Raw genomic sequence first — 288,358 nt, 5'->3', positions numbered from 1 at the left:
CTGTACTGTTTGTAATAGTGATTTTAGCATTGCCCACGAGAGACTAAATAATTGCAAAAGGCATGTTGAGGTGAGTTAATGGGTCCAGGTCTGGGGTTGCCATGGATAATCCAAATTTTTGCAACTTGGGATGTCTGAATCTTCTTGTTACAGTGCTAGAGAACAAAGCAATGCTAAGGTATGCTATGCTATGCTGTACAGCCATAAACCAGCCAGACTGGAGCGTTTTTCCACACGCCTACAGTTCTAAAGCAAAATACCAGTTTATATAGGATATTTTAGATCCATATACTTACTACTTACACATCAAAGTCAAAAGAGAAAACCAAAGTGCGACTACGATAACTCACCCCTGCTCATCATCACACAGAGCTGAGAGCCGAGGCTTAGCTGGCTAAATTCACTAATGCAGCTCCATATTGCCCTGCTGCTACAGGTTCATTGGAATTCATCTCGATCACTCCATCTAACAGCATGCCTGATTCACACTGAAGAATTTCAAACAGTGAAAGACAGGGCAGCTGTCATCTGATCCGTCTGCTCCAGAAAAGTCAGCTTGCGTCGGCGTCTACAGCCGTGACAAGGGTCGGGAATGAGATTTCATCAGATGGCCCCCAATCCTGCAGGACACCTGCGACTGTCTCCACACTTCTCCTTATCAGATGCCTCGCTGAGCTAGCATGAAATTAACAGCCCAAATCCATTTGAAAACTGTGTTACCCTGAGATGATCAGAGGTTCGCATATTATTTGTCAGATTTTGACTGCTGATATGTGCTTATATTACCTACGGGTTGGATGTAAAAAGCATTACTGGAGCTGGATTGATTTTAGCAGAGTAATGAAATGTGCTCATATGTACGTCAGACAGATACTGTACAACACACTTTATAGTCTTAGGTGAAAGCAACCTGTATGTAGGAGAGATGGTTCTAGAAGGAGTATATGAAGGACTTTCTTCAGGGATCACTGAGTCATGCAAAACTGACAAGGCTGAAGCTGCGTCACATCTTCAGAATTCTCAGAAATAAAGGGCATATTTCTTAGCTCTGCCAGAGAATAAAATGTACACTGACTCTATCTTTAGCTTTGAGACACTTCTACCAACACTAACAATACTGTGTCTATTGTGCATTTTGGGTAGCAGTATTACTATACTAGTGCATCTCCAAAACAAAAAGAGAATATCATTGAAAAGTTACCTTATTTCAGTAAATTAGTTAAAAATGTGAAAGTCATATATAATATAGATGTATGTATTTATATATTATATTAAAAAAAAAAATGAAATCTGCATCTCCATAAAAGTTGTCAGCAGAAGGAAGCATGAAGTGCTGTAAGATTTTCTGGAAAAACACTGCACTGACTTGATACAACACGATGGACCAACACCTCTCAGTACAATCGAAACACCAGCAATAGTTGCTGCAAATTAGCAAATCAGATTTCAGCTGTCATCTGAGCACATTGGCTGACTGGTGGTACTGCATTAGCAAGAGTTTAATAAAGAGGCAGTGGCTGACTTAAATGCATGTTTTAGAAAAGGCATTTAAAGATTTCATGAGCTATTAATGTGCTTTTTTTGTAAAAAAAATAAAAATAAAAAAACATTATTCACTTTACATTTTGCTTTGGATCATTGGGTTTAATAAGGCATCATGTAGCTTCTGTCAGACAGCAGAGTGTATTTGCTCACCGGAGCTTGATACCGACATTCTGCAATCAAATCAACTGTGTAAGTGAATCAGTCTTATGTTGCTAAATGAATCTGTGATTAGCAAGACTTTTAATGGGTCTTCCAAATGAATGCACACAGGAACCAACAGCACTAAGAATGTGATTTATTACACAGCTTCTTTTAATATATTTTGGGGCTGTATCTTATTGTTGTTTTGCTTCTCAAGCATACGACTTCACACTTACTGTACTGTGTAGCAGGCAAGAATAACTGTTAGCCTGAATGTACCTTTCTGTTCGAGCAACATCCTTTATATATCTGCCGCATCATTTGGAGTCATCCTGGAATGGAATATTAAAAAAGTCTTGAGAAGACTTCAGCCTCCTGTCAAAAAGTGACCTCCATTATTAAATGGATAGGACAAAGCTATAAGAACATTGCTTTTATGGTGTGGCGTTTTGAAATATGTATTTGTTGTTAGACCTGTGTTTTGTATTATCGTGTCAGAAAGGGTATATTAATGATGGTAAAAAACACATTCTGAAAAACTGGCCCCCCAAAAAAATTAGCGTAAGGCCAGTTTGTCTTTATTTAGCCATAGATAATCATGATTGTTGCATGTCTAATAAATGCAGAACAAATGTGAAGGTTATTGTGAGTAACATGAAAGTTAGAACAACACAGTGAGTTCAGTTTTGTTTCATTAAACATACAGAATAAAAGGACAATAAATGTAATTTTAACATAAATACCTGAAAAATCATCTTTTCAGAAATTCTTTTCTTAAACATTTTAAGTTTTCACACTACAAAAGGTCTGAGTGCATTTTATTCCCACATAAAATTTCTACATAATCCATATTACAAATCCTACTATTTACTTGCATCTCTGGAGAAAGAAAGTTTTCATTCTCACAACATATTTCATAGCCTGAGATAAGCTAAATTCTATCCATTCCACAAATCAGCACACAAAAAAGGTTCAAAGATATTCTCTCTGGTTTCATCAGTATAAAAAAAATCACATTCACAAAAAGAAAAAATATCATTAGGTTTTTAAAAAAATGTTAAGGAATTTCATAGGTTTTTGTTCCAGGACCATCCGATGTCCTGTTAAAAGTCTGGTGTGCTGGTTGGCTGAAGCTGGTTCTCAGGGGTCCACAGCAGGAAAGGTGCTGACTTTGTTGTTTCTGCTGATGCGTCTCTCAGGACGTCTGTTGGGCTGCTTGGTCTGAATCAGCTCCTCGGGTGTGTTCCCCAGAGGAGGAAGGAGTCTTTTCTTGCTGTTCCTGGTCTCAGGCAGCCACTGCGGGGGCAGCTCGAAAGGGCCGAACCCGAATTGTGTGACGTCTTCAGGGTCATTGGGTGTGGCTGGGGCCACCTGTGAGGATGAGTAGGCACAGGTCTGAATGGGGGAGTGTTTTGGCACAGGTAAAGCCACCACCTCCTTGGGTGCTTCTGCAGACACTTGCTGGACTCCTGTCATCCCAATTACCCCCCCAGCAGCTTTTCCACACCCGGTTCCTTCATCCGGTTTGGCCTGGAAACTGCCTGAGGCCACTGAAGGGATTTCGTTCTCCTCCTCTTCATCCTCTTCCTCGTTGGGTCTGAATATCTGTTGCTGGCCAATGTTGAACATCTCCAGCAGCTGACTGCCCGATCGGGCCACAGTTTCACCTCCCAGTGGTCCAGCCTCAGCGAGACCGCCGGCGCTGACTGCATTCCTGCGGCTATAGCGGCGCTGCAGGCGTGCCAAAACGTCCAGAAGGCAGCGCCGGGCTGAGCGGTTCACCGTCACAAACAACAGTGGATTGGTCAGCAGTGACACTTTCGGCAGCCAAACAGCCGTCAGTCGCAGCCAAGCCGAAGCCTCAGAAGCCCCTGGAGGCAGCGCCCGATAGACCACCAGGGCAGCGTAGGGAGCACTGCAGAGTGCAAAAGCCAGGACCACAGACAGCAATGTGATGTGAAGCTCAGCCTCACGCTGGGAAACGTATGGTATGGAGATGCTGTTCTGAGGGGTCCGCAAAGCTGCAATGATCACTTTCTTCTTCTGGCTGGCACTTAACGCCCGGCGAATCAACACCATGGCCAGGAATACGGCCCCTAGCGGTAAGATTACAGTGGTGACATTGTAAACTACCATGTAAACAATGTGGCCCAGCGAGTGGCCGTCAGAGCAGGTGGAGGTGGCGTAGACATCAGTCACATTACTAACAGCAAACACAGGGATGCTGGCCACCACTGCATGCACCCATATGTAGATCACCACATCTCTGGATTTAGCATCAGATATCTTTCTCTCCAGTGGATACAGCACAGAATAGTACCTATAAGAAAAGCAATATTAATCCAGGTTAGAACATGTACCGTGCTTTTTGGGGACCTTCAATGTGACTTCAGAGAGAACAGTCTTAAACAGTCTTTTCTGCACTGCCAACAGAGTTAAATTCCTTTCAAATCAAATAAAATGTGTTTAAAATGTATATAAGGCTTTTTAGAACTTTCTTCCTTTTTATTTATTTTTTTTCCCATTTATTCTCCCAATTTGGAAGAATGTGCTCATCACCAGTTGCTCCTGCGACCCTAGGAGGATGAGCACATGCCTCCTCCAACACATGTGAAGTCAGTCACCCCTTTTTTTTAAGCTGCTGCCGATGCATCATTGCCTGAGCGGCTAGCGCACTCGCAGGAAAACACAGCGACGCGGTTCCGATACATGCGCTCCCAGATGCCTCGTGCTGCCCAGCGCCACCTTTGAGCGTGATGGGAAAAGAGCGCCATCTACCCACCCGGAGGAAGCAAGGCCAATTGTGCTCCCTCTGAACGCCGGCAGCTGACGGCAAGCTACATGAATGGGATTCGAACATGCGACCTCCTGTTCATAGTGGGAGCGCATATGAACCTCTAGACCACTAGGCACCCCACAAAGCAGCTTTCTGACAGACATCTGGTAGTAGGTCAGACAATTAAACGAAACATAAAACCAAGTAAGTGACAGTGGCAAGAAAAACTCCCACAAAGCTGAACTATTGATAAAGATTCACTAAACAGCCACATACGCCTGTAATGTTTAGATGCACTAATATAATTTTTATAGTAATAGTAAGAATAAAGAAAGTAAAAATGATAAATGGTAATTTTACTAATGATGATAATAATGATAAAAAGTTTAAAATGAATAATCAGCATCATCAAATTGATCTTAACCTAAAAATATGAGAGCAGAACGTGAGTCATCAGAAATATGGTCATTCATGACACATTTGTAAGCACTGTCTGCAGTTTTTAAAAGGTTTGTTGGGATGCTGTATGCGGCAAATGACTCAACCGTCTGGCATCTGCTGTTCTGTGGTTGTATTGTCTATATTGTAAAATTATTTAAGTAGTTTTCTTGCATCTCGTCTGGTGGCACTTCTGTCTGCAGCTGTTCTGTGTTAAATGTAGCTCAAAGCCCTGGAGGAACTGTGTTACATCTGTGGCAGTGACTTTGACTTTGTCTTTGACTTTAAGTTTGACTCACTCTCGAGGCTGTAGGGCTGTCAACGCATTGGTTCTTTCATGAGGAGATTGCCAGTTCCATCTTCATGATGGCACAGGTATTCAAGACCAGAACACCAAGACAGCTAAACTAGCATTAATTGTCTCTCTCTGTTTGTGTAGAAAGGCCTTTCTTCCTAAATCACTCAGCGTGATACTAGTCAGCATTGGTGTATGTATGCTGATGTAACATAACCAGCAGTTAGTGCTCTCCTCCAAGCATGCTGAGCTGTTAAATGATGCTGTGTTAGTGACAGCTCATAAAAATGGTTAAGTGGCTTTATATATCTGGAGTGTCTGTTTGCACCCAGGTACAAGTAGCATTTGCCACACAGCGATGCAATTTTCACCCCTTAATTAAAAAAAGGAAGCGAACCCATCTGCGCATGTCTACCAATGAATGCAAGGAAGCAAAAAGGTGCAAATTTAAAGGAACCAATAGGAAACGGAGACAAAATGGTAAGAAGAATTTGGTTAATAGTAATGTATAAAGGTCCATCACTCACTTTAACTCTACATTTTAAGATAAATATGGGTTCCTCTTTTGAGTCTTGGTTCCTACCAATGTTTCTTCCTCTCAGAGTGAGAGATTTTCCTTGTCACTTGTTACACTTGTGCTATTCAAAAGAAGCTTGGACACAGATATTTTAAATAAAGCTGCTTTGTGAAAGCATTCATTGTAAAAAAAAAAATAATAATTTTTTAGAACAATACAATTTAAATACTACAAATGGAGACTGGAACCATATTTTCTACAGTTATTGGTTAGAACAATACAGCATACATACAGAAAGACAGTTAGATCTGTCTTTTAATTGCTTTGTGTAACTGCCAAGTAGCACAGTAGTAAGGTAGCATGTCACTCATAAAAGGCTGTTGCATCATGTCAAGGCAGTCTAAGAGTTTACTAAATCTTTGGCTGAGGTCCAGTCATTCTGCCATTCGTACCATCGTGGTCACAGTCACACACGTCAGTGCTGTCTGGCTGAAAGAGGGACCTTCTGCTGCTCACTCCTGCATCACAGCTCTGGGCTGAGTGCCTGTGTGTGTGTGAAAAAGCCAGCAGGGAGGAAGAGAGTGAGCGCTCTCTGTGAAGCATGTGCTTCCAGAGACTTGAAAATGGATTTGAATAGTGGTGCTGCCACTGTGTGAGTACACACATTATAGGCCTACTGTGCATACCCCTTAAGTGTGTATGTACTGAATAGATTGTATTGTGTGTGCTCATGCGTGTGTGTGTGTGTGTGTGTGTGTGTGTGCACGTGTGTGTGTTTCATTGCAAGAAAAATCTTGCCAGCTCATGTGAGGAGCAAATCTCCCTCCAGACCATAGCAAAATAAATTATTCAGTGAACTGATAGAGGGCTTTGGCAGGATATGTTGCTATGGAAGCACAAGCTTGAGCAATAGCTGGTTGGTTTGATGAGAAATTGCCCACAGGTTACATCAAACTGTAAGTGAACAGGAAACAAACAGGATTGGAACAGCCCACGCTCTCTCTTACAGAGCTTCCATAAATACTAGGGTAAACTCAATTACTGCACTTAATACGATAATCAGTTAATGGCTATATTTTTGCTGAATAAGCAGTTATCAGCTTCAGGTAGCAATATCGGTAAACTTGTTTACACTTGTGATTTATCTATTATTCTCTACTGTGACTGTAGAATAACACTATTGATAAACAGCAATAAAAGAAATCTGAGCGTAATCTGTTACCCTCATTCTGCTGGGTGACTCATGTTTAAATTAAGAGATTCTGGCAGTCATCAAAATTTTGGCACAAAACCTAGACTGGTAACTTAATAAGTTTACAATATGCTACAAACCAATCAGTGTAAAGTACAGGGAAACACAGACCAGAGTACATGATAACAACAGGTCGTTATTATTAAGCCTCTTACTTATCTGCAGTGTGGAACAAAAACCTAAGATCCGCTCGGCCATGGCCAAGGTGGGCAGCCTCCGCTCTCCCTGGCGCATTGGTTACATTTCTTTAGGCTGCGGGCCTAGCGACGCTGAGAGTCTGATGTTAAGCGAAGGGTTAACTTTACCTAGCACTGTTAGCCAACCAGAGGCGATATGTTTGCATGTATTCATGAGCAAGAGCCAAATTCCTGTCTTTCTTTAAAGACCACTAATTTAGTAAAATAAAGCAGGGCTCACATGGCATTTAATCATACTAGAGACCACAACTAGGCATTTTAAAATGAATGAAAAAATGATTAAATGAAACCTTTAATGTCAAGATTTTAAAACACTGTAATTCACACATGCACCCCTCTCACCTGTCCAGAGCGATGGCAGCAAAGCTGAGGACAGTGACCGAGCAGAAGAGCCTGTGCAGGAACTTGATGGCCCTGCAGAGCAGGAGTGTGTGGATCCACAGGCAGCATCTCGGGCTGGCATTGAGGAGCACGTCGAAGGGTACGCACACCAGACTGGCGCAGATCCCAGAACAGGCCAGGTTCTTGATAAAGCGGCTGGTGACCGACTTGAAGACGTTTGTGCAGCAGGTGCACCATAGAACAGCTGCATTGCCTGAGGGAAAAGAGCAGGACAAGTGGTAAACAACTGCATGCAAGCAGATGTGAGTTTTGGTTCTTACTGGAAGTATTTGATCATTTTAGAGACATGGTTTGTGGATCATTAATGCCAGAAATACATAAATTACATTTTATTGATACGCCAATTTCAGTACACCAATTAATGCTAAAATTGCAGTAAGAGAGTGAGAATAAGATGATTTACACAACAAAATAATAATAAAGTAAAATGGTGAGGGGAAGAACTCACACTGTAAAATTAAAATCTAGAATCAAATTAAATCAGACAAACAGATTACAGTGCTACTTCAATTACAGTGATGACATAATTAAGAAGGAAAGCTAAAAGAGGTTTCCAGCTGATTTTGAAAGAAAGAAGAGAAGTACAAGGCAAGCAGGTAGGAGAGCAACAATAGTGTTCTTGGACCGGAGTTCAGGTCCAAATACACTACAAAATCCTGTCTCCCATGGCACAGAGTCTAGACAGAGGAACAGAGAGGAGAGTAAATGGGAATCAGAAGAGTGGAAAGTACATGAAGGTGAGTAAAAGTGAAGGAGAGCAGAAAGGGTAGAAATGCCAGACCATACCAACATGAGGACTTTATACTATGTACAGAACTGAGCTGGTATGAAGGAGCTAAATAAAATGATTTGGGAGGATAAGAACTGTAATTCTGTACAACTAGTTAAGCCCAAGGGCAAGAGGTCTGCAGGGAACAACATTAACATTAATGTAATCTAAAAGTGATGATGAACATAATAATTAGTATCTCAGTGGCATATTGTGAAACAGCTAGACAAGGAAGTGCAGGGTAGAGGATGGCAGCCTTTTTTTGAAGGCTCAGTGTGTGTAAGTGCTGGGTGATATCGTGATTAACTGGACATTTTACCTCAATTAAGATTAATGAACGTTGATTATATTGGACAACAACGGCAACATTTTTCTTTGGTATAAACTGACAAGGTACTCAGTGTTAAAGGTTTCCTTCACATAATTAGACTTGGGCAAGCTTAAAAAGTCAGTGTGAGGTTGGGTATTCAGATTTGAATGATACTTTCCAAGAGAGGCGTACCGATGTCTACCAGTAAGATATCAAATCAGTAATGCAGACTAGGGGTGTGCCATATTGTATCAGACGATACAAGCAATAATAATGCCAACATTTTTGAATATCGTAAATGATATTATACCTTGAAACATTGTGCCTTATCGCCCACCCCTAATTATCACACCAGGGTACTACTTTTTTCTGTTTTTAGCAAAAGAAAAATTACACTGTTCTCATTTCCCATTATATATCTACTAGATACAGATTATATCTGTTCAGTATAATTTATTTTACTTTAATCCTGGATATATGGAGATATTTGGAGTCCATTATTATCACGACATTCTGGATCATTGACTTCTGTTAAAATCTGATAAAATTCTTGTACTTTTTAATATCTCAGTTAGGGGTGTGCCAGAACATATCGTATGCAATAATACAAATATTAATTTTTTTTTTGCAGTAGTGTGTTCTTGAGATAATTTTTTTTTAATTCAGTGTTTTTCTTCATATCACCAAGAGTATCATTATCGCGAAAACACCATGAAATATCATGATATTATTTTGGGGCCTTATATCCCCCACCCCTAATGCAGAACAAGTTTTCAAGTCTACGCAGCAAAGTATCATTAGGCAGTAAGGTCCAACACAGCTATCATGTTCAACTGCCCAGAGTCAGTTTTTTAAGAAATATCTTCTTTTAACTGGGCAGTTCTTTCCACAGTACATTCGAACAGTTTTCAAAACATGTGAGGTGCTCAGAGTTAAGCCAAAAAGCACTGTTTCAACATCTAATTTAATTTATCCAAAAAGTATAATTAATACTGGAGCAAGTGGGAGACAAACCCATTTATTTTACATTAAGTAATTAGATGAACATTACACTTTGCATAAGTGGCTACATTTATAACACATACCACCAGATGTATCTTGACTCATTTTTATGTTATTAGCAATGCATAACAGAACACACAGCAGACGTTTGATGGCAAATAACCCAGTAAGAAGCTGAAATCGATTTAATTGTTTTTTCTATAATGTGTTCAAACAGGTTCATTGATTCAGGCAAGTTATCGTTGCTGATATATATATGCCCTGCTACCTCCAGCATGCTACTGCCAGGGGCTGCTATTGAAAGAACCTGTAAATAATTCCAAAGTAAATGGTGCACTCTGACATCCTCCTGTTTGACTTAGCTTTGTAAATAACTACAGGCTTCCAAGTACTATGTCTGATTCGTGCTAATGTTTGCATGTAGTTGGCCTATTAGCCCGGTTTTAAAAAGCGTTAGCACATCCACAACCTAGAATGGCATTTTGAGATGTTAACTAATCTACGTTTTATCTAAACAGTATCTGAGGTATTACTCACTTCAGAGGATGATTTGAGAAAAGCACAAAGGTGACAGCGTCCCTCTAGACATTTCTGCAATACACAGTGACCCACTTTCTGCTAAGTATGTCTTTTTTTTCTTGGAAAAGGTTGTGCCTTTCATCTTTTCCCAATACCATCCACATGTAATTGGAGAGACACTTAGAGGCTGTCTCTGTTTGCCGCTGTGCTATTACTCTCAGGGCACACTGACAGTGAATGACCTCTATCCTTTTTTTCCTACAGAAAGCTACTGTCAGGCCTGCCATGGCCCTGGAGGTGTTCTTTAGGCTTCTCCTCCCCCATCTTGCTTTGTGTTTTTTCTTTTGGTGTTGTTCTTTTTAATCTATAGAGAAAATAGGTATATTGCCTCCCATAGTCAATTTTCAGGATGAATAGATCAGAAGAAATGGTCAGAAATTGTTTGCTCAAAGACTAACGTAACACTTAACAATTCCTAATTAAGTCAAATAAAAATGAATAATAGTAATGCATTACCCAATGAAAAGTCAAAATCATTTGAAATCATTGTTGGAACGCTGGCGTCAACAGAAAGAACATGGAAAAGATTGTCACATATTTTAGTTAGATTACTGGAGAAAAGCTTGATGTGATAAGCCATAATTAAAGTTCAATTAAACATTTGTTAACTCCAGTTTAATATTATTTTAATTATATTATTAGAGATTAACCAAAATGAAACATTTTGGCTAAAGCAGAAACTAAACAAAAGAAATTGGATAAAGGATGAAAACCAGTAGTAAGCATGTCTTTTCACAGGTTTTCATTAATTTTGTCACTGCTGGATAAACTTAAAAACCTAAAGGTCTTGTTTATTACATTACAAAGAAAAATCTATTACAAAACTACAATTGAAACATATATATATATATATATATATATATATATATATATATATATATATATATATATATATATATATATATATATTTAGGACCTACCATTCCTGCAGACATACCAACAAAGCACAATGTGAATTGTTTTTGCCCTTTTCTTTTATTTTTGCATCCCTAATTATTATTATAGACTAAGAAGAAATATGTATATAGATAGTAACTGTAACATAATTGATAGCACCAAATTCTTCATTTCTGCCTGTAGTGATTTAACACCTAAATTCTGATTAGCTGTATTGGTGCTATAAGTAAACCTGATGTTTTTTGCTTTGCAGCAGCCTGTATGTGCCACTTTACAATGAGTGAAGTTTTTTTTTTAATGTCCAAAACCTTTAGTCACAGAAGCATCAGGCAGAGCATTTGTAACCATTATGTGCTGTTCCTTTTGTCAACCAAAGTCTGAATTTCTCTGTTTCCATCTTAATTCTTTATAAATAAGTTCCACAATGTCAGTCACTGCATAGTTAGGGCATTCCTCTAGCACACTTAGAAATCAACAGATTAATCCTAAACACAGTACACAAAGCTCTACTGGCTAACCGGACACGTGACTCCCAGTTTGTGATGTCAACAAGTTTAGCAATACAGTTATATGAGCAACTTTATAGTAGAGGCTTGTTAAACAAAGACAAAAATGCTAGTGAAAATACTCCCGCATAAACAGTCACCACTGATAGATTAAGACTGAGGGGCAACATGCAGAAGAACAGAGCTCTAGTAAAAGCCTACAACCAGATCAATACCAAAGGTACAGCATTGATTGCCGGCAGGGAACTGTATCAACAGTTTCCAGCTCAGCAGCTAAATGCACAAGTTCTATGCCTAGTCATGCAGCATGCACCTCGGCTGTCTCCCGGCTGGCCCTGGAGATCACACTGAATTGTTACTGCTTTGTTGTGGAGACAAGATTATGACCATAACAGTGGTGACCTCTGATTTATGTCTGTACAGTCACTCTCTACAGTTCATCTCAGTCATCATTAGCTTTTGTGTGTGAACGCATTCCTTACACTTGAAACAACTGCTCAGAAACCAGGCTCAATATGACAGTGCAGTGACTGAGCAAACATCCATTATCATCACAGTGCTGAGTTATCCTTTATCTTCATCAACAACCTCAATAAAATGACTCCATATAGCACTAGAAAAGAGTCTATGAATTGTTAATCTGGGCAATGGGGTGGCGCAGTTGGATATTATTGATACTTTCTTCAAAGGTGATGTTAAGCAAAGTAAAAAATAAAGAATTACCTAGGGCAGTGTATTGGCTGTAACTTTGCAATACAATAGATATAAAAACTTCATATTTATTGTAAATATAAAAAAATGTTTAAAGTAAAATGTAGGAACTCTCAAAGTACACACACACAAACATACACATATATACGTTTGTGTTTTTTCCATGTATATATATATATATATATATATATATAAATATACATGGAAAACTACAGTTTAATATACTCACCTCTGAACAGTAAAAGTGCTGCGGTTAGTGGCTAATGCTAATACTGTTCCAGCCCCTGTGCTGAATAAACTTCACAGAAACTCTTGTTTAACACTGTACTTCAGCGGAGTGGCTTTACTGTTCCTTACAACCTTACTGCTAGAATTCATACGTAAGGCGCACCGGATTATAAGAAGTACTGATGATTTGTGAGAAAATTAAAGGATTTTAAATGCTCCTTTTAGTGCAAAAAATACGGTAAAAAACATATTTGTTATTATACGTGGTGTCAATATATCACAGTGCATGTTAATAGTGGTAGTTAATTTATATCAGTATATCAAATGTCAGATAATATTTACAACATCAATTCTAACATTCATTTACCAGCACATACTGTAATTTGTGACCACCATATTGAAATAATGAATATTATTATGTGTAATTTAACACCTCTAGTTTCGAAGGTGCAATACACAGCGTAAAACATATTAATGTATGCAGCGAAAGAAGCTTGTTTCTGTGAATCACTGACCACTGTGTAATTAGTGGTCAGCACTTATATATTACATTGATTTCTTTAATAATGAGGCACAGTGTAGTGTTTGTGTCAGTATCTGAAACAAGTGTATTAGTACTGTAATGAATAGTGTATTCATGCTCTGCAGGGGTAAATGGGGGCAGTGATAACAAGCTTCCGGACCGTGTTTCCTATTCGCACTCTCGGTAGCAACAAGCACTGTTTGCTATGTTAAATCTGCTCTGTAATGCTGCACATTACATATAGTGCATATTACTCTCTACTGAAGACATAACTGAAATAGATATTTCCGTATGTGTGCGTGATATGGCCAAGCAGAACATTTATTACCAGTCCAAACATTCTGCTCCTCTGGAGTTCAATCATCTAATTTAAATTTTAAAAATATCACACAAATGTAAACATCTGGTCAATGTTGACACTTTTTTAAACAGCTCTCTGATAATAACAATATGATACAGATATTATCGTGCATCCCCAGCTATATTTTATTTTGAAAAACATATAAAAACATATAGTTATTTTTGACTTAATAGAAATGTGTGGCATGACTGAAATGAATACATGCCCCAGTAGTTTTTTCTATTAAAAACTTCAGGGGTCAGAACCCCACCTTATCCCCAACTGCTCAATTCATCCCAAAACTAGTGGATTGAGCTCCACAGGTCCATTGCTCCAAAGCTCGTTGCTGTGAGCTTTACATGCCTCTAACTCACACCTGGCATTGGGCATGGTGCCAACCCACAGGTTCATGTTTACTGCTCTACAGGGACTAGACAATCTGTGTGTGCATTTTCCATGTGTTCCAGTAATGCGAATACGTGCAATTTAAAATAGCTGTATGCATTCATTAGAAGAGGTGTCCACAAACAGCTGAACATATGGTGTAGACTAAACAGAATTTAAAATTAAATATAGTAATATTAGGCTGCACATATATCTACACTGAACACATATTTATTAAATAAGCTGCCTATTAACGGACCCTTAGAGGTGTGTTCGTAAAGTGAGTAAACAGGCTCTCTGTAATTACAGGGCATGGGGAGATTATTGATCGCAGTAATTGACTGTATGCCTCAAACTGCTGTGATTAGGATTATAAAGAAAAATGTTCCTTTAAGTGCATCTAATGATTAGCTAATAATTTACCCATCTGCTTGAACATCATTTGAACACAGGATGCATAAACAAGATTAAAAAAGGGTTTCTATGCTAACCCTGCTGAAAAATTCAGCTCAAGACCAGCTTTTACTAGTAGCTAGTTTTAGATGGTACAAGCTGTTCCTGCTGGTTGACAAGCTTGGTGGTTCTGGTCATGCTTGTTGACCAGGTTGGTCATGTTGGTCATATTGGTCAACCGGCGTGGCCGTGTTGGTCATGTTTTTGCTGGTTATGCTGGTCAACCAACTTGGTCTTTCTATGCAGCTTGGTCAGGCCTTAAATGGTCATGCTTGTTGATCAGCTTGATTTTGCTGGTCATGATCAGGCAGCATGGGGTTGCTAGTCATGCTGGTCAATCATTTTGGTCTTGGTGGTTATGCTGGTCAACCAGCTTAGTCTGGCTTGTCTACCATCTTGGTCAATACCAAACTCTTCAACCAGCATGGTCATACTGGCCATGCTGGTTAGCCAGCTTGTTTTTGCTGGTTTTGCTCATCAACCAACTCATTCAACTTAGTCTTGTACATCGACCAACTTGGTCATGATGGTCAAATTGGTCAATCATTGCGGCGGTTGTGCTTGTTATGCTAGTCAACCAACCTGGTCTTTCTAGTCATGCTAATTAAACAGCTTGGTTTTGCTGGTCATTTTAATTAACCAGCTTGGGGTTGCTGCTTAGTCATGAGCTGGTCTACCAGCTTGGTCATACTGCTCACCACAAACCTGGTCAATATCAGACTGACCAACCAGAGTGGTCATGCTGATTGGCTAGCTTGTTTCTGTTGGTTAAGCTGGTCAGCCAATTTGGTCTTTCTAGTCATGCTAGTTAACCAGCTTGGTCATGTCTTTAATGGACATGCTAGTCGACCTGCTTGGGGTTGCTGCTTAGTCATGCTGGTCAACACCAATCTGGTCAACCAGTGTGGTCATGCTGTTTGGCCAGCTTGTTTATGTTGATTAAGCTGGTCAACCAACTTGGTCTTTTTTACTCATGCTAGTTTCAGCTTGGTCGTGAGCTGGTCTACCAATTTGATCATGCTGGTCACCACCAACTGGTGGCCTAGTTTGGACAAAACCGGTCAACTAGCTTATAACGAGCATGGTTATGCTGTGTTTTTTCAGCAGGGATATTTTTGGCGTCAAAATAGGGTCAAATGTCTTGAGAACCAAAACGTATAATACATAACTAAGAAATTTAAAATTGAAAACGAGAGGATTAATATTGATGTTAAGAATTTTAAAATCATGTTCGTGAACAGAATGTTTAATACTAAGCAGAGTTTAGTATTCCGTTTTGTGTTTTTACCTTTATAAGAAATCTGTTTTCGCATTTTTTTTCAGTATTTTTTACATTTTTCACTTTTTGATTCTCAAAACATTTGAACCTATATTTTTTACTCGTCTTTTCCACTGATGTGAATTAACTCACCTAAGAGAGAGCCGAGGAGGATGAGAACTTGGATGGTGGTGGCAAAGTCTCGGTACGCTTCTTCCCGGGCGTGGAGCGCCTCCTCGGGGCGGCTGAGCTCCCCGGGCCGCCCGTCCCCCCACACAGCCCGGCCAGAGGTGGTGCTGGTGTTGTGGTCACCGAGGTAGAGGCTGGACGCGGTCCAGTTAGCGGTCCCGTTCTCCACGAGAGAGAACCAGCCCTCCTTCTCCACGTCCATGTTGGTTCATTCCCGGTCCACAGCCGCACCAGAGAAGCGCGAGCGAGCACGAGGCTGATGCTGATGCTGCTGCTGCTGCTGCTGCACGCTCCAGAGCAGGCAGTGCACGAGGAGCATGATGGAGAGAGAGGGACTCACTCACTCACGCGCGCCTAAATGTCCGTGGCATGTTGCAGGTCACGCACACAAACACACACACACACACACACACACACACACACACACACACTGCAGCAGCTGCAGGGTCCGTGTCCCTGTCCCTAGCCGGGGCCAGGCGGTCGCGTCCTGGGGTCAGGACATGTCTGGGTTCTGCAGGGCTGCTGCTGCTGAAGCTGCACACATGTGGCTGCGGCAACTTCCAAGAAAGCAAAGCCCACAGTCTGTAAATAATCACACACAGAATATATAGCGTTATCCGAGCTTAATAACGTGGCATTGTGCTTTTAACACGAGACACGAGGCTGAACTTAGCTCCTTCGTAAAATCTTGCCTGTTCCATCTTAACTGGTCCGTTAAATGTAATAGCATTTAAGGTGGAACGGAAAATTCCAATAATAAAATGCACGGAGAATGATGCCAAACGAGACCTATTATATAAAACAGTATTAATATAGTGTAGTATAATGTTTATAGTCACACAGAAAAGGAAAACGCAGCGTTAAAAGATGTAAAATCTTACCTACAGGTCTTCCAGGCTGTCACATCCAAATCCACACAGCTCCGTCCTCAACCCGACTGACTGTGGGCATACAGCGCCTTCAGCAGACCGCTGGGACACAGACACGCCTCCTCACACACAGCTCTGACAGGTCTATTATACTGCTCCCGTTTAGCCCTTTATTTGAGGGAAAAAAGAAAGGCAGTTTAAATGTTTTTCAATTTCATGTTTTAAAGAGGAATAACACCGCCATTTCTGCACAGCTCACAATTCATTGACATCTAAAGGTAAGAATGCGTTAAAAAAAAAAATATTGTAGAAAAACATAAATGTGCTCTGCATTTATTGAGCATTTTATGTTTACTTTTGTATAAATAGGTTTAGAGCAGGGGTCTCAAACTCATTTTTGCCGAGGGCCACATTGGCATATTGGCTGTCCTCTGAGGGCCAGATGTAACTTATAAATATAAGAAAATGTAACCAGATGTAATACAAAATGAATGTAATTACTCCTTAATGTTAAATAACTCTCAATATACTATTTATTCAATCAAATATTACAGTTGCATGGAAAAATGGTTGCTTGTTGCTCTATTAACATAAATCCTTTTAATTTATAAGTTATATTAACTTTGATCAAAACGTTTGATACTGAAATAAGGCTTAATAAATATAAAATCAAAAATTGTGAGCTGTGACAGATTTAGCATTTCCTCAGATTTAGCAGTTCCTCATCCAACCACTAGTCGGAGCTGCAGCTGCAGCACCACAAGCCCGCAGTCTTTGCTTAGTCAGAGCTGCAGCCCAGCCACGGGCTACAGGGCTCAGCTGAGCCAGTCTGGAGCGTTTTTAAAAAGTTCTTCTGTGTATGAAATAAAATAACCCCACTAACCGGATAATACAGCTCTCTACAGTTCATCTTTCAGCCCAAGCAGCTAACAGCAGCAGTTTAGAGCAACGTCACGGAGGCACTGCTGGGATTACATTATAAACAGGTCAGTTAGCGCGCTGCTAACCTCAGGATGTTTATAACTACGGAGTTTAGTGGACACACCACGGCTGCAAGGTTAGACTGTTGAAGGCTACTGAAGACTACTAAAGCAGGCAACGCAGCGTAAGCAAAAAAAAAACAAAAACCACACACACACACCAAAATACAAGTTAAGATAAAATATGAAAACGAACATAATAAAGCATAAATAATTAAATTGAATTGCGGGCCAGATGTATGTTTATTTTGTTAACCCGTGAGGGGCCGTATGAAACCGCGTCGGCCGCGGGCCGCTACTTTGAGACCCCTGGTTTAGAGTATGCCACATTAATTGAGGTAAACAATGCTCAAGTGTCGTTTAACAAGCCTATTTACAACCTTGTGTTTTACCTCAGAATGCACTCCACTAATTTTTGAAGCTTGTTGAAGCCTCTGTAAAAAAATAATAAAATAAAATAATAATAATAATTATTATTATTTTTTGAGAACACTTAGGGCGCGATCTTACACTCTGCACAAGGTGCACTGCGATACTCATTCCCACTTTACACCCCACAAAGGCCTATTTTCACACGTAGCACCTGTCTTATTTAAATGACGAAGGAGCTTATGAACATATCTACACCAATGGGCGTGTTGGTCTGGAAGTGAGTTGTGTGGTAAATTTTTGGTGTATTGCTATCTTGAAAGCGTAGACAAAACATGTAGACAACCGTCCACCTCAACACAAAGGGCATGGAACAGTTCACAGACCCAACTTTTACGTCAACAATAATCAGAATAGAAAATAAAATAACATTGCTGTTCCCATAACCCATGACCTGTTCGCACACCTTCATAGTGTGAAAGAACAGCTCAGTTTCTTCTGACTGGATAATGTCGCAGTCCTTGTGTTGTGACCTTTTAGCGAGATGGATTAAAACTTCTCAACTTTGGCTTTATCAATTCTTTTAAAATGAATAAGCTAAAAATAAGTACTTTTAATTTTGTGTTTAGCTCATGTTTTATAGTCAGCTTAAGTCCAGTAGGGTTTAAGGTAGCAGACAATAGAAAAAAGAAATGCTAACATCAGCTAACATTAGCATTTTGCCTAGCATGGACTCCCATTACTCAACTATACACCGTAAACATTTTGAAGATATCTTGTTTGAAATGTGGAAGAATGAAAGGAAATAATCCCATCTGATTGTGGTATGTTGGAGCTAAGTATAAAACAGTGTGAATTAAACTATCAATTATTGGCACCCAACAACAAAAAATATGTAATCATTTAACCTAAAAAAATATGCATCATGCAGTAGCAAATGGTGCAGATACCAAATAATCTCTTACACACCCCATAAACAGCTGTTTTTGTTAGTTTAGCTAGGTAGCACTAGGTTTCTATAGTTATTTTGTTTACTGTTAATGGCTGCATACCTTTAACCTCGGTGTGCATAGTAAACAGCAAAAGCATCTCTCTAGATGATGTTGAATGTGAAAAATGTAAATTGAGCTTGGCTCTGAATGTGATAAAAGATCCCACTGTGGTCATCCTGACCCTGGATTTGACAAGCTAATTTGACAAGGTAATTGCTTGCCTACAGAATGAACAGAAATCTATTCAAATACAGAGCGTTTGAGAAAGGAGTACATTTGGGTTGATTTCTAAAATGGGCCTGCATAGGACACTTCTCCCCAGTGCTAGAAATTCCTCAGTGTTTGCCTACATTCTTCCTGAGCAAGAACAGGGACCTCTGCACAGTACAGCTGACAGAAAAAAGAAAGCTTTCAGTCAGAGTTGTCAAATTGTGATTCACTGTGCAACTCTAACATCCTTTATATAGTTTATTTAATGTGGAATAAGGCAAAATAGGGGTCACCATCTTGTCCATAAAGGAATGGTGAATTAGACGTGTGTGTGTGTGTGTGTTTAACAAAAAAACAGTCATGTACATATATTAGATTTAGAGTCATTAGGTTGTAGGAGCAAAAAGCAATAAACTATGATTATAGGCTTCTAGATTATGAATATAATAATGTGTCTTAATGAGTGTCCGCTTATGGATGTCCTTCAAACAAAAATTTGCGCTGTTAGGTGCCTTTTAAAATGCCCTCTATGACACCTCTATGTGTCGAAAAGGGTGCTGTGGGGATGCTTTACTGTATATGGTTCCTCTACCCCCCCAAAATGTGCACACCCCATATCGTGAACTAGGTCCCCTTTTTATTTCTTCGCCCCTGTCCTTCAAACAGCCTGAGTCCACTACTGCATCCTGATCCCTTCATATCTTAGAGGTGCTCAGCCTTCACTCCCTTTTTCTTTAAATCCACAGAGAGTCTTACTTAAGAATCTTTTTTCCCCATGTGTTTTTATCTTACATAACTTTTCTTCCCAACTTGCTTTTGCCTCCTTTTACTTTCCTGGTGATCCTCTCATTTGGACATTGGCACAATAGTTTCTCCGTCAGAAATAGAAAAGTATCTTTAAAGAGATTCAGAGCTGAGTAGAATACACATGACCCACATTAGTGACTGTTAGTGTGAAATTTATTGAGCAGGAGTTGAAAACATGGTACTATTGTTGTATACAGGCTGTAGTTGCCAGCTGTAATCTTCGCTAGATTGATAAGATGAATTACACTTTTAATTTATCTGTAAATCATTGACCATCAATAGATTATCAATAAACTGTAACATAGTGCGTGTGGACAGTATGAAAGAATTACTCTCATTTATATTTGATTTAAGCTATGTATCTATGATTATTACCCAAATAATGTGTTGTTCATGTATAAACTGGTTTTAAGTTTTTTTAATTGTTGAAGGACAATTTTAAATTTCACATGATATTGTTTCACATTCTACCAAGGACTTTTAATTGTAAATTTTCTTAATATTAATCCCTCAGCTGCATCCTCGGTTAAAGCAAAGATTTTAAACGGCCATCAGCAAACTCCAGGTGCTTTTTGAAGAACTCCAGCAGTCTTTTCCATGTATCAACCTGTGCAACAGCATGGGCTTTGGGTTCTCCTCCAAAAGCAACTGCTTGACCCACTGCAGCGTGGATTCCAGAAGGATAAAATGGCATGTATGGAATTTCCAAAAAGTGCCCTGCCTTTGGGTAAGTCACCACTTCATAGTTTGTCTTTCTGTGTGCTTTAAGTATTTTGGAAGCTTGTTCTGCATAATAGACGCTGTTCCAGTTCCTGTCATCTTCGGACGCGATGAACAGGAAATTGCAGCTGGCACGCTCAATCGGTATGACTCTGGAACGGTTCTCTTTATCCATAGGATCATTAAGGACATCTCTAATGTCCAGGATACCTGAAGCCGTTGTGGTTATTCTTTCAACATTTTCTGAGAGAGGTGGGAGGACGATGTCTTTGTAGTGGAGTGGAAACAGGACGTTGGCAATGTTGCCGTTGATCCAGGCAGTAGCTTTCACATTGGGTAGGAATGAGGCCATTGCCAGGGCAAGTTCTCCACTCTTTGAGATCGACACAATGCCCACTCCAGTCTTCTTCACCTGTAAGGGGAAAAACATACTAATATTTAATATCTGATATAGACATTTGCTAGTATATAACTATTAGGACTGTTTTTGTTTATCGGGGTATGTCTAAAATGGCTAAATGGCTAAAACTCTCTCATCTACTAAGCAAAGAAATAACCACTGGACATGTAATTTGGCAGTGGCATGGATGTTCTACTAACCTTAAGATGACACACATGAGGTTTAACTTTACTGACCTCAGGCAGATTCTGCAGGAATGTTAAGGCTTCTTCAAAGTACTCCAATTCAATCTTATCAACTTTTCTGGGCATATCCTGGTAGCCATAGAGAGCCAGAGCCAGTGTCACAAATCCATTACTGGCCAGCAGAGCTGCTCGCGGCTCACACAGAATTCCTCCCAGAGTATACAGATCTACAACTGCAGGGAATGGGCCTTCTCCTGTAAAACATAAAATCATATGCTTAGTGTATTGTTATAGTGCAATCAAATGTGGCATCAATCGATTCAAAAAAGTAAAATGCTCATACATCATTGGATTTTTAGGAATTTAAGGTAGGAAAAGAAAACAATCCAAACTTATGCTTCACAGGTGCAGCAGCTCTGTGTGTGCATGCATGTGCATGTTTGAGGGAGTGAGACATCAGAAGCAAGAATGAGAGTTAGTTTTCAGATTTAATTCATGTTTCAACATAAACATAAAGTAATCTTCCCTCTAAACTCAACAATAGCAATGCTGTGTAGTTAGATCAAATGCATCACCAGGCTCTAAACAGAGTGCATTATGGGAGAAATTTGGGGCCAATCAATGTGTTAAGGTTTCCAGATTAATTCTATATGTTAACACATTAAACATTTGACAACTCTAATGTAAACACATTAGATAGATAGATAGTTAGATAGATAGTTAGATAGTTAGATAGATAGATAGATAGATAGATACTTTATTTATCCCGAAGGAAATTTAGGAAATTTCTTATGATGTATGATGTGATACTCAGTTTTATATATTGTAGATAAACTACTATAACAATACTGGATGGAGCGCCAATATTCCAAAGAACTACAATACTTTGACTCCACGGCTTAATGTAGGGGCTTTATACCCCTCTAACCAATGCTTAGCATTTAGCCTGGTAACATTAGGCACATGTGAGTGCTTTGAAGGTCAAGTGTTTTTTCATAAAAATGTGTTTCTATTAATAATGTTTCAAGTAAAAATATTGATATTTGAGGCCTCATATAAAAAATAACACTAATAATACAATACTGATACAATATACTGCAATTTGAATATTGTGTCCCACCACTACAATTAACTACACAGATGTTCACAGATAGGGTATTCGGAGTAAATAAAGGAGGGAACTAATCCAAGATGACAAAGATATTTGGTGGTATGTGTAATTGATGGAAATGTAATTGTAAGCCTTAAGCTTGTCCACCCTGTCATGGTAAAATATCAAGGTAATTAAAACATATTGGGAAAATTTAAATCTATCAGAGCAGAGCCATGTTAAACACCCTGGCGAGCAACTTGTGGTGACTGGAAATGTTTAAGCAGATAAAATATAATTTCTGTGTAGACTGAAGTAGGGTTGGGCCTACCACGATATTTTAGGGTATTTTTGCGATAACAATATTCTTGATGATATAACAAAACATTGAATTGAATAAAATAACAATTTCAAGAGTACACTGCATTTTATTAGTTGATTTCATTGCATACAATATGATAGGACTCATTCCTAATTGAGATTTTTACCAGACTGTAACAGAGGTCAATAATCCAACATGTTTTGATACTAATAATGCACTCTTTATGTCCAGGACTGAAGAAAAATAAATGATACTGGACAGATATAATCTGTCTCTAATATATAAGGGGAATTGAGAACAGTGTGAATTTTCCTTTTGATACGATGTCCCTAAAATAAAAACGATTTCAGGGTACTTTTTGCAATGAAGATATAAAAAATGTTGGAGATATTATTGCGTAAGATATAACAAAGATATATCAAATAATAATATATTAAAGGCTGTGTTAGTAAGTTAGTAAGTAATAGACTTCCTTCACTCAGAAAGACCAGGCCATGCTGGATTCAGGTTGAGGTAAACAGGGGTGGTCAGCAGTTGTTCGTGGAGTAGGGCTGTTCATTAGTGCTGAGATAATGGAGACTGTTTAAGTGCAGTAAATAAAAACAGCTCTACTGGAGTTTGATGTGGGCGTAGGGACTGACCGGGCGGTATGAAGAGGGTCCCCCGGATCCTGCCGTCTCTGACAGGGACTCTCCTCACCCCCTGCACCGCGAAGTGTCTCTCATTGGTGGCCTGGGCGAGGGTCTTCCCCCCGCTGGAAGCCTCTATGTGAACGAACAGGGGGGTCGAGGCGTCCCTCTTCACCACTTTACTGTGGGGCACGTCCGCCTCCATCGACCAGAACAGACCCATCGGCTCGACACCCGTGTAGGAGCCCCCCAGAGAGGCGTGTCGGCTCAGGTCCAGCTCCCCGCTCCTGTCCGCCTGGTACCGGGCCGCAGCTCTGAACACCACCCCCTTATCGTCCTGCAGGAGGGAGCGGAGCTCCACGCGCTGCCGAGGCTCCAGTCCGCTCACTGTGATCCGGACACTGTCCTCATAAGAGCAGCTGCTGCTCGGGAGGATCACAACTCGCACAGAGTCTCCGGAGCCCATGATCTCGACTGAGCGAACAGTCACTGTTTAATGATACTCACAGGTCACTGTTTCAAAGAGCTGGGTTGCCAAGTACAACTGAATAAATCCCCCTACTGATTTTAATAATCCCCCTGCTGATTTTAAAAGTTTACCCCGTTCCAAGGTCATGAACCAGTGACAGATCCAGGGGGACATCAAGGGACCACAATATTCAATATTGTGCTAAAAGTTATACATATAAAATAAAATCTGCAATATGTTTTTTATTAAAAGGAAAAAGTTATGTTTGCGTATGTATGCAAATTCGAAACAGAGAAAAATCAAATGTATATTTTTGAATATGCATTGTTACTTTATTACTCTTTGCCGTTCATTTTTCTGTTTTTGTGGATTTTTCTGTGGATCTTTGTGGTTTTGGTGCTGCTCATTTTTTTGCTTCTACATTCTTTTGCTTCTATTTTATATTATTGTGTAAAACTGAAATTTATAGGATATTTTAAACTTTTTTTAGAAAAAAAAGGGGGACATGCAATATTATTTGTAACGCCATCTTTTGCTGCGATTACAGCTGCAAGTCGCTTGGGTTATGTCTCTATCGGTTTTGCACATCAACAGACTGCAATTTTTGCCCATTCTTCCATGCAAAACAGCTCGAGCTCAGGAAGGTTGGATGGAGAGCGTTTGTGAACAGCAGTTTTCAGCTCTTTCCATAGATTTTCGATTGGATTCAGGTCTGGACTTTGATTGTAGATTTTGCTTTGTGTTTTGAATCATTGTCTTGTTGGAAGATAAATCTACATCCCAGTCTCCCAATTTTAACCACCTTCCCTGTCCCTGCTGAAGAAAAGCAGGCCCAAACCATGATGCTGCCATAACGTTTTGCATTGTGGTCAAAAGGTTCGATTTTGGTTTTATCTGACCAGAGCACCTTCCTCCGCATGTTTGGTGTGTCTCCCAGGTGGCTTGTGGCAAACTTTAAACGATAGATATCTTTGAGAAATGGCTTTCTTCTTGCCACTCTTCCATAAAGCCAGATTTGTGTAGTGTAGGAATGATTGTTGTCCTTTGGACTGAGTCTCCTACCTCAGTTGTAGATCTCTGCAGTTTATCGAGAGTGATCGTGGGCCTCTTGGCTGCATCTCTGATCAGTCTTCTCCTTTTTTGAGCTGAAAGTTTAGAGGGATAGCCGGGTCTTGGTAGAGTTGCAGTGGTTTGATAGTCCTTCCATTCAATATGATCTCTTGCATAGTGCTCCTTGAGATGTTTAAAGCTTGGGAAATCTTTTTGTATACAAATCCAGCTTTAAACTTCTCCACAACAGTATCTCGGACATGCCTGGTGTGTTCCTTGGTCTTCATGATGCTCTCTGTGCTTTAAACAGAACTCTGAGACTATCACAGAGCAGGTGCATTTATACGGAGACTTGATTACACACAGGTGGAATCTATTTATTATCATCAGTCATTTAGTTCAACATTGGATCATTCAGAGATCCTCACTGAACTTCTGGAGTGAGTTTGCTGCACTGAAAGTAAAGGGGCAGAATAATATTGCACGCCTCACTTTTCATTTTTTTTTTTTTTTTACTTTTTAACTTTTACTATGTTAAAGCTACACTGGTTCTCTAACAGTGTTGTTGAGGGAAAGTTATTTTGGTTGATGAGTTGTGGTCATAGTTACAGTTGAACTTTACCGCAGTAAAACCATTACTTTTTCTCCAATTAGTTAAGTGAATCATCTGAGGGATTTTATAAAACACGATTAAATGATTAAGTTATCTTCCCTTAGTTAAAACATAAGGGAAAAACTTTAGTTGCCATGGTATAGGTGTTGAGACATAGGTGGGGGGCCATGTTCTATTGAACAGATTAATAGGTGTTTACTGGAAGAATGGGACAAATTAATATGTGATGGCCTTTATTGCTTTGTTTACTCGCTGCAAAAAAATAGCTAGAAGGAATTGCAATATTTAAGTGCTTTAATGCAGTTAAAGCAGGTTGTGTATGTGTTAAAACTGTATGTGTTAAAAGTTAAATATTTTGGCTTCATTCAGTCCATGAAATAAAATAAAAGTCAAATGTAATGTAAGAAAGACTGCACTCTTCTGTGTGCATTTTTTCATACTGCCTCAACCTTTTCTGACATTTTCTAACATTTTGCATCAAAAGAGATTATTTAAACCAAACGCCATTATTAAATATATTGTGTATTGAAGGCTGTATATCCCATAACATTCACATATCCTTTTAATTCTCAATAGTTATTATTACCAGCTGGAATATGCACAGTCATAGTGGAGATGAGACAATGAGGCAATCAGAAATAACTAATCATTAACTTAGTCTTGGGTATATATGCTGCAATCTGGAATATGTTGCAAACAAAGTATATACTACTGTTTTTTTTTTTATTATTGTACACAATTCCACACCCAACCAAAAAAGTGGCACTTCATTAAATTGTTTCCTGAATTTTGCGCTTGAAGGAATTGTGCCTGACAAAAGTATGCATAATCTCAACTGTAGTCTGTTCAACATATTTATTAACATTTGAATAATGGAGTTTTGAAAGAATAATCATAATACATAATATTTTAAATGTTAAATATTTAAATGTCTTTGTAAAACTTTTTGAATAAACTGTTTTGCAAAAACAAAAATGTAATTGTTCACACAAAAAATAAGGTCCAGTGCAAAATTGGCAATCTGCTTTTGGCTAAATTAAAACCAGAATTGTATTTTTTTATTGTTTTGTATGCTTTTAATTATTCAAAACATTGTTTTTGTTATTATCTACTTTCAGTGTCTGGTTGAGTTGCACTTTAAATTTCCACGATGAGAGACAAAAGCCCATCTCTGCTAATCAGTAGAGGAACTCTTCACAGCTCCCCCTAAGCAGTCTAGGTTAAGTGAGCTCTTCAGTTAATCCTCAGATGGAGAGAATCAGTCACCAGTGCCACTACACGACTGGCAAAAGAATACGCTCAGATGTCTCAGGACTCTTGACCAGGTCAGACAGAGATTAGACAGAAAAATAGATAAGTTTTTATTACTCAGCCACATTCCTCCATGTGCTCATCCACCATTAATGAGGAGATTTTTAATGTATAAAGATACATCAGTTTTTATTAAACATTAAATGTTACAGAAATAAAGCAACATGGCTCTCACTCACAATTCATAACAGACAGAGGCACGGAACATAATGCATTGTGTTCTTGTGTGAAATGAATTTCAGAAATTTGTTGGAAAAAAAAAAAAGCCTGAATCCAATTTGCCATAATTAGACCTGGATGGCAGCAAACTAAAGGCAAATGGGTCAACAGATATTGCCATGCAGAATCTTTACAAATACATTACAAAGTCATGTATTTAAAATATTGGTAAGAATATTCACAACTGGCTTTGTTCAATGGAATCACATTTTTTTCCACAGATGCCTCTTTGGCAAACTCACTCTGTTTCCAACTCTAGCATGGGTTCACCTGGTAACTATGAATAAGCAAAATAGGTTGTGCAGCCGTTCCTAAAGGTACGTGGTAATTGTGCAATTATTTTATTCTCTGGTATAAAGATGACATTTGTTCCAATTTCATACATTAAACAATTTAGGCCATCTTAGTGATGGGACAGGTCTCATGCCCTCATTACAGTGATACAATTACATTGTGTGTCAGCATAAAATAATGTATTGACATTTTTGCTAATATTTAAATGCCATAAAAATAATTATAAATAAACAATATTCCGGTCTATGAAAGATAATAAATATAAAATTCTTCAAATTTGCTAATTAGCTGTCTAGCTTCCTAACTGTTGACACTTAGTAGATCCCAACTGACACAGCTCAATCACAGCAGCTCTCTAAAGCTCTAAGGCATCAGTCAGAAGTTTTGTTGTTTTTCTAAAGCAGTAAATGTACTTTCACTTTATGATGTAGCATACTATTCCCTTAAAGGAATGGTGAAAAACGTCCCTAAATCACATTCTGTTGGATGTTATAACAAACATGATTTGCATGATTGCACTTGTGTTAAGTAATATGACTGGCCTACATAAAACTGATACCCTGTCTGTACCCACTGCACCAAAACTTCACATTTTTGTCAGTGCTGTAGTTGTTTAAACACACGATTAAATCTTATTGTAAGTGCTAAAAACTACATAATTTGTTTGATTCTAAAATACTGTCATATTAGGCATATCAACAACTTCAAGTAGCTATAAAGTTTAATCTTCACTTATTAAAGTTTAGTGAACAATAAGAGGTATGTAGCTTTCCAAAGCAATATCAGTATACAGTATGAAATATCATAATACATCATAAATGCTTTTTGAAGAACTCCAGCAGTCTTTTCCATGTATCAACCTGTGCAACAGCATGGGCTTTGGGTTCTCCTCCAAAAGCAACTGCTTGACCCACTGCAGCGTGGATTCCAGACGGGTAATGTGGCATGTATGGAATTTCCAAAAAGTGCCCTGCCTTTGGGTAAGTCACCACTTCATAGTTTGTCTTTCCGTGTGCTTTAAGTATTTTGGAAGCTTGTTCTGCATAATAGACGCTGTTCCAGTTCCTGTCATCTTCGGACGCGATGAACAGGAAATTGCAGCTGGCACGCTCAATGGGTATGACACTGGCACGGTTCTCCTCTTCCATACAATCAAGAAGAGCATCTCTGATATCCAGTATACCTGAATCCTTTACAATTATTCCCTCAGCACTTACTGGCAGAGGTGGGAAGACAATGTCTTTGTAGTGGAGTGGAAACAGGACATTGGCAATATTGCCGTTGATCCAGGCAGTGGCTTTCACATTGGGTAGGAATGAGGCCATTGCCAGGGCAAGTTCTCCACTCTTTGAGATCGATACAATGCCCACTCCAGTCTTCTTCACCTGTGAGCCACCAAAAACAGCCAAAAATACACATTCTTGTTACAGATAGTACAGGCCAAAAGTTTGGACACACCTTCTCTTTTTAAATGGGTTTTCTTTATTTTCATGACTATTTACATTGTAGATTCTCACTGAAGGCATCAAAACTATGAATGAACACATGTGGAGTTATGTACTTAACAAAAAAGGGTGAAATAACTAAAAAACTAAAAAAAAACAAAAAAAAACAAAAAAAAAAACATTGTATATTGTAGTTTCTTCCACCCTGTGCTCTGATTACTGCTTTGCACACTCTTGGCATTTGTTGTAGTGCACAACCATATTTTACAAATGATAAATGAGATATGCATCACTTACTATAAAGATGAACAGTTAATTTGATAAACATTTATAACATAAATATTTTGACAATGGGGATATCATTTTGAACACATTTTTAGTATCATTTAGAATCCACCTAAGACACATATTGAGACAGAGCTACATGCTGGTGTTCTACATGTACAGCATCATGTATTGGTATAATGTACAGAAATTATACCAATATCCTATCAAACAGCAGCAATTACCATATCTAACTATTGCAGCACAGTACATTATTCTGTTATCAAAATCACCTCAGCTCGAAAAATCTTTTAGCATTGTGGCTAACTAGTGCTGTGCGAGATACCAGTTCATCCGGTATACATTAAAACATTAGCTCAGCTCTGTGGAGTCAAACACTGGTCTAGCCCTGTCCTGCCTGGCGAGAAATGAGAACAGCACTTTATGTGAAGAGCTGTTGCTGCTGTTCCTCACTGTATGAGTGTTTTTGTCCAGAGTAAAATAGAAAAACAACAGCAAACAGCAATTATTCACTCAAAAAAGAGACGAATGGAATTACATAATTGATCCACAGCTCGAAAAAAGTTCCTCTCGCCCTCCCAGATGAGCCCAGAAATGGTCCTGAATGGGGAATCATTTATTCAGCAAAGAAAAAACTCCATACAAATGTGAATTAGAATATTTTAATGTAGCTTGAAGGATAATTTTAATGCACACTGGAATTGTGGCTGCTTTGAAGAAATGTAGGAAAGCCGTACCATAAACTGCCCGTATTTTGTGATCTAGCATATCATATCATATTCATTAATAATTACAGCATCTATTAATAGCTGCTAGAATTTAGCAGGTGGTTCAGGCAATTAAAATTTCTGTTAAAAAGAATAGAAATGGCTGACTTGACTTACCTCAGGTAGGCTCTGCAGGAATGTTAAGGCTTCTTCAAAGTACTCCAGTTCAAGCTTATCTACTTTTCTGGGCATATCCTGGTAGCCATAGAGAGCCAGAGCCAGTGTCACAAATCCATTACTGGCCAGCAGAGCTGCTCGCGGCTCACATAGAATTCCTCCCAGAGTATACAGATCTACAACTGCAGGGAATGGGCCTTCTCCTGTAAGAAACATATTTGCAGCAATTAACATCACATACCATCATTTATTCTTCATGCAGGGGATGCTTTTCATTACACTCATCCATTTTCTTTACTAGAAGATGGTTAATTATTTTAGCTGTCACACAAAAGGCTTTTGTCTTTATTTTTGACATTATCAAAATGTCATATTTTATGATGACCAATAGAAATAAAATAACTTGGAATAAAATGTTTTTACATTGCATCCACTGTCTTAAATCAGATTTTTTGCTCAGTGTGGTCCTGATTTTTTTTTTTCGACTCAGATTTGAATCACTTTCATGTGTGGTCCTAAATCGGATGCGCATGTGATCCATGGACATGTTACATGTATGTGAATTGTCAAATCAGAATTCCTGCGTATGACTGATAATGAGGTAGGTTTAGATCGTTATTGTAATCTTGTCCACGGTGAGGCGCTGTTTAAGACACCAAAGTTCGCTTCTTATTAGAACTTTCCGTCCCACCTTAAATAGTTGTACATTTACTGGAATGAATCAATTTAAGGTGGAACGTTAAATTACAGCACGAGCCTAAACTAACTGAGCGGGCGTAGGGACTGACCGGGCGGTATGAAGAGGGTCCCCCGGATCCTGCCGTCTCTGACAGGGACTCTCCTCACCCCCTGCACCGCGAAGTGTCTCTCATTGGTGGCCTGGGCGAGGGTCTTCCCCCCGCTGGAAGCCTCTATGTGAACGAACAGGGGGGTCGAGGCGTCCCTCTTCACCACTTTACTGTGGGGCACGTCCGCCTCCATCGACCAGAACAGACCCATCGGCTCGACCCCCGTGTAGGAGCCCCCCAGAGAGGCGTGTCGGCTCAGGTCCAGCTCCCCGCTCCCGTCCGCCTGGTACCGGGCCGCAGCTCTGAACACCACCCCCTTATCGTCCTGCAGGAGGGAGCGGAGCTCCACGCGCTGCCGAGGCTCCAGTCCGCTCACTGTGATCCGGACACTGTCCTCATAAGAGCAGCTGCTGCTCGGGAGGATCACAACTCGCACAGAGTCTCCGGAGTAGGTCTTAATTAGGCCGTTTCTCGGTATGAGTTTACTGAAGCGCCGCAGCAGCACCGCCGCCATCTCTCCGCTCTTAGTATTATTATTATTTTCACCGGGAAACAGCCGGGTTGCCAGATCCTTCTGCGTAAGAATTCCTCTGCAGCAGCGTGACCTTTGGTACAAATACTCGAGGAAGTTAAAGCATGTGTGACCGGTTAACAGGGGGTCAGTGTAAGTGTATCACTTCAGTTTTCTCACTGTTTCAGGATAAATTGGACAATATCAAATTTGGTGTTAAATTGTTTGATTTGTTAAAGGTTTTTGACTGTATTATCCAACTTTCCTTAATTATAAAAATGCAAAAATAGAAAAATCACTAAATCCGGTGTAGCTTAGTTTCCCCAGATAAAAAAATATATATAGAAATTTGGATACATGAATAAAAAAAATGTCTTCTTTACTGAGATAATGTATTTTCTGTTTGCTAATTTCAGTGTCAAATTCTGAAAGTAAAATGACATTATACTGACCTTATACATCAATAATAATACAAATACTTTCTGTAGGATATATCATTTTAGTAAATAAAAATATATTTACTTATTAAATTTCTAAAATATATATTATTTTATATATTATGCCTGTCTCTATGTTATTGTCAATGCTCTGTCCAACTATATTTGATAGAAAACTGTATCATCTGCAAACACTTCCAATAAAATGTTCTATAAAAAGAAATGACCTGTACTCAATGACTCAACTCTTAAGTTGGTCATTCTAGTTATGAGGGTACATTTTAGGTCTCCAAGATAAATCTATATTTATATATCAATTTATTAATTGTTGGTCAATAGTTTTATTGTGATATTGAGTAAATCTATGTTTCGGGCAAGTTACGCACAAAATACTGTGGCATTAAAGTTCAGGTTAGTGTATCTGCTTATTAGATTTTAGTGTTCAGTCCAGTTTGCTGCCATTATTGTTTGGTGCAATACTATCTTGGCTACAGCATTTCAGTTTCAGCATCTTTCATCATTTCAGAGATAAACAAAGTTCCAGTAAATATCTATTTAGCAGTAGCAACACATGCCTTGACAAATATAATGATGTTAGGTACGCATAACACATATTGTGACCACAAATGAGCCTTCCAAAGCACAATATATCCACTTTGTCAAATGTTTCCTTGCTCCAAAACAGACGGGTTATTAAGCATGCTAGTGGGCTTTCCTGTCTAAGCAGGTGCTTGTTGGTAATACTAATTGGAGAAAATGCACCAGCCTCTCTGACAATAGCCTGAAGTGTGGTGCGTGAGAACTAACAGAGTGTGACAGTTCCTGCACAAGCACAGGCATAATGAACATACAGCACATATTTTGGAATGCTTTTCCACTTATTATCAATATTGGAAAGATTTGCTTGGTCAGATCAGCAGTAATAGGCTGTTTTTCGGGGCTGTATTTCCCCATGTGTATATCTGCTCAGAGCAGATGTTTTGCATTGTAAAATGTATATAATAATATAATAATATGAAGTTTTATATATTTTTGCGTTAATGTAGTGCAAAGAAAATAATATCTAGAAAGGACAGGCTGTAGTAGGGTACGTTTAAGCTTTTTACACACTTAACTCCATTAAACCTAAAATAAAAATATAAAATGGCTAAATAATAACATTAGATAATGCATGGTGTAATAATATTACTTTACTATAATAGCAGCTCTGCAGAAATGACCTTTACTATGGGACAATAAAGACACAGCACTCTGCTGTTCTGCTGCTGTCCCAACAAAGCACTCTAGAAAACTGAAATTTTAAGTGCTCATTTACAGCAGATGTAGCTGCAGTTTGCTCTCCAGTAACAATCAGGCCTGTGTTTCAAACCACACACTTCTATGCTTCACTTACTCCAATTAATTAATAATTTATTTTTTGTCATTTTTCACAATGAGCAATGGTGTGAAATAATATCAAAATGAAACTCATTGCAGTCTTCCAAACATTGGCCCTGTAATATTTTAAATGATGATTTATGATGTACTTGATGTGTATATTAGTGTATGGTTGGCATTAGGCTAGTGTGATTAAATCCTGGCCAATATTACTTCACCTTTCTACAGCACCACACAACATATGAGTATGTGTGCTAATATACATGGGTCAGGATGGGGGCCTTTCTTGTCTAGTCTAGAACATCTTGATATAGTTAAATTTTTAGGCTGAGAATTTACCCATGATATTCTGTGCATGAAACATATGCACTGATAATATACGGGCGTTACTTAATTAAAGACTATCCCATAAATATGAGTAAAATTAAAATCTGTTAAATATTGGGCCACTAATCACTACATGTAAATGAATCTTCAGTGTGCTGTGATTTAGTTCTTCATTTAGCTGTCTTGTTATTATACTTATTATTCACTTTCACCTTTCACTCATTTAACCGTAACTGAACATTGGAAGCCACCCAAACTTAAAGGGCCATAACATGAGAACAGTGCTGTGTCATCTCTGTCCAGTTAAAGTGATCATGCACATTATTGTATTCTGTTATACTCATGTCCACATGTCATCTGTGGAGAACATATTCTGCCTTTATTATGTGTGATTGATATAAACAAAGTTTGTGTGATTTTATTTATTTTTGCTGATGGTATAATAATTGTGAATACTGGGTGGAGTTAGATACATTTCATAAAGTTTACAAGCTTTAGTTCATAAAGTGTAAAATATTTGCAAAGTTACATTGGTTTACATATTAACAGTTTATATTTTAACAGACACTGGTTAATGAGTAAAAGACACAAAAATTAGGGTTTTCTTCAAACATGGCAACATTACCTGTGAACTTGTTATACATGATGCTGCCCTCTAGCGTTTGGAGTGCCATAGTGACTCCAACAGAGGAACTTTTTAAGTAAGTACAATCCATCACAATTTCTATGAAACACAGAAAACACTCAGTATAACTTTTGCTTCTCACGTTTGCTATTGTACATAAATTTAATGATTATCATGCTGAATTAATCCTGAATTACAGTATAACTGTATGTATATTATTAATGAACTGCAGTGTATGTTGCTGTTACTATGATGCTTGTTATTTCTGCTGTATTTCTGATTCAGTATGTTTGTTATTGTAAGTATACTAATGGTTTTTTTTTTTCTATGTACTGTGTCATGCTGGTAACATGGTCTATGCCTGTGTCTAATATGAATGTAAAGTATGTTATACTTAATTTATTGAGTGCTGAATTATTGGTTCAGTCTGACCATATATTATAATAAATATACCAAGGCAATCCTATGCTGTGATATGTTTTGTAATGTTGTTATGATATGCTGTGTTATGCTACTGTAGTCAATGTTATGCTATGTTATATCATGCTATCCTAAGCTATGCAAAACAATTTTATTCTATGTTGTTGTGCATTGCTGTATTGTGTTATGCTATTTGTTATAATATGCTGTTATGTTGTGTTGTATTATGTAATGGTGCTCTATATTATACTGTGCTGTATTAAGCTATTAAATTGTGATATGCTTTGTTATAATGTATTATACAGTCATGGCGCTGCTCTATTGGCAGCCTGTTACAGCTGGTCTTGCTCGTAAATGCTCTCTATTTTTGTAGTACATTCAAAGGCTAGCTACTTTTTACACAGTATGCACACCATGGACATTAAACCTGTAATAATTGTGCTTTTATTTTTGGATTCTCTATGTATAGGTATTATTTAGTGTTGGTATATTTGCCGACACTTCTGTGCTGCTGTACCATTGCGAATTCCCCTGCTGTGGAACTAATAAAGGATTATTTTAATTAATGCTATGCTATGTGGTGTTATGTTATTCTATGGTGTATTATGCTATACTAAGCTACACCATGCTCTGCTATGCTATGCTGTATTTCCTCGCTGTGTATTCATAAACAATTATTTCATGTTATGCTCTGCTGTGCTATGCATTGCTGTGTTAATCTATGCTGTATTATACTGCACTATGCTGTGTTATTTTATACTATGCTACAACATGCTCGACTGTGTTATGCTATGCTGTTTTATGCTATGTTATGGTGTGTTTTACTAAACTATGCTGTATTATGCTGTGTTCTATTATGCTACACTGTGCTATGCTGTGTTATGCTATACAGTATTATGCTTTATTTCACTAAACTATGCTGTATTATGCTATGTTTTACTATGCTTCACCGTGCTCCACTGTTTTACTATGCTATGCTGTATTATGGTGTGTTTTATACTGTTATGATGTATTATGCTGTGTTTTACTATGCTATGCTGTATTATGGAGTGTTTTACTATGCTCTGTTATACTATGCTACACCATGCTCTGCTATATTATGCTATGCTGTATCATGCTTCGTTGTGCTATGCTATTCTGTGTTTGTTTTAATATGCTACATCATGTTCTGTTATGTTATACTGATATATCATGTTCTTTTTTGTTCTGTTCTGTTATGCTATGCTGTATTATGTGGTTATATTATGTTATGCTATGCTGTATTATGCTATATTATGCAATGTTATACAGTAATATGCTATATTATGCTATGTTATACAGTGATATGCAATGATATTTTCTGTTTTGTTATGCTATGCTGTATTATGTGCTTATATTATGCTATGCTGTATTATGTGCTTGTATTATGTTATGCTATGCTGTATTATGCTGTGTTTATTATTATGTCTGTAATCAATAATTATTTATCATTTGTATGTACTGACTGTACAGTGTTAGAGTGTAATGATTGTTACTGTATATTGTTACTCCATGTGTTCTGTATAAAGACACTTTCTCCTCATGCGTACTCTTACAGTATGTTACTGGATCATACTGGTAGTTGCTTTGTTACAGTAGATCCTCGGTATGTATGTAGAGTCTCTGTGTTGGTGTGTGGAGTCTGTATCTTTAAGTGAAGGCCTGCTGGTGTCCCCATGCTCTCAGCGGGGCATTGTCCTTGGTAGCTCTGCTCTCCGTTCAGCTGATGGTGGAAAACAAAAACACGCGTTCTGCGCTGCGCAGCGCGTGGCTCCGCCCTGTTCCTGTAGCGATGGAGTGAGAGAGAGCGAGAGAGAGGCAGCTGGCGGACAGAGCACGGAGCACAGAGCCAGGAGTGTGTGTGGATCTGCTGCCGTATAGCGCAGACTGTCCCGGCCGGCTGGGGTCGGAGGATTAAACCGAGAGGAGAACTAACCTGCCCTTAAAAAAATCATTATCATCATCATTATACACACAGAGCCTGAACTTATACCCGGTCCATCTGCTCCATGCCCCGATAGAGAGCCGGGCGAGGACGGCGTTCACTGGTAAGGGTTTTAAAGCTAAGTTAGCTAATCGTCCGGTGTTGTGTCGATTTGTGGTACCTTGTAAAACCATGCTACTCTAGTGTATATTAAAAGATGAAAAGTGGTAAAACAAATATTAGAACATAGGTTGAACATTTTGATAGCTTAAATTAAGCTAAATAGCTAGTTAACTAATTTAACTGCGTTGGGTCAGGTTAACGTAATATAACTAGTTAAAGTTTATTTGGTGATTAGAAACCGTTGTTGTATTTCTTTTTTTAATTCTTTATATTTTTATTAATACGTTTGCTACACTCAAGCAAAATAATTCCAGTGAGCTCAGACAGAGTAATGCATCAGAGAAAAAATAGACAATTATAATAGAAAAACAGATAACAATAACAATGTGAGTGTACGCATGCGTACATCCGCAAAGAACCACATAACGATGGGCAGCACATCTCGACAGGACACCCGGCGGCGGTAGCTTAGCTTAGCGTGGCTAGTTAACTAAGCAAAGCTAGCTAGCTAACAATTGTTTTGAGTCTGTTTTTGAGTTAGCCCACAAGCTAAACAACGAGCTAGAGCTAAAGTGTGGGCTCGGAAATAGAAAGTTGAGAGATAGCTCAACGGACATATGGATAAATACGACTACAGGAAGATAGGCTGTGTGAATATCTTACACTTTATTGTTTAAAATGCAGCCCGGCTTTGTTTTGTTAGCGAATGTAACGTTAGCTTAGCTGAGCTCTCTTACGTTAACTTCAGTCGGAGGGTTGGGAGACTGGAATCTAACCGAGCCCAGTCTTCAGCGTTCAGCAGGTATTATATAGTTTAAAGAACCAAACAGTCTGACGCTAGCTTGGCTTTTTTGATAGAGAGACTGGTTTACATTAGCTGTGGTTCTTGTGGAAGGTTAGCTAGGTTAACTAGTTAGAACTTAAGCAGAATGTCCATATATATAACTCTGAAAAAAATAAAGAGACCACTTCAGTTTCTGAATCAGTTTCTCTGATATTGCTATTTATAGGTAAATGTAAAACAACGGACAACATTTCTCCCAAATTCCAAATAAAAATATTGTCATTTAAAACATTTAGTTGCAGAAAATGAGAAATGACTGAAATAACAAAGATGCAGAACTTTCAGACCTCAAATAATGCAAAGAAAACAAGTTCATATTCATAAAGTTTTAGAAATTCAGTTCAGAAACCATTATCATTATATTTGTTGGAAAACCTTAATCACAGTTTTCATGCATCTTGGCATGTTCTCCTCCATCAGTCTTACACACTGCTTTTGGATAACTTTATACCACTTCTGGTGCAAAAATTCAAGCAGTTCAGCTTGGTTTGATGGCTTGTGATTATCCATATTCCTCTTGATTATATTCCAGAGGTTTTAAATTTGGAAAAATCAAACAAACTCAATATTTTAAAGTGGTCTCATATATTTTTTTCCCAGAGCTATATTTGCGCAGTTAACTACATAACGCTGTCTAACGCGATCAGTTTACATCCGCACCAAACGGGCAAGCTGTGAAGCGTAGATTAGCTTGTATACTGGCGTTATAACAATGGTCTTTACGTCTGTGTTCACTGGTTTTCTCTACAAATTTACTGTACTTTTATTACGTAATTAAATTAGCTTAACTTAACTTACCAAGCTATTTACCCAGCTCTACATACAACCCCACATATAGCTAGTCTTTGTTGCAATTGGATCTTGAGTCCGGAAAGGGTTGTTTAGCTATAGTTTAAAATGAACCACTTGTGGTCTCAGCCTTGTTGATGCAGAAGGGAGATTTAAAAAGTGCTCTATGAAGAGCTGTGTTTCTCGCCTGTCAGATTTGAACGTTTCGCCTGTGTCAGGCTCTCAGTTTCCTCAAAGAGAAGTACAGTGAGTTTTAGGGCAGTGTACAGTGAGCAGCATGTCTTTGTCTCTCGCTCTCTCTGTAGCTAATAGAGTTTGCACATGTCGGCGCACGTGTGACCAAAACTGGGCTCAGCCTCAGCGGCTTTAACGGTGGTCTGTCTCGGGGAATGCTGAGGGATCTCCAAATATCAGATTAAAGACAAGGATCAGCATTAGAATTACCTGCCTGTTAGACCCGTGCTGTAAAGCCATGGCGTCTCTGTGGTACTCATGGAGAACAGACTGTTTTTACTGCTGTACTGAAAGTACTTTATGTCCTGATCTAGAGCAGCAACGATTAGTCGACCTAATAATAGACATTGACGATTATTACAAAAAGTGACACAACACTATTTATACACTATAGAACATTTCACGTTTAAATGTCTTCCGTGCATTTAAAGGGAATTTAAATCCCATGTTCAGCTGTTTCTGATGTTTTGGAAGAGACTGAGAAAGCAAGCAAGAAACAGGAGCCGTACCCATAGGAAGCAGGGATGGAGGGCATTTCAGAAATAATCTCTAACTAATTGAATGAATAGTCAGCAAATTAGGGTTGCAACTAGTAATTATTTTGGTAGTCGACTAATCTGATGATTTTTTTTAATTAGTCAGCGGTTATTTCTGCCATGTCCTCCATCTCTAAAAACAACGGCTGAACATGAGATTTAAAAGGCATTTAAATATCTGAATGTTGTTTGTGACTATATATGTAATCTGTTGAGTTTGGGCACTTTTAGAGACACAGACTAAGTTGAGTGTAAACTGTGTGAGTGAGCCATTTACCCATCTCCACTGCGCTTTTGTCCCCAGCACTGTGTAATGCGGTACAGTTACAAATTAAAGATTAGTCGACAATGAAACTTGTAGTCGACATATTTAAATAATCAACATTGCCCGTTATTTCGACTAATCGTTGCAGCCCTGCAGGCATATTAGTCAACTCCCAAAATGATCACTAATTGCAGTCCTAGACCGTACCATATTTTACTTCTTGTCCAGTCCTCTACATATCAGATTCTCTATAATGCTGATCCACTTCAGCCTGTTCTCGTTAAAAATATTAGAAATGCTGCACTTGTGTGACCATCGCGTGTGATTTTTATCATGAGTATGTATATTACTGCTGCTTCGGCACACACACACACGTTTGTACGATGTAGAATTTGTCCCTAAATCTGGAAGAGCAAGTGTTGTATAGTAAGTAAAAAAAAAAACAGCATAATTGCAGTGCAACACATGCACCAGCTCAGTAAAATCTAATCATCACTTTGATAATAATCAATTTGTATGACAAAGGAAATTTCATGTAAGTTGTGGCAATCGCCATAAGTGTCTCTTTTGTTTATGCATTGATCTCAGCTTAGCATTTTTAGCTATTTTAGAATGCACCTCGTTATTGATGTCATTGTCATTTGAAAATTTGGCCAACTTCATTATATAGAATCATTGTTTATTATCCAGCAAATGAGATTGGAGAGAAAATTGTTTTTATTTTGTCCACAAATGATTTTTTAAGTGCCTACATGCTAAATCTTAAAAAAAAAAAATCTTTTTCTACAAGATTGGATTGATATTTAATGACATTTGTACTGGATCAGTGTAAGCTGGAGGGATTTCTGCAGTTTACTTTACAGTGGGTAGAAGCTGCTGGAATGGTTAACATGTATTGTGTATTATAATTTAATCATGATTATATTACACCATCTCATTGTGCAAAACTAATCCTGTCTGAATAGTATTTGAGCTACGGATAGTGTCTAGTAATTCCAACTGTGAATCATTGGAGTGGATCTAGAAATGCTTTGGGGTTTGTGCTGCAGCCAGTGTCCTTGGCAAATATTGCACAGGTGGAAGGAGTAATTCACCATTTTCTACCTGAAGATAATGAAAACTTAGGCTTGTCAGAGTTGTCCTCAAAGTCCTTTAACCTAACAACATAGAAAATTTGTGATTAAGCATTATATTAGTGATGTATGGAGGACAACCAAAGAATAAAGTGTGACCAATGTTTTGTGCCATAAGCCCGAAAAGGGAGTAAGAATGAATTACACCTCTAGTACAGTTCCATATAAGTACATATTTTTAATTTGGACACATGGAAAGAAATAAACCACAGACAAGACCAGGCCACAGCTTAGCTTCCTTACGAGTGTTGCTTGTCACTGCCTGATGTGGGTACCCTGCCTTGAGTACTGTGTCACATGCATACTCTGGATTGCATTTTACTTTAGGGCAAGTTCAAGATAAGCAAATGCAGTGTAGTCAGATGCAGCTGGTTCACTTTAACAGAGCTGGGTTGGGCTAATTTAAAAATGAATTTGACATGGAGACACCCTATAATGCCTGAAAGCAATTTTATATCACTATTAAACCCTCTCCCAGTTCTTTGTGGAAACTTTTGTTAGATCATTTGCATTTTAGAATCTCAAATATTGGTTAGTTTTTGTTTCTTGTCTGTGACATGGATTAGTTCAATACAGAATGCTCATTCTTCTACTGTTTGGTTTACATTTATCCTTTTCCAGTCCTGTCGAAACTCGATTTGTTGTTCTGTTGTCTCCTTTGTCCTGTCTTGCCTGTCCTCTCTTGCCTGTCCTCTGGAGGAAGAGAATTTTATTACATTAAGGCAGAAGCTCTTCACAGAAGATATTAGCACAGCTTCAGCTGTTACTATAAATGTCTCGCTTTCAAGTCTGAAACCACAAGTGTTGCCTATAGGATCTAGTGTTATGAGTATTTTAACATTCTTGATTGTTTTAGTCATGTGACCGCTCTCAGCCCAACTTGGTATGCATCGTATCACTCTGGACCATCTGGAACGACTCCTGAGAGAAGACCAGTTTAGCATATTGATGAATATCATGTTTCGTAAGCAGTCTATCTTGGTTCATGTTTCAAATGATATCTTTGACATATTATGTAGATTTGATTGTTTCAAAACCTGACATTCCCTCCATCGTCCATACAGTGCATATATGCACAAAGCTACAGAAAGAGTTTAATTTATTTTAGCCTTTTCTATGGGGTGATGTAAAAAATATTTTATGTATATATATATATATGTGCCTGTTCATTCTGAAGTTATAATGTAAAATGTTGGACTGGGCTGCTTTCTCAGAAAGGCATAACTAAATTTCTAAATAGCATCCAGAAAAAAAATCTTCATCTTAGTCTTCTTTACTTAGTATCTTAATTTTTTTTTGAAGCATTTTTATTGGGTTTGTCATTATGGATGTTAATGAGATAAAATGCACAGCTACCAAATTCAAATTATGTCAAATAGAAATAGAGCACATGAAGGGTTGTGTTATTGGAACAAATAAAATATGGCAAAATGTGGGCTTGTCAAAGTACTTGTTGAGCTGTGTACACAGTCCAAAATAACTGTTGATATAATAAGGCTCACCTTTTGTGATATGGATAGAGACATCCAACAGAATTGTCCAAGTGTTCAGCTCAGATGAGTCTTGTGGCCAATGCATATGGAAAAAGTCATGCTCTTTTCAGCATGCAGATATCAGCAGGGTTAAAATGCTTCTCAGCTAATCAGTCTGTGGGGCTAAAACTAAGAAATGTATTTAAACTTACAGTAGATGCTACTGTATATTTTAGTTTTGAGGCTATTTTGGATTTTTATTTGAGAAACCTCAGCATTGGTGTTCTTGGCAGACCAGTGACAGTTATTGATCTTGCCCTAAAATGTGCTTTGCTTTGTCTCATATGCGTGTTCACACTTTAACTCTGTGCAGTTAAGAGTCTTTCACAGCAGAGTCTGAAGAGCACAACACTTTCACACACTCCTTGAAGAAGATGGGGAGAAGCCAGATGCCAATAGTGTCCCTTCTCTCTCTCTCTTTTTTTAATTGATGATTTATTGATGAAAGTAGAAATTCGGTGCTCCTTTGACACTTTGTAATGCTTTGCTTGTTTTTTCCCAACAAACAAAGACACTAGAAGATAATAAATATTGAATGTTGTAGAAGGATTGTATGTTTGAGTTCATCTTGTTGATGGAGTGATAAGGAACTACAGTGGTTTAAATGATTTATTTGTAAGTTGTTTGGAGTATGATGTGTTATAATTTGAGGACATTATGAGTAATTATTTGGCAGCTGTGTTGTTGTCTGATTGTAGCTTTGTTACCTCTCCTGGAACTAAAGCTTCCGCCACTGCTGCTCTTTATGACTCATTTTATTGCTGTTTTCCTGGAGAATCATCAGAATGATGCATTTTGCACGTCCACACATTTTACCAAATGATCGTTTAGCCCAGTGTACACACACACATACACAAACACTCACAGTACAGGAATCAGCCCTACAGCAGACTGCAATAAGTGTGTGTGAAAATGTGGCAGCAGGCAAACTGTGCCAGCACAACTTGCGTCACATGTCTTGTTCTCTGCAGGCTCCCTGCAGCGGAGCTGACAGCGTGGTGGGAACACCAGACTGGCATCGTTGTAGGAGATGCACCCTCACACTGGTACAAGCTTCAGCAGCCCGGGCGCGCACACATACGCGCTCCCATCACTGATCTGTGAGAGGAATGCTGACAATTAGCAATTCCGTAATTACTTGCACAGCACCCACCTCTCATTTGTGATGGTACACAGAGTCCCAATACCCAAGAAGCACAGATTCAGCGAGTTATATTTAGCAGCTGATTATATTTGTACAATTGTAGCACTGTGGTAAGTTTATAAATATATTCAGTTTTTTTGTGTCTGTCTGTTAGACATTCAAAAACAGCGTTAACTTTTTTTTTTCCCCTCTTATGATCATCACCTATGCATGATACCTCTATTGAAAATGGTTTTGTAATGAAAGACATGAACTGCACTTTTATTGTTTAATCATTACACTTACTGGGCAAACTGGATTATCAATGCAAATAATTTATGTGGTCTGGCGGTAATGGGATTGTCAAACAAATAGGCCTGCCTTGCTTTAGCTTTGAACTCTACTGCATAGAAAACAAATTTCAAATTTGAAAACACTGTGGGAAATGTTAGTACTGTTATCTGGTATTTGCATGAATTTATGCTCATTTATTCGTAATCACAAACAAGGCTTCTATAAGCCCCGCCTGCTATATCCTATATGCTTCCTTTTTTCCCCAGAAAGTCTCATCTGATTCTTTCATGTTGTCCTGACATGATCACACTGGGGTAATAATCACATGTCCAAAAAGTAAAAAAAAAAATTCTCTAAGCATATTTTTTGTTCCTTTTTTTTCTTAAAAATAAGCTTGTTTGAAAAATATGTTTATATAGTGTGAATCTGTCACAACAAACCTCAAAATTAACAAATGAACTGTTGCATCGCACATCTTTACACTAAAAGCTATACTATTACATAGTGATCCTGATTGCTTAATTCTAAGTAGGTATCGGTGCTGGTATTAGTACAAAAACACACATACTTGTACTTGGTTGGTGTCTATACATCCCTAGTATTTATTGTGAACCAATCATAATAACATACAATAATGTAAAATGTTAAAAATATTCTTTATCTATAGCTGTATCAACAACTACAAAATCATATTGCTCTTGTCTTATTGCTCCATAATTGCCACATTGAAGAATTTCTGTAATTGATGGTTTCAGATGATTTGCCTTCCAAAAGCAGATTGACTTCCAAAAGCACCCTGCTGTCATGCTATTGACCAGTCTATTATAAAACAGTGTATAGCAGTAGCTTGAGCACAGCTTCTGCTTCGCATCAGACTGTCGAGTGGTTGAGCTGTGGGTTTAAACTATATATATGTATGTGTGTGCCTGTCCTTAGGTTCAGCCGGAGAGGACTGTAGCTGTGCAGCAGGGCTGAAAGATGTGCGATGGGATGTTAGCGTGTGAGACGCCAATTTTGGGCACCCGCTCACACGCTCTGTTTGCTGTGGCACTGCAGCTGCTCCTCTTCCTCAGCTTGCTCCCTGCAGGCCAGGCTTCAGGTAAGAGCAGCATGTCCCCTTTCATCCTCATGCCTTCTACCCCACTTCCTTAAAGACTTTATTCAAGGCCATAATATTACTTACACTGATACTCAGTCCCACTGCAATATTGATTTTTAGATTTAGCGCTATTAATGAACGATTGAGTGAACTGAAAGGTGTCAGATTATCCCCTTGTAATCTGGACTGTAACATTTGCAACACTGTGTTCTTAGGGTTTCTTTGAGAACAAAGTCACAAAACCTGGGTTCAAAACATGGGTTCATGGTTATTAATGCATCTTAAACAACGTCTGAAAATGTGTTTCCAAGGACCAATGTTCTTGTTGTAAAGGTTAGATTTAGATTTAGGGTTGACTTTATTTTGTGTTTTTTTTGTATCAAGTTGGATTAAAGGGCTTTGTTTACAGTGTGCATTCATGGCATATGGGTAGCAGAATTCAGGGGTTCTGATGACACAGATAGAGATGACAGCATGTGTTTTGAAAAGTGTTCTTGTTTTTTTTTCATGCTGGTTTCTCTGCACAGATGCCACAAGTAGAGTGCTGGGCTTCAGCATTTGGTTGGATTGAAATGAGCTCTGTTGTTTTGGTTTCAGGTGTCTGTTTAGAGGTGTCTGTTGGGTGAGGTTTTTGGGCTATGTTTTATGTGAAGGGCCCATAATGCTTGATTTTGCTTTCTGTTTAGGTAAAGATTACCTAACTCTATTGAGTGAATTGACTATAGTAGCAAGTAGCATAGCATTTTAAAGAATATGGAGTGCTCTGTCTTTCTGGCCCCACTCTTTTTTTTTTCTCCTCTGATTCTCACTCCTCTTCACTCTCTCATGCCCTCTCAACTCTTGACTGTGAGGGCGGGCACAGTTTGTATTTCAGGGGTGTGGTGTGATGTCCTGGTTGACCTGGTGTATTTGTGTTCAAAATACTGAGATTCTCCTTTTTAATAAGAAGGTTCCAAAATGGCACTAAATCAGTGGTCCCTGTTCACTTTGATGTGTTTGTTAAACATGCGTGGATTCACAATGGCTCCAGCTTGTCTCGGTCTTATGTAAGATGATTGAGTCACTGTTGCAGATGGTGCAAGGAGGATGGAGATTGAGTGAGGATAAGAGTAGCACAATTCTTACATTAGTTCTGTAGTAGCATTTGGCTGATATTTTCCTCCACACATAACATATATAGAATTTGTTTGGAAATGTAGAAGATTTAAAAGATTTGCTGTTGACATTTGATGTATTAGTAGTTTAAACTTTTTAGTTCTTTAGACAACAAAACTGTTTGATGTAATGTTTGTTGTACACTGTTGGTCTTAATGGCCCTTTGCATTTCTCTATGCTCATATTTCATTTTCCTGTTATTCTTTATTCTAAAAGAATATGCAGACACTTTTATCAGGCTAAATGCTAGTGATACAGTTAAATAAGTTATTTTCCATTAAGTGGCCATTTAGGGTTAGCATAAGAAGTTGTTATCCACTTTTTGTGACACAACCCACCAGACTCTAATAATATGCATGATATTAGACTCTTATAAATATATGATACAGCATTTCATTACAAAGTGTTGTGCATTTTAACTAAAATAAACTGTAGTATGTATTTAAATAGCATTCTTTTAGAAAATTGCCTCTATTCATGCCTTTTGTCTACATGTTAACATAATGTAATATGCATTGTGTATCATATATTCTATAATATTTTTGACTTATAGTCCATCTATAAAATTAAAATAAAAAATATTTTTTGTGTTTGCACATGCATTTAGCCTGAGCTTTGCGGCTTTCCAAGCTTACTGTGTACAAACAAACGAACATGAACGTACAAAAGGACCTTGTGTGCAGAGTTGCATAATTTTTGGGCGTTTTGTATTATCCGTCTTAAAGCCTGTATTCTTTTTCTGCGCCATCTTCTCACCTCATTGAGTTCACACGAATTTGGTAATCCTTAGATGAGCTCTGACGAAAAGTCTGTGCAGCTCTTGGAACTATATGAATATGAAATCCAGAAATGCTATTATAATACTATTGGATTATGTGGCAAGGTTTATAATCACATTCCACTGTAGTTTATGTGGAGTTTAGCACTGCACAAGTAAAGTAAAGCAGATTCCTGTTTACTGATTGTGGATAAATGCTAAATTTAAGGGGATCTTAAATTAAAAAAAATGTTTTTTGTCCCCCATTTACTGTGTATAATTTCATCATTTAATGTTCTCTGTGAAAGGTGGTCTGAGACAAGCTTTGTCTGAGAGAATGGGGCAGATCTAACAAATGAGTAGACAAGTCTGTCTGCCAATTGTGTTTTATTGGAGATGCATGTTTTTTAATTCACTGGAACAGCAGTGTGTTTGTGTGTGTGTTTATACATGTAGTCTTGTTGAAACGGAACACTTCATATTTCATGCCGTCTGCAGAGATAATCTGCCATGTTTGTTTGTAATCTGCTTGATGTACTTATGTGTGCTCAAGCGAGACCTGATGAAGCCCTATGTTTGGTAGATTAGAATTGTTTGTTTTGTCTAAACCAAAAATTTACTTATCTGCTTTTTAGAAATCAATACAAATGGCTACCCATGAATGTGAAAAGGGCCTATTGCTGGTCACACTGTGCTAAAACTGTTATGAAAGCTGTTTGAGTGTCCTAATAAAGCTTCTCAGTGAGTTAAGTCAGTAGCACATGAATCTAATACCAGTGCATAGCAGACCAATGGGCAAAGTCTGAAAGTTCTGCTTTACTAAGCAAATCAAAAACAGAAGCCTTACTGGCTGAACAGTGAATACTGTTTTAGTGGATGTGAGCTTCCAGATGTGATCAAAGATTAACCTTTTGGACTTTTTCCATGCTGATTCTGGAAAACAATGACTACACTGATGAGTAGTAATGTGGATATAATACAGAACACAGGCCATGGGGATTTATTGACTCAGCTATTTAGAAGGAAATTGTTTAAAAAAAGTCAAAGCTTTGTCTAAAATAATGAGGATAAAACAACTTATACAATAATATTGTAGTATTCCTTTTTCAAGTTTTTGTGCGATAAGAAAGGACAAAAAATGCACCACTGTATCCCACCTAACTATTAAATTATTACTGTGGGATTTGTGTGTTTTTTTTTTTTTTTTTTCTGAGAACAAATACAATATTGCTGTATGATTGCTGTATGATATGATCAGTGCTCCTCACTATTATTAAATGAATGCAAATCGAGTATTAAGCTACAATCACTAAGCACTTTATTAGTAACACATATACACAGTTATATGGCAGCTGGCAGTGTATACATTCATGTGGATGTCAGACAGCAGCTTCAGGTGATGGGAGGTAGAGGATGGCCTGAATGGTTGACAAAAAGGCTACAGGAAGGTAACTTGCGTAACAACTCTTTACACAGCACATCAAACCTTGAGATGGATGGGTTTCAACAGCAAAAGACCCTTTAGGGACTTAAGTTAGTTTTGAGTAAAAGCTAGCCCTTCCCAGTGTACTGGTACTTATGAAGTGCTCAAATAGAGTTTGTGTATTTATTGAGTTTTAAATAAGTTTATTTACCGATATGTTACCAGTGTTGTTGGTGTATTTTTGAGAAAGCAGGAAGTGATGTGCGCTCAGCGGAGCTTGAACAGCTTTGTGTGTATATGTGTGTTTGTGTAAGTGTGTGAACGGAAAGCAGTCCCCTGTAGACAGTGTTTTTTTTTTTAAGCACTGAGCGCACTGTGATTTTCCCATGTTCTGTACTGCACCCACTCCTTTGACTTCGCTCTCCTTTAGGTGTCAAATCATATGTAAGTAATTGAAGTACTGTTTTAAGTATAAAACCATTGAAATCACAATTTTGCTTCCTGCTTTTACACTTAAGGATTACTTTTTGGTATTTACAAATCACAATGCTGTAAAGAGTTGTTCCAAGTTATAGAAGTAGGGGTAAAAACATGCCAATAACCAATGGTTTAGTAAAGTGAAACCATTTATTAATTCTGGAGGAGATACATAAAACTGTCCACTTGCCAGTAAATACCAGACTATTAATGCTGGTGATAAGTTTGGTGCTATTCAGCTTGACTTGTGAGAGCTGGGAATCAGCATGTTATTAGAGAAATGATCAAAGAGAATAAAGCAAGAAATGGTACACATTGAGTAGTCTATAATATATTTAATATTTGCTGTTCAGGTGCTCTGTAATCAAAGAAATTTAGTTATTGATTCATGTTCATAGTTGGGACATCAATTGGACTACTGCTTTCTCCCATATGTGATGTGTCTTTTAGCCTATATTTTATGTTAAATAAGCAGATCTGGAAAAGTAATGCCATTGTTTATTTCAGATGTATGTATTAAGATTACTACCTTTTTAGTAAATATTCAGAAAATAGAGTATTTAAGAGCTGATTCTTTGTTACTGATGAGACTTTTGTGTAAATGACTGACTAAAAACTCCTGACCTGATTATTAGTATAATTGCTAAACTCTTCATCTTATTCAGATGATCAGCTAAAGCACACATAATTGTGCACTGCTTGGGTTTCCTAAGAACCTGGACTGAGAACTAGTTTCTCAGTTAAAGAGTTTTTATTCACACCAGGGGGGTGAGACGACCCAGATGTGGTTTACTGACAAATACGCAAATATGCTCTTTTGCTTTGCACAACTGCAGGAAGTGGCTAGTAAGAGGAAGAGAAACTGCTTTTGCAGACAGAAATTACAGCAGTCTACTAACCTCAAAACATGATGCTATAGCCAATGTGCGTCAATATGTAAGACAAATTATTTATTTTCAGCCCCACAACATCGCCCATTGGGAGAGATCAATTAATCTGTTAATGTTTCTTTTGTCAGCCATATGCAAGATCAATATTTATGACACTTTCCCAGTCAGGGATTAAGTATAGTTGTGGACTACACAGCAATTTAAATATAGGTTTTTTTTTAGTTGAAAGGAACATATAGCCTAAGACTAGGCTTAATATTTTTCTAGGAAACTGCCCCATAGTGTCAGACCTTACAGGCCAGCTACAAGCTAATATACACACTGAACTACATTTTACTATAGTGTGACATATTGCATTTTACATCCACAATGACTCGATTACTTCACAAAAAAATGACAATTAATATAATAAGGTTTGTGAAGCTTAATACATGCAGTTTTCACTAAAATCAAATGTAACTCATACAGTAGTCTTTATTCACAGTTTATGTAACACTTTGAGTAAGTGGGATTTAAAGGGATTTTTAATATCAGTTCTACTTCACTTTTGTGCAGACAAACAAACAGAAATGCAACTTTCTCTTCAGTGATGTCTTTGAGTGCAAAAAATTCACTTTCACATCAGGGTTCCAGACATGGCCCTAAAAGGACCTTGGCTCAGTCATGGTTTATGTTTCACTTCAGCACTCGCTGTCTAGTGTCTCGCTGTGGTGGGAACAGAGCTGCGGGATCAGGGTCAGATAAGGTCACACACAGCAGAACCACTGAGCCCCAGCCAGCCAGCCAGCCTGCCCGCCACCCACCACAGCGGCCTTTTAGCAGCTGCAACCAGCACGGTTATGGTTAGCGGGGGAGGCCTGCTTCTGTTTCACTGGGGCTCTTGTTGTGCCATGTGTTTAATCAAGCTGCCTTTTAACGACCCTCCACAAAAGGGAATCTTCACTTCATGGGCTATTAAACCTAATCGCTTCTCAATGACTTGATTCTGTTTTTGCTGCAAGCAAGAAATTCTCCTATGCAGGAGATGCACTTAAAGTTTAATGTCTTCTGTAGCAGCTCAGGCTAATGAAGCATATGTTTATTGTTGTCTAAAATGCTCAAGCTTGTAATATTTGTATGATATTCATTTTCATTTTAATGTTCTTTCTCTCAGAAGCTCTTAAAATATCCCAGTAAAATGTTATGTATTTTAACATGTAGCCTTTGTCATTTTTATATCTCCTCAGTGGTAATTTAACAGAATAAATGCTTTTATACTGTGCTATTTCTGGTACAGTGAGCTTAATGTTCTCATTTAGATGTTCTGCAGCTTCTTTATTTCTGAAACAAACTGTTCCAAATTCTCTCTCTTAATTAGTAACTATATTACAGTATATCAAGTGTTCTATTGCAAAACTAAATGCTGCGAAATAACTAGGGGTGTCCTAAAAGGATCCAGTGAACTGAGACCGATCAAGACCTATTTTAATGGAACGGGTATCGGCTATTTTAAACCTGATCCAGATAAATTTTATCACTTTGTTCCAGGAGAACATTCTCAAAATGGAATACACAGACGTAATTCACAGCTCAGCAGTGATCAGTATTCTAAGAAGAGAGTAGTTTAAAGGCTAGTGTGAGTCACAGTGGAACGTTAAAGCTTTTCATAATGTCTGTGATTCTAAAGATTTGACTGTTTGGGAGCTGGAGCATAAAAGTAAATCCTGGAAGAAGGTAGACTATTTTTTATTCAACTACGTATACCTATTTGCTATTTATTTATCTTATGTACATATCTGTTCATATTTTAGTGGCTATATAGCTCCTTATTGTTTTTGCTTTTATTTTATAAATTTTGTGAACATTTATCCTATGTTATTTGTGTTTTTCATATGCTGATCACTTTTTCTTATCTTACTTATTATTTATTTTGTGTGTAATCAAGCAGTAATCAAAGCTTTTCACTGCTGTGTATGACTATATATGCGACAACCTGGAGAATGGCAGAGTTCAGTTCAAAATTAAACAGAACAGAGATGGCATATATAATATGAACAGCTGTTGTACTTAACTGTGTAATATACCAGGTTACACTTGGTACTAGAGACATTTATCTCAAATCTGCTGATAGTACAGTTGGGTCAAGGTTGGGTCTTGGTGTGGTTGTTTCGGTCTGCATCTGAGTGCAGTTAATCTATAAACACCTGTCTAAACATAACGCATCAAGGTTACACATTTATTTATCGATTTAACTGGACTAAAAAAGTGCAGTTGTGAAAACCCATTGAAGTAACTTGGAGCCAAATGATCTGCAAGGCCAGTCTGGCTGTATTTTGAGACATCAAACACACTTGGAGAATTTTGTGTCATTTTGGAAGGTTGGCTACCAAACACAATCTTTAAAAAATTGTTTAATAAAAACAAAGTGAGTTTACTTTAGTATTAATTAGCAGCACATAAAGGCTAAATTGTGTGGCTGTAATATGTGTAGATAAATAAAGATCTGATCAGTAACTGTATTGGCAGATACAAAGCATTAAAACATACAAATTTGATCACGACATCTCTGGAAGAATCTTGCATCAGCATTTGGCAGGGGCACATATTTTTGTTACTGTTGGTTGGGAAAAGGCATGTGTGTGGGCGGGGCTAAGTAGACAGTGCTTACACTCTTTTGGAAGATGGAATGATTGTGGGCAGGTGCTGTGTGACCTGTATGAGTGCTGCTCTGCTACAGGGTAAAATGGGTGTGTAAATGTTTGCTAGTTAGGCCTGGCTGTTCCCAAGCTAGTCTTTGTTTGAAGACGGCTGTTGACCTTGAAGTTGATTCTCTGGAGCTGCAGGCACTGAGAGATTGTTAAATAAGTCAGAATTTGAGTTTGGGAAATGATTCCTCCTAATAAGATTCTAAATATAGTTTTATAGCTGTACGCTCTCATTCTTTTTTTTACACTTTTTTTCTATTCTGACTGTTCTTTGTCCCTCCCTCTCTAATTCTTTAGCTCACTTGCTCACTTTGTGATGGCCTGTTTTCCCTTAGGAGTCCTGCTTCCTCTTGCACTCATTCTTGGAAAAGCAAAGCAAAGCAATTTCCCATAGTTCTGTGTCTTACCAGCACTATTGTGAAATGTTTTGCCGTAACCGTGTATTTGCGTGAGTCACGGTGCGAGAGAAATGTTCAGACACGCAGCGCCACACCCTGAACACACAATACTCCTGCTATCAATTTAAGGAAGTGAGGTTCTGAGCACCTTCCAAACAATAGTGAGGTTTTAAGTGGAACTGTAAGCCACTGTCCTACTTCTTTATGTGGAATGTGAAGGATTCTATGTGGAGATCGCTGTAGGCCAGTGCCCTGTATGTGTGTGCGCGCGTCCGTGACCGTGTTGGGTTTCCCATGGTGAGGGTTTTGCCACATAATGTGACTGCAGGCCGCTACTGCTGGCAGGAGATAAGCAGGCAGATGGACAGGCATCGGAAATGTGGTGGGATTAAAAAAAAAAAAAACTTTACATAATTGATGGCTGATGTAAATGTTGTCCAAACACAACAAACATGAACACACACATTTATGAGACACAGAGAGAATCTTCCCCAGTCAGATTTTTCTTCTTTATGCCTATGTACAAGTTTGATGACACATGCTCATCACATTTATTTTAAAGTCAAGGCTATTAATGGGGGTTTATCCCCTTTTGTTGCAGTATATAGTGTCCATTCTACCCGATTCTGGAAACACTTTACACTAGATGTTGGAGCTTTTCTGTAAGAGCAGTTCCAGTGGAAACTTTGTCTATTCTTCTCACCACAGAAGTGTTAAAAGATGAAGAACTAAATCCAGTTCCTCCAGGAGTTGGTGCTACATTTAACACTAAACGACAGCAGACAATCAGGGTTAGTAGTATGTAAATTGATCATGAAGTGTTACCTCAGGGGGCTTCCTGGGAACGCCCACACCTGTGTAAGATGTAAGGATGAACACTGACCAGCGTGCTCATGGCAGAGTCATGTGAATTATCAGAGTTGAAGCGAGGCCTGTAAGTAAGTACCAGTTGAACGGAACATTACATTTAGCCAGGGTTTTGCCAATGTCTTCGCTTATCGGTCAGACCTGTCTGGGGTGGGAGCAAGAAAGTAAAGTTTTTTCTGGACTAGCACAAAAAGCAGTAATATTTCGCTTGAACAAATTACAGAAATAGCATTAATTAACAGCTATTGTATTTATGTGGTAATACAGTAAATCAGGTTAAACTTCACCTGAACACCTGTTTAGCTTGAACATGACCATATCAGATCAGATCAAGATCAGATCAAGTTCTCCCCACAAACTAACTGCTCCAGAGATCTCTGTGCAGATATATTGGTCAATGCCTTAGTAGTGTGATTGTTTTCACATCTGCTGAAACAAACTGCAGCGAGGTTCTGGTTTAAGCAGACCAAACAATGCTGGTGTTAAAAAAAAACACCCTTAAACAAACACCAATTTGTGTGCTGTGAAGCCTCCCTTTCATATTTTATCCAGTGTCTGTAACCTGTAACCTCATTCATAATGTGCTGTTTTAGGGACAGATTTGTTCACATTAAGAGATCTGACCTGAGCATAAAATCTGATTTTTTAAATATTTTTTCTTTTAATGTGAACATGGCAAAAAACATGAAATTTAGGTATTTGGGGGAATTAGGGCCTTTTCTGGTGAGAATGGGTAATTGCACCGAGCATGTGCAAGAATCATTTTGAGTGTGATGTGGTCTCCTTTGAGAACGTGTGAATCCGATTCCTGGTTATGTTCAGTCAGCGAGAGAGAGCACGCTTAGTCAGAAACTTCACTCCTTTATTTCTTTGTTTTTTTACTATGAATGAGCTACTGAGCTTTGAGTTTCCCCTTCTGAAGTCTCCATTGCTCCAGCCACTCGCGTTTAGTAAAACTGAGCAGTTTTACTAAACAGCAGTTCAAAAGAGTCTTTTTTTATTTTTAAAGAGAATAAACATGTGACACAAGTACATAAAGACACGTGATAAAACACCCTAGGTTTTAGAATGAATATATTGGGCTTAGCAAGGATGGTTGTTCCAGCACACTGGTACAATAAAACACAATATTTTGTCCCTTCTCCTTCTACTTTCAGTTTAATATGGACTGTCGCTTTAAAGATGACTTGTGCTTCTGTTTGGAATCTACACTGTAGCCTGACACCCCTTGCCCAGAAATGTAACTGGGCTGTGAAGATTCAGACCACAACAACTATGACTGGTCTACTGAGAAATGTATTTCCGCCTTCACGTTTCCACCTTTGCCGCCAACGACACACCAACGCACAAGTATAAATGCTCACAACAGTGTAGATCTGTTGCACAGAACAGATCGTAGACTCTACACAGAAGTATAAATCAGCCTTTAATGCAGTTGTATACTTAAAGTGATTAGCTTGGGAAATTAAAGCTAGCAGTCAGCATCGAAGTTGTGATTAGCGATAGTGGTTCAAATTTTCCCTCTTCTTGATATATGCTGAAATATTTTCCAACATGGCAGTTTCAACATGATTTAAATAGCCTAGTATTGTTAGTTTTTACGACTCAAAGCAGTCTATAAGGTAGCAAGTTTGCACAGTACTAAAATTACAGAGAATCACCAGTGATAATTGCTTGACCCTTCCAGCACTGTGTAAAACTAATCCTGTCCAAATAGTACTTAAGTCACAATCATCCCTTCACCATCAAAATTCACTATGCAACAGCAGTAATCCTGAGTGTGTATCAGCTGTCTCACCATCTGTCCATATGAGCTCCGCTGTTTGACTGTGAGTGAAGAGTCTGAGCAGCCTTCAACACGTGTGCTCTGTTCTACGCTGGACTTGCTAATGGCTGTTAGCATGTGGTGTGTGTGCTGCAGTGAGCACAGCTGCTGTGGAATACATCCAGGGAGCTGCGCTGTCCAAGCCTGACTAGCCGCCGTCTGTGGCTCTACCCGTCTGTCTGTCCGTCTGCTTCACCGACACCACACAGACTCAGCACACAGACTCTTCTCTGTCCTCAACACTGGCTACCGCACATTCCAGCAGCAGGCACGACACGAGACCCACACACAGGACAGCTGTGTCTCAGCTCACTCACTCGCTTACTCACTTTCACTCACACGCATATGCTTTCTTTCTCTTTTCTTTTAATATGTTTTTCTTTTTTTCTGCCATTCTATTGTTCATCTTTCTTTTCAAGCTATTCTTTTATCTTTTGTTATAGTTGTTTATGTTTGTGTCTGTTTTGTTCTCATTCTCTGTAACTATTGTTCCCTGTCATTCTGTTTGTCTATGCTGTTATTTTATTCATCTGTTGTCCATCGTTTTCTGTCTAGCTGTTGTTTTGCTGTTGTCCGATCATTCTGTCTGTTGCTTTATCATTATATCATCTGTTCTTTCTGTCTAGCTATTGTTCTAGCTATTCCTATGCTAGCTACCTGTCTAATGTTATGTCTATGGCTAAGTTACTTTATTGTCCTCTGTGGGCTGGATAATGTGGTCAAAATGTATATTATTTTTTATTATTAAATATCAATATGAACAGTGTAGCCACCATGGTGTACATAATCACGCAATGAAGGTTCTCTGCTAAATGGTAAAAATGATTTCAATATCTAAAGACATTGTTTCTTTCTGTCTAGCTATTGTTTTAACTTTTCTTCTAGCTAACGTTTTGTAAACAGTAAATGGACATAACCTAAATAATATTTGATAACGTAAAATCATCTATTGTGTTTATTTGTATATTTTAGCCAGTCAGTTTTAACCAATGCTTCAGTAACTGTAGCAGTTACTGTCAGTTACATACACACAGTGTGGACTGCAGTAGGTAGAGAGATAAGAGAAAAGTATATATTTAAAAGTATATATATGTGTATATAATTTAGTTGTCTTTTAAAATGATGTAATTGCTGTCATACTATTCTATTATCATTATGTCAGCAGCATTTAAATGGGCTTAAAATGATAATAATAATTGCTGGGGTGATAGATCACCAACAAAAATATTTTGTTTAACGGGCTTTACTATTGCTTTATTATCCTCTCATTCCTTCGGTCTCTCTAGCTATTGTTAGAATTTTCTAGCTAGCTGTCTATTGTTTTTATTTGTTATTATTCTATAATTTGTCTGTCTTTTCTTTTTATGTCTGGCTATTATTCTAACTATACCTCTGTCTTTTTAGCCATCATTCTCAGATTTTTAAATGTGTGTGAGCGTGTGTCGTTTGTGTGTGTGTCGTTTGTATGCGTGTAAGCTGATAGTATTGACTATTCTGACACACAGCTGTCTCTGCGGGGTGAAAGGGTGTGTGACCCCCCAGACCAGCGCGAACTTCCATCTGCTGCTTTTAAATGTCTGGAGAAACAATAGAGATTTCCTCCATCCTCTTTTTCCAGATTGAAGAGCACACACACACACACATACACACGCCCGTTTTACATTGTTAAAAAGGACAAGCTGCTTAAACGCGTCAGCTGCCAACCCGGGGCAGTGAAAAGGCATAATAAAGAGCACGTGGAGCGTTGTTCACCGCTATTGTTCTATGCTCTCTGAATGGAGAGCATGTTTAGAGAAAGCCTGCTGTCTGTGTATTTGTGTGCTTGTGTTTTTGGGTACATTACCAAAAAAAACGTGATGTGATTTGATTGTAGTTTAATGCTGGCTGCTAGTCCTGTAAATACACTGTAAAGCATTGTTTATATAGTATTTGTTGATAGACAGGATTGTCTATTAAAGGTGATTAAAAGCAATGTTCGTACAGTATGTTTGTCTTCATTTTTTTTTTTTTAAGTTTGAGAAGTGTTGCTAACTTATGTTATTGATATGAGCTTTTAGTTTGGGCTTCAGGTTTAAAATTTAGAATTTTTTTTACTAAGCTTTTAAAGATTATGAAGCTATTAATAGGGGCTTTATTATTGCACTAAGATGATGTCATTTTATAGTTGTCATTATATATTACACGAAAAAATGTATCCCTTAGCAGATCCCAGGTTAGAAAGCTGAGGTCAGAGGGCAGGGTCAGCCATTCTACAGCACCCTGGAACAAAGAGGTCAAGGACCTTGCTGCAGAGCCACGTAGTATCTAGCTACCAGAGGCTACTTAATAGTCAGCAGAGATGCCTAGGCTTGTAAATATTGTTTGAATGAGTGTCATTAATTGGTATAGCGTAGTGGATAACACCACCATGATCCCTATGGCTGTGATAAGACTTCTAACACTACATTTGTCTACCTGTGTAACCTTTAAATCCGTCTAGATAAGTCATCAGCTAAACACTGTAAACGTAAATAATTGATCACACTGTAAGTAAACTGCACTGACATTGACCTGGAGGAATCTTTGTTTCTCACCTTTCCAGCTCGACGTCACACACTGTTATAGTATTGTTGTCCATTAAATAATGGTGACCCTGTTGTTAATGTTAATCAGTTTCTTTGTTTTGTTTTTATGTTGATGCAGTTAACATGTTGTCTATCTACAGTCAAGAGGATTAAACTGTTTATCTCTTTAAACCTTTAAGAATCTCTTCTGGAATCAGTTCATCTCCAAACACACTGGCTCTCTGACAGAGCCTGAGTCAGCGAGGGTGCTGAGTAAAAGCTCTCGAGGTGTGTGAGTGTGTTGCTGTTGTTTACATGTTTCTGACGCTCAGTGGTTGTGAGCTGCAGCAGTGTGTTCCTGATGGCCCTGAATTCAGTCTGCCTGTAGTTGCAGAGCCCATGAAGCAGTAATGGACCGGGTTGGTGAGTCAGTAGCGTGGGTCTGTGTTAGTGTTTTTGCCAATACTCGTTCCTTCTGCCAGCCAAAGCCGTCAGTTTGTGTTGAGCGCTGACTGTGATGTGTTCTTTGCCTGGAGATGAGTGTGTGTGTGTGTGTGTGTGTGTGTGTGTGTACATGTGGAAACCTGCCTCCTCCTCCTACCGCAAATTCCTGCCTCAGGCCTCCACTGTGGTGCTGTTACAGAAATGCTCCAGTGTGATTCAAGCTCATCTTTGTCTGTAGCACACAGTCAATTACCAAACAATTCTGACACATTTAAGCATATCTTAGTGAAGCTTGTTGACACAAACCTCAGTCAAAATTGAAGTTGATGAGAAGGTGATAAAACAGGTTTGTGTTCTTTCCCAGGAACAGAAAAAACTTTGTCTATAGTAATTAGCTGTATTCTACAGAAGCAGGGAGGAGCTGTGCGCACTCCAATTTCGGTACGAAAGAATCAGCTAATTTTATAATAATTTTTTGTTTTTTGTTCGATTAATCACCACAATATTCTGTGATTAACTGTGATTAATTGCACTTCTTCTTAAGATGCAAGTTTAAGATGTAAGAAATGTAAAATGCAATTACATTTATATAAGTGGTATAAATTAAAATGCTAGTAGATACTTGTATGTTTAAGGGGAGATAAAACCAACGAGGTTCACAGAGAAGCAGGCAATGTCGTCCCCGCGCCCACAGTGCAACCAGCAGCAGCAGCGGGCTGTGTTAAAAAAAATAATAATAATAATTATGCATTACTGATTATGAAATTAATTGCATGCGTTAATTTAGCCACACCAAAACCTGACCTTTGACCAAACTGATAATGATTCTTTTTTCTATGTAATTTAGCATTTTCTTAGTAACCAATACAATTCTGACTGTAATTTTACCTCATTTCTTTGGAAGAATAACTAAAGAACAGAATTGAACTGTTCCTCAGAATGTTTTTCTGCTTTCCCAGCAGCCCAACCCAGTATCCAGAGAATTATTTCTCAATCTCTTAGGACTGGGATTGGCACGCTGTACACTTTCGTCCTAGTTTTCCATCACTCTGACACACCAATGTTGTTCTTTCTCCTTCTCCTTTATTTACATGTTAAAGCTTGTTCAAAAGAATACCCCACACACTTTCTGTGTGCAAGACCTTTTAAGGACATGCATTCATGCATGATCCACATGGTGTACAGTAAACACAGTACAGTAAAATGCCAGTCAAGTCATGTGATCTTAACAAAGTATTTTTTTCCCATGGAATGTTACATACCCGCATACCTGCGTGAATGTTCCTGTGTGAATGTTCCATTCATCTGGCACCCACTATCAGACCTCACTCAAATTCAGCCTCATTAACAAGATAACACCTCACAACTTAAGGGTAAATGTCTTTCCAAGCCATAACATCAATTTACATAGAATATAATTAATAGTGTTGTTGTTCAATGAAAAACAAGTATCTTCATTACTACATAACTACATTTGAACATACATACTGTCTCTTAGATTGTTTTAAAAATGTATTGATGAATGGACCAATATAAATCCTCCTAAAGAACCTGAAATAAACTCTTTTTACATTGACTGCCATTTGAAGTTCAGGAGGTTTTTATCTCTTTGGTGCTGTCTTTGAGATATATGTTTTTCATATAATCATAAGCTTTGTTTTGTAAATGACAATGTGTTTATTATTATTGTTTCTGGGAAAATTATTGTCCAAAACCGTTTGTGACAGGTTCTATGTAATTAATAAATAGATATATAATAGTACATAATTTATTGTAATAAAACATATAAACAACAGTCTTAGCACAGACTGAAACACTCCTTGGAACTTAAATGTGAATGGGTATAGTAAGCTGACACAATGAATAAAAAACTCACTATTTATACAGCTTGATTTCCATATATGGATTTAATTAAGACTAAATGCCCTCTTTTGTAACGCTGTTTACTGATTGTTAATATAACAAGCGCTTAAGCTTTCAAATAGTTCTATACACAGTGGCTTGTACACACACACACACACACACACAGATGTCCTGCCAGAAGCCATGTGTGCGGTTGTACCGAAACTTTAGACACGAGGAGCTGCTCTTGTACTGAAATTTGAGACACAAAGAAGTGGAGTCTCGCTTTCTTGCTCATGCTCTCGCTCTCTCTCTCGCTCTCTGGAAGCAGAAAGGAAACCACACACTGTTCTTTACCCTCCGAGAGTCATTTGAGGCCTGTTGTATCCTGAGTGGTGTGACTGAAGCTGTGGCGTGTTTGTGCTTTCGGAACACACCAACATATTTACTCCCTAAATCTCTCTCTCAGCAGGCGGCTCCAGCAGCCCACACATTCAAATCCTTTTGTTATGTAAAAGCCTGTGAGTTTAACAGACAGAGGGTGTATTATAGGCGGGGTAAACAGAACAGGCTTTACTCTCCAGAAGAGAGATACACCCCCACACAACCCCATTTGGAGTCACTGTCAAGAAGGGGCAAATCCCTTTATTCTAGGATTAGTCAAAAGGAGGGGGGAAGCCCTCCCCAACACAAACACAAACAAACCCATCAGCAAATAATTCCAGTAAAAAAAAAACATATTTCCCAGAGCCAGTCAGGGTTCAGCTATCTGTGAAGTAGACCTTAATCCAAGCCTGCAGGGTGGCGTTTGGCCCGCTAAGCCACTGCAGACTAAAGTGATCAGTATAATGTGATCAGCTTTAGGCCCGTAGCTGTTTGTAATGAAGGATAATTAGAATTTCGGTTTGCTGTAAATCCTCTTTTTTCCTCTTAGTGTTGTGGACAGATGGAAGAACACCATGTCAGGGCACTGGTGTTATTTCTCCTAGCTAATGTGTAACCTGCTGCTCCAGCTGGTCAAGTCATATCTGTTCAGAATACAATGAGCATGCAAATACAGGGAGAGGCTGATACTACAGCAGTACACCCAAAATAATGGTTGTGTACACATTCCGTACTGTGCAAACGTTTTAGGCACCTGTGAATGTCTTATTTAAGCAGTAACCAAATATTTACTTAGAAAAACATTTAAAGGTACCCTGCCGCTAAAATCCACTTTTTCTTGTTGTCTCTCTGAGTTGTATATGCATGCTGCATATGAAACTCTTCCTCAACCTCCATTGTCTGCAGTACCTAATAAAAGAAAATGTTTAGAAAGATTAGTCGAAAAGCACTGTGTCTACATCAACTTGTGAATTCATGGTCTTGCCCACCTTTGCTTGCGACCACACACAGGCAAAGCTAAGGCAGAGTTCCTGTGTTATTTGTTCAAATAACACATCAGTGCTGTACCCGGTAATTCAGCAACAAATGGTTAGAATATGTCTATGGAACATCACCAGCAAACTGAGGTAGGTAGGTGTATGTTTGAAACAGTTTTACACTGGTTAGATGTAAAAATCCACTTAGGGGTGCCTTAACATAAACATTATAACCAGTTTTGCCAATACTCCCTTTATTGGAAAATGCATTTTTAACAGCAACAATTTATCTCTATTAAGTTGAACTATTTCCTAAAAAACTAAGTTTTTTTTAATAAAAATAAAAAAATTAACTTAACATAAATATTTTTTTTTATAAAAAATAAAATATGGTCTTTCTTGATTTTACTAAACATAAATACTTGTTTTTATAAAAAATATATAAAATAAAGAAAGTCTTTCTTGACCTGACATATTTAACACTGTAAAACTGAACATTGAACTTGTTGTTCTCTGCTGGGCAGCAGGGAGTGGTTTTATAAAACAGAACCGTGTATATGGTCTAGACCAGGGATCACATATTTGCAGACTGCGGTCCGGACCCAGACGTTGTCCAATACGGACCCATACCGGACCCAACTACTGAGAAGGATTTAATTCTGACAGTGTTCATTTAAAGCACCGGAACTTTTCTTGTCTTTATGGTATGTGCGCTCTGCGCCACAGTGAACTTCCAATCACGTGTGGTGTAAAATCTTTAAATGCTCTCCTCTGCCAATCAAATTTATGGCAGACCGCTGCCCTGGCTAGTGAATTGGGACGCGGCCTCAAAAAAACGCCTTTATAAAGAGATACTGGCGAAACCCGAGAACTGGCGAAAAACGAAAACGGGCGGAAACTAAAGACACGCCGAGCGCAAGAGAGAGAGACAGGGGAGAAAGCGAGACGCGTGTGATTGGGGAAGAGCGGAGGGGGAATGGGTAAGGGAGCGGTGTGTGTGTGTGTGTGTGGAGGAGATGAGGTGGAGAGAGAGAGAGAGAGAGTAACGCACAGTGACTTGGATAAGTAACTTTAATCTGATTACTGGATTGGAAATAGTAATGCGTTAGATTACTCGTTACTGAAAAAAAGGGTGAGATTAGAGTAACGCGTTACTAAGTAACGCGTTACTGACATCACTGGTGTTTACATAGGTTAACATAGGATCTCCAGTGGATTTTTACGTTTTACAAAGAAAAAATATCAATTTTAAAACGCTTCTTACTGTAGCCCGTCTCGCTGGTGGCACAGTGCTGTTAGCCAATCAGAAGCGTTATATTTGCATGTATAAATATTCATAAGCTAGAGCCGAATTCCTATCGTTTTTTTTTCCCAAGACACAAGAGGCAGGTTATCTTGCAATATCATCTCTCTGTCAATCTCTCCTTCAATTTTACCAAGAAGCCAATTCTCCAAAGATGAAGAGCAACCCAAAAACATGATACTAAGACCCCCCTGTTTTACTGTTAAACATTTCTCGTTGCAGAAATGTTCCTCTGAAAGTTATTTCCTTCTTGTACCAAGTGAAAGCCATTCAGGATGATCTGGTTTAGGGTGAGTTTTGGAATGTGATGGTGCAGTATGTGGTGGTAAAATATGATGCACCTTTGTTTGTGTACCTCTTTCAGTACACCCAGCCCACTTGCTATGCATACAGATGACTGCTCATTAATTTTAGATTCTTTTTTTTTTTTTTTTCCTTTCTGCAGAAACTGATCTTGTCCAGGCATGTTTTAGATGCATTCATTATTTCATCCTCTTCCTCAGTTTTGCAATTCCTCAGAACTGCATTTCCTTGTCTGTTCTTTCAGTTTAGTAATTTATAGTATGTGATGACAGACGTACAGGGAAGAACTCTCATGTTTGGTACATCCGTGACGTTCTTTGTTTGTGTTTCTGGGTGTGCTCTGATGTAATCATTAATGTAAAGCTTAGGTTTGGTCATTGGTATGGGATTAGTAAGCATGGCTTTATCTCAACTGTGTTTCTACCTGATGTTGGAGTATTTGGATGATCTGTTCATTTACAGCATTATAAGAGAACAGCTTCATTAATGTTATTTCCTTAAAGGAATAAACCAGTATTTGATCTGTGTCTACTGCATCTGGAGCATATGGTTGATGACCGTAGATAATTGTTTTTGGTTTTTCTTCTTGATGTGAAGCAAACTTAAAATAAAACCCAGTGGGCACACGCTGAATCACCTTCCTTTGGCTTCTGTTACTCATTTTAGTGCTGAATGGAAAAGGACAGACAATGTGCAACAGGCTTTCCATTCTACTCTTAAGGCAAAGTATTGTTGTTGGTAATTGTCCATGTGCTGAAGCTGTTTTAGATAAGTGGAAAGTATTTCACAGCATTTTTTAAGGTTCTGACGGTTTCACGTCATATCACACATTCTTGTTTATTTATATATTTTTTTTTTTGCAAAACTAGGCTTTAATATAGGTTTGTGACTTACTGTACTGTTAGGAGTACATATAATAGAAAACTCTAAGGCTTTTAATTAAGGCATTGATTAGTATTGGGTTAACTGTCACACAAAATTACACAATAGCAGAACACAGCACAACACAGCAGAAAAACAGCTGAAGAATGCTGAAGAACCGTAAAAAGAGACACGCCAACAACAACAGCTTGTTATGCTACACTAGTGTGTCTGCTTCTTTGGCGGTGCTGTTCTACACGGCGCTCAGCAGCGCCTTTAGCAGTATGGCGGTATGTGAACAATGCATACCAGTTTTAATTCACCCCCACCCCATTTGATATGGTTAATCCAGTGTATGGTCAGATAATATTAAGACCTTTTTTGAGTCTTTTTGAATGTGTTTAGTGTAGGTAAACAATGTTTACAATTACAGTTAAAAAAAAACCTTTGCCTGTGTTGTAACTTCTTCCAGAACAGATTACGCAGTGGTATCAGTGCAGAGCTGTTTTTTTCCCAACCTTTCTTGAGCTAATTTAAGTAATGAGCACATTAAAAAGAGCTAAAAGCTGGAGCTTTGACTTGTGGTATAAGTTATGCAGGGTATTATTAATCGTAGCAGGGGCCGTTAAAGGACCTTTTGTGATTCATCAGTCATTCGGACAGTGTCTGAAAGTGCTAAATGGACTGAAATTCTCTTTAAGGCAAAAGTCTTTGAACGCTTGTTAATGAAATAAAGTGGAAACAGAGGTGAATAGCATCCTACACGCTGCAAAGTTCTGCAACCCACATTACAATATTACATATGTTATAAATGCTGGGCTAAAGTGTTTAATTATTTACATTAATTACACAGTAAAACGTTCAATTTGTTCTCCTTTTATTCCAAAGAACTGCCTCTGTAGGCAGTTCTTTGTTCACACAACTGTTTGTAACAATTCTGTTTCATGATATTGGCAGTAAATATTTGTTTGCGATTTGTTCGGTGTAACTTCTGTGCAATGTCACCAATTACCAAAACACACACAAACTGGGAAACCAGTTGCCTCAGTTTTTCATGCTTTTTATTTTTTTAATGGTGTTGAAACCTTAATCTTTAAGATTAATCACACTTTTTCTACCTTAAGTTTTGATAATGAGGTATTTTAATGTGAATAAAAGAATCAGTGTTAGAAACATTTATATTTGAATTTGTGGTGCCAGTCCCTTCAAAAATAACTGCATTATTCACAACAATATTCTGTGACTAAATCATTTTTGTAAATGCTTGTAGTTCCGATGCTTTTTAAACTAGAATATTTAATGTGCTGAGGTACTGAGTTTAACCGACATTTTTAATAAAGAAAATTAACACTAGTGTAGTTCCATATTCCACCTTTAACAGCTTGAAAAGAGAAAACTAACCATTGTGTGTGCGCGTGTGCATGCATGTGTGCATGACCACGCGAGTGTACGAGAGAGAGAGAGAGGGAGAGTGGGAGAGAGTGTGTAAACCTTAGCGTAATTAAAAGGCTTTCTACTTTCTGAACTCAACTGAAAAAAACAGAAAATGAAGCGTTTCTGTGGTATATTGCTGAATACCACAGCTAATGCGTCACTATGCTCTGTCAGTTTTGTCAAGTGATTAATTTGAGTGTAAAAAAAAAAATGTGTTAAAGTTTACAGATTAACTGCAGGCGTTAATGTTGACAGCCCTATTTTTTTTCTTAGATTTCTTTATTTTTGTGTATTTTTTGACATTTCTATTCTATTCTGTTTTATTCGGTGCAGCTGAAATATTGCAAATATCCCTGCTGTGAATTAATACTCTACTTATTACTGTATGTGTAAGTGACCAATGTTTTTTCTCTGTACCCACAGGTTGCTCAAGACCCTTGACTGTTCAGCATGTCCGTGCAAACCTCACAGAGACCAACCATAACTTCATACCCATCGGCACAGTGCTACAGTACAGCTGTGATTCAGGATACATCCTGAGCGGTGAGGGAATCATCACGTGTCTCTCTCCAGGTCACTGGTCTTCCAGCCCTCCACACTGCCTCAAAAACGATGGTGAGTTGGGTATGTTTATCAGGTTTGGAGATGGTTGGGGCGTGTTGACTATTTGGGTGGACCAAAAAGTCCAGAAGTGGGTGTAATCTTTTTTAGCTTACATTTATGCATTAAAACATTATATTACTACACTAGCTGTCCTTACTCAAGAACCTTTTGTGTTTTGCCAGTTTGTCGCCCGCCTAGTGCGCCAGAGAATGGGGGCTATGTATGCCATCCTACGTCCTGTCCTAAACTGATCGAAGGCACAGTAATCGAGTACTTCTGTGATGAGGGCTACACTCTGAAAGGCTACAGGTACCATACCTGCAGAAACGGAGACTGGGATTCGGCCACACCCATCATCTGTCATTTAGGACAAGGTAGGGTATAATGTAGCAGAACAAATATACAGAGCTATTCTGTACAAACTGTATATTAACAGTCTATTGGTGGAATGGAGAGTTGTGCAGTTTTTATCTGTGCTTCAGAATGTTGCTTTTGACCTTAGAAAATCCTTGTAAAGTAGAAGTACTGATACCATTGGAAGTCTTTATATAATAAATTCAGTCCTGGTGGGCTTTATGTAAAGGGTTATCTATTCATTTTTCCAGACCCATTAAAAATATATATGTATTTTTCTGTTTCTATCAGGTAAAGAGGAGCGCTCTCCCCTAGGAATGCCAGCTCTCTCGATCGTGGCCTCCACTGCTAGCTCAGTGGCCCTCATCCTCCTGCTGGTGGTCCTTTTTGTGCTGCTGCAGCCCAAACTCAAGTCCTTCCATCACAGCAGGTCAGAAACTGTTTTTCTATTACAGAGCACACTCTCAACATGTGCGTCTGGGTAATAAGACTGCATTTTAGTGAGCTTTGTGTTAGTTGAACCTTTTTATTATTATTATTAGCCTGATCCAATTTCATATTATGTTTTTTTACTTCATTAAATATGCACTACTCCAGTCCTGGAGGACTTTGGTAGAATTTGGTATTTTTGATACTTAGAACACACACAGTTTAATCACAACATACGATGTAGGTGTGTTTGGATTAAGCGGCTACCAAATTTCCAACTGAAGTTGTGCACCCCTTGTTTACACACAACAATGTATAGGAACAATGCTGGGAAAAGTCATTTTCCATCCCTTAGACTGCACGGAATATTGATATTGCTAGATACACTTCCATTCCAAGTCTTCTACAGAAGTGCATATATAGGAATTTCTCTCAGCACTCTGCTTTTAGTAAATTGCAGGTAATTGGAAAATAATACTAAATTGATCAAAAATCAAATTAATATGTATTCAAATTATTGAATTGAGACTCAAATTATTACTTATACCACTCTGTCTTATAAAAAAAAACAGCCGCAGAAATAACATGATTAACTGAACTGAAATGTTATTTTACAATCAGTGTCCCATTATGTTGTTTTTTTATTAGATATAGTTTGGACCATACTAGAGTTGAAGCAAAATTCACACTCTGGCTGGATAACAGCTTTTACACTGGCCAAGCATGCCTATATGGCGATGATGTGTGCTTTTAAAAAAAAAAAAGGTAGATAAGTAGTGTAAGAATCCCTGAAGGTAATTACAGGGCTACAAAGACCTGAATCATAGTGCCTACTAGTGGCGAGGTGATGAATTTGATGAAATAGGCAGCCATGTTTCTGTGGTGTGTTGTTCCTGCATATAATAGTTTTTAGAGCCTGCTTTGACTAGAGAGCCAGTGATAAATTTTGTTCGTTTTACTATATAGACCTCGGTTATTATTCAAGTTTCATCTAGTGTGTTGTGATACAGAACAAAATAAAAAAAACATTTGATGCTTTGATTATGTAAGAACTGGTTTCAATCAGAGATTTTAGAGAAAATCTGGCAAATCTATATCTCTCACTGTCTGTCTCTCAATCTAGACGTGAGCAGGGCGTGCTTGGTCAGCCTGCCTCGATCGTGGTGGAGGGTGTGCAGGTATCTCTGCCCTCCTATGAGGAGGCTGTATACGGCAGCGGTGGAACAGCAGCGCCTGCGCCAGAGTCCCGAGTACAGATCGTGCTCTCAGAGGGTCCTCAGCCGGAGGCTCCCGTTACAGAACTGGATCAGTCACGGGCCGAGTACAGTTTACCCTCCACATCCTCCTCTTCCACACGCCCCCGTCACGCTGAGACTGTGCTTGTTCACCAGGTGCCCTCCTCCCCCCCTCCATCCTGGGCCGCTGAGCAGCCTGGGGCTGGGGCGTCTGCAGCCCACAGGTCGAGCAGTGAAAGCAGCGACCAGCACAGCTTGCTCTCCTTCACATCCACTGAGGACTATGGCGATGGTACGCTCACACTAAACATGCTTACAAACAGCAGCCTGGTGACAAATCAGATTTAATCAGGTTGCTATAAATTAGTTAAATAACATACTTGGTGTGAAGTTGGTGGTATACAGTGAATAGGTATATTTGTTCTAATCCATATTATAACAAGAACTACTCAACTAAGTAGAGAAAAAAATACTTTAAGAAATGAAGGTCAATCAGTCTGACAAATTTCTAAAACTTAAAAATATCCTCAAGTGCACTCACAAAAACCATCAAAAACATTATGATAAAACTGGCTCTCCCCAGCAAAGGAAGACAAAGAGTTACCTCTGATGCACAGGATAATTTAATCAGAGACACCAGTCTCTGAAACCACAGGCTAACAGAACCTCAGATAAGAGCACCTAAATGCTTCACAGAGTATTTTAGTTGGTTAAACACTTTTAACCTACTACATGATTCCTTATGTGTTTCTTCATAGTTTGAATGACTTCAGTATTCATTTGTAGGAACCAAAAATATTAAATGTTGTTGTTCTCAGAGCCAACAAATTTCCTGCGTTGAGCCCGAATATGAGTGTCCTAATTAATAAATGGATTGTGTAATGTGAACTAATCGACAGCATTTTAACATGTGGAACAAATATTGTGACAATCAGCAGAGCATGTAGATTTTTCTTTTATTAGCACAGAGTTTGACATAACCTTCATCAAGCTTCTTGCCATTGACTGATGGGAGAACAGATTGCTCTCTGGTGCACATACATGTAGACCATTAATGTACATACAGTAAAGCTGTACCTACATTCAGAGAATGTTTTTGATGATATCTCAAGCTCAGATTAAATGAAAGAAAGCCCATAGGCCATCCATACGAAATGTCATGTCTGAGCTTGGCATCAGGAATTGGCAGGAATAAAAGCTGTATATAATACATGGTACAGGAACAAGATCTGAATGTAGAGACTATTCAGTAATTTCTCCCTACTTATGCAGGTTCAATTAGTGTTTGACATCCCTCTTTCAATCATGTTTCTTGGGAGAATATTATGACTGACTAAGAAATCACAGGTCTGTTCAAATTTTACTTAATCAGCATTTTTTTTGCACTGAAGCTGATGGATATTTAATATAACACCAAAATGTTGGGTCATGCATATAATACTTTAAACTGTGGTACTGTGGTACTGTTACAAGGCATGCAAATTTTTTTATAATGCTAATTGGTGTTTAAAAAAAGAAGCACATTTCTCTCACCAGCTTGTCTTATCTTGCTTGACTGACTACATTTGGTTTGAGAGAAAAATTACTTGAAACTGTTCACACAGCTGTTCAATTAACAGCAATCTAACCTGTTTTTTTCTTTCTCCCTCTTGTATTGTTGAACAGATATTCCATTGCTAAAGGAGGCCTGAGAACAAATGCAGTGTCCTCCTGCTCCTCCTCTGTGGATGATGACCAGGACTGTGGCTCTTTAAGCTTTTTACCAAACCCTTCCCCCACTGCTGCCCTACAGAATGCAGGAAGAACCAAATGCCTGTCCATTGCCCTTGTCTATGAACTGTCTGGCCCATGGTGTTTCTGAGCTGTGATGTACGAGTCATCCATGGGGTGCCCAGATATACTCCTCCAAATGGTTGCACAGATGCTATAGAAAACCTAGGATTATGTATAATGCATACATAATGTGAGCTGAATAACCTACTCAGATGTAAACTACACCTTTTCCCAGTGGTGTACTAATAAATAAGCAGTTGCACTCACAAAGGCTTACCTTGTCACAGTCAAAAGGAATCGCAAATTATGAATCGCAAATTATGAATCGCAAATTACATTTCTATGCTATGGAAGAGGTGATGAATGGAGCTTTGTTTTCCATTACTGACTGTGATCTCTTGGAAAGGGGCTTGTTTGGCAAGGATTCTGCTAGATCAGACCCTTTTTCTGTTCTACAATGCTGCATGTTATTTGCATCTTTTTTTTATGCTACTTTCCCGCCAAAATTAGCGCACACCACAGAAGACGCATGCTGCATAGCGCCATCACGCATCATCTCCACACCCCGTGGAACAGCAGAATACAGGGATGAGCTGGTTTACATAGTACTGTATTCCAAAACACGCTTGCCTTTTTTGTTCGTTTGCCTCTAAGTGTGTGTCCACACTTTGGCTTCACTTTACCCGCTGGACTGTTGTTTGTTGATGAGGGCTTATAACTGTCAACCAGTCTTTTTTCATTTTCCTTTAAACTCAACTCATAGGATGTTTGCTGTCTAATTTTTACACCAGAATGTCTTTTCTTTGTTTGTTTGGTTTTAAATGTTTCATAAGTTAATGTCTGTCTGTCTGTCTGTCCAGCTGTAGAGAGAGATACTATAAGGAACATGATTGCACCTGATTGAAAAGACTTTCAGGCTGCATTTGAAGGCAGGAAGGAATCGAGTCATGTCCAAATCAAATGTGTGTATAAAATAAAAGTAAAAAAGTACACTCATCTTGCCAATTTGTATCCTGACAAATTCATGACTTATTCCGCCTTTTAAAGTGCATCTCAAATGTGATTTGCTTGTAAATACATTCATCACAATGCTGCCTTCTTAGGTACCGACTTACGAGACAGCATAGGCAGCAGGGCTTTGAGGCAGCTGCCATCCATTTTGGACACAGCCTAAATCTCTCAAGACCAGATCACCTGGATCCAAAATAAAAACTGCTTCTGCAGTTAACATGAGTACATCTCTATTTGTCTAGCTGCAGGTTTGTGACCTAGTTTATGTTTTAAACACTTTTCTGCATCACTTTTTAGACCTGTCAGTGTTTAGTAGATCTCTCTACTTCAACCATTGTGACATTAAATGCCCAAAAATCTTTATCTTGTGCAAAAAATCTTGAAAGTCCAAACCATTGATAATGTAGTCAGCATATAGACAGTAAAAATTATATGCAAAGATTACTTTACATTTGAAAAAAAAAACATCTAGAACTAGATTCAAACTAGAAGTGTTGAATATCCTTATAATATTCACATTCTCAGTAGTATTATTGTCATTACACTTAATTTGCAGTGTTTATTTTTTGTGATTGATATTGCAATCAAACAGTCTTCAGTTCTCAGTTCTACTAAGTTTAGAAAATTTTCTAAAAACATGATTAAATCGAAAGCGTTGTTTTTTTTTGTTTTGTTTTTTTTACTGCTGACCACTGGTCCACATTGTCTGGAATGACACATGATTCATGGATGAATATATGTGTTCATGTGTGTTCTTAATTTTACTGGGTTTTAGAAAGACTGGTGAAAGGTTTGTGTGAATGGACATCACTCTATTTTCCTGCCTTGTTATTTTTTGTTTGTTTGTCTAAGTGTCTCAGTGCAGACTTACACAGAGCTGTCGCCTTAACTTCACTGACGTGTACATTGTGGTCATTTAGTAATCCTGTATCTTCCATCTCATGTGCTTCACAGTATTGATGATGCGTCTCCAGTTTCCTTATGGCCTTACTTTTTATTTTCTATGCATAAACACTGTCTGTGTGGGGTTTCTTTCTTTTTGTTTTCTGTGGACATTAATTAAAAGAATGTCCATTTGTTTCTCCCCAAGTCTTTATGCTTATTCATTTCTCACTGACTATAATATCCCACCATCACAGCACCTACGTTCTGATGTCCTAATTTCTGTTCTTGCAACTGCTGTACTTTATAACGAGAAATCCTTATGTCCCCCTCAGCACCATTGAATGGTGTTGGCCATCTCATTTCCCCCCTTTTTCAGCTGTTTTGTTTTTCTCCTCTGTACATTGCAGTGGGTGTGAAGATAGTATTTTAATATTTGTATAAAGTTTAATTTAATTCTACAGTGTGTGTATATAACTATTTCTAATTAAAGCTTTCTTTTGAAGTGCTCTGTTGTCTTGACTGATTTGTTTGTTTTTCTTATTTGACCACATTAAGAGTGATTTCAGAAGCCCATCTTCAAGCAGTTAATTTTACAATAAAGCATTGCTTCATTTGGGTTTGTTGGTTTGTGATGTGGTGAGCACACAAACATACCAAAAAAAGCAGTGCCCTTCTGTCACCTAGTGGCTACTGCAGGTACTGATGTGTTCAGAATGCCCTTCCATGGAACCGAAAGAATTAGAAATAAGTTTGTTTGTTTTTTTTTGCGTGAGATTAAATTGAGCAATATATCATAAATATCAGGAAATAAGCTGTTTTAAAGGATATTTAAATATTCAGCATGCAGTGTTGAATGTTTATGGTGTTAAAATACTGGTACTTTAACATTTATACTCAATATTTTTAATGAAATCGCATGGTTTAGTATCACCACTTATCTACAGCATATCAAGAGTTTTTAGTCATATTGCCCAGCCTGGTGAAAGGTGTACTGCTGTATCCTCCCTGGTCAAAAGTGGTCTCTTATTGTTATGGTTTAGCAGGTCACCAATCATAGTGGTACCAGTATTAACAACACAACATACTATATACACAGGTTTTGCTGTTAACCAACATATCTTTTGTCACTGGCATGCAAAACCTTGTATCTTGATCATTTTTAAAACTTTTATAAATTGACAGTAAAAATAGGACTTGTCTCCTGTTAGTGATGCTAATTTGACAACCACATTAGCAAGTGATGTCCATTTGTGAAGAGTAAAGCTGTTGACAGAATGGCTCTACTCTAAGCTTGTAAAAAAAAAAGTTGTAAAAAATAATAAACTGGGAGTGCAGACATACATCAGCTGTTGAGTATTTTAAGTTGTTCTTTAATGTATAAACAGAATGTATGTGACTGAGATATACAAATTGCATACCTGTCAAGTTTTAGATGTAAAAATAAGGGATATTTTCCTCTGTCCTCTTAAAGCCGTCCCACCAGCCCAACGAAGGTTCAGTATCCCTTACATTTTAAAACAGGTTTACAAAAAATTTAAAATAACCACATGTGAACCACTTACACACTACAATTAGATGATCAGAATCTGAAATGTTGTGGACATTCCTACATATGTCATTCTTTTAATACAGCCAAATTAAAAATACTTTTCTAGATATTAAAAAAAGTTAAGATTTCATGTCTTTTTTGTAATAAATGCACTCTTTTATATGATATATTTTTTATTTATTTAATGGATTTAAAATTTAACAAAGAGTGCACAAATTCTGCAAAATGACTGTTGGTGACCTAAAAATAATATTATGAGCTTTTACTAAAAGGACATGGACCAGATATATTCCATCAGTAAAAATTAATCCTAAGGGGTCTACACAATTAATCATTTTTAATTAATACTTCTTTCTTTTGATCACTCAACGCCTGATCAGTTCAGTTAATTTCGGTCCTCTCCACATTTTCTAGTTAAACTGAGTCACAAGCTGTATTTTTTTATTTTAAAAGGTTTAATCTGTATGTTTTGTTTCGGAGACGAGTATTTTTAAGCAGCTATCAGAAAAAATCTCATCACAGTTTACATGATTAGCCTACCGTTACCTTTCTTTTAGAAAAATCGCTGAATATCCAGATCTGTTTTAACATCAGCAGCTCCGACTAGCTGCCTGAACTCACAGCGACGGGGGGCTTCCCCACACTGACCCTCCTTTGCAAGCTGATTGGCTGTTTCTCCTGAAAGGCGGGACTTTCTCCTTGAACCGGCTCCATGATTCGTTAAGAGACACAGAGCGGTCAGTGCCCTGTCTCCTCAATAATATACATTTTTTAATTTTAATATAATACGGGAAATTTACGGGAAAATACTAATACGGGAGGACGGCGGGAAAGAGGAGTAAAATACGGTAGTTTCCCGGCCAAAACGGGAGACTTGACAGGTATGAAATTGCCTGAATGTGATTTTAAAGCTCATTAAGTTAACCTTGTTAGAGAGGGGGTTGGATCTCTGCCTGCCGGGAGACGGGCGGCAGTGGTGGGTCTTCGTGACGTCACCCGCCAGCCACTTTTTCATCGACCCGGCAGTGTCAGGCACGTACCCGGCAGTACTAAAAACTGTCAGGTAGCTTCCTGACAGTACGCCGGCACTACTAAAAACTGTCAGGGGGCTAGCTGACAGTAAGACCGGAGTCAAGCTATCCGCGCTTCGGAAATTCTCAGTCAAGTCATCCGCGCTTTAAGTTTAGATGCGCGTATACGTGCGATTTTACGGTAAACAGCCGCGCAGGCGGAGAGCACGCTTAAAAAACACAGAGAACGGGAGACCGACACGTTTCAGTCTATTATATTAATTCAGACATACATTAAGCCCAGAAACGAGAAAAAACGGATTAAAATAACTCACCTCACTGTATATTTTGTGCAGTACATTATCTATTTGATATAATATCCCATCAGTGTTTAAGAGAGAGAGAGAGAGACAGAGTTTTATATTAATATTACTTTTTTCAATCCATGCTTCAAATTAAATTTCTCATGAGTTTCCCAAAAAACCAAAACAGATCCAGTACCTTGTAAAAGAGTCCATCCTAGACTATCACTTCTGCAAGTGTGGGCAATTTTCACTGTATGGTTTATTTTATATTAATAAAAAAATTGTATGCGTGTTTAAAATTAAATTTTTCATGATTTTCCCATAATGCCAAAACTGGTCCACTACCATTTGAAAGAGTACAACATAGGCTGTCACCTCTGCAAGTTCTCATGATTTTCCCATAATGCCAAAATAGATCCACTACCATGACTCCTGCATATTTGGGCAAATTTCACTGTTTTGTTTATTTTATATTAATTTATTTATTTTTTATGCTTAAAATTTAATTTCTCATGATTTTCCCATAATGCCAAAACAGTTCCACTGTTAGCATTTGATGCCAAAACATAGGCTATCACCTCTGCAAGTTTCGGCAAATTTCACTGTATTGTTTATTTTATATTATTATTATTATTATTATTATTATTATTATTATTATTTTATTCATGTTTAAAATTAAATTTCTCATGATCTCATGATCTCTACAATTTGAAAGAGTCTGTCCTAGGCTATGACTCCTGCAAGTTTGGGAAAAATTCACTGTATTGTTTATTTTATATTATTTATTTATTTTTATTATTTATGCTTAAAATTAAATTTCTCATGATTTTTCCATAATGCCAAAACAGGTCCACTCCCATATGAAAGAGTCCATCCTAGGCTAGCTCCTTGACAGTTTTTAAAACTGCCGGCGTACTGTCAGCAGGCTCCCTGACAGTTTTTAAAACTGCTGGCTTACTGTCAGCAAGCTCCCTGACAGTTTTTAATAGTGCCGGCGTACTGTCAGGAAGCTCCCTGACAGTTTTTAATAGTGCCGGCGTACTGTCAGCTAGCTCCCTGGCAGTTTTTAATACTGCCGGCGTACTGTCAGGAAGCTCCCTGACAGTTTTTAATAGTGCTGGCGTACTGTCAGCTAGCTCCCTGGCAGTTTTTAATACTGCCGGCGTACTGTCAGGAAGCTCCCTGACAGTTTTTAGTAGTGCCGGCATACTGTCAGGAAGCTCCCTGACAGTTTTTAATAGTGCCAGCATACTGTCAGCTAGCTCCCTGGCAGTTTTTAATACTGCCGGGGTACTGTCAGGAAGCTACCTGACAGTTTTTAAAACTGCCGGCATACTGTCAGCAAGCCCCCTGACAGTTTTTAGTAGTGCCGGCATACTGTCAGGAAGCTCCCTGACAGTTTTTAATAGTGCCGGCATACTGTCAGCTAGCTCCCTGGCAGTTTTTAATACTGCCGGCGTACTGTCAGGAAGCTCTCTGACAGTTTTTAGTAGTGCCGGCGTATTGTCAGGAAGCTCCCTGACAGTTTTTAGTAGTGCCGGGGTACTGTCAGGAAGCTCCCTGACAGTTTTTAAAACTGCCGGCGTACTGTCAGGAAGCTACCTGACAGTTTTTAAAACTGCCGGCATACTGTCAGCAAGCTCCCTGACAGTTTTTAATAGTGCCGGCGTACTGTCAGGAAGCTCCCTGACAGTTTTTAGTAGTGCCGGGGTACTGTCAGGAAGCTCCCTGACAGTTTTTAAAACTGCCGGCGTACTGTCAGGAAGCTACCTGACAGTTTTTAAAACTGCCGGCATACTGTCAGCAAGCCCCCTGACAGTTTTTAGTAGTGCCGGCATACTGTCAGGAAGCTCCCTGACAGTTTTTAATAGTGCCGGCGTACTGTCAGCAAGCTCCCTGGCAGTTTTTAATACTGCCGGCGTACTGTCAGGAAGCTCTCTGACAGTTTTTAGTAGTGCCGGCGTACTGTCAGGAAGCTCCCTGACAGTTTTTAGTAGTGCCGGGGTACTGTCAGGAAGCTCCCTGACAGTTTTTAAAACTGCCGGCGTACTGTCAGGAAGCTACCTGACAGTTTTTAAAACTGCCGGCATACTGTCAGCAAGCTCCCTGACAGTTTTTAATAGTGCCGGCGTACTGTCAGCAAGCTCCCTGGCAGTTTTTAAAACTGCCGGCGTACTGTCAGGAAGCTCCCTGACAGTTTTTAAAACTGCCGGCGTACTGTCAGCTAGCCCCCTGACAGTTTTTAGTAGTGCCGGCATACTGTCAGGAAGCTCCCTGACAGTTTTTAAAACTGCCGGCGTACTGTCAGAAAGCTCCCTGACAGTTTTTAAAACTGCCGGCGTACTGTCAGGAAGCTCCCTGACAGTTTTTAGTAGTGCCGGGGTACTGTCAGGAAGCTCCCTGACAGTTTTTAAAACTGCCGGCGTACTGTCAGGAAGCTACCTGACAGTTTTTAAAACTGCCGGCATACTGTCAGCAAGCTCCCTGACAGTTTTTAATAGTGCCGGCGTACTGTGAGCAAGCCCCCTGACAGTTTTTAGTAGTGCCGGCATACTGTCAGGAAGCTCCCTGACAGTTTTTAATAGTGCCGGCGTACTGTCAGCAAGCTCCCTGGCAGTTTTTAATACTGCCGGCGTACTGTCAGGAAGCTCTCTGACAGTTTTTAGTAGTGCCGGCGTACTGTCAGGAAGCTCCCTGACAGTTTTTAAAACTGCCGGCGTACTGTCAGGAAGCTCCCTGACAGTTTTTAAAACTGCCGGCGTACTGTCAGCTAGCCCCCTGACAGTTTTTAGTAGTGCCGGCATACTGTCAGGAAGCTCCCTGACAGTTTTTAATAGTGCCGGCGTACTGTGAGCAAGCCCCCTGACAGTTTTTAGTAGTGCCGGCATACTGTCAGGAAGCTCCCTGGCAGTTTTTAATAGTGCCGGCGTACTGTCAGCAAGCTCCCTGGCAGTTTTTAATACTGCCGGCGTACTGTCAGGAAGCTCTCTGACAGTTTTTAGTAGTGCCGGCGTACTGTCAGGAAGCTCCCTGACAGTTTTTAAAACTGCCGGCGTACTGTCAGCTAGCTCCCTGACAGTTTTTAGTAGTGCCGGCGTACTGTCAGGAAGCTCCCTGACAGTTTTTAGTACTGCCGGGTACGTGCCTGGCACTGCCGGGTCGATGAAAAAGTGGCTGGCGGGTGACGTCACGCAGACCCACCACTGCCGCCCGTCTCCCGGCAGGCAAAGATCCAACCCCAACTGCCTTGTTATTTCACCTCAGAATAGAACTCACTGATTCTCCTTTTAAGGAATGCTTTTATTGTCTGGTCTAACACCAAGCAGCACACCAATCCATACACCATCTGGCACACACTGGACTAGTAATCGACCAAAATATCTGCCGGTTATTGTAATTTTTTAGATAAACGGCATCGGTCGATATCTGCGCCCACAAGGCCGATTTTTCTCTGTGTGCTGTTCTGCAGTGGAGTCATTAAAGCTCCCCCTAGTGTCCATTCCACTAACACTAGGATAGCTAACACTCACAGAATAGCTAATGCTAACAGGCTAGCTAATATGATAGCTAACACTAACAGGCTAGCTAACAGGATAGCTAACTCTAACAGGCTAGCTAATAAGATAGCTAACGCTAGCTAGCTAACAGTTACTTTAGCTAAGCTCAGCTAACCTACAGGAGAGAAACTCCTGTTTAAGATTTAAACTCTAGAGCAAACAAAACACTCAATACAGCCAGACAATTCTCTAACTATCCCAGTTCTCTAACTAGTAAATATAGTCTTTGTGTTTATATTACGTTATGTGTTCATCTCATAAATACGATATACTGTACGTTGTGAAGGCATTATTAATTGCAACTCGATACAATGCGAAATGTACCAACCTTGATAGTTAATTTTAAAAAAGCTAGCTAACCTATCTAACTCCTTCATTGATTTAATTGATTGAGTAAATACTGAGGTATTGAGAAGCTCTAAATATCAGTTAATTGGCAAAATTACCCACGGTTTACTCAATTCAGCCTTTTACTGGGCCCATTATTAGTGTGGGTGTAGTACTAAATCAGGTGTATAGAGATGATAGATATTATAGAGATATTATTAAATGTGTGTCGTGGTGCTAAATGTGTAAGTAGTGTGTAAATAAAAAGTGATTAGGTTGATGTGGGCTGTAGTAATGCAAATGTCAGGTGTGGCTACTGTAATGAGTAAATGGACGAAAGGATGAAAGGATAATTTATTATATGATATTATTCATGATCACAGATGACAGCCACACTTTCCTGGATATCATCAAAATGTACTTTTCAGAGAATGCTATGGCAGCCCGCTCAAGGAGTAGACTGGACTATTTACACTGGAAAGAACTAGTTTCCCACAGCTCAGATTCTCTCATTACTCTGTAATGTCACTGACTGTCTAAGGTAAGATAATATTGTTGTAATATTTATGTCAGTATTTTACCCATATTCTGTGTGTGTTTTAAAAAAGAATTCATTGCCTCTTTTTTTACACTGCACACTTTCCAAATGTAAATGTTTCTCAAACATTCAATGTTTAAGCCAGAGGCATTAAAGTGAGTTTAGAGTACTATACTATTTTAATCGTGTAATTCCAGATGGCTGAAATGTGTATCATTATTGTTGTGAATACATGGGGGAAAATGCAAGGTAAAAATTTGTTGTGATGAAAACAAAATTTTGGCTTTGTATATCAGCCATCGGCCACTTGTGATCTTTAAATATCGGCATCGGCCATTAAAAAAAAAAACAATATCGGGCAACCACTACACTGGACACACACCGGCATGCCAATCTGCACATCTTTCATTAGCAGTCACACCTATCGACACATCTTACAACAGCAGGTGCATCAATTGGCACAAAACGCAACAGGTTAGTGTGCAGATCATCCAGCACATCAAATAGCTGAAATGGGCCAGTACACCGTCCATTACACCAATCAGTGCATTTTACAGCACCAGGCACATCATACAGCAGCATCCCAATCAGCACATCTTATAACAGCTGGCACACCGATTTGCACAAGTTACAGCAGCCGGCAAACTAATCTGCAAATCTTACAGCAAGTAGTACACCAACCAGCACACCAAATGAGCACACCTTGTACTTTCTGGCACTTTACAAAAGTCATAACACTCACTGGAACACCAGTGCATATCAGCATATCGTACAGCAGCTGGCACACCAATTAGCACATTTTACAGCATGTGGTACAACATCCAGAACACCAACTGGCACATTTTACAGTATCTAAGATACACAGTGGTATGCCAATCGGTACAATTTACAGCAGCCATCACACTAATCAGCACTGCTTACAGCTGCTGACACACACACTGGAACATCAGTTAAGACATCTTACAGCAGCTGAAACCCAGTCCTGCACACTAATCCACACACCTTGCTTCAGAATGCATAATGCATCTGGCACACAAATCAGGACGTCCTACTGGCATATGATTGAACAACAACAATGGGCAACATCCTAAAACATCTGGGGCACACAGGTTAATAAATAAAACAAGATGTCAAATTATTGACAATCTTTTTAAATAAAGATTAAATTAGATTTGATGTATTTTTATCTCACATTCTGAACATTCCTATTATAGTTAATTAAATATATTTACGTATGGTCACTGTCTTGGCAAAAAAATGTATATCTGTAAAGTAGCAGCACTGTGTGGGCTTTTGCACATCTTGCACTTTTTTATACGCACGGTGTGTTTTTTTATTATTATTGTGTGTTTTGTGTGCTTTTACGCATTTTGTGTGATTTTATGCAAGGCTTGCGTTTTTACGCATTTTGTGTGTTTGCGCGTTTCGCTCACATTTTACACGATTTGTGCGGTTTTACGCATTTTGTGCGCTTTTTTGCATTTTGCGCACATTTTTGCAAGGCGCATGTTTTTATTTAAATTTTTTTTTTAAATATTTGTTAGTATTATTATAATTATTAATTAATTAATTAGTCATTAATATTATTTTAGTAGTAGTTTGTTATCAGTATTAGTATTATTTTTGTATTATTATAATGAAGAGGTTCTTGGTTAACTGTAACAGTGTGCTTATTGGTGATCTGAGGTGGTTGTTGTAGTAGTGTGTGACCCTCCCCCCGCCCCTCGCTGTGTTTTAGTAGCTGGAGGACACTCCGCTGTTTCCTCGCTCTGACGCCATTTTGTGAGTCGTCGTTGATCAGCAGCTGATCTCTTACACTGCCGTGTGAAGTGCAGGGAAGGTAAATGGTCGCTTTTGGGGTGAAATTCTGGGTTTTATCGGGTTTAATATGGTAATAATGTTATTTTAGTGTGTGTTCTGTTGAGTACTGGGCAGTTAATGCTCGTATCTGTAGCTACAGTGGACGAGTGGGCTTCTCCTACACCTGCCTGCTACAGTTATCCGTTCCACCTTAACTGGTGCGGAGGATTACACACAGGCCCCCGTACAGCACGTTCACTGCTGCAGCATTTAAGGTGGAACGGATAATTTTATATTACTCGTTTACTTTGTTTACTTGCTACAGATTGTACAGTAGGGCGATATGGCCTGTTTATCGCGTTGTTCTGATGCGCTGCGGGTTACCGCGGCGGTAACACGGCTCTCTGTGACCGCTGTTCTCTGTGTGTATATGTGTGTTTGTAGGCCTCTGTTTGTGGATCATGAGCGGCTGTCGTATATTCATCGGGCGGCTGAATCCCTCCGCCAGGGAGAAGGACGTTGAGCGCTTCTTCAAGGGCTACGGGAGGATCAGAGACATCGACCTAAAGAGAGGCTTCGGGTTTGTGGTGAGTCCGTCTAACTAGTTTACTGCAGAAAAACACCCACAGATACTGCAGCTCAGCCCGGGTCGTGTAGGAGAGGAATCTGGTTATTTCAGTAGGTGTGAAGAGGGTGACCTAAATACTGCCAATAATACCACTAATCCACCTACGTTTTCATTTGGTTCGTTTTATTTACCCCCTTTATTAGTTCCACCCTGTGATCATTTGTCTGAATTAACCCTGCAGTGTGATAGGCTGAGAGGCCTTCTATGAGTGCCATTATCAGCCGGTAATGCACTGTAACCAGAGCTCTCCATGTATTACTCCACCACATACAGGTAACCTAGCAGTAGTACAGCGCTTAACAGCCAAACAGTGCAGCTACAGAGCAGCAATGGAACTTTTTAAACTCGCGGAGCGTTTATAACCAAATGAGATCATATTTTCTAGTCCTCTTTAACTCTAAATCTTTCAATAAAATAATAATGATATCACAATAATACACTCGTGTTATAACGTGTAATATTCACACAGCAGTGGCAATATTGCACATTATTGCACAAACCTCAAGTGTATTATTGCTTGATTACAATATCCATGTTTTGTTCAAATATAACCAGGTCACAAACACTGCAGATGCAGCTTTGTACTTTCACGTTGACCCTGACCCTGCTTCATCTAACTATTGTCCTCAGAAGTCCTGAATTAATTAATTTATCAGTTGTATGAAGGATTCCTCAGTGCCTGCCCAAGGACTGCCAATGCCTTAGATGGAGATTAATTAAATTTATTTGTTCGAGATGCACAACAAAAACTGTTCTAACTAGCCTCACTTAAATATGTATGCTCTGCTATAGATTGAAATATATCAGATCTCAGTAACTTTAACTATGTTTAAATGCCAAAAATTACTTTTATATAGACTGTCAGGATTTGAACGATTTGAGCTCCAAGGGTTTTTTCTTACATGATGAGGGGTAACCCCAATATTCCTGTGTCTTTTGGCCATAAGGGGCCATCAGGGAGGTTGTGCCAGCTGGTGCCTAATGGCAGCTGCAGCAAATGACTGTTTGCCGTATTGCTTGGAGCTGGGTTTCTTAAGGCCCTGTCAGACCAAGTTGATTTTTTCAGACATAACAAAAAGACAACAGATGCCACTTTTAAACTGAGTCAGACACTTTTTCTGTCCTCCATACTGTGTAAACGGGGCTAGAACCTCATCAGCTCTCATAAATGTCTAAACAAAACTAATGATACCTCTTTTAGAAGCAATGTGGGCCAGGATGTTTAGCATTTTTAAGGCAGGCAAAAATCTGCATTGACTAGATCAAAGATCTTTTTGATCTTTTTGAACTCTGCTAGAATTGTGCAGATTGTGGCCTATTGACCCAGATCTCCTTACATAAAGCTGGATTGAGGTTACTTTCCCAAATTGGGCCCATCTCTTCAAGTAACTCCTTGAGAGGCAGTCAAAAGAGGGGTGGTATTGACCCCTCTTGTTGCCAGAGATGAGAATTTATATCTCTTTTGGTACGTAAGCCGTTAAAGCAAGAAATGCTAGCTAAGGAGAAAGCGGCCATGTTGCTAATAGTGGCATACAGAGCCCAATCCCCTTATCCAATTTAGAGTATGCTTTCATTGGCATACAGTGAGAAAACAATAGTATTTCTACCACCTATGCATTAAAAGTGGGATCACACGTCCATATTGTGGAAAACATGCAATTGAGCAGCTTTAGCTGCCTTCCTACTTGGCTACTGGGGGTAGTAGAGACATGGGGCTTCTTTTGACAAGAAAAGAGTGCATCTATAAAAATAATCACTGCCTTTGCCTGGGAGTGCTGCAGATGCATGTGTCAGCATCTATTGCTTGGGCTGGTTGTTTTAATAAAGATGGTACGCACCAGAAATGAAGTAAAGGGGGAAAAAAAAAATAAAAAACTGACTGAAATCCCATAATCTTCGTCAAATAATTTAGACTGTTTAGCTCCACTCCAGTAGCACTAAAGAAACCTTGTGGGCTTTACAGGGAAGAATGCGAGAATTGTATAAAAGCCAAAGCATGCTATATAGAACAGGCAGAGATCCAGTTTGCCCCATGCCAAAAATATGAAATGTGTTACTGTAAATTTACCACACATTTCTCCTTTGCTTTGTCTCTGCTTACGTATAGGAGTTTGATGATCCGAGAGATGCTGAGGATGCTGTATATGAGCTTGATGGGAAAGAGCTGTGCAATGAGAGGTAATTATTATTTTTTTATTATAATTAATAAACAGTTAATGGTGTCATGGTACTCATGTCTCTAGTCACTATAAAAAGACACTAGTCACTCTAGTTTCTTTTAATGCAGGGTGACTATAGAACACGCACGGGTCCGCCTGCGTGGAGGCAGGGGTCGGGGAGGCGGAGGACGCTTCCCAGATCGTTATGGCCGTGGCTCACAGGATAGCCGGAGGTATGTTGTAACTGTTTATAAAAATTTTACTTCTCTCTTGTATTGTCAAGGTTTGTTTATAATTTTGCGTTGTGATAACTTGCGTATGAAAACCCCTTTAGGAATCCCCCTCCGATGCGCACTGAGAACCGTCTGATTGTAGAGAATCTTTCTTCAAGAGTGAGCTGGCAGGTGAGTGCCCACTGCTTTAGTCTGTAATGTGTTCTGAATCTGAATAAGGTAAATCTGAGCATGTTGAACAGTAAATTAATAAACTTTTTTGAAGTATTATGAGTCATTTGCATTAAAGGCAAATCTGTAAAGGCAAAGAGTTCTCATCAAGCTACCTGAAAACATGTTTTAATCAAAACTATAGGTATGTAGCTTACTGCAATTATTAAGGACATTATACAGACGGAAAAAGATCATACACTAAACCATAGTAACTTGCCTGTTTTAACCAATTGTTCACCCCTTTATTTGCCAGCCTGATCGTTGTGTCGTATGGAAGAGCTCGCTAATGGTGGCCCTAAGCCCTTCAGGGTCCCTCTCTCTGGGTTGAGCCTGAGCCCCTCGTGGCGGTCTGTGTGGTCCTCTCCTAGTTGACCCCTGCTGGTGTGTGTGAACTCGCTCAGGGGGAGCTTTCCTCTCCTCTAGACGCATTGGCTGCCGCCTTACGGCGGAAATGGGACGGAGCCGTGCTGAAAGAGAGAGCGAGAGAACGAAACAGAGAGGGGCAGAGAGAGCAGAAAGGGAAAGAGACAGAGCAAGTCTGTGGCGTATTCGATCGAGGGGGTTCGGTAATTTGAGAGGCTTCGCTCGGTTTCCTCCCCCCATCCCGCTCACATGTGGCCCAGGAGTTAAGCTGCCATTCGAGGTTTTGGTCTGGGACAGACCCAGTGGCCACGCTCCCAGGTATCAGTCCACTCTCTTCCTCCCTGTTCACTCTCAGTGCCCCTACGGGGGCACACAGGGCGGGACTGGCAGGGGAAGCCCTCTGCCCTACCGCCTACAAAATGGGAGGCATATGTATTCATTTTTTACTTGTCTGTCACAACAAGCCGTTCCACACAAATCCTTTGCTGGTCTGCTCTAAACACTTACGAGGTCCAAGAATATCAAAGCACTTCTGAAATTTTAAAAATGTGCATTAAGCCAGTCACATACATGATTTATCTCTAGGACACTCTTATTTATGTACATTCACAGAAATTGAAGTATTTTTATTTTTTTTTCTTGAAAACAATCTGTGACAACTAAACAGCAGCATTTATATCATCCACCTTAATATTTTGTTGAACTCACTAACAGTTACATCTAGATCCACAGGAATCTGCTGACCAGGTTTAAACTGGTGTTTAGAGATTCTTGGACTTAATATCCTGTCGTCAGACTATTCAATTAGACATTCATTTAGGCATATATGTATATATTTTTTTAGTATATTATTAATTAAGTCTGGATTTGGTGCATATTCCAATAAGAGTGCTCTTTCACCTGTGTAGGACTTGAAGGATTTTATGAGGCAGGCTGGAGAGGTTACCTTTGCTGATGCTCATCGCCCAAAGCTCAATGAGGGGTAAGCTTATTTACTCTTTATTTTTTAATTTGAAACTCTTGATTAGCAACAGTCGTGAGATTTTCTTCATTTTTAGCAATTTGTTTAACTGTATCGATGTACACCAAGGTATTTAACATTGCTAAATCTAGAGCAAATCTTCTGAAAGATATTTGTCTTGAGGCATGATTTACACAAACTTTGTGTGCCTTTTATACAAAAGCCCCAATGAAAGTCATACCTCCATTTTAATATTTAACATCAATGCTTTGTCAGTTAGCTCTTAGGAAAAAAAAAATGTTCACTTACTTTTTCCAGCCTGATCTGTGGATACATAGTGTGCTCAAAAAAGGCACCAGTGTATAGTACATTTAGTTTGTATTTGCTTACAATTGTTGCTCAGATAATGATTAGATATAAATTATGAATAACAGTTACCAAAATGTCAAACCTGTCAAACTGGTTCTTTAAATTTGGTTGTGTTTTGATTTTCTCTTCACAGTGTGGTTGAGTTTGCCTCCCACAGTGATCTGAAAAATGCTCTGGAGAAGCTATCTGGGAAAGAAATCAATGGAAGGAAGATCAAGCTCATTGAGGCAGCCAGGAAAAAGTGAGTACTGTCTATTTTTAACTGTCCACTTCTGAAAAAAACAGAACTTTTCAGTGTTTTCTCACATGCTAAATCAATTTTTACTAAGCTCAAGTACCATTCCACTGACTTCTGTGGTCACATAAATTGCTAAAGTATTGAATAAATGTTCAGCAAAGTACAGTTTTTATTTGCATAAGCTTTAAAGAAAAAGAATATTATTCTAGGTCTTATTTCACAGTTAATCTTCTTCAAACCATCTGCAACTTTAACTCTCTGAATATCTCAATTTTAAGACATTATCTATATCTATATATTTTAAAACATTAAATATGTGTCGAGAAGCATCAGTGTATGGGCACATGTAACACTCTCCAGTCTGTTTTGAATTATTGTTTTTGCAAATGTTAATTTACATATGACCACATTACTGTATTGAACTGATGCACTGTTACTACACCTAGTCTGTAGCCCAGTTACATTTGGGAAAACAATTGAACAGTGAGTTAGCAGTTCCTGACAATTTCACGTTTTATCATTGGCTTCTTTTTAAATGAAGCACAACACAGGGCAGCCAATCAGTACAGAAAGGTTTTGCATATCAATGCTGTCGCATAAAATAATCTTGTATCTGAAAAATGGCACCTTTTAAAAGAGAAATAAAAGATTTCTTAATTTTCAGTGAAAGGCAATGTTTATTGAGAATTTATTGTGAATGTTGGTGATCCTGCTGTATTGCATTTGTTTCTCATGCTCTTCTGTTCTTATCCTAGGTCCAGAAGTCGCTCCAGGTCCAACAGCTCATCCCGTTCCCGTTCTCGTAGTCGCACGCCATCCCGCAGCCCCAAAGCCCACAAACGCTCGCGCAGCCGATCCTCAACCCCCTCACCCTCCCCCACCCAAAGAGCTAAGGAGACGAAGCGGGCCCGTTCAGAATCCAGATCTCCCCCACCCCAGCGGGCCCCAGCCTCTCGCTCTCCATCCACCGACAGCCGCTGCTGAAGCAGCTCCACCCATCCCGCTGAAGCTTCACTCTTCGGTCAGACACTGTTGGTCACGCTTGTGTTTGTTTAGCATCTGTTCCAAACTGGCGTTTCAACCCTTGTGAGCGACGGGACAGATTTAATATCTTTACAGCCACTGATAGCAGCAGTGACCTCGAGTCTGAAGCCTGCTGTGCACTCACAGTCTTCAGAGGTAAATTCATGTCCGTAGACAGAGCTGCAGTTTTCTACTGTTCTCGGTAAGCTTTGCATTTGTGTCCTCTGAGTAGTGTCACATTTCCCCTGAATGAGAGCTGTGATCTTGCTAGTAATATTAATAGGTGAGTACCTTTTTTATATTAATTTGTGCTTTTAGTCATTGTGTAACAGGAAACATTCAAATGCTGTTGTGGCACCTTGCATACTTCAAGCAAATGTTGTGTGTTTGTTTTATGTTTCATCAGTCAAATATAATTTTTGTTTCGCTTGATAGCGCTGAAATTGAGGACCTTGTTTAATAAATTGGTGCAAGTTTAAACATGTTTTAATAATTGTGTGGAATTTGGAATTGTATGTTTTATTTCAGCATCAATATGGGTGTTGGCATAAAGGGTTTTGATGCATGCCACCTGACTGGGAATTGTCTGTCATTTTCTTATACTCTTCTACTGTAAACAAACCTTTCAATATCATTGGACATTGATTTGAATTCATGTATTACCAAATAAACTCACAAGAATCCTAACATGGCTGTACTGTTATTTTAAGTGATTAATTTGTCACAGTACAATGAAGTGTTTTGTGAACTTCTTTGTTTTGACCCAGTTTGTATTAGCATTTAATACTTTGACTTTTAGTGCCTCTACCTAACAACAAATGGTGTGCGAATTATACAGTGACAATTGGGGGTATCAAGTTTTTCTTCAGGGTGAAAAGGGAAATTAGTACAGCGCAGGTGCTGAAGTCTTGAAGACATGAAGTCTTCATGAAGACATGAAGTCTAAGCGCTTACAGTCTCCTGCCTGCTTGCTTGCTTACTGTAATTTCAGCAGTACCTAAAGGATAAATCCACTACACCAGCTAATGTAGCACATACTACATAACTTTTTGTAGTCAGGGCTCATGAATATTTATTATACAGAAAAAAAAAGGTAGTAAATCCTACAGAAACACATACAATGCCATTTGGTAGCTACCAGGCATAGGCCACCAATGTAGTCTCCAGCTTTGAACTTAACCTTAAAACGGATCAGTGTTTTGCTTCAGTAATGTAATTAAAAAATAAAAAAGGTGTGTTTTAATGTGTTTGAGTGCATCAGTTGTGTTGTGAAGAGGTAGAGTTGGTATACAGTGAATAGCTCTATTTTAAGTAATGTTTGAATCCTTATTATGGTAAGAACTACTCAACTAAGTAAAGGAAAAAAGTACTTTAAGAAAAGGTCAGTCAATCTGAGAAATTTCAAGAATTTTGAAAAATCCTTAAGGGCAACTGCAAAGACCATCAAAAACATTATGGTGAAACTGGCTCTCATCCGGACCGCCTCAGGAAAGGAAGAACAAGAGTCACCCCTGTTGCACAAAATAAATTAATCAGACTTACCAGCAACCAGTATTTTGGTTTGACTACATGATTCCTTATGTGTCTAGTCTAAATGACTACAGTATTCATTACAATTTAGGAAAAAAAATACAAACTGAATGATGTGCATTTTTAACTGGTACTGTACATGTGATTTCTTAGTTTTTGAGTGATGTTGAATCATCCCAGAAATCTAGCGTGTCTTGTAATAGGGCAATTTATAAACGATTTGGTAAAAAAAAAGTGCCTAACATTAACGTTTTGTATATGCGTATCCATGTTCCTAAGAAACAGCATGCCATTCCTACCTAAAATGCAGGAGTGGGTGTATATTAAAAGCCTTTAATTAAGCATGAAGTGAACCAGACAAATGTTTGACAGCAATCATTTTTGTATATACACACTTACTGATCAGCCATAACATTTAAACCACAGACTGGTTCCAGTCTGTCAGTGGAGGTATGAGGCAGCTTATGAATGATTTGGTATATAAAAAAGGTTTCATCACTAGCATTTTGTATATACATATATTTTTCTGAAGAACAAGCACAAGTCTTCAGCAAATCTTTAAAAGTCTTTAGGGACAGTATATCTGTGTGTGGTTTATACTTGTCTCAGGTTTTTACTGAATGTCCTGCATTCCCAGTTCATACACCACTTTCTTCTTCTTTGAAAAAAATCTCTCGTGGCATCTGAAGAGGATGATTAAGACCAGCGCCTCGGACACTTGGAAGAAAACGTAGACGAAGGGGAAGAGGTAGAAGGGTCCTATGACCTCAGGAGGGAAGGCCACCCTCAGGATGCTGGCACACAGTTGGTTGTTCTGGCAACCTGTCTCCACGGCAACCGTCCTCCTACAACTGGGTGTTAAAATAAGAATGATGAGCAAGCTTTGAATCTGAATCTGTTAGATTCATACAGTATACAGGGAGCAGAATGAGACATGTCTTCACTTGATCCTTCAAACTGTGTGCAAGTACTTTGTGAATCATATTTATTTTAATAGTGTGAGCTGCTGCCTGCATCATGTTTTAATACCAAGAACAGACTATGGTTCATGGGAAGAAAGTTTTTGATGAGTTACTTTGCAATAACAAACTGACAAGAACAAGAACATAGGATCTATTGAGGTTCTGTGTACTTGCTATTTTATTATCTATATTAAATGGTACCACTGTGGACTATAACAATAACATCCACCTTCCAATTTAGTCACTATATTGCAAAGATAACCAGCTCAGCTAAGGCTACTGCAGCACGGTTACTTACAACAGCTTCCCAACAAAACAGAAAACATAATTTGTATCAAATGAAATAATACTTGACAACTTTACTACCAATGGAAGCTCATACTCGCTACCTAAAATATATATATATATTTTTTCTCATTATTACGTGAATTGCTTACTTATTATTTTGAGATACTAAGTTATTTTATTGAAATTCTAAGTAGTTATTTAAGATTTATGCTGTCTAGTAGCTCAAAATAATGACCTAGTATCTCAAATTAATGTTGTAGTTTTTCAAAATAATGGTCAGCATCTCAGAATTAATAATTTAGTATCTTAAAATAATGAATACTTATTATTTAGTATGTCAAAAGGAGATATTTTGAGTTTCACATCTTAAAATGATGACTTAGTACCTTTAAAACTGGAGCACTGAACAAAAAATATTAGAAGCTTGGTAAGTTCACTTACGCTGGGTTAAGCCTGAAAAGGGCAGACAGAAGGTATCCAAGTACATATCCGATCAGCGGCATCAGTGCTGCTGTGGTCATCAGTGCAGGTGATGTCACTGTCAGGATGGTCTTTCCTAATGTAATACTGGCCAGAATAGCAAGGGCTGTAAATGCCAATCCCATTATACTCATCCCAACCTGAGAAAACACACAGAATAAACTCACCCGTCTTTTCTAGCGCTGCATATTTAAATATGTATACACAACCTCAAATCAAAAGATAGTTAAGACAGTAGGGTAAAAGCCAATAATTTACACGTTTTGCTTGCGTTTAGGTCTTATTTAGTCCCATTTTTCCTGCAAACACATCTTAAGGTACAGCACTACAGAGTCATCATCACATTTTTAAAAAATCGACACGTTTTCCATTAAGGGTCAACCCAGTCCTGATAACAGTCTGGACGGTCCTTTTCAAAAACATCTGGAACACTGATTCATCTGACTGCAGTTTGCAATTCCAATAAAAGATGTTTGATCCCAGTTGATTCAGAGCCCAGAGAGGACAACGCTGCTTCTGGACATGGTTAAAATAAGGCTTATGTTTTGCACAGTACATTTTTAAGTGGCATTTATGAATGTAATTCTGTGTTGTAGTGCATGACAATGTTTTGCCATGGTAATGTTGAATGATGGTTCTTGCTGTTGTGCCATCTGTGGGATCAAAGATCCCAGAAGTTTAGCTTCAGCTTGTGCACTTGCCCTTTACACACTGAAATTCCTTCAGATTTCTTAAAAGGTTTTACAAAATTTTGCAAAGGGAACAATGAAAATCTCTTCCAATCTTAAACTGCATAAAACTGAGTTTTTCTTTTACCTTTTTTGTACTGAAGAATAACTGTTTATTACACTTTGGGTGTATTGACAAATATCTTTCAGTTATGATTACTTATCTTAGTATCTATAATGACATAATCATTGTGTGAAACCTTGTATTTTATATGCATTAACCAATACTCACCTTACATTTGATCATTTTTACTCACAGTGTATTTTACACGCATTTATATAGAAGATTAACCAATAATCACAATATATCCTTTACATATATAGTAAAACATTGTTTGATCAGGCATGTGACTAACACAGACTTTATTATGACAAATTAACCCACACGATACATAAGGCGTTTACTAACACATAGGGTCTATTGTATGGCGGTCTAACCACGCGCCACTAACACATTAACATATAACACATGAGATCTATTGTGAGGCTTGTGTAGCTCATGCTTGAAGCATTTCGTTTACTGCATGTCTCTGACTAACGACCATCAATCATCAGCTAGTGCACTCTGGATGAACTAAATTGATACAAAGGAGACTTCGAGACGAACAGTGCGGCCTTTCTCTCTGTGCGTGCAAAATCCTTCACCTACCAAAGCGGGAGGACGCGCGCACATAGGGAGGGCGGCACTGTCTAATTACTGGAACAATATCACACTGTCTGACTGGACCCAGTCAATTCTTAAAACAATACCACACTGTCCGGCTGGATACAGTCAAGGCCAAACACTAGTGGTCCGGTCAGACCTGTGAAACTTGAACACTAACACGTGAGAATATGCATACTAACATGAGATGATTTTAGCAACGCCTCATCAGCAGGCTTCACGTCATTTGGGGTATAAACATGGAGTCAGATCAGAGGGGGGTCAGAACTTCTACTGGGACGGCTGTTAACTGTTTTGTATGTATTGGTTCTCCTGAATTCAGTAATAAATACTTGGTTTGCTTTCAACTTCACTCCACCTGTCTACGACTCTCTATCAAACGAACACGTAGGGGAGTTGTACCCCGGACGAGAGGTGGGGGTTAACCCACCTTTCATTTTACTTACAACAATTCCTTTTATTTATTTTATACTTATTATTCATTTATAGTTGTCCTTGTTTTACTTTTAGCCTTTTACATTTTTATTTAATTAATTTATCATTTATTTATGTTTTATTTTATATATTTTATTATTCTAATTATTAATCTCTTTATAATTATTTTATTTCTTCTTAATTAAATATTTGTTTATTGTTTGCTTGGTTTTCTAATGCTTTTTTCATTTAATTTTGATTGTTTTGTTTATGTAGTTCCTTATTTTAGCTCACCTGATTAAATACTTGATTAAAAAAAAAATTTCAGCCTCTCTAATTCGTAAATGTTCGGCTGCATTGAAAATGAGGGTTACCCTCAATGTATTACAGAGTAAAAAAAAAGGCTGATTGATTGAATTTAGTTTATTGTTTATTTTTTTATTTTTGTTACCTCATTATTAACTTTTGATTTGAGGTTGTATTTATGTATGTGATCAACCATAACATTAAAACCAATATGTCAAGTGGTGGGGTATACAGAAAATATCCGGTGAGTAAAGAGTCAGTTCTTGAAGGTGATGTTTTGTAAGCATTAAAAATGGGTTTAAATAAGAATCTAAGCCACTTTAACAAGAGCCCACATTGTGAAGGGTGGATGACTCTGGGGACAGAGTGGGTGTTTGTAGTATGCAGTGGTCAAAGAATGACAACCTGGGAACCAGTGATAGAGTCGGTTTGCTAAAGGTTCATTTAGGTGATTCATGAAAGTCCCACGGCAGATGGTTTTAATGGTTTGGTTGATCAGAGTTTATGTTCATGTTAACTGAATCCATGCAAACTCTTTGATGTGAACAAGCAGATTTGTTTTATCCTCAGACTACAAGCTGTGTTGTACCGGTGCCCACCTTTGTGACGATTTTGGCATACTTTGGTACTTTGTAGTTGATGAAGATGCCGACAGCGCAGGGCACCAGGGTCATGACTAAGCTGATGGTAATGTTTCCGTAGGGTACAGCGTTCTCCAGGCCAGGAAAGCTCTGGCAGTAAAGGTAGAGCAGCAGGGGCATCATGCCGAGTGCCAGCACTGTAGAGCAGGTGGTCATCACAATACTGAGACAGATCACACACAAACAACTGATGAAACAGAAGCACACTGTGCTCACAAACCTGCATGTACTCACAGTGAATTCATTTAAAGATTAATTTAGTCAAGAACCATTTTTGGAACAGTGTATTTGTAACAATTTTAAATATGTGTGACCTCATGTGTGCCAGTCATTTTAGCCTCATTATAAACATGTTGTGCAAGACACTGTGGCAACAGTTCAACACGCATTTTAGGTCATAAGTCATGACCATTGTCCTACAGACTCACCTGTTCTTTTGAAGTTAATCTTCTGATACAATATTATAATTATAATATAGCCAGCAACAACATTGCAGGCTATATTATAATTATGAGTATTATGATTATCAATTATCAGTAGACAATAGGTCATTAAACCTGTACTCTGTCACAAATAGGTTACAATGAAGAGCCATTTACAAAGCTTTATATTTTTTAAAACAGTGAGACCATGTTTAGACAGGGACTCATGTACAGATAATAGCACATATATTGTCACACAAATCTTAAATCTTCAAAAAGTTAATTTTACAGGAGAACAAAATCTTAGATTTTTAATAGAAACAACAGCAACAATATGCAATCATCTATAAATAATCTTAATAAAATCAGTAAAATAAACAACTTCATTATACACAGTATATTACCAAAAGTATCCACTAGCCTTATTGTGTTTGGTTACGTAAGGCTTGGGGTGGAGCTTCTCGGCCATGGAAACCAAATAAATGAAGCTCTCTACACATTGTTTTTGAGCTTATCCGAAGACTACATGAATTTAAGAGATTTGGATGGGTGAGGGAATACTTTTGGTGATATAGTGTATTAGGACTGGACATCACCACTGATTTTCTGAATTAATTTTTTTCTAATTCACAAGGTCCCAATTCTACTCAATTTCCAATTCGATATATAGATTAATTTAGGAATATTCCCTATTTATCAGACATAAATACAGTAGTGAGTGGATGATTATTTCTGTATCTATTTAAACTGCTTCACTTCTGTAATACTATGTAAACTTCTCCAGAGCACAGTACTGAAGGGCTTTATACCTTTTTAGCAATGCCTGCATTTGCCATTTTTATTGTTTCCCAGTTTACCAGACTTTTTAGTTACAACAAGCACCTTAATCTGTAACAACCACCCCTACTCATGGGTTATATATAAGTTATATATAATGTTCGCACTTTTCTACTCTGTTAAAAGCACACGTTTCTCACAGCACCTTTAGGGTTTGCTCCATAGCTTCAAATCAATTTTCACAGTGTAGCTAAGTCATTCTCAATCCTGGTTCTGCCACTCTGCACATTTTAGTGGATCTCCTGCTTAAACACACCCACTGTAACTCTAAGGGTTAGAAGTGTACCTGAGGTTCATATCTCCCTTGATTGCCAGGGCCAGAATGTTGGAGAGGTTTCCTCCTGGAGAGCAGCCACACACCAGCACTGCCACGGTCTCCATAGGGCCCAGCTGGAGCAGTTTAGCTAAAGAGAAGGCTGAGAGGGGCATAATGCCGTACTGAGCCACCACAGCGATGGCAACTCCTTTGGGCTTCCAGATGTGATCCTTTATCTTCCAGACGTCCATAGTGCAGCCCAGGGAAACCATGGTGAGAAAAACAATGACTAAAATGATCACGTTGATGGCCTTATCCACAACTTCAGGAATCTCTGGATAATCCACAGAGGAGTTAAAGAAGGTGAAGTTCGTTTGGTTGAAAGTGACCTCCATTATTGGTCTGTTCTGGCTGTTTCTCTGTAAAGCAAAGACATTATTATCAGTTAAACAACAGTCCAGATGATTAGTTACACACATCATAGCAGTAAATTTGTTAGCGGTTAGCCTGTTAGAGGCTAACGTAGCGGTAAGTCTGAGAACTGATACATTTTGATTTAAGCAGAAGAGGAAATCATTTGGCATTATTTATTAACAAAGCGGTTAGCTTATTAGCAATTAGCCTGTTGGAGCTAGCATAGCAGTTATCCTGTTGGGGCTAACATAGCGGTTAGCTTGTTAGCAGTTAGCCTGTTGGGGCTAGCATAGCAGTTAGCCGGTCAGGGGTTTAACATAGTGATTAGCTTGTCAGCGGTTAGCCTGTTAGGGGCTAACATAGCGGTAAGTCTGAGAACTGGTGAATTTTGATTTAATCAGAAGGGGAAACCCACTTTGGCACTATTTTTTATCAAAGCGGTTAGCTTATTAGCAGTTAGCCTGTTCGGGCTAGCATAGCAGTTAGCTTGTTAGCAGTTGGGGCTAACATAGCGGTTAGCTTGTTAGCAGTTATCTTGTTGGGGCTAGCATAGCAGTTAGTCGGTGAGGGGCTAACATATTGGTTAGCTTGTTAGTGGTTAGCCTGTTAAGGGCTAACATAGCGGTTAGTCTGAGAACTGATGAATTTTGATTTATGATACATAAGTTAACATAAGTGAACAGTTTAACATAAGTTAGCGGTTAGTTTGTTAGCCTTGGTTAAACCAATTCTTCGTTGAAAAAGCTCAAAGATGAAATAAAGCAGGAGTAAACATTGGAATTGAGTTCGACAGATAGAAAGCTGCTCCTTTCCCCAAAAAACAGGTAAGTTAGCTACTTTATCCTGGTAATTTAATCACAACTACTTGGTTAGACATTTTAATTCATTAAAAAAAAATGAGTATTCACATTTATACAAGTGGTCTGTGTACACTAAGATAACAACGCAGTGGGTAATTTAGAGAGCTAGCGTTAACTTAGCTTGGTTAGCTAGAGTGATTTGGACTGTGCTGGCTAACACAGTCATGCTACTCATGCAAACATGAACTGCAGTCAGTTCGGATGTGTCGTATCTGATTGCTTCCACTGCAGTGACAAGTTTACCGAAAATATACGCCAGAAACCAAAAGTTAGATGCTATATTGACTCAATTTAGCTACGAATGTGATTTTATGTTAAACAATTTCTTATGTCCAAAAAGAGTAAAAGTAAACTATACTTATGACCAGTCCTAGCAGCTAACTAGCTTTTTAGCGGTTTATTTATCTGTCTATTGTGTAAAGTTTTGTCAATATAACAGTAGATACCTGTAGAAGTTATTAAATTCATCTTGCATGAGTTCAGTGTCCTCCCCTTGGCAACCCGGGTGAGCTTGGTGTTTGTGTGGGAGTGGACAGGGGAGACTGTGTAGCCATTTCACACACTCGCACTCATTTCCTACTAATTGCCTTTTAAAACCAGTTAAACTGAGCTCTCTGACACTCTGTGTATCTGTACCAGAGGCTACCTTAGCAAATAAGCTTCAGAAAAAAACTACAAATTCACTCTGCATTTTTATTTATAGCTTCTGTCTTATTGTGTGATGTGGGCTTGTATGCAGCTTTTTTGATCTTATGCCCAGTTTGTGTACAAACTTTTGTTTAAAATTTGATTTTTGTTGCCATTGAGAATAAGTGGGGAGCAAAATTACATGCCCACCTACTGTACTTCTGCTCACCTGATATACCTGGATATACTTTCTCAGGGCACTCATTTATTTGTTGTTTAATTTTCATCCTTCATTAAACCTAGAAAATTGCACATGTTAATTTTCATCCATTAGCATACACGCTTTTCTAAGGTTAATGATGTCATACTTCTCACATTGTGTTTAGTCACATTGGCTTTTTCCATTTTTAGAGATAACACTGCAGTATTTTAATAATAAACCTAACAAACTGTGCAGTAATTTACTTCATGTTATCTAGTTTGAATGAAAAGTCAAGCTGAAAACTCACCTGTGACGCGCAAGTTATGTGAGTAAAGCGGGTAAAATAACAAAAGGGTTCTGCGTTTGCTATCGGTGCCTCCCTCTTCCTTTTAACCTCTTGATCACATGTGTCAAGTGTGATTTTGGTTTTGAAGCTTGTACAGGATTTTTTGTGATTTTATACAAAGGACATTTATATTTTCATATATTTATCTATTATTATACACAGTGAAGTCACAATATTATGACCACCTTCTACAAGCATATAGAAGCACTTTATATTTATATAATTTATATAGTTTGTATTATTATTATCATACTTTAATATTTTCTTTTTTCACCCAAATCTTTAATGGTAAAGACCCCACAGTGCAGGTATTATTTGGGTGGTGGGTCATTCTCATCACTGTGGTGACCCTTGGCTTGGTGGTGTGTTAGTGTGTGTTGTGTGCTGGTACAAGTAAGTTAGACACAGCAGTTCTGCTGGAGTTTTTAAACACCTTAGTGTTGAACTAAGTCACCACTGGACTGAGAATAGTTCACCAACCAGAAATTTCCTGCCGGCAGTCTTTATCAATCTGGTTATTGATTTGTAATCTACAGGAGTTTGAGTAAGGAAATGAGTTGAAGTGAGTTTTTATAGTAACTGATTGTATACTAAACTGTTGGACTATGCCTTTAACACCGGTAATCATGTTTTCTCTTGCTCTTTGTCCCACAGATAAAACCCATGTGACTGCAACCTGCAGACCCGGGCAGATGTTTACACAATCAGAGAAACACAATGATGTAACAATTATTTCATCTGGGACAAATCTGCTTTCAGCCCTGGGTGCAACTCAGATTTTTTGGGGTGCCAACTCAACTCTTTTATCTTTCAGCAACCACATCCTACACAGCACAGCACAGCCCACAGTGAGTTTCAGAATGGCAGGTTTTGCAGGATATCGTTTCAAAACAAACAACATTTCCATATAGAATAACTTAAAAACAGTTTATCTGATTTAAACCTGTGTCTTATGCCAGCCTTGCAAATCAGCAGCGTGCAAAGAAAACAACAAGATGTACCTCTTGGTGTTTTCCAATTTTCTTCAGAATAGTAGAGTTGTTTATGAAACGTACTATATTATAATTAGTTGCATTTTATAATTTAGCTGCATATTACTGGCTAAATACTTTAACATTTTACAGGTATCTTATAGAATGCTGTCTTTTGTTTAAGGATTTATAGTCTATTACTGCAGTTTTTAAAAATACATATGGTGGTGGAACTGAACAAATCCATACAGTTACTGGAGAAATCAGCAACCTCTATATATGTGTCCTATGACACAGATTCATGGGTCTTATGCAATTTATACTGACTGAAATAACTGTAAATTGTATATTTTTGAAAAACATGCAGATCAGAGGCATGCACCAAGCTGAAGATAAGCTGGTCTCTGAAAGTTAAAGATCAAAAAAAGAAAAGAAAAAATAATTTAGGTTTGGACACCTCAAAAAGCCATCCTCTTTTGATCTTCTGCTTTTAAAAAAGGCATTATGTTTGCATCTGGAATTTTCAGGTTTTAATTAAACATGCATGATAAGAATCAGTCCATAATTAATTGATTAGGCTTATTCATAATCTATTCACCAGGGGATGAAAATAATGCAAAAGTTTTTATATTGATTCTAATTCTTACTTCCTGTCCCAACAATCAGCAACCATTGGCTTCTCTACAATAACCAATTTGCTGAAAGCAGGAGAAACACTGCACAATATTTATCTAGACACTAGAGTAGCAGTGCACTGTTATAAAAAAAATCGTAATGGCAGAAAATAAAATATTTTATGCATTCATAGCATAAAAATGATCATCAATATAAAGCTAAAAAAACAACTCCTCTCCAACTGTTGAGCACAGGGATAAACAATTATGCTTTTGGACAGTGCTGCAGCTAGTGGCATGAGGAAAATTGAACTGCTGGAGAAGAATGGTTTTAATTAAATACCAGAAATTTCTAGATTCAAACGTAACATTATTTTTTTTTAAAGCCAAAGATAAAAAAAAACATTGTTTTAACAGTGGCCCTCCTAAACATACAGCCCCCTTAATTTAACATAATCAAAATCTATGGAGCATTTCATGTAATAAATGTAACTTACCAAATAGCAGGTCTTACGATATGATATGTGAAAAATAGGTCTGTAGATTAAAGGAATATTTTAGCTTGCTCTACTGCATTTGATTAAATTTGATTGTGGTTGTAGATCAGCACACTCATGCCAATGTTCACACTATAGCACAACCTTAAGTATTATTGCGATTATACCCCAAAAACTGATTTATAAGAAAGGTTACTCACAATCGTGAAGACCTACAGCTCCAGTCTGTTGCCAAGAACTGCTGCATTTAAACACTGAGGGTCATAAAGTTGTCACATTTAGCACCTAAAAAAGATAAGATACTCAACCACTAAAAAGGCGTCTTCCCTTCCTACCTCAGAGTAAGCAGCTCCACCCACCAGTAGTAAATGATTTTAGTGATATTCACACTGAGTTTCTGAATTCTCTCCCGTTACAGTGTTTATCAGTTTATACGTTAATCGAATCTTCAGTACTTGAAATGTGAGACACAGCTTTGTGATCAAAGTGCACATGTTACAAAATCCGCTTAAAACCTGATGTTCTATTTTATATTGGGCCATAGGCTATGTTTTATATACTTAATGACCAATGACTGTGTAAAAGCATGGACAGTGCAACATTTCCTCACAAGTAAAGCCATCACCCGTCTAGTGCCTTTGCTGGTTGGTTGCAATATGATGTGTAGCTCCCCATCTTAATATGTTTTAGTGACAAAACAGCCCATTTCTCCCATCTCATTTCTTCTCTAATCTGTTATTCTATTTCCTGTGGCTAATTCCAACAGTTAGTTTTCCCTGTGCTAATGATGGCACATGCATGGCTGTTAGAGGCTACCTAGATAATTGTACTGTTATTGATCATGTGGTGTGGTGCTGTTGGTTGCATTAACAGACACACTGTGCAAAGTTTTTTTTAGTGTTGGTATATCTAACGCTTAAAATCTAAAGATTTTTACACTAACAGATTGACCATTCGTTTGCGTAAACAACAGGCTGCGTTGTGAATGTAATTGTTCACATACTAGCCCATGTGCTGCGTGTGTTATTTTAGGCTTCCTCTAGAGGGCAGCTCATGTGTCTGATTACTGCTGGAAAAAAAAACATTGGCTACATCCCTGCTCTGGTTCTTGAAGTAGTACTGGTGAAAGATTTAAAAGTTACTTATTTAAACCTTACAGCACATGCAGTTTTATCACTTTGTCACGAATGAGCTTCTTGTGCCACCTCAGATGGCATGCTTTTAAAGGCAGAATCATAAGGCCTGGGATACATGAGGCAGCCATCATGCACACATGAACGTGTAGATAACAGCAAGTACATCTCTGCCCTATATTCACGTAAAATTTCCAAAAGAATCTAATTATCCAGCCAGCTAATGTTAATGCAGTTAAACATGCTGGATTTTGAAGTATCGTCCACTACTGTTTAAAACAGTATTTAACTTTTTTAATTGTCATTGGTTCATGCTGGCTCCCTCACAGAAGCTTGTTGGTTAAACTGGATAATAGTAGCTTTGATTCATCTCAACGACAATCAGAATAAACAGAAAAAAATACGTGAACTGCCCCTTTTTACTGTTGAAACATTACAGTTGTTGGGCAAACTTGATATTCAGTAAAAAAAAATCCTCTTACAAACTAACTTATTCGAACCTCATTTCCTTCTTCCCCTCCTTTCCTCCTCTATCCCATTATTTCCCTTTGACCTCCTTTAGGCCCTGTTTATAAATGTTTTTTTCTGGTCCTCTTGCTGTGCTGTAAATAAAGGCGACCTGAGGCAATTTGGGCTTTATTTGAGCAATCTAGTATACTAACCTGCGTGTTCATGCTTTGGTACTGTTATATAAAATGTTATTTTATATTTTTTTTCTGTTTATTGTTAAGTTAAAAGTTGGATTTACAGGGGTTGGACAATGAAACTGAAACACCTGGTTTTAGACCACAATAATTTATTGTAGTGACGGACAGTTCTGGTGAAAACAGGAGAGTTGAGGTGCACATTGAATTCTGCCTTGATTTGGGCAGCCGTGGTTTTATGTTTTTGCTGTCTTGATCACAGATGCACCAGTAAGACATGCACCAACAATTTGTCCTCTTTTGAACTCTGGTATGTCACCCATAATGTTGTGAGCATCACAATATTTTGAGCAGAACTGTGCTCTTACCCTGCTAATTAAACCTTCACACTCTTACTGGTGCAATGTGCAATTAATGAAGACTGACCACCAGGCTGCTTCAATTTAGCCATGAAACCCCCCACACTAAAATGACAGGTGTTTCAGTTTCATTGTCCAACCCCTGTACTCTCTGTGTGTGTGTTTGTTACCAGCAGGGGTGTTTGTTTGTTCCCAGCACACATGGTGCACCTGTAGGAATAAACTCTGATAGTTGATTATTGTCTAGGTTCATTTCAATCAGTGGCACACTTGTGTTTTCCGATACAGCTTTGTGGCAGTGCTGACTATGCATAGGGATGCTGAGAAGCTCTCAAGGGGTCTCCCAGCAACCCTTTGTTCTTTGTTGTGGGGTTGGAGGGTGAACAAGGGTCTCCATTAGTGAGAAGCCATTTTATAAGAAAATTACTGCATGTTTTTTAATCATTCACACTCTCTCCTGTTCTGAATAAAGTTTCATCTATTTCACCCTGTCCCTTGGTGACGCTACAGTATGTTATGATTTATTTTAACTGATTATATGTGATAATTGCTGGTGTGTGGAACATACATTTTAATAATACCAAGGCCAGTTATGCCAAGGAACTATATCTTTATTAGCTATATTAGAGTATTTTGTTTTCTCACAGCATTTAAGAGCACAAACCGCCATGCCCACATTCAGGATATGATTTCTTTCATAGTCTATCAACATATCAGCTTTGATGTGATTTGCCCATCACTATAGATCACAAGCAGTTGTTTTTATGAATTACACCACAGCTAGACTTTTATGAGCACAATTTGCACTGTGCACTGCTTAAACTCTCCTGGACAGCCTGTACTCATAATTTACCAGTGCTATATACCAGTAAAAGTTAAAGCATATCAAAGTTCAAAGTTTTATTTGTCACATATATAGTCATACGTGGTACAACTGTCTGGTCACATCTCACTCAGGTCAGGTGCTTTTCTTAACTTATTAGAAACTGTAGCTTCTTTGTATTTTGTTTCTCGAATAATCTATTTATTATTAAAACGAACAACCAGTTTTATTAAATTTGTGATTCACTCAATTACTAGTTGATTAGTTGTAGAATTGCTTATAAATTTTGCAAAAATATTTAATTTTAAAAACTTCTGGTTGTTAGTAGGCCAAAGGTGAATAAAATTGAATGACCCCTTTTAACGCACACCTTTCAGCTGTTAAATTGCAAGGTTGCAACTTAGTGTGCTATAATTGTAAAACCATTCCTTGAAGATCATGCTTTAAAACTTTTGACATTTTTTCTGTGCAGTTTGTTTTTTCCTGTAGCTTTTAGCACATTTACCACCTATGTCAGTAGGCAAAAAGGGAATGTACTGACCCAAGTGATTTGAGTATAATTTAATTTATGTAAAGTAAAGACTAACAGGAGAGTGTTTTACCTGGTCAGTAGAGGCTTCTTGCTGCTTTTCTTCTGAGATTCTCTCAGACCAGAGCATCAAATGAGCTGCCTGATTGTTATCAGAATCACAGTGATCAACAGATCAGTCTGAAAACCTTTAGTTTCCTTTCAGAATCAACATTTTTAAATTATTCTATACTGCAAAGTACTCATAGATGTGGTCCATAAACCAGAAGTAATTTTCCTAAGAAAATTAATTCAAGACCCTGTTGCAAAAATTAGTTAACCCAGAAACAAAGTTATAGTTAGACTACAACATTCCAAACTTTACTTATCACACACAATACTGTAGCAAAAGAAATACCAGATTTTACAAAAACAGAACTGCAACCATCCCACAAAGATGTCTATGCTGCCCAAGGAAAGTTAACACCCAGACAGGAGCGTCTTCTGGTCAGAAGGTTTGAAAAAAAAATTATCATTCAAGTTTGCTGCAGTTAACAAAAGAAGTAAAAAGCCAAACTGGCATGACTGTTTAACATGACACAGTATAGCTCGCACTGCAAAGGAATGGCATGCATGGATGTCGTACAGGAAGGAAGCTTCGCATAAAGCCCTTTACAATAAAGACTACCTACAATTTGGCAGAGCCGATGCTGAAAAAAATTAAGAATACTAACACTCTATACTCTGGAGTGATGAGATCAAGCTAAATGTTTTTGGAACTGATGGTTTCCAAAATGTATGGTGTCTTAAATGTAAGGAGTTTAAAAAAAATGCAAGGTTTCTACAGTCAAACATGGTGATGGTAGTGCTAAAGCTAAACTAAGTAAACAAAACTGTAATAATAAAAAGACTTTCTTTTAAAGTCAAACAAGCGCTGGATGAATCTACACAGATTTCTCTCCTGAAAACTGTTTATTTGGGTGAGTAAAGCACTTCTGTTATTTACAGTAAGCTTAGATTTCCAAAATTCTCTAGCACTAAGGCTGGAGCATTAGCTGCTAACCTCTAGTGGTTAGAGGCTAATGCCTCCTGACAGTGCTACACTGAGAAACCCTGAGTGGTCCCAGGGTGATATAAGCTAGTGGTTTGTCCCGTGTAACTTGTTTTAACATGGTAAACTCACAGAATACAGTCTGATATACACACCTCTGAATGGCTAAAGATCTAGCGTGGTTAGTGGGTAATGCTAATGCTGCTCCAGCAGTGCTTGCTGAGGTTAGCAGCAGGCTACAAGCCATACTCACTGGATTATAAGGTCGATTTTGGGGGAAATTATTAAAGGATTTTAGGTGCGCCTTATAGTGCAAAAAATACGGTATGTCTTCTGATCTGATCCCAAGTCCTTAAAAGCAAGTCACTAGGTTATCTTTGCAATGTGACTGGGTGGTTATTTCAAGTCTTGCAGGACCAGCTTTCTATTTATTTGAACAGGGAGAGACCAAAATACTGGAAACCAAATGTTACCATTTCAGAAAACACAGATAAAATCTGAAACATCATAAACAATTTATATTGTTTGACGAAATCATGCACACACAAAAATATTTTTGCCATGTTATGTCTACCGTCCCTGCAGACACCTCCACAGCAAGAGGTTGTTCCTGACTTGTTCATTCCATGCCAAGAAGACTTGATGCTGTCCTTACAAATCATGGCGCTCATACAAATGACTAGATATAGCCATTTTTTTGTTGTAGGATGTATTCATTTCTGAGTAAAATTGCATCTTTTGTAATCCAAGTAATATTATTAATCTTACTGTCATGTTATGGGTTAAACAAATGCTCTATGAAACTCAGTCTTTTCAAAATTTTGGAAATTGTTCTTATGTTCAGTGAGATATCAATTAAAATCATAGGGGGTGTATTCATTTATGCTGAGATCTGTATATGTATGTATATTTCAAACTCTTGCATCTGTGTCCGACTATACTGTTCTTCTTATAAACAGCATCAGCTAGAGCTTATTAAGGATTTTTTTTCTAAATTTAAATGTATATTAGTTATATCACACAGATTATAATAAAAACATATGTTTAATGTAGCTTAAGACGTCAAAATGAATCATATTAGACTATAGAAATTGTTCTCTTGGATGTGCTATCAATTAATGCACTTGATTGTTTGCTGAGCTTGATCGATATGCTATTTTCCTGATCATTGTGATTACACACTGTTACACACAAATTGATAAAAATGACTTTATTGTGATTTAATTTACAACATAGGCATGTAAGAGTATTTTTGGTTCTGTTCTGTTTGTCTGTTCTGTATAGATACAGTTCTATTTCTTCTGACAATTAAGAAAAATGTGTTGGTAGCTGGGTAATATAATCCAGATTGTTATCAGCTCCTCTGCTAATGGGGCAACAAGCATGGACATGTACACATCAATAACCAAACAACAAATTCAACCAATCAAGAGATAGATAGATAGATAGATAGAGAGAGAGAGAGATGTAAAATCCTGTGGCTGTGCAGAGCCCCCCTGAGGAGGAATGGGGGAAGGGTGCCGCTGGCTGTCTGGCTGAGTGTGTAAAGCTGAGCTGCCACGCACACACAAGCTGTGGTTTTTGTGCTGTGACCTTTAGCCCACGCATCCCACTCCACCCCTTCACTCCCCTTCAGTACTCAGGCAACTGCAGCAGGACAGACCTCTCCCTTTAGCTTGACGTCCCGCAGTGATTTAGAAGCTTTTCATCAGGACTGTCTAAAGTGTGGCCTATATGCTGGTGAGGGTGTTTCATTTGGCCCACCAAAGAGTCACCATAAAACAACCCCCTTATAAAATGCTATAACATTTTTATAACACATAATATTCAATATTCAATCATTCACTTTTATTAACCATATGTATTTTAGTAACAAACAATGTATAAATAATTCCCTGAGGCACACTTATTTTCTTTTCATGGCTTTTTTCTTTTCAGTAAGAATTAATTAATTTTACATTCATTTTTCCTAGACCTTTCTTTAATTTATAACTCATACATTATATTTTTGCTACTGTCTTTATTATCAATATGATCTCTGTTCTGATTGGCTGGTTTTCATTTTTCATTACATTAAAAAAGCTATTAATTTAAATTAGTGTGTTTATTTATAAACCATATGGACTGGTTATGAATTGTATGCTTTTGGGGATTTTTATTATACTTACATTTTACATCTGTATTTAAAAAATTAAAACTACAAACTCATACACTTTCATTCCTTTAAGTTTTTAAACCTACCTTCTTTATTTCTGTATTTTTATTTTTGGCCCCCAGGACAAAGATTTTGCCATGCATTCTCTAATCTTTACCGTATTTATCTCATTATATTTACACTATTTTAAATCATGATTGAAGGAACAGAAATCACATCTATATTCAGTGCAGGAGCCCCCACATACAGTGTTCTTTTGCTCACAAGAGACATAGCAAAAGTCATGAGACAAAATACTAATAATGGTTCCTGACCCATGACTTTTGCCATGTCTTATGAAAGTTGAAGAATGCTACTCTGACTTGTGGGAGCATGGATTGAAAAAGTCTTAGGGGCCAAAAAGACAAATCAAAAGTAATAAAGAAGTTGTATAAAGATTTAAAAACTCAAAGGAATCAATCTATATTTTTTTTCAATTGTTTTTGTAAAATAAAGATTTTAAATGCAATGCATGTGGCATGTCAGTGTACAATAATAATAAACATAGATGAGCCTCTGTATTCTTTATATAACCTGAATCACAGAGACAAATAATGAATTGTCTCTTTACAATATACAGGATTATTTTCAAACTTGACCTACTTGTCCAGAGGTCAGTGTAGGCTCAGTATAGTGTTGTTCACTGAACGGTAAATAAAGAATGCTGAGATTCAGTGGCTTATCAGTCCCAGCTACGATATTTAAGGATTCGTTTATTGTGTATACTGTTAAAAACCTCTGACACTTTAGTGTACCACTAATATTGTGGCTAAAGGCTGGCTGCTGATGAAGAGTGTGTGTGTGTATGTGTGTGTGTGTGTGTGAGTGTGTGTGTTTGGCTAAATTCCCTCCAGGCCCCTGACCTTGTGGGCAAGTGGATGCGGCACTACGCTTGTTTTTACCAATGAAGTGATCCCGATCCAGCAGCACATATAATCCACCATGTAAGCTCCTTATCCGCTGCACTATTTTGTGGAGGGGGGAAATATATTATTTGCCTTTATGGTGGGAAGACTAAGCAACAGCTGTTCACCACAGGTTATGGGGAGCACATAAAAATGACTAGAGATGAGACTGCAAAGACACTAGCAGCAGCAGCAAACTGTATTTTCTCTTCTTTCCACACATAGCTCTGGATTCCCTCCAGTTACACTGCAGTGTACTTTATGTTCTGCATTGTCCTTCATGTATTCTCATGCAGATGGCTAAAATAAGAAGCCAGGCTCTGTAATTTGCTGACCAGATGATGCTGGGGTTTTTTTTGTTTTTTTTGGGACACAATGCACAAAGCACAATGCACCATCATCTGTCCTAAAAAAAAGTATTTTATTTTTCTACCCATTGTATTAGGACTAGACCAGGCTACATGATAGCATATTGTATTATGTGTGTTATGTATTATGCAGGAATGGATGTATATTAATATATAACACAGACATGTTAAACAGACATATGTTAAAATATGTTGGCTGTGCAATTGCATTAAAATTCAAAGTAAATGTAAGAAACACTGCATATTTTATTGTTATTTGCATTTCCATACTGCCCCAACCTTTTGCAGTGCAGATGTATCCACATGCAATAAATATACTAATTATTATACTTTTTTAAGAACCCATTAATAATCTATTCATTTATGCACACACACAAAAAAACACAATTTAAATGAAAATGTGTATTTCATATGACTGAATATCTCAGCCTTGCTTACTCTCTATGTCTGGGGCAGATTGTTGTTACTGATATTGGATTGATACAAGTCTGAGTGGACTGATACTTTCATTTTTGCTGTATTTCATTTTATTTTCCTCACACAATGCTGTCCTGGGTTGCACCTGATTAACTAATAAACCGTGGTAAACAAAATATGAAAATTTATTAGCAAGATGATAGATTCACTCAGTGCTAACCCATACATAGAAGTACATAAACTGTTCTTTATTTAGTAAAAAGTATTGGTAGTTGTATTAGCTAAGTTAGCCCTGTATGTTTTTGGTATCAGATCGACAGTTTTGCAGTATTGGAGTAATGCTCCCCTAGTGGTTCCTCTAAGTAAGTATGATTTTTCTAAGGAAATCACTTTAGTGTGTTGCATAAATAACTATGGTTAAACTGTACAGGTTAAATGCAGTAACTGAAGTTCCACGGTAATCATGTCAACGACAAACCAACAAAAATAACCTCTGACTAAACAACACTGTTAGAGAGCAAGTGTAGCCAATTTAGCCATTTTGTTGCTGGATATAGCAACTTTTGCGAAACTTTAATATATTGTTTCATAAAAGTGAGTAAAAACTCACTCAAATATAAACAATGATTTTTCTCCTGCTTTAAGTTTATTTTATTCACGTTCCTGAACTGAATTGAACATATTTGTGGCACTTCTGTCTGATGAATGAATAAAAATAGGCTCAAATATTAAAAACTCATCTGTATTCTCAGGTTTTCCGGAGGTAAGGTGAGGTTTTGGGGAGTTTATATAATTCTAAGAGTGTTAAGGTACTTAATGCAACACTTAAGGTATTACGTACAGGAACAATTAAGGGTTTATGTCGATTTCCCCTAAGAAAGCCCTTAGATAATCCTTAATGCAATGTTTTTAAAGTTTTTTTCTGCCACACACTTATCTAAGAGATAATGTATAGGCAGTCGTAAGGGAAACATTCCATTTAATGTGTTTTAAGAGTTTCCACTGAAAGGAAATTAGCTATAGTCTGTGTCTAGGATTAGTCTCTGTTTGGGTAACTCTGGTCTATAGTGTGTAAACTGCGGCCCTTCAGCAGGACCTCGTTTTGGACTACAAATCCCACACCCACCCAGTAGAAAACACTGGGCGCAGGGAAGCCGCTCCTCCTCGGGACGATACATGGGGGTTGTAGTCCGTATCGTCCGTCTCTATACTGTAGCCGATATGAACCCGCATTGCGCGAAGGACTACAAGTCCCATAATGCTGCTCGGCAGTAGCTGTAGTGTTAATGGTCCGCGTGTAGGCGAGTCACGCGCGGCGGAGTTTCGTCCGTTGGTCTTCGCTCCGTTTCTCTCGCGGTGGGTGACGGTTTGGTCCGTTTCATGTCGGTTTCCAGAGCCCAACTTCGCTTAGATTAACCCACTTTACCGAAGAATGAGCGACAACGATGACATCGAGGTCGACAGTGACGTGAGTGCCCGTCATTTTCCCCGTGTTAATGTTTCTGTTCCGCTGTTTTTTGTCCCTCTCGTCGCAGAGAGCGAGAGAGAGGAGCCGTGTGTGAGTGTAAGCGCTTTAGCTAGCTAGGTTAGGTTAGCTAGTTAGCAATAGTAGTAGCAGCAGCAGCAATAGTAGTAACGTTAGTAGTATGATGATCATAATAAACAGTTCAGTTCTAATCTGAACCGGTTTAAAACCAGTAGGAAACAATCCAGCGTGTTTATATCGGGTCTTACACTGTGACAGCAGCAGCAGCAGCTCTCTGATCTAGATCAGCTAACCGAGCTTATTCCACACCAGTATCTCACTACGCTCAGATCATTAGCTCTCCCTTATATCTCGGGCTGCACAATATATCGTTCAGTATCGCCATCGCACTGTGCACATGCGCAGTAGTCGCATCGCATCGCAGCTCGCGCGATGTTACGTAAGGCCGATTAACCCATATACGGCACTCTACAACTTGCGTGATACAATCAGATATATCTATAAAAATATAATCATTTTACATAACCTTTATCTAGGTACATAGGTACTTCTGCCATGATAATTATAGGGCTTCAACTAACTATTATTTTGATATTTGTTTATCTATCAAAATATTAAATATTGTTTAATATTTTTTAATCAGATAAATAGAAAATATATTTATTAACATAGTATGTTTAATATATATTTAATATTTGAATGGGATATTGTTTAGATAAGAATCTATATAGAACTAATATTATAGACAACATTAACATTATTTAATAATTATGTAATGTACATCTGCACTTGGCTTGACTTTAGAGTCAGAAAAATATTTTAAAAGGCTTTAAAATTATTTAGTTATTTATTGAAAAAAACTCTGAACCTAGCTAACTAACTGCTGCCACCTGTAAGGTGGGACAGGATGTGTTGTAGCGGAGCTCTTGACTAACTGTATACCCAACTAGTTGATGATTAAATTACTTATCAACTATTTTAATCATCGATTTTAACCATTTATCTCGATTAGTTGTTGCAGCCCTAGATAATTACATTATTCACATATCACACAATATATGGACATGACCTCAGCAATATGTGCTTACCTTGATATTATGGTGCCTTATGATTAATTATGGTTGACTTTGTTAAAAAAAAAAACCAGTGGCTTAGTTGGTAGTAGTTATTTATTGAGAATTTTAACAAACTTTATATTTCAATCCCAGTGATTGATTGAGTATTCTTAAGAAGTAACAGTTCATCATGCTTTACAAAGGTGCAATTGCTTTATTTTGCTATTATATTTTCAATCTATCAGTTGCATAAAATAGCCTTAAAATAGTAATAGTTATAGTAATATAATTTTTTTTTTTGACAATATATTCTACACAAAATAGCTATTATGGCAGGCCTAACCAATGGTTGATTGTATCTGCCTAATATTTGTACACATAGGGGATTGTTAGTATCATTTCTATTGAAATTTGGTAAAAATGTCTGAGTTATTAGTATTACAATATGTAAATCACAAAAAAACAAATTGTTTCTGTGTAAGTTTTTATTTTACTTACAGTCCTAGTTATATCGAAACCTAGTGTAATGCTAGCTTTACGAGTTCTTGTCCTGTTCTGTTTTTGTTTGTTTTTTACAGGAAGACTCATCGAGGTTTCACCCTGTGGTGCGTAGTAAGCGGAGCAAATACTCCACTTTTAGCCTTTATCGGCGATAACGCCTTCTGTTTTGACATTGTGTGTTCGGGTAGGTAACGTTAACTTACTGTGCTTAACACCAGTGATTTAACGCCACACGCAGAACAAAGTTCAGAGGCTAAGTCTAATCAGACACATTTAATAAGGAGTTAAAGCTTCATTATGAATGTTGTATACTGCAGGCAGGCTGGCCAGTGCTGCCCGTCTCTCAGGGCTGCTCAGCAGGCTAGTGATGCGGTGAGAGGAAGGGTGATTAAGCCGGGGCTTTAGTTCACCACAATCAGACATGTCCATATTAGAGTCTCTGTTGGCTGACATTATCCCTTCTAATTTGGGCCTGTGTGGCTGTGTGACCGTCTACAATCTGCAGGTCTGAACAATAGGGAGGTGTAGGTGTTAATTATACACTCTGTGTATGTCCAAATTCTCGTGGACACTTGCTTACCCAGTGTTTATTCTCCAATGCAGGGGTTGTTTCTCTAAAAGCCTGTACACTTCTCTGGGAAGGTTCTGTAGCATTACACTGACATTGCATTGGTGAGGTCAGATAATAATGATTAGTTGGTTTTGACACTTCCCATGAATGGAGCTGGATGGAGGGGGTCAATGGAGGGGCTCCTGTTTAACTGCAGCTTGTTGTTGTTCGACCTGATGACCTTAGGCTCAGGTGTGGCTGCCCCAGAACTCCCTCCGCATTGTATTAGTTATGCTTTTCTATTGAGGTTATGCAAGCTGTGTGTAACTAAGTTTGCATAGATGGGGTGTCTTGGCAATTTTGCACAAATAGTTTGACTGAGAGGAAAGATTATATAAGAAATGTATTTTACTTGGTGGCTTTAAGGATAGTGTGTATTGTTTAATTAATGAGGTCATTTTAAAACAAGGGCCGTGCATAATATTCAGAGATAAAGCTGGCGGCCTGAGCAATAACATCACTTTTATCTTATTAAATCACTCCCTTTTTTTATTAAATGAAATTGACCAGCAGCATGGCATTTGAATGGCTATCAGCATAGCTTCCTTGGGCCAGATGTTTTACTTTAAACTATATATATATATATATATATATATATATATATATATATATATATATATATATATATATATATATATATATATATATATATATATATATATATATTAATTAATTAATTAATTAAAGTTATTTAGTCTGAAAACGACCTTGCATGTGTTTTGCTGGTTTGCACTGTGTAATTATTCTCCATTGTGCTGAGTGATAATCTGTATATCACAGTATCGGATGACGATAAGGCTAATGAGCCTATGCTTCCTGAGTGCTGCTACTGTGTACAACAACAATGCCTTATGAACCTGATACAGCTTGTTAAGATTTGCTTGTTTTCTTGGTTAAAATAATAAAGCCTTACCAGCTATTGTTAATATTAAAGAGACAGAAACATTTTTGGAAATGTCTATCTATGTTTTGCACTATTTTAATAAAATAGTAGCATTTGCTGAGTAGCAAACTATTGACACACATTTAAGTCAACTCTGCTGTCTTGAGACATACTATAAAACATCATTTGAAAATATTAACATGCTGCTTGGCAACAGAGATGTTTCTACTATAAGCGTTATGTAATTCATGTAGTGCTCTTTGGAACCATATTAGTATTGACAGATACAGGTCAGTTTTTACATTTTATTAATTGGCGTTCTATTTGGGCACAGAGTGGTCCAGTGGTCTGAAGTGCTGCAACTGTTATTGGGAGATTGCTGATCCTGTTCATGTAGCTTGCCATCAGCTGCTGGAGCCCAGAGAGGGCACAATTTGCTTTGCTATCTCCGGTTGGGTAGATGGCACTCTTTCCCCACATCACTACAAAGGGTGATGTCCACAGCACAAGGCATCTATGAGCTGGTGTATCAGAACCGTGTCGCTGCGCTTTCCTCCGAGAGCGCTGTGATGCTACTCAGCAATGCTGCATCAGCAGCATTTCAAAAAGAGGTGATGGCTGATTTCACATGTATCAGAGGACGCATGTGTCAGTCTTCACCCTCCTGGTGTTGAGGCATTATTAGTGATAGGGGGAGTCCTAATGAGTGGGTTGGGTAATTGGTCTTGTAAATTTGGGAAAAATGGAATAAAAATAGGAAATATTTAAATTCAAAATCAAATATTTAATTGACATTTTATAGCTTGCATTAGCAGATATGTATGTGTAAAATATCCATAGTCAGCATAATTCTATATGTCTCTTATCAGCCTGTCCCTACTGTAAAATTTAGATGCAGTTTCCCACACAGATGTTAAGCTTAGTCCTGGACTACTCAGCATTTTGAATGGAGATTTTCCATTGAAAGGAAAATATAGTGTACAACTAGGTTTCATCCTTGTCCATGAAACAGATCCTTACTGTAATTAGTTATTTTACAAAATTGAAAATCAGTACTAATGTATGTCAGTATTACAGAATAGTGGTAAAGGCAATATATCGCTCAGCACTTATTCTGCAGGAACATTTTAAATATTTACAGCATTTCATGTATATTTGACGCACATCTAACACTAGGTGTGAGGCAGAGCAGTTCGGACGCCCTTTTGTTTTGCCCCAAACATCTCAATTTTTTATGAACGTCTTGAATATTTAAGGATTGCTTTCCGTAAACATGTAAAGGCATGGATTTAATAAGAAATTTGAGTATTTTATTGTCTTCAGTATATTCCTGTCATGCCAGTCTTTTTCCTCTTTGTGAAAATCTGGTGTTCCTGAAACCCAAATATTAACAGTAAACATATGTAGGATTTTGCCAAATACCTTATACATTCACTCAATTCATTGTAAACACATACCTAAGCAGCAGGATTTCTGAAGAGGTAAAATTATCTGCAGAATAAAAGAAGAGCCTGCCAAGTGTGTGATGTAGCCACGTATATAAAAGAAAGATGTAAAGATACTGACCATGACCACAATGGCTGAGATGGGAACACGGCTGTGGTGAACAATTCACCACTGAAATAAATGCATAACAAATAAATTCACTAATAAAACGAATGAGCACTGTACTAATACTGAGTAGGATCTTCAGTTGCTCTCAAAACAGCTTCACTTCTTTATGGCATTGATTGCATTAGATGTTGGAAACATTTCTTTGTGATTCTGTTTCATATTGGCTAGATTGGCACCTCCACCAGCCTGGACTGTTGACGCAAGGCAGGTTTAGTTCATGGATTCATGCTGTTGGTGCCAAATTCTGAACCTACCATCTGTGAACCTTAGCAGAAAGCGAGATTCATCAGACCAGGCTATATTTCTGCAGTCTTTTACTGCCTGATTTTGGTTAACCTCAGTGATGCCTTGGGTTTCTGTTGGACCCCAATGTGGTCATCTGTTTGTTCCCTCAGGGGTTCAAAGTGTTGTGCACTCTGAGATGCTTAATTATTGGACAGAAGGCTGGTTTATACTTCGGTGTTGCTCTGCAGTTTAACCGTGAAGACAGAAATGTGTAGGCAGTAGTGCTGGGCGGTATACCGGTTCCTCTGGTATACCAGAGGGGAATTTAGAAACGGTATTTTTTACATACCTCCATACCACTAGAGGCTCTGTGGAGCGCTGTGTAGAACAGCACAGCCAAAGAAGCAGATACACTAGCCTGTTAGCATAACAAGCTAACGACCTTTAAGCTCAGCTCGTCTAATGTCATCCTGTCTGGAGAGAAAACAAAAAGCTGGTTTTGCTAAAACCCCAGGAAATCAGCTGCTCTAGAAATACTGTTCTTAAATTTCATTGTTTGTCCTTCGGATGGTCAGTCTAATGCAACTAATGATTATTTTGGTAGTCGACCGCTGAACATGAGATTTAAAAGGCATTTAAATGTCTAGATGTTTAAATGTGGAAAGTACTGATATGTAGAGTTAATATGTAATATGTTGTGTTTGGGAACTTGAAGAGACACAGACTAAGTGAGTGTAAGATGTGTGGGTGAAATTTGTAGTCAACTAATATAAATAATTGAAATTGTCGATTATATTGACTAATCGTTGCAGCCCTATCTATTTGGGTGACGCTGCTGACCTGTATCTGCACAGTTTTCTGCCTTGCACTGCTGCTACATGATTGGCTGATTAATTAACTGCATGAATAAATAGGTATGGAGATGGTCCTAATAAAGTGCTCAGTGATTGTAAAAAAAAAGTGTAAAAAACAAAAGAAGAAGGTAAATTGAAGTGATTAGGAATTTAGTTTATTTCAATTGCTGTGTGTGAGGTTTACTCAGGTAACCTGTTATGTAACAGGAATGACTTACAAGCATCTGCCAAGAATTTTGTCCTTGGTTTGTGTAGACTTTATACAGCATGCTAGACGTACACTATATGACGTACACACATGTTTAGAGATATGTTAAAACGTGTATGCAGCATTAACAGGTTTGCCCAGGAGACACCCAGATGGCGTGCAAAAGACTGTAGTCTCCCCTATCGGAGGCATGCCAGTCACTATTCCACATTCCCTACTTAAGCACTACTGTTTTAACCAGCACTAGCCTCAGCTTTTTCACTTATGTATTTTAAACTGATTTTTTTATATATAAGTACAAAACAAAACCTTTCTTTTTCCAGTACTGTGTTTTTGTGAGCCATATGTGGTGCACACTCCAAAATAAATAAGCTCTGTCTGGTTAGTAAGCCATACTTTTAGCATAGAGCACTATCAGGAAGCATGAGCTCATTAAACTTTAATGTTAATTTAAATGCCATCTGATTCCATCATGATATATTTAGCTACTACTATTACTGTTAAATTCCAGAAATGTTTTTTTTTGTCTGTTCGGTGAAAAAGAGAATGTTCTAGGACCGTTTGTTGGAAGCGTAGTCTAAATAATGGTAGTTCCAGCAAATGTGTAAGTTTATGACTAGCTTTGAGGACTTGCTGAACAAGATTGGAGCCAAGATGTCTGGGATGTCCCCAAAGTGCCTTTTATGTTTTCAAACAAGGACGACACTCTTTTGTGTGGAGAGGAAGTTTTTTTTTAAAATACTCAGGTTGTGATAAGCAAATTCAGCTTCTATAGCAGACTTTGAAACATTGTTAGAATAATTTATATTGTACGTATTGGTGTTTCAGAAGAATACTCAACTACAGTACAATCCATGTACATGTGCTAATGCTTGTCAAAAGTTTATGTATTGTCAGATTATTAGTGCTTTAATTAAAAAGAAATTCAGCTGGTTTAAAAAATGTCAGTGTTTTTAACATGTTAAAAAATAATTTAGGCTTTTCCAGGATATAAAACATTTAAGGGTTGTTTTACTCATTAAAATGTACTGTATGTAATGTAGACCACTGGTTACTATAACCAGCATAGTAAAGCAATACAAGGCTACATTCACATAGCATATAAAATGACCCAAATTCAAACTATTTTTGTCCTGTGTGCCTCAGATTTGTATATGTGGCAATGTGACACACAAGGTAAAATACACACTGAATCTCTAATTTTCAGTTTAAATTTGGATCACTTTCATATGGTATAGAAATCTGATGCATACAGAATGTGCTGCAGAATTTAGTTGTAGGAGTGGAATTCATGCAAATATTATGTCGAGACTTTTGCTGAGGTAAGAAGAGAAATGGACAACAGCAGTGAGGGAGGCTTTCAGTGGCAGGATAATGAGGAAACTGACACCATAAATAATTAAATAAAAAATAAATAATGTTCAAAAAATATTCTAAACATGCTCCTGTACCATATCAAAGGAAAATAAAAAGCCTAGAAACAAAAAACAGTGAAATAAACTAAAGAATAGCGTCCTTTTTACAGCAATCTTGAAGGCATTCTTGATGATGAGTACAGCTCTCTGCCACAGCTCTCTTTGACAGCTTTTGGAAACTTCACGTGAAGCATTGCTCTTTTTGGATGTAAGTGTATCAGTGTAGGAGCGTGAACTGTTAAGGCAAATATCAGATACTGGCCAAAATTGGATTTTGAAGTGTTTACCTGGTGTTTTTTTTCCACGCAAAACTATGTTGGTTTATAACCTTTTATAAAATTTATTCTACGTTCATTATCCAGTATAATTGTGGCTCATTTTGGTCCAAGACACGAACATGTCTTACCCTCCCGAGTCCTTACATGACACTACTAATACTCATTGTATGGATTACAGGTGGTGATGTAGAAATTCCAGCTGTATTAACTCATGAGTTGCTGGTTCAGGTCCACACCCTACCTTTAGTGTCTCTTAATCTGTGTTGTTGAGTGGAGCGTTGCTAAATGTGTGGATCACTAGCAGTCTAGGTGTAGTTTAGTTTTGTTTTTGCAGCAGTTTTTGTTCGGATGCAAAAGAGACATCCGTTAATGAGTCACTGGAGGTAAAACGAGTTTTACAGCTGTGCTGGCCAGGCCTAATGACAGTTGACTCTGGTATAGCCATGTCATTTCCTCCATGCAGGAGTCCAGGAATTGCTAAACTCTGCATAATGGAGATATTTATCAGATGTCGTTAAGAGTAAATATCCTGCCCTGTAGTTTAGTAAAACATTCCAAATGAGTATATGAATTAAAAGTTTCTCAGCATTGCACATTTTGTACAGTTTTAACTGTTTGTGCAACTTCTCCACATGTTGTAGTTTCAGTATTACTAAGGGCATTTACATACACAATCTGACTACTGCAGAATGTTGGAGTTTTCAGTAATTTATGTTTACATGAGTTTGGGTAATTCAATAAATGGTAAAACTTTTAGTGAAATTTATAATCATCTTTTTGCTGTGCAATCAGCCAAAATTCTCACAGATTAAGACGTGACAAACATTATGTAAAACCCAATCGTCATGTTGCTGCTTTTTATTGAAAATCATTAAGCCACCATATGAACATACATCAGCTAGAAGATGATGATTTAACCTTTTATGGAATGGTGTTGCTTTCAGGCAACAAAGCACTTTTTGGATTATTGCATCGTCCTGTCAATGGGTTTATTATTATTATTATTATTATTATTATTACTATTATTATTATTGTGGCCCTTTTGTTTTACTAAAGCAGTGTAATTTCTCAAGTACTTGTAACTGTGTAACAAAGGCATATATTCATTCATTCATGCAGTTACATAACAGGGCAGTCATGGCAATCAGTGGTTCTTATATTTTGATGGATATATCAACAGGGATCCATAGGCTAAAATATTTTTTCTCAACAAATCATGCTATACAGGGTTAGATCTTTCAGTTTCACCATTGCTCCTTGCGGGTGCTGGGTTAACTGCTGCTTGCTTATTTTTGGTTTCACTGTCCATGTGCAAAGAAATACCATTACTGAACTAAAATCCAGCTCTTTCAGATTTAGATCAGACCTTACTTTGATGTAAAAAAAAATTAAACACTTGTAAGAAACTTGAATAACAATCAGATGACTAATAGTCCAAAGATAAAGATTTTTGAGTGCATGTAAATGCATTCCTTGTTAAAACACTTTTATTTGTAATATAAAAGTGAAAGTCCTCACTGTGGAAAACCTGCACGTGCCACAAGTGGCTCAGTTGGCTCAGTTAACACTGCCTTCTTTTTTTTAGAAGTACCATTAAAATAGTTGAAGATCAATGCGTGACCCCTAGAGAAAGCATTGGTGTTTATTTTAGCAGCATGTCAGTGTAATGGAGGATTTGTGCTCAGTAGTGCTGCTGTGAAGCCCCCTGTGACTCTCTCTTTGCAGGCAGACAAACGGGCACACCACAATGCGCTGGAGCGCAAACGCAGGGACCACATCAAAGACAGCTTTCACAGCCTCCGGGATTCTGTGCCGGCATTGCAAGGGGAAAAGGTTGGTAAACGTCACTGGTAAATGCAAGGAGAGCACGAGCAGCTCATAAAGGTTCTTTGTTATTGCATGTGTGTGTGTTTGGCTTAATTTGTGATGTTTAATTTTTTTCTAGTCTGTCAGTTGAGATCATTTGAATATTAGTATGAGATAAGAGATAAATGATGATGTTTAGCAGTTGTAGTTGCAGAGCAAAAGTTGAGCAGAGAGTGAAGTCCAGGCTGTAGAAATTCCACTGCCGCTTGTTTTGACGTGTCTGATATTGAGGGCATTGGTTTGTAACAGACGTGGTTTGACCCCAAAATAAAATTACCTTCCCCCCACAGGCGCCATGTTTGTGTGTCTGCTGAGGTGGTGCGTGAAATGCCCTCAGTGACTTCAGCACGTAGCTTAGCAAGTGGGAGTGGCCAGTAGGACTATATGCTTACTATAAGCTTTTCAGAACATGCTGTGGGTATGGTCTGTACCTCCACAATGCTTTATTGCTCTGCTTTTGATTGTAGTGATGTGAATTATTGAATTTATTGAACAGCAATGCTTTTTTTATTGTAAAAAATAAACATGTAATTCTGTTAACATCATAAAAGTCACTTCTGGCTGATCTGTGTAAATGATTTTATAATGAACTGTAAAGAAAATGTATTAAAAAATGTATTAAAAAATGTATAAAATAGCTTAACTTAAAAGTAATCATTGTTTAGTAATTAATTGTTTAGAAATGTGATGAGGACAACTTATCCTTGCATCCTATTTTAGTTGTTCGTTTGTTGCTGACAGCAATCTATCAAACAGGCGTCTCGAGCTCAAATCCTAGACAAAGCCACAGAGTATATCCAGTACATGCGACGGAAAAACCACACACACCAGCAGGACATCGACGACCTGAAAAGGCAGAACGCTCTGCTGGAGCAGCAAGGTGGGTAGCATCAGACTCGCTGAGCCGAGTTCCATCACCCCCAGACCACGTAGCCATATGCTCAGTGTGCCCCAGTGCCAAACTGTGCACCAGACACCTGCTCACAGAGGCAAAATCTACTCTCTGTGGATTCTGAATACCTTATTTTTGCACTATAAGGCGCACCGGGTTATAAGACGCACTATTAATGAACATCTATTTTCTGGTCTAATTATATACACATGGCGCACCGGATTAACACACATTTTATGCGACACTAGTAAGGAACAGGGGTGTCGCCATGTTTTCCTTCTAATTCTGCAGGTCACCTGTTGTAAGCTAAGTTAAGTAAACAAAACTGTAATATGTAAAAAAAAAATATATATATATATATATATATATTATTTCAGACGAGTCAGACAAATCAAACGAGTACTGAATGTTAATCTTTACAGATTTATTTCGTGCTAGCAGTGCTAGCTGAGGTTAGCTGTGAAACTCCTGTATAACGCTGTACTTCAGTGGAGTGGCTTTGCTGCTCCTTACAACCTGACTGGTAAAATTCATACATAAGGCGCACCGGATTGTAAGGTGCACTGATAATTTTTGGGAAAATTAAAAGGATTTAAATGTGCCTTATAGTGCGAAAAATATGGTAAATGAAGATTTTATCTGAGAGAGAAGGACTTAATCTACACAAGGACAGGCCACATAAAATTGCAAGATGCATTTAAAACAATGCAATCTCTCCACTATGCACTGGACAATCAAAATGTACAGTACAATTCAAAACTGTAACAACTGCCACAAATTAGCCAATTTTCACATTGTGTCAGTGCAATTCATGTTCATATGTAAAGTATAAATGGTTTTTAGCTGCATTTGCCTTCATGCTATAACTGGTCCGGTACTGAGCTTCTCTCTCCCTCTCTGTTCAGTTCGTGCACTGGAGAAGGTCAAGGGGACCACGCAGCTACAGGCCAACTACTCGTCCTCAGACAGCAGCCTGTACACCAACCCCAAGGGCAGCGCAGTGTCAGCCTTTGACGGAGGCTCTGACTCCAGCTCTGAGTCGGAGCCAGAGGAGCCGCCCACCCGGAAGAAGATCCGCTTGGAGGCCAGCTAAGAACGTACTTCCTCCTCAGGCTCTTCCAGGATCTCGTAGGCTGGAGGGTGGAGGATCTCTGCAGTGCCCTGTGCAGTGATTTTAACCTCCCTCCACCTCTTCTGCCTCCTAGGCTCCCTCCTCCCAAGTGTGCACCAACCAGAGACTCTGTAACCTCCAGTTTGGATGCTGGGCCAGGCTAAAGGAGGGATGTCGACTAGGGTCGGAGGACTCGCGTCAGAAAGGCAACACACACTTCATGTCTTTCTCTCCCTAGTAAGACCTCCCTCCTCAACTCTCTCTGTTTGTCTTACGTCCTGGCACCCACATCCTGGCAGCAACAAACAACAACCCAAATCTGAAATATGGCAGCTTTGCGATGTAAGGACTCGATGCTTTTTCTGTGCCCTTGTGTGTAACCCCTTCAGTAGGAACCCAAAAGGGCAAACGAGGAGTACAGCTCCAGGCACTGCTAAAATATTCTTTTTTGTTATCTTCTTGTTGAATATGTTAAAGAAGTTGTTTAATACTTTGATTCATTCTAGAATAATTATTCCAATGGACTTGTTAACCTTTCTAAATATTTGTACTTTTCCACAGAGGAATGTGAACCTACTTCAATGCAGTTAATAATGACTTAAGTAACCCCTTCACAGAGCAATCAATTAGCTGAAAAAGTGTAGTTAAAGTTTTTTCAGAAAGTTCCCAGATTTGTGGTGTTCTTTTAGCTTTATTTAGGGAAGAAATGTAGCCGTCTGAAGAAAAAAAAAGTTTTAAAAGGAATGCGTTCAGTTTGCATTTATATAATGCCATCCCAAAATATGTAATGCAGTTTGTATGTTTCTTCTAATTTTTGGGAGTATATACATTTGGTAAATGTTGTTTTCCCCTCAGTTATGACAAAGAATGTCAAAAGATAATAAGCTTGTTTTTTTTTTTTGTGTGAACAAATGTAAGTGCAGACCGAAATTTGACTTAAGCCCTGCCCTACCCCGTCCTCTCTGTGTCGCGTGTCTAGGAGATGTAAGTATATTGATTATCACAGATGTTCCTCTTAGTACATAGTACATAATAAATAGGTCTTTGTCTGATTCCATTCCATGGAAATTACTGGTATGTCGTACATACTGCCAACAATTGTCTTGCAAGTTGAGGCCTACCTTTACTATGAGACTATAAATAAATATTTTATCCTTTACTAAAAGTGTGTGAATTGTTGTAGCTGCTTTGTGGTTATTCACTTGAAATTTAAGGTCATATATTTCACTAGAACGATATTTTAGTATTTAAGGTGTTTGTATAATTTGTGCAAACTTTGTCCAAACATGCAAATCATTCATAAAGGAGAGGATTTAGACAAGTGCAGGAAAACGCTGTCCAAGCCTTTATTTTTTCAGCCCAGGCTTACCACCACTTACATATTACTAAAACATGTTAAAAAGGCTAAGCATGTGCAGTATCAAGAAGTGGTGTATGAAAACCCCTTTCTAAAGCAGAAGTCATTTGCACATGCGAACAGGTTTAGTAACTCTGCCTCTTCAAGAACTGGGCAGTTATCACCAGCACAGCTTTTGACTACAGCATCAGCACACCAGGTTCCAGCTCGTAGCCCAGAGAACAACTGACTGATTCCTTTAAGGTTTAGAAAAACGTTGACTATGACTGGTCTTCAGCACACGCTGGCTCTCCGTTCTGGGCTGGTATTGGCAGCTGATGGAAATACTGGATGGCTTGAGCGACCTTCTCCGGGCATATGTTGTACACAGGGTGAGTCGGTGCCTAAAGGCAGAGAGAAGCGATTACAATGAATTAGGAAGAAAGTATTTAGAACAGGTTACACAGTCTCAGAATAAGGGATAAAAATTCTATTTAAGACATGGCAGCTAGATAAAATTACAATGAAATTAACATCATTACTCTAATTTTACATCTTTCATTAATTTGAAGTACAAATACATTAGTGTCTAAACAATGGCAGGATATTAACAATATCAGTTTAATTTACTTATAGTTTGGCTGTTTTTACATGTTTGGAATTACAAAATGTTTGAGTATTTTACTTGTTTTTATTTACCACTTTTTATTAAGCTAGACACTGACAGGTCCATAGTTAAGGGGATTCAGACAGTTCTGTAAGTGATTCCATAGAAGAAGCTTTTTTTTTGTTCCTCAGACAACCATGTATGTAATGAGGTGTGTTAAAACACCATAAATTGGTAGGAAGTCTTGTATATTAAATATTATTTTGAAAGACTTTTAATCTATAAAATGTTATTTACACATCACTATTCACAGCAATAGGTTTTTGACAACATAAACATGAAAAATATTTTTTGAGAAAGTGCTGTTCAAAGCCTTTATAGTTAAGAGTGTACAGCCTGTTCATTGGCTCCTACCAGTCTGTTCTCCTCTTTGCCGAGGATCAGCTCGTGGTGGAGATCTTTGTTTCCGAAGTGCTGTGCTACTGAGAGACCACTCAGACAGTAGCAGGTGTGGTAGAAGTCCCTGGACCTGTGAACAGAGTGTTACACCTCAATTTGCATAGAAATAAAGCTACAACATGGTTCAACATGATTCAAGTGTGTACTGAAAAAAACTACTGAGGACTAGAGCTTAGATCAGGCCATCCAGCCCGATTCTAACTAAACCCGTGCACATTCTGTGTGTGCCCGTCTCTCTCATTAAAAGCCTGATTTAAACCCAAAATAGCTTTTAGTAAGTACAGCATTAACACTTTTAAAGCTTTTATCTACAATTCTGAGATGTTTAAATGAGTGAAATCTGTTTAGAAAGATGTTAATCAACAGTGCAGCACAGAAGAAGCATAGGCTATTTAATATAACTATTTAAAGAAAGCTGTTTATTAAGAATGGAACTAACAGAATGTAATGCAGATTTGTTGTTTTTTTTATGATCACAGATCATAAAAAAGTGTGATTATCACACTATAGATTTTTTAGATTTTTATTTAATATAAAGCATTACAAAACCTAGGCCTATATCACAGACTATTTTCATGAACCTGACCCGACAGAGCCTGAGGAAATCTCAGCTGAGAATCTAAACTCTGAGGATATGGTATCACCCCATTTTCTTTGTATTATTTCTATAATTGTTTTATTTCTCTCTTTTTTGTCGCATTATAAGAAATCCTTTAATTTTCCCAAAAATTGTCCGTGTGCCTTATAATCCAGAGTGTCTAATGTATAAATGTTCCCAGCCAGGTTGTAGGGAGCAGTAAAGCCACTCCGCTGAAGTGCAGCGTTATACAGAAGTTTCAGTTCAGTTTCTCTAGTGGCATTAGCCACCAACCCCAGCGCTAGCTCTTTTGCTGTTCAGAGGTGAGTATAGTGAACTGTAGTCTGAGTGTTAACAGTGTTAAAACAAGCTACATGGGATAAACCTATAGATGATCACACCCTGGTTAACCGGAACGCTCAGGGTCCCTCAGTGTAGCGCTGTCGAACGGCATTTACAGTGTTTACTTGTGCTAAGTGCAGCTAGTGCTAGCGATAAGCTGCTAATGCTGCTGCACCCAGCCTTAGTGGAAATCTGGAAATCTAAGTTTACAAAAAAAAAAAAAAAAGGAAAGAAATCAATGGAAGCGCTTTACTCACCCAAATTCACAGTTTTCAGGAGAGAAATTTGTGTAGATTAACATCTAATGCTTGTATGAATTTAAAAGAAAATATATAGCTGAATTAGAAGGAAAACATGGCAACACCCATGTTCCTTACTAGTGTCACAGAATGTGCCTTATGTATGAAAATAGACCATAAAATAAACATTAATTGGTAGTGCGCCTTATAGTGAAAAAAAAAATAGGGTATATGTTCGTTTTTAACAGAAACATTATTACTAATTCATGGATGAAAGTTCCACACAGTCTTATAACTTCCTGTTAGTGGTCATGGTTGACTACAGCTGGTAGTTTCTCTGTGAGCTCAGTATTGTATTAACTCTGTGTGTGTGCATATGCTAAATGCACTGAAAAACGATACTTACTTGCCAGGTTTGTCCAGCAATCCGCCTGCAGGGTTTTGGCAGCAGAGCAGGATGTACTCCTGCAGAGCCTGCTGCTCAAACATCCAGCTGCTCAGACTCAACGTCATGTCACCTACAAAACAGCAGCACATCATTACTGTGCACACGGCAGACATTATTATGGAACTTGACTTTTAAATAGTGTAAAGTGGATACACCATTAGAAGACTAAATTTAAGTTTGACTAGCAGTGCTTGTGTAAATAAATATTCTCTTTCTATCTAGGAGTTCCTTAATAATAATATAAAATACGTCCCAAAAACAAAACTATTGAGTTTATATAAATCATGAGGTCTTACCATCTTTAAAGAGAGCTCTGTGAAGCAGCGGCAGAAGACCAGCCTGCCAGAAGGAGTAACAGCCATCCACCAGTTTATTACAGCGTCCCTGGAATCCTCCCTCAAAGCGCATCTGCCTGCTGGTCACCCAGCGCTGTGGAGTTCATCATAGGACACTCAGAGAGCTACACTTTCCCTTCAGCTCAGATCACAAAATTATAATAAAGGAAGAGTCATTATTTATTATTTATTTATTTATTAAAGTTAAAAGCCTTCCTGAACTAAATTCTACCCACAATACTTCTAATTTGCAGTCAGATTATTTGTAATTGCCTCAAATAACAATATGTCCAAACATGAAAAAATGCTGTTACCTTCAACAGCATGTTAAATTCAGCACATTTAAAAGGTCGTATTTTGAAGCTAAACTGTGGGAAGCTATTTCAGAAGTGATCCTGGAACATGAGCATTTTAATATCATCATGTGGAGACTTTCCAGACTTCCTGTGGCCACATTATATTAGGCTGTGGTTAGAAGAAGCACAGTAACTGATATCAAACATTATTGCCTACATTCTTCCTGAAGAAAATAAGCAGCGTAAGGCCTGACAGGCACTCGCTTTTTTCCCCTGCATGACATCAGTCCAAGATATTCTGGGCAGGGAGCATCATTGTCACTCCATTTCTCTTCCCGTATAAAGGCCTCCAGTATGATTAGAGAAGGCACTGGAATAATATTCAGTAGCTCATTCTCTAGTTTCCTTCAGACACCTGTAAACAACATTTATTTCAAAACAGTACTTCATACAGATGCTCTGGTGTTTCTGGTATTTTTGGGCGACGCCCCCGGCTTTAGTAGATATTAAGGAGGAGAAACAGAAACAAAGCAGCCAATCAGAGGCAAAATCACAGCAGGAGGTACACTCACTAATAAAGCCTTGAGGTCCAGCATGTGTTCCTTTCCCAAGATGACGAGAGCTGCTGTGCCGCAGAAGGTGTATCCACCATGGGCCTCCAAGCCGGGCACCCCACCGAGACCACCTTCCCAATTCTGACAGCTGGAACAACCAAACACACATCTGCAGTTAATAACAACCAAAAACACTAAAACTTAGAGGAGTTAGGACTAAAACTATGCATCAACATATCCTAAAAGTCATTTACCTATTTAGACTCACTGAGCACTTAAATATCAGTATGGAGGACGAAAAATGAAATGGGTTTAGATAAAAAAAATGCACATATAAATGAATAAATATACATATAAATAAATAATTTTATAGATAAATATATAAGTTAATAAATACTTCTTTGTCATGAAAACAATTATATAATGACTATTTTCATAATTTCATGGATGGACCTTTGTTTGGGGCAGTTTTAATATTTATTGATTGAGGTATTTCTACATTTAATTATTTTCACATTTCTTCATGAATTTATTTATTTCTGTATTTCTGCATGTGTATGTTTATAAGGTAGGCGGTCCTATTCTCACTCTACAGCAGGATTGGTTACTGAGCTGCAGTAGTTTTGGCCCAACTGCTCCTGCAGTGTCGACATCCTGAAGCCTTGATAGCACTGCGCTAAACTGATGGCTTTTCTCATATGAGCCACTGCAAATGTTTTAAGGTCATTAGCTAATGATTTTGAAAGCCTTGTGCCAAATGACTACCTTTTATTTGGTCTAGAAAGAGAAATGGATGGTTTAACTTAGCTGAATGCTGATATGAATGTAGACGTTGACCTAGCTCTCCAGAAACGAGAACATGCCAGAACTAAACACACAAGAACTAGTGATGCCATGCCACAGAATCTCTATAGAGGAGAATACGCACTGGCAGTGAGTCCAACATGAATGGGTTTATATAAAGCAACTCAGCAAAATCAAGAGTTTATAATTGTCTGATCATTTTGTACTGAAATATGTACTCATGTCCTCAATACAGAGCTATATTAAATGTTTCAGAACTGCAGACATAATTTTTTATAGTTTCGACTAAACCTTTTCAAATAAGTGCTCTGCCTGTAACTCCAGCATCAGATTACCAACCAATCAGCTCACAGTAGCAGAGATGCAGAGTCTTCAGTATGTAAAACTTGTTTACTGTAGAAAATTGAAATACACAGGTAGCTTTCTTTGCTTTTTTAGTGAATACATCATTGTACTTTCTAAAATTAAAGAAATACTTCAAATAAAAAAAAATCATTAATAGTTCTTAGCTTTTATCTCTCTTCACCACATTCATAGAGGACTCACTCGCGGGCTCCCTCTAGTGATTAACAGTGATATAACAGGGAGAGGGGAAAAAAATGCTCAGACTCTTCATAAACAGCTCTGGTAAAGCAGGATGTGTGTTTTGGATCCATAGTTCTCTTTCTGTGATCCCATTGGCTGTGGGTAGCTGCTGCTCCCAACTCCCAGTCGCCAGATACCTAGCACGCTAAATATTTGCCAGGTGTCTGTGACTCGCTGTCGATCAGTCAGCGAGCATTCTTCAGTAGTTCACACGACACGACTGAGCGACCGCTTATGCCATGCTAAACATCTCATCCCCTCCCCCCATTCTGATGGTTAATGTGAACACTACATGTTGATGACCTGAATCTGCTTTACATTACACATCGCACAGCTGCCATGCGCCTGACTGATTATTGTAGTGCTCAGTGAGTGAGTAAGTGTATATATATTATATTATATACAACAGCATTGCTGTTTTGATCTTAATTACCTGATGATCCAATTGTGGGTTCCCTCAAACAGCGTTGGTGTGATGATGTTTGTGAGAGAAGCCACAGAGGCAGCACAGTACGCACTCCTATACGGCAGCAGAGCACATACACAATAGTTTACATTTTAAATTATTTCTCTACATGCAGTATTTTGAGCAATTCACAAGGAGAAATCCAGTGTGAAATGGGCTTAGAGTGTAGTGAAACATGATAACGGTTTTGTTGAATAACCCACCTCTGCTTTCCTCACAGTATTTCGAAATACAGCACTTTTAGCCGATTCTACCAACAGGCTCACAATGCTAGTGATGGGGGCATAGTGTTTGCCATGCAAAGAATCGCTATTTTTACACAGTTAAAAAGCTCAAAGAAGCTCCACACTTCATTGGTACAATTCAGAGAGCCCTGAACTTTGAAGGCGTTGCGTAAAAGCACTGTATTTTGGTGACACAAATTTCACATATCTAATGATTAATTGAATTGTGCATGAGATAAATTTACATACTCGAAACAGATGTGTTCAAAACAAGAGAGTAAACATACAGCTTTTAACAAGTTTCCAGTTTAGCCCAATGCCTTTTTTTTTTTACTAAATTTTGTAAAGTAACACATCCAGCTTAATTTCACTCATGCAGGGCTTTTAGTCACTTAATCAAATCACTTAATCAAATCATTTCATCATAAAACAGATCAATGTTGGCTTCATTTTATATATTTGTTAAACTTAATTCAATCTTTTTTTTTTAATTTGGAGAAAAAAATATATACACATGATTTTAATTGATGTTAATTCAAATAACAACAAAAAATCTACATCATTTCTATTTTTCTAAAATTGTGAATTAATATACGTTTTACATTTAGTTAAACAAATGCAAATTGAAAAGGTTTCCTTGATATCAGGTGCACTCTTTACTGTTTATTCTGACATTGCACAGATGTTCAAATTAAGCCTAAAGGACTTCATTAGTACAAACCTATTGTATTAAAACTGTCTGTAACACATTGTTAAAGGCTGCTCTTTGGTGCTTGTCTGTGCTTTATAGAATCAGCCCTGAGGGAATAAGCCAGTGACTGCTGCTGATCTGAAGCCTGTATTTACACTTGCAGGCCCATGCTGAAACCATGGCAATGATACTCACCTGACGTCCACCTCCCCACCCACATGCATCACAAAGGAACCATCTGGCTGCTTCACGGAGTACAGGAAGTCCAGGAGCTTCTCTCTGGTGGGGGAAGGGGAGCGCAGACACGAGTCACTATGGCTCTGAGATCAATGCAGCATATGAACGTGCTGATAGATAACAGAGAGAAAGGCGGCGGCTGTGAAACCTGTTTATGACGTTGTACGCCTCCTCCGTGCCCAGGATGCACAGGGCGTTTACAGCAGCGTAGGTGGGCGCCAAGTGGGCATGCTGCCCTGGACCTCCAGCGAAGCCCCCTGTTGGGCTTTGACACCGGGCCAGGAACTGACACACACTGAAAGATGAGAGGAAGAGTGTATTGTAGATCACATCAAAGGGAAAAGTGTATTTTCTTCTATACAATATCAAATGTGTTTATGTAGTGTGTATATATATAAACAAAAAACAGAAGCACCCATTAAGCAACAGAGAAAGCACTGAAATTCTCCTCAGAGCTGGAGGAGGAGGAAATCTTGGGAGGAATCAAATCTCACTTGTCCCTTGTACCATCACATGTACTATCAAGGCTAATATATAAGGGGAGGCATACTCCTCTGGCCAGACAACTTATAAAATAGGGATGTCAACATTTAACGCATTAACATGTGCAGTTACCCTGGGAATTTTAACACGTTCAAATTAATCGGATAATGAAATTGACAGAGCCTGGTGACACATTAGCAGTTTTATTTTGCGCACAGCAACACTCACTGTTGGGTCCCAGGCTTGGGGTCATAGGGACACTACAACATAATTTCAATTTAACTTCAAATGTGTATAAATTTATACATACATATATTTAAATATAAATACTAAATTCTGATCCCTTTTATGTAATAAACAAATGTGTGCAAAACGTGTGTAACATTAAATTAATGTTTAATTCCAAGCATTAAGATTCTTTAGGGCTACACACTTCCTGGACACAAGTACACTGTTTAAAAGACCAGCACGTGTATCTGAGTTAATGGCCACCACATCACAGCGAGCCATTTCAAAGAATGGAAAATGTTGGGGGTGGAGAAAAAGAAAAAAAGTGCTTTTACTCACTCTGATGCCACAGCAGCAGGAACTGGCTCCTCCAGCAGCTCCAGACTGTGCAGGATCCAGTAACAGAGCCAAGGCCGGCTGGCATCCAAACACTAACAGCGTACAATACACACACAGAGTCAACAAATACCACACACACAAGCCTAACACACAATTAGTGGACTGTGATGATAGGAAACAATTAAAATAAATAAATAAATAGAAAATAGACATTATAGAACAACTACTTTAGTTTATATAAACATAAACAGTGTTTGTATAATAGATGTTGGATAGTTAAAAAACTTGAATAAAAAAAACACTATTTAAAAGGTCATTCACACTCACACACCTATTATAAACATGGTTACATGACCCTTCAAACTGAGATTTTTCAGTCACTCAAAACAGAGGTCTATTAAAATGACAATAACCACTACATTGCCATAGTTCAATCTTTTATGGCCAATTTCTTCATAAGAAGCTTAAAAAATGTTGGTAATTGGTCTCCATAGCTAGCTAACTATCAACAATCTCCTTACCACCCTAATTGGTGCAACACATGGCAGAGGCTGTTGCATTTAGGGAGGAACAGAAAAATAAAATGAAAGCTAATTTTGACTCCCCATCACAGAGGAAAAAAGGAACGGATAATAATAATTAACTGGTGCCGATCCTGCCCCCTTTCTGAAGACATAAAATACTCTAAAAAGTTAACTAGTTAACCAGCAGCTAGCTGGCTGAACTTTAAGCCCCCACTGTTACACATCTTGGTCGGGTGAAGGGTTGTCCCAATTCTTAGGGGAGGATTTTACTCTTGAAAAACAAGGGGTAGGGGTACAAAAGAGAAATGGGATTGGGCCAAAGTAGCTGAACATGTTCATTAAAAGGGGTCTTCACTAGCCATATTAGGACTCCCAAAACAATGCTTACCTCATAGGCATCTGAAAGATGGCGTAAACCTTTCTTGAGATATTGATAGTGTTGCTCCCTTAGTAAGGTGGGCCTAAAAATTGAGAAAAAGCAACTCGTTTTACATGAGTCATGAATTAAGGTTTAAAAAATATTATAAATTATAGTAAAATAATAAAGTAAACTTTTAATTACAGTGCAATAAAAAAAATGTACAGTGATGAAAAGGTCCTAAAACTGCAAAATATATCTATTTAATTTTAAGCAAATTAAGCAAATATACTAGGCTGAAAAAAACTGAATACCACATCACATTGTACAGAATAACCTAATAACCTTCATAACCATGCAAGAGTGGTTCCTTGAACTGAACAGACCCCAGATCAGATTCTCCAGACATCAACAGGCTCACCAATGTTATGAAACGTTAGTGATGGAGCATCCCTAGTTCCCTAGCTGTCACAAGTGAGTCGGTGGATCTCTTGAGCTGTGGAGGCACTGGGGCATGTCTAATTGGTTGGGGGGTCTCCTGCTTCTTACTGGTGTGCACAATCCACAGTAATTATAGCGAGGCATCACACTCCTAATAGCAATAAGCAGTGTCATCTGCTATTAAATAAAACCTACAACTAACAAAAGAACATTCCATTGACATACTGTAGCTCAAAACTAGATTCACTACAACACAATTCAGCAAATTGTTTCTACAACAGATGTAATTAGAGGAACCTAGGCTCAGAGGGACCCATCCTCCTAGTCAACAACACATGGCACAAGTCACAATAATGATGGAAGCTTAAGCATCAAAGCTGAGCAATTGGCTAAGACACACATTTATTTTTTTTATTTTTAATTGCTTTTTGTTCATATGATTTCCAATATGTTAAATAGTGCATACAAACATATAATTTACACATGGATGCCCCAAGCTTACAACTATATATACACTCAATGAGCATTTTATAAGGATCCCATCTTTGCGGATTATATTGCAGAGTGACACAGAATCATGGATGCACACAGAGAGTAAGCTTCTGTCATAGGTTGCCAGGTCTGTATAGAATCCTCAAGTGGGATTGCCAGTTGAATACAGAACCCTCCCTGGGGGGATTCTAACAATAGTTTTAAGGTCTGAAGACTCATGTGGGATCATACAGGAGTGACGTTTTTGGGTTTATGTTAAAATGCTGTTTTGCATTTTGTGAGTTTCAGTCAAATTAAATATTTTCACATATCTTTTAACTGCATTATAAAATATAATAATGTTAAAATCTTGTCTCGTTTCCGTGAACCCAATATCGTGTCTCATTTCATGAATTGACTGACCCTACTAATATGTACTAGGGATGTTCTTGTTCTTAAATTTGTTGATCCTATATCCACTGCTACAATTTCCTTACAGCACTCTGTGTGGAATGCATCAGTCCATATTACAGCACTTCTGCTTTCAAAGATGAGCATGCTGCAGAAGTAAACATATCTCAAATCAATGACACTGTAGCAAAAGGTATGCAGGTATGGAACTGCCATTAATAGAGACAAAAATACATTTGTGCATTTTTGGGGGTGACTAAAGTCTAAAAATTAGAAGCACAACTAAAATTGTGCTTCTATCCTCAAAGAAGGTGGACAGGGCTAATAATACACTTAGACATTATAACAAATAAGCCTAATTTCCATGTTAACATTAATGTGTAAAATATTCCTTTAATACAATAATTCTGGTGTGAAGTGTTTCACTGTTTAATTTGAAATTTGTCTTTTTAATCCCCGGTTTTGACATTTTCAACCTGCTTAGGCTGGCTTAAGTCTGGTCATGAGTGGGCTTAAGCAGCTAAGAGATAAGGAAGACTGCAGCTTCCAGGTCAATACAAAACATAATGAACAAGGAGTAGCATCAGCAACATGGCTTTCTGCTACATAGGAATTGTACTGTGTATTTGTGTAGCTCATGAACATATATCAGTGATATAAATGATGTTATTCTTTTTGCTTGTTACAAAAAAGGACTGTAAATAGTCAGCTATACATGTCCTTGATGTACACACAACAGAACTCACACACTAGAACCCCACACTTACAGTGAAAGCAATGGCAATGTTAACAGATATATAATAATCTTACATCCTGGTCCTTTATGATGGCCAGAGAAGGTCGAACGTTACTTACTGTGGTAAGCTGTGTATTTGCTGGTAAACAGTGAGTATGTCTTGAATACTGCGTTCGACTTTTCTCTGGATATAATGATAAAACAGAAAACAAAAAAGAAGGCATGGTGGTGAGACAACAGAACAGAAACATGATCCATGGCAAAAAGCAGCATGCAGACAGCGGAAAACCTCCCACAACAGAAAGAGTGAAACTAGCATGCGCACTTTCTGGCAATCAGTTTTTTTACTAAGCTGTGAATGATGGCAAGCTGTTTTACTAAATATTTACTAAATAAAAACTACAGATATTTATATTTATATAAAAAATTGATTATCATTGAAAAGATGCTTAATTTTATTAATTCCTTTAAAAATGTGAAACTCATATATTATATAGATGTATTAACCACAGATTATTTATTTTATTGTTGATGAATAGGACTTACAACCAATTAAAATCCAAAAATCTATGTCTTAGAAAATTTGAATATTATATAGGACCAACTGGAATTTTGGCAGGGTGGGAAGTGTGGCAAGTCTGGAAAATGAAATCCACATTTCTGTAAAGGTTGTCAGCAGAGGGAAGAATGAAGTGCTGTAAGATTTTCTGGGAAAACACTGCACTGACTTTAGACTTGAAATAACACAGTGGACCAACACCAGCAGAAGACATGTCTCTCCAAACCATCACTGATTGTGGAAACTTCACACTAGACCTCAAGCAGCTTGGACTGTGCATTTCTTCACTCTTCATCAAGACCGGTCAAATAAAATAAAAATTTTACTGATGCTTAGTGATGGTTTGGAAAGTCAGGTCATCTGCTGGTGTTGGTCTACTGTGTTATATCACGTTTGCATGCATCTTACATGAGCTACAGTTATACGGTTTGACTAGCTGTAATAAAATGACTGACATCTTAACCTAAAAGTTAACTAGTCAGAATTGCAATATAGGAATCTTTATTATTTTATCTTCAATATATTTTATCTTGAATCTTATATGATAATCATAGGTTTGTTTATCTGCACTACTGACACTTTACTAAATGGGCAAAAATATTGTTATCGCAAAATTCCCTGAAATATCACTATATTATTTTAAGGCCATATCACTCACCCCTAATGTCCATCTATCTATTTATATAGTTATGTTATGTTATCTAATAAGACTTTTTACAAATATAAAACAGAATTGAGAGAATGATATAAATCAACAATAACATGACTAGCTATAATTACATTACCCTCAGACAACAAACCAAGTATTTGGTTTTTTCACCATACCATAACATCTTATTTTTATGAAATGTATTGTTTTATTACTTTGAATATAATGTTACAAGGGATACCCACAACCAGTACAACGAGACATACAAGTTGGTCATAAATGAAAATATATACATGTGCAAGAATATGTAAAAAAAATATATTTGGCTTCTTGTTGTAAACTTACTAAAACATTTTTTTTATTTGTTAATTTGGGTGCTTCCTTTCTCTAAAACATCAAATTTAAATGATTAGTTTGTTATTACAACCCAATAATAAAAGGTTATCTACAGAGACTAAAGCTACAAAACTTTAGCCTTTCCTCCCAAAAAATAGAATTCATGCCATAGAGGGTTAAGCAATGAAATCTGATTAGCTACTACTAAAGATTTAACAGTTGAAAATATAATATAATAATATTATTAAAATAAATTAATAGAAGTCCTACTAGGACAAACTGCTTTACAGATTTACCTGAATTAGATTTTTTTATCAGAAACAAAAAAAAATGTTATTTGACTTACAGCTACAGCTAATCTAAGTTAGTTAAGCTTTATGAATATAAACTTGATTGCATTATTTGAGATCTGAAAGCCCTGCATCTTTTTTGTTATTTCAGCCATTTCTTATTTTCTGCAAATAAGTGCTCGATATGACAATATTTTTATGTGGAATCTTGGAGAAATGCTGTCCATAGTTTATAGAATAAAATAAAAATGTTAATTTCACTGAAACATATACCTATAAATAGCAAAATCAGAGAAACTGAGAGCTGTGTATAGCTAGTTAGCTTCCTAACGGTAGTTAGCAAGTTAGCTACTAGCAGCATCCTGATCCACTGTCAGCAACCGTGGTTAGCTGGAGCTGTCAGGTGCTGTCTGTCCTGTAATACAGTGACAAAACACCAGTACACTTAAAGCCCTGTCCAATCAGAACAGAGATAATTTACATAACTCAGTAATGAACCATAAGCCTAGTGTAGCTGCAGAGTCACTCTCAGCTGTAAGTTAGAGAAGTTAGCCAGCATGAGGCTCTGAGCTGCTGCTGCCACGCCGCTAGCTGCAGCACTTCACAACCGCTTTAGCCGGACCCCGCAGCCCCTCACACACACTCCTAGACCCCCGGTATCCCCGGGGCTCCGGCGCTGAAGAGCTTTGCCGCGGCAGTAATCCGCTCACCTGCTCCGCTGAAGTCACCGTCTGCACGCCGTCATCTCTGAACAGCTCCGACTGATGGGAGTCGCTGAAGCAGCGCAGCGGCGGCGGCGGGGACTGGGATTCCATGATGATGACAGAGATATATACAGTCTGTGGAGAGACACAGCAGCGCGCAGTGCTCTCACTGAACCAGCGGTTAAAACCCCGCGGGGCTCCTAACGTCTCCCTAAAATCACAGCGAGGGCAGACAGCTAGTTCTTACAGCAACTCAGCGCCTCTTCTTGCGTGTTTATCGGGACGCTGCGAGGATCCGCTGATCAATAACTCAAGTCCAACCCATAAAGCTCCCACCGCAGTCACACCACATGACCACAAGATCTGCGAAATACACAGTTCCGCCTGGACCGCGCGTCAACGCGAACGCGCACGCTGATTGGTAAGGGCCGAAGTTCGACAGCTACGGCAAGTCGAAAAGACCAAAGTATAGCAAAATAATAATTTATCCTTTTGTGTGCTATTTTTGTGTTATTATTGTTCCGAATAATAAATTATATGTGTAACAGTCATGTAAATGTTAACACGCTGAAAAAAAATCTACACAATGTAATAAACAAATTATTCTTAAAAAAACCTGCTTCTAATGGTGTTATTTTTGTTGTATTTCATATTTTGTATTATAATGATATGAGTTACAGTCATGTAAATGTTTTCATTTTGTAAACGGTATTGTTTCCACACAGTGTACTATACATAATTCAATTATTTAAAAATAACTGCTTCTTTTATTATTTTTATTTTATGTGACATATATTTAACAGTCACGTAACTGTTAGAATTGTGTACTTTGTATTCATTCTACATAATGCAATAAATCATTCAATTAAAAAACAGCTTCTTACTGCCGCTAGAAACGGGGTGAATCCCAAATAGATTATCGCCTTCTAACTAGTGCACTACATAGCTAGCGTTAGGTCTGATAAAGAAAGATTTTCTTTTCACCCAAATAGTGCACTATGCATTAAGTAGATATGCATTTGTGATACGGCCCTTATTTTCTTGGGAGCTTCTGAAGTTTACATTAAGTTGGTTTAACAAATCAGCATTAAAGAGGCATACTCAACTCAACTAGCTATATTTATTTATTTTTTTTTTTTTAGGGAGGATTGTGTTGCTTTGACACGAATGTTACACCAGTAGAAATGGTGTTGTTGTTTATATAAATGATTAATAGAGAGAAGCATTATTTATTAAGAGGAGAGGCTGGTTGTGTACAGGCTGACTCCGCCCATTTCTTGAGGTGACGGGGGGAGACTGGCTGAGAGCATCCCTGATCACCGCACCCTTCACTCAGGGCTGCTGCTGCCGCTGCTCTGCTCCACTTTCTCCGTGAGCTCGGTTCAGGCTTATTATCACAGGAGCGGCTGGTCTGTGGAAGGAGCGAGAAGGTTTGTGTAGTCAGTCTGCAGACATGGGCTGGAGCTGCTCTGCTGGGAATCCGCCGCTGCTCTAGCCATAACCGCTCCTACACGACATCATGGCCAAGCAGTACGATGTTCTGTTCAGACTGCTGCTGCTCGGAGACTCCGGCGTGGGGAAGACCTGCCTGTTATGCAGATTTACCGACAACGAGTTCCATCCTTCTCACATATCCACCATCGGTAAGAGCAGGCTGAGAGGTGCTCCCTGTTTCAGCGGGGGTTTTATTCTTTTGGGTGGTTAGAGCAGGGCTCTGACACATGGAGTAAACACTGAACCGTGGCCGACGAGTCAATACAGGCTCCTGTAATAATACAGTATACTACCAGCATATCACACAGCACCACAGCGGGCTAGAAAACTGGCTAGTGTAAATACTATAGGCCACTAGCTTTCAAATGAATCAAAATAATATAAAATATACTATTATATAGCTAGTGGAGTGACTGTGGACTGCCTCTACTATACTATACAGTAGGCTCCTATAATATGCAATAGGCCACTAACTTTCAAATGAATCATAATAATATATAAAAGGCTAATATATATGCTTCAACTGTGGGCAGATTCTACTATAATATGCAATAGGCAATTAGCCTTTAAAAGAATCTTTATAATAAATGAAATATTAATATGAAGCTAGGCTTTAACTGTTGACTGACTCTACTTGCTATAATATACAGTAGGCTACTATAACATACAATAGGCCACTAGCTTTCAAATGAATCATAATAATTTATAAAATGCTAAAATACAGCTAGGCTCCAACTGTTGACTGCTTCTACTATAATATACAGTGACTACTATAATATGCGATGGACTATAAGAATTTAAATGAATTATAATAATATATAAAAGACTAATATATAGTGTATAATAATTCAGTAATTCGCACAATTCACACTCTTGTTATTTTCTCAGTGTCTTCATGATGTAGAGTCACCTAAAATAGATTTCTCAGTCTCAACAGAAGAGTGTTATAAAGAATGTTTTTTCAGCCTGGATTGGATAAAAATGAGGCACTATGTGTTAGCCAATCAAAACAAAGCTTACAGATATATCCAGAGAAATGGCACAACAACAAAACAGGTTACTTATGTCCTTATGTTTATGTCCAAGATATAAAGGGAGATAAATTTGGAATATGGGTTCTTCGAAACTGGTGTTTAACATACATTCTTGCACTTAAGGACCCGTCATAGTGAGAGTTTACGAGCTTCCACCCGCAGAATATGGACTGAACTCTCCACATGTAGATGGAACACAATCCATATTCAGCAGGTAGACTTGCATTTTTCTCAAGAAAGACCTGAAGCCATAGTCCCTCAAATACTTACATGTGGTGTCGGATTAACAGGATTTGTTCTGTTACACAGTTGGCTGAAACGTCCCTACTGATTATATTCACTCCAGAAGCTACTGCCAGACAGCTCTCTCTGGTATTCACATTCAAGTTTTCCTTCTACCTTTCAGAGCTCTGTTTCTTTACTGCTCTCATTTTCTTATTTATGCTGGATTCAGTAGTGGCAGCAGCAGTGCCTTTTTGGGTGAATACAACACATTTTGAGTGGAATAAGCATTGACCTTTAAAAAGTAACTCAAAAAATATTTGTAACCATGTAAGGCGCTAATTGGGCTTCAACGTGAGAACTGAAAAAACTCTGAAGCTGTTTATGATTCAACCACAGTTTACTATTCGTATGTGTGGTTTATTGACATTTTATTTATTGATTTGGATATGCACATGTGGGTAATTTCTGAGCAGGGTTAATCACATTTAAAAGAGACACGGATTGCCTACCCTCACAAATGTGATCCTCCAAATCCAATCCTTTGTCAAATGTTCAAGGTCAAAGCTAATACAAATTATAGTTTTGGCCATTGGATAAACTATAATTTTAAATAAATGATGTCAAATAGAAAAAGCAAAAGCAAATGTATTTGCGATATTTCAACTTTTTTTCATAAATAAATGGGTAAGATATTAACAGAGTCATTCGTAATGTTTTTTTCAGAAACTGTTCATGAGAAGCTCAAAGTCCGAATTGTTCAGTGTTGTTTAAATGCATCTAAAAGCTTCCTCGCAGAAAGTGTGAGGGAAAAAGTACCCAAAATTATTTTATTACTATTATGACTTACCACCATTATTTATCGTTATCAGCACTACATATAAAACTCATGGTTTCAGTGGTGGTTTGCAAATAAAACGGCTATGTTTTATTTGACTCTTCTTGACTTTCTATAATCAATACTGTACGAAAATAAGTTAATAAATGACTCTACAGTGAACAAATTAATTTAAAAATACTTTTTTTTTACTTTGTTTACATCTTAACTAATGAATTATATAAAATGCCTTTGAAAAAAAAATTGACAATAATGTTGAATTTAGAATTAAGCAGTCGGTTTGGATTTGGCTAATAACAAATTTACTGTGTCTATGCTGGACAGTTGTCTGAACTCTAGGGATGCACAATGATATTGGAATCATATTAATAATTGTATAAAGAAAATAGACATGGTCAGACAGATAAGATTTGAGTGATATTTCAGTCTGATAATTGATGGCCTGAAAAGAAAAATTGACCCCTTAAAGTACTAAGTAAATTAATTTCTGAGCAGTTTGATTCAGGTTTGTTGGAGGAGGACACTATTTCTCTTCAAAGCCTAGGCTACAGCTGAGGGAGGACAGGTCTTGGGTAGGACTCTTCTAAATAAGACTCTTTCTCTGTAATATGTTGGTCACACATATGAAACGGTGTAACAAAGCTTCATAGTAACATCACCAGAAAGGTCCCACCTCTTGCAATTTTTTGTTAAGTTTAAGAAACAATCAGTAATAAATGCATGTGAGTGAGTGAAATGGCTACAACAGTACATTTTTCTTCCCCTCGCACTTCTCCCCATACTCGAGGCTTATACAGGTTGCCAGATTGACACACAGTGGCAAGTGACAAGGAGTCAATTAAATTACCTAGCTATGGTAAGCAACCTTACTGAAGCTCAGTGATTACCTGTGCAGCAGAAAAATATCCAGCTTGCCCATTTCCATAGCTGAAGCACACTGTGTGCATGTAATTGTTTATACCTAGCAACCTGGAGTGTGTACATTTGACTGGGGGAATGTCAGTGAGCGGTTTTTGAGAACACAACCAACACAGATTACTGTGCTTTACCACACAATTCAAATAAGAAAATAGTGGCTGAATCTCTGCTGCCAAGAGCTTTCAGTGCTTTAATTCAGCATGTTTCCTTAATTTCTAATGATACATCCTGATCATGTAATGAGTTACTACAGAAAATATAATCCTTAATGGTCCTTTATTTAAAATAGAGGTCTAGGTCTGCTTTTTACTTTATATGAATGTGTTTTTTTCTGCTTTATATTTTTTATAAATGATGTGTGGCCTCAGGTTTTGCATCAACAGACACGTACATGAAAAACTTGGATATCAGCATCACTTCCTAATTTCCGGTAGAACGTGCCTACTAAGATCAAGTAAACCTTGAGAGATTTCATCTATGTCTGTTTTATTGTTCAGCAAGAGCTTTACCCTTTAGTGAGGCAATATGGTTCTCAGTCACAAACACTGGAGCATTAATCTCTGCCCCTGACCCTGAGAGATGGCTGGAGAGCTGCCCTAGATCACGGTTCAATAAGCTGTAGGACAGGGACAGGCCTGTGAGCCATATATATTATAATACAGGGCTGTCATGGCCTCGAGTGCTGTAGATATAAAAGGCAGTGATGGGAGTCTGAGGGGAGGATATAGGCTAGTTCTTCAGCACCGATACTTAACATTTTTACAGGCTTGGTCTATTAATAGTATCTGTGTGTGAAAACTGAAACTAATTGGGAACGATTAGAATCACATCATTTCCAGTGCAAGGATGTAGGTTTGAGTGCTCCTTCAGATGAACTGCCCCTGAACTGCTAATACATGCACTGTAAGTTAGCTTCCCTGGCTCTGGGGCTCTGGAGCTTAAATGCTGTGTAGATAATGGCTGTTTTTGTGGAAAACCATCATATAACCTCTCCCCACAGAGCTGAAAGGGTCGTTGTTGAGTGAGCTTTAATATGCTAACAAAGAACTCAGGTCATGCTAGGTCTGTCCCCTGTCAGCACTCCAGCACTGTCCACCACTACAGTCATCTCCACTTACACTAAAGACCAGTGTGGCTTTTTCTTATCAGCTCATAGTGTATTTAAAGTAATAGAATTTGAATGTGTTTGACTTTGAACTCTGTAAGCAGAACGACCTGCTGGTGTGTCTCTTGATTCAAACAGCTTCTTCAGGTTTTACATATTACTATTTCATTATCTTCAGCGTGGTGTGCCATCAGGTTCAGGGCTGTTGTTGTGTCAGTTTAATTCGTTTAAATCCTGTAGAGCCAGGCATTTTACTGCAGACAAACTGTTTAAAGACTTATATTGTCACGGTTGCAGCAAAGATGAGAGAGCGGACATAGATGCAAATCATTTTAAATAAAAAAAATATATAAATAAATCATAAACTGAAAATAAACAAAAAACAGGAGTAACAAACTGACTAGACTACTGCTAACTGACACGATACAAGAAATAAACTAAAACAGAACAAATTAGAAGCAACTACTGATGCCAAAATCAGAACTCAGATTTGAACTAAATCGATTTATTTGAATCGCAGTGTTTCGAAACAAAACAGAAAAAAAAACACGTTACTGTCCCAAAACAGGTTTCTTTACGTCACACAGTTTTGAAACGCTTCAAATCTTTTTGTGCATTTTGGTACATGCCTAAGTACAAGCAGCTGATCTGAAATCAGAATGTTTTGTCCCAAAATGTTTCTAAATGAGAGTTAAAAAATCTGACCTCAGAACTGTTTTTGTTGTCAACATGACAGATGACAACATTGCCAAATTTTAAGAGATGTAAAGCATTGTGATAGTTTTTTTTGTGAAGAAAAAACACCCACATTGTTTTGCTTTATTATGTATTGGTCACAATTTGTCAAACCATTAGCATTTGTGTAAAGGAAGGACCTCAAAAAAGACCTGAATCTGCTGTTTGGGATCATTTTGAACCTGAAGACAAACACGTAAAGTGCCTGATTGCATGTCTCTCTGGTGGATGATGATTCAAACACTGAAATGCCAAAGCTGAAACGACAGAAGGCAGAAGGTACCAGTCGACTAATGAAGAATTGCACTTGTATTTCATAAAAGACATAATGCTAATATTAGACAGTAAACAGACATATGGCATCTGCCTTAATGAATGGACAATTATTGAGTTCTTTTATATGATAATGTGTTCTGTCTCTGTGTTCTTAAGCCAGAAAAATAAGCAAAACAGCAACAAGAAGCTGCTTTCTCTGTAACTCTCTCATTAATTCTAAATTGCTTCATTCTTAATTATTTCTGAATTTACATTACTGTAAGTTATTCACTTGAATTACGCCAGGCTGTTGAAGTCTACAAAAACAAGCAAACCATGCAGTGAAAGCAGCAACATTAAATCATTTACATTTTGGATGTGAGTAGACCTGGTCTGTAATGCAATATCAATATACATTCCCCTCCAAATGTGTTTTGGAACAGTGAGGCCTATATTTCTGCTGTAGACAGAATTAATTTAGGTTTGACATTAGAAGCTGAATACGAGAGAAAAAATCAATCCCACCCATTTTTCTTATGAGCAAAAGACCATTTGGTTGGTGTTTGTTTTGGGGGTTACTCCCTTCAGTCCCCTCTTTAGCTGGTAAAATGCATACTTTAATGGGTTTGGAAGAAGTCTGGAGAAATCCTAGGTCGGCCTAAAACCTTCCAGTCATTGCCTTGATGAACTCCATTAAAGTTTTGGTAGTGTGTTTTGGGTCATAATCTTGCTGCATGATGAATGCTGTCCCAATTAGTTTAGTTTCATCTTTCGATAAATTGATAGACATAATATTTCTGTAGACTTCTGAGTTTAATGTACTGCTATCATCATGGGTGACATCATCATTGGAGATTAATGAGCCTATCCCAGAAAAAGGCATGCAAGCCCAAGCTATGACATTACCTCTATTATGAGCAGATCCATACCATAGCCTTTCTATGATATTGGTTAATCATAGTCACATCAGCACATAAAACTTTGTCCCAGAATTTCTGTGGCTTGTCTTTGGATGTCATGGTAAATTCCAGCCTGGCTTTCCAATTCGTCTTGCTATTTAGTGGTTTGCATCATGTGTTGAAGCCTCTGCCCTCAGAAGGTTGTTGCTGATGTCACTAACAGTTAATTTAGGGTCTTTACAGCAAGCACAATGTTTCTGTCATTAACTGCTATGGTTTGCCTGTTCGACACCCTTTACTTAGTACACCAGTGAAGACTTTCTTCTCCAGGACATTCCAAACGATTGTACTGGCTATGGCCAATATTTGAACAATGTCACAGTTGCTTGTTTGTCACCAATAGATAGCTCTCTGTGTTTTATACTGATTACTTCTCTAACTATAAATGCACAGTCTGCATAGATAAAACCAAATCTGAAATTGAGTGTAGACATTCACCACTGTTTATTGTTTGAATAATCAATGTGTCAGGCCACACCTGGGCAACAAAACACACCTGATAGTCACGTTTCAATACGTTTTTGCTCAGAAGAAAAATGGGTGGGTTCAAAAGAACTGAACTGTGTATCTGATCCAGATGAAAATTAAATATCTAAAAAAACTGAAATGTATCTTTTTTTCTTATATTTATCTTTAAATGTCAATCCCAAATGATTTCAGTTTACATTAGAAATAATGGAATTTGCCTCACTGTTCCAATACTTTTGGAGGGAAGTTTTTATGTGGTAGAAATGTTTCCCTAACAGGGATATGACTTATAAAAATGTTTCTGATATTTTAATCTGAATAATTTGTGGCATCTGTCATTTACTTAGGGCATGTTACATTAATTGGCAAAGTAATATGGTAGAAGTTTGCAGGAACAAGCCTTTCTTGTGGCTGTTGTTAACAATATTCTTTTTGTTCTTAGCTTTTATATAGTTCTCATTGATATCAAATGCATGTCGTATTAAAAAACATGTTGTGATATTCTTGGCCATTTTGTGTATCTCTAGATATAAATGTTTTTTGTGTAGAGTAGGACTGCTTGTTGTTGATGAGCTCTGAAGACAGCAGACTGAGGCTCTTGCATCATTTTGCCTGAAGTGTGTTCAGTTACTGGCAATGGTCATAGTCTTTCCTGCGTCACTGTTTTTGACCGCAGTTTAGTCAATGCAGTTTCATCACTGCCCAATCTGCCTCCTACTGAGTTCAGACCTTATGTTTAATGATTCTATTTCCGTTTCTTTTATTTATATTTAATATAAGTGATTTCTGACCACTAAACTCTATAATTGCTGCATTCAAAATAATCAGTGTCACACAGCATGATCTCAATCTTCTTTACACCACCAGCAGGTCTGATATACTTCTGATTAAATAATGATGGTGTGTTATTGATGGAAAAATGATAGAATCCATGTCTTTGTAGATTCTTTTTTGATTAGCTCTCTTACGCTACTTTTAGATTGTTTTCATACAGATATTGAAATCTTCAGTACTGGTTGATACCGATCTAGTATTGTTTTTGCTAATTTTATTTTAAAATGAAGTATCTGACTTAAGATGAGTTTTTAAAACCCTACTAACAATCTTGGCACTGAAATCTGGTAGAAAGTCTTCCCTGGTTAGTAGAGACAGCTATTCCAATATAATATAATAATATCCTTGATTTAATGGTTTAATGAGCAGATGTCCCAGTACTTTTGTCCATATATTGTAACTGAGCTCAGATATTGACACTGACACTTTGTTTTAGATATCAATATCTAAACAATATATATTTTTTATTTCTTCTTTTAATTGCCAACAGGATTGAGTTAGTCATCTTACACTGTATTAAAATGCCTATTATACTGAAAAATGGAAAAAAAGAAGAAAATTAAGAGACCACTTCAGTTTCTGAATCAGTTTCTCTGATTTTGCTATTTATAGGTATATGTTTGATTTTAAAATGAACATTGTTGTTTTATTCTATAAACTAGGAACAACATTTCTCCCAAATTCCACATAAAAATACTGTCATTTAGAGCATCTATTTGCAGAAAATGAGAAATTGATGAAATAACAATAAAGGTGCAGAGCTTTCAGACCTCAAATAATGCAAAGAAAACAAGTTCATATTCATAAAGTTTTAAGAGTTCAGAAATCAATATTTGGTGGAATAACCCTGGTTTTAATACATCCTGACATGTTCTCCTCAATCGGTCTTACACACTGCTTTTGGATAACTTCATGCCACTTGTAGTGCAGTTCAGCTTGGTTTGAAGGCTTGTGATCATCCATCTTCCTCTTGATTATATTCCAGCGGTTTTCAATTTGGTAAAATCAAAGAATCTCATAATTTTTAAGTGCTCTCTTCTTTTTTTGCAGAGCTGTATATATCTGTAGTATATGTTTTACTATAGCTGTATACAGTATATATATAGTCCTCTATGAGGGTTTTTTATATAACTTTATATAACGAGTTATAAAGAACTATATAAAAGGCTTTGATGGACAGGGGGTGGGGGTGTCATGCTTACTCTTGGATGCCGATAAACCTAACTGCTTTGGTTTAGAAATATATTGGTGAAATGGCAATGTCTTGTAACAAAATCTACTGGTATGCTATTTCAGGCTGGATCTGACAGAAGAGAAGGCTGTGTATTGGGTTTTACAGTGAATGTCTATATCTTTATTAGTAAATAAGTCAGTGGGTGTAATGGTGTTCCTCTTTGTCTTTCAGGGGTGGATTTTAAAATGAAGACGCTAGAGATAGATGGCATCAAAGTAAGAATACAGATATGGTAAGTAAGAAATTCGATCATTTATCTGCAGTTTTAACTGTGAGCTGTGGTGATGGGGAACTCTTCTGCGTGTTGGTTGTGTGCAGGGACACAGCAGGCCAGGAGAGATATCAGACCATCTCTAAGCAGTACTACAGACGAGCACAGGTGAGCTGCCACATCCATCATGCTTAATCAATACCAATCTATCTAAACTCTAAGCTACTGCATCACAACACTGTTCTGTGTGATTCTTACTGTGGGACAGAAGTGTAGAATTGTATCACACAGGAACTGATGTTAGAACTGTAGTTTTTCTATTTGGAATGGTTCACTCATTTGCTATATAGTGAACTGATTAGGGAACAACCAAACAACAAACAGTCTTTAATTTGTACCACTCTGATGCCAATTTCATCATATCATTTGATTATCTTCAGATTGACTGACCCTAATTTCTTAACATTTTTTTCTTTACTTGAGTAGTTGAGTAGTTCTTGCCATATTATGGATTAGATCGTTTCTCAAATAGAGCAATTGACTGTATACCAACCAACTCTACCTCTTCTCAACTTTACAACTGATGCTCTCAAACACATTAAGAGACAAGAAATTCAAGTAATTAACTCTTGATAAGTTCAGCACAGCTGTTAACTGAAAGCCATTCCAGGCGACTCTACCTCATAAAGCTGACTGAAAAAATCCAGCCAAGATGTGTAAAACTGTCATCAAAGCAAAAGGTGCTACTTTGAAGAATCTAAAATATACAACATATTCTGGTTTGTTTTACAATTTTTGTTTACTAAATTATTTAATATAATGTTTGCCATAGATTGAATGACTTTAGTGTTAATCTACATTTTTTTAAATAATGAAAAATCACTGAAATGTGTCCAAAATGTCAACTGGTACTGGATCTCATGCTATATTTGAGCAGATAAACTAACATGTATGGCACCCATGCAAGGACAAAAGTTTGTGTAATGTTTTGTAATTTTAAACATATCACTAAATCTAAAAGTGAAACTGACTAGAAACAACATACAGATAATTTGCTCTGGGTGGCCAGCAAGCGGATTGCCTACTTTGTACTACTAAGTTATTTTATGCAAATTAGCACAGACACACCTTTTTTTATCTTGTGACCAGCATAAGTCAAAGCCATGTTATACAGGGATACAACAACCATTATTTTTTTAAAATCCATTTTCAATTCAAATTTGTTTTTATTTTTTATTTTTATTAGCCTTTTTGTTATTGACTGAAACAAAATTGGAAATCTTACAGCACTTTCTGTTATAAATAAGAAAAATTACTCTTTACTGGACCAAACTGCCATTAGATTTTTTTTAAATAAAAAAATATCTCTCGCTATATATGAACATGAAATGCAAATGCTGACAAAAGATCAGACAGATACAAAATAATAAGCTTGCCAGTAGCTGATCCTCGTTTGAACCAAACCTAGCAGAAACTAAGGTATCCAGATATTAAGAAAAGTGTTTTTTGTTTATGTTTTATTCACATAAAAGCACAGAAATTGGACAGTAAAAATTTATATTTTAGAAAACATTCTCCATATCTTTTCAGTGTTGTCATGTGGATAAGAAAAGTGTTCTGAAAAGCTCAGTTCTTACTAAGCTCAGTTCTACTACGAGTGTGCATGGCCTAATTGTGCAAGTCTAATTATTTTAGAATACCAGGTTGTTACAATACTGTGAAAATATGTAAAATCTGTAGTAATAATAGATAAACAATTTGTGTTTGAACTCAAATATAAGCAACACAAACTTGCTTTAAATATTAAGCACATTTAATTTTGTTGGAAAAAAGGCTTTGGGCAACAATAATGGCAGCTATGTAGACACCAATAATTAGTCAATCGTTTCCAGCTGTTAATCAGCTCACAGTCAGTAATTACTGCCAGCCTAAGTGAATGAAGTGAGTGATGAAAAATTATAAAAATGTATTCAGTGTTTTATCTTTTAAGAGAATGTCTCCTATAAATGCATATGCATAAGAAAAAGTACAAAAGCCTATTTGATCTTATAATAGGAGCTAAATGGATGCTGCTTCTGTTTAATAACTCATGACAATATTTTTTTTAACATCAAAATAGAATTTTCATCAGTGTGGTTGAACAGAACAATAAAGCAATTTGAATTGTTTTCCATGTAATTACTGAAGAATAACCTTAGAGTGAAACAAAATTGGGGTTTAAACGTCCTTGTTTGACTGTGATGAATGGAAGTGTTTGCCCTGTAATAAATAAACAGCAGCAATAATTCTGCTTTTTGTTGAAACTTTGGAACACAGTCTTGCACCAAAGTGGTGTTGCATTCCCTGCCAGCAAATTCACAGTAATGAGACACATCAATCAATCAATCAATCAATCAATCAATCAATCAATCAGATTTGTGCTGTAAACCCTAGTGAGAACCCTCAGAGAACATGAACCACATCTTTCGCACTAAGATATTTATCTCCTGAAAATTGTTTATTTGGGTGAGTAAAGCGCTTCCGTTTATTTACAATAAGCTTAGATTCCTAAATTTCTCCAGCACTTAAGTTGCATTAGCTGGAGCTAGCAGTTGTCAGCGCTACACTGAGTAACCCTGAGTGTTCCAGTAAGTCAGGGCGATATTTACTAGTGGTTTGTCCCACGTAGCTTGTTTTAACACAGTAAACACGCAGAGTACTGTCCCATATTCTCACCTCTGAATGGCAAAAGAGCTAGCATGGTTAATGGCTAATGCTAATGCTGCACCAGCTGTGCTAGCCAGGGTTAGCAGCAGGCCACAGGCTGATAATACTCACCTCTGAACAGGGAAATAGCGGTAGGCGGCTAATACTAATGCTACTCCTGCCCCTGTGCTGGAGAACTAAACTGAAACTCCTGTAAAATGCTGTACTTCAGCAGAGTGGCTTTACTGCTCTTTACAACCTGACTGGTAAAATTCATATATAAGGCACACTGCATCAAAAGGTGCACAGACGATTTTTGGGGAAAATTAAAGGATTTTAAGTGCGCCTTATAGTGCAAAAAATAGGGTAGTGAGGAGACGTAATCCTTGATAATACCTTCCTGTCTGTGAAGACACTAGATGGCGCTCCTGAGTGGGTTCACATTGAATGAGTACCTATGGATCTTTTAGAATAAGGCTTCTCAGACTAGCTCTAGCAGCTTATATGTTTAGGTATTAACTCATTACAAAACAAGGAGAGTGTAACATCAGTAGTAAGCTAGTATTGCCATGTGTATAGCAGTGCTGCCCCTACCTGGACAGGGAATTGAATCTTCATTCCTCTGCATGCTGGGAAATGGAGTTTTACATTATATTTTCATGTCAGTCATTCAGTCCCTATATGTATGATATATAAAAAGACCATATGGTTGTATTTAATGTACTAATTACTCCTCCATCTCCATAATGAAACATAATTAGTCTAAAACCATTGTGCAGTTACCAGTTAATATGATGTGTATATATTGTGACATCATGTTTAATGTTAAACAGCTGTGTCATTATGTGTTTTACCTTCTCAGGGAATCTTTCTGGTGTATGACATCACGAGTGAGCGCTCCTTTCAGCACATCATGAAATGGGCCAGTGATGTAGATGAGGTGAGAAACACAGAAAAAAGCTCCGCACATAACAAAACCATCATAAAACAGCACAACAGCTACTTACGTTATTATTACTATTAGCACTCACTTCCTGTAACTTCTACAAAGTCTCAGCTCAAGTAAAGGCACTCTCAAATTGTTGTGAAGGATTTTTGGATACACTTGGAAATTCATTGTCCCTTTATTGATTGTAAGCTAGCCAGGTTCTAACGCAGCAAAGCAGACCCAAATCATGATGTTTCCTCCACCACGGTTGGGATGATGTTTTCAAGGTGATGGGCAGTGCTTTTTTAGAGCAGGTTTAGTGCAGTAATAGTTTAGTCTTAGTGTCTACTGTCACAAACATTTTGCTTCTTGTACCATTGTGAAGTGTCCATTGTACCAGTCTGTGTACAATCATCAGTTTCTACTGTCAACCCTTATTGGCTTCGATCAAAAACTGAATTCTCTTTGTTTTTACGAGAGTTCAAAAAAATATGTTAACTTTGTTAAAGTTTTAAAACATAACATTTATTCCTCAGTCCTTACAGTCAGTGAATGTGTCTGAAATAGATGTATATAGAATTATATAATGTACATAGATTATATAATTTTAGGGGACTATAGAGTGCCTCAGCCAGTGCATATAGAGTGCTTTAAATGTTCAAATTATAAAGTGAATTTTAAGTGTGATTTCAAGGACACTACAATCTCCCACAGTACACTTATAATTTTTATTGAGCTAAATGTGGACCAAAATGCATTGCGAGGCTCTTTGTTACTAAGCAACAGACGTTAGCACTGAATGGAGCTGATGAGGTTTGCTTGTATAAGTAAGTGAGGTTACAAGCAACCGCATTCCTTGAATTTCAGAGATTTTCTCATGTAGTTCAACATAACAGTAGATTATCCCATAAACGTAAATTATAGATTATCACATAAACAGCTTTTACTAATTTAGAATACAGTAAATGGTTATAGAGATTTCTGAACTGCTCTGCAGCTTATGTGTTTGTTCATGCAACTAGTGCTGATGCATGTTGTTAATGAGGAAGACTAAATGTATTTGTGATTTTAATGCTACCCAGTAAACTATATAGTCTTTCCCTATATAGCGCAATACTAGTGGTGTGCAGTTAATATAGTGGGTGCCCCTTCTTTTAAGAGAATGTCTCCTATAAATGCATATGCATAAGCAAAAGCACAAAAGCCCATTTGATCTTCTAATGTGGAAGTAGAGATCCATTTTGGTTACAGCCATACAGTGACAATTCCTTTGGAATTTCATGATTTTCTGTATAAAGTTGTCATACAATTTGATCTGATCTTCATTTAAGTCAAATATATGGAAAAATAGAATGTACCTAAAATAATAACACAAAAAGTCTTTATTGAACATTCAACACTTAAAGTGTAGTGTAAAAAGTAAGCAACAAATGTTGTAAGCAGACTTCAAGACCAACAAATGCCATTTACATTTTTAAGACGAAGTTGATTTGTACTGAAAACACACATGCCAGTTTGTATAGCTACACCCCTTGGCCATTTTAGCAGAAACGACTACCATATGAAAACACTTTGTAGGTGTAAATTTATTGACTATAAACAATCTGTTACTGCTCAGTGTACCACACCCTTTTCATTCTCATTCAGGCACAATTAATGTCTAGATAATATCTAGTTTTTGAACCCTTCTAACCTCTGCTGTGACCGCTGTACAAGTATTTGAGACACAGTGAATACATAGAGGATATAAATATACTTAATATTCTGGAGCTCAGAGTTGTATCAGTTTTAGTTCGGATATAGAATCTCTCTCATTTCCCTCCATTTTTCTCTGTCAGGCTAATCGGAGTCCATTTCTGTGTTTCTGTCTCAGCTCAGCTCTTTCTCCTGAATCTTTTATGCTAATATTCTCTCCCTGTTTGAACAGTATGCTCCTGACAAAGTGCAGAGAATTCTCGTTGGGAACAAGTCTGATGAGGAACAGAAAAGACAAGTGGCCACAGCACAGGGAGACAAGGTATGTGCTCTTACACTCTCAGCCATCAGTCCTAAAGAGTAATATAAAAAGTTTGGGCACCCCTGATAATTTTCATGATTTTCCTCTCCACCTCTTCTGTAATGGACTATGAAATATTTAATCATGCTAAGATTTTCCTTTATAAATCATTGTTTTTTTTTTTAGATCAGCAATTGCAGTTAAATGTATCATATAGCAGAAGAAAACAGTGATATTTGAGTCACTGTCACTATCCAACAAAATATATATATAAACATGTATCTCCATATATATTATTTGACACATATTGAACAAAAGCCCTACAGAAAGACTCTGCAGATTGCTGCGTAAATTGGCTCAGACTGAAGAGAACTTTTCTTAAAAATGCAGTCTGTTCCTAAAGCTCCTCATTAATTGAGCACATTTTAGACACTGGACCACAGTTGCTTCCCTTGCTGCTTAAAAGAACATCAACTTGGCAAGCTTACCTGTCGAGAGTGCTCCCAATTATCCCTATCAAGTCTATACTATACACTCTGCTGATGCATACCTGCAGTGTGCAAATCTATGATGTCTGTTACTCTACTATGCAGAAATACATTATTCTTGCTGCACAAAGATGATTTTTTTCTGTGTTTTTCTTCCTTTTAACCGCAGCTTGCTAAAGCTTATGGAATGGACTTTTATGAGACAAGTGCCTTTACCAATCATAACATTACAGAGGTATGTGTTTTCATAGAGGTATGGGTTTTGTGCCATGTTAGTGTTGTTTGCTGAATCCAAGAAAATGGTAACTACACACTTAGAGCTCTTTCTTAGTAACTCAAAACATAATCAGAATGTATCCTCAGATTTTAAAGAAACAGACTAAGTTTAAGAACTAGTAGCTCTTGTCAGCAGAGCTTTAGTCAGTATTTTTTTATTTGAACTGTGCAGTACATCACAGTAATCTGTGTTGGTTGGGGCGTCAAACCTATGTTGCCAGATGTAGACAATAGCACCAAAAACAGTGTGCTACAGCCATGGAAACTGGTAAACTGGCTATTTTTCTGCTGAATTTGTAATCACTGAACTTCAGTAAAGTTACTAACCATATCTAGGTAACATATCACCAACACTAGCGTAGCAGAGACAGGGATTTTGAACATTGCAAACATAACTACATATTCAATGATCAGCTACAGTGTACCACTGTCAGAGTGCCACTGGGTTGTTAATCTGGCAACCCGTGTGAGCCTCGCATCAGGAAAGAAGGTATGGGCCAGAAAACTTCATCCAAAATTGGACTCCAATTTTATGCACTCAATTTTTCATGTTTGAAATTGTTCCTTTTAATATCTGATGACACACCCTGATATTTTTATTGGTTAGCACAGAAAAGATAATACATACTGGTCTTTAATTTAAGATAGATTTCCTTATGTTATTGATGAACTTCAACACATTTAAACACTGACTAAAAGTCAGAGGATGCTTCTTATCTGTACCAAAGAAAACCCTGTTTTGTTTTAACAGCGGTAATTCAGATGTGGCTCTAATCTCTCTACTTTGTGTTTCAGTCTTTTACCCGACTGGCTGAGCTGGTCTTGCAGGCCAATAAAAAGGACCTTGATCTCCTGCGGGTTTCCATCAATGACAAGCTCAGTCTTGGAGCCCTTGAAGAGGATGAGGGAGTGTGTGACAGCAGTGATGCCCAAAAGGCCTGCTGGTGCTGAGGATTGGACTGGAGGTCGCTGCAACATGTTTTATTTTCAGACTGACCTTGTGTTACTGTTGGACTTTTTTTCCAGTGCCACCATTGCTAATTTTATTGTTTGGTGCCTTCCAGTTGATCACATATTGAATGAAGACAAAAATCACATGCCTCTGAAGCCGTGGTTCAATTTTAAAAGAAGTTTTAAACCGATTTTCTTTAAACGACTGTTGGATAGATTGCCAATATGGTAAATGAAAGTGTCCCAAGCCTGATTAGATTTTTGTGTGTTTAGTCCAGTTTATCAATAGGTCTTTTGAAATACAAGGTTTTAAAGGAGTCAATATATTAATAATGCTACATACAACAAGAAATCTACTGTAATACAACTGTGCATTAAATTGAGGTTACATCAAGGTAAAGCTAAAATCAGTGCTATTACATGACATTACCAACTACTTAAATTGTAAGCTACTACTGCCACTTATGTACTAGGCTTGACAAAGCTTGTTTGATATGAATTAAGTGCACAGGTGTGTTAGTTTGCACAAATCATATATGTAGCAATATTTATATTTATAGAAAATCACAAAATGGAAATATCAACAAAAAAAATCAAACTTGCACAATTTTACAAATACCCCAGCTGTAGCTGATCAGCAAGTACATCATGATTAATATCAAGATTTAGCTTCTTTAGTATGTTGATGAAGATACCAGCAAACACTGGAAGACAGTAGTCACCCACACACTTCTCTCAACCTGCTTAGATTTCAACAAGGTCATTATTAAAATCAGAACTTCAATAGCTGCATTCCAAGGCCTAGGCTGCAGTCACACATTTGGAACAGTCTAACAAGGCTTTTTGTGACAAAAAGGTCCTTATTCTTGCAATTGTGTTGTGAAACAAACTGTTCTGGAGGCTTTGTTTTCTTCCATTTTCACACAATTTTTGTGGTGCAGTTTTTTTTTTCACCCTGTACATGCACAGAGAATTGTGGCCAATTGAGGGCATTTAAGAATACTGTAATTTTGCACTATAAGGTGCACTTAAAATGCTTTAATTTTCCCAAAAATCATCAGTGCACCTTATAATCTTGTGCACCTTATGCATGAATTTTATCAGTCAGGTTGTAAGGAGCAGTAAAGCCACTTCGCTAAAGTACAGAGTTATACAGGAGTTTCGGTTTAGTTCTCCAGCACCGAGGCTAGAGCAGTATTAGCATTAGCCGCTAAGCTCCAGCTCTTTCGCCTTTCAGAGGTGAGTATTATCGGACTGTAGCCTGCTGCTAACCCCGACTATCACTGCTGGAGCATCATTAGCATTAGCCGAATCAAACTTCCAGCTAATATCACCCTGGCTTACAGAATACTAAAGGTCCTCAATGCAGCGCTGTCGGGTGGCATTTCCTAGTGCTAACCATGGCTAGCACTGGCGGTTGGCCGCTAATGCTAATGATGCTGCACCCACCTTAGTGGAAATCTGGAAATCTTAAGCTTACTGTAAAATTGGAAGCGCTTTACTCACCCAAGTAAACAGTTTTCAGGAGAGAAATCTGTGTAGATCAACATCCAGTAGTCGTTTGACTTTATTTTTTTTTTTTTAAAGAATTACAATTTTGTTTACTTGACTTTTTTTAATTACCCCCCCCAAGTGTCATGACACCATTTTGAAAATCTGTGCAACCTTAATTAAGGCTTTGTTGAAGTTTGAACAGATTAAGAGAAGTGTGTTTGCCAGCACTTACAGAAAGCATTTTGAGTGACTTGACCTTGTAGCTTCAGGGCTGAACTGAAGAAGCAAATATTGTACATTAAATAGATTTCATATAAACAACCTTGTAATTCAAAGGACAGAAATCTGGAGAAAACCTGCTTAAACATCAACATGTGTAACAGATCTACCATCCTAATGTTTCACCATATTTTTTTACCATATACAGAAACGGCTCAGTCACGCCGCCACGTCTTCAGAGGTCTATTAGACTCACATTAATGTAATCAATTGTAAGAGCTTCTGTGTGCACCTGTCGCCTTTTCCGCTAGATGGCACTGTCTGCGCTCAGTCTGGCTTGCAAAGAAGCTTCTGTTATGCACACTACCATGATTATGATCAACATATCTTAATATTGTTTATTCTTAAACAATTTTCTGCAGCAGGGCTCTCAGTAGGGCTCTCAGCAGGGCTCTCAGCAGGGCTCTCAGTGGGGCCACAGTCCCTCTTTTTACATCCATTCAAACTTGTATTGTTTATAGACAAATATTTAGAAATCTATTGATTAAATTATTAGAAGTTGTGTGGTGAAATTGGCTGTGGAAGTGGATCTTTCATGGTGGTTTTTACATCCCTGATTCTGATGCATGATCTTGTTTGAAGACTCCATTGCTGCAGCATTCCCTTTGAGAGGCCGCAACACAAAAAGCAGTCAATAAACAGAAAACCCTGAGCTACAGATTTACCAGAACTTTGACTGAGTTTGACTGTAATCAACATATGATCCATGTTTCCTCTGTAGGCTACCCCCTGCCAAGTTCCTCTCAAGCTGCAGTGTGTTTGAAACGAACTGTTACAATCTGGGAAGACTACACTGTTATTGTTATTGTTATTGTTTTGGAAATGTTGGGTTTTAACACACTGAATGATACTGAGCCCCTTTTTACACTGAATGAGAATTCCCCCTGTGAGAGCAACGTGCACTACCACTGAATTACTTTGATGCATCTCTTGAGACTGACTTGATGTAAAGTATGCTCTTCTAATATGTAAAGTATGTGTGCAAGTGATATTATGGTATGTTGTGTTGAATGAATTATTATACAGTATAATGTCAATATGTATGTCTGTGCATATTTGTTTTGAACATATATAAACAGGAAAAATTGACTCCAGTTCAGTTCTTACAATGCATACATGTACACATATAGTTATAAACTCATATTCAAATAACTTACGAAAGAAATTCATCAAAATATTCTTCAAAATAGCAACTGTACAGTAAGAGGTAGAACCTTCTTAACTTTCAATGGAAGTCAAAGTATTATTTTTTTCAAATTGTTTTAAGCATTTGGATATATACATTCATCCTGAAATTACATTTGATGAAATGTAAAAAAAAAAAAAAAAACTTACCAAATTCATTTTATTTTCAAAAGTCAAAATGGCAAATATGGAGAAATACTGGATATATGGAGTTTTTTTTTTTATCATTGCTGTCCAATGAAAAATAAGGATCTCCAAAACAACAAGAAAGATAACACCTTCTCAACTTTCAACAAAAGTCAATAGAAAAAAATGATCCATTTATCAAGAAATATTTAAAACACTGTGTAAGAGACAGTCTGTGTGTTCAAATTATGTAGTAAATATATTTGTTTTAAGTAAGTTAGTAATTATATATGGTATAGTATGGTATCGCAATGCAAAAAAATCTAGGCATCTGTGAATATTTGTTTTTTTGCTTAGTAAAAGACTATAAAAATGTATGAAAATAACATTCATATAGGAAGTAGTAGTTTCACATTTTTGTGTTTATTAAAACATCTTAGAAATTCTCTTAATAAGAGTCAATTATTAATTTTAAAGTAAATTAGAATTAGAAATTTTTGTACAGTAAAAAAATATGCTAGATAAATGATTTTAAAGATAAATGCTTTTAAATAATGTGCTTATTAAAGAAGGTGCCTAAACCTCTGCACAGTACTGTATGTGTTAGATCTACTACTGGAGAAAATTGTTTAAGAATAAACAATATTAAGATATGTTGATCATAATCATGGTAGTGTGAAATAATATATTAGCACAAAAACTTTGAAACAAACATTTACAATTGTACTATAGTACCTGTATAGTTGTAACACGTGCTGTAACACATTTACCACCAGGGGGCAGTGTACAACCAGGCTTTATTCATGCTACGTATACTTTTCCTCCAAATACTTGTGGTTTTAGTTGTGTAACTACCTTGAGACCATGAAGTATATCTATGACACATAAAACAGATAGCAGACAGATGCAGCACATCACTTCTTGGGATGTTTTTTTGGACTGATTCTCTGGGAAAGTGCTGGGAAATGATCCAGTTTGCAGGGATCCTCAGTTAACCTCCTAAACTACAGTTGTAACAGAGCTTTAGTTGATTTTAGCACATTTAGCAAATAATGCTAAACACACCAGGTTTGGATATTAAAAATAATACTGAAAAAACAGGAATACACTGACTTTGCATAGGAAATAATTGTATCCCATGACTTTTGCCATCTCACAGGAAAGCTGAAGAGTGTGGGGTCTCCTACACTGAATGCGAATGTTTGGTCAGGCAGTTCTAGCCAAATGCCACCTAACACAATCTTTACCACCTACTGCACTTTGAGGATTGAGGAATGTTAAATGCCTGCACAACTTCAGAAACAGAATGACCTATTTATCTGCCACTCACTATCAGATCTCCAACTCCTATAATTACTATTTCTTTGCCACAAGCATGTCGTCCAGGGTTCAGCCTCACTCACAAGGTAACACCTCACAACTTATACAGGTGTGGTATACTGAATGACGATAAGCCCATCTCAAATGTATTGGATAAAACTCCATCACAGAAAATGCAGTTCCACTACTGATCTATTTGCATAGATTTAATGGTGCAGTTTCCTAAAAAAGGATTAAGCCTTGTGTTAGAGTATACAGCATGTTGAATGATAAATATAGTCTTCAAAGATGTAAAAAAGTATTCACATTTATTAATCAAGTAGAAGTGTAGATACTACACAGGAAATTTGGCAGTGTTAAATCAACACTATTAGTGTTAAATCAACACTGAGAGTGTAAAGTTAAACACTAATAAGTGTTGATTTAACACTGCCAAATTTCCTGCGTAGGGTTTAAAATACTTCTGTAGAAGCTGAAGTATCAACTCAAGCTTTTTACTTAGGTAAAAGTGTAAAAGTTTTTAAGACTACTTATAGTATAAAAGTAAAACTAACATACTATAAAAAATACAATTGAGGAAAAAAACTTAGACCTAGTCCTATAGTGCATTATTAGGGTTTCAGCTGCATACAGTTTCAAGAGAAAGTGTGTAAACCCTTTGGGATTACCTAGATTTCTGTTTTATTGAACACAACATGTTAACATTAACAGTAAGGGGAGAAAAAGTATTATTTTTACATATTTTTTCTTGCAACAGTATATGCCCATTGAAAATAAATGCATTTTAGTGCAATTCAAATATGTTCATATTTTCTGTTCTGTTTTAACTGCTTTTAAATTAACACAAAAACATTTTTCTCCACCAAATTTTTATTCAACATATTTTTAGCTGTGAACAATGTCTCAAAGTAGTGTTTTACATAAATGTATAGAATTAGACATAAAATAACTGCAGAGAAAATACAAATAGGCACTGAAAATGTATTACAAAATGAACATGTAATGTGAAAAATAAATTGAAAACTCAAAGACCATACTCAATATGAAGGTCAGAGTGGGCCTTGCAAACAAAGGCATCACATTTGCAGCATCTCAGGCTTGTTTTTTTGTCTCTAGGGGCATAGATTTTACAGCACTTCCTTTTCTGCCCATGTCGTTGTTGGGAGAGAGCAGCCAGGGCACTGGCTGGGGCTGGGGCTTGCAGACTCCTAACCAGACTAGCGGAGGCTGGTGTGCGGGGAATGTGCTGGCACTGTTAAATAAGAGAAGTCACCAAAGCTTTTCCAGGTCTGCCAGGAAAATTCTTTTCGTGAAACTCTTCATGTGATTCCAGGTTGGGTCGATGGCTGTCCACACCACATATGCGCTAAAAACACATGCGAGATGTTGCATACTGTGATACCCCAGACAATATCTTTATGATGTTTTCCTCTTTCACCCTACTTCCTCTATCCTTGACGTATAAAGAGCAGAACAAGTGTCCATTCTTGGACTGAAATGTGCCTGTTCTTCAGGTGCCTCTCCCTCTCCATCTGTTGACTGGTCAATATACTTAAAGTCTGGATCAAAATCTATGTTGAGTTCTCTTGAGTCTCTGCCACGGATCATCTTCATACGAGGCTACATACGTCTGCTATGTTCTTGCTGGAGTGTGGAAGTGACGTGATGTGCAGGTGAGAAGGATTGTATGAACCAATAGGGTGTCGGAATGGTATATGTTTATACTTTTCATCCAATCACAATTAAATTCACACTTTCCGAATGGAAAGATTTATTTGGATAGTGTTTCTTTTTTTTTCGACTGATGGGAAGCTGGAATGAAAACAAGCTGAAATGAAATAGGAGTAACGAGGCTATTTTTAAAATGTAAGGAGTAGAAAGTTCAGATAGTTGTGTGGAAATGTAAGGAGTAGAATTAAAAAGTTGTTGGAATAAAAATATTTAATCCAATAAAGCACAGATAGCCAAAAATTCTACTTAGGTATGGTAACAAAGTATTTCTACTTCTTTTCTTGACACCCCTAATAATCTTATAAATCTAAGACTAGGTTTATTCCCTGTCCCTGGACACAGATCCTATATAAGATTAGCTGTTGTGAGTGTAGGTGTTAACAGCTTCTATTAAGTCAATGTTAAATCCATGTTCATTTACAGTGTAGTTCTCTATCTCAGTGAGCCACTACAGCATGCTAGCTGTCTGCTTCCTTCGGTAGACCTCCAATCCATTTGAGTGATTAGTCAGCTTTGTCCCCAGTATCGTCTGTCTGCATCGCTGTTGTAACAGCTGGGTTAGTGCAGCGGCCTACAGCCACCATCAGGCTCCAGCCAGAGCTATTTTAGTCTGGTGTGCGCTGACTGCTCGCTGAGGGGCTTGAAGAAAAGTGTGAGCCAAGTGCAAGAGTGGACCGCTGCTGTCCCTCCACAGAGTGGCTCTAATTAAAAAGCTGTGCGCCTGCAGACTGAGCTGAAGGCAAGACTTCTCACCTGCCTCCACATCCCACTCTCCTTATTGAGTAATGGGCTAAAATGCCATCCTTACACAGTCTTCTGTCTGTGGCATAAAACCTGAAGCAGCATCGTTTTCATGCACCATCAGTTTAACTACTGCTAGTGCTGCTCTACTGTGTCTTGAGTCACTGGCAGTAATGGGCTTTGGTGTGAGTCAACTGATCACTGGACACGTAAGTATCCTGACATCTATGCTAATTAGTGTTAATTTGGCTACTTTAAAGTAGCAGTCCTTACTATTTTTTTGCATTAAATTGAAAGCAGTAGTGTTTCTAAGTGATGAGAGGGTAACATATTATAATTAATGGCAATGCAACCATTCCTGGTCCCCAGTACTTTTGCTGGGTACCTGAGCAACCCCAGCACTGTTTATAGTACTGATACAAGAGCTATGACAAACATGGAGATATCAGCTTGGCAAGCTCAATCTTTATCAGCTCATTCCTGCATTGTTAAACCAAAGAAACAACAGAATCCTCACTAAAATCACCATTCATTTATTCTGAAAAGAGACTGCACCACAATGCATGTTCTAAAAGTACTTGCAATTACACTTTCTCATCAAAAACTACCACTTTAAGTTTGTTTTTTTTTTTTTTTACAAATTGTTTTAGAAAAGCATTGACTGAATTGAATGTGACACTTTGGAGCCTCCAAAGCTTTGACCAGACATTAAATGGAAGTAAAATCTCTGTACTCCTAAAAATAAAGATGCTCCAAAGCGTTTTTTAAGCAGTGGTCTATATGGTCTATATTCTCAAATTTTATAATGCCCGAGTGGTTTTATTCAGATTTCTTTATAGTCATGTCACAATAACAGTGCCATCCAAACAGCTCATAGAAGCATATGATTCCTGTCACCAAACTCTTTCAGCTTATTAACAGAAAACAGATAGATAGATCCTTTTGGGGGGGTTTTTATAGGGGGAATCGAGACCAAAGTGGAAATATAAAAGCATGCAAAAAGTGAGTTTTGCATAACATGTCCCCTTTCAAAGCTTACTGTGGGATATGCTTGTGGGATGCACACAAAAATTTTTTGGCATCTTTCGTTGTCAATACTACTTAGTGTGTTGTCCACTGTGGGTGGTAATGCCACACACACACAACACTTTGGTTTAAGAAATGGTTAAATGATGCATATTCAGAAATAGAATGTCTAATCAATCTGGCACCCACTATCAGGCCACAATCCAACTCCATAATAATCTGTTTTACCTTGCCATGAGCAGGTGTGCTAGTGTTTAACCTCTGTCATAAGAAAACACCTCACAATTTATACAGGTGTAGGCATTCCCAAGCCATACCCTGATGATCCATTTATGTTCATGATCCATTTACACACTGCACACCACTGACCTCAATGCCACTGAAGAACCATTTTTGACTTGTTGAAGAACCAGTTGCAGTAAGTGTTTCCTGAGGACTGTACATCCCAGGCAATGACCTTTGAGGAGGCTTTATTGTGCATGAGATGAGACTTCTTCTACATAAATAGTGCTGCAGTAAATGAGCAGGAGCTGCCAGCAGCCTGTAAAAGGTGAGAGAAGATGGTGTAAATGTGTGTGGGGGGCTGGAGCTCCAGATCTAATCCCAGAGTCTTTCATTAGCCTCCCTTTAGTCATGTTAAAATAACACAGGGGCAGAGTTTGAGTTTAATCAGTTTCTCTTTGTCCAGCCTCGGCATCCTGGGGTTTGGATGTCGCCCCAAGCTGATCTTAATTTAGAGTGGAGGGAGAGAGTGTTACTTTAGATGACTCTCTCGCTCTCTACTTCTTTCTCCCTTTAACATACTTTACCTTTCTATCTTATATCTTTCTCTGCATCTGTTTCTACCATATATTTCTTTCATTCCCTTTCTCTTAATGGCTATCACAGTCTTTATTCACACAATTTATATTTGTCTCTTTTCATATTTCTCTCTTTCTCTATTTTCCTTCTTTATAACTCTGTATTTCTGTGCATCTATTTCCCTATATACAGTATTTCTTTCTCACTCTCATCTCATCTTTTTCACTCTCATGCAATTTTCACACTTTATCTTTTATTACCTTTATACCTCTCTGTTTTTGTCTGCATGTGTCTTTACATTTATCCCTGTATATATTTTTCTCTCGTTTTTTTTCTTTATGCCTACCATTATCTCTGTATACACAAACCTTGCCTCCATCTTTCCATTTTCATCACTCTATCTTTATCTAGATTGACCTGTCTCTTCATTAAACAGTGGCTTGCCAAGGTATTCATACCTCTTAGGATTTTTTTCACATTATGTTAACTTACAACCACAAACTTGTGCACAAAGCAGCACATAATTGTATGTATAAAATGGAATAAAAATTATACATTTCAAAATATTAATCAAATAAAATCGGAATCATTTTGCAGCAATTACAGCTGCAAGTCTTTTGGTGTGTGTCTCTATCAGCTTTGCGACTCTAGAGACTGAGATTTTTGTCCATTCTTCTTTGAAAAATAGCTCAAAGCTAGATTGGATGGAGAGCATCTGTGAACAGCAATGTTTATGTCTTGCCACAGAAGCTCAGTGGTATTTAGATCAGGACTTTGACTGGGCCATTCTAACACATAAATATACTCTGACCAGCTTACCTGTCCCTGCTGCAGAAATGCATCCATACAGCATGATGCTGCCACCACCACGTTTCACAGTGGAGATAGTGTATTCGGGGTGATGAGGAGCGTTACTTTTTCCACCTGATCACAGCACCTTTTTCCACATGTTGCTGTGTCTCTTACAATGCTTTTGACAAACTGCAAACAGCAGTTATGTCCTTCATTCAACAATGGTTTTCTTCTTGCCACTTTTCTATAAAGGCCAAATTTTTGGAGTGCATGACTTATAGTTGTGCAATGGACAGATTCTCCCACCTGAGCTGTGGATTTCGGCAGCTCCTCCAGAGTGACTATGGGACTCTTGGCTGCGTCCTTGACCAGTGCTCTCCTTGCTCAATCTCTTTCTACCTTTCTCTTTTCTCTTTCTCTACATTAATCTTTATATATTTATTTCCCTATTTCCCTTTCTCTCTGTGCCAACCACTGTCTCTATATAGAGACTTTATGTTTCTCCCTCTTGCTCTCTTTGTTCTATTTCTTCTAAATCTTGTCTTGCCATATCCAAATATGGTAACAGCATTGGTACACATGTCCCCATTTGGTTTGGCAGGTTTGCTGCAGAGAGAGAGAGAGAGAGAGACAGAGAGAGAGAGAGAGAGAATCAGTGCTTTCTTAGGACAGGAAAAAGAGAAGACATGAGAGAGAAGAGAGATAGAGGAAGGAGAGATGCGCTGCACTATTATTTTTGGGCTGTGTGCGCATGTGGCGGAGGCGTTTGATGTGGGAGGGGGGGTCCAGCTTCAAGGCACTTCTGCCAATCGCCGTGATGTCATCCTCCCACGATGCCGCGCTGTGCTTTCACACCACAGTGACTCACACCGGCTCTCTTAATGCTGGAGGAGCACACTGAGGAATGCTAAACACCATCCTGACACACACACACACACACACACACACACACACACACACACACACACACACACACACACACAACTTCTCTCTCTCTTATCTGTCTCTCTCTATCTTTCTTTATGTCTCTCTTTCTTTCACCTTCTCCCCCTCTATCCCTTAATCTCTCTCTCTCACCTTCTCTCTCCTCTTTACTTATCTCTCTCTCTCTTTCTCTCTCTCTGTCTCTCTCTCTCACACACACACCTTCTTTCTTGTCTTTATTTATCTCTGTCACTCTCTCCCTTTATCTGTCTCTCTTTCACTTTCTCTCCTCCTCTCCCTTTATCTGTCCCTCTCTCTTTTACCTGCTCTGCCTCTCTCTCCCTTTATCTCTCTCTCTCTCTCTTTCACCTTCGCTGCCTCTCACTTTTCCTGTCTCTCTGTCTCTATCTCTCCCTTTATCTCTCTCTTTTACTTCGCTGCCTCTCTTTCTATATCTCTATATCTTTTTTACATTTTCTATGCCTCTCTCCCTTTATCGCCCTCACACTTTTACCTTCTCTACCTCTTTGCCTTCATCTGTCTCTTTCTGTCTTTCACCTTCTCTGCCAATCTCTCTTTATCTGTCTCTCTGTCTCCCTCTCTCCCTTTATCTCTCTCTCTTTCACCTTCACTGCCTCTCTTTCTTTATCTGTCTCTCTGTCTCCCTTTCTTCCTTTATCTATCTCTCTCTCTTTTACATTCTCTCTCCTCTTTTTTCTCCCTCTCTCTGATTCTCTCCTTCTGTTTCTTGCCCTTTTTCCCCATTCACCTTCTCTCTCCTTTTTCTCATTCAATTCCTTTTTCAATTCTCCTCCCTCTCTCTCATTTTCACTTTCCTTTCATTCTCTTTCTCATCCCCTCTTTCTTGTCTTCTGTCTTTATGTCTTACTCTCCACTACTCACTCTTATTTTCTCCATCTCTCCTCTCTTTTCTCATGATTTTTTTCCCGTTGGTAATATTTCTCTCTTCTTCTATTCTCACTTTTCTCTCTCCTCTCCCTCTATATCTCTGTTATTCTTTCATCTTTTCACTCTTTTTACAGTTTCTCGTTATCTGTTTTATTCTCATTGTCTATTTTCTTCCCTCTACTCTTTCTCTTCTTCAATGTCAGACCATCTTTTTTCTCTCATTTTCCTTCTTTCCACTCTTTCTCTTCTTCTCTTCCATCTCTATCTTGTCTCTGTCGATCTATCTTTCTCTCTGTTGTCTCATTCTGTTTTTTTCCTTTTTCATAATTTTTCTGTTTTTTTCATTCATATTCCTTGCACTCTATCTTTTCTCTTCTTAATCACATTCTGCTATTTCTTTCCTATTTTTTGCATTCACGCCACCTCTCACTGCCTCTCATTCACTATCATTCTCTTTCTGCCTTTCTCTCTTCTTTCATGTCTCTGTCACTGTTTTTGTTACCTTTCTCTCTCTCCAAGCTGTTTTTAGTGTGTTCTGAAACTTTTTAATAATTAGCTCATTAATCTCACAGATTTTCAGTGAGAATGGGATGTTTTTCAGATATGTGTTTTTCAGAGGTGGACTGTGATGAGTAATAGTTTCAAAGTGTGCTGGATCTGCTTCATGTGTTATAGGCTACTGGAACGGGAAGCCAATACACTCCCTATGAATAGGTTTCTATATGAGTCATAGAACTGAATAATAAACTATTTCCCATATATTTATGAGCGTACACTGACAAGTAACGCATTATAACAGACCTAATATGCATCTAAATATAAGGAATGCTAGTACAAGAATGTGGGCAGTGCCATCACCAAGCTCTCTTTTCAGACCCTGACCATTGTTATGCTGATTCCATTGTCCGGACCGCTCCAGCAGCAGCACTAAACAGCTTAGGTCTGCTTAACTGCTCCACATACAAAATTCCCTCTGCATCAGTTAGACAAATCGCTGCATCAACCATTGCTTTGATTCCTCGCACGCTGTGTGTGTCGAGCCAGACAACAGTCCAATATGCAGGAACAAGCCTTTTCCATGTCATTTTATATTAGTGTTCTGCTCTGCTTGAGTGGAGCTGATGAATGGGGCCATTCTTTCCAATACCCAGCATCCAGGGCCAACCCACAAGATACTCCAGACAGCAAGTTCATTAATACACTGCCACGGTCGTGCTCCAGGGGGCGTCAGATATTGCCACTGGAATTTCATGTCTGTGGGCACTAAACTTTCTCTTCTTTTTTGTAAAGTTCAGTTCAAAGGTTTAGAGATGCCATAGGACAACCGCTTGTGATTTCATAACAATAAACAATGTGATTCATTCACCAATATCTTGCAAATCCAAAAAATCTGGAATGTGATCTACGGGAAAATCTTATTAAAACATTTACATCCAATACGTTATCTGTTTTAAACCACAGAATTGTTCACACCTCTTATAATGATCAATCACACTGTTATCATAAGTTAAATAAACCCCAAAAAGGGAGGGTAATGTGTAAAAAATGTGTAAGTGGGTTTTAAGAAGACATTTCATGATAGAGAGAGTTTGTAACACAGAATAACTTTAAGGTTTCAGGAATCTTCCCTTAATGTGAATTGTTTTAAACAATAAAAAATTCTTTACAGAATATATGATTCTTAGTTATCCAAAAAGTTCCTATAGTAAAGTGTGTTTCACATACCCTTTAAAAGATGTGTAAAGCTCCTAACAGCATTCCTTACAGTTCTTCTTTTTATGAACTCATGAAGTCCCTAAGTGACATACAGTATACTGAACATCCTGGTGAGCATCACAGGGCAGTGTGTACCTCTGCATTCGTTCATCTGACCTTATTTTTCTTATACAGAATGTAGGAGTGCTGGGTTAGCGCTGGACATAAAACTAGCTTCTTTTAACAGTGTAATATTTACTTTTACAGATCTGTTCAACCAATTAAAGTGCTTTAATTAAATGTTTTATGTTTATTATAACTAGTTCTGATACAATTTTTTGAACAAAATGTTATGAAATTGTTGTGGTATTTATGTTACACCAGGATTTTAACCTTAAAATATGTACAGTTATGTTCCCACAAGTAAAAAAAAAACTTGAATGAGCTCACTACAGAGACCCTGAAGGGACATAGTGTATTTTTATGACAAAAAAAAGTGGTAAGCATTCAAATTAAGTGGTGAGCACCAAATAATGGTAGCTAGCTACCTATAGTTTAAACTGACAGACAACTTTAACAACTTAAATTAATCTGCCTTGCTGAGTAGATGGTCCACAGTGAAATATAGTTAGCTAGCTAGCTAGGTTAGCTAACGTTAACTACTTTATTTCAGTGTGGAATGTTTTAGCTAGGTAGCTAAAGGTAGCCATAAGCCCAGAGCTAACGATAGCCAGCTAGTTGCTTCTGAACACACACACACTATATTGTACAGAGAGCACTGCAAGACTTTTAAGCTAACTTAGCTAGCATCAGGTTAGCTGGCTAGATCTTTGCAAAAGCAGCCTACATTAGATAACAAATGGCTAGCTAAATAAATATGATTTTAATAACGGTCTAAACAGATAACCTTACCTTATCATCTTTAATTTGCTTTAATTCTTCTTTTGCCTTTAATATTTTTTTTAATATTTGCTGTGACTCCAAATATTCATAAATCCATGATTAAAGGATGGAGGGTTGCCGAGCATGTGCACAGCACAATGGAGCAGTCTGTGAAGTCATGTACAGACCAGTGAATATACTATCTGGTGCTCATCACTTAGTAGCTGGTGCTCACCACTTAATATGTGGTGCTCACCACTTAATATGTGGTGCTCACCACTTTTTATGTAAAACAAAAATACACCATGTTTCTTCAGGGACTTCAGGGGCCCATGTATCTGATTCAACGTAAAGGTTGGCACAATATCTAACAGCACAGCAGTGCCAATATTACCAATATAGCACAAACCTTGAGTGTTCTATTGTGATTATTCCACAGTTCCATTATCGCTGTTTATTAAAAGATTTTGAGTTAAAGAGGATGAGAAAATACGATCACATTGAAGGGTCGAAACTAATTGTGGTATTATTATTATTTTATGACATCACTCAAATAAACCTTTGTAGCATCTATATTTTAAAGAGTGAGAAGATCCTAAAGAATGAGAAGCCAATACTATGCACAGCAACTATTGAAACAAAACAAAACTATTTCTATAATAAATACACTGCCAGATGAATGACGGGTGAGAAGATTAGATGTCACCTGTTTTGAAGGAAAGCGCTTATTCAAAGGAAGTCCCACAAGTGACAATGTTGGCAAGAAGCAAATAGGATCATTAAGCAGCTTACTGCTCTCTACATGCCACACAATTTCACAAATCTGTAGAAGTTGTAAAGCAATTTGTAGAATAATACAAGCTCTCTCATCCCCTGGAGAGCAAAGACGCCACCAATAAGGTTTTCTCCAACCTGCAGTTTGTCACTCAATGACAGAATTCACCCTCTGCATTGAGAAACTCTACATATGAGTCACTCACTTATGGCAATGTTTCAGGCATATATCTAACTCACTTTAGCACAGTTCTGGGAAAACATGAGGGACTAATACTAGGACTGTGCAACAGTGGAAAATATTGACAACACAATCTATGTGTTCTGCAAAATGTATTGCGATATTTCAAAATTGAATACATCCAGCTTCCATGGGACACAAGACTATTTACGACGCATTTACCACTTCTACCTACCTAGTTCCCCAATGGTAGAACAAACTATCTTTTTCTACCAAAGCAGGAGTGTCACTACCTTTAATAAACCCCTAAAGACAGAACTCTTCAAAGAGCACTTGCTCTTTCAACACCTCTAACAAACTTCTTCTAACCTAATTTCTTTCTTCTAATCTGTTCCACCTCATTTCCTCCTCTATCCCACTGTCCACTTTGACCTCTCTATTGCTAAATGTACATCATTATTGTAAGTCGCTTTGGACAAAAGCGTCTGCCAAATGTAATGTAAAAATATTAGTTCCTGTCCCATGATATTTGTCAGTGTAATTCAGTTAATTTGAGCTGCACCTGTTGCTGGCACAGGCGTTTAGCTGTACACACAGCTTGGAAAATCTCAAAGATCAATATAATGTGATGCTCATCATTCCAAATGCCAGTCATTGCCTAAAGAAGTCAGTAATGGCTAAAGGAGTATAAAGCCCCCAGGTTAGGTAGAACAATCCAACATCAGTATCTATATATGGCAAAATCCATATTAAAAGGGATGTCAGCAGCAATTCTAGAGTCATTCTGATACTAAGCTCAGCAGCAAAACATACACACCTCTTGCTTCAGTACTTCTTCAGAAGATATCCCCTCCAAATTCATGGATGCAAACTGCCAAGGAAAACAACACTGAGCTGATGTGACTGGTGTTAATGGTGGGTATCGACACCACCTTCCCGTGGCAAACTGGGGTTTGATTCCCAGCTTGGCAAGCACACCACACTACACAAATAAGTGCCTTTGGCAAAACTCCTAATGCTACATTCTCTTACCTATGTGACGCGATAAAAATCTCAATACTTAAAAGCAACCATTAAGTTGCTCTGAGTAGGAATGTCACTGAAATGTAATAAATGCAATGTCAGTAGAAACAAGCATGTTTTTACAGGTTGTTCTGGCTATAAGAATCCTTTCTCAAATGTTGTAATGCCACATACCACAGCCCAGCAGGCACCGGACTTAAAGTTAACATCAATAAGATATTGTATGTATTGCATTGTTGAACAGATGTTTAATTTCTTGGTGTACATGAAAATTGCATTAAGGTCAGACCCCAGTGTTGTACAGATGTTGAAATCAATCACATATCAATCAATAACCAAACAGGTTTTCTTTAAAGGTTGGGTTTTGGCCACCATATCACACAACCAAAAGTTCTTATTTTGAGTAAATATGGTGTTGATATGTCATGCATGGAAGACATTGGATTTTGGGGTCTTAAGATTATAACATTTATAACATTATAACACAAAACAAACTAAACATAAACGTCAGCTCTCATCACTATTTTACACCAACTCAACTATTTCAATGAATAATGAATATGTTGACTGTTTCCCTTTCTGACAAAAATAAAACAAATTATTAAGATTTTAATTGAAATGAATAAAAAAAAATTCTGTGGTCACCTGATGTCAAAACCTACCATTTAACCCGATAATAACATAGCGAACAATATGACAGTAAATTATATAACTAGTGTTAACTATAGGTTGTGGGTTGGCAAACTGTCTACATTTGCTGATGTGAAACTGTGTAACAAATATAAAAATGATAAACTGTCCATCCTGTTATATATCTAAAATAATCTTAGAAAATCTAAGTATCTTTGAAACTGAACAAAGACATGATGAACATCTAAAAATGTTTAAAACTTTAGATCAACCACCTTTTCATGAATTCTAAAATTGTCCACCAAGTTTAATTAAAAATAAATACAAATCTTATTCTCAAAAATTAAATCTCAAAAGTTATTAGGGCCAAAAGTACCTGAGGGCACAGTATACTGTGCGTGATACCGACAGAGAAATACTGCTGTAAGTGAAGGTTGAAGCTGATTTGTTGATGCATGTGATTGATCTGCATGTCAGTGAGAGCAGTGCTCCCTCAGTTCATCATTATGCAATGACCACAAACAAAAAATGTCACTGAATTATAAGAGAGAGAGAGAGAGAGAGAGAGAGAAAGAGAGACATGTGATCTATGCAAATTAGCACTGTAGCAGGTGGACACAGCCCTAGCTCGTGTAGCACTTATACACACTGACCATCAATCTAGGTGATTTTGCTCCACTTATCAGCACTCTCTCCTCTCAGCCTTGTCCATCTCCATCCACCACAAAACACCAGCTACCATGATGGAGACAGACTGCAGTGCTGAAACTGTGCTGTTGCCAGAGCAACGCCTTCCAGTCGCCACAGGGTTTTTATGCAACGCCGTGTTCAGCAGTGATGAATGAATCACGCCTGTGAACCGATTCTTTTTTTTAATCACTGGTCCGATCAGTTCACATGTCCATCTGAATCAAGCTTCTCCTCAGATCTGTACAGTGTCTGCGATACTGGCTAAGTAGTTAGCATTAGGTACATTAACCCTCAAACTAGGGTTAATGTACCTAATAGCCCTACCTAGGGCTAAATATTTTTTGTAATTCAGTGTTTTGTCATATCGCCAAGAGAAAGTGATATTATTTTAGGGCCATATCACCCACCCTTACTTTAAACCCTCATTAAACTTCAGTTACAAGTTAACAATTTGTTGACACTGAAATCTGGAGTCCACTAAATTTTTATAATCAACATTGTGGATTATGTCGACATATTGTTGCAGCCCTAATGTGGTCAGATAAGTGGTTAAATTTTAAGTATGTGTTTAAAATGATGCATTTAAGTATGTATTCAGTGTAATGATAAAAGTATGTACTTTTCCATGTTAAGTATATTTAAAAAATATACCTAAATGCATTTTTTTATTTGCAAAGTGTATCAATAACACTGAACATCAATAATAATTGCATATTAAGAGTTAATAAAATTAACTGAAAAGCTTAAAAACGAAATGATGAATGAGGAAAATGACAGCAAAAATACCAGTAATAAAATCTAAGATTAGAAAATAATAAATATATAAATAAATGACAATAATAATAATAATAATAATAATAATAATAATAATAATAATAATAATAATAATAATAATAAAATTAGAGAGCAGAAATATCAGTAATGTAATAAAATAAATTAAACAAATAAAATAATACATTCAGGTAAGTAGGTATAAACTGATTGGAGTAATAATCATGATGCGGTTGGTGGGAAAGAACAGGTCAGTGAAACTGAATCAGTGCTCCGTTTTTCTTCTCGTTCACTTCCGAAGTATCGCGAGATTTTTGGGAGAGCCGTTGGTGGTTGGCTTCCCGTGACGTCAGCGGCAGCTTCAACTTTGTATGAAGTTGGAAGTTGAGCAGTTGAGTTTGTGAGCGAGAGAGACGGAGAGATAGAGCGGCGCCGCGGAGCGAGAGAGGGGCGCTTTAACACTTAAATACCGTCATAAAAAACACGAGCAGAGCCCCCGGTGGGGGCGAACAGGAGCCCCGAGCCGTCGGAAGTGTTTACCCGGCGGAGAGACGCTGGTGTGGAGTTTTAGGGCGATATTTCGCTCGGGTGGGGGAAAGTGAGTGTCCAGCGGGAAGAAGAAGGAGGAGGAGGAGAAGGAGGAGGTGGGAAGGTAAGTTCACAGTAACTACTGCACCGGTTTAAACCGTACACTCTTCTTCTGTACACTGAGAGCGCTTTACTGTAAGTTATGTGTGTAGGCTGTGGTTTGAGTGAGGGTCTGTTGTGGTGGAGCTGATGGTGCCAGCGCGTCCAGCGCATCTAGAAACCGGGCAGCGAGCTGCAGCAGCAGCAGCGGTTAGCCAGCCAGAGTTACAGGTGGCAGCGATGCTGCGGGCTCTCTCTCTCCGGCTCTATTTGTTTTAATTAAGCTGTCTAGCCACGTTCATCGCTGCGCTTCGTCTGCTGTCGTCGAGTGAACCTCAGTGTAAGGTCTGGTTTATGTGGAAGAGAGCGAGGAGAGGGGGAACTCGAGGTGTTTATACGGTCAAGACGAGCAGTGAAGAGTGAGGCGAGGATCCTCTGCTGCGTTCTGAGCAGCTCCAGCTGTGGAGAGAGCAGGAGAAGCAGGAGCAGGGTCTGTGTCCATTGCGAGGTAATGCTGGCTAGTTCACCACACAATGCACAAAATCTGTGCTATTAAACACCTGAAGTGGTTCTATACAGCATCACAAACAGCATGTGTGCACGACTAGTGTCTAAACGAAGAGAAATCGCCTGCTATCTAACCCTAGCTAGCGTACATAGTTAGCGTTAGCGTAGATAATTAACTAGTTAGATATGCTACTATGGTCTATGGCTGCTGTAAATAATGACTATTTTGGTAGTCAAATAATCTCTTGATTATTTTTCTGATTAGTTGTCTAGTCAACGATTATTTTTGCCATGTCCCCCATCTCTTTTCCCGTGGGCACTGCTCTTTAATATTAAATGCGAAATATGTCTGAAATATGATATCTGTGCGAGTGCTAGAGGTGGGCGAAATGGCCCTAAAATAATATCACGATATTTCATGGTATTTTCGCGGTAATAATACTTTGAAACACTGAAAATTTATGAATTCAAGTTTAATATTGCATACGATATGATACAATATGGCACACCTCTAACTGAGAGATTAAAAAAAAATACAAGAATTTGATCAGATTTGTAACAGAAGTCAATGACCCACAATGTCATGATACTAATAATAATAATGAACTCCATATATCTCCATATATCCAGGACTGAAGTAAAATAAATGGTACTGAACAGATATTATCTGTCTCTACTAGATATATCATGGGTAACGGAACAGTGTGAATTTTTCCTTAGCTAAAAACAGTAAAAAAGTAGTACTCTGATGTGATGATTAGGGGTAACGTTAGGTGATATAGCATTTAAGGGTGTTTAAGGATATTTAAGGGTTTCATATCATTCACAATATTCAAAAATATTATTGCGTATGATACGATATGGCACAGCCTTATGTGCTCAGTGTAAACTGAGTGAGTTTCTGTCCACAGCACTTTATGTGCTGCATTAGTGCATTGGATTTATAAGTTAACAGTTACAGTGGTATGAAAAATTTTGGGCACCCCTGATCATTTTCAAAATTTTACTTCATAAATCATTGTTTGTTAGGCTTATCAATTTCAGTTGCATATGTTATATAGCAGATTAACACAGATGAACTTAAATTTATAGGATTGACAAAGTGTGCAATAAGTCTTGAAAGCATACATTTGGGCACCCCAATAGAAAAATTACATCACTATTTAGTAAATCCCCCTTCTGCAGAAATACCTGCAGCCTCTAAACTCTTCCTATAGCTTCCAATGAGAGTCTGGTTTCTGGTTGAAGGTATTTTGGACTATTCGTCTTTACAAAACATGTCCAGTTCAGTCAGCTTCGATGGAATTTAAAAAAAAAATAATATTCAGGTCTGGGGACTGAGATGATTATTCTAGAATGTTGTACTTGCTTCTCTGCCTCAATGCTTCAGTAGATTTTGAGCAGAGTTTAGGGTCATTGTCTTGTTGAAGTATCCAGCCTTGGCACAGCTTCTCAAGCCTCTTCCAGTACCTGCACTGGCCACAAAGCCCACAGCATGATGAAACCACCACCAAGTTTTACTATGGGGAGCAAGTGTTTGTCCTGAAATGCTGTGTTCACTTTCCGCCATGCATACCGCCCTCCAAATATCTCAATTTTAGTTTCATCAGTCCACAGAACCTTATTCTAAAATAAAGATGGCTTGTCCAAATGGTCTTTAGCATACCTCAAGTGACTCTGTTTGTGGCATGTGCACAGAAAAGGCTTCTTTTGCATTACTTTTTCATACAGCCTCTCCTTGTTCAAAGTGTGCTGCTCAATAGTGAACGATGCACAGTGACTCTATCTGCAGCAAGACAAGGTTGTAGGTCTTTGAAACTGGTCTGTGTATTGACTATGACTGTTCTCACCATCCTTCTCCTCTGTTTATCTGAGATTTTTCTTGGTCTGCCACTTCAGGTCTTAATTAGAACTGTGCCTGTGGGCTTCCATTTTCTCACTATGTTCCTCACAGTGGAAACTGACAGCTGAAATCTGAGATAGCTTATAGTATCCTTCTTCTAAACTATGATGTTGAACAATCTTTTAATTTCAGGTCATTTGAGAGGTAACCATTTCTCATAATTGGATTCACATATGTATGTAGGTCAAGGGTCAATGAGTTTACCAAACAAATGTTTTGTTCTAATAATTAGTGCTAAAATGATTCAAATCAATAAAACAACAAGGTTGTCCACTTGTAGGTACCTTCCTAATTTTGTTTAAATAATTATTGCACCCTCTCTGTAAATCCTATAAATTTCACTTTCACTTTTCAAATATCACTGTGATCATCTGCTATATGATGTATTTAACTGAAAGTGCTGATCCAAACAGCTACTTTATAAAGGAACAGATTTATAAAGGAAAATCATGAAAATGATCAGGATTGCCTAAACGTTTTCATACCACTGCGGTTGATTATTGAAATCTGGAGTCAACTAATTTTTGTAATCAACAGTGTGGATTATCTATCTGTCTGTCTGTCTAATTATGTATTATATGCACTTAACAACCATGCTTACATATATCACTGCTATATTTTATATTAAATGTGTCTAAATCAACGAGTTAAAAGAGTGTGTTTATCAGAAATATAATTAATCACCTGCTGAAGTAAAGGCTCATTTATAAAAACTATGCAATTTCTTTATTTTAGTTCCTATATAGTTCTACAGATTGCAGGTGGTGGTGTTAGACTGACTGGTGACAATTCTTGCTGCCTTCAGCCCTGTGAGAGCTTCACTGATTTGTTGGCTCATTTGCATCTCTTTGCTTTGTCTTGGTTGGGTGCGTGGGTGGTTGTTCGCTGTGTAGTGGTCAGCACGTAAGTGTGGTTTAAGTGGGGGTGAATTTGAAGAGCTGGCCCCAGTTTGGAGTGGTGGCTTGTGCTCTTTCGTGCCTTAAATGTCTAACATTCATGTTCTGTTGAAGTCTGTACCGTCAGTTGGCTTACAGTTTTCACCAGAGCTATCATGGCTGCTGTTTCAGTATTTTCTTTTAGATTACATTCAGGTAGACCACAGTGAAAGTTATTAATCTGCATTCATTACAGTTATATAAAAAAATGCTTCAGCTTTTGCTTGGTGGAATTCTCTTTGTGTCCAGATTGTGATTATACTACTACAGACAAAACAAACTTAAAACTCTTATGTCTTTATGTCTTTAAATTCAAATAACCCAAACAATTAATGTATTTGCTTGAGTAACTTTAAATTATACATTGTTGTTTGGTGAATTCATGAAGTAGTCTTTGTTTGGGAAGGGCTTTTTAGAAGTATGATATTAGTATTATTTCATTCATAGCTGTGCTCTAGCCCTCTGACAGTATATGGACTGTATGCTAAGGTTAGCTTACAGTATTTGGGCTTTAGTTGTGCTTTGGCCCAGTGACAGTAGTTTGTTTGCATGGCAGTCTTTGACCAGAGTGCCATGTTTTCTTGAGTGTATTTGGTTTAAATGGCAGTAAAATGCCTTAAATACTGTCAATTGACAGTATTTGGTCTAACTTATTTTGTTTGGTTCATATGCTCTGGTCTAATGACACTATTTGGTCTAAATTACAGTATTGAGTCTTAATGCTCTGGTCTAGTGACAGTATTTGGTCTAAATTACAGTATTGGGTCTCTATGCTCGGGTCTAGTGACAGTGTTTGGTCTAAATTACAGTATTGAGTCTCAATGCTCTGGTCTATTTTATCTCAATAACAGTGTTTGGTCTGGTAACAGTATTTGGTCTAAATAACAGTATTTTGTCTGTATGCTTTGGTCAATTTGACAGTAGTTGGTTGATATGGCAGTAGTTGGTCTGTCATAGCTGACTGTTTTGTGTGTAAGGTGTGTTGCATATGTATCTGACCAAAATACAAATTCTGGCAAAGGCTGTAAGTGGTTCATTTAACCATAACTTGAACCTAATTACGATTTAATGCCTGGCAGTTTGACATTGTTTGAAATAATTCAGCTTGATTTGATTTATTAAGTCACAAATTGATTCCACACGCTACTTAACAAACACAGAAACACAGCTAATTCTGTAAATGAATCACTTGAAGAGGGTCGAGGCTGTCCTGGTGACTTTGTTATGCTGGGTGAGAATGAATGTTATCTGTGGATGTTTAGTTGAGTGTAGCGGGTGATTTTTTTAAAAGTGACTATGGGTTTTCACATTTGCACTTGAATTTCAGAAAGTGCTGTTAGGTGGTTTTGGTGTGTGAGTGTCTGTGTGACTGACTTGACACTAGTGCTGCAGCTCATAGCACACGGTGCTCTTCAGGGATCTGGAATACAGAGTAGCTCTTTGTGAGGTTAGTCAGGCTGGCATTAAATTTTGAAGAGTTAATCTGTTTTGGTGTTCTGTGTTGTATTACTTTGCTAAAAACATGACTAATTTGTTTCAGTACATTTTATTTAACCACTGCCTCAATTCTTGAGGAATGAACTGGCATTTACGGGCTGCTGTCATTAAATTAGCAAGATATTTGCAGGCTTTTCATAGCTTTGATCAAATAATTGAGGCATTTACACTAGTAGCTCAATTGGTGTCATTCAATTGGTAAGACATTTATAAGCTTCTTTGCTTTTTTTTTTTTAAAGTAAAATAGCCTTTAAATTACTTAATCATACACACCCTATGGAATCCTTGTTTCTGCTCACCACAATTTACTTAATACATTTAATCGTTTGTCGAGGACAGACAAAATAGTTGTGCTAAGATATCTTTCTCAAGACTGCCACACAGTATCTTTCACGTCAGCCACATTTCGCTTGTGTATTTTCTCCAATCCACTATCTAAGAATGCCAAGGATGCGACATTGCCTCCAGATAACTGCGTTTTCTGTATTAAGTAGCCTGTTGAGAGAGAGTGTGTAGGTGGACATGCACAACGTTGTGCAACATGTAGAGAAGGAAATCAGCGGGAAAAAACAGCCTGGGCGGGTGATTGGCAGGAGAAGGATTATCACAAGCTTTTCACAAGTAGAGTGAATGCAGAAATCCATAAGCGTTCATGAAGTGAGGGGAAGTATCACATAACCAGTATGTGATATGTCTTGGACTTCAGCAGTTTGTGTGTTTGTGGACCTCAGCATGAGTGAGTAAGTTAATTTTTATAAAATTCTCTGTACAGTTTACATTTAGAGCACTTGCTTAACATTTTAATCTATTTAGCGCTGCATGGTAACGGTATTACTGTATAACAGTGCATATTATGATTATGGTCTGTAGATTGCTGTACATTAAAAAATTTAAGGCGAACTAAGTCAGTAATAGGAGAATTCTGTGACATGGTGTTATGTAAACCTTTTAAGTGTGACTGCTGGACTGAGAATAGTCCATAAACCCGAAATCTGTAGGCAGTGTTTTGTAACTAGGGTTGGGCTGTATGGCCCTAAAACAATATTGTGATTATTTCAATTATATAATATTGCAAAAAAAGTTTAGGTTTTATTTCATTCAAGACTAACAGTTTTAAACATTCAGCAGAGACAACATTTTGTCTTTCAGTAAATTCAGTAATGCTTTCAAGACAGAATAATGCTGTTTCTTAAAGTTACTGCATTACTCTGTCACAATATTTTGTGTATGATTCAATATGACACGCTTCTACCTGTGACCGCTAATGAAGGATTAGAGGATGACTAACACAAACTATGCAGCAAACAGACCTGAGCTTCTGTCTCTGGCTTTATATGTACATGGTGCAGCAGCTAGCTACAATTGACTATTGGAGTGGACAGTGAGTGTTGTCACACAATGTTTAAAAACTCAAGCAGCACTGCTGTGTCTGATTCACTCATGCTAGCACAACACATACTGCTAACACACCACCACCGTGTCAGTGTTACTGCAGTGCTGAGAATGACCCACCCCCCCAGATAATACCTGCTCTGTGGGATTTTAGACAAGAACTAAATAATACACATTGTATCTGACTACGTTTCTGCTGCCTAGCAATGCTGCTTTAATTAATACTTTCTTTTAGCCTTGTAGTATTACTAGTATTGACAATATGGTTGTTAACAGAATGGAATTCTACAGTCTAAATGCATGTTTAATTACAGAGAGGGCATAATTGGTACTCTACAACTAGATTAACTATAGTGTACTGTGAAAGGTTGATCAGAAAGAATATCACTGTTTTGAGAATCGTTGTATCTTGTAAAAATTAAATATCATGATTTGTATTGTTTTGTGTCATGGTTATTTAGTTGAATTGCTCATCCTTATATGCTAGTGCTACACATAACCTTTACTTTACTACTCTACTTGTGCGCTCATTAGGAGAGTGCGAATATTAAACACATTTGTCAAATCTTCCTAGTAGCAGAGCTGCTGTTATACAACCTGAACATCTGTGGTGCTAAGTTTTCTGCAGTGGAGTCAGATTCATTATATCGGTGCTTTCTGCTGGTCGTTACCTCACACCCCCAGGTGTGTGCTGCTTCGGGGTGGATGTCATATGAGGAGAGAATGAGAGAATGAAGTTAGTGAAGGCAGAAGGCAGTGCTGAAATCCACCGATGTTGTAATTTAATAGGCTGGTGTGGGCAGTGTTTCCTTTACTCTCACCTCTGCAAAACGAAAAGCTCTAATTCAATTGTTTTGAATCAGTCAGTATTGATTTAGTGAGCTTATAGCTGGACTGAGTGTCTTGATACAAAGGAAGTGTGGGGTCTAGCTTCACAGGAATGTGAACAATGTAATTATAGAGCGCTGCATTTCATGTGGAATTGTTCTTGATGGAAAGGCAAACCCTGCTTTAAAAAAAGCTTAGTGATTCAATACCCAACCACAACCCTTTGCATGGTGTGGTATGTGTATAAGCTGTTAGCTTCATCTTGTTTAAAATAAATGCAGCTTTACTTGGTTATTTTTTTTGTCATCTGTATCTATCTACCATCCATTTACAGGTTACTGTATCTCCAAACATTAAGCATCAAGTAGCAGCCCCCCTCCCAAAGACAGGTTTTATGTCATTCTGTATCTATTTTTATCATCTCTGTGATGACAAGAAAACATTAGTCTGAAGCCTTCTATGCCAAATGTGATGTATAAACAGCGTCAGCTCTGAATTTTAATGGTTGCGTAATTTGTACCAGGGGAATCAGCCTAACGTTTTCAGCAATGTGAAAACCACCCGCCGATAACCATGATGCAAATTAGAAGTCTATCTTGAGTCATTGCACTATTTTGGTGTTTTTTTTCTTTATCGAATTAAAAAAAAAAACAGTCTTCCTATTCATTGCTTTTTTTACTTTTTGTAATTTGTCTTAGCTCCCACGCTATATTTTATACCAATACTAATTTGTGTTGTAATCTCCTCATTTATTGAAGAAAAGCTGACACTGACCCATCGCTTGACAAAGAAACAGTGACGATTTCAGATATCTGTATTATAGCTGAAATTCTCACCAACTGTCTTGCCATCTGCCCAGCAAAGCATGTGATGCTTTCCACAGGCAGAAATTGTGAGCTGCTTGCTGAAGAGAAGAAGGATGTTAACATGGTTCCCAAAGGCTGAAATTAGTAATGAATGCGCCCGTCTAACCCATGGACTCAATAATTACAGTCCTGTCTCCTGCACCATTTCGGGTACCGTCTTATTGCAAGCTTATTTCAAGCAGCTCCCTCAGATATATTCAGCCATTAGTCAGGACATCCATCATTTGAAGATTCCGAAATGATTGCTGCGGAGGTGATAGCTGCATGGATCCTCTATGGATGTTTGCTCTTTTACTGTATTTTTAAAGCATGTTATCAATGTGCAGCTTTGATTTGATATTTGTTGCAGAGGTAATGTTTTTTTTTAAGTAGTTTGCAAAGTAGTCTTTTTTATTTTGAAAAAAAAGTTCCATTTCATGATGAAGCATTAGAATCATTGTGGGCCATGTGAAGCCAGACTCAGCATCTTTCTACCTGACCTTGCCACTATACCAACCCAAAGAGAGTGTGATTAATTATGCTCACTGGGTCTTCCAAACTGCTGGAACCAAATAATGAAACCAGCAGTTAGACTACTGTGCCACCTGGGAGCCTTTGTGGTTGAAATAACAAATCACAAACATTGTAAAGTTGATTTTGTTAATCGATATTCACTTCAGATATACACCTGCCAAATAATTAAAATATAAATACTGTAGCATAGGAATATTGAGACTAGTAAAACTGTAAAATTTGTCTACTTCAGCTTCTGGTTCAAGTACTAATCTACACATCATACTTCATCATACTGTCCAGAACTGCCGATTTGAGATTTGCAACATAAGAACTAAAGGAAATTATTAATTTCAGCCTTTAATGCTTTTCACCATCATTCTTAAGTAGTGTATCAGTATTACATTGATGATTATTACCAAACATGTCTGTTTATGTAGTTTTTGTTATGACCTTCTCAAGAAAAAAATAGAACTGATACAATTGATCACTGAAAATTGATTTAAGGCTCTTTTTGTCAAGGTATTCCGGTATAGAGCCTATTATATAATGTAGTATCCATTACTAACAGTGGACAGTCTTGGCTTTCTCTCCTGAGGTGAAATGTTGGATTTATTAGGGTTGACACATTGTCTGGAGGATCCACCTTAATGAGGCCTTCCCTCTGCCCATTCACCCGATGAAATCACTCAACCTAACTGAAAATGTAACCTACACACGCCTGTCACGCTTACAGAAATTTTTAGCTATGGCCGTCATTTGCTCCCCCTCACCCCACTGATCCTGGGCTTATATATATCTTCCATTCCAGATGTATCCAGTTGGTCTAAGTCTAAGATGTTCTGCACTCCAATTTTGTTCCCAGCAAACTTTTTAAGAAATCCCATTTAAGCTATTTACGCAGGACTTGCAGATAACCAGCTACACCCATTTATTACTTCTGTTGCAGTGTTTGACTTGTGCAAGATGTTAAGTCATACGGTGTGTTCAGGCCCAGCTCTGATTCAGATTAGAGGTACGTTTAGAAGCATGTTCCTCTTTTCTCTGTTGCATTGTTTTATACTTGCCAGGGAAGTGTTTTTCATTCTGTTTGGGAAGTGAAGAACAACACAGCTAATCATCACATGGACATGTTTGCTGCAACCTCTGGTTCACATTTGAGTGGATGAATATAACAACTGTATAATATCTAATGCAATCACATAAAAAAAAACTTGTGTCTGAAATTCTATCTAAATAATAGTTATTTAGTTATTTATATAGGTATTAATTATCCTGTGGAGTAATCTGCTTTGAAGATTTGATGGCACTTTATTTTTTTTTAAAGGTTTGTGTGTTGTATGCGCAATAAATTAGCTCTGCTCAGTTGATTAGTTCTGCACGTTTGATAAGAACCCACAGTGTCAGCATTGGGAGTGAAGGATAGTTTAACTGGACTAACAACATTTACACAAAGACCTCTTCTGTTTGAAGCTTTTCAGCTGGATCTGAGTTTGAGTGGAAGTGGTTGGATACTGACTGCGCTCATGTATCGGCCGTTATCTTTAATATGCTTATGTCAGCGGAACTTTTGGCTGACTCTTCTTTGACCCGAGCTCTTCCGAACTACCTGCCAGTACATATCTTACGAAGATGTCTTAGACATTATCATATTCATAATGTGTGTGCTTGTTCTTTTTTAGGTGTAATAATTATGATGATTGCTTATTGTAAGATACAGTATTGTAGAGGAACGTTTCCATTTGTGACAATGTGTTGAATGCATTAAAATGTTTATACATCTCTAGTATTCAAATTCTAGATTGTGATAGGACCTTGTCACAGTTACTTGATTTACTGATTTACTCAATACTAACATTTTTATTATTATTAATATTATTATTTAATTGATTATATATTTGTGCAGGTAATTCAGTTAGTGACATTGTTACATGTTCTGTGTTAACTTATGTTCTTTTAGGGGTGTGATGGTGCATATTTTTATAGGGAACTATTGGGGTAAAGGTTAGGGGGGAAGTGGGGCAAGTTTTCGTTTTTACATCCTGATTGGGATGTGGATGACTCTGAATCGATTCACAAATGGCAAAAATTGATTCAGACCTGTCATGTTTGCATTTTGCATAACAAGTACGAATCTTGACCTCCTAGTATGCATGAATGGTTTAATGCTCTAAAGTATGCATATCACTTGATCTTGCATTTCCCTCATGGCATCTCAAGTTTGTCTGTTTGAGTGTGTTTGCAGCCACTTGCTCTATTTATTGATGCTTTACTGAGGCTTATTCAGCAAGCTATCTATCGAGCCATTTGCTACTTTTTTCCTCTTTATTTTCTTCCAAACTGTCCAAACATGCCCCCCCTCTCTCTATCTCTCTCTGTCTCTCTCTGTCTCTCTCACACAAACAGCTGATGGTGCATTTCCTCTTTTCAAGGTAGTTAGGTTAGAATATGCAGCTGCACTTTTTTTAGTTTTCCCTCCACTAGAGCTCTGTTAAACTCAGTAACTCATTAATATTACCCTAACAACATTTAATCCTAGATTTGTCTATTAATCATTTTAATAACTGAAATAACTATGCTTTTTTTAAGTAAATAGAAATAGTGTAAAACAGTCTTTTAAATAGTGGGAATCATTCTGGATGATTACAGATACTTTACTTTAAAAGTACTAAGTAGTCATGCAGCAAGGAAAAAATATTCTCTATAGAAAAAAAAGATGCATCAAGATGCATTGATAGTCATTTTTTAATCGCATTGCAGACCTCTGAATCGTAAATCAAATCATAAGGTGCTTAGTGATTTCCACCCCTAGACACCCCTGGTGCGTGCAGTCACATAGAAAACAGTTAAAGTACTCCAAGTATTATACTTATTCAGATCTCTGACAAATAACGATCAGTAACTGACACTCGTCATTGATAGTGATAATATATATTGCAGCACTGTTTGCTAAGTGTATGTGTTATCTGTATTCCATAAGTTAAAGTTTTGTTCTAATTGCAGCACTACTTTTAGTTTCCTGTTGGCAGTGATGTAGGTGTGGCTTCAGGGATAGGCCCAGCTGAGGAGAGCCACAAAGCAGAGTGAGGCAGGGTGCACAATAGAGATGAGGTCATCCCTTTGAGTTGTGGTAAAATCCAGCAAACACAGGAACAAGCAGATCTGCATGGGCCAGTACACACTGCATACTCTGCCACACTTGCTGTGTGTCAGTATAAACAATGACTCTGAGAAACAGGTTAGTAATTGTTTGAACAGACAGGACCAAATGTGTGTATCATTAGTCAAGTCACACAGTGCCACTAGATTTAACCAGAGTGTGAGTCATGGTCTGTAAACACACCGTTACTTTAAACCTGATTTGCCCTTAGTTCAAAAGCAAGCCCAAAAATGGCTGATTCGTATATCTCTTCTACACCTTATTTAAACTTAATTTTATTTTATGTTTTATATATTTTTTTATTTAAGTTTCTTTACTTTTTAAAAGAGGGGAAATGCTGGGTATCATTAATAATTCATTATAACAGTATTTACCCAGTAGATAAGATCGTCAAATATTACCGGTATTTAAGTTTTCATACACATCAGTTCACTGCAGCATTCTTTAGCTCTTATGGGAAGCATAGGAATTCCATAGCAAAGGTCATGGGGTATGATACCAGTTCATGTTCCATGATTTTTGGCATTCCGGTTTCAATGAAGCCATGTTTGTAGAGTGTGATAAAATCATCTTTTTAATGTAATATTTCCTAAATGCTCTTAAAGCGATAGTTTGTCTTTTTTTTAAGCAGATAAATCTCTTGATTTTAGCAAGCATTCTGTTGCACCCTCTCTTTTTTATTTATCAGCTCTCTTTAGTTCTAATTCTGCATTTTTTTCTGGTTTAACAATGCACAAATGAGCTGATGAAGAATTTGCCAGCCTGATATCTTCATTATTGCACCATCATAAGCAGCACCATGATTGCTCAGGTAGCAAGCAAAAGCTATCATAGTGAGAGAAAGGTCCTAGGACCTACCAGACACCATGCTTCTAGAATTAAAATATGTGGCTTTGCAGGAATTGTAACAGAAGCACTTTGATGGCATTTATCATAATATTTTGCTCTTTCCTCATTTAGAAACACTACTAATTTCATTTTAAAAGAAAAACATCTGAAAAAAATAAGAACTGCTGCTTTAAGTTAAAATGACTCCAGTGGGTTCCTACACAGTATTGTAATATTAGAAGCAGTTGACAGTCCTAGATAGGAAACTTGCTGTTTATTTATTTCACAATCTTTTCTTTGTAGATTTTATCAGCAGTATTGCTGCAAGTAAAAATCATCATTATTGGAATGCCAAGACAATACTAGTGTAAAAGCTAGATGTGTGTGAAATTAATTTTTGAGAATTAACTGGAGTAATGGACGTCTTTTGGAAGCTGATCAAGAACTTTTTTTTATGAAAGTGATTCAATATCAGTCCGCTTAACCACCTGCTGAAAGAAGGCTTGGTGGTCTGAGTCTAGCCTTCTTAAGAAGTGTAATTCTGATGTGCACTCATATTACATGAAGATCCTCCTTGGAATTTCTTGTTTCTCTCCTACTGTTTCACATTTGATCCATTTTGCTATTACTGAAGGTTCAAGTGATCTTCCTCTGAAAATCTGGCAGTAGCCTGACTGTAGTCAGTAGCTCACACATTTGTATTAGCAACGGGTGCAGCTTAATGTAGCTGAATGCATTCATAAGAGGTTTCTTAAGGGTTTGTTCATAAACATTTAATGTAAATCTGAGACAGATCTTGGAGATCTGGGTAGTTTTGTGTTGAAATGTAAACAGAAATGAAGTATGCACTCATTCAGCGTATTCTCATCATCAATAACCCTAGCAAATAACGACTTCATGTGTGACAAATCTTATGCAGAGCCATGTGATGCCTCTTTCAAAATTTGGAAGATTTAAGCAGCTTTCTTCCAAGAATGAGGCGTGGTGTCAAGTGGGTGACTTACAGTAAGGCTCGTATCTTGTGAAGGACGCAAGATGTGATCCTATTAATGTGTGTGTGTTTTTTTTTTTTTTTTTTTTCTTCTCTCCTTCACTTGAAAAGGCAAGTTATGCAACGCCTCATTATATGGAGGTTTCAGAGTTTCATTTATGCTTCCGGTGGGCAATGGCTAAATTTATTTTCAGCAGAGTAATTGCTGTTCGCAGCTCTTCTGCTTGGTAGAAGTTGTTCTTAGCAAAAATGAAAATGAGTGCCGTTATGAGTTAATTAAGTTGACCGTATGCTGTGGCGGCGTTCTGTAAGACGGCAGAACACAGCCCTTTGTTTCACGTGGCTGTTGAATGAGAAGTCTGAACAGTGATTGACGTTGTGTCATTTGCTTACCTCTCTGTGGGGAGGGGGGATTGCTGTGGTAACCACTGAACACTCCTGTGGTTTTGTTCTTTTCCTGACAGTGAGTGGAGAGCTGAGAATGAGGGGCTTTCTGTGTTGTTCTGACGCTGTGGTTGCTGTAAGTCACAAACCACGGAGACCAGTGATAAAGGATTCTTTCAGAAACTGCGTCCAGACTTGAGTAATACAGTAATACAGATGACTGCAGTATGTCTTGCAACAGATGTAAGGAGTAGTGTATGGAGTAGCACAGGTCTGTTGGGTCTGAAGTCTGGCTTACATGAATTGAACTTCTGTCTGCCATATTGTTCAATGGGTTCATTGTCGGGCCAATATCTAAGGGATCCATACAAGTAATACGTTTTCATAGATGCCAAAGAGTAAAATATGCCATGAACATGCTATGACATCACTGATCTCTCTTTTCATGATGATATGGTTGATGATTATTAGATGTCCTTGCACCATTCCACTAACCTCAATACTTCACGCAATAGACAAAGCTGGATATATTTGCATGTACATAAGATGTAAGTAGGTCAACATCCTCTACAGAGACATATATTATTCTAAAGTATGATGATTGGTTTGTTTATTCCGGACTGTTTGTTTCACCCAGAAAATCAACAAAATGTGTAATTTAAATTAGGTCGTCAAATGTTTGCTTTAGACTGTATATCATTAAATTCTTAAATCTTCATTTTTTTTTTTTTTACTTTTTATTATAATTTAAATCTAGTTTGTTACATTGTGACAGAATTCCATGATAAATTGATCAAAAGCTAATACAGTAATTTACATTGACATACATTGAGAGTAAAGATTTAGAAAGTGGAGAGAGACACAGTCCAAGCTGCTTGAGGTTTGGTGTGAAGTTTCTACAATCAGTGATGGTTTGGAGAGTCATGTAATCTGCTGGTGTTGGTCCACTGTGTTTTATTATCAAGTCTAAAGTCAGTGCAGTGTTTTTCTTAATATCTTACAGCACTTCATATTTCCCTCTGCTGAGAACTTTTATGGAGATGCGGATTTCATTTTTCAGCAGGACTTGGCAAATGTGACTAGCTAATGCTAATCAGACTTGCTCTCTCTCGATAATCAGCAGTTAAATAACTGCTCTGTTTGCTTTTTTTAATGGTTTTACTTAAAGTTGGACGTACTTCATAACTTTTACAGTGTACCCTAAATTTTTCGACTTTTTTTTTTTTTTACTGTTTTACTGGGGTTGAGGATGCAACTAATGATTATTTTGGTAGTCGAATAATCTGATGAATTTTTTTGTTTGTTTTCAATTAGTCGATTACAATCAATGACATTTCCTCAGTCTCTGCTGTTTCTAGTGTTTTCTATCACTTCAAAACAAAAGAACCGACTGAACACAGGACTTTTAAATTTCCAGAAGATGTTTAAGTATGCAATGTTCTGATATTTAATGAGTAAATATTTAATACGTTGTATTAAACATTGTGCACATTTGGTCACATTTGTGTAGTGCATGGCAGTTACAAATGAATGATTAGTTCACACTAAAATTTGGAGCCACTACATTTTTATAATCTGTGTTGGCATTTATGTTGACTACCTGTTGCAGCCCTACAGTTGATTGTTTGGTTGTCTTAATTATTTAAGATCTACTGACATGCTGTTTGTCCTTTTTCGTCTTTAAATACTATTGTTATTTATCTTTTTTTTTTTTTTTGAAAAACTTTTTTTTTTTTAACTTAGCACCAAACAATAGATTTACTAAATGTTGTAATTTTTTATTGCAGTAAATGCTGTTATTGCATATATTATTGAGGATATTATCAACTTTCATGTGCAAAGGGTGTAATGCCTTATTACCTATGAAGTGCTATAATTCACTTGTGGCAGGAACAGAACCAAGAACAGTGGAAAATGACAGTTGGCACAGCAGAGCAAAAGGAATTGCACATCATTAAAAACTGGCAAGCAACAAGTGAAATGTTGCCAGGCCCTTTTTAGGAAATGTGTTTGCAGGAAGTAAGGTGATGTCATCTCATGCACATGCATAACTCTGCACCTCTAGCTGAACCTTACCTAACAGCCAGGACCGTTTTTGGGCAGAGGAACAAGAGTATTGCTAACCGACCACACAGGCTGATTCGGGCCTCTGTGATGAATGGACAGCCTGAGCTGGAATGAAATAACAACTGAGGGAACTGTCTACTCACCCTTCTCCAACATAACTTCCACCGTTGTGGTCAGAGCAAAGGCATCTGTCTTGCCTAGTCGCTATCTCCAGATGAAGGAGGGCCTCTTCTTTCTAGGGGTTGTGTTCTCTTACTAGGTTCTGAAGTGCTTTGGGGTCTGTTCGCCACAGGGAAGAATGGAGACGAGCCCCAGCCCCCGCAGTTAATTGTTTTGTTTTGTAAGGAGTGGCCCAGATGTCTGTAGTCAGGCAACGGCTTGACCCTTTCTTTGGAATTTGGAGGCATGGGTGAAGGCATCCGAGAGGAAGCTTAGTAGCAGACCTTTCTTTCAGTGGCTGCTTTTTGTGCTAGCGAGTTTGGTAGAAGCAAAGCTGCACATCTGTCAAAATGTCACATGGCTTGTCCCCCGTGGATCTGCACAGGTCTTAAAAGGATTACCCAAGTGCCTACTTTTCTCACGGCCATTAAACATGGACTTGTCAGTCTGACTTTATTAGGGCACGCATCCAGGTTTCACTTTTACAATAAAACTATCTTTCAGAAATAAATGATGAACATGTTTTCCTCTCTGAGGACTTTTCTTTGCTGAATTGCATGCTTTATATTCAGATATCAGATAGTTAGATGTGTATTATGCCCTAACAACTGGGATTTATTTAAATTTGAAATGATGATGAAATTATGAGACTCTCACACAATAGTACCAGATTTAATTTGTTTTTTTTTTGTCACTAGCTTCCCTGCAGTCACAGCAGCCACCACACACCAGGTTTTATACTTCATACTTTCAGATTATACCCATGAGCCCAAGTCTCAACCAGTGACTCAGTCTTTCAGAACTTGAGATGTTGCAGAATTTCTTCTGAACATATCAGACTACCGGTACATTTAAAAAAAAAAGGTATTTTGTTGTTGTTGTTTTGCATTTTTTAGCATTTGTGATCACGGCTGCCATGACAGGACTGAGTAAATTTGAATGGTAAAGCATCCCACAAACCACAGGTTAGTCTAAGAAGATCATTGGTAAAGATCAATCTGAAATCTGGGCCTCAAATCAGCCTGGTTATTGTGTAGTATGCAATCAATAAGGGACAATCAGACTTTTGTCAGACTTCACATTTTTGAACAGTCTTCATCAGCAGTTACCTGCTGTGCAAACCGTAGAAATCAGGTCTTTTGTCATGACATGTAGAATGAGAGACCTTCCACTTGCACTTTATTCAACACAATTGTCTGTGCTGGATCCCTGTTTGCCACATGCATGTCTATGAAAGCTATGTATGCATTGGAAATGTGTTTGAAAAAAAAAAAAAAAAAAAAAAAAAAAAAAAATTCTGCGTAAATTCTTGTATTTTTTCATATCTTAGTTAGATGTGTGCAATATCATATCGTATACAATAATAAAATGTAAGTTTCGATTTGTTGCAGTAGTGTATTAAAAAAAAATATTGCCAAGAGTATCGATATAGCGATAATACCATGAAATATTGTGATATTATTTAAGGGCCATATCGCCCACCCCTAATATATATTAATTTTTTAATATATAAGTTTTTTTATTTAAATTTTTGAATTCAGAATTACTGAAAGTAAGACTATCAGGATACTTGATTTACATTTGAACAATATATTGTTCTATTAAAATAACTGTTATAACTGTTAGTACTGGTCGCCGTTTTTCCTTGTCAATCATATTCCGTCTTTCTGACATTGTAGGTGTTTTTTGGTCACCAGACTCTCTGGCAATGGCTTAAATTCTGGATACAAGAACAGTCAGTAGCATTACTTTAAATTCTTTAATTTCTGAGGTATTTGCATTGACAGGCTTGGGGTGAAGACCTTGGGGGGGGGGGCATTTGCAAGCCAAGGTGCTCAGTACTTTTGTAGGCCTAATGTGAATTTCAGGCTGAGACGCTAATGCCGGGTGGTAAAATGATAGAACTGGAACAGGTTAATGTCACACTGAGTGAGCCTATATGACTTATCGTGGTATGAGTGTTAATGTGAGAGCAGAGAAACTCAGCACCGTGCTCTGTGGCAGTGAATGAGTGCCCTCAGGGCATGAGGTTGAAGATTGAGGACGGGTGAGTTGTCTGTAATGATACTCTTATAGCTTGCCTTGCTCATAAGTGAGGAACAGGGGTACAGTAAGAGAAAGATGAGAAAGAGAAGCAGGCACAGAAGCAGTCCTCAGGACATGGATTGAAATGTTGTTTTTGCTTTAGTGGCTGCTAGTATGGGGTAAGAAGAGTGATTTAGGGTTTTCATTAGCGAGACTCCACCTCCTTCGGGGGTTCCTTGTGGACCTACAGCATGCTGTGATGGTAACCTGGCAGTGGGAGAGCAACTTAAGAGAGAACTCTCAATTTTTCTGTGTGTGAGATGCTGTGCATGACTGTAACCCTTACCACGACACTCATCCTGTTCAATTTCCTACCCGTTAGAGGGTGACATTTAGACAGGGATCTCTTGGGACACTCGAAACTGACACTATTCACACTGGGATGTTGGATGAGGGGCTAGGATAGGAGAGTACAGGAATAGAAAATCTACAGAGCAAGTAATGCAGCAGTATGTTCACAATTTAATGGCCTGGAATGGACAATACAAATTATTAGCTGGAGATCATCACTTTAGAGGTTGTTGTTCTTTTATATTATTTCTTATAAATGTATTTTATATTAGAGCTAGGCAATATATTGATTTTATTGTATCTTCATACATTTTCTTATCGTATCAACAATATGCTTTATAAGAGAGTGTAAAAAAATAATTTTAAATAAAAATCACTGTTCTATGCGTGAGAGAACATTTGAATGGTAGAATCTGCAAATGCTGATGCATCTGTGTCAAAACAAAATACATATCCTATGTCGTAAATATTGTCTATAAATATAGTGATATAATGTTACCCAGCCCAATCTTATATGATTATATACACTATACTATGGCAGCGGCCATACTGTTCGTATCTATATCAGAAATGTATCACATTGACTGAAGTTAAGAAATATATTGATATAAATTTTGGACAGTCTTTTTGGTTAATACATTGTGATAAACTTTTGGACAGTCATTTTGCTTGATACAAAAGGAAAATATGTGCTGTTGTTTTCCTTCTATCCTAGACAGATTATATCTACATGGTATAATTTATTTTACTCTTTATCTTGGATACACAACATGCATCATTAATATCATCATCCTTAGTATTATAGCATATTCACAATATATATCACTGAAACAAATACTGCAATATTGTTTTTTCCACATATTTGTTTAGCCCTAACTTGTAGGGGAAATGCAGCAACAGTGCTCCACACAGCCTCTGCAAGTCTTTCCAAACTCTATCCATTCACCTTGTCACCTACTTTCTCTTCAGGGTTTAGAGTAGAGACCGACCGATATGGGTTTTTCTAAGGCCGATGCCGATACCGATCATTAGTGGTCAGAGTCAGCCGATGGCCGATGTGACCTGCCGATTTTTAGGGCCGATATGCTATCGTATTATACTTATTTGGCATGCTTAAAATCATACTAGTAAGAGGAGGCACAACAGTTGTAAACTTCACACAATTTATTGAAAATAAGGTTAGCATTTTATAGTGACTTTAATGTTACTATATCACTATATGTTAATAAAAAAAATATTAATTTTATTTAGATTGTATTATCCATAACATTTTATTTTATTCATTATATAACATATGTTCTATATACACTATATATTCATGTTTATAGTAGAAATATTATGTTGGCTATTATATAAAATTTACTGTAGGGGCCTACTAATTAACAAATGTATGACTTGTTGCAGTCTGTTAGTCTATTAATTATTCATTTTAATATGTTTAACAGAGTGCAAGAAGACTTCCATAATGTGACAACTTTAGATAGTTACTCCAAAACGGCAAAGCTCATTTCTTCTTCAACTCCATGCAGTTGAAAACGAATGGACATGGGAGGACAATGTTATAAAATGTTCACATTAGGGCTGCAGCTATTATTTTACAAAAATGGGTGACGTTTAAATTAAGAATAAAATTATAAATAAAGCAAAAACAGACAGGTGCTGTAATTTAAATATAGCTTTATCTGTTTTTTTTTCTTCTTCAAATGAGCTCCTTAGCCAGAGAAACGCTGTACTGGAGGTTCGGTGCGTGAGCGGAAAATGAGTTGAGAAAGCTGAAGAGCGCGGACTTTATAGGTTCAGGATAAAATGAGCTTTTATCAGAAAAGTCTGGAGGGGGTTCTAAAGTAGAACCCGACAAAACAGAAAATTCTGCTCATCGTTTCATTTAATATCTAACAGCGCAAACCGCTTTAAACGGGTGAGTTTTACAGCAGAACAGCAGGAGGCGGCATGATTTAATGTCTGTTTGTAGTGAAGGAAAAAGAGATGTTTTATTTTAACTCCATTATTTTAGAAACTATTTGTTTTATTAATTCGTTTACAATAAAGCTTATTTATATATAAGGAGAAGTACAGTCCTCTAATAATCCTGACTAACCAGTAATTATTATTTCAGCGCAGCTGATGCTGCGAATATCCTTAAACAGTTTTAGTCCTGCCCTTTTTCATTTCGTCTAAAAATAATTTAAATACTGAAAATATCAAGTGTTAATTTGATTTTATTTACTTAGATTTTCGTTTCTGAAGAAGAGACGTCAGTTATTTTATACTAGAGCTTATAGATAGGGCTTGCCTTGCATAGTCAGGGCGCATTCCAAATGCACTCCTGCCATCAACGCTAAGCATAGTTTCGTTTGGAGAGAAATGCTACAACACCGATGCAGTTGAAATTCTATTCTTTTTCAGTAAATGAAGCAACATCACAGATTACTAATCATGAGAGAAAATATAGACTTTGGGACACTGGATTGTAAAAATGGATGCCTTACCCGTTGAAAGTCTTGCTCACTCTTGAAACCTTGCGCTGCGTTCCAAGTAGCTGCCCGCAGATGTGCCGGATTAAAATCGGCGCGGCCAAATAAGAAAATCGGCCGATGCCGATTGATAAAAAAATAACAAAAATCGGCCGATTAAATCGGCTGGCCGATCGATCGGTCGGCCTCTAGTTTAGAGCCTCCCCAGAATAATTTCTACTGGACTGGGCCCACTAGACCGGGCACCAGTCCATCACAAGGCACCAAATACTTTCATTTACTGACACCCTCACACACACACTTACATCTAGGGACCGTTTACAATGGCCAGTTTACCGTCTGTGTGTTTTTGGGAGGTAAGAGAAGGTACTGGAACAACCTCCAGACCCCTGTAGCTGCACCACCATTGTAAATTCATTTACCGCACTCTGGAATTGACATTTGTTTACACAGTATTTTGAAAATATAAGAATAGAAATATTATAACATCAGTATCACAGTTGGTTGTGGAGAATGTATTGCTTTTTAGTGTCAATATGAGTCATTTCTTTTTCCCCCTTTAGTTTTCCCAAAGGACCGGTTTTGCAGGCAAGATAGTTTACTGCAAGCTGTCAGCTTAAAGGTGTTCAGTCAAGAGCAAGTCCCCAAGGTTTAAAACTGAGGTTGACATGTTGACATGCTTCTATTGGATTTTTCAGTTTTTTAACTGTACTTGTAAAACAAACCGACACATTACATAACCGATAAAAAAGAGAGTAAAATTGAATGAATGCAATGGAAGTGCACAGTCAGTCACCGTCAGCATTTATTTTTGTCGATTATAAAGTCTTATGGGAGTAGAAGTATGCATAAAAAGGAAGCGTAAGAAGTTTGGAAATGTGAATCTTTGTGGGTTTGTGTTCGGAAATCAACCGCATTGCCTTGGCCTAATGGTACCCTTTCTGGCATCTTCTTTTCATGACTCATGATCTCTGAGGACAGGAGTGGAGGTCTCTGTGGTGGCCATTCCCTTGATGACGGTCCATTTAGGCATCTGTGGATTGTGTTTTGATGCTAATCCTGACTGGCCAGATCTTTAGTTCTACATTTTGTTGAAATAATATCAAAATGTTTTAGCGATAGTCTTGGTCATGTGACGAAACATACATTTTTTTAAGTTCATTTTAAGAATGTACTACTGCAACAAAAAATAAAGCTTTAGTATAAATATAATGGATATATATATATAATTATATAAGTAGGAACAAACAAAAATCTATAAATGTTTGTCTATTTTGTTAAAAGTAACTTACAAAGACGTAGATATTTAGTACAAAATAATAAGAGTAGCAAAATAAATAAACATAAATAAAGTAATGTGACAGCAGAAATCTACCATAAAACTAAAGTACAGCATAGCTAGTGCATGCATATATACTGCATTCAAACAGTTTAAAGTAATTCAAAATGAATAGCCAGATAAATACAAACTAAGCTGCTTTTAATAATATCTCTATCACAATATGATGTTTTTTATATCATCTAATTTGTTTTTCCAGTATTATTGCGTACAGTAAGATACGTCAAAACCCTATTTAACAGTACAGCACAAGAATTTGGAGGCTTTTTATCTGTTGGTAGCATTTTAGAAATGCTGAAATGATTCAGTCTCTGCATTTTTTCCTGAATCCCTAAAAAGACTTGTCTTACTTTCATTTTTTTCCCCTTTCGCGTCCCAGGCTGGGTGGCAAAACAAGCCATGCAGAGAGATAAACATGGGTCACTGACAATGGCTCGATTCTTTTCTGTAGCTGTAGACCTACTTGAGATTTAATCAGCCTTTTTGGCGAAGACCTGCTTTAAAAGCAATCTCTGTAATAAAGTCTGCACTACTCTGGTCAATGGTTAACTGTCTGGCAGTCGGGTAAAAGGAAGTTGAGAAACTTTGAGCTTTACTGACCTGCTTATCATTGACTTCACCTGAAGGCTTATATCCACCAGGAATGCTAAGTGTGCTACAGACTAGTGTGTTTGTGTGTGTGTGTGTGTGTGTGTGTGTGTCTCTCTCTAATTGAGCTCTAGGAGCAGGCTTATGAAAATTTTGACTTGGTGCTCTTTGGTGGAGTCAAGTCCTCATGTAAATCTGGTTTGATTTGGCTACGCAGTTTTAAAATGCTATTAAAATGTGTTGCTATTACACAGGCAGCTTGATTCTGCCCTTCTCTAGCCTATTACAGCATTTAACTTGTTTTTTGAGCCTTACTTATGCACTAATGTAAGAAGTATAGAAAGGTGTTAATTACTGTCAGTGTTCCTTTGACCTTGAAGAAAAATGTGAAGACGAAAAGAACGTCAACTGTTGTTTCTTCCCTTTTGGTTTTCCTGCGTTTTATTACTCAGAATACTCAATTTGCTTTGTGTTATTCCATTTTTAGTTTTTATCACTTCACAGAGCAAAATTAGATGTTGAGAATTCCTGAGAATTATACAGCATTATTAGATTGTGAATACTCTGGTTAATAAACATTGTGGTAAATGTTCTTCTGTCCTTACCAGAATATGCTAGTTTATATAGTTTTTAATATGTATGTCTTTTTCTGAGGTTAAATGGTTTTAAAGCAATGTTTGTTGTTTTTGTTATGGAGATAATCATACTCCTCTATAGGTGGACTCTTTATGTTTAGTGTATCCTACTCCACAGATTTTTTACACTGGTCCGCAGGGACCTCCATGTGGTCTACATTTTTTTTGCTCTATCCTTTTGTTGGCAGTTGGGTTGGAGCAAAATCTGGACCATCTGTGGGTCCCTGAGGACCAGTTTGAGAACCACTGGCCTACTCTCTGCTCGTTTTTAGAAAAAACACAATTGGAAAGCCACAACATTGTAATCTTGCTCACATTACTGACCAGTCAGATTCACTTAATTTACCTGAATTTTATGATGACTGATCTTGTTGTTATTGTAATATGCTTTTTTACTGCATTATGAATGAAGTCAGATACATCATCTGTTGTATAAATCTGCTGGTCACATCATTTTAATAGCTCAATACCTCACGTCATGATACGTTTTCAAGCCCTCAGTTAAGCATCGTTTTCACTTACCTAAATACTGGTTACTACTGTTTGCCTCTAAACCCAGGTACATACACAGTGACATGGTTGAGATTACTCCATTTAAACACATTTTTTTGAGGAACAATATTGGAAATGTGGGTTGATGCAGACATTCAGTATTTTTCTTGTAGGTAGTTATGACTGCAAATGTCTAGATAAGCAGAACTAGAAAGTATAGCATTTTCTGTATGGTAACATTTGTAATGCAGAAAAAATAAAATAAAATGCATATAATATAATGCAGTATTGCAACAATAGCTAAACTATTTGCTTTTCTGGGTAGTTAAACAGGTTTAAAAGAGCCTTTTTTCAACGAAAATGCTCTGTACAATAGCATGAAGCAGGCAGAATTGCTTGAACAGACATCTTAGTGTTTCCATCTTAAATCTGTAAAGCAGAGAAATTAGTAGCAGAATTAAATGAGTCATCTGTCGCATGCGCATAGCAGGCAGTCCTGCAGGTTCTTCCACTGAGGCAAGTGCAGACTCCCCACTGCTGCTGTTTAGGTAGCAGCTTTGTGTGTGCACACCTGGAGTTGGCTCACCAGAAAGAATCACTAAAGTCTTGAATTTTAGTGAACCTTGGTAAATTAGGTTATTGATTGCCTTTGTTCCCTGTTCTGGCTCAGTGTGCGTCTGTTTGGTTGCTTGTTAAGCCTCCTGTGTTTGAAGGGGGTTCTTCCCTGAGGCTGGCTTTCTCCTAGCTGTCATGAACAGCACGTTTGTGAGTGCATGTGGATTTGTAAGTAATTATTGCCAAGGTTGTTTCTTTTGTATTTTGTGCACTTGTGTATTAAAGCCAAGCGTAAAACAAATAAACAAAGACGGAAGTATTTTTCTCTTGTAATCTTTCATCAAAAGTATGACCGCTTCTGCTGTCTCTAATGTGTTTTCTGATTTTTTTTAATACATAATTTTGCTCCTACTCTCCCTTTTGCCTCCTCCACTAGATAAAACATTAATTTAGCTCAAATACCCTTTTTGATACTGTGATGATTTGTGATTCACACTGACTTAAAGTAAATAAAGATGCAGCAATAAATACATATATGCCAGAACACACTACATGTCCTGTATTGTGAAAATCTCTATAAACATGGCGATATAATGTTTACTATAACCCAGCCCAATCTAACGTGATTACATACACTATACTATGGCAGTAGCTATACTGTTCAGAATTGTATCGCATTGAACAAAATTAAGAAGTATATTGTGAAACATTTTTGGCAGTCATTTTTCTTGCAAAATAGTTTAATGTCAAATTATGTCAAGTTTTGAACCTTCTTTTGGTGCTTGGTACAAAAGGAAAATAGGCCTGCCTTAAACACCAAAAAGACCCTATGGCCGGAGGCTTTACAAGGTTGTGCTCTGTGGTATCTGGCACTAACATGTTAGCAGGAGAGGAGCAGATTCTTTAAGTTCTGTAGGTTTGGAGGAAAAGTCTGAGACTTGTGTTTTCAGTGCATCCCACAGCCGCCTGATTCCAGATCTGTGGAATTTGGAAGCCAGTTCAGTGTTTCCTCTAGGAATTTTTCAGCTGCGGTGGCTGGCCTGCTCCTCTTCAGACAGGGGAAGCTGATAAACTTTAGGTAAAAGTTCATTTAAACTCTACTTGCATATATAAAATGATATGAAGCTTTAAACATCACTTATCATGCTTGGTTCTTACGTTTGTTTTTTTAATATAAGCTGTACAAGGCTAGGATAGTAAAGTTAGCTGAGGTAACTTATTCTAATGTGATCAGCTGTGACTCTGTGGTCTTAACATGGCTTTCATTTAAAGTTTCTGCTATCAGAATGCTTTGTGGGTTGTTGTGGTACAGTGCGGAATCACAATCAGGCTTTAGTTCCCTGTATTTTTCACACTATAAGACGCACTTATATAAGTATAATAATCCAGTTCGAATTATGTATGAATTCTACCAGTTAGATTGTAAGGAGCAGTAAAGCCACTTTGCAGAAGTACAGTGTTATACAGGAGTTTTATTTTAGTTCTCCAGCACTGAGGCTGGAGCAGTATTAGCATAAGCTGCTAACCGCAGCACTAGCACAGTAGTCCGCGTGTTTACCGTGTTAAAACAAGATACTTGGGATGAACCGTTAGCTGTTAGCACCCTGGCTTACCAGTACACGTGGTTTCTTAGTATAGTGCCGCCGAGGGGCGTTTACTAGCACTAAGCTCTGCTTGTTACCAGTGCTCCTTCTAACTGCGCTAAAATATTAGAAATCTAAGCTAACTGTAAATAAACAAAAGGCTTTACTTACCCAAATAAACAGTTTTCAGAAGAGAAATCTGTGTAGATTAACATCCATTGCTAGTTTGACTTTGAAAGGAATGGATGTTTACTTATTTGTTCCTTACTATTGTCGATTAAAATGTGCCTTATCTAGTGTGCCTTATGAATGAAAATAGACCAGAAAATAAACTTTTATTGTTAATGAACCTTAAAATATGGTGTGTCTGTAAAGCACGGTTCATGTTTAAGTTGTATGTTCTTTTTTACAGTAATGCCTGAACACCTTTTCGTTACCTAGCTTAATCTATCTCTTTATCTTGTCTATTCTTCTCAGTCGTCCTTATTCATCCCTCCCTCTTGTCACTTTCTGTTTCCCTTGTTTAAAAAAAAAAATTTTAATTATCTAAAATATTTTATAACATTCTGAAGCTGTGGTAGTAATATGTCGACTGAAGGTAGGTCTTCTCACTACAGCCGCTGGTAGGCTTTCCACATAGAACACATCTACAACAACCGATGGTTTAGTTACATGTGCTGTTATTACAAGATAATCAATGTGTTTTTATTTAAAGCTCCACTAGGTAGGATTGAGATTTTGTGCTCGCGGGCTCCCCCTACAGTTGTAGAGTGTAATAAATGTTTCAGGCGGATTAGTCTCTTTTCAGCCAGAAAAGAGTCTATATGTTAGTTTGTAAAGAATGAACCAGTAGTCCTTGTAGAACTATTAGAACTAAAGGTCGGAAAGCAGGTCGCAGTTCTCGCGAGTGTTGGTCGCGGCCGCCTCGGAAAACTTACAGAGTCTGTTTTGAGCTCAGAGGAGCCCAGCACAGACACGAGAGCACCGCTATTCCTCCTATTACACCTCAATGCAGCGCTGCAGTGACTTTCAAGCTGTAATTTTACTTCTTCAAAAAGATAAAAAATCAAGGAAATCCTACCTAGTGCTGCTTTTACTTAGTGGATTTAATAAAATACCTTTAGGCAGACTATCAACAGTAGCTATCTGCTTGTTTAAGTCTCTTCTGTTATTTATCTAAACTTTTGAAAGCAGTTTTTGTGAGATGGTTCTCAGATTTAATTTGACATTTATGTGCTTGATGGAGAACGGGTTGCAAGTGCAATCCATACCGCAGAGAAGAGCCTAGGAAGGCTTTTGATGAGAATGGCCACTAAAACAGATGACACAGAGGGCCAAAAATCACAAATCCCGTTGGTTCCTGAACGCTGTCCAACAGCTGAAATAAATCCACAACTGTAGAAATTGCACTTTTTCCCCCAGTTTTCAGAGAGAAATGGCAGCGATGCTGTGAAAGCAGCTGTAGGGTAGTGTGGTTTTGGCTGGAGCAGTCCTATGGTTTTAACAGGAGTCTTCCAACCCCCTCCGCCATCTCTGCTCCAGAGGAATGCAGACAGATCTTTCTCATGGTAATCTGTCTCCTGTGTGACGGGCAGCGCTGCAGTAATGCTCCCGGTCCCACGCTGACCCTTTCCTGGCCATGACTGGGCATGGTTTCAGGAGCTTACCAAAACACAGGGCCTTAGTTTAGGTTAGAAATTCACCTGGCATCGGTTTTGATGGATTGTTGTTGATGCAGACACTATAGCAGTGTTCACAGTGGCTTTTATGCATCTAAAAGATTCTAATGAAGTGTAACAGAGTTTGAGGTTTCCTGGGAGTGTCTTTCCTTCTGGCTTCAGGAACAGCTTGAACACACTGTGTTTTCTGTTTAAATGAATGTGCAGAACATATGCGGAGCTTAAGGATGAGACTTTGTCTTTTTGGATACTGTTTAGCTCACAAATACCGAATTCAAGCTGGTGCCAACAAACTCTCTGAGGCCTCAAAACATCCCTTTCCCTTAGGAGTGCACAGCACACTAATTCCAGATAACAGTTGTTAGAATCCTGCGTATCCAGTGCCTCAGTAACAGTCTGTACTCCTCTGGAAAGGCTTTTCAGTGAGGATTTGATTGTGTACCACTACATTAGTGAGATATTAGTGAAATACGGTAGTGGTATTGGGTTATCACCTCAAAAAAAACATCTATAGATGTCTGATAGAGCTCTGTTACTTCATGGAACACAGTTTTACTGCTCCACAGTCCAATACTGTGGGTTTTATCCCCCCTCCAAAGCTGACACTTGGCATTGTGAGAGGTGACCTTGTGTTTTCTTTGGAGATTCTAAAAGCTTTGTGCTTTAATGGAACACTAGTGTTGGCAGTAGGTGCACTCTAAAGTAGGTGAGAGTAAAGAGATATGTGGATATTTTTGGGCAGAGTGTGTTCCAACATAAATAGGATATTGTAGTTATTTTTGGTTCAGTCTTGGAATTGTCGCTGAAGAATGATCCAACAATTCTATTTTTGTATATATTTATTTATTGCACAACATATATTTGCTAGAGGTGAATCAGCTGATACCAATTACAGACCTACAGACGATCTGTTAATTGCCTATGCTTTATGTTTTGACCAACTTTCAGATCGGCTTAATTATTTAATTGGGCTGATTTGATCCATCCATCTCTTTATTTAGAGTAATATAGAAGTTTAAAGTAGCTAGGACTGACACAACTAATATTTTTTGTGGATAGTATATTGTTCCAAAAATAATTGTTATCTATATTCTTATCCTTTTAAGACCACTTATCCTAATAATATAATGATAATATTAAAGCCTAATAATGCTGCTACACATTTTTAAACTTTTGTTATGAAAAATATTCAGACATCAGGGAAAATGTTAAATATTATGAATTCGGTGAATAAAACATAAAAAAATAAAACTTAAAAAAAAAAAAACATACTAAATATTGTCTCCTTCACATTAAATGGATATTCATTTTAGTAAACGCAATTGGTGATATTGAAGTCAGCTAATTACTGAGATTGTCAATATATTACATGATAAGATGATAACCTAATTATTGTGACTGGCCTAACAGTAGCTCAGTTGAAAAATGGACAAGAAAAAATAAATTTGTGACCTCAGCAATACAGGGCATTTTATTGCTGTCCAGACAAAACATATTTGATGAATGGGTCTCTTTATAGAAAAGGACCCAAAGGCCTTGAAATTAAATTATGCGTACATCAACATGCATTAAAGCTTCCTCTAAAGTTGCCTTCATGTCTATGTGAATTGTAGGTTTTAAAAAGCAACAAACTAAAATGGTCACTTTCTGTAACCACTAAGAAATCTCATATAGCTGCATCCCTGCTTTCCCTCCAGGCAGCCAATCACACTTGGTTGTGGCTCTCTGTAAATGATCTGCTGTGTGACAGATGAGCCCACCCTCTCACTCTGCAGGCAAATGCTGCAGCCAGGCACGTCTTGTTCACACAGTTAGATGGCAGCAGTTGAGTGGTGTGTGGTGGGCGAAGGGGCGGTGTAGCGCTCGATGAGGTGCGGGGGATTTGATTGTGGCTCCCTTTGGATTTGCTGCTAGGAGTTATTGAGAGAGAGATTTTGCTGAACTTCTGCATTTCACTGCAGTGTGGGAAGTGTAGTATGAGAAACGGCTGTGACTGATTTAGCCGTTATAATTGGTGTGGTATCTGAAGGATGTCGAATGCTTTCTATTTTGGATCAAAACATCGGGCTTATTAGATGGAAAGCCAACAGGTCCAATGGTATAAACTAGCTGTCTGTCAAGAACTACGATAAAGCCTCCTAATTGTGCGTTACTTTCTTAAGAGTAGGTATAGATTTTGAAGCTGAAATGATGTGATGGTGATTTTTATTTTTTCTTTACATACACCTTCCCTCCTCTCCTTCAGCATCAGTTTTGTGGCTAAATTGTATTGCTGATACCGTACTTGGCTGATGTTAGGTGTGAGGAAAAAAATGCATTATGATGCAGTAGTGTATGGATATATTTGATCGATTTGTCAGTAGAGTAGAGGTTGGCAATACAATAACATTTTATTGTAGCGTGATTATCATTTGTTGTGGTACAAAATATGCTTATACATCATTACAAAAAGAATGTTTAATATCAAATTGAACAAGTTTTAGGGTTCCTTTTCCTGTGCACAGTTTGCTTTTTCTCAGATTTTATCATTGTGCTTTTAAACCAGCCTTTTGTGAATTTGCACAAAATGGTGAACTTAAAAGTGAGAGTGGTAAATATAAAACTTTAGCAGGGTTTACATATTATATCTCTCCAACATGACCTCATAGAAATATCCAGATATTGATTGCCCCTGTTCAAAATTTGATTCTTGATTTTGATCCTTTTTTTCATCCACTTGTTGCATGTGTTTCACTTAATAACACAACCAATTTCCCCCAACCTGGCTGTCATGTACTTGAAGAAAAATTGGAAAAACTGTGCTAGAAGATATTAATGGAGAAAACTCTGTTTTTTTTATACACATTTGGAGTTTAAAAAAGGCAACATTTAAGGATCACTTATTTTAATACAGTTAAGATCTGTGTTTAAATAGGTTTAGGTGCAGATTAAGGTCAAAACATTTGACCGTGCTTGTTCACGTTCTATTATTATTATTCTTTTTCCAGGTATTCATTCTGCATCAATGAAAAAATATTTAAATGACTGCTTTATTTGCTGAAGGTTGTTGCAGTGCTGGATGCTAATGCACATTGAATTGAGAGACTTGTATTGAATGACACAGCAATGATGTAACAAATCTATTTATGCCCACAATCAGATAAGCACTGCCAGCTGCCAATGATAAATGGCACGGTGTGGCTTGGTGACCGTCTGTGCAAACATCTATGAATTAATGTCCACAGACAACCTTTATGCGCATGAGATTTGTGAACAGATTCCTGTTGTAGTGAGAAGACTCTGAGTATGTTATTCTTTGGTGTATGTGTGTGTGACACAGAGGACGTCTGACCTGTTAGAACTGTCCGCAGGATACAAAGTTGCACAATACACAGGAAATGAAGGGGTGTGTGATAACGGCTGGCGGCACACAAGCGGGCCCAGTCAGTGACATGTGAGTCCATTTTCACTGGTCCAGCAGTGGGACAGTGTGACATCGGGGAAGCAGGAGAGAAATGGAGAGATCTTACTGGCAGTTCAGTTACACTCTGCCCTCTTCCTGAGAAACATTCCAGTTCATCTGCTTCACTACGGTAAAGGTCAGGGCTTGCCTGGATACTGATGGATCCATGTCCGATGCAATGCTGACCTTATTAGGTGTAGCAATCTATTGCTTAACCAAGGTGCTTAGTAATGTCTGTGTGCTGTAAACGGTGAGTAAACTGATGTTCATTAAGGCAGAGCCGGCATAGCGACTAATCAGCACATCCCTGTGCGATCAGAGTTCCTCTCATCTGTCTCAGTCGTTCCATCACCATGGTTACCACCAGACTGAGCTGTGATTTTCTTTGGATAAGTTGCATCATTTTCACTTCTTCAGAAGTTCAAACCATTAACCCACGTTCACCAAGCTGACGTCATCTGTGTTCCAGCTAGGGGTGTGTCTTATCGTATCGTTCATGTAATATATTGTGAAAAAAGCAGTCTATTAGTTATTTTGAAGCTTCAGGGGTATCTTTGTATAATTTATTTATGTTTGCAGTTTAAATGCATGCACTACATTTTGTGCACTTTAGTGTTTTTGTAGATTTTTTTGTTACTTTATTTTGTTACATTATTATTATTTTATACAAAACTTGTATAAGCAAGTTACTGGTATTTAAATAAAAAAATATATCTATTTTTAATTTTTTTCTGAATATTTGAGCATAAATGCACAAATGCATGCAAGTGTATTCATGCAATATTTGATTACCCCCCTGGTAGGGGTGTGCCATATCATATCTTACACAGATGATAGAAAAAAAACTCCATATTGTGATATCACAATATTATTAAATGCAGATCTAATTTATATTTGTTTTGTTTTGTACTGGATGTACTTGTAATTTTTTGCAATTTACATGCACCAAATATGCTACACTTTAGGTTTGTTGTTCATTACTTTTAATTTTTTAAATTTTGTTACAATATTATTATTAGAATTATTTTATACAGAGTCAGGGTGTTGCTAAGTTAATTTTGACAAAATAGACAAACATTTAAAGATTTTTTTTAGTTTCTACTGAATGTATGAAATTCGTATATTTATACTAAATTACAATTTCAGTATTTCTTTTGTTTTAGTAATATGTTCTTGAAATACATTTTAAAAATGTAAAATTTTAATGTCATTATTACAAAAATACCAGGTAATATCAGGATTTAGTTTTACAGCCATAATGTCCACCCAAATATGTCAAACTATGTGTTATTTGTTTGTGTTTTTTTAAGTGAGAAGAAGGTAACAAGCCCCAGAACAATCAGAAGTAATGTCCTGTTGATCAGATGCTTTATCTGTATAACTACTTGTGTTCCTCACAGTTTCATATGGGTGTAATTTGATCCTCAGTCCTGGCAGGATCCTTGGTCTCTTCCTGTAACCCACTCTGTAGTCTTTGTTTGTATGGCCTTGCAAGCCTGGACAAATACACGCCCTACAATTATTAATAATAACTGAGTTACACTATTAAAATAATCATGCTTCAAACAATTCTTTAAGTGATGCTACAGAAGATTCATATTTAGTACATAACATGACCATGTCTGTAATGAGGAAATATGGCTACATCCCAATTGTATACTACACACTCCAGTCTAGAGTTGCATGATGTGGACAAATATGGGATATGTATTTGATTTCCTGATGTTGACTAAATTAATTTAAGCTCCACAAAAGTTTTGGGCACTTGGCATGGTGCACTAATTTTTATCAGGCTGTGTAGTAGTTTGATGTGTTCTTATATTGTGGAGATGTGAAATGCTCTACCTCCCCCTGCCTCCCGCTTAGTTATGTCAGGTGAGGATAATGCTGTTTGAATTTGCTGTTATTCAATGTTGTTGCAGCTCTTTTGATTTGTGTTTTAATGTGAAAACACATACCATGATGGTAATAAATTATGATTAATCGCACAGCCCCTAAAAACAATATTTATTTATACATTGAATCTATGCTGTAGCCTACGCTGAATCCTGATGCACACCTACCCTGATTCACGCCAACCCACAAATGTAACTACGCCATGTGGAGAAATAGTGCAGAAATAGTGATTGGACTGCTTAGCATCGTATTCCTGTCTTCACTTTAACTCGTTTGCTGCCAACTACTGCATGCTGCAACTTAGGGAGCTCTTAATGCTGCAGACTGTGCTCACGAGACATAATGAGGCTAGAGGTAGAGTGAGGTAAAGTTAAACAGAGTGAGGTAGTCCACAGTGATTCACATGCACAGCTAACTTAGCCTGGGAAAATTGAGGATATCCACCCTTATTAATGCACATTTAAATTTTTTTTGTCCACGTTGTACACTTCTAGAAGCATCCAGTGTGCAAGTGTGAAAAACCTTTATTCAGTTCTAAAGAACAATCTCTTGATAAGAGGTTCTTTATGTTTACAAATCTCTATTACAAACATTACATTTACATTTTCGGTATTTAGCAGACGCCCTTATCCAGAGCGTCAACAGTACAACAATACAACAGTGCTTCAAAGTTACTTAAGATATCCAAAGCTAGTTTGTAGACTAGGATCAAGAGATACATAGAACTTAATCATGTTTAGAACCCTAGGAACCTTTTTTTTTTTTTTTTTTTTTTTTTTTTTTTTTTTTTTTTAGTTTAGTTTAGGAACTCTTTAAAAAGATGTGTCTTCAGTCGACGTTTGAAGACGGCGAGTGACTCTGCTGTTCTGACATCCAGTGGAAATTCATTCCACCACCTTGGTGCCAGCACAGAGAAGAGTCTGGATGTCTGTTTTCTGTGTGTTTTGAGTGATGGAGGTTCAAGCCGAGCCGTACTGGAAGCTCTAAGAGCTCTTGGTGCAGATTTGGCTTTGACCATCGCCAAGTATGAAGGAGCTGGTCCGTTTTTTGCCTTGTAGGCCAGCGTCAGGGTTTTGAATCGGATGCGGGCGGCAACAGGAAGCCAGTGGAGGGAACGCAGCAAAGGAGTCACATGACTGAACTTCGGAAGATTAAAGACGAGTCGTGCTGCAGCATTCTGAATTAATTGTAGTGGTTTGGTGGCTCTCAGTGGAAGACCAGCCAGTAGAGAGTTGCAGTAGTCAAGTCTTGAGATGACAAGAGACTGCACAAGCACCTGAGTGGCTTCCTGAGGGAGAAACGGTCGAATTCTTCGGATGTTGTACAGAAGAAATCTGCCTGACCGAGTCAGATTTGCAATATCTGGTACATGGTACATGTGGTTCTTTTGTGGCAGTACTCAAAGAACCATTTGTAGAAGTGTTTTCATGAGTGTGTTGGTTTTAATATTGATAATACCTGATATTATGTTTTCAAAGTTTACAGTAAAATCTAAGAATTCAAGAACTGACCTGATATTCCCCAACAAGTGCATTTTTTTCTGTTATTTATATAAACGTGAGCTTCTGGATAAGTTTAGATTTGCCCTGAATTCTAGTTTGGTATTCAGATATTAATTGTTGTTAATAGTATAGTTTAATCACACTCTAATTTGGTTCCAAATATTACTAGTTACTACTCTCAGCGTCTTCATGATTGTGCCTTGTCTTGACTTCAGAATAAATACTGCCTATAACTTTCTCTGAAGATATTTACGCTCCCGCAAATATTTCACTGATGAGTGATGGGCGTAAACAACAACAACTACAAAAAAAGAGCTGAGAAACTTTCTCTTCACTGCTGTGCTGCATGGTTTGATGCTCCCTCTGTTCACACTGTTCTCCCCTGTTCTCTCAGTTCTAGAACGTCTTTCCTTGTTAGCACTCTGGCAGAGTGTTCCCCACCCCTTCCCGCTGTTCTGCAGTGTCATCCTTCATTCACACTGTTTTCAGAAAGACCCCCATTCACACAGTCCTAAAATATCGTCCTTGGTTCACACCAGCCGGGTTTCTGTTCAGATGTTTCACAAATGTTATGCACAGTTATGAAATAAATCTTGTTTTCATCCACTACAGTTGTGTGAAGAAATTTCAGATGATGTAGGCTACTGTGATTTAGAGCAGCACAGAATTTGACATTTTTATGAGTGCTGTTTGCGATTCAGAGAGAGGGCAGAATGAGCTGTAGCCCACCTATTGAGTGCTGAAATCTGTCACCCTAACAATGTTTACCACACATCTGGGAACACAAACACACTAGACAGTTCTGAGAGAACCCTTCTGAGAAAAATGTACTGCTGCAGTGTATTATTTTACATATAAGCTATTCCCTGTTCTAAATGTAAGATGTTCTTTTGTTTACACAATTCTGTTATCAGAATCACCTGCATTTAAAGTGTTGGTCTGGTAAAAAATTGTAGCTATGTTATGTACAGAATCTCTAAAGGCATAGGAATGTCCCAGTACTATGAAATGGCCAGGCAGTCTAGATTCAGTTTGGAATGGCAATGGAAGTGAGATCAACAGTTGTTCAGTCCTGTGAGCGCTTTTGTCTGCAGGCCTGAAATGTGATCTACCCATCCTGTATTTGAAGCTGATGGGAAGAGCTGTGGAGCTGCAGATGTCCTTTTGTTTGGGAGATTTGTGTGTGCATGTGTTTTAAGCTTGTGCACGTGGCTACAGATACTGACTTCTGATCTTTCCGAATTTATCAGAAGAGTTTTAATTTCATGCTGTTCTGCAAGTTTAGCTCTTTAAAGGAGAACTTCGGTATGAAATAGACTTGAGGTGTAGTAAAATGTGATAATTTTTACGCTTTTTTACACTGTTTTTAAAAAGGCTGGAAATTCATGAATTCCCGCTATTGCTATTATCTTCATGCATTTATTCTGTATTAATTTTGCAATCTGTTTCCGTATCATACAAATTTGTTTGTACTTGTCAGTCGTGACTTCAAGATTGTGGTGTTTTGAGACCTGTACACTTTCAAAGTTTAGGGTCTTTAAAATATAACCAATAAATTGCACCCAAAATTGCTGTATGCTGGAGGCGAACAGAGGTGGATTATTCAACAAAAGTTTGTACTTGTTATCGTTCACTACAAACCAAGTCCATTTAACACTGGATTTCTCCTTTATAGAGCAAACATTATTGTGTTGTTAAGTTTAATGATAGAAACTACTGGAAGACTGTGGTAGAAAGGCTATTTAAAGACCCAAATTCCAGACTGTCTCTGCCATCTGTAGAAAATCATAAATCATCTGTAGAAAATCATAAACTGTATGTATGTATGATTTACATATAATGTTATATATATATGTTAAATATGTTGGAAACAAGTAGGTATTAAATGGTGAATGATGTACTTCAGTTCTGTTTTTTTCAGTTTTCTGCATTGAGAATTAAATTTAACATCCTTTTTGAAGCTTTCTGAGTCACATATATTTCTTTTGAAAATATTGGCTGATAACACTTTTACATCAAACACATAATTAGTCTTTCCTTCGTCGTCGTCTTCTTCTACTTCTTCTTCGACTGAGCCAGAGATTTCAGCAGAGCTGCAGTGCATTCACCCAGCCTCAGATCTACGTGTTTCAATAGGATTTTGTGCTAAATGGAGAAAAATGAGTAGGCGACCCTTTATCAAAATAAATGTGCGCAGTAGAACGTTCTGGCAGTCTTCGGGTTCACCTCCCCCCTTGGTGACTTGGTGCTGTGCTGGAGTCTTTAGTAGCTGCTATTGTCTGCACCCACTCACTCTCCATCTAGAGCGAGAGAAATTAGCAGATAGTGCTTAGCCAGAGTTGCTGATGAAGGGCAGGTGGATGACCGACACTGAAAGTGTGGTGTGGACGTGATTTGCTGCATGAAGCAGAAGGGCTTCGGTCATAAATGGTACCGAAGTGGAAACGTGCTGCAGAGCTTGAGTGGGCTCAATGGTCTGGTTAATCTTTGTGGGTTGAACATACAGTTCATACCTTTAGTTGGATCTGTTTATTCATTCAAAGAGCAACAGCCATTTTTTATCTGAGATATGCAACGTTTCTGTACTGAACAGGGTCATCATTCATTTTTACACATCCATTTAGAGAGATACAGGTCCTTTCATTCTGATTGCCTATGAAACATTGTTTTTTTAAAGACCAGTCGTTGCTCAAACACTCCTTATAGAACATCTTTAGCATGAGTGGGTGAAGCCTAACTGCTGTCTTCTGATTAGTGGGGTTTTGGTGTTTTTGTAATGTAGTTAACATATACAGACTGTCACAGATTACAAAATGTTTTCTCTATTCTTGATCCAACAATGTTTATGTAATACAAAAAGGATATTCATGAACTAAACCCTTTAATACTGCAGCTAGGGGGTATTTTGAGTTGCTTATGAGTTGCATAAAAAAAATCATTGTTGGGGCGCCGAGTGGTCCAGCGGTCTAAAGCGCTGCCACTATGAGCGGGAGGTCGCAGGTTCGAACCCCCGCTCATGCAGCTTTGCCATCAAGCTGCCGGCGTCAGAGGGAGCAAAATTAGCCCTGCTGCCTCTGGGTGGGTAGATGGAGCTCTCTCCCCACATCACTCCTATGGTGATGTCTGCAGCACATGGCGTCTGTGAGCTGATGTATCAGAACCGAGCCGCTACGCTTTTCTCCAAGCGCACTGACTGCTCAGCAATGCTGCATCAGCAGCAGCTCGAAAAGAAGCGGTGGCTGGCTTCACATGTATCGGAGGAAGCATGTGTTAGTCTTCACCCTCCTGGTGTGTTGGGGCATCACTAGTGATGGGGGAGTCCTAATGAGTGGGTTGGGTAATTGGCTATGTAAATTGGGAAGAAAAAGGGAAAAATTAAAAATAAAATTATAAAAAAAAAAAACATTGTATGAAATGGTTTAATTGTATACTGCCTGGTGAAAAAAAAAACTAAGCAAATGATGTGGGGTTGATGCTGCAGTTGGTCAGGTCTGGGTTCAGCAACAGTATGTGCTGAGACAATGAGGTCAGCTGACTACCTGAATACACTGAATATAGACCAGGTTACTCCATCAATGGATTTTTTTCTTCCTGATGGCACGGGCATATTCCAAGATGACAATGTCAGGATTCATGGGGCTGGAATTGGAGCATGAGATCATCATTTTCACACATGGATTGTTCACCAGTCCGGAGTCCGGACCTTAACCTCATTGAGAATCTTTGGGATGTGCTGGATGGAGAAGACTCTACCATCATCAGTGCTGCAAGATCTTGGTAAAAAAAAATAATGCAACAGCTTATTGAAACAATTCCACAGTGAACGTGTGCCGCAGGCATCCAACGAACTATATTAGTGTGTTTTTTGGTGGCGACTTTTTTTGGCCAGACAGTGTATATGCAGTAGTACTTAATGTAGAAATAAATTGGTGCAGTCAGTGCACAATTAATGTTGGCTTATTGATTGCGGTTGGCCTCATAATCAATAGTCAAGAGGCAGCTTGGAGGAGTCATGGAAGATTGTTATTTCCAGTATAATATGGGAATGAGCTTTCATTAAGATTGCAACTCCCACAGGCAGTTAAGACTCTGTCAAAAACAACTGAATACCAATCAGCCATTACATTAAAACCTTGCCTAATATTGAGTAGGTCTCCTATGTGCAACTTTCACTACAACTGAACCCTTTAAGACTTATTTACCTGCCAGTGGTTTTATTTTTTTGTCTGGTTTGTGTATCTGTATCTGTGGTACTGAGGATTTCTTTGTTTTGGGGAATGCACAATGAATGAATGACCTAGGGTTCCGTTTAGACTTAATGTAGATATATGGTTTCCCACAATAATGATGATATTGTCAATTTAATACCATTTCATACTTTTTATAAAATAATCATATAATTACATAGTAGTGCAATAACATCCTCTTAAAGAGCAGTCAACTTTTAAAGCTGTTCAAATGTTGAAATTTGAATCTAAAACGAAAGTTTAAAAATAGGAATGTCCCCAATCTGATTACGTAATTGGAATTCAGGGTCTATCTCTAATTTCCGAAGGATCGGAATCGAGTGGAAAAGATTGGATCACTGATTTATTAACAGTGTAACATTTATGTTTTACTCCACTAGTTCACTATAGATTCTGCTGCACACGCACATTGAGAAAGGTCTATACTGCATTTACAGTGAAAAGTCCCTCATGTTGTGAGTTGCGAGTGTTTTCATGGCCACTTGCACTGTTGCTCTGTTTCAGTGCTGATTTATGGCCAGTTGTCAATAACTCTAATCCAGCTAGCTACATACCGAGCTGTCTGCTGCTTTCATCCACTCTTCATTTTCCTCCAAACTGTCAAAACAGTGTTGCTGTGCTGAAGACTCTCTCTCTCTCTCTCTCTCTCTCTCTCTCTCTCTCTCTCTCTCTCTCATTCTCTTTCTCTCATTCTCTCCTTCTGTCACACACAGTGTTTTCTATTTACAAGTTGGAATATAGCTACACAAGCATTGATTTACTCCATTAATTGATTTACTCCATTACTTCTTTATTAGTATTACTATTATTTTTATTATTTGTGTGCTGTTGGACAAATGAATTTCCCCATTGGGGATTAATAAAGTATCCATCTATCCATCTATCCATCTATCCGTCCGTCCGTCCGTCCGTCCGTCCGTCCGTCCAACAATATTCTAATTAAAAAGCACAAAACTTTACTATATTATTTTGTAGATATAATATTACAATAAAAAAAAAGTCTAGTTTAAATCTAGTCTGCCAGGCCTAAACCACACTACATTATTATTAAATTATAAGTCTCCCTTCCAAAAACAATAGAAATACCAGTATTTAAAAAAAATTAAATCACTATCTTGATTATGATTATTCAAAGAAATGTGACATTCTTTAGTTTTTTTTAGTATAAGAAAAATAATAGATTCATATAAAAATAGAAATTCTTAAAATGGGTATTTAGTACTTTGTTTATTTTGTACAAAAAAATACAAGTTTCGATACTGTTGTTTCAAAAATAAAAAAATGGACAAAAAAGGGCAATTTGGATGTGTTTTTTTCTCTTTTCTCTTTTCTTTTTTTTTATTGCACTGCCATAAAAAAGGATCAGATCGGGGCTCGATATCGACAGTTTCTCAAGATCAAATGAGTCTGACTCTGGGGCACAAAAAATGTGATCGGAACTTCCCTATCCATAAATAGTAAATAAGTAAATCAATAAAATCGAACCAGCTTTCTGTTGAAGTAAAGGCAATGGTCAATATAAAGTCAACAAAGTTCCATGCTGTCTGTTTCAGCACTAACCGTTTTCACATGCATTCTTTAAATGTCAGCTAACCAACAGGTGGCCACGAATTTGGCCGTTTTATTGGTTCTGGTAGGTTAGCGTTCTGACAGCTTGATGGTACCACCGGACAAAATAATAAAAGGATCAAAGCTGTGGAAAAACTGACCATGATCCAGATCCATTCAGATGTTTAAATGGAAGTTGGGGTAAAACTCTTACTGTTTACTGAAAACTGGTTTCCTTCACCCATTTAAAGTTTATTTTTATGTATCTGAAAAACAGAGCCTGGGAGGAATAAAACACTGAATCCCTAGAGCCCTGGGTTTTGCATTTCTTTCATGTACCTGTTCATGTGTTTTTGTGAGGGAATACTTTGAGCTGGCTGCTGTGTTCTACGTGTAGAATGATTTTGTTGTGGAGTTTGTTGCTGTTTATATTTAACAGTTTTTGTTCTTTCTGTGTAACAAGTCCTTATACAGCGTCTTTTATAGCGTAAACTGTGTGTTTGTATGTATCTTTCCACAGTATGCAGTATGCTCGTCATATATATACAACAGCTGACTTCTATCTTCTGGTAGTGCAGGTGGGAGGAGTACATGGATAATAATGAATGTATGGCATGAATCTTCAGGTTTTATGGTCTGCAGCCCACACTGAGTCCCATGAGGAGTCCTAACACGCCCCCTCTATTCTTCTTTAGTAAAGAGGACCAAAACAAAGCACTTTAGTTCACTAAGGAGTTCTTTAAATGAAAAGTGCAGTTAATTTTAGTATAATCAGCTTACTGTCCTTTCTGTGTAGTCCAGTACTAACAGTTGAATCTAGACTATGGGGTATTTTATTGCTTCTGCTTGCTGGCTTTGACAGTTTTTCCCCTCTGAAGCCTTGACTCTTTTTCTATATTCAGTATTTGAAAGACATGTTCTCTAATTGGCCTTGCTGTTATGATTAGATATTCTCACACAATTTTGAGCTTCACTGTTAGCATCCGGACCTCCAGGCTGCCCCCTTGTCTTTCTTTATCTTGAGAAAATGCTCTCCTGTCCTGTTCCCCATCCTTAGGAATGCAGTGTGGCAGCTCCTGTCTAAAAACTTGTAATATAACACAAAAACAGAAAAAAAAAAGAATGTTCCACTGTGAGTCCAAGGAGTGCTGCATTTCAGCTTCTCATCAAGCAAGTAATCACATTTTCCAGAGAATGCACGCACCTCTTACCTGGAAACAGAATGGCACATTGCCCACCTCTATTATTAGCTACTTTCTCTATCTTCAGAATTGCAGAAAAATGTCCAGCTCAGTTGGAATAGCATTGTAGAGCTCTAGCTCTATATTCCATCATTTAGTTTTGCTGCATTATAAAGTTACGTAATATTTGTGTCATTGCCATCATTATTCATTTTCCTTTTCTGTTCTTTTTATTATTACTGATAAATGTATGACATGCTTTTTTAACTTCTTATTTTTAAGCATTATAGTTTTTAATAAACTCTGTAGATAACTGTAAGTCAGCATTTTAAAGCTAATAGGTTTTATTTGTTCTCTTCTTTTGGCGCATCACCTTTTGAGATACACTTTCCTTCAGTATCTCATTACATAAGAGGTCTACCGACTGAAATGCTAATGTAAGAACAGATATTTTAAAAGCCTGTTGCCGTAAGCTATATTAGTACTAGTAACATTACCCTCTGCAATGATGGCCATTGTTTTTAATACAGATTGTATGCAGTACACAGATTGTTAACTTGTTTTTGAATTAGTCTGTACCAGAATATCTAGTTTCAGTTTTTAGAGTTTTTTACTTTTAGTTTTATGCACTATAAATATTTAGCTTAACAGCTTTCTATATTCTACAGTTTAAACCTTCAGCCCTGATCTTTGTAAATAAACCATTTCATATTCATTATCACTTTATTATATTATAATGTAATGTTTGATTTTTACGTTTAGTAATGTTTACAGCAGTTTAATTCAGTGCAGAGTATAAAGTGCTCATGTTTAATAATCTAAATGTGACCTTGCTTAATTGAGCAGCTCTGATTCTTTTAATATATTTAAGTAGCTTTTCCAAATAGAGGTTAATAGAAGCAACTAAAGGAATTCCAGTGTGTAGTGCTCGCTATAATTGGACAGCACTATTCACACACTGTCTTCAGTCATTGAGTTGATACTTTGTTTGTCTTTGTTTTGAGCTAGAAGCCTCATCATTAGCATATAAACTGTTTGGTTGATTGGCGTTTCCTAATAAATGCTGTATAGATTATAAATTGTTATTTCTTATTCACCTTGATTTTGTTATCACAACAGCTTATGTGTTATGACAGGACAAATGTCAATACAAGTGCTTTCAGTTTAGCTGAAAGAGTATTTAACTAATGGTATTTAATTAGAGTTTGTCCAGTTTGAGTAAATGCCACGTACATTTTTTTAAGTACCCTAGTAGCTCTATTGGCGATTTGTGTGGTCAACAACTAAATAACCAGTCAAATTAAATTAATAAATTATGAACAACAGATACTTCATATACATTTTTCACCTTAAATAAAGACGAGGGCTTAATAAAAAATATGTTTTTATTTTTTTTTAAAGTGCATGTAAAGTGCTTAGTTAAAGAATAAGTCAATAAAAAGAGCAGTTCAGGTGTGTCTACTTCAAAAAAAAAAAAATCTAAATCATTTTATGTTGGGGGAGAAAATATTGACAAAAATACAGGTGCCATTACTGTGCTGTTTGGTAAGTACTGATGGTATCCTCACTATGCTTGAAAAAGTATATTGTCAATAAAAGAGCATTTACCATATTTTTGTCACTGTGAGGCACACTTATAATCCTTTAATTTTCCAAAAATTGTCAGTGCACCTCGTTTTTCGGTGCACCTTGTGTATGAATTTAACCAGTCATGTAATAAGGAGCAGTAAAGCCACTTAAAAAAGAGTTTCAGTTTAGTTCTTCAGCACCGAGACAGGAAGAGTGTTAGCATTAGCCACTCACCACACTAAGCGCTATTTTTTTTTGCTGTTCAGAGGCGAGTATTATCGGCCTGTAGCCTGCTGCTAACCCCAGCTAGCACTGCTGGAGCAGCATTAGCGTGTCACGATATTCTGTTTTGCAAAACTGTACCATACTGTGTACAGTGTTCATTTAGTGTTGCATTTAAAAACTGACTCTAGACATTAGTGTTGTACTCTGTTCTTAGATATTATTGCTATACTGTGTTTTACATACTGTAATCGTTTTCCTAAAATGTAATGTCACCAATTGCAGTTTATTGCCTTGCTTACAGTATTTTAATATATTGTTATATATTAAATTGTAAACCGTTTTCTGATTGGTATCATATTTTCAAGTTCTTGCCAGTACACATCCGTACTAATAGATCCGTCACTTCTTAGCTTTTAATTCACGTATGTTATGAAAGGCTAGCCTTATATACAATATGTTACATACTTTGCGTAGGATACGTGAATGGCGTGCACTTTGGGTCCACCGGGGGGCACCACCTTGTTTTCTGAAGCACAGAAGAATGGACAGGAGGAGGTTCATTTGTGCAGCCGTGCTCGGTCACACATTCCGTCTCTGTTCTTTCACAGAAAGAGAGGAAAGCAAGGGAAAGTGAGAGAGAGAGAAAAAGGAAAAAAAAACCTGGTGCAGCAAGGACATGTGCACAGCATGAGTGCTGCTCTTGTTTTTTTCCATCCCTCCTCTTCTCCTCCCTGCAGTACCACTAATACCCATCAGCCAGAATCTCGCTTTGGGGGATCGTCAGCTTCTGCCTGAGATAAGAAGGGGGTCTATCCACCCGAAAATGGGAGCAGAGCACAGTCGTATGTGTGTGATTTTGTGTGTGTGTGAGTCGGTGGATGACTGTTTCTGTGCTATGCTGTACAGCAGCCAGATTGCAGGTGTTTACTGCTCACTGCAAAGCCATTTCTGGATGTAATGACTCACGCCGGTATCCTTCCTCCTACACCAACCTGCTGTAGCACAATGAGCGCCCTATTCACAGCCACATTCAGCCAATTAAACTGCAGCTCTTTCTAGAGTCGTATAGAGACCCTCTCTGACCGCTGTCATCTGTCAACTTCCCTCTGAATTTATATTCTGTCCGAGGAGTGCGACACTACAGCAAGAGCGTCTTTATAATCCCAATTATGTAGTGCTTTTTATATCACGTTTCTCTCCTATCACAATTATCTAAAGCCTTCTGACTTTATTCTTGCATTGCATCTTGCTTGAAAATGGTGGAGGTCCTTTGCATTATTTAATAATGTTTTAATGACCCATAAGAAGCTTATTGCTTCTTGTGTTATGACAGTGACAGCATGCTTTTTATGTTGGCTGGCAGGTCTGTCTAATACAGCCTCAAAAAAGTATGTCTGTATAATAAAAGAAGGATCTATATAGAGCTATGACCATTCAACAGACTATTTGGATGCTTTGGTAGATGGGTAGAAGGGTGTCACAATTTGAAGAACCTTTACCCTTATATATACTAGTTTTAAGAGTTTTCTAGTTGTTAGTACTTAGTTAGCATGTGTTTATGATTAGACATCAACTAGCCTCTGTGGTAAAGCAATTTAATCATGGTTGTCTATAAAAGAGCAGACCTTTTGTTTTTTCCCTTTCCTTTCTTTTTATTTTTTCTTGAACTCTTTTCTGAAAGGCTGGAATTACATGCCGTGTTGTTTGACAGCCTCTTCTGTTAATTACACCTCTCTCTCTCTCTCTCTCTCTCTCTCTCTCTCTCTCTCTCTCTCTCTCTCTCTCTCTCTCTCTCTCTCTCTCTCTCTCTCTCTCTCTCTCTCTCTCTCTCTTTCTCTCTCACACACACACACACACACACACACACACACACACACACACACACACACACACACACACACACACACACACACACACACTCTCTCTCTCTCTCTCAGCTATTTCGGTCTGTTCCTCCCACCATCCCTGTGACTGTGTTGCTATGGGCATTTGGTGCAAATGTTGATATAACTGCCTCAAAGGTCCATCTCATGACAAATTCTGTGCTTTGCTGCACTGATTGCAGAAGATCAGTGGATTGGCTTTGGTGCATTGCAATGAGTCTCAATGAGAGTTTTGGCACACTTTGTACCCTTTTGCTTGTTTTCACATCACCGCTGACTGTGATGCTGAAAGCAATTAAAGCTGTGAGGGGTCCAAATGAAGAGAGAAATGCAGAATATCACATCTTATGCATTTTTAAGTGCATTACAGACAAGCATAATTTGTGTCATTGTGTACTTTAGTCTAGTCTACTTTACATTATTCATGTCAGAATTAATCAGTTAAACTTGATTAAAAAAGAAAAAAAAACATTGATTAAAATGTTTCTTCACGGTAAAATAAATGGACTTGGCCGTTTGTCCCATAATGCACAGTAAAAAAAACTGTATATAATAAAACATTTTTGGAATGTTGAAGGCATACATGATTTATTCAAGAGCTGCATATTAGAAACCAAGTGAACAGTTCTTGAAATTCTTAAACTTGATGGCAAGCGTTAGTACTGGAGGGCTTTTTGACAAAATTGATCTTTCTAGGCAACAATTTGTGTCGTATTCCTGGTAAGCAGTTGAAGAACCTACTAAAAGGAGAGCTTTTGGATGCACGTGTAATGCAAAGTCTTAATACATTACTACTGATCTCATCCCACAGAATAACTACTAAGCACAGTTTGTTGGGCAAATTAAATATTATCCATGTCTTTTTGGAGCCCACACCTCAGCGGGTCAGAGTTTGGAGGGCTACAAAACATTAAGTTGTTTTAATCTTATGGCCCATTGCTGTGGGGCTGCTGATGGCTAATTGGCAATGATTCTTTACTGAAAGTAGACAGTCTGTGTATAAGTATTTATTAGTAAGGGTGTTAAACATTTGGACATATGGTGAACTTAAAGCTATGACTGAAACTGTTGCATTGAACAGTCTTAAAGGGTGGGCTCTCGAATGTCATGCTACTGTTAAAAAGCTTATATTTGAATCGATTATCAAAATGTTTCCCCACAGAAATGTGCGGGTTAAAAACTAATTTTTTATGATATTTTAAGCTTCTATCAGTCCTGAAAAAGAGCAAGGACAAAAAAATTTTTTTTTCTAAATAATGTCTCAATTGACTACTCAATACTGTTTGTCTCTTTTAAATCATGGTCTATAAGTATATATTTTTTTGTCCTGTCAAGATAGTTTAAAAAAGAATTGAGATTAATGTACATTGGTTCTCAACACTGCCACTTTAATTTGTAAGTGATGTAGCTAGGCCTGACGTGATTACTATATGTATATTCTTATTAAAATGGTATAAAACAATAACATTTTATGAAAATTGCACGATTGACCATGATTTCCAATCATGTGACCTTACCTTTTATTAAAAAAATCAATAAAACATAAATAATTAGTCAGTATTTTGGCTCATTCACATTAATAGGCAGAGAAAAAACATAATGGCCAATATCAAGGTCAACAAAAAGTATTGATGTTATGTCCATATATTTTACAGTAAGTCAGTAACATTGTCACAGGCCTACATGTGGTCCTGTGTATGATTGCTTGTGTGTGTTTTTTACTTTATGTTTAGGAGAAAAATCTGGCTGTATAGGATCAAGATAATATTGTCAAGCATATTCAGTACTGTGCAAAGGTTTAGGCACCAAAGCAAGTTACACTAATACATTTATCTCAGCAATATAAGTGTTTTTACCTGAAAAACACCAAATATGATTTAAACAGATGCAAATAAATATACATACAGTAAAATGTAACAAGGATTTCTCATTTTTAAATAAGTATGTTATATCCTGTGTGCCAAGCTGAAGAACAAAGTGTAGTTCCAGATTTCTCCAGGATGCTCCTCAGCCAGCATGTGTATATGTTCAGTTCCATCAGCAGCTCACCTGATTTACCACATTTACCAATTTACCAAACCAGGTGTAGATCTGATGAGAACTAGAAATAACTCTATTAAACTCAGATGAGGAGACATTAGGAGATGTTTTAGGGACACAGTGCTGTAAAAACTCTGCTTTTTGTAAAATTGCTGTTTGTTTTTACTGTGATTTGCTAGTGTTTTACTGAGCTAATAAACACTCACTGCACAGATAAGAAGCACAGGCAATCCCAGTGTGATCTAGCTGATGCTTTATTCTTCTTCCTCTATTGCTTATTAAAGTAGTTTATCAATAAACTCCAGCCAGTCAAGGTAGGAGTGGGGTTTGATTTTTTTCTCTGCTGTTCGGCATCTCGTCCATCAGCCTGACTCGTCTGCCGCAGGCACTCTCAGCTCTCAGTGGCCCATTTTATACCGGCCTTCGTAAATACTGCCATCACTATCAGAATGCTATAAATACTAGATGGGCCAAATCCAGCGTCACACCACAGATTAATAATGAATCCTCTGCGTGTCTAGAATGAACCATCTGACTGCATTTTACCCTCAACCTGTGATAAATTAGTGAGCGTGTTTGTAGGTGACCTCTTGTTTTAGAGCGCAATTTCAGATGTGCATTGGTGCGCTTTGACTGCTGATGATCATTTCCTGCTTTTTTCTTTGGGAATGATGTACTGTGCAGAATGCTCTGCTGATTAACTTACTATTATTATTGTGTGTAGATTAGGGTGTATATTTGTATGTACCATATTTTTCACACTGTAAGGCGCACTTAAAATCCTTTTAATTTTCATCAAAATTGACAGTGCGCCTTATTATTCAGTGCGCTGTAGTCTGCGTGTTTACCGTGTTAAAGCCGTGGCTTACTGGAACACTTGGGTTTACTTAGTGTATACAGCTTGGATAGTCGCTGTAGAGAATTATTGCCAATAGAATAGAACGTTGTAGAGCTAATGATGAGCTTGCAGTAATGTGGGTTGAGGTGGGGGTGAGCTGATGTGATGCGGGGTGGGTATCATCCAATGTTCTCACTTGTTGCTGAATGCAATTAAATCATTACAGCCATGATCTAAAATCTAGTAGACAATCTTTTGTGAAAAGTAGAGACAATTACTCCAACAAAAAGCAGGTTAAATTTTGTTTTATCATTTTCTTTGATTCAAATGAGCAAGTGTTCCAATACATTTGTCCAAATGTCATGTATATGTATAATAATTTGGGTTTTGGTACATTACGTTATTTATATATATATATATATATATATATATATATATATATATATATATATATATATCATAGATACTAGTGGTGGGGGAAATTATAAATCTTATATGTATCTTGATTCGGAGGTGGACAGTTTGATTCTCAAATGACAAAAAAAAAAATTTTTACCTACCAACATGTATGCATTTTGCGTAACAGATATGCATTTTGCCTAGCGGGATTCATTATTGATATTTTACTTTAAAAGTACCAAGTAGTCATGCAACAAGGAAAAAGAAATATTACGAAAAAAAGGTGCATCAATAATAGTTTTAGAATTGTATCGCAGACCTCTGAATCCTAATAGAAACGCAAGGTGCCTAGAGATTCCCACCCATACTAGATACTGTGCTCATGCTGTGTGTTCTTCAGTACTATTGTGGTGTATTAGTTTATATGCATCGCTAGATGAAAAAAAATACCAAACCTGACTGATTTGGCCTTTCAGGAAAGCTCATTTTTATGCCACATTTTCCTCTACAGTGTTTGCACTGTGTGACTTCTAGTGTGACCTGCCGTCTGTTGGCCTAAAAGCACATTTGTTTGCCCATTTCCAGTTCATTGAACTGATCAGAAAAGTTGAGTGCTGTTTATTTTGGTGCCATAAAATGCACACATACTGGCACACACATACACTTAGACAGTTCACACACACACACACACACACGGTTAGTGTGTCCTGCTGAGCTGACAAGAGTTTGCATCAGAGCAGCATGGTCATATTTTTTATTTTTCCCCTAGTGGTTCTGTGTCACAAGTGAAAGAGAATAGGACAGAGGAGGGGGAAGAAGGCAAGAGTGGGCGAAAGAGAATGAGAGAGTGGTAAGTCAAGGAAAATATGCTTGTGAACCGAACACCACATGGACCACAGTCTGCCCAGTGGTTCCTCTTTAGTGGGGTAAACATGGTCTTCAGCAGAGAATGGGTGAAGAAAAGAGGGTTTATCACCAACCACCAGGCAACCCAAGCCTGCATCTCTGGGCTGAAATTTGTCTCATTAAACACAGTGTTAACGCTGGACTATGTAGCAGCTCACGACTCACATTGCCCACATATAACCAAGCCTCGAAATCCTGTTACTCATAACAGAGGAGACAGAAACCAAGGCTGGGGAAAATTCACACCTGGCAAAGAACCAAGAGTAAGAACTCTGCTTTGTGTTGTCTTGCTTCTGCTTATTGTGTGCACTTTATCCGGTTATCTACATGTAGACACAACTTTATTGATCTCATAATGTGTTTCTTTTGGGCATAAAAATTAGTGATTTACTAGAAATGAATACATTTAAGCTGCCTCAAAGCTTGCAGTGCCACTTCACATAGAGAAGACCAGCAAAGAATGTAACTGATTTTTATTTGTGGACACCTTTTATAGTAGAGGCACACTTTGTACAAAAACTGTTGGGTACAGCAGGAAAAAAAAATACTAAAGGAAAGCTTAAATTGCATTGTATACGAGCATGACAATAAAGAGACCAGTCTACTTACTTAACTGTGCACTTCTTTTTCTTTTTTTTGAGAATGAATAGAAACCTCTTAATATTCTGTCAAAACCAGTATGTTTCACCTTTAGATTTTTTTTCCTTGGGAGTGATTTGTTTTCTGAGAAGAACAGTTTCATCACTGTGCTCTCTCTTGTGTGTCCGTAAGCCAAGTAAGGGAATTCCATAGAACCACAAAGCCTGTATATTATGCGATTTATATTCACCTTTCTTAAACTAGTCCTTGGACCCATCAGAGGGTTTCATGATTTATTTTTGTTCTATTCCAGATCCTAGTACTATTCAATATGAAAAAATATATGTTTTTAGAAAATCCTTTAACAAATATAACAAAGCAGTATAAGTTGGTCAACACCAGAGGAAAACCTGCAAAATAGGGCTAAGTACTATAATTGTGATGCTCAGCTGACCTGCAGAACGTAGAAACGTGTGTCCATTTGGGCAAAATCCTGTAATGTTTTTTTGGGTTCCATCAACAGCACACAGTCTGCCAGCAGCCCAAAAAATGACAGACTAGAAATACTACTTGCCAGATTTAAGTGTAGTTTTACGCTCTAATAAAATGTAAGCATTCACATTATTTCTCACTCTCGGTATGAGTTTTCTCAGCTTACTACTGTTTCACAAAGTGTTTGTTTTTAGGCTGAAATATGAGCTGTACAGGGCTATGATAGTATGTTAGCTGAGCTAGCATTAGCATTTTTGTTTAATAAAAGATTGGCTGCCTTTCTTGCATGTGATTTTACTGTGGCTTTCTGTGGTGTTGATATGGGCATGTGTTTGTCCATGCCCAGGGCTTTATGTTACATAAATGTTTTCTTGACATTTGATAACATTTTGAAGCAGCGTTAACAATAATTCTGTGCTCATGTCGTCCATGAGAAGTGGAGCTAGAAGCTCCATAATTGTTCCCTACTGGTTGGTCTACCTCTAGAGGAGCAGTAAAAATAGTAGTTTTCACATCATGCTGCATAAAACTTGTGCTTTGTGGCAATTCAAATGAATTGTGAGTACAACAACTTTCTTTCTGAGGTTATTTCATAACTGATAGCTTTGACTGGCTGACCGTAGGGCTAGACAGTACACTTCAATCTTCAATATGAGCAGCAACTCGTTCTTTATTGTGCCTAACTTTATTACACAGACCTTGAGGTAGCAGCTTATCCTCGCTATTGCAGTCCAGCACAGCCTCACCTCTGGGCTCCCCTGAGTGACAAACAGCAGAACAGCCTTGTCTTCGATAAACTAGTTCCATGTTTCAGTAATAATGTCAAGGAAAGTAGACCATGGCAGAGTGTAGGTTCTTCTCTAACTGCATCCAGGGAAAGTGCTGTCTTTTTTAAAGATGACTGCCTTTTGAAGCTGTTCTTTATGCATTGCCCTTGAAATCGCAGTGGTATTTTTGGAACAAATAAGGAAGAAGGGGATACAGGTCTGAGACACTCTACTCTTAGTTTCTCTCCTCAGGTGTGAGTCACCGTCTGGGCTTGAATCATGTGGCTGTGGGACAGTGCAGGCATGTGGAGGGAACACCTGAGCCAAACGCATCCCATTCCCAGTCCAAACACCTCCCACTGCAGGTGTCCCAGCCCCGAGGTGTGAAGAGAGTCGGCCTTCATTATTGGCACGTCGTCGTCTCTGTGCTTCTGAGAGAGCTTATTAGTCCTCTGATCTCCTCTGAAACAGTGGGCTGTTGTAACATGATGCTGACAAACGCTAAATGTCACCTATGGCTGGCACAAATAAACTCAAATAAACTCGATAGAAAGCAGTCAGTTTAGAATTACCTTCTTGATAATTTGACGGTGATTATTTGGCAGCTTGTGATATGATACAAATGCGTATTTTTAATGCTCCTACTGGTCTGTCTTGTAAAGAAACAGCACCTCACAGAAAAGCATATTCATTTACAAATAAATACAGAAGCTCATCTGCTGCTAGACAATTTATATTTGCTCACAGGACGTTGTTACCTGGATATTTTAGGTTGGTGGACTATTTTCTGTCCAGCAGTGAGGTGCACAGCAGTGATGTGTTTAAAAACTCCAGCAGCACTGCCGTATCAGATCTACTCGTACCAGCACAACACACACTACCTAACACACCACCGTTATGCCTGTGTTACTGTAATGCTAAGAAAAATAAAACCTGCTCTGTGGTGGTCCTGTGGGGTCCTGACAATTGAAGAACAAGGTGAAAGAGGATAATAAAGTAGTTTGCTTGAATGTCATGTCCTTGACCTGTGGGAGGAAAAACCCAGAGGAAACCCACACAGACATTGCAAGAACATACAAACTCCACACAGAAAGACCCTGGTTGCTCCTGGAGTTGAACCCAGGCCTTCTTCCTTTGAGGTGACAGCGCTACCCATGGCTCCCATAATCGGTGTATATATTTAAAAAAAAAAGTGTTATGGCAGCAAATACAGTATATTTGTTGTTCAGGACTTAAGAACTACTAGAAGTAAAGTAATGGACGTCTAAAACCGTGAGTTCAACAAAAAAAAAGTCTTTATATAAGAAAATGCAAACTCAAAATCCTCTCTTTACAGTTTCCTTCCAATTATGTACAAACACTGTAAGCACGGTCAAAAAACTGTGTGAATCTGTGCTTCTAAATTCTTCACTCACTCAGCTAGTGCCCTACAAGCTCAAAGCGTCTTTTTTTACACACTAGAAAATATTCTGTGGAACTCTTATTTTGATATTCAATGAAACTGACATAGTTACTTTCATGAAAATTGTATAAAAAAAAAAAACAACAAAAAAAAACGTATAAATTAATCAAATATGAAATCTTTTCTATGGTTCTAACGATATGTATACTAGAGTTTGCAGTGAACAATTTTTGAAAATCCAGTATTGAGCAATAAGCATCCCTTTTATCAGTATTAAGGTATACTGCAATATTTGGCATTCACAATATTGTCATTTTGGGCATGTTTAAATACCATCAGATCATTTTAGTCAAGCAAGTTGCAGCGTAGATTGTAGATTTTTTTATTTTTTTATTTTTATTTTTAGGAATAGAGCAGAGAGAGTCTTGATTTCCAAAGCTTTCACTTTCTACATTGTGATTCCATGCTTTAATTTGATTTTATTAGAGCTGTTTCAGTGGGTTTAGGTCTGAGTATCTTCACAATTTTCACAGCTAGAGGCCACAATGCTGTCGTTTCACACCCACTTTCCTGCCGAGAGTAGTGTTCCTTAAACCAGTCCCCAAGGCCCCCCTTGTTCCAGGAGTTTACTCTTATCTCGTGTGTTTCGTTGTGAGCTGGGTTGGTAAAAAGATCTGGACCATCTTGAGGACTGGTTAAGTTTCTTTTACGCTTTTATTTAACTCTTACTGTTGTAATCACTTTAAACTGAAATAGGCTCTATTTTTAAAGCTTTCGGAGTGATAAAAAGTTTGGACGTATGTATGTGTACTTTCCAACATTGTAAGCAACAGGACAAGCTCTCTGCACTTGTATTGTCAGTGATCATAATTGAAGGGCATTGTTTATCTAGCTGTATTCATACTGTTGTATGAGAGGCTGCAATTATGTGCATTGTTCTACACCGTGGTGCTCTGGAGCTAAGCTTTTCTTTTTTTTTTTTCTTTTTTTTTTATTCCTCTTGGTTTTTCATAAAGATGTCAGGGAAGTGCAGCCCACCTCTGCTTGTCCACGGCCTTATCCATTCTCTCTTTAGACACCCCTTCACCGCGCACTGAATGCCTGTTCTTCCTTTTTTAGACTCCATTACGTGCTCAGGTCCATTACAATCACTCTCTGTTTGGACCGGCTCTTCTGACGCCTTTATCTCTCTCTCTCTCTCTCTGTATCTGGGAGAGATAGGGAGGGAGAGAAGCACAGGCTGCTTTTGTGCTGTTTCTCAGGTATGCTGATTTCATTTAGAAATCTGTCTTTTTTTTCTGTGAGCTGCACAGAAAAAAAAACACATTGTGGTGTTTAAAGCAGAGCTCAGAAACAATCTATATATATATATATATATATATATATATATATTTACATTTTAAATTCTTGCCTTTACACCCTAACATACTGGTTCTGAACTAGTTACAGCATACTGTTAATTAATTAATTAATTTTTTTTTTTTTTTTAAATAAGCTATATGTTAGCTGTGTGTAATAAAATGATGATTTTGTAAGGCTAGCAGTTGTATGTATGAACACAATCCCACATTATAGAATGCTGCTGTTTTTTTAATCAGGTGGTCAACATATGGTTGTGTCCTCGTTTTTTTACAATTGAAAACGCATGTTGAAAGCTGTGCAGCAAAGTCCAGCACAGTTTTGCACAGATTTTTTCAGGTACAGCTGATTTCACACTTTTAATTCCAGAAAAATTATTAAAGGGCCGATTACTGTTGTTTAGTTGTTTTCCTCTGGTTTTGAGTGCTGATTTTTGATCGGTCTGGACGCAGGACAGCACGCGGATGGGGGCGGGGCTTGTGACATAATGGGCCCTGTATTGTTAAATATCATGCTATGTCGTAGAAAAAAAACGTGCAACCAAATCAACCGCATAAAGACACTGAGATTAAAATACAAAAAATTAAAAATACAAGAGTGTGCAGAGCTGTCCTCAAAGGTAAATGTGGTACTTAGAAGAATCTAAAAATATAAACATTCTTAACACTTTTTGTTTACAAAATAAAAAAGTTCCTGTATAGCTTTGATGTCTTTATATCATTATATTATTATAATATTACATTTACAATGCAAAAAAAAAAAAAATCATTCAAAGTAAGAAAACACACAAAGTGTGTCCAAACTATTGACTGGTACTGTACTGTTGCTGCTTTATTAAAATTGTATGTATTTAAAATGACAAAGGGCTTTTAATTTAAAATGACATGTACAGGACGTGGAGACATGCTGACATCCAACCCAGTTGTCCTATCTCTTTGCAAAAAAACAAAAGGAGGAGAAAAAATAGGAAGATGAGGAGAGGAGAGGCAAGAGAAAGGCAGATCAAACTTACTTATATAAAGTTAAAATTAGTTTAGGTTTTAAAGTTAATCATAACATTTGCAGTGTAACACAGACCCTGCTGCACACCAGAAGCACAAATAAATGTAATAAAATATTGCCAGATTCCACCCTCCTACTTTTATTATATATTATATATTCATTGTAAGTAAAGATTTAACAATGTAATGTATCTTGAAGCAGCTTAATGATGTTTAATGATGATAGTGATGAATAATGATGTTTGTTTGTGTTCTTTACAACATAGTATTTGTTTCTGGGTTGCGTTTTCATTTCTGCAGCCGTTTTGGAGCTTAGTTTGAAAGTAGCCACACTAGAACAATAAGTGGATATTATACAATTTAATTACAGTTTATCTCTTTTTGTTTCAAACACTGTGTTTATTATCTTGTCCTGTCATTTTTTTGTAGAAGCAACCAAGTAGTCTAAGGCTCTTCACCTCTATTTCTAGTTGGAGATTTGTGTACATAACCTGCGTTGTCTTCCGTATGTTAGTCATATCTACTTTGCTCATTTTGTTCCTGGCGGAACCTGTCAGGGGTACCTCTTTCTCATTAGCCGCTTACATGTTACGTGTCAGCCGGCGCTTGCCCCATCTGTCAGTCTTAGGGCTGTAATTTGGCAGCTGCGGATGACTAACACCTAAATTTATGCTCATCCTGACTGAAGCACCTGCAGCTCAACCTCCAAAACATATTAGATCACTTGGGTGGGTTAGAGACGGAGGAGGTGGGAGGGCAGAGAGAGGAGTGAAAAACTTTGTATTCTATGGCTTTTCCTTTCCAGGAATGGAAATTCCCATGACCTCATCTTTTCTTAGAGGGTGAGTGTGTGTGTGTTTGTCTGTTTCTGTAGGGGGTGTGCGTGTGTGTCTGTGTGTGAATGTGACACGCCCTCCTCGCTTCACACCCTCTCTGTCTCTGAGAGGTCAGGGACCCGATGACAGGAATATGACCTGAGATTTTCATCTCCACAGGCATGGTGTCCCTCAGCGCTGCAGGCGTGATTTAAGTCGAGAGCGTGGTGGTTAGTTTAGTCAGGGTCTCTCCACCACACTAGTGCTCTCATACGGGAGAATGTTGTCATTATCCGCATGGGTGGTTGAAAAATACAGTATCATCTCTTGTATCCCACAAGCTGACATTTTTTTGGAGTGTTTAAAGTGACAGTTTGCTGAACAATTGGACAAAGTGTTCTCAATTTTCCCCTTATCCTGAATGTAGTACATTAGTCATTTCTGGTATTTGTCTAGAGCTGCTAAGTAGCTCATTTCAGCTAATAAGTAATGAAAGCTTTTACTGCACAGGTTAGAATCATGCAAATGAAGTGTATCTGTAACCACACATTTGTCAAGTAATCAAAAATATGCATGCCTTTGTGGTTTATAATGTGATAAATAAAATGATAATTATTTTGATGCTGTCACGCAGTGTAAAACAATGTTCCTCTATTTTTGACATTTTTAACTTTTAGACCTACACTGACATGCTTAAAGTCATGGGACAGCACAAAACTGTAACTTTAAACCGATCATGAAATATTACCTCAGGAGACCACCTGGCATTTCCCACACATGTGTAAGTTGTAAGGTGTTGTAAATGAGGTTGAACATTGGGCAACATGCTCATAGCAAGGTAATGTGATTTTTTGGGGGAGTTTTAGTGAGGTCTGATAGGGGATGCATTCAGTTTCTGAAGTTCTGCAAGCTTTTAACATTGTTCAAGCCACAATGTTACATGCATACTGGAAAAACACCATATAACATTACATTACCCCCCACAGTGGATAGCGCAGTGAGTAATGTGTTTGTAAGGTGTTTGTGCGAACAGGCAAGCGAATCACATCCACACAAAAGTACATTCCATTAATACAGTATATTGGTAATGTTTTATTTCAGTTTGTTCCGATTATACGATTTCCTGATCAACCTTCATTCATGCATTCCTTGTCTAACATAAAATACTGCACTGCTAATGTAATTGCTATGAGTAGTTCCCTGTCCACAAAAACATGACTTAATACAATACCTGCCTAAATATTTCAATACCTGTACTGAAACGCTACTATGGCAAAAATCTAAAACATCATAAATGCACGGAATAATAGAAAATTTAACATTGTTATTATTTTTGTTTTTTAATTAATTGTCAAAGAAAAAACACAAAAGAGTGAAAACATAATGTATATGGAATTTGCTTGTTGGTTAACTTTGTGAATCTAGAAAATCCAAAAATAAAAAAGAAAATTAGAAAAAAAGTCATTAGTCCCACATTGTGATACTTTTCAGGTATCAAAAAATTGTGCAACACTACCCAAGCCAGAGTTTGAACGCCAGCACTTATTTAATACTTTTAATAGTGTAAACCCAACCTGCAATAAAGTATGACACACTTTAATACATGCAAATCAGTACAGTGGAATAAATCGTATTATTACTATGGGTAGGGGTGATATGACCCTAAAATATTATCATATTATATCCTGCCATATTTTTGTGATAATAGCATTTTGACGATATGACAAAAATGAATAATGATAACAAAAATGATGACTATATTGTTAAATATTATAAAATATGGCGCATCCCTCAATCCATTGTTGTATGAGGTAAATGAGTGGTATTTTTTTTGTGAAGCATCAGTTTATCTTCATTGCTTTGACTTGTGCTGATTCTGCAGCAGCAGCTTCCTGTTAGATTTCAGAAGGTGCTGTGTGTTTTACTGTGGGTCTGTGAAGATGTTAATTGAAAGAGCTGATCTGATATTCTGTGTAAGCAGGGTGTTGTGATGCCGCCCTCTTGGCCCGTGCTGTTGTCTTTCTCTGTTGGTGGTAAAGGATGTCACAGTGCAGTCATTTCCCTCCGTCACCCTCACCACCTCTTTCTCTCTCGTGCTGGCTTTGCTTGCTTGCTCACACCATCATTCTTTCTCTCCCTCTCGCTCTCTTTCTATCTTATTAAGGTTAACCCGGCAGCAGCACTGCTGTACAGCAGAAAACACTTGGCAGATGGTTGCCAGGAAACTAAGGAAACTGACATTTCAGAGCTTATCTTGACTGTCGTATGGGAGCTGTCATAAGGCACTCCTGCTGCAGCGCATAGTACATAGGCTTAAAACACTGCACCACCTGTGTAATTCCATCATAATGGCCATCGCCTGTGTACACACGAACCTTGGTGTGAAAGGTGTGAGCTCTTACATGCTGTTAAGCTACCGGCTCACTGAAAACATTGATGGACAGCAGATTTTGTTTAATAAATGATGCTGTCCTTAGTAATTAGATTGGACCTAAACATTCTATCTAGGATTTTGTTGGACTTTAGATGGAATATGTCATCTCTTCTTGTTTCTGCACTTTTTTATTATCTCCACTTCACATAGTTACATTTAGAAGGAAAAAGTCACCAATTACTTTAAAAGTACTTATAAATGAACACTTCATTATGTAAAGTACACAATATTCTTATTTTTGAAATACCATAATCTGTAATACAAGTATAAATATCTATAAATATAATATGAAGTGTATTTTTTACGGTAACTACAGCTTTAGGGTACTGATGTACTTGGTACTAGGGCTGGGTGATACGACCTCAAATGAATCACATTTAATTAAACACATTCCCCTGATTATGTTTAACGAGTGATTATTTAAATTATCATCAAATAGATTTTTTGTTTGGTACAAGCTGCTTGATTTGTGAAGTTGGTTAGAAGTTTACATGCTCCTCTGTGGGGCAAAATTGATGGTAGATGTTTTTTAAGTGAACACACCCAGTGAGGAAATTATTAACAGAAATTAAACAAAAAAAGAACAAAACACAAAATATTTAATATGGGCAAGATTTTGTTAGAGTTAGAAGTTAAAATTGTCTTTTCATTTTTTAGATCTGCAATGACTATAAAATCTGCTGATGTGTATCCAGTTAAACATGACTAATAATGAATGCTCTTTGTAATGAAACATAAGATTGCTCTGTGTTTGTTTAAAAATAATGATATTTACAGTACGTTCATTAGTATATTCATTACAATAGTAAAGTCTAAATAATGACATGGTGCCCAACTTTAATTCATACATTTTAACTTTAATTCATACTGTTACAGATCTGCTCTAGATTAAAACAAAAAGTTGCTGCATATTTCATTTAGTACTAGGTAGTTAAATACTCTGTTCGTTTTTCGTGTTTAATCGTTTGCTTTTGTATTAGGAAGAATAAGTATTACTTGAGCACGTTTTATGAACTACATGCGACTGCTGGCTGTTCTGAAATTGAAACGATCCTCTTTGGCCTCATGCCACTAATGGTTCAGCCTCAGAGTAACTCTCTAAATATGGCCTGGGCATTAGAGCATAGTTAATTATTATAAGAGAAACGGTTACCTATGGCATTTGTCAGCTTTGCTGTTTGCCATTGCTGGGAGTGCAATTTGCAGTTGTATTTCATTTTCTGAGTGTTCAGTTAATGTAAAGCTTTGGTGCTTCTTGTGACTGATTTCTGTAGTTCTGTGTTTCATTGTTGTGGTCTGTTCTCATTGAAATGTATAAATCAATATTGTGGCTTATTACAGCACTTAAGCTTCTGATTCACTCTTTCTCTGATTCATGGACACTGATTCATTGTCTCCCCGTTTCTCTTGCAGAATTGAGCTCACCTCAGAAGTAATGGAGGAGGACGTCTGACCACTTTGCCTCATTGCCATGTGTTTTGCCTTACGAATCGCAGTCGTCCCTGTGGCAGCTCGTACTCTCCAGGGCCTCTTATTCTGATCATTCGGCCGGCATGCCCTTGTGCTGAGTTCCATTCCCCAACATTGTCATGACCAGTCTGAAGCGTTCCCAGACAGAGCGCTCTGTGGGGGGCTCTGTGCCCGCCTCAGATGAGTTCTACACCCGTCGCCTGCGCTTGCCAAATGGAGGTGCTCCACCCCCACGCAGCGAGAGCACCCACCTGTCTGGATGCACACCTGGAGTGCCCAAGATGGGAGTGCGAGCAAGAGTCGCTGATTGGCCCCCAAGAAAAGATGGTGGCAGTAGTGGTGGAAGCGGTGGGGGAGGAGGAGGAGGCAGCGGAGGAGGGGGAGGGAGTGGAACTGGGAGTAGCAGTGGAAGTGGTAGTGGCAGTAGTGGAGGAAGTGGAGGAAGCGGTGGAGGAGGAAGTGGAGGAAGTGGAAGTGTGTGGCACATAACTGTGGAGACCGAATCGCCAAACGCCACACAGAGCTCCCAGAGCAACCTATCCGCCAAGCTGGGTCACCTGATCAGCCCGCAGGATTCCTCTATGCTGCGTAACATTCAAAACACTCTGAAGAACAAGATGCATAGCAAGGGCAAAGACAACCGCTTCCTGTCCCCTGACGGCTACCTAGGTTCTCCACGCAAGGGCATGCGCCGCATCCGTCAACGCAGCAACAGCGACATTACCATCAGTGAGTTAGATGGAGATGGCAATGAGGGCTGGTCATTCTCTGGATGGACCCCAATGCACCGGGAGTATGGCAGCACCTCATCTATTGACAAGCATGGGGTCTCAGGAGAGAGCTTTTTTGACATGCTTAAAGCCTACCAGACAGATGCCCCAGATCAGCGTAGCCCTGCTCCAGAGAAACTAAGCGAACTTCTTACTGTAGCCCACAAACAGACTGCGCTTGACCTCCCGGATGGTCCTCTGGGACCCCCAAGAGGAAGTCCTGCAAGTCGCTTGAAGGAAAGGGAGAAACACCTGAAGAGGCGCTCCAAGTCCGAGACTGGGGGCGAATCCATATTCCGCAAGTTACGAAGTGTGAAGGTAGAGGGAGATTCTTCTCGTGCTGGTTCTGATGCGGAAGATGGAAAGTCTGATGATGCGGGTCCTCCACCAAAGCCTTGGGTCTGTCAGAAAGGCTTTGCTCACTATGATGTCCAGAGCATCCTCTTTGACTTGAACGAAGCTGTCCAGAGCCGCCAGAGCGCCGTCAAGAGGAAGAACACCACCACCGGAGCCTCGGCAGCCGCTGCAGCTTCAGCCTCCACCTCATCTTCCCTGTCCTCCACCCAAAGCGGACAATATGGCTCCCCATGTGGCAGCCAAGAGGAGCTTAATGTCAAAGACGGACCCTCACTAGACTCTGGTGACGACAAGAGCAACGACTTGGTCCTCAGCTGCCCCTGCTTCCGTAATGAGATAGGCGGGGAAGGCGAGAGGAATATCAGCCCCTCGAAGCAGGGCAGCATCGGCAGTGGATCGTCCAGCTCCTCCAGGGATGAGGACGGATCTCCAGAGGTGCCCCCTAATACTCATTTCAGCAATGCAGGGGTAGCAGTGCTGGAAGCGCCAAAGGATGGCAAGAGCATTCACCATGAACGGGGAAAGAACAACATTGTGGAACATGTGGACCTTGGGTCCTATTACTACAGGAAGTACTTCTATTTGAGAGGTGAGTAAAATATTAAGCTTGTAGTTTGGTGTTTATTATAGTTTTGCTAGTAGTAGCTGTCATCATTTAAGTCTAAGTCACCCTCTTTTAATAGATTCTGGTCTTAATAATTTGAGTATTGAATGTAGACCTGATTAGGAGGTTTGTAACCCTCTGGTAAAACTTTGATTAATCAGCATTGCAGCAGTGGTCATACATATGAATTGGTGGTAGACATTTCGGGAATAAAAAAGTGTATGTTGTCTAGGGAGTATGTGTTGTTTACTGCAGTTTACTGCAGTTATGGCAGAGGCTTATTTATTGCTTATTTCAACTGTGTTCAACTATTTATACAACTAGTGACTAGAGGTTTGTAAGAATTACGTAACTCTTCTCAGCTAGTTCCTGACTATTTTGGATTTTTTTGTTTACTAGCATCCAAACTGTTCTCTTTGAGTTTCATTGGTCTTTCAAGCCTCACCTTGACCTTCACAGTTTCATTATACTGCCATTTCCAACAGTCCACACTATAGAAATGACAAGCTGCTTGGCTATCTTTTTTTATAGCTTTCCACTGCTTTATATCCAGCACTTTCTGTATCAGATCTTCAGACATTTGTCTAGATGAGGTGGCTGGCACTGAGATAATTTTGACATTTAATTCAGCTGAATTGCTATTTATAATTGGTAACCTGCCTCAGGCCTGATTGGTTAATCAATGCCTAATGAGACTAATAAAGAAAAATCTGAGCCTGCACAGAACTTTTGCACAGGTCACACTGATTTATTGTGAGTTTTTTTTTTGAGTGGGGTTTTATTCTTTATTAGCTACAGATGATGTATTTACTCTTCCTCAGTTAAAACAAACAATGTGTCATGTAGCCAGGGGTGCACAAACGCTTGCATGAGGCAGTATTACAAGATCTGCTTGTAATACTGCTTGTAAATCTGCTTGTAAATCTGCTAGAAATTGGACAGTTAAATTAACGATCAATTATAGAGGGTTGTTGGTATGGGGAAACTTTCAAAGAAAGCTAGAGGCAATGCATAGTTCCAAGTCCAAGTCCAAGCCTTCTGGTAACGTATTGTTAAGCTTTAATCTGACACACCTTTTTTTGTCTGTTGTAATGCTTGCTAGTATTAGACCAAACAATGACTTGCTGTTTCTCTTCACATGACTGCATTAAAGTATTGCATAACAAACAGACGTCTTTATCTGAGAGATCTGCAGTGATAACAGCCACTGTTTATTTTAGTACAGAGTTCAGTTTTGAATGGGTCTGTCCACAGGAGCAAAGGCGCCAAACATAAGTGAGGAATAAAAAGTGAGAAAATCCAATATCCTAAAAATCATTACATAACTTCACATTGCATTTTTATTGAAAATATTCACATACTGCCTGAGAGTGATGCAGTTATGAAGACTGCAACTTATCTCCTGAGCAGGACATCCGGGCCCAAGACAGTATAATTATACTCATCTGCCCTATGATGCAGCCATCAGCACTGGTTAGAACTCAAAATAGAAACACATAAAAAAAACATATCTCAAATGTATCTCAAAAATACTTTGTTGGTAAGATAGCTGGTTAATCAATTTATGAGGTCACTCATCTGGTCAACCAGCAAGATCAGAAAGATCAAGCAGTTTGACCAGATGACTGACCTCATAATTTGATAAACAGCATAGGCAGCAAGGCTAAGATAGCTGGTTAAAGTAGTTTGGTCATATTGGTCATACTGGTCAAATAGCAGTTTTGAAGCTTGGACATAAGCTTGGAGTTGTGTATTAGGTATACCGTATGTTTAGCACTATAAGGCACAACGGATAATAAGGTGCACGATCAATGAACGTCTATTTTGAAACATAATTGTGTCCCCATGATTTCTTTATGATTCAGCAGGTATCACTGCTTCTGCTTATTTACAGTAAGCTTAGATGTCCAGATTTCCACTAAGGCTGCGTGCAGCAGAATTAGCACTAGCAGCTAACCGCTAGCTGCCTAACAGCGTAACCCTATCAGAGTAACCCTGATTCACCCTGAGTGTTCCAGTAAGCCAGGGTCATATTAGCTAGTGGTTCGTCCCCCGTAGCTTGTTTTAACATGGTAAACACGCAAACTACAATCCAATATACCTGCCTCTGAACGGCGAAAGGGCTAGCGCTTAGTGTGGTTAGCGGCTAATTTTAATGCTGCTCCAGCAGTGCTAGCTGGGGTTAGCAGCAGGCTACAGACCGATAAAACTCACCCCTAAACATCTTAATTAAAGGATAAGTGCGCCTTTTAGTGCGAAAAATCTGATGTTCGTGATTGTACACTTTTACTTTTAACGTTTACATTTTTACTTAAAAGTAAAAGTTCAACCAAAAGCAGCCAGAGGCATAGAAGAGCTTTAACACGATCATGCAAACTTTCATTAGAATGGATATCTGTTCTATATCTATATCAGCCTAATATGTTAAGTCTATCCTCTTTTAAATCTGATGCTCAGTTTTTATAGTATAGTAACAAATAATGCAGGCAATAGGTGTTAGTGATGGAAACTTGAAGGGATACAGCATCACATTAAATTGACCACTGTAAGACTCCACTTTTGTACACTTGGCAGACAGTGCTGCTAGTTAAATATGTGACCCTCAAACACTAAAGCAGTCCTGCAGTCCAAGTAAATGTCTTGTAAAAATAAGCTAAGACAAACTGTATTAGAAAACTTATTAATAAAATGGCACTAGATGTATTTTCTGAATTTCTGAATAGCAATAGTAAAATTGTGACTCAGATTAGAATTTGAATAACTGGCGTATTATTGTCAGTAATGGACTGATTGAGCAGTAGCATTCTATACATAGCCTCTCAAAGATTGGAGAATAGTGCAGAAGATAAAAAGAAAACCCTTGAAAGTCCACTGGGAAACACTGTGGTAGAAAAAATGAAAAATATGTCCCTCAGGCTTGGTTTCTTACTGAAACAGAGCTTCAGTTGAATTTGAAATGTTATCAGAGTGTCCGCGGGTATCAGCAATTTCTGCTTTTTAATGCTGAAATTTTTAATGCTGCTTTTAGACAGTCATTTCACAAACCCATCCTAGCAATATATCGCCATTAGGTGTGTAATGTCATTATCTGTTTAATGCTCCACATTTCTGTCTCTGCATTCAGATTTGCTCTGGAAGTGGGTGTGATCAAAACATTCAGTTGAAGGTTAACTTCACACAGAATTTCATTAAGCCCATATGATTTAAGAAAAATTAGGAGTGGCGTAAAATCATGCACAATCCTCAGAACACCCACAGAAACACTCTTATGGAACTGTGATTGTGTTAAATGCACATAGTGCACAGTAATATTCAACGTTTTGTTTTGTTCCATTTACAGCCCATTTGCATCCTTTTATGATGATTTATGGTGCTACTACGATGATAATGCATGCGGGGCTGCTCTATATTACTCAGTGTTTCTCAATCCTAGGCTTTTTTTAATACCAAGAACACTAAGAATAGACTCATATTCTTGGGAAGAATGTTTTTGATGAGATACTTTGAAAGAACAAACTCACAGGAACATGAAGGGGGATCTATTAAGATTTTATTAGTTATTTATTTTCCTTAGTTAGTCACTATTGTCCAAAGCTAATTAGCTAGACAAAGCTGAACCTACTAAGCATTAAACTGTAAACAATCATCACACTTTTACTTCCCATTTCTGGCCTCATTGTTAAACACAGAACCAGGAGCACAGTTTATTAATTAAGTTTATTTTATAATGAGTAGTATAAATAAAAACGAATTAATTTACAGAAAAATAACACACAAAAAACTGACGCTTATTATTTAAGACTTTGGTGCCCTTTAACCCGGCACTGCCATTACAGTCACTATAATGTAATGGAGGTGAATAAAGCAGCTCATAGCTGAAGACCAGAGTAACATATAGAAATCATACACATATCATATAAAACAACAGAACATGCCGTATCTAACGAGCACAGCAACAGCATTCTGATATCAAAATTAGCAATACATTTACCTCAGAATACAGTTAGCATCAGGGCTAACATGCTCCAAACCTTAATGCTGAGGTTAGCTGTTAGTTAACATTGTGCTGTTATCTGCAGTCTGATGTTCTCAGGTAACTATAGCAATAATCCACATTTCATAACAAACCACAGTACCTACTAATCTAATCTAATGGCTAATTAGACATCAACCATTAATTCAACTCGGAAAATGGGTTTCATCACCACTTAGTCATTAGCGAATGTGGCTAATCCACCATTTTGGGCTTCATATTAATATAAATAAAAATATGTATGATGGAAACAATAAAGAACCTCCATTTTTTTATTTAGACTTTACTGAGTTAACTTTTGATCAGAATATGGTAAAACATCAACATTCTGTTAGTGTTCCTATTTTTTTTTTTTTAAACATCCATACCAGCAGAGCTGGTATATCATATTATTACAAAGCAATACATTCAGCTATTTCAGCTATTAATGTAAAATAAAAATCATAGACTGTAGTTACCCTTTGACTATTTTAGAATCTCCTGAAAATAACCTCTGGAATGTGTGAGCTTCTTCTATAGTTTTTGTTGTTGTTGTTGTTGTTGAATAAAGCTGTATCTATTAGCAAGCAATTGTTCTAGTGTAGTAAGAGATATGCATTATTTAAAGCGTCTGTTACCGACAGATGTTCATTACAGGGAGATTTTAAGTCTATTTGTTGTTGTTTGTTCATTCATTCATTTACTCCTCAGATAAAATTCATTTGAATTGTTCAGTTTAAAATACTTTCTTAGCAAAAAGTGATAAATGCGATTTAATTTTGATTAATTATTCACAGGAAATGTAATTAATTAAAAAAATGTATTCACTTGACAGCACTAATAGAAACAAAATTGCGTATTTGAACAGCATTGCGTCAAGTGTTGAGTTTACAATGAATGCTAAGTATTTCCATTTGTTACCTTGGCGAACAAGGGACAAAACAAGACCACATCCAGGAACTTTAACCATTTAAGAACTTGAGGACGCAAAAACACTCCACAATGTGTACTGAAAAAAATCCCCTGATTTTGGTAGCAGTTTTTCCTACACATTTCTTATGGATTTCCTGTTTAATACAGCCCCTGGGATTGTTAAAGAGCTGATTAGTTGTATTAGGTGTGTTGAGAGCTCAATCAATACATATGCAGGCATACAGAGACCCAGGACCAACACTGATAAAACATAAATATTAGGCATCCCTAATTCAAAGATATCCAATTTACTTTTGCTTACCTTGCATTTTTTAGTATGATTAGAGGTCTGTAGGTAATTTGTATTTGATTGATTTCAAATCAGTTAAATTTACAGTTGTCTGAAGCGTTGTATGCTTTACTGCAGTTTTACAGTGTGGCTGCCTGCCTGCTGATTTTCTTCCTTCCTGCAGAGCACTGGAACTACTTGGGGGTGGATGAGACACTGGGGCCAGTGGCTGTGAGTCTTCGACGAGAGAAACTGGAGGATCACAAGGATCACGGCCCGCAATACAATTACAGAGTCATCTTCAGAACCAGTGAGGTGAGCGTTCACATCACTGAAATGCTTCTACCTCTTGTCCCTTCCTGTCCCTGAATGCAAATTGGTAGCATCCTTAGTCTGTGTTGCTTTTCAGCAGCCAGCAGTGGGTGAGGTCCAGGTCTGACGCCCACCACCATCTTATATAACGTGCTCAGAGGCGCAGCTAACCGGTTGCGAGCGCTTAGCACAGATCAGGCTGTGCCCTAACTGCCCTATCACTGTGCTGCCCCTTAATCACATGGAGCTTTTGACAACTACTCTAGATGGACTGATGGAGCTCAGGTCCTTGTAATCAAAAAAAAAAAAAAAAAGAATAAAGAAAAGACTCTTGATAGAGACCTCAGTCTCTGCTGTCTTTTATAGAAGCTACTTGTGATTCAGACACACTCTGATAGGGTTTAGTATCTTTGCTCCTAGGCTGATGAATGGCCCTATGTGTTGGCCTTTACTATGCTATTTCCAGACATGCAGGTGGGCTGGAAGGGGGCGGATTTACCTTTTTATAGAAGCTTTTGTCCAGTCGTTTCAATAGTAGGTTGTCATGAAACCAGAGTTTAGATTCCAGTATTAAGTGTAGGTAGCCACTGTGATGCTACCTTGGTATTGGTTTTGGAATTAAAATTTAGGTCAGATGGTGTGTTTGTGTCTTTTTTCAAAACATGCTAATGAGCTGTAGTAATGTGTCAGTTTGATTGAGTAAATTATTAAATATTGACACACATCTGGTGTTTTTTTACAATGCTTACTTTTCGGTTTGGTTTGTTTTTACACAAGAAAAAATCCAGTTGCACTAAAATTCTTTACTACAAATAATGTGAGAACATTATCTCTGCTTATTGGTCAGACCTGTCTGACGTGAGCAAAACGGTAAATGCATAAGAAGGTAGTTTTTTCTGGACTAGCGCATATTTCTGTGTAATATAACACTGAGCAGAGATGGCATTTGTTTACAGCTGTAGTAATTATGTGAACAATATACCAAGTTAATCTACATTACCATTTAGCTCTGACTTAAGGATTATATCTTAGAGTTGGGTTGGATCAAGGTTGAATCATATTCTCTCCAAAAATGAACCACTCCAGAGTTTTTTTGGCACCAGACCAACACCACTTCTTCTTCTTGGTCTCGGTGTCGGATATTTGCGCCTGCATCTGAGTGCGATTACTTTAGTCACACCTGCAGAGGTAAATTTTGTTACCTCAACTGAAAGTTATTTAACCTTTTAAAGGTTCCACACACTCTCATATCTATCACAAACAAATAAGTTATTCTGTGACCTCGATCCAATAACCCTTTGAAGGACCATTCATTAATGTATGCTGAATTATTTGCATTGGACAAGGAAAGCTGTATAGCCTTACATTCAGCATACTGTTTAAAAAAAAAAGATTACTTCTTATGTTTGATTCTTTAAGAACAAAAAAAATAAAAATATGTTTCTCTCCCCACCAACTTGTCAAATTACAATGCACACTTTTGTTTGCCTTATATCATCTAAAGCCCTTTCCGGACGGGATTAGTTTCTCAGGGGGACATCTGTGAAAAATATTTCACAATTGTACCCCGTAATAAAACTCTTGCATTCGAACTGTAATTGAAAAAACAGGAGGACCAGTGAGTTTTTAGGCTTTCTTGGTCACGTGACATCGGGTTCAGTAGCTCCTCCATTTCCACTCGCTGTTGTGTTTATGCGTATCTTCATGGAAACGCACACCCAAAATGTAATTACGGTGCGTGGCAGTGGACGAATAGCTTTTTTTTTAACCATGAGGTGACAAAACTTAGAGATGTCTGTCTGGACGGGAATAAAATTAACAGAGAACCACGAGTTCAGCGAAATACAGTAGGTAATTTAGCCTGTAATTTTCTCAGAGGATGTCTGAGAAAAGCACGCACACGGTCGTTCCGAACTGGACTAAAATCACAGAAGACCCCCATAAAAGAGAAAAATTACCCCAGGACCCCCTAAGAAACGAATGCCGTCCAGATAGGGCTTGAGTTTAACATTTTCTAATGCCAAATATTATATACTTTTTATCATTGGCTAAATTTATAAATTGTAATTATAAAAATAACATTGTAATGTTGAAAAAAGTATTTAATCGTTTTTTTTTTTTTGAGTATTGTAATTCTGTGTTAAGTATTGTAATTGAGTATTCAGGGGAGTATGAACAAATATCTAAACCAGCTTACTCTTTGTGTCTGTATCTTAAATTTCAAACGCTCAATAGGCTGGTCATTACTGAAATCAAAACAGCTTAAAGATCTTAAACATTCTGTCACTGATTATCTAACTAAAACTCTCACACTGCTTTCTTTAATCTCACCATCTGTAGTTGACAACTCTGCGAGGATCTATAATGGAGGATTCTGTGCCCTCCACTTCCAAGCATGGTTTGGCTCGAGGCCTGCCGCTGAAGGAAGTGCTGGAGTATCTCGTGCCAGAGCTTAATGCTCACTGCCTTCGGCTTGCCCTCAACACACCCAAAGTCACGGAACAACTGATGAAACTGGATGAGCAAGGGGTACCATCACACATTTTCAGTTACACATTCTTCCTAAGACATTCTTATACGCTGTGTATTCTTGCTTTCAATTCATTTCAGTAATGGCACTGATTTCAGTTGTGTGGATCAAGTAGCTGCTCTGGTCTCATGCTTTTTATCTTCTCTGGCCAACAGCTTAGTTTTCAGCTGAAGGTGGGAGTGATGTACTGTCTGGCAGGCCAGAGCAGTGAGGAGGAGATGTACAATAATGAGGCGGCCGGTCCAGCACTGGAGGAGTTCCTGCAGCTGCTGGGAGAACGTGTGCGCCTTAAGGGCTTCACAAAGTACAGAGCCCAGCTGGACACCAAGAGTGAGTGGAAGACTTAAAATAAATGTATTTTACACATTTTTCCTTCCTTCATTTTTCTCTCATTTTAGGCTTGATTTTGGTTGTGGTAGACACTGCCTGGTTAAAAAAAAGGTCTCTCATATATATTTTGTTGGACTACCTTTAGCTATGGTACACATTCACTGTGGCATAGTTTTCACAGGCTTCTGCAGTGTCACAACATTTATTTCTCTCCAGAGTTGCATTCATTTTTCTCCAAGATCGTGTATTGATGATCGGAGATTTGGGCCGCTGCGCACGACCCGCTAAAATACAGGTTCACGGTTCTGTGCACACACTCTTGTGAAGAATATGAACTGGAGTTTATAGGGTTAGTGTAAAGTTTGTCAGTTTAATTTTCTAACCGTTTGAGGCTAAATGCAAAAATAGAAAATTGGATATAAAAACTCATTATTTAATTTTTTGTTGTAGTGCATTGGTCAAGAAATAAGTTTTAATTCATATTTCCATTTTTTTTTCATCTCTGCCCCTCCCAATGATAATTTTAGAAAAAAATGTTTTTGCATTTTGCAATTTTTAGAATAAATCATCAGATTTGTGTTAAAAGAAACAAAAATGAACAATTCTAAAAATTGAGAGTAGATTCAACTTTTCATTTTTTTTTTCAAATTCTGTTTGTGAGAGGCTGAAATTAAAAACTTGATAATTGAAAAATTGGATGAAAACCCTTTTCTTCTTCAATTTGAATTTAGCTTGATATAATCAGAAAATAAAACTGCTAAATGTTACATTGACCTTATAGGCATGTGCAAAATTAGCTAAACCAAATGCAGGACCATACCCTGCTGGTTGATCGCACTGCTGTAGCTCTTTTGTTGGCAATGAACTGCATGAAATCTTAGGTGCATGACAGTGTGTGAAGGCTGTTCCTGTGGGAAAACTCCCTGCTGCTCTACTCAGATTAGAAACACTCCTCCCTGTCTGCACTTACTGGTTATTACCCAGTAACACCCCAGTGAAGCTGACAGTAATAATGATCTCACCAGGTCAGTTTCTATACTGCTTTATAGTATTAAGAAGAGCTTAAATGGTAGAGACTGTTTAATGTGATGCCAACTCTACCATTAAACAGAAATGTTTAATTTCTGCTGAGAGGGAAGTGTAGTCCTGTAGCTTAACAACATAGATCAGAACACATACAAAATAAAAAAACTGAACTGTATTAAAGTGTTTATACTCATGATTAGAACTGAATACATAAATTAAAAAAACACATTTGTCTGATCTGTGGTATAAACAAAACTGCGATCTTTCTGTGTTCAGTTACGCACTGCTAGGAGTATATGCTTTCTTTACATCCATTACCAGCTACTTTACCCTAAAGCAATGGTTCTAATCTAAACTAAGTATGTAGACTTTGTTCATGAACTTCATTGCATTGGTTTTGAAGATCAATTTGTATAGATTTTACCAAACTGCTCCCTTAAAAGAGGCATATTTGTGTACAGGTGATTTAGTGCACTAAATATCTAGTACAGTTAGGTAACTGAGACTCATTTATTTTCTTTATTTTTTGTTGTTGTTGCTTATGGGCTGTATTCCACTTTAGCTATTTTAACTTTATCTCCCTGTGCTTGTGCTCGGTTTCCTCGGTGCAGGATACCAAATGCTCAGTAAGCCGACATTGGCTTTCCCCACCATGTTTGGCCCTAGCACATGGCCAAGATGCCTCTGCCTGATTAAGAGATTGTGTTTCTGTAAAACTGTAGGATCACTAAGATCCTGAGAATAAACTGTTCTATCCTGTAGCTCCTTATTGTCGGCATTAATTGAGCAAAATCATCTGCTCTGCTCTCTGTTGTGCTGTCCTCTCGTTCTTGGAGTCTCACTAGCATTAATTTTGGATTTGCCTTCCAAGCTAATATACAGTACCAGTCAAATGTTTGGACACACCTTCTCATTCAGTGTTTATATTTTATTTATTTATTTTTTTACATTGAAAATAAATACTGAAGTCACCCAGACTATAAAGGAATGATTAGTAAATTTAAAATGTTAAACATACCAAAATACTTTGTGAAGCATTTAGGTGGTCCTTATCTGGTGTGCTGTTAACTTGTGGTTTCGGAGGCTGGTAACTCTGATGAACTTATTATGTGCAACAGAGGTTACTCTTGATCTAACATTCCTGGGGCAGTCCTGATAAGAGCCAGTTTCATCATAATGTTTTTGATAGTCTTTGAGGCTGCAGTTGAGGAGATTTTTTTTTGATTGACTGACCTTCATTTCTTAAAGTATTTTTTTTTCCTTTACTTAGTTGAGTAGTTCTTGCCATAATATGGATTATATCATTACTCAAATTGAGCTATTCACTGTATACTGTAACTTTACAACTGATGCTCTCAAACACATTAAGATGCAAAAAGTTCCAGTAATTAATTTGATAAGTTCAGCACATCTGTTGACTGAAAGCCAGAATTTCAGGTAACCCCACTTCATAAAGCTGACTGAGAAAAGCCAACCAACTTGTTCAAAATTGTTATCTAAGCAAAAGGTGCTACTTTGCTGCATCTAAAATATACAACATTTTGGTTTAACATTTTTGTTCTTTACTAAATAGCTTCAGATGCTTTTCTTCATAGTTTGGATGACTTAAGTATTAATATACAATGCAGAACATTTGAACATTATAAAAAAATACTAAATTTATTGCCAGACTTTTGGCTGGATTTGCACCAAGCATGTTTCCCAGCCTTGTAATCTTCTGTGGTTCAGTTCTGGCTTTGGTTTTGCCCTCTTGAGCTTTGGGGAACTCTACTAGAAGCCTTAGCTTAACTTGACACACTGTGCTGCCTTTAGCTTCAGTTAATAAACCCTTGAGAGGCAGTGGTAGAATGGAGCTGTAGTTCACAGTACTTTTTCAGTTTAATTTGGAGTTAGTTTCCCATGAGGTGATTTTATAAAGAATTCTGTGGCAGTTTGAACAGGATAGAGAACCTGCTGTACCCTGCGGAGCCATCATTTGTTGGAAGTCACTCTGAACGCTCACAAAAAAGTGTGTCATTTTGAATTTCTAGCTTACTCTAAACATAATGCGTAAACATAAGTATACAGATATATATTTGTTGTATAGGTATATGGCATAGTCTTGTGGGATTTGTGTAGGTGGTGAGGTAAGTTGTGGGGTTCATTATCATTTAAAGAGACTTTAGAGTTATCCAGACTGGCTGTTCTGAACAAGGCTGTTTAGGCTGAGCTGCTGTGGTGCTCTGTTCCTGTGGTATTTTGAACAAAGCATATCAGTCATTTTAATAAGACCCCAGGCAAAAAAGCTATAATCTGTCCCCTTTAACTTGAGATGCTTTGCTGTGGCTGTACATCACACGCTTCATCAAAGACTTATTAAATATTTTGGGGTGTATGATTGCATTCTTGTGTCTCATCTTACTTCATTAAGTAGACTAAGTAATACTTAGATTATTTTAAATATACATATATAAATACATGCCTAGGTATCCTTTTCTCCCCAGAGCCAGAAGTGTCAGAGCTTTCCTTCAAACTGAGGGTAATCACTAGAATTTTAGGCAGCTTCCTCCAGTTTCACAATGGTTAAAATAATGATTCCACCTGTAACCTAAGCTGTTTATCTTGCAGCTGACTCAACTGGCACGCATTCCTTATACACCAGCTACAAAGACTATGAAATAATGTTCCACGTCTCTACAATGTTGCCCTACACTCCAAACAATAAACAGCAGGTAAGGAGCCCCCGAGCAAAAACTGCTCTGCAGAAAGTGACAGATGTTTTTAATCTCCAGTTGTTATGTATGCACTTATTTTTAACTTGCCGTGGCGTTCTCTTCCCTGCAGTTGCTAAGGAAGCGGCACATTGGAAACGACATTGTCACCATTGTGTTCCAAGAGCCCGGAGCAAAGGCCTTCAGCCCCAAGAACATCCGCTCTCACTTTCAACACGTCTTTGTGGTGGTGCAGGTGCACAACCCCTGCTCTGACAACACATGCTACAGGTATGTTTCATTATAGAGAAAAGACTGTTTTCTAGAATGCTCAGTTTTTATACAATAGATAAAATGTTCATTATGTTCACTTCAAAAGACTAAGTGTGCAAAAACCTCCAAAAAGTCATTTTTGGGATTTTGTAATAAAGTCCAACCTAAAGTCGATTTATAACAATATTTGGTACCACTTTAAAATAAAGCTCCTTTATAAAGTGTTAATACATAGTTTATAAAGGAGTTTATTAATGGTTATTAACATCAATGAAAACACATAAATAGAAAGGTTAACTGTGGTCTGTCATGTTCCAAATAGTAATTCCACATTCGTTTATACTGTTAAACTTTAGATCTTACTAGATGATTATCTTACTTTGTCTTTTCCATCAGTCAGCATTAACATTTCTGTTATTAATTAGTTTATAAATTATTTTATTAATTTTGATTTAGTTTTAGGCCATATTATAAGACACTACCATACAGTGGAATTTCTCCAATTACAAGAGTCGACCCTAAAATGAGTAATAGACACATGAAATAGATAGATGACTTTGAGAGAAGAAGGTGTGAAAAATCCACTGTATTAATACATTTACAAACATTTCTTTTTTTGGAGGCTTAATGAATGTGTTTTGGTTATATAAAATATTCTTCTTGTAGGATTTGCAGATCCTAGCCAATTTCCTGAAGCACTGTACCACCTCTCTGCTGCTTACCAGGTTAATTTCTGCAGTAGTATTTGAGAGACAGGCATCAGCTTCAGTGTTTTACTGAAGGAGCTGCTATAAACTTGCTGTGTAGAAAGTTAAGGATGCTGCGTGATTGGCTGTTAGGAGCTTTAAACAAGCTGGAATTTAAGTAGCATTAAATTTGGTGTGGAAAAGTGATGAAATACTAATAACTTGCTGCTGACTTAATGCTGCTAAATTAACTTACAGTATACTGATCTAAACGTTCAGTGGGTTATTTTTTCATTTTCATAATTTGTTCTGTGACTCAGCCATCAGATAAGGCATGAAATCATAAAGTATTGTTGACAGAATTTATGAAAAGATCTTTATCGGCAAGCATTTTATAGACTGTGACAAGAGTGTGTATTTTACCCATTTGGCGGACAGTGTACATTCAGCTTCTCTCCTTCTAAACCACTTCAAACAAATCAGGCTTGCTTAATTTCACTCAGCGCCTCTGTGGACTGTTTATCAGTAAAGTTTGTTGATCTTGTCCTGCATGCACTCGTTAAGTGTGCAATGGCACGAGGCAAATGGGGAAATCGTTGCTTGTTTATTGCTTTTCTGTTAGGATTTGAAGTTGACCACAGCTCGCTCTGCTGAGTGTAACGGAGCAACAACCGGCCAAATGGAGCCAGAATACAAAATAGAAGTTGTCTTTGCAATTTGATTTTTTTTAAAGTTTGACAAGTGTATATTTCAGTGGAAAATAGTTTAAATATATTTAAATAGTGCACTTGAACTTGCATGCAGTCACAGAGGATCTTGATTTTTTTTTTTAATGAGAGGTAATGCATGATAGGCCTGCACACTGTTTCTGTATACTAATATCATTTTACGCTTCCTCTCCATTTTTTCTGCTCTGCCTGTTTTATTTTATCTTTCCCTTTCTCCTTTCTGCCCTTTTTTGCCCAATTATCTCTCTGCCAAATCCCACCCACTGTCTGAATCATACCAAGCAGTCTAGTGAACGCACATACTTGCTTTCCTCTGAGATAAGTGAAACTGGCTGCTGGATCTTTTTCAATCTTCAGCACTGTAGGATGGCAGCTGATTGCTCTTGAAGGAGAGCATTAAGCTGCCGGTTTTGTTAAGGAACGCCCACGATTGTCCGACCCCACTCTAGATGGACGAGAAAAAGGAACTAAACCAAAGCTAATTTTGCTTTATTGGTCTCTTTGCAGTGAATGGCTTCGTCATGATTCGAACTTGGCTTTCTGAGATAGCATGCAACCACCTGGGAGCCCTCTTTCTTTCTCTCTCTCTCTCTCTCTCTCTCTCTCTCTGTTTTCTCTTTCTCTGTCTGCTTCGCCTCGCTGGAGCTCATGGAGACTTTAATTGTCGATGTGCCTCATTGTGCGCTGTGTTAATTGTTCCCAGCAGGCAGCCTCATTGGCTAACAGAACGTGCAGGGATGATGTTGGGAAGTTACAGAAGCCTGCACTAAACAGAGCTCCTCAAAACAAAGCCCCAAACGAAAGACGCAACAAACTGAAGAGCTTTTGGAGAGCTGTTTGGCTGACCTCACCAGTTGCACCCTTCTAAATGGGTGGTTCAGTGGGTCCCTGCTTGGCATACAGTTCAGTGTGCTCAGTTGGCATCGCTCCTCCTTTCCTCACACGCCTCCCCCATAGTGTACCCCATTAATTCTGAGGGATGAATTGCTGTTGTTCATGCTTGATGTTAAGATTTCGTCTCATTCCTTATCACCATTGAAAGCTGCAGGGTTACTCTGCTCTGTCAGGTGCATGAAGCTCGGTCAGGTAGGTTTGCAGTTGTCATTAGTTGTGTGGTATTTCCTCAAGTGTAGGCCATTGACTTATAGAGCATTATGAGGTGTTTATTGAGGCTGTAAAATGTTTTACATGTCCACCTGCTGGTTTAAGGACTGTGCTTAGTTCTGTGTTTCCTAAACTTTGCTCTTTGACCCTTAATTAGCTTGAATCAAAACCATATGCGGAGCTGCGTGTTTGAAGATTAAGAACTATTTATCTGCAGATCCTTCTTTTGGCTTACAATGTCCTAAAAGCCCTCTTCTGCTGTTATGACAACACTACAGACAATAAATACCATTTTGCTTTATTGAGCATTGATATTTCAGGTAGGACAGTTAGTTCCTTTTTTGTGTGCAAATATATGTTTGTTTGGAATATTGTTTTTTCAGAAACAATCAGAGTTTTATCAGAGAAATTACATGCCTAATGTAGTCTTAATTATGGTGGTGTGTGTTTTAAGTTGGGCTGCAACTAACAATTCTTTTGATAATTGATTAACCTGTTGTTTTTTATGAATCGATTATTCATCAGATAAAAATTTATATATAATAATGAATATAATTTATTTCTTATATATTTTACTTAAAGATTTTAGAGAACTAATGTTGCAATTGTATAAGGAACACACAATCTACCATTATTTAAAATAATGTTTAAATTGATTTTATCATTATTTAATAACACTATCAGTGTTAATAAAAATAAACTTTACCTTGGCTGTGACTCACACGACATCAGAGTCAGAGAGCCAGAAAAAGCCTTTAAATCTATTATTCAAAAAGGTTTGATTTGATTTTCCTTTACTCTAAATGTGTTTACGATAAATATTTACTGTCTTGTTTAACTACTCTAGCAGGCTGTAGGAACATTAAATGAGAGAAAAGCTGGTGGAAAAAACTCTTAAGGCTAATTTGTTCACTAAACATGAGTAAAATAAAATTGTTCTAAGAAAGAGACAGACCTTGTTTATCTACCCTATCAGACTCTAGTAACAATAATGAGAAAAAATGTATTAACCCTAACCTACTATGAACTTGTAGTGAACATAGCTATAGTACGCTTCCTCTTTAGGTGCTCAAGCAGTGATGTTGTGCTGCTGTGCACTGCAAGATCAGCTGTGCGAATTTTGAAGCTAATGCTGCTCTCTGAAGGCATTAATGTAAAGTGCTCCCATACTTTTGACTGCTTGGGTCTGCGCTAGTCCAGCTAATTGATTATTCAATTAGTTGCCAACCATTTTACTAATCGTTTTTTAGCATTTTAATCGATTAGTTGTTGCAGTTCTGTTTTCTATCTTACTCTAGTCTCAGAGTGGTATAAAAAAGTCTTAGATTATATTTTCCCATACCCAAAGATACCCTATAAAATGTGACTGTAGTCATTAATAAGTGCTTATGGCTAGTCTACCAAAGCCTGTTTACATCTCTCTATACAGATGAGATGTACGCTAAGCGGCTAAGCTATTTGAGCGTGTATGTGTCTTTTGTTTGCGTGTATGTGTGTTTGCTATTTCTACACCTGCGTATTTCCAAGCAGCTCTCTGTGTGGGTTGTGTTCACTGTAGACCACGGACGCTGCTAAAGCATCCCACACGCTGTGTATTTATACTTCAGATATGTAATCCAGTGTGCCTCTCTGCTTAAGCCATAGGGGTCAGGCCAGAACAATAAAGCAACCCCTTCGCCATGAGTCAGTGCCCTTTCAGTCGCCCCACACAGCTCAGGAGTGCATTTTATTTGGGTGGAATGTGCACCGTGTTTCTCCTGACCTTCAGAAACTAAGTGGTGACCATTATCCTTCACGGTCGAATTCGCTAAATGTTCTGCTCTGGCTCGGCTATACCTATAACCACATTCCAGCCATTATTAGACCGCTTTTTCATTGAAAAGATGCACTTTTGAACTGCCATCTCTTCTGATTTGCTCAAAAACAATCTGTGAGATAAATCAGTTAGCAGAAAGAGTTAATTGTTGGTTTATTAATTTTAGTTTTTGCATCTCTCTTGAGTGAATGCTGTGATCTACAGGCTTGAGTATTTATTTACTAATCATAATACAGAAACTGCTATGAATTATTTGGTTGTAGTTTAATTTAGCAAACTTTGTGAAGTCTCTGTTAAGGTTCTCTTTTAGGTCTTACATTAGCGCTGCATGAATCCAGTCATTCCAGAAATTTGGGACAACATATAGGAGGTAAAGAGTTTTCTAAAGTATTGACCCACCATGCAGAATGAAAACTCACCAAAGTAAAACGACCAGAGGATTCTACCCTAGAAATCTTTCTATTTGAGTTTCACTGCTACGAAAGGCAAATTAATGAAATTAGAGCTGTCAGCATTAACATGCATGCAGTTCATCTGAAAACTTTAATGCTATTTTTTTATGCAAATGAATCACATGACAAAATTCACAGAGCCTATTGATGCATTAGCAGTTTAATCTAGCGATATAACACAGCAACGCTGCTGTTAAGTTCAGAAAGTAGATTACCTTTTATTTATTCTGAAGTTTATGCTCTCTCTCTCTCACTCACTCACTCACACACACGCGCACACAGCTGATGACGTTTCCCTCTTTTTAAACTGTTAAGTGTGGAATATGGAGCTACACTAGCTTTTATTTTTTTATTTACTTATTTACTAAATTCTACTTTAAAAACATCAAAACTACCCTGAGATGTTTAATTACAGTAAAACTACCCTGAAGTATTTAAATACAGTAAAACTACACTGAGATATTATGATGCAGTGAAACAATAATCTAGCCTGCCAGGTTAAAATCACACTACACCATTATTTTTGTCCCCTTTCTAGAAATACAGTTAAGTACCAGCATTTAAAAATGTAATCATGATTTTATCCTTGATTTAGTCACAGAATATTGATTAATAATCTTAAAGTGTTTCTAACACTGATTCTTTTATTCATATTTAAATATCCATCATCAAAGGCTTAGTCTTAAGGAAGGAAAAGTGTGATTAATCGTGATTAATTTGATTATTAATCGCTGAAAGATCTATGGTTGTAATATTAAATGCGAAAGACTGTATTTTTAGCAAGCAGTGCCCTTTTAGAATTATTATATTAAAGCTTGTATTACCCACTGACTTTTTCTTTTTCATTTTTAATTTCTTTATGTGCAATAATATAAATTTAGTAGACCCCATATATAACCCAATTATAAAACGTATTCCTGTCCTTTAACTTTTTAAATGGTACTTTAAAAAAAAAAAATTGGGACAATATCATGCGATCATTAAACGTTTAACTATATTAACAGCTCGACTATTATCCACAATGAGCCAGTGTGCCTTGTGCACATGTGATCAGTTGCTTGAAGTCTGATCAATTGATTAGCCAAGTGGAATCAGGTGTGCTGCTGATTATATAGAATAAAAACCTGCAGCCACTCCTTTTCTATGTGGATAAAGTTTAAAACTTCTGACAAAATTTTACCACCTTCTTCAGTAAGATCTATGTTCTCTACCAAAACGTTGAGCAGGACATTACATGGTTAACCCAGTTTTAAACTGCAGCACTTTGGATTCAGAGAGGGCACCAAATAGGCCTTTCAGATTTGAAAAGAAACTCTGGTCTCGTGAATGACTGAGCCAATTCAGTCAGATGTGGAGCTGTGTTAGGAAGTGTAACTCCATAACCGTTTTAATCATATTAAACAGCCCTGTAGGGAAATGCAGCGTAAAGCTCTATGAATAATTGAGTTTAGACGTGTTTACAGTGCTTTATTTGGTACATGCATGTGATAAAGAATCTTGTGGTTGGCCTCTCTCTCTCTCTAAGTATCCTGTTTCCAGTCTGTGCTTTACCTCCTTTCCCCCTCTTTCCTGCCTCTGTCATTGTAAGAGCAGAGAGGGCCAGTCTTCAGCAGGCTTCATTACAGCTCAGCCTGGCTGACCACTTATGAGTTCCATGCATACCAGACAGAACAGGAAGCTTTAGATGTCCATTCCAGAGACTTAATGAAAGGAAAAGGAGAGGGGGAGAGGTGCAGGAGTGAGACAGGCAAGGAGTGGGTGGCTTTTCAGAAACCATATGCAAAAATACAAAAATGTGGACTGACATCTGTTTTTTGTTGTGAAGTTTGCAAAGAATAAGTCCCAGTTTACTTCTACAAAATGTCCCTTGTGGAATGAAAGCTCTTAATGGCTTGTTTAGCTTTTTTAGAAGTGGAAGTTTCATATATGTTCAGGTATATTTGAATATAGGTGGCTTGTGACACTCTGTATATTTATAAAAGGCTCTGGGGTTATTTTTATATTCATCCATATTGGAGAGCTTAAAGTGAGGTGGAACTACACTCTTTTACATAGCAGTCATCTCCTGCCTGGAAAAGACTCAGCTCATCCATAAACATGAAGCCCTCCAGCATAGTTTGGTGATGGTTCAACAATTATCTTGTGCAGACAGCGAGCGAAGTGTATTTGTTGAAAGTTTCATTGTTTAAAGTTCTCTTTCTCTCCCTCCTGTCTCTCCAGTCTCTCTCTCTCTCTCTCTCTCTGTCTTACTCTCACTGCCACTTCTTTCTGCTTTCAGTGTGGCGGTGGCTCGTTCCAGGGACGTTCCTGCCTTTGGGCCGCCCATTCCGGAAGACGTGAAGTTCCCCAAATCCACCGTCTTTCGGGACTTCCTGCTGGCCAAAGTCATCAATGCAGAAAACGCTGCTCACAAGTCCGACAAGTTCCGAGCCATGGCCACCCGCACTCGGCAGGAGTACCTGAGGGACCTGGCCGAGCGCCACGTTACCAGTACGCCTATCGACCCATCCGGCAAATTCCCCTTCATCTCACTGGCCCATAAACGCAAAGAGAAGAGCCGGCCGTACCCTGGGGCGGAGCTGCGCAGTCCCGGGGCTGTCACCTGGCCCGTGTATGCAGAGGACCACGGAGCAGGAGGAGAGCTGGAGGCCCTGCTGGGTATCTCCAACGACTTCCTTATCCTGGTGGATTCTGAGGCCAAGGCCGTGGTCTTTAACTGTGCTGTGCGGGACGTCATTGGCTGGACAATGGGAAGCCCCGCCTCCATGAAGATTTTTTATGAGCGTGGGGAGAATATCTCACTGCGCTCAATCAACAACAACACGGAGGACTTCCGAGAGGTTGTTAAGCGCCTAGAGGTGAGGAAACACCGGCCTGAAATAAATTCTTTAATGCTTTTCTGTGTACCAACTTACAAACAAAATCATATGTAAATCATATGTATGTTCCCTGCCAGTAAGCATTCACAAATAAGACACTACCAATAATATACAATACAATAAATAATGTGTTGAACTAGAGCACCAGCATTAGGAGGGTATTTAATAATGTAAATGAAGTAAAGAAGTGTGTATTTTAAGACGCAGGAATGGATTTCTCCATAGAGCAAAGCTCAGGCCTGGTTAAAACACAAGTCATTTCTGCAACACTTCTACATGCATTATTATTAGGCTTTCAGATTTTTCTGTTTACTTAAATGGCCTACACTGATGCTTAAATACATTTGCCAGTGATTTCATGAACTGAATTTTATGCAAGTGATTAAATAATTCCAAATTACAACCATTTTTAGCCACGTTTTAAGTCAAAAGTAAAAAATATAGATTTTCAAGTTAACAGTGAGACCCATTTTATTGTCTTGTAGTAATACTATTTGCGCAAGGCACATTGTGATGTTCATTGCCATCTTACACCCTGCAAACAGTCTGTTTTCACACCTTGCTACTGTGCCACGCAGCAGTGCACAAGCCCACTTTTACGTCAACAATAAACAGAATACGTAATAAAATAACATTGCTGTTCCCTTAAATGACCTGCTCACACACATTCACAGTGTGAGCGTGCAGGTCATTTAACTCTGCGCAAAAGCACTGCGCTGTTAAGATACGAATGCACCAAAGTCTGAGCGCACCTGACTCTTAAAGGGAATGGCAAGTGAAAAACTGATTGGTTCAAATTTATGCCTAAAACACACCCATTAAGAGATAAATTAAGAGAATTAGTACATGCCTTTTGCACAAGGCATATTTTTTGCATCCTTACGATACCAAAAAGACACACTGACGCCCTAAATCAAGCTGCATGATGCGTAGTTCACAGCTCGCCTATAGATTGTTTAAACAAGGCCCTATATGTTTTAAGAGATGATGATTTAAATACTTTCTTTATTTCATAATTAAGGTTTATACACACATCAAAAAGTTTGAGTAAATCCAAAAATTAACATTTAAGTCTGGATCTAATTCCTTCACAACAGTAAATTAGATGATCTGCTGTTTGAACTGAATGAATGCCATACAGTGGGTTCACAGATGTGTCAGCAACCATATCAGTGTTCTAACTATATCCTGTGTTGAACTTGTTGGTTTGAAGGTTTGAGGTGTTAAATGCACAGACTAATGTTGAAATGGGCATCTGGACAAGTGTAGAGTACTCTCAGGGTTTTAAATCCTGCTTCTTGAGTGCCACAGCACTAATCAGTCTAATGTTTCCCCTTCTGATTCAACTCATGAGCTGTGTGTCCAACTCTGAGAGAGCTGGTAGTAGAGAGTGGTATTTGGAGAAAGCTTTCTCTGTTAAATGATCCTATCCCTGCAGCATGCAGTGTGTGCAGTTTAAAAGCACTGCACACAGGTACTCCCCCTCCATCAGGACCGCCATGAATCAGCCAGCCTTTTCTTCAGACCTTACGCTTAGTTATTGTGTTCTGTGAAGAGTCTTTGGTGTTAAGGACGTGGCCTGCGAGAGAGGCTCGTAGCTCACACAGTGCTATGCGGAGGATGGAATGTACTTTTGTTTTGGCCACCTGCCCATGATGTCACTCTCCAAGTGCAGGAGCTGTTGCCATGGTAACTACTCTCCGAACTGAATGTTCGTGGTCTCCATCGCAGCGCTGAGGCGACATGGGCTGCTTTTGCGGACCCTAGTGAATCCTAATGCTAGGCTACGAAGAGTTTTAAGTTGAGAATTCCCAACGGAATGTTATTTCTCCTAAATGCTGATGTTTGTGGAAAATGATTATTAATTATGATTAAGAGTCCACAAGATGCAGTGTGTTGTATTCTGCTTGTGAAAGCCTTAAATACTTCAGAGACTAATCTTAGTTCTGTCTTTATCGTTATCAGAGACGGCATTGTCAGCGATGCCATAAGTATATTAATAATCGAAAACCAATTCAAATTATTTGATATGATTAAAAAAAAGAAGCTGACATTATTATTTCTTAATTTTGTTATGTCTTAAAGAGGTGTGCTGTTTGCTTAACTCTGGCCTAAAGGCACACTATCCTGCACATTTAAATGCATTGTTTTCTTTAGTAACAGACCCACTTAAACTCAGTAATGAACTATTAATAGACTTTTAATGGTCTGATTAATTGCATCAGGTGTGTTATAGGCAGAGCCAAAACCAAGGGCGTTTTAAAACTTGTCCCTAATAAATGAGTCTGCACTCAGGACCGATTTTGAGCTAATTTGGGGATGGGCTTATTATCACTGGTTTGTTTTCACACACAATAACTTTTTCCAAACTGTGGCTCAATTGCACAATCCTATACACTTATCATTTTTTTGGTGGCTGTTTTTTATTATTTTTATAGGAAAAATAAATAGTTAAGCAGTGAAGAACAGTGCTTGTGGGGTGCATGTCTTTCCCACATGCAGGTGCTCCTCCAAACCAGCCACAATTTTTTCTCCATGTAGGCTAGCGCGAGATGAGCATTCATGCTGTCAGTACCTGCACTCCCTTAACAAATGTGAGATTATTAGAGTACCACTGCTCCTGTCATATTTAAGTATTTATTAGGTATTAAATTTTGTTAAGTGTTAAAAAGGAAAGGAATGTGATGGGTGGTAAGTAATGTGACATGCGGACCCAGGCCAGGATATCTTTCAGATCAGTACTCTAAACTATTCCTGTGCTCAAATACAGCTTTCACACCTAACTTTATCTAACAGGTGCAGGACCAGGGTTGAGTTAAACTGCTGTATGACCTTTCCTGTGCATATGAATAGGTTAATATAACAAAGATCACCTTTGGTACGTATTTGATTGCTCATTTTCTGTGTCTCTCCCCCTCAGCACTTGACTAAAGGCTGTGAAACCAGTGAGATGACCCTGCGCAGAAACGGCCTGGGCCAGCTTGGGTTCCACGTTAACTATGAAGGCATCGTGGCTGAAGTGGAGCCCTACGGGTATGCCTGGCAGGCAGGCCTGCGTCAGGGCAGCCGACTGGTGGAGATCTGCAAGGTGGCGGTGGCAACTCTCTCCCACGAGCAGATGATTGACCTGCTGCGCACTTCCGTCACAGTGAAGGTGGTGATTATTCCACCTCATGAGGATTCTACCCCTCGCAGGTATGGAATGAGAGGCGGCCCTTGATTATCAAGCTTTTAGAATTAGCATGCTACAGTATGAAATTAGAGCACAAAAATACTTGCATTGTAAACATAAAACTAAAAAAGTAAGTACATTTGTTTTTGGTAGATTATTTAATGCTTATTGGCAGTAATTTTTATACTGTTGAAAAGCCTGTTAAATAGATCCACAACTGTAAAGAACATGTGTTTGTGGGATGAGCAGCAGAGCTGAGTATATAGGTTGTGCCCATAAAATATTTTTAAAATCTTCTTTGCCGTTGCTAAACAGCTTATTCTGCCATTGATTCGTTTGATGTTTGAGGATCTTCTTGGAGTGTCGTCTTCTTGGGACGCCCACTTCTCGGCCTGTCTCTGACATCCCCCTTTATATGAAAAATTAGCCTTCAGGTTGGAGATACTGGTACCAGGGCTCACTCCAAATAATGATGTAACTTGGTTTTGTGGAACACCAGTTTGAAGTTGCCCTATCACTCTGGTTCTTGGAGCAGAAACATACTGACCACTGTATCATAGCTTATTCTCACAGGTGCTGCCAATCAGGAGCCAATCAGGGGGAACCAGAAGCTCAAACAAGTGTCAAAACGAACAGCAGAATAAGCTGTTTAGCAATGACAGTGAAGATTTGGCAAATTGGTCATATGCGCAACCCATGTACTCAGCTCTGCTGCTCATCCCACAAATGCATGTTCCTTACAAATGAGGCCCCATTTAAAAAAGAAATTAACAAGATAACAGTATAAGATGTATTACCAAGAAGCATTGTTACTACAGAGAGATAATCTTATCAAGCACAAATTTCCCTTCTTTTTTGTGCTGTTTATTTCTGGCCAAGCTATTTCATTATTAGTCATTTAGCGAATTACCAAACAAAGTGGGCATGTTTGTGTAGGACAACTATCAAACTTTGCTGGAGTTGTGCACCCATTTGCTAAGATACTAAGCTGTTGCTACTAGGCTAATAATAGTTTATAAGCAGCAGGATATGTTTAGCAAAATCATGTAGAATTGTGTGTCTTTTTTGGATGATAGCATTAAAAGTCGTTTACCAGACAATCAACTTACCTACCTGATTACTTAACACGTCGGTGCAGTTTGAGGCAAATGAATCATATTCATTAGTTAATAATGTGCTTTTTAATAAAAATAAAAAACAATCATACCAATTCTAGCACTATGTTATAACTAGGAGTTTCAGGTATATATTAAATAATAAATATCTAATAAAGCCTGTTGGGAGGATATATTAGAGTAAAGTACGTAAGCCTTATGATCTTATCAGCACACTCCAGATCCCTTCTGCAGAAAATAGGCAACATTTGTCCTGTCCCCAGTTGAATCCTAAACATTTTTCTCCTGCTTCTCCCACAAAGATCTGTTAAGACTTAGATGCATACAATACTTCCCAGTTCCTAATGTCTAAATACAGGAAAAATAGTCTATTCTTATGCAGTCTCCTATTCCGGGGGTCTCTACTCTGCAGGGGCTGCTCGGAGCTGTACCGTATGCCAGTCGGGGAGTATAAGGGAAGCTGTGACAGTGGCTCCTTCGAGTACAAGTTCCCTTTCCGCAGCAACAACAACAAGTGGCAACGTACCTCCTCCAGCCCCCAGCAGTCCCTCACCGCCTCTCCTCAGAGCCACACTGGCACTCCCAACCGTGCAGTCAGTCTGGGGGCCAGCATGGGCAAGACCCTGTCCGCTGAGCGCCCAGAGAGAGCTGCTGCCATTCCCCGGAGCGTGTCCAGTGATGGACGCCCTCTGGACTCAAAGAGGTTTGTAAAGAACCAGTGGTGTTATCAGATCTCTAGGGGCTTGGACTTGTTTGGCTAGTTTTAATATCACCCCCTTGGACTGTTATTTTTATTTCCCCTCCCTTTTGTGTTCTTTTTTTTTTTTCTTGTAACGTCCCTATGTATCCTCTTGTTTGTGTTTCCTCCTCCTTTCTGTCTCTTTTTTTGTTCTGTTTCTCTTTATCACTTCTCCCAGGATGTCTCCTGGTTCGGAGAACTACTCGCTGGCCTCCTCCATCGTGATGGGCCGCTCCCCTCACAACCGCAGCTCCCCCAGCAACCTCTCCTGCTCTAGTGATACAGGCTCGGGGGGTTCCGCCCACTGGAGGCAGAAGTCCATGCCTGAGGGGTGAGCCTCTCTGAGCACCAGCAGCACTCTCTCTCCCTCCATGTCTGCTCTGTCCTCCCCCACCCCCTTCCTGTTTTGTTTCACTCTAGCAAATTCACTGAAAACAGCTTTTACTGATTCTAGTATGATGCTTTACTCTTAGAAGTTTAGGCATTATTGGTGTATTGTTATTTTAATATTGTTTAATTTTATAATTGGCTATGTTATGGTGTGGTATGTAATCTAAGGGAGCTGGGATCGTAAAGTTAGGTTTTAAAGTTGTTATAAGGAAAAAAAAGTTTTATTAGGGAACATTGAGTTATACAAGTCTTTAATCCAGACCACAGAAATGTAAATGCTGCCTAGCCTGAAAATACACCAATCAGCCATAACCTTAGCATCACTACCAGATGAAGTAAAACACTATTTATCTTTATCTATAGGTGTGGATTTATTAGACACCAAGTGAACAGTCAGTTCTTAAATCGATGTGTTGTTGGAAGAAGAAAAAATTGGGCAAGCTTAAGAATCTGAGACCTGAGAGCCTCGACTAGACAAATAGTGGTTGCTAGACAGCTGAAACAGAGTATCTCTAAAACATCAGGCAGGTCTTGTGGGGGCAAGAAAGGACAACCGGTGAATCAGCAACAAGGTCATGGACACCTAAGGCTCTTTGATGCTATTTTTGGAGGCACTACCTTGCAACTTACAGGACATAAATGGTCTGCTTGAGTCTTGTGGAGTCCAAGCCTTGAATGCTTAGTTCTGTTGTGACAGCACATGTAGGGTCGTTTAAGATCTTATTTATTGTTTCCCATATTGATTTTTTTCTGATTTCTTATTTCCCCCATTCAGATTTGTATTATAATTATTATTTTATTTTTTTTCAATTCTATCCATATTCTCCTTATCACTTAGTCTCTAGTAAGTCACCAGACAGGTGGGACTTACTATGTTATGTTATTAGTACATTAGTTCTAATGTTATGGCTGATCAGTGTATGGGCTTTATTATGCAGACAAATTTGAACTTTAATTCCTTTTCCCTTGAAATAGGATGCCACCTTCCAACGATAATTAGGTATCTCTCACTAGACTTGTCACAATAACATCTTGTATGATATATTGTTCCAAAAATAAGTGCAATAAACAATGTTATTGTCATTTTAATACCATTTTGTGTTATTCATATAATTTTAATATAATTGCATAAAAATGCATACATAACTGATTAGAGCAATTAAGTTTAATAAGTAAGGATATTCAACCATATTCAAAAATGTTTAAATATCATAAATAAAACGTTGACATATTGGCTCATGTATATTATTTGGCTTCTCCTTTTTAAGAAAAACAAAAATGATTGTCATTTCCATGTATTCTGTAAAAAGTTGATGGTGTAATTAAAGGCCTACTTCTATCCTGTTTACAAACACACATAGAATTAGTTACAGTTAAGATAAGATATTTTTTCATTACTAATAATGCCTGGATCTTCTAATGGTTGATTAAACAGAAGCATAAGCATGTGGAGTAACTGTAAACTTTGTATGTGTGCTTGCGCGTGTGTTTTTTTTTTTACAGATTTGGACCCAACAGACACTCTCCCCTCCCGCCAGAGCGACAGATGATGGGCGAGGGGGGCAGCAGTGGCAAGTCAACCCCGAGCTGGCCCAGAGTGGACGACTCAGACAGAGCATCAGCAGGTCAGCCCACAGTCCATTAATCATTGATTAATCATCAACTCGGGCTGGGGTGGCGGTGGGGTGGGGAGTAAGGAATGAGGTAGTGATGAAGTGGAAAAAGAATTGGACTGAATGAGTAAGTTAATGAGAATGACTGAGTGTTTGTGTGAATGAAAAAAGCAAGAGGGGAATGGAGGAAAAAGTGAATGCAGGAAATTAGGGGAAAACCTGGGGAAAGTGTTTATATGGAAAGTTACAAACACAGCAAACATGCAGTCAGAGTGTTAAAAGGAGCAAAAAGCATTCACATAGCACCTCAGATCATCAGTGAAGGATCAAAAGGATGATCTTTATACCGTTGCTGTAGCTTTGCGTCTCGGCCTCCCACAGTCAGGCAGCTCTAGCGGTGGAACACAGCTGTGTGTGTGTGTATGTGTGTGGGGGGATGTTCACACTGCTTCTCAGAAACGCCATATGAAAAGGAAATTGCATGCTGATGAACTGTCTCCATGGAGCTTCTTCCAGCCAAGAGCCAGCATTATTTCCTTAAGCACAGTTCAGTGCCTCTGAGAACCAGTTCTTCATTGTTTTTGTCCAGTGTGCAGTAATTGCTGTAATTGAACGGCAGTGGAAGTGAAGGATTGCTTTGACCTCAAAGCTGTGTGGGTTCTTTTCCCTTTTAAAGCTCGTCATTGCTCTAAACAGACTAACCTGTGATCTCTCATCCGTGGATTTGAATCTCTGCACACTTTCTCTCCCACACACGTCTAAGAATAAACAGTGTATTATTCCTGAGCAACCCAAATGGGCGAGTATGGGAAGCCAGAACACACGCATACATACACAGACACTTCTGAGTGCTTTTATTTAAAGCAAATGTGTACACAGTAGACCATGCTTTTTCTAATTGCCTTCTGTCCAGCTGGCCAGTTGCCTTCTGTTATTGCTTTTCAGCATCGTCCTAATCTCTTATGTTGCTGTCTTGAGGCTTTTTTTTTTTATATATATATATTCTATATAACCAAACACTGGACACCTTGTATGTGATTGCCTATCAATAGAAGAAAACATAACTTAGGGCATGAGCTTATGGCAACTTTATGAGTATAGTTTATGAGTGGAAGTTTGGAAGTGGAAGTGGAAGTGATTGGTTGGTCTGAGCAGGATGTTCTTTCCAAGTCTTCTAAGGGAATTAGATCAAATGTGTCTCACTTCTGGATCAAGCTTGTTTAAGCTCCCCTGGTGGCCAGTCATAGTACCTCACACTGCCAAAACAAGAATTCACGCACAATAAAGCAGCAGCAGACACAAAAGTACTCAAAATAGTATTACAAATATTTCTTGCCTTTTAAAATATAGAAAAACATAAAATTCTGCAATATTCCTGACCCACCTAACATGCATAATTTAAAACTGACACAAATGATTTTTATATTCAAGACAGGTGGCCAGAAGGGCCACGGAATGTATCCTGTGCAACAGGCTGTTAAGTAACCCTTAAACCTAATTGATTTACTCCCATGCTTAACATTTGCCAAGGGATTCTTTTCATTAAATCCTAATGAGTTTCTGCGAACATGTCTAGCACCCACAAGTTAAACTCTTCTAATTGTATCAGTGGCCATATCTGATCTAACAATGTATACATCCAGTCAGGTGAACACAACCTGTTCCTGACAACCTTCTGAACACTGGAGCTCTATCTACTTGCGTTGTGCGAAGTCACATAGAAGGTATTTAAAGCTTGGTCAGTTAGCTTGGTGCCATTGTCTTATACACTGTAGTTCTACCCTTTCTGCAGTCATTGCTGGAAAAGGACAAATTCCTAAAATGCAGGAGATGTGTTGACCTTCATTGGGCTAGAACGAACAGTAGCTTCATTCCTAAAAGAGGCAAAGAGACTTTGTTCACATTGATTAGTTAGGTTGCTGCCCTGAGATCTCTCCATGATTGTAAAGTCCTTGTGCAGTACAACTGTTAATCCCCCGGCTTTAAACCTGCTCATACAGTTAAGTGATTGATCTAAGGAGTGTTTTGAGGCACATTGAGCAGACTCCTATGTCCAGGGTTAGTGACTGTGACATTGCTAAACTGATAACTACAGTTAACCTGTAACCAAATTTATTGAGCTCCTGCATCATGTGTCCAGTTTAAATTAATGAATTACCTGTTTTTAGCCTTTATTTGGGGGAGACAGAGCAGAAACTTTTCTCGTTAGACAGGTTGTATTTCTGAAATACCATACTCGTTTGAAAATTACATTAAAATGTTTTTATACTGTGGTATACAGTTTTAGCGCTATAATGTGTAACCCTACACTCACATTACCGTTGCAGTTACCGTAAGTTTATTTTCTAAATAATCTAGAGATTGTGTTCACTACTATTCACCTCAACACAAAAATCAATAAAATATGTAGTTTGGCTGGGAGAGGATACAGTTCCTGTATACTGTAGCTTTGTGGAGGATGTGAGATGGCCAGAGTCATGGGTTTTGACACACCAACCTGTGTCCAGTGTAATGTATTACACTAAAGTGCTTTCTAAGAACTGCAAGATCAGAAAGTACAGAAATATCTCCATGTTCCTGTCGGTACAGTTGTGTAAGCAGGGCTTTGTGTTCCTGTAGCAACCTCCCTCTCTCACGCTCTTTTCAGCTCCCTATAGCTCTCTCTCTCTCTAATGTTTCTCTATAGCTCTTGCTCTCTCTCTCTCTCTCTCCTTTCCTCTTCCTCTTCTCAAGGTCTTACCCCTTCATTTCTTTTCATTTTTTCCTCTCTGTCCCTCTTTTTTTCATTCCTGGACTTCACCACATGTCTCCTGTTTTGACAGGAATCCTCCCATTCTTTCATTCTTTCTTGCTCGGTTGAAATGACTTGGCACGGCCTCACCCCCTTCTTTCTTTCTCTCATGCTGTCTTGTACTTGCCCTCTCTGTCTCTCCTTCTCTTTGGTATTTTTCTTTGTTACCATTTCATTGTGAGGATGTGGGTGGTTCTTGTGGTTATGTTGCCCACCTCTGTTCTCACATTGACCCCTTTTACTTTCCTCACATGTCCTGCGCTTTCTCTTTCTCAGCCTTGGCCAGTAATAACAGGGTGCAGCCCACATTAAACGCATCCCGGCCGGCTTGTGCAGTAGACTGTGCTGGCTCTTACACTGGACGGGTTACCGCAGCCTAGAATTATTCCCTTCTCTCATAATTGTAGACGTCCGTTCAGGTCACAGAATACCAGTGCTGGATTTTTGACCTGTTCCAGATAAACACTTAAAATAGCTTTTAGGAAGAATGCCATTGAGGGTTTACTTTAGGACAGATTTGCACTTGTGAGACACGTGTAAGTTGCATAGGAAATTTTAGAAGCTGGCATTTGAAAGGCGCTTTCAAACAAAGAGAAACTGTGGTATAGTAATATATGATTGTACAATGAACACATGGAAATTCGCATGGTCTTAAAAAGTTAAAACTTTATATTTAATGCATTAAAAAGATCATGTTTTTATGTTTTATTTTATCAAAGCATAGTCTATCGGAAGTTAGTTCTGTTTCTGGGAGCTGTCGGTGTTGTTTTGTGGTGATTAAACTATAAATTCCATGATAACTGCAGGCAGGATAACTGCCCACTCCCTGCCTGTCAAATACATATTTGGATATCTGCTGCCTCTGGAGTTAATTCTGCTGCTTGTGCTGGAAAACATGGTAAAAATTATTGGCTTTCAGTGAGACTTGGCTTGATCACGAGTAATCTTTATGAAGCTTTTTGCAAAATATTCAAGACCACCATCTAGTTGGGGACTTTGGCTGTGAAGGCCAAGGCAGAGAAACACCAGCTTGCCACAAAAAACCTTTAGCGGGCTTCAGCCATTACTTTATTTTGTGGCCCCTGCTGGGCACCATTGTTGTCATCAGTGCCCGCTCCCACCGGACTTCACCAAAAATCACTAGTGATTTGGCTAATGATCCTCAGGCTGCTTTCTTACCCAGTGAAACATCAGTACAGAAGTAGTGATATTTGCAGCCTCTTTCAAGCAGAATGAAAGGAATAATTCAAACATATGGAAGGAGAGGTTGTATGTAGACATGGGTTGAGAATGTAACTATTTTAAATATCTGTTTTAATATTGAATTAATTAAATCTTATCCTATAACTGAATTAATAAAAACATGTTTTAAAATGTCTGGGATCATTAGAATGTTCCTGGTAATAAATCATCAAGTTATGAAACTTATCATGAAAGTTATGAAATCTGCAAAGAACCCAGGCGTAATGTATCAAACGTACAGTTATAATTTGTAGTCTCTTTGTTATTGTGAGCGATGCTGTGCTGAATCATTCACGCCAAGAAGGAACACAGACAGGAAGCGAAGGGTTAAGAAAGGGAAGGAAATTCTTTTCACTCAATACAGGAGGAAATACCCCCCTCTGTGCCATTCAAAGTGCCATGCAGGTTTGCGGATGTGCATACAGGAAATGGACTCTCCCCGGGACCACAATTGCAATCGACAAAAATGAAGTGTGTGTGTGTTTACATAAACTGTACTGTTAAAATTGTGTTTTTCCATTTTATTTAATTGTGTATGGGTCACTGGACAGACAGTAGGTACACAATATGGACAGAATTATTGGGATTAAGCTCATTCATTGTTTCTTTTGAAAGTTAAAGGTATTGTAAAGGATTGATCCTACTTTTGTTGGATTAACTGTCTTTACTGTCAATGGAAAGCTTTCTACTAGATTTTGGAACATTGCTTTGAGGATTTTAGGGCTGCACGATATTGGAAAAAAATTTAATTGCATATGTTCTTTTTTTCTGTGATATATATCGCGACATTAAACAATGCAAGGCCCATAAAGTCACCGGCCCTGTCCCCTCCCATGCGCTGTCTCGTGTCCAGTTCATTCAAGAGCTGAGTCTGCGCCGTGCACTCAAAACCCGAGGAAAACAGCAAAACAACAATAATCAGCCCTTTAATTAGGCATTCAAATGACTTTTTAAAAGGTAAAGAAGAGTGTTTTTCTGGCATTTAAAGTGTAAATTCGGCTGTAACTGGAAATATCTGCACAAAACTGTGCTGGACTGAGGTGCACAGCTTTCGACACGTGCGTTTACAAGCACATGCCCAGCCATATGGATGGAGGCGGTCACCTCGTGTTTACTCCTGCCCCTGATGTGACTATCGCACATGACGATGCTTAAACAATATATTGTGCAGCCCTAAGCAGTAGTGAGGTCACCATGTTGGATAATTGCCACCACATCTCATCTCAAGATTGCATGGACGATGCACGATTATTAGATATAAAGAATAGAGAATACAGCTACAATGCTACAATCATGAATTCATTATTAAATGACTATTATAAGGTGACACACCCTGATATCTCTGCCCTTCTCTCTCTCTCTCTCTCTCCTTCTTTCTCTCCAACTTTCTCACTTCTTATTATTTCTTTCAGCTCCCTTTTTCCTTCTGGAAACTGTCCCTAATTGCTTGTGCCATCTATTTTTGTGGTATTGGCTGTTATGTAATGCCTCCAAAATTACACAATAGTTTCATTTACACAGCATATAGTGTCACCGAGAAGCTGAGTCTGATTGTGCCTCTATTGAACTTTTAGGAAGTAGAATTAAATGTGACACGGTTGAATGTTGGGGTATTTCTTAATGAGGGGGTAATGGCAGTGTGTCTGCTCCTGGGCTTTTGTGTGTGTGTGTGTGTGGGGGGGGGGGTGTTGTTATTAACATTGCCTGGTATAATGAGTGTAAAGTGTTTCTCAACTGTTTCGTCCTCCCTGCTGTTTTGTCCCCTTTTCCTAAACACATCAGCAGATTTTTGTCAATTAACTCTCCACTAAAATGCTGCTTTATATAGCATCTATTGAATGATTATGATTATCTTTATTTTGTCTCTGCACCCTGTAGATGCCCCAGTCAGTAAATCTGGACCTTCCTATTCAGGCGGCCCACGCATCCAGCGGCAAGAGCAGGTCATTCACCTCTCCCCCAAGAAGAGCAGCCAGGTGGGTGGAGGCACTCAGCTCCGAGCTTCTGCAGTGTTGCAGTCTTGCGGTTCTGCATTCAGATGGCTTCAGATTGTGAATTATTGATCATTAAAGCTCAGGGAACTAGTCCTGTCCCCTCCTTATATTGAAATCCCTTTCCTCAAAAGTCATAGTGAATATAATTAGATAATACTACAATCACATTATTATTGATTAAACTATTTTATTGCAAAGAAAAAGAGGATTTCAACTCCTAGATAATTAGTTCAAATTCTTTATAGCAAGCTGTGAAAATATTTCCATATTAAAATGAACCTTGATTTAAATTAAATAATCAAATGAAGTAGGGCTTCTTTGTATTAGATAAGCACTAATCAAATCTTGAAGCTTAAATGGTCAGTGCAAATGTCCTTCTGATTGGAATAATAATCTTCTTTTATGAGAAATTTAACTTCATTTTATTGTTTTAGGAAATATTTATTTTCTTCTCCTAATACCACATATGTTTTTAAATGATGCATTTTTATTTATTGTGTACTGGTATGTTTAGCTATTTATCTGTTGATGCAATCTACTGTGCATTGCATATTGATGCAACTAATTATAATTTTGAGTTTGGGGGGGGGGGGGGGCTGGGCAGGAGAGGGAGGGTAAGTTGGCTATATTTTGTAGAATGTGTTTTGTATGTAAATGTTTCTGTTTGTTATTTTATTTATAGAAGTGAGATGTCACATCTCAAGGGACTATCCAAAATTCTGATAGATTATTACAGTACTATTAAAAAAATTACACAATGTTCCCATAAAGAACCTTTTAATAAAAAGTTATTTTCTTCCCCAGTCGGAGGGCCCCTGCTCCCACTCCAGCAGCAACACACTGTCCAGTACAGCGTCCAGTGGGGGTCACAGTGATGAGAAGTGGTATGATCTTGGCGGAGGAGGACCTGGAGACGGGGGTGACTCTGAGCCGAACGGTTTGGGTGGGGGAGGCTACCTGCAGGGAGCTTCAGCCGACAGCGGCATTGACGCCACTTCCTATGCCCCTCATGGCAGTTCCAGCTCCCTGCTGGCCGTGGGTGCCCCAGCTCCCCGGGAGAGGTCTGCGTCACCCTGGCACGGCCCACCTGAGGGTGGCAGGCGTGTTTTAGAGAGATCCCCTCCAGCAGCAGAGTCACCTGTGTCCCCCGCCGAGGTGCCAACTACGCGCAGCCCCCCGACACACCTACTGGTGCGGGACGGTAGCTCCTACAGCCTGAGTGAAATGGCCTCCCACTCCAGGTATTCTTTTCTATTTAGTTACATTAGTACTGTGTTCAATAGGAATGGTAATTGTGATTTTTTTGCCATTTAGTTCTATTTTTTAATTGAAAGCATTTCCATGTCAGCAAGCCTATTACAAGTGATTCATGAAAACATGATCTGATGTTGGGAGAGAAATCAGTTTGTGGCCATTTGATCTACCTGTATAGTAATATGATGTTTTCTGATATTGTTTGACATATTTTATGACTTGTGGTGTGACATGTTCAAAGACATAGTAATTTGATAGATTAAAGCAAAGATTAAAGAGAGATTCAGTAAAGACAAAAACAACAAATTAATGTATATGCACCAGGGTGAGGGAACTACTTGAAACAAGCTTCTTGAAAACAGACAAATTGATGACTGCCTCAGTAGTATTTAATACATGGACAACCAGGATTTCTAGCCTTTAAATTTGTAATTAAATGCTTTGCTTGTGTTGCATGATTATAATAAGTGCTTTGAGTGCATGAGAAGCCTAAATTTGGGTGTTATACCTTTTTAATGTCTAATTATTAAGTGTCCATAGGTATTCATACACTGAATGACACTGAATGATGACTGCTAGAAGTGCTTTGGATAAAATTCTGAAAGCACTGGCCTATTTATGAAAGGTCTCACTAATTTGTCTATAGACCAGCAAAAGTGGATTGTGTCCAGGTGCAGATATGGAATGAAACATTACATATTAGGGCTAAACAATATATTGTTTAACATTTAGGTAACACTTTACTTGGATGGTCCATTTGATGGCCTCTTTGATGCTCAACTGACATTCAACTAACATTCAACTACATGTCTATTAAATGCAAATGAACTAAAAGGTGAAAGTAATTGATTCTCTATTGAATATAAACCTACATTCAACTCTAACCCAAACGCTTATCTTAATATTTTAGGATTGGGTTAGGGTTAGATTTGAAGTTTAGGTTAAGATTAAGGTTAGGGTAAGGGTTAGGTGTAGGGTTTGATTTTATGGTTAATTAAGGGTTAAGGTTAGAGTTAGGTGTACAGTTAGGTTCTATTTTGAATCATTTACATTTAACATAGGGTTAAGTACAATTTAATGGACATTCAATTCAGTGTTAGTTGAATGTCAGTTGAATGTCAGTTCAGCATCAGCAAGACCATAAAATGGACCATCCAAGTAAAGTGTTACCAGCATTTATCGTCACAATGTGTGCAGCTGTATCGTTTACATCTAATAATAACATTTTACCTCATTGACCTCTAGAGAAATCTGGCTTTTTTACAATCATTACAGTATTCAAGAAAGTATTTTAATGTCTTTTTTGTCCAGTAACGTGCAGCTCTAATTCATGGAGCTTCCTGTAGCATTATAGTGTGCTTCATAGTGTGCCCCTTCTTAAATAAAAGAAGCTTGACTTTCCTGATAAAGCAACTGTTTGAGCAATCAGTATCAACTGCCTTGGTCATTGAGGTAACCAAGAGGGCAATTGTGACTGTAAATGAGATCCACAGATCCTTTTTCTATATGGAGGAGCCTTACAGAGGGACAACCAACAGTGCAGCATTCTAACAATCATCTTATTGTTTAAGTGGCCAAATGGAAGCTGTTTTTTGCTAAAAGGCACAAGACAACCTGTTGGGAATTTGCCAAAAGGCACTTGAACAACTCTTAGGCCATTAGAAGCAAAATCCTTAATGTTCTGATGAAAGAAAGATATTAAACTATTTGGCCACAATTCCCAGCGGTTTGTGGGGAGGAAACCAGGCACTGCACATCTCCTCATTAGTACCATCCCTGCAGTCAAAACATGGTGGTGGCAGCAACATGCTGCTGGGATGTTTTCTGTGACAGGAACCGGATAAGATTAGCGAGGATAGAGGAAAAAGATGGATGCAGAAAAGTATAGAACAATTATGAGTGAAAACCAATTCTGGAGAGTTTAGGATGTCAAGCTGCTTGAAGGTTTTCTATTTAAAGAAGATGATGGATGACGCATACTGCTGAAAACTGTATGTACAGTCCAAATGCAGTCACCACACATTATGCAGTATAAGCTGTTTCTATCGTGTCATTCTCTGTGTCTTTATGACACACAATTTCTATGCTTCCCAGCTTCATTACTGCACCTCAAAAAGGGATTCATAATGAGGAAATACTCTAGGATAAGTATAGAGAAAGCAATCTATACAGTGCAGGGAAGACTCTAGGACTAAACTAATACATCACCATACCTCAGATATCTGGTGTAAAGAAAAAAGTTCAGTAGCTTTACCATCATGTGAGGGTGTTTGCATTGTTCACTACATCTGCTGCTTCATTAGGAGCTGTGATTGATTGCAGAGTGGCATATCTAGACCTTTGTGATGCTTTTGCAAAGAACTTGCTTTGCCACAAGCCTACAAATAGGTTCCAGAAATGCCAAAGTGGTCTTTTTATCCGCTCTGTTATGTGTGCTCTCAGTTCTCGTCACTCTGTGAGCCCCGCTGTGCTGAGCTCCAGCCACAGCTCACCACGAGACGAGTCGCCCTCGGCCACTTCACCCTCCTCCTCCCAGAGCTCAGTCTCTCCAGGCCCCAAGAGCTTCTATCCGCGCCAGGGAGCCACCAGCAAGTACTTGATTGGTTGGAGGAAGCCAGGCAGCACCATCAACTCTGTGGACTTTGGTGACACACGCAAGTAAGGATGGCTTAATATGCTGCAAGGGAAAAAGAGGCTTCGATAGATTGTATCTATCTGAAACATTCCTTATGTCTTCATAAATAATATGAACCACTGCGGCTTATGGCAGCACTAGGTAGCAGATCTAGTTTTACCTTAAACATACAGCTTGGAAATCACTGTAAAGCTCCAATCACATAAGGAGAAACGTTTTAGGCTCAGCACGTCAGATTCTGCACTGTGTAACTGTGGTGAAGCAGGCAATACCACACTTGAGACGTGTGCTCCTTATCCAGAAAAGCATGTGCACAGCTGTCCTTAAGTGTGAATTACACTTTCTGACTGTAGAGGGAGCCCCAGAGCAAGAAATGCCAGTTATTGCATTATGTTGCTTAAAATAACACCTTCTAAATCATTGTGATAATTTACTGACCTATTACGGAGAGACTAGTGTATCATATCAGTTGTGGTTATTCTTGCTTTTTCACTTTGCAAACTGCGCTATGTAACACTGGAGAAGGAAGCACTTAAGATCTGTGTAAATCTGCATAACCAGAATCATATTCATGTAAAATAGTAATATTACTCTCCTGCCTCAGTCTACATAATTCTCTCATTTCAGTATTCTTCTGATTCTTTCTGATTCTGTATCTCTCAGCTTGTCCAGAAATGCAAGTGTGTTGTTCTTAAGGAGAGCCTCAAAGTTCTAATTTAATTTGATTAGGTATAAATAACAATTATTACATGATGCTGCTTTAATGACTAGCTTTTAAAACAGCAGCTTAAAATATTGCGAGCAGGATCGCTTCTACATTGTATAGTCTGTAATGTAAAAACACATATGGGAATCTATATTATCTTTCCTTTCTGACAGAGTATCAAAACCACGAAAATGTACAGCTTGTACCCCAGTTTAAAGTTTATGTATGGCCTGTTCTGCATATGTAGGTGATATATGCATTGTTACTGTCTCAAAAAATGTTTATATCATTGAAAAGATACTTTATTTCAGTAAATCAGTTCAAAATGTGAAACTCATGTATTATATAGATGTTTTACAGACATGTTGATGATTATGGTTTACAGCCAATGAAAACCCAAAAATCTATTTCTCAGAAAGTTAGAGTATTATGTAAGACCAATAGGTACTTGTTGCCGTGTAGGCAGTCCTGCTGGAAAATGAAATCTGCATCTCTATAAAAGTTGTCAGCAGAGGGAAGCACTGCACTGATTTTGGATCTGATATAACACAACAGAGCAATTCCAGCAGAAGACATGGCTTTCATGCTTCCCTCTGCTGACAACTTTTATGCAAATGCGGATTTCCTTTTCCAGCAGGACTTGGCACACTGCCCACACTGCCAAAAGTACCAATTGGTCTTAATATTTTAATTTTTATTTTAATATTTTAATTTTCCAAGACATTGATTTTTGGATTTTTATTGGCTGTAAGCCATAATCATCAATATCAAAATAAATGAACACTTAAAATAGATCATTCTGTGTGTAATACATATATGTAATATGAGTTTCAAATTTTGACTTGAATTACTGAAATAAAGTAACTTTTTAATGATATTCTATTTTTTTTTAGATGCACTAGTATTTACTCATAAGAAGTCTTTCTCCCTTTACATACTATGAGTGTTTATCTCCCTCTATTCACATTGAAGTTAAAAGTACTGTTAGGCTGGACTGCTGAAGATACAGAACAGCCAAAAGTGAATTGAGATTATTTACATGAATCTGACATAAAGGGAGAGAGGTTGTAAAATGTCCATTTGAACCTGAAACAAGATTTTGTTTTTGTTCTTAAAACCACACAGAGATCATTTAAGAGCATGAGAGGGTAGAAAAGACCCATTATACAGGTTTGTTGTGTATAAATGTAGCTAATGTTCACTTGGCCTGGGCTACAGTAGCACTGATTACCACAACCATGTGTGTTTCAGCAGTTTAAAAAGGCCTCTGTTGTGAAGTTTAGCTTTATAATCTAGCTCATCATCTAATCCTAGGGTAGTGAGATTCAGTAATAATAAGAAAAAGAAGAAGAAGAAAAAAACTTAATTATCAGGTTATGTGAGAGAAATAATCGTTTTCTTTGTAGTGCACCATCTCCTCCCAGTGGTTAGAAATGAGTATGACACTTGGGAAGATCATATTGGCAAAATCTGTGCAGTCAAGTTTTATCATAGAATTAAACAAATATGAATGCTTTTTATGCCAGTAAACACTTACATTTACATACATTACATTGTCTTAAATAAAAACTGGAGGACTGAAATGTAAGTGCTGAATGTATATATATATATATTTCAAACATCTAAGAATATGGCCCTTTGTCATCCCTTCTAGTACATTCCAGTGTCCATATGTTTTTCATACAGGTTGGAAAAGTCTGATACTGTGAGCCTGATATATTTTTACTGTGTCTCTCGCAGGAGGCCACAGGGTGAGGGGCCGGATAGTGGACCGCCTCAGTCTCGACCCTCTCTCAGAGACCTGCATTCTCCTCAGCCCCACGGTAAATCCACTGTGGAGGAGGACCTGAAGAAACTCATCACCCTGGAAGCCCCCCGTGGCCATCGTCACGAAGACAAGGTATCCTAATAAACTTGGTTTATGATTAGGGAAATCTTTACAACTTACAGGCTGGTTTCAGTACTGCAGTTCCAAGGGATTAAATCACAGAATGCATGGATAGTGCACGCTCTGTTCATAAATTTAAAAATTAAAGCTGCAGTCATTCTGTTTTGACTGAGATTACAATAGCAGCACATAAGTATTTGCTTGGCTTTGTTCAAATAATGATCCTTAACGCTCAAATCTGATATCTAATTAGATTTTTTTGCTTTTGGACATTTTAGACTGGGGTTTATAAACTGCCATGTGTCAGACATTAGTGTAATCAAAAATAAATCTTAATGCATAAAAGTTTACATAAAGTACAAACACTATACTGCCAAAATTATTTGCTCAAGTTCTATTCACTTTCATGGCCACAGGTGTATAAAACCAAGTGCATAGACATGCAGACTGCTTCTACAGACATAAGTAAAAGAATGAGTCACTCTCACCAAACGCAAGGCAGCTGGGTGGATAGGTTTGGCAATATATTGTATCAATAGCTCCAGCTCATTTGTTTTACACAAAATAGAAAAATGTAAGCAAACATGTATTCCTTGTCATTTTTTTTAGAAACGCCTGCTAATTCATGAAATGTTCTAATTGGTTATGTGGCAGCAATGCTGTAGATAGATAAGTAGTTTATTGATCCCAGAGGTAAATTCTGGAGAAATAAAAATGCTCATACATGCAAAGCATGTGTTCTACAACTGAGCTAGATGCCCGACATGCCAGTACATAAAATCATTCAGATAGCAAAGAAACAGTAACACAAATAACCACTCTGCATAGTTGTGATCAGCAGGGAAGCATCTCTAAGTGAAACACAACTAACTTTAAGGCAAATGAAGACAGAATATTAGGTTCCACTTCTGTCAGCCAAGAACAGAAAGCTGAGGCTGCGGATTTATTAGCACAGAAAAGTGGATATTTAAAGATGTAGTCTGGTCTGATGAATGAAATGACGCAGGAATCCATGGACCCAACCTGTCTTGTGTCAACAAGACAGACTGGTGGAGTTGGAATAATGGTGTGGTGAATGTTTGCACAGTTTGGTTGGACTGTTGGTACAAATCGTTCATTGCCTTATTGTCACAGTGTTCGATCTAGATTGAGTAAAACACCTCTGGGGTGTAGTCAGGCATATTCACAACATGATGCATATGTTTTTATGTCTTCTGGAACAGGAGAATTGGATAATATTTACATTAACCAGAATCTCAATTATTTTTTTTCTGGATCTGTTTCAGTTCCGGTTCCGTCAGTGTTGGCAGGTATATATTTATATATCTATCCTAGCTTACCTCATCTTCTTCCTATATGTTATCTCTGTTTCTCCAGTCTATGTCCTCCTCTGGCTCATCGGGTACTGGCAGGCGCTCACTCCACCGCACCCTCTCAGATGAGAGTATATATCGTGGTCAGCGACTGCCATCTCTGGGTGACCCAGTACTGGAGCAGGCTGTGGCCAGTGACTTACTATTCAGCTGCTCCACCCTGCCCCGCTCCCCCACGACCCGTGGAGCTCCTCTCCGCAGACCCTCCTATAAACTGGGCATTAAGATGCATGGTGAGTAAACTCGTTTTGTCTCTGAAGTCCTTTGTTAAACAATGTGTCAGTATAACAGTACATCACTTTACATTGAGTCATGGGCAGAGGCATGGTACTCACCGGGTAAGTCAGCACAAATCACAGAAGTGCTCTTCCTACATAACAGCTCGTAGCTAGTCTTACAGGGTGGATAAGAATGTTTGTCAAACAATTTCCTTCAACCTAATCTGAAAAATATGGGGGCAATTTTTTTTTCAGTAGTGTTCAAGCTTTGCTTCATTCTCTTGTGGAGTCATTAAAGATGTCATTTCTCTAAAAGCATTTTAGTACTTGCCCTTTTTGAGATATGATAGATCACTATATGTATATTGTATATTCATGCTGCACATGAAACTTATCTTCTACCCTCATTGCCTGCATCAGCCAATAAAAGAAAATAGATAGCAAAACGAGTGAATTAGGAAAACCTTGGACTGACATCAACCCGTAAGTTAGGATTTATGGCCTCGGCCGCCTTGGCTTCTGACCGCCCACCTTGGCTTGTGACCGCCCACTGCAGAGCTGTGGAGGGAACATCACAGTGGTGTTAGCCAATCAAAGGCAAGACGTTTGCATTAGATGAATATTAATGAGTAAGAGCTGACATCCTGTCATTCTTCTGTGCCCACGTCTTCACCGAACTAAAACAGCCTAAAATGGGAGCATTGGAGCACTTTCTTACAAAAACCAGCTCACAAAGCATTTATTCATACTACCAAAGTAACCTTCAACTGCTCCAGAATAAAAGCTTTACCATTTTTTGGTTAATGTTAATGACTAGTTATTTATTGACTAATCTATTTATAAAGACTTATGATAACAGACTAAAATAACACTTCTAATAACAAGTCTCCCCCTATAGCTGCTCAAACTCTCACTTTCTTTGCGTAAACTCTGTGTTAATTTAAATACTATACTATACTATACTATATTTTACAACACTTTCCTATGCTTTTTGCTCTTGTGTATGTATATACATATATGTGTGTGTGGATGCCAGCTGTCATGCTAAAGCCTCCAAAATGCTAATGTGCAAATTATTATTATTATTATTAATATTAATATTAATATTATTATTATTTGTTTTTGTTTTTTTGTAGTAGCAACACAATGACATATATATGTATGTACACACACTGGTATTATGCCAGGGTATAAGCAACAATGTTCTGATCTAAGCTGAATCAAGTTAGTTTAGACCGTAATTAAAAAAACTGGTGACCCACGATAATGAGGGATCATTTCTCATTAGTGTAAATTATTCTGGATATCAGTAAAAGGACACATTGTGGCCGTGGCGCAGATGGGTCCTTTCTCATTATGCACTAACTTACTTTTGTTGTAGTGTTTGAGTGTAACAGCCCAACGCAGTCAGCTCACACGCATTATGTCATGTTTTCTCATTGGCTGCGCATCAGGTGATCTCACCGCATCTGACACCTCTCTAGCAGACCTGCACGAGCGCCAGAGGCACCCCTCCCCAGACCTGGGCCTCATGCCCCTCCCCGACACAGACACCGACAGCGGTCTGGACTGGACCCACCTGGTGGACGCTGCCAACGCTTTCGAGGGTGAGGGGAGACCCCCACGCAGTGAGCTACTTTTCTTTCCTCTCTCCTCCGCCTCTGAGACTAACTGTCCTGCACTCCACACTCACCAGTACTTTAATCTGTTTCTCACCTGATTCTTTTACCTGAATGCTCCAGTGAGCGGAGTGTTCCAGGTGTGACTCTGTGCTACATATAATCTAGCAACTCACTAACAGTGTGACTGTAACTGTTTTAAAATGTACTGAAGATTGTTCAGCTCTCCTGTGTTTGAAGTGCAGGACTCAGTCAGACTCACAAGGCCTAATTATCATATCACTAACATCTTTCAGTGCATCTGGAGTTACTCTGCTGCTCTCTTTATCCCTCCCTCATTCTCCTCTCTCCTCTCTCTCACTGTCCTGCTCTCAATTTCCCTCTTTTGCTCGCTTTCACATTTTTCCTTTCTTTTTGTTTGTTTCTGTCACTTTGTTTTCCCCTCACTCTTTTTTCTCATTTTCTTTCCCATTTTATATATTAAATGCGTCTGTTTTCTTCCTTGTTCTTTTCTTTGCTTTATATTTTTCTTTAATTCATTTTCTTTTTAATTTCCGTTTGCTCTAAATCTTCACTTCTGTTTCTGTTTGCTCTATTTTTTCTGTCCTTTTCTTTTCATTTTCTTTTTAATTTGTTCTTTTTTGCTTTGTTTCTTTCTTTCTTTCTTGTTTATTCTCTCTCCTGCTCTTAAATTTCACATTTATTTTCTATTTGTCTTTTTTCTGTTCTATTGGTTTTTTTTTCTGTCCTTTTTTTCTTTCATTTTCTTTTTCATTTGTTCTATTTTGATCTTATTTTCTACTTTTCTTTGCTCATTCTTTTTTCTTCCTCCCCCTTAATCATCCTCTTCCCATCCTCTCGTTCTCCCTCTCTCAGTCCAGAGAGGGTTTATGTTCAGTTCTCAGGATATCAGTCATCGTGGTGAAAGCTCTGTGAGTTCTCAACAGCTGGATCTGCAACCGGTGCCCCACACTCGTCTCTCTCCCAGGTGGGCTTCCTTTCCTCTTCACAGACCACCTTCATATCTTGCTGTCAGAATAGCAGCTACTGGAATATTAACAGAAAGCTTGTTGTTTGTTTCTTTTTACTCTGCTGCTCGGCAGTGAGATCCCTGTAGGTTTTGCTGGGAAGATTTCACAGCTAGAAGGCTTGGTGAAGATGTTGCAGGAGGACTTGAAAAAGGTGAAGGAAATAAGAAAAGATCTTTCTGTAGGAAGTACAGAACTGTTGTGCAAACTGTAGGACTTTCTTCCTTATTCAGTACTTTAGAGTAAGATTGGATCATGATGAAAACACACTGTGAATTGAATTAAGTTTAAGTTTATGTATAAAACCTATACTGTTTACACATGGCTATTTCTGGATTAGATTCTGCTAATGATTTAACCCCATGCATGTGAAATAAGCAAATTCTCAGTAAATAATTACTGGGGTTTTGGTTTTACTGGGGGATTTCTGGTTGTTAAATTTGTCTTGGAGAGACAGATGTTTACACTTCTATAACTGTGCTCAGGTTTGTATCTGTTTTAAATGCGTCTTGGTTGTGGAAACAAATGCATTTTTATGTAGACTGGCTTTAAAAATATAGTGGTGCTTAGTTTATGAACACTGTAAAATTTTAAGTCCAAAAGGTAGTTGCAGAGAGAACCCAGTTGAACATATGAGACAAAAATACTATACTTGATCTTTTATTTATTGAGGAAAATAATCCAACATTATATATTTGTGAGTGGCAAAAGTACATGACCTTTTAGTATCAGATGCAGCATAACAGGCCCAAATCATTATACTGCCACCACCATGTTTCACAGTTGGGATAAGGTTATTACACTGGCATACTGTGTTTTTTTTTTCTTTTTTTTTTTTTCTTATTCCAAACATAACATTTTTTTAGTCAATTCAAAATATTCTATTTTGGTCTCATCCATCTACAAAACATTTTCCATTATCCCTCTGGCATGTCCATGTGATCTTTAGCAAACTGCATATGAGCAGCAGTGTTTATTTTTGCAGAGCATTGGCTTTCTCCTTGCAACCCTGCTATGCACACTATTGTTGTTCAGTGTTCTCCTGATGGTGAACTTATGAACATTAACATTAGGCTATGTGCGAAAGGCCTTCAGTTGCTTAGAAGTTACCCTGGGGTCCTTTGTGACCTCGTTGATGCCTTGCACGCCTTTCATACTGTGCTCTTATAGTTCTCTTTGTTGATTGACCACTCCCGGTGGTCTTGAATTTCTTCCATTTGTACACAGTCTGTCTGGCTGTGGATTGGTAGAGTCCAAACTCTGTAGAGATGGTTTTGTATCCTTTTCCAGCCTGATGAACATCAACAGCTCTTCTGAGGTCCTCCAAAATCCCTTAGAAAATTGCTTAAGTCATGACGGACTTCTACAAACGTTTTGTAAAAAGGCAGACGATAGATCCTTGTTCTTTAAATTAAACAGGCTCCGCACACTCATTTCTCATCCCATTGATTAAAAACACCTTACTTTAATTTCACCTTAAAATAACTGCTAATCCTAGAGGTTCACATTCTTTTGTCATTTTCAGAAATATGTATAATTTGATCATTTTCCTCAATACATAAATGGCCAAGTATAATATTTTTTTCCTATTTGTTTAGCTTGTTTCTTTTTATCTACATAAAGGACTTGTTTGAATATCTGATGTTGTTTGAGGTCACATTTATGCAGAAATTCTTAAATTCTAAAGAGTTTTACACCACTGTAATCATGATACTCAAGACACATAAGTTAACATATAAACAAGGTAAATAAAAACTGCCCAACCAAAACTTTTTACAGCTCTGGCAAAAAATAAAAACCACTTAAAAAAAGATGAGTTTCTTTGATTTTACCAAATTGAAAACTTCTGGAACATAATCAAGAGGAGGATGGATGATCACAAGCCATCAAACCAAACTGAACTTTTTGCACCAGGAAGTGGCATAAAGTCATCCAAAAGCAGTGTGTAAGACTGGTGGAGGAGAACATGCCAAGATGCATGAAAACGGTGATTGAAACCAGGGTTAATTCACCAAATATTGATTTCTGAACTCTTAAAACTTTTGTTTTCTTTGCATTATTTGATGTCTGAAAGTTCTGCATCCTTTTTGTTATTTTAGTCATTTCTCATTTTCTGCAAACAAAAATGCTCTAAATCACTATATTTTAATTGAAATTTGGGAGACATGTTAGTAGTATCTAGAATAAAACTACAATGTTCATTTTACTCAAACATATACCTATAAATAGCAAAATCAGAGAACCCGATTCAAAAACTGAAGTGGTTTCTTAATTTTTTCCAGAGCTGTATATAGTGTCCAAAAACACACACATTACATATTGTGCCACGAAATCTATTTCTTTTTATACTTCTATTACCTGAGTGTTGCTGCCTCAGCTCAGCACACTGTTTGCTTTAAATCATTCTGCTGCTTTTTAACTTTGGCTTGGTGCTGTCATCTGATTTCAAAGTAAATGTTATGATGACTGTTACTTCTTTCTTTTTAAAATGAATGTTTTAAACAGAAGACAGAAGTATTTATGGTATTTGGAGGTGTTCCCTTTGATCAGTGTGAATTTTCCCATCTCTGCAGGAGAGAGAGGAAAAGCTGAAGCTTCAGGCTCAGATCAAGAGGCTGTGGGAGGACAACCAGAGGCTCCAGGAGGAGTCCCAAAACTCTGCTGCCAAGCTCAAAAAGTTCACTGAGTGGGTCTTTAACACCATCGACCTGAACTGAGGCCATGCTGGAGCACTGGGGAGCGCTGAGAAAGAGCCGAAGAACTCCCCACTACTCTGAGCACAAACACCGGGACCAACACAAGCACCAACCTCTGCTTTCAACACGCCAACACTCCCGCACAGACCGTCGACCGTTTCCTGTTTTGGGTTATTGGAGACTGACTCAGAAATGGCACAAAAACCCCCCTCAGATTTTTCCCAGAGAAAGAATTGTTGCTTCATATTTATCAATGAAGGACTTCTTGTCTTACACCCCTCTGGGAGGTTTCAGAAGACTTCAAGCTCAGCTAGTTCAATCACGCTGCTTCACACTCGGACATCTGCATCAGCTGCCCGGTTTTGGAGCCTGTCCGGCTGCTCAGGCCCCACTTTTCCAAGCCCATGCCCTGTGCAGTGCTATCGCACTTTGCTCCAAAGGTGTTCAAATCATTACAGGCCAGAAACTAGAAAAAGGTGAAATTTAAAAATAAAGAAACTGAGTCACCTGGCGTTTCTTATAGACTGTGCTCTGAGAGGGAATCGTTTTTTTTTTGCGCTTTAAGAAATGCCCTTGCCCTGTTGTGAAATTTTGCTGAGTCACTGTGGTTTCAGAGTTTGTGGATTTTTTCCTTCTCTCTCTTTTCTTTCCTTTCTCTTTTTTTGACTCTGACAGAGTGTTGTGGCGTGCAGATCTACAATGCAGCAGCAGGATCAGTTTTTAAGCATTTTTAAAGGAAGGAAGCCACACTCCATTGTGAGGTGCCATGAAGTGAACAGGTGGTATTGAAGTATGGGCTCTGGTCATTTTCAAAAGCAATAGCAGAAAGTCTAATGTTTTTGATGCCTCTGCTTCTCTGGACTCTAAACAACGTGGAAACTTTTTGTGTGGGTCCCTCTTAAACAAAGCAGTAAGACATCTCAAGCCTTGGTACGAGTGCCAAAGACTCCTGCAGTCTCCATGAATGTTGATCAGGAATAAAAAGACAAGTCTTTTTTTGGGGGTGCGGGAACAATAAATACAATAAATACAGTTATTTATTTCATTTGTATTATAAATACATACGTTGCTCAGTGCTTACAGTACATAAATGTTCATTTTACAGACAAAATACGCTCATTATTTAGTTTTTTTTTTTATTATAATTATTATTATTACTATTATTATTATTATTATTATTGATTAATTCCAGTAGAATTCAGCACTGATGCTGAGTATCTTTTTGTATGCTTGTGGTTCCCTAGCCTGCTATTGTTGTGTTGCCTTAGTGCCATCTAGTGGTGAAAAGTGATCGTTTCACTTGACTTCAGCTATAATCTGTATTTCTGTTTTGTGTTCAGATGTTACAGAACCTGCAAGAATCTGCATTTATCATTTCAACCGTTTACGAGGGTTAGAGTTACCCTGAGTTACTTTATTAAAAACATCAGGTCGAGATCAGTGTGCTTGTTCTTTTCTAAGCAGGCTGAGGAGCTCGTTTTGTTGCCGGCATGAAGAGTAGGAGGTTCTGAAAGTGCAGGAACAAAAGAAGCGAAGGAGAACTGATTCTTATTTACGTAAGCTTTGTGGAACCTCTTCTCTTTCACTCGTGGTTGAACCTAGTAACCCGATCCCCGGAGGACGAGGACCTGCTGGATCACGTCATCAGCGCGGTCAATAGTTCACTGTCTTAGCAGGCCAGTGCCAGGCGGCCACGCGATTATGTGCCTACGTGTGCTCTCAGCTATGTGTTGCCGGTTTTTGCATAATGGATCAGGAGACGTGGAGCCGAGCGGAGAGACTGGTGAGAGGAAAGGCTTAGTCAGCCAATAATCAATAGCACTGAACAGCTGTGTCCTGTAATCTCTCGCCCAATCACAGCGCTGTTGCTTCTCTCATCAGTCCCAGCTGACATCTGAAGCTTTCTCCACCCACCCGCCTTCCAAACATAGTGGCGTTTACTGACCAGGGAAATGTCAATCCGCAAAGGCCACGCTCCCGCCTCCCGCCGCATTACCGACCCAATACTGCAGTAACTACAAGCACCACCGCTCTCCACTGAGCAGCGTGTTTCTGAGTGGGCTCTCGAAATGGAGATGCCAGTTGAGTCCTGAGCTTCAGGATGCTTTATTTATTGCAGTCAGAAAGAGAGAAAGAGCAGCCCCAGCGAAGCTCCATTTGAATTTCTGTGTTCGACAGTGAATGGAAATTATCGATTCTGTTCTAGGAATCATGTGAAGCATCTCAACAATATCCATTCTGCTAGCAGCAGGTAAACCAACACTACTAACCCCCTATTGCTCTTCATTCACCCTCAGCTGAAAACCCCCACGTACAGATCAGTGATGTACAATATAGAGAAAGACAGCCTGTCTGAATTAATAAAACATGACCAGTTCCGTTTCTCCTCTACTGTTTCATTCCATCTTCTTCAATCAGGAAGGTTTAAATGAGAGCTCTCTCCAGCTCTCGCACTGCTGAGAATGTGATCCCTGTTTTTTTAACGGTTCTGGTTTCTTGCCTTGTGAGGTTTTGTTCTGCCTTTTCCAAAGTTTTTTTTTTATTTTTAAATAGTTTTTTTTCTGTTTTGTTTGAAAAGGTAAATATTGAAAACTGTGGGAATGTGAATGTTAATTTCTTCTTTTTTTCTTTTATTTTTCTTTTGTGTTTCATTTAATTAATTATGATTCCTTTGCACTGTAAACTTCCTTTTTCTGTTTTTATTGTATAGATTTATTATTGCTATTATTGGTTAAAAGTGGACAGAGTCAGACACACTAAACATGTCGGTCTTAAAAAGAAAAAAAAATAATCCTCGCCTCTCCTCGTGTATGTGTGGGCCATCACTCCTGAGGCAGGAGAGGCCTGGATCATGCTTCTCTTCCTCGTGTGCTGCCTTTAGAGCGTGTCGGTAGGTGTTCCTCCACAAAGCCCTCTCTCGCCTTTTACGTCTATGAGGAGTCGTGTGTTTTTAATGATGTGCACATTTTAAAAGGAGCATTATATTTAACAAGAAGTACTGTTTACATATGCTGTTCATTTTATTTGTAAAGTGTAGAGGTTTAAAAAGACGATTTCCAGTGATAACAGTATTAAATTTCATAAATAAATAAATAAAAAAAAAACTTGATTTGAGGTGCTGTAATTTTTCATGAAGTGGTCAAAATGATAGGCTGTTGCTTGCCGCCTGCTCTATTGAGGTGTATACTCTGCCATTGCTTTCTGGGCCAATAAATTAATTTATATTCATAGGTGAATGTCATGTGACGTCTCCTTGTGTTTATTATTTTTGAGCACTGTTTTTTTTTTCCCTACCATGCTTGTTTTCCCCTCTTCTTTCTCTCCAGCAGAGTCCTGTTTCTGGATGCACAGATGTGTGTTTTTATTGTTGGTCACGGTAACAGCAAGGATAATTGCACCTCGCAGTCACTAATCAGCCGAGCTCCACTGAAGAGGAGCTGTGGTTCGCAGAGGGCTTCGGCTGTTCCCCTCCGTTTTTCTTCTGATTGTTATAGTACAGCCACCTGAACATAACTTTTGGCAGAAAGTGTCACTACTGTCAGGTACCTTACACAGCTTGAATATGAAGCGAGGATCATATTATCACAAATATTTCTAATCTTCAGTATTACTAGAATTAATAATATCTGATTAAAGCTGAAAAAAGCCTACTATTATTCAATATTTTGAAGAGCCCATATCATATTTCATATGTGGAGTTATAGATGTTATTGTGTACTGCTTTAGATTCAAAACTTTTAACAAAGGCAATGAAAGAATTTTAGATATTTTTTAAGCAATCAAGTAGTTTCATAATTTGCTCCGTTTTGGCTGGTGTGTAATCATTTATGGCTGCACAAGGCACACTGGAAAGCTACTCAACATAAGCCAAAACACGAAGCAGCAGTTATTACAAAGTACCACACAAGCCACACTGCAAGTAACATGGCACAGCAGCTTTTTCTGAAAAATGATAAAACGCATTGCTATTTACACAATCTTGCTCTAAAAAAACAGATGGACCATTTCTTCCAGATTCAGCAGGTTTGCTGAGGACCTGGCCTGGACTATCACAATGACTGCCTAGCATCAACTGTGAAATGTGAGGGTGGTAGTCTTGTTACTGTATGAATATAGATGCCATGCATTAAAATATTGAATGCTATGATGATTCCCACTCTGAAGCTGCTTGGCAAGAAAACAATGTTCCAATGTGGCAATGACCCTAAACACACTGCGATAAACACACAGAAGAGAAACCGTTACCTGGCCAAGCATCTCACCAGGCTCCTGTAGTGGTGAAGCTACAAAAACAGTAATTAGGCCTTTTTAATTTTGTGTTGTTTGTATAATTTGTTTTAATGTCAATCTTCTTAACTTCAGTTCAAGTTGAAAAACATTTCATTTTCCGCAGCTTTTTGAATTGGAGCAGACAAAAACATCTGCTTAATTCTAAATACATACATTTATATATTTATACCAGCCCTTTAAAATAATTAGAACTGTATTTAATATATACAATAGCACACAAAAGGTTTAAAGGTTTTTTTGGGTGTTAAAAAAAAAAAGCACATGTAAAATGTAATAGGGACATTTTGCTTCTCTGTCTTGCCATGTTTTTGCCCTATTAGGTAATGATAAATGATGTAGGATCAGCAAAAAAGGACAGTCTGAATGACCAGATTTATCGTAAGGTATTAAATGCAGCTTTTTTCATTGCAGTGTAAAATCAATTTGCTTTAACATATTGCAGACATTAAAAAGAAATTATCATTCTTTTTTCTTCTTATTAAACTATCATGTCACTGATATCTGGGAATATGGACGTATTAGTTGCTTTTAAACAGGGGAAATGAGATTAAAAATGAGTTCTTATCTACATTTGAGCCAATGGGAGCGGATGTGTGAAAGGCTTGAGTGCACAGATTGAGACTGAACTGGAATGCTCTCAGCACCTGCACACAGCATGACCATTAGACAGCAAACTGCCAAGCACTCAAAACCACTATGTGGTCACAGCACTTCAGGATCTGCTGAAGGCCTGCCAGTGGTCCAGTCAATTCCCCAAAGACCAGAAGCAGTTCTGAAGCGTGCAGTGGAAAAAATGATAAAAGTGCATGTGACTTACTGAGCTAAAGCTGCAGACTCTGCTGTAGAAAATAAAAAGTAATAGCTATTCATATTTCTGCAGAAAATAACTAGCTTTAGACTTAGGTACTTCATAAGACATGCATATTTATTGATAAATGTGAATTAGATAAAATGTTTGATACAAAATACAGTACATCATACCAGTAATTGCAAACTTGTACCTTAGTGCAGCATTTAGAACAATTATGCAGCATTGTTCCTGTACTAGAACTCTGACATGGCAAAAGATTTGGAACATGAACTAGTATTGTGTCCCGTGACTTTTGCCATGTCCCATGAAAGCTAAAGAATGCTGCACTGTCCTGCAGGATAGGCATATCTGGTGTTCTGGGTTCAATGTGGATGTGAGTTCTGCCAGAATTGCTTGTGTATTTGCATGGACAGTTCTAGCCAGATGCCACCAGCCACGATCATTACCAGCTATTATACAACAGTTAGTTCCGACCTCACAATCTGATTGGTTGAGAAGTGTTCTAGTCGTGATGATATTCGTGATAACATCACGGCCTTCTCACACTAAACTTGTATCACTCCGCGGACGCGTTGCCAAGTAACGGCGTATATACACAGTACAGTTTTGAATCATCGCCTCCACCGGCACCAACAGCAGCGTTAGCTTAGCGCAGGCTAGTGCTCATCCGCGGCACACTTGCCCACAGCACTGACTTGTGGAAAAAAGGGAAGGCAAATCGCTCGGCTAATGCCGTCTGACCGCCAGAACGATAACCTAACCAGCCAGGCTAGGCTAAACTAAGTTAATGCTGAGCTAAAGCAAGCTACGCTGACTGGGAATTTCCGAATCAAGGATAGCTTGACTCCGGTCACCTACCCACAGTCCAGCCACACCGGCAAGCTAACCAACACCACCCATCAAAAGAAACAGAAATGCTCAAAAAATGCGCAGCGTTCACCTGAAGACAAATCCACAGAGCAGGAGAGGAGAGTATTAGCGTTATTTCACCCTCCTAACGTTACCATCTTCACTATTCCCAAGTTTGCTTTTTAAGTTAACTTTCGTGGTGTTAGTCTACCTGAACCATACACTGTTTTGTAGTTAAGTTTTGGTGAAACTACTTGTTGGCGGAAGGCACAGTCCATATTAAAGCATCTTTGGTTTATTTTCTGTATTCATTTTGTAAAAAATAAACTCTTGTATAAAAGCAATAGAACACTCGAGGTCGTGTGTTATCACGAATAACATCACGGCTGTGATAATGTACGATCTACGTGTGATAACACATTCCCTCTCCCTCTCGACTGCACTGTCCACTGTGGGTGGAATGCCGTATATTATGGAAGTAAAACAGTGTCACCACATTTTGAATTTTAAAAGCACTTGAATTTTTAGCACTGAATTATTTTACATTGAATTATCGCATGTGATTTTTTTTGCCTCTGAATTAAACACTTGAATTTTTCAGTATATCATTTTCACTTATTTTATTTTAATGTAAAAAAATTCAAAAGCAAAAATTCAAGTTTTAAAAATTCAATTAAAATAAATTCAGGTTGCTCAAATTCGACCTGTCAAATTCGACTGCTAAAATACAACGCTCAAAATTCGCTGTCAACATCCGGGACACACAGGATGAGCAATCGATTCAGTCTTCAATCGAGCCAACAACCAGCCAATCACATCACGCTCCGAAGATCACGTGACAGGGACCGCCTCACGGCCAGCAGTAAGGCAGAGAGCCGCTCAACGCGAGTTACAGCCCCCTCCGCTGCTGCTCTCGAGTAGGTGAGTTTAAATCAGCTGAAAACAGGGCATTTACCTCACCGCTGTGGCCATGTAATGTCACTTAAACGGTGTAGAAATCATCACTTTAACCACGGTTTGCTCTGTGGTTTGTAAACATATTAAATTAAGATAGATATCCAGATATACCTTGTTAAACTAAATAACTAAATAAATAAAGCTCCTCTGTTCATTTCAGAAAGAGCTTCAAACACGAACACTAGATCAATTATTTATAAATACAGCCAGACTGTGTGGAAGATAATTACTACTGTAGAATCGGAGATAGTAACTTAGTTTGCTAAATTATAGCTACCTATCTTGCTAGTTAGCTGTGGGACTGTGCGATTATAGATAAGCTACTACCTAGTTAGCTGTTTGTTTAGCAATACCTTATTTACACTTTGCTGCAAAGTATGTTGCTTAGTGTACTGGCCACTGTCTAAATAAATATATTGAGCTATATTACACTTACTGTACCCCTCTCAGGCTGGTCCTCTCATTAAATAAAGGAGATTTATTAGAATAGCTTTTTGTCTCTTTACTAATTTAACAGAGATAATTTAAGATGTGACCATTATTTTATGATATTAATTTTAATGTTTATATTTAATATATATTTTATACATTTGTTAACAATTCAACTCAGGCTTTTACTGAGGATATCAACAGTAAATAATAGTCCTAAAATGCTTGTGTAATTAAAATACAGCATGATTAGTCCTGTTTACTAGTGCATCTCAAAAGTGAAAAATATATATTTGTGTTTAATATCGTTCAGTAAACGGTCACATTTAACTTTTTTTATTTTAAGTTTAAACTACATATTCTAGTAAACTGGGTTAAGGTTAGGACAGTAATTCTGGTTTAATGAACTTTTCGCCAGGTAAAAATGATTTGGAATATGTCACTTTACATGTAGAGTAATGTATAATTTCTGTTAAATTAGGATATTCTCATGATCTTCAGATTTTCTGAGATGCATTAGTAATTGGTTTGTGCCAAAACCAATGCAATAATAATTGCAAAAATGTTTTATATAAATATAAATTAAGTAAATACTGAATCCAAACAACACCAAGTTTAACACAGTCATACTTCTTGTCTTCATTTTCTTAAACAGGATATTTTCTCCCAGAAAAAGAAAGGATAATAAAAGGTAGGTAATGTTCTTAAAATGTTTAATTATATTCATGTATCAAATGCAGTAATTTTTCAAGTTTATTTTGTATTTCACAGGTTTCCTTTCTCCAAACTTTTAAAGAACAAATAAAGAAATCCAATTTCATGCAGTCTGTGCTGTGTTTATTTGATTTATTTACATGTGCCATGTTCTGTTTTTCTTTAGTTGTTTACATGTGTTCTGTATTTTTTTGTATGTTTTAGGCAGCCTCCCTATATTCTGGCACATCATATCATGTTCATCTTGTTTGTATAAATAATAAAAGCTGTTGCAAATAATGTGGTTCCTATTCATAATCCAAATAATTCTGCATAAAATCTTCAAGTGGTGACTTCAGAATATGGACAGATCTTTGTATTCTTTGACTTCGTTCTTTTCGTGGTGAACTCTCCATAGCTGCAAGCTGAAACTTCTCCATCTTCTTTTCAACCTTAAATAAAAACATCAGATTCACTTTTAGCGACAGCATTTACAAAATGTGATAATTATTATTAACATAAAACATTTAATAAATATTAATAATAATACTCTCTCATGGGTTGCAATATTTGATTCTCATTTATTAACATAACCTAAATATAAATAAAAATGTATAAAAGACATCACTAATAAATACTGCACTGATTACAAATTAGATAATGGCCACACATACATCTAGACCTAGTTACCAGCCTGAGAGGTATATAGTAACTGTAATAAATCTCCTTTATTTAATGAGAGGACCGGCCTGAGAGGGGTACAGTAAGTGTAATATAGCTCAATATATTTATTTAGACAGTGGCCAGTACACTAAGCAACATACTTTGCAGCAAAGTGTAAATAAGGTATTGCTAAACAAACAGCTAACTAGGTAGTAGCTTATCTATAATCGCACAGTCCCACAGCTAACTAGCAAGATAGGTAGCTATAATTTAGCAAACTAAGTTACTATCTCCGATTCTACAGTAGTAATTATCTTCCACACAGTCTGGCTGTATTTATAAATAATTGATCTAGTGTTCGTGTTTGAAGCTCTTTCTGAAATGAACAGAGGAGCTTTATTTATTTAGTTATTTAGTTTAACAAGGTATATCTGGATATCTATCTTAATTTAATATGTTTACAAACCACAGAGCAAACCGTGGTTAAAGTGATGATTTCTACACCGTTTAAGTGACATTACATGGCCACAGTGGTGAGGTAAATGCCCTGTTTTCAGCTGATTTAAACTCACCTACTCGAGAGCAGCAGCGGAGGGGGCTGTAACTCGCGTTGAGCGGCTCTCTCTGCCTTACTGCTGGCCGTGAGGCGGTCCCTGTCACGTGATCTTCGGAGCGTGATGTGATTGGCTGGTTGTTGGCTCGATTGAAGACTGAATCGATTGCTCATACTGTGTGTCCCGGATGTTGACAGCGAATTTTGAGCGTTGTATTTTAGCAGTCGAATTTGACAGGTCGAATTTGAGCAACCTGAATTTATTTTAATTGAATTTTTAAAACTTGAATTTTTGCTTTTGAATTTTTTTACATTAAAATAAAATAAGTGAAAATGATATA

General features: G+C 38.0%; 10 protein-coding genes and 1 long non-coding RNA gene across 20 annotated transcripts; 5 read left to right on the top strand and 6 right to left on the bottom strand.

Moving 5' to 3' along the window:
• Positions 1-1,826: 1,826 nt before the first annotated feature.
• On the bottom strand, positions 1,827-16,691 carry gpr176 (G protein-coupled receptor 176). The gene is made up of 4 exons (XM_007232924.4): positions 16,594-16,691; positions 15,677-16,294; positions 7,504-7,756; positions 1,827-4,006 (listed from the first exon to the last, which is right to left on the bottom strand). Exons 2-4 carry the CDS (start codon positions 15,912-15,914, stop codon positions 2,827-2,829), a joined length of 1,671 nt encoding a protein of 556 aa, XP_007232986.3. The 5' UTR covers positions 15,915-16,294; positions 16,594-16,691; the 3' UTR covers positions 1,827-2,826.
• Positions 16,692-20,074: 3,383 nt separating this feature from the next.
• Positions 20,075-23,817, bottom strand: acot20 (acyl-CoA thioesterase 20). Of its 2 annotated transcripts, none has more exons than XM_022663178.2 (3): positions 23,298-23,817; positions 21,260-21,498; positions 20,075-21,071 (listed from the first exon to the last, which is right to left on the bottom strand). In XM_022663178.2, the coding sequence occupies exons 1-3, from the start codon at positions 23,749-23,751 to the stop codon at positions 20,466-20,468; spliced, it is 1,299 nt and encodes a 432-aa protein (XP_022518899.2). In that variant the 5' UTR covers positions 23,752-23,817; the 3' UTR covers positions 20,075-20,465. The 2 variants fall into 2 exon arrangements, with proteins under 2 accessions (XP_022518899.2, XP_049339738.1); XM_049483781.1 differs by having other exon boundaries at positions 21,296-21,498; positions 23,298-23,807.
• Positions 23,818-26,765: 2,948 nt separating this feature from the next.
• Positions 26,766-31,216, bottom strand: LOC125780404 (acyl-coenzyme A thioesterase 2, mitochondrial-like). Its single transcript, XM_022663181.2, has 3 exons — positions 30,644-31,216; positions 29,856-30,058; positions 26,766-28,626 (listed from the first exon to the last, which is right to left on the bottom strand). The coding sequence occupies exons 1-3, from the start codon at positions 31,155-31,157 to the stop codon at positions 28,054-28,056; spliced, it is 1,290 nt and encodes a 429-aa protein (XP_022518902.2). The 5' UTR covers positions 31,158-31,216; the 3' UTR covers positions 26,766-28,053.
• A 4,912-nt stretch (positions 31,217-36,128) lies between these two features.
• On the top strand, positions 36,129-71,616 carry susd6 (sushi domain containing 6). Its single transcript, XM_007232923.4, has 7 exons — positions 36,129-36,406; positions 44,092-44,254; positions 65,245-65,436; positions 65,607-65,798; positions 66,070-66,208; positions 67,331-67,734; positions 69,108-71,616. Exons 2-7 carry the CDS (start codon positions 44,134-44,136, stop codon positions 69,131-69,133), a joined length of 1,074 nt encoding a protein of 357 aa, XP_007232985.2. The 5' UTR covers positions 36,129-36,406; positions 44,092-44,133; the 3' UTR covers positions 69,134-71,616.
• Positions 71,617-80,135: 8,519 nt separating this feature from the next.
• Positions 80,136-87,071, top strand: srsf5b (serine and arginine rich splicing factor 5b). Its single transcript, XM_007232922.4, has 8 exons — positions 80,136-80,237; positions 80,642-80,784; positions 82,933-83,003; positions 83,113-83,217; positions 83,319-83,388; positions 84,702-84,775; positions 85,257-85,364; positions 86,117-87,071. Exons 2-8 carry the CDS (start codon positions 80,659-80,661, stop codon positions 86,343-86,345), a joined length of 783 nt encoding a protein of 260 aa, XP_007232984.1. The 5' UTR covers positions 80,136-80,237; positions 80,642-80,658; the 3' UTR covers positions 86,346-87,071.
• A 1,156-nt stretch (positions 87,072-88,227) lies between these two features.
• slc10a1 (solute carrier family 10 member 1) lies at positions 88,228-98,731 on the bottom strand. Of its 2 annotated transcripts, none has more exons than XM_007232921.4 (5): positions 98,644-98,731; positions 93,943-94,331; positions 92,356-92,560; positions 89,606-89,784; positions 88,228-88,765 (listed from the first exon to the last, which is right to left on the bottom strand). In XM_007232921.4, exons 2-5 carry the CDS (start codon positions 94,305-94,307, stop codon positions 88,528-88,530), a joined length of 987 nt encoding a protein of 328 aa, XP_007232983.1. In that variant the 5' UTR covers positions 94,308-94,331; positions 98,644-98,731; the 3' UTR covers positions 88,228-88,527. The 2 variants fall into 2 exon arrangements, with proteins under 2 accessions (XP_007232983.1, XP_015456685.1); XM_015601199.3 differs by lacking the exon at positions 98,644-98,731 and adding an exon at positions 98,444-98,526.
• A 9,404-nt stretch (positions 98,732-108,135) lies between these two features.
• max (myc associated factor X) lies at positions 108,136-121,008 on the top strand. Of its 4 annotated transcripts, none has more exons than XM_022663223.2 (5): positions 108,136-108,313; positions 109,965-109,991; positions 117,700-117,807; positions 118,597-118,720; positions 119,638-121,008. In XM_022663223.2, the coding sequence occupies exons 1-5, from the start codon at positions 108,278-108,280 to the stop codon at positions 119,823-119,825; spliced, it is 483 nt and encodes a 160-aa protein (XP_022518944.1). In that variant the 5' UTR covers positions 108,136-108,277; the 3' UTR covers positions 119,826-121,008. The 4 variants fall into 4 exon arrangements, with proteins under 4 accessions (XP_022518944.1, XP_022518938.1, XP_022518955.1 ...); XM_022663217.2 differs by having other exon boundaries at positions 108,137-108,313; positions 118,582-118,720; XM_022663234.2 differs by lacking the exon at positions 109,965-109,991 and having other exon boundaries at positions 108,137-108,313.
• Positions 121,009-121,165: 157 nt separating this feature from the next.
• Positions 121,166-134,910, bottom strand: fntb (farnesyltransferase, CAAX box, beta). Its single transcript, XM_007231521.4, has 12 exons — positions 134,579-134,910; positions 132,154-132,218; positions 130,006-130,078; positions 129,094-129,185; positions 128,192-128,338; positions 128,002-128,085; positions 126,859-126,945; positions 125,055-125,184; positions 124,148-124,280; positions 123,810-123,921; positions 122,201-122,315; positions 121,166-121,583 (listed from the first exon to the last, which is right to left on the bottom strand). Exons 1-12 carry the CDS (start codon positions 134,681-134,683, stop codon positions 121,461-121,463), a joined length of 1,266 nt encoding a protein of 421 aa, XP_007231583.3. The 5' UTR covers positions 134,684-134,910; the 3' UTR covers positions 121,166-121,460.
• A 949-nt stretch (positions 134,911-135,859) lies between these two features.
• Positions 135,860-155,063, top strand: rab15 (RAB15, member RAS oncogene family). Its single transcript, XM_007231520.4, has 7 exons — positions 135,860-136,215; positions 144,840-144,900; positions 144,987-145,047; positions 148,427-148,504; positions 150,420-150,509; positions 151,146-151,211; positions 152,048-155,063. The coding sequence occupies exons 1-7, from the start codon at positions 136,092-136,094 to the stop codon at positions 152,201-152,203; spliced, it is 636 nt and encodes a 211-aa protein (XP_007231582.1). The 5' UTR covers positions 135,860-136,091; the 3' UTR covers positions 152,204-155,063.
• A 15,484-nt stretch (positions 155,064-170,547) lies between these two features.
• Positions 170,548-281,881, top strand: sipa1l1 (signal-induced proliferation-associated 1 like 1). 5 transcript variants are annotated; one of them, XM_022663250.2, is made up of 21 exons: positions 170,548-170,829; positions 230,473-232,245; positions 237,658-237,788; positions 240,126-240,314; positions 240,471-240,645; positions 244,279-244,382; positions 244,495-244,652; positions 251,699-252,278; positions 255,220-255,494; positions 256,999-257,289; positions 257,504-257,656; positions 259,219-259,340; positions 265,240-265,337; positions 266,160-266,596; positions 269,052-269,267; positions 271,691-271,850; positions 273,216-273,444; positions 274,884-275,057; positions 275,925-276,036; positions 276,152-276,230; positions 278,650-281,881. In XM_022663250.2, the coding sequence occupies exons 2-21, from the start codon at positions 230,649-230,651 to the stop codon at positions 278,791-278,793; spliced, it is 5,424 nt and encodes a 1,807-aa protein (XP_022518971.2). In that variant the 5' UTR covers positions 170,548-170,829; positions 230,473-230,648; the 3' UTR covers positions 278,794-281,881. The 5 variants fall into 5 exon arrangements, with proteins under 5 accessions (XP_022518971.2, XP_022518976.2, XP_022518983.2 ...); XM_022663255.2 differs by lacking the exon at positions 170,548-170,829 and adding an exon at positions 171,028-171,312; XM_022663262.2 differs by lacking the exon at positions 170,548-170,829 and adding an exon at positions 176,276-176,386.
• Positions 281,882-286,923: 5,042 nt separating this feature from the next.
• Positions 286,924-288,088, bottom strand: LOC125802902 (uncharacterized). Its single transcript, XR_007439936.1, has 2 exons — positions 288,037-288,088; positions 286,924-287,253 (listed from the first exon to the last, which is right to left on the bottom strand). It is a non-coding gene; the product is annotated as an uncharacterized LOC125802902 (long non-coding RNA).
• Positions 288,089-288,358: the final 270 nt, after the last annotated feature.

The sequence above is a fragment of the Astyanax mexicanus genome, chromosome 1 (assembly GCF_023375975.1).
Source record: "Astyanax mexicanus isolate ESR-SI-001 chromosome 1, AstMex3_surface, whole genome shotgun sequence".
Classification (NCBI taxonomy): domain Eukaryota; kingdom Metazoa; phylum Chordata; class Actinopteri; order Characiformes; family Acestrorhamphidae; genus Astyanax; species Astyanax mexicanus.
This window is presented reverse-complemented; position numbering and strand designations above follow the sequence as displayed.

What these genes read in the sequence shown, in the direction of transcription:
- rab15 (XM_007231520.4), top strand. Translation starts at nt 136,092, where the DNA reads ATGGCCAAGCAGTACGATGTTCTGTTCAGACTGCTGCTGCTCGGAGAC. An exon ending in GGGCCAGTGATGTAGATGAG is followed by an intron (nt 148,505 to 150,419) that starts GTGAGAAACACA and finishes CTGTTTGAACAG; the next exon opens with TATGCTCCTGACAAAGTGCA. An exon ending in CCAATCATAACATTACAGAG is followed by an intron (nt 151,212 to 152,047) that starts GTATGTGTTTTC and finishes TTTGTGTTTCAG; the next exon opens with TCTTTTACCCGACTGGCTGA.
- slc10a1 (XM_007232921.4), bottom strand. Translation starts at nt 94,307, where the DNA reads ATGGAGGTCACTTTCAACCAAACGAACTTCACCTTCTTTAACTCCTCT. An exon ending in ATGCCAAAATCGTCACAAAG is followed by an intron (nt 89,785 to 92,355) that starts GTGGGCACCGGT and finishes GTGTTTTCTCAG; the next exon opens with GTTGGGATGAGTATAATGGG. An exon ending in CTTTTCAGGCTTAACCCAGC is followed by an intron (nt 88,766 to 89,605) that starts GTAAGTGAACTT and finishes TTTAACACCCAG; the next exon opens with TTGTAGGAGGACGGTTGCCG.
- sipa1l1 (XM_022663250.2), top strand. Translation starts at nt 230,649, where the DNA reads ATGACCAGTCTGAAGCGTTCCCAGACAGAGCGCTCTGTGGGGGGCTCT. An exon ending in GAGGATTCTACCCCTCGCAG is followed by an intron (nt 255,495 to 256,998) that starts GTATGGAATGAG and finishes TCTACTCTGCAG; the next exon opens with GGGCTGCTCGGAGCTGTACC. An exon ending in GAAATGGCCTCCCACTCCAG is followed by an intron (nt 266,597 to 269,051) that starts GTATTCTTTTCT and finishes GTGTGCTCTCAG; the next exon opens with TTCTCGTCACTCTGTGAGCC.
- srsf5b (XM_007232922.4), top strand. Translation starts at nt 80,659, where the DNA reads ATGAGCGGCTGTCGTATATTCATCGGGCGGCTGAATCCCTCCGCCAGG. An exon ending in AAAGAGCTGTGCAATGAGAG is followed by an intron (nt 83,004 to 83,112) that starts GTAATTATTATT and finishes CTTTTAATGCAG; the next exon opens with GGTGACTATAGAACACGCAC. An exon ending in GGCTCACAGGATAGCCGGAG is followed by an intron (nt 83,218 to 83,318) that starts GTATGTTGTAAC and finishes AAACCCCTTTAG; the next exon opens with GAATCCCCCTCCGATGCGCA.
- acot20 (XM_022663178.2), bottom strand. Translation starts at nt 23,751, where the DNA reads ATGGGCTCCGGAGACTCTGTGCGAGTTGTGATCCTCCCGAGCAGCAGC. An exon ending in GACCCTCTTCATACCGCCCG is followed by an intron (nt 21,499 to 23,297) that starts GTCAGTCCCTAC and finishes TATGTTTTACAG; the next exon opens with GAGAAGGCCCATTCCCTGCA. An exon ending in CTCATGTGTGTCATCTTAAG is followed by an intron (nt 21,072 to 21,259) that starts GTTAGTAGAACA and finishes TTCCCCTTACAG; the next exon opens with GTGAAGAAGACTGGAGTGGG.
- fntb (XM_007231521.4), bottom strand. Translation starts at nt 134,683, where the DNA reads ATGGAATCCCAGTCCCCGCCGCCGCCGCTGCGCTGCTTCAGCGACTCC. An exon ending in ACCCACAATTGGATCATCAG is followed by an intron (nt 125,185 to 126,858) that starts GTAATTAAGATC and finishes TGGTTGTTCCAG; the next exon opens with CTGTCAGAATTGGGAAGGTG. An exon ending in CAGAGCTCTCTTTAAAGATG is followed by an intron (nt 123,922 to 124,147) that starts GTAAGACCTCAT and finishes GCTGTTTTGTAG; the next exon opens with GTGACATGACGTTGAGTCTG.
- LOC125780404 (XM_022663181.2), bottom strand. Translation starts at nt 31,157, where the DNA reads ATGGCGGCGGTGCTGCTGCGGCGCTTCAGTAAACTCATACCGAGAAAC. An exon ending in GACCCTCTTCATACCGCCCG is followed by an intron (nt 30,059 to 30,643) that starts GTCAGTCCCTAC and finishes TGTTTCTTACAG; the next exon opens with GAGAAGGCCCATTCCCTGCA. An exon ending in TCCTGCAGAGCCTACCTGAG is followed by an intron (nt 28,627 to 29,855) that starts GTAAGTCAAGTC and finishes GGTGGCTCACAG; the next exon opens with GTGAAGAAGACTGGAGTGGG.
- max (XM_022663217.2), top strand. Translation starts at nt 108,278, where the DNA reads ATGAGCGACAACGATGACATCGAGGTCGACAGTGAC. An exon ending in ACATCGAGGTCGACAGTGAC is followed by an intron (nt 108,314 to 109,964) that starts GTGAGTGCCCGT and finishes TGTTTTTTACAG; the next exon opens with GAAGACTCATCGAGGTTTCA. An exon ending in CGGCATTGCAAGGGGAAAAG is followed by an intron (nt 117,808 to 118,581) that starts GTTGGTAAACGT and finishes TGTTGCTGACAG; the next exon opens with CAATCTATCAAACAGGCGTC.
- gpr176 (XM_007232924.4), bottom strand. Translation starts at nt 15,914, where the DNA reads ATGGACGTGGAGAAGGAGGGCTGGTTCTCTCTCGTGGAGAACGGGACC. An exon ending in CCTCCTCGGCTCTCTCTTAG is followed by an intron (nt 7,757 to 15,676) that starts GTGAGTTAATTC and finishes CTTTTCCCTCAG; the next exon opens with GCAATGCAGCTGTTCTATGG. An exon ending in GCTGCCATCGCTCTGGACAG is followed by an intron (nt 4,007 to 7,503) that starts GTGAGAGGGGTG and finishes CTTTTCTTATAG; the next exon opens with GTACTATTCTGTGCTGTATC.
- susd6 (XM_007232923.4), top strand. Translation starts at nt 44,134, where the DNA reads ATGTGCGATGGGATGTTAGCGTGTGAGACGCCAATTTTGGGCACCCGC. An exon ending in CCCTGCAGGCCAGGCTTCAG is followed by an intron (nt 44,255 to 65,244) that starts GTAAGAGCAGCA and finishes CTGTACCCACAG; the next exon opens with GTTGCTCAAGACCCTTGACT. An exon ending in CACTGAGGACTATGGCGATG is followed by an intron (nt 67,735 to 69,107) that starts GTACGCTCACAC and finishes ATTGTTGAACAG; the next exon opens with ATATTCCATTGCTAAAGGAG.